At 39.9% G+C, this 266,950-nt stretch overlaps 6 protein-coding genes, 2 long non-coding RNA genes and 1 pseudogene across 16 annotated transcripts; 3 read left to right on the forward strand and 6 right to left on the reverse strand.

The window, feature by feature from the left end:
- Positions 1–9,712: 9,712 nt before the first annotated feature.
- LOC147912137 (uncharacterized) lies at positions 9,713–24,424 on the reverse strand. Its single transcript, XM_087425526.1, has 7 exons — positions 24,346–24,424; positions 24,028–24,115; positions 13,517–13,605; positions 12,762–12,888; positions 12,070–12,153; positions 11,478–11,560; positions 9,713–10,995 (listed from the first exon to the last, which is right to left on the reverse strand). The coding sequence occupies exons 3-7, from the start codon at positions 13,547–13,549 to the stop codon at positions 9,862–9,864; spliced, it is 1,461 nt and encodes a 486-aa protein (XP_087281652.1). The 5' UTR covers positions 13,550–13,605; positions 24,028–24,115; positions 24,346–24,424; the 3' UTR covers positions 9,713–9,861.
- Positions 24,425–28,639: 4,215 nt separating this feature from the next.
- On the reverse strand, positions 28,640–43,991 carry LOC147912138 (uncharacterized). The gene is made up of 3 exons (XR_015550196.1): positions 43,558–43,991; positions 30,015–30,109; positions 28,640–29,809 (listed from the first exon to the last, which is right to left on the reverse strand). It is a non-coding gene; the product is annotated as an uncharacterized LOC147912138 (long non-coding RNA).
- A 9,807-nt stretch (positions 43,992–53,798) lies between these two features.
- Positions 53,799–56,830, forward strand: LOC101404786 (olfactory receptor 7D4-like). The gene has a single exon (XM_087425527.1). The coding sequence runs from the start codon at positions 54,571–54,573 to the stop codon at positions 55,507–55,509; it is 939 nt and encodes a 312-aa protein (XP_087281653.1). The 5' UTR covers positions 53,799–54,570; the 3' UTR covers positions 55,510–56,830.
- Positions 56,831–70,261: 13,431 nt separating this feature from the next.
- LOC147912139 (uncharacterized) lies at positions 70,262–98,331 on the reverse strand. 8 transcript variants are annotated; one of them, XR_015550202.1, is made up of 7 exons: positions 98,307–98,322; positions 92,352–92,434; positions 81,857–81,939; positions 81,124–81,249; positions 80,126–80,205; positions 73,215–73,297; positions 70,262–72,513 (listed from the first exon to the last, which is right to left on the reverse strand). It is a non-coding gene; the product is annotated as an uncharacterized LOC147912139 (long non-coding RNA). The 8 variants fall into 8 exon arrangements; XR_015550201.1 differs by lacking the exon at positions 98,307–98,322 and adding an exon at positions 97,990–98,295; XR_015550199.1 differs by lacking the exon at positions 98,307–98,322 and adding an exon at positions 97,847–97,863.
- A 14,178-nt stretch (positions 98,332–112,509) lies between these two features.
- Positions 112,510–142,363, reverse strand: LOC101399961 (uncharacterized). The gene is given in 12 exon segments (XM_087425528.1): positions 112,510–113,677; positions 115,026–115,106; positions 115,951–116,132; positions 116,669–116,745; positions 119,359–125,143; positions 125,145–125,168; positions 125,170–126,734; positions 127,199–127,281; positions 127,790–127,870; positions 128,461–128,587; positions 129,093–129,181; positions 141,897–142,363. Coding segments are annotated over 8 exon segments (2,601 nt in total). The 5' UTR covers positions 142,207–142,363; the 3' UTR covers positions 112,510–113,677; positions 115,026–115,106; positions 115,951–116,132; positions 116,669–116,745; positions 119,359–124,821.
- Positions 142,364–147,686: 5,323 nt separating this feature from the next.
- On the reverse strand, positions 147,687–181,611 carry LOC147912140 (zinc finger protein 426-like). The gene is given in 10 exon segments (XM_087425529.1): positions 147,687–149,557; positions 156,458–156,593; positions 161,519–161,577; positions 164,156–164,204; positions 165,004–165,061; positions 165,063–165,093; positions 165,596–165,676; positions 166,504–166,630; positions 167,243–167,331; positions 181,356–181,611. Coding segments are annotated over 9 exon segments (648 nt in total). The 5' UTR covers positions 167,276–167,331; positions 181,356–181,611; the 3' UTR covers positions 147,687–149,483.
- A 27,284-nt stretch (positions 181,612–208,895) lies between these two features.
- LOC106803919 (uncharacterized) lies at positions 208,896–226,964 on the reverse strand. 2 transcript variants are annotated; one of them, XM_014796920.2, is made up of 6 exons: positions 223,727–226,960; positions 213,849–213,937; positions 213,104–213,230; positions 212,127–212,207; positions 211,221–211,303; positions 208,896–210,722 (listed from the first exon to the last, which is right to left on the reverse strand). In XM_014796920.2, exons 1-6 carry the CDS (start codon positions 223,728–223,730, stop codon positions 209,367–209,369), a joined length of 1,740 nt encoding a protein of 579 aa, XP_014652406.2. In that variant the 5' UTR covers positions 223,731–226,960; the 3' UTR covers positions 208,896–209,366. The 2 variants fall into 2 exon arrangements, with proteins under 2 accessions (XP_014652406.2, XP_087281670.1); XM_087425544.1 differs by lacking the exon at positions 212,127–212,207 and having other exon boundaries at positions 223,727–226,964.
- A 13,017-nt stretch (positions 226,965–239,981) lies between these two features.
- On the forward strand, positions 239,982–240,920 carry LOC101401641 (olfactory receptor 7D4-like; annotated as a pseudogene).
- An 11,880-nt stretch (positions 240,921–252,800) lies between these two features.
- LOC101401895 (olfactory receptor 7D4-like) lies at positions 252,801–253,784 on the forward strand. The gene has a single exon (XM_004442601.2). It carries the CDS (start codon positions 252,801–252,803, stop codon positions 253,782–253,784), a length of 984 nt encoding a protein of 327 aa, XP_004442658.2.
- The last annotated feature ends 13,166 nt before the right edge of the window (positions 253,785–266,950 follow it).

Below are 266,950 nucleotides of genomic sequence, written 5' to 3' on the forward strand. Positions count from 1 at the left end.
GTCTTCTTCAATTTTTTTCAGAAATGTTTTATAGTTTTTGGTGTACAGATCTTTCACCTCTTTGGTTAAGTTTATTCCTAGGTATTTTATTCTTTTTGTTGCAATTGTAAATGGGATGGTATTCTTAATTTCTCTTTCTGCTACTTCGTTGTTAGTGTACAGAAATGCAACTGATTTTTGTATGTTGATTTTGTATCCTGAAACTTTACCATATTCGTTTATTACTTCTAAAAGTTTTCTGGTGGATTCTTTAGGGTTTTCTATATATAAAATCATGTCATCTGCAAATAGTGACAGTTTCACTTCTTCCTTTCCAATTTGGATCCCTTTTATTTCTTTCTCTTGCCTGATTGCTCTGGCTAGGACTTCCAATACTATGTTAAATAGGAGTGGTGACAGTGGGCATCCTTGTCTGGTTCCTGTTCTTAGAGGGATAGCTTTCAGTTTTTCACCATTGAGGATGATATTAGCTGTGGGTTTCTCATATATGGTCTTTATTATGTTGAGGTACTTTCCTTCTATACCCATTTTATTCAGAGTTTTTATCATAAATGGATGCTGTATCTTGTCAAATGCTTTCTCTGCATCTATTGAGATGATCATGTGATTTTTGTTCTTCATTTTATTAATGTGGTGTATTACGTTGATTGATTTGCGAATGTTAAACCATCCCTGCATCCCTGGAATAAATCCCACTTGATCATGGTGTATAATCTTTTAACGTATTGTTGTATGCGATTTGCTAGTATTTTGTTGAGGATTTTCGCATCGATGTTCATCAGTGATATTGGCCTGTAATTTTCTTTTTTGTGTTGTCCTTGTCTGGTTTTGGTATCAGGGTAATGTCAGCTTCGTAGAATGAGTTAGGAGCTTCCCCCTCCTCAATTTTTGGAAGAGTTTGGGAAGGATAGGTATTAAGTCTTCTTTGAATGTTTGGTAGAATTCACCAGGGAAGCCGTGTGGTCCTGGACTTTTATTTTTGGGGAGGTTTTTGATTACTGTTTCGATCTCCTTACTGGTGATTGGTCTATTCAAATTCTCTACTTCTTCTTGATCCAGTTTTGGAAGGTTGTATGATTCTAAGAATTTATCCATTTCTTCCAGATTGTCGAATTGGTTGGCATATAGTTTTTCATAGTATTCTCTTATAATCTTTTGTATTTCTGAGGTGTCTGTTGTAACCTCTCCTCTTTCATTTCTAATTTTACTTATTTGTGCCTTCTCTCTTTTTTTCTTGGTGAGTCTAGCTAAAGGTTTGCCTGTTTTGTTGATCTTTTCAAAGAACCAGCTCTTGGTTTTATTAATTTTTTCTATTGTTTTTTTGGTCTCTATTTCATTTATTTCTGCTCTGATTTTTATTATTTCCCTTCTTCTACTGATTTTGGGCTTTGTTTGTTCTTCTTTTTCCAGTTCCTTTAGGTGCATTTTTAGATTGTTTATTTGAGATTTTTCTTGTTTGTTGAGATAGGCCTGTATCGCTATAAACTTCCCTCTTAGAACCGCTTTTGCTGTATCCCATAAATTCTGGCATGTCGTGTTTTCATTTTCATTTGTCTCCAGGTATTTTTTGATTTCTTCTTTGATTTCTTCGTTAACCCAGTCGTTGTTCAGTAGCATTTTGTTTAATCTCCATGTATTTGTGGCTTTTCTGATTTTCTTCCTATAGTTGATTTCTAGTTTCATACCGTTGTGGTCAGAAAAGATGCTTGGTATTATTTCAATCTTCTTAAATTTATGGAGACTTGTTTTGTGGCCTAATATGTGATCAATCCTGGAGAATGTTCCATGTGCATTTGAAAAGAACGTGTATTCTTCGGTTTTTGGATGGAATGCTCTGTATATATCTACTAGGTCCATCTGTTCTAAGGTGTCATTTAAGGCCAATGTTTCCTTATTGATCTTCTGTTTGGATGATCTATCCGTTGGTGTAAGTGGAGTGTTAAAGTCCCCTATTATTATTGTGTTACTGTCTATTTCTGTTTTTATGTCTGTTAATAATTGCTTTATATATTTAGGTGCACCTACATTGGGTGCGTAGATATTTACAAGTGTTATATCCTCTTGTTGGATTGTTCCCTTGATCATTATGTAATGCCCTTCTTTGTCTCTTTTTACAGTTTATGTTTTAAAGTCTATTTTGTCTGATATGAGTACTGCTACCCCAGCTTTCTTTTCATTGCCATTTGCATGGAGTATCTTTTTCCATCCCTTCACTGAAATGACTCTTTTGGGCTTTTTTTGTGAGGAAGATCAGCCCTGAGCTAACTTCCATGCTAATCCTACTCGTTTTTGCTGAGGAAGATTGGCCCTGGGTTAACATCTGTGCTCATCTTCCTCCACTTTAAATAGGATGTCTCAACAGCACGCCCTGACCAGCGGCAGGTCGTTGCTTGCCAGGATTGGAACCTGGGAACCTGGAGCCACCGAAGCGGAGTGTGCACACTTAACCGCTATGGCACCAGGCCAGCCCAATTAAGGTCTTTTTAAAGATTTTATTTATTTATTTATTTTTCCCCCCAAAGCCCCAGTAGATAGTTGTATGTCATAGCTGCACATCCTTCTAGTTGCTGTATGTGGGTCGTGGCCTCAACATGGCCGGAGAAGCAGTGCGTCGGTGCGGGCCCGGGATCCGAACCTGGCCCGCCAGCAGCGGAGCGCGCGCACTTAACCGCTAAACCACGGGGCCAGCCCCAAAGGTCTTTTCTTTTCCTTTTTTTTTTTTTTTAATTTTCTGTTTATTGCAGTAACATTGGTTTGTAACATTGTAAAAATTTCATTTGTACGTCATTATACTTCTATTTCTGCATAGATTACATCATGTTCACCACCAAAATACTAATTACAACCCATCACCACACACATGTACCGAATTATCCCTTTCACCCTCCTCCCTCCCCCCTTCCCCTCTGGTAACCACCAATCCAATCTCTGTCCCTATGTGTTTGTTTGTATTGGTGGTTCCCAAAGGTCTTTTTAAATCTTGATTTACTAGCACATTTTACCAAGAATTGCTCATGTGCGTTATTAAATGTGTTTCATTCACCTATTGAATTGATAGCTGTTTCGCTATGTCAATGTTTTATCTGCTGCTGTACAAAATATTTAATTTTCCTGTAGCCAAGAAAGTCTTTTTTTTTTTTTTTTTTTTTAAGATTTTATTTATTCAGTTTTTTCCCCCCAAAGCCCCAGTAGATAGTTGTACGTCATAGGTTCACATCCTTCTAGTTGCTGTACGTGGGACTCGGCCTCGCGTTGGACGGAGAAGTGGTGCCTCGGGGCGCTCCCGGGATCCGAACCCGCGCCGCCAGCATCAGAGCGCGCGCACTTAACCGCCAAGCCACGGGGCCGGCCCCAAGAAAGTCTTTTTTAAAAACTAATTTCTGGGCTTCCTGCATTGCCTTAAAAATTCTCTTCAAACTCTGAGTTACAGTCAATTACTTTTTAATCTTTAATCCTGAGAGTGTAGTTCAGCTTGTGGTGCAGAGTAGTGGATGCAATTATCTTTTTCCTCCAGTAAGATGGTGAATTGTTATAGTATCATTTACTGATAAACTATCCTTGAACTACTGATTTGAAATTCCATCTTCATTAAACCATAAAGTCCTATATATACCTATATCAGTTTCTAGACTCTTCTGTGCCTGTAATATTTACTTATGCCCATAGCACATTCTTTTGGTTACAATAGTTTAATTTATTGTTTTAAGATGTAGTGCTAAAAATGTAATGGTAGCTAATGTTTGTTGCATCTTACTGCTCTAGGTGCTTCAGACGTTAAATTTTTTATTCTCCTAATGATACAGCTACTCTCATGATTTCTTTTTTGTTTTTGAACAGCCGTATTGAAAAATATTCAAATGCCATACAATTTCTCCATTTAAAACTAAAGCATTCAATGCTTTTTAGTATCTTCAAAGAGTTATGTAACCATGAAAATTTTACAACCTTTTCATTGCTCCAAAAATACCCTTCAAGTGTCATAACCCCATTTCCTTACTCCCTTAACATTTATGCTGCCATGAATTTACTTTCTCTATATATAGATTTGTGTTTTCAAAACAATTTCATGTAACTGAAATCATACAATCTTTCCTCAGTTTCTTTATGCTTCGTGTCTTTTTCAAAGTTCATATGCATTGTAGCATATATCATTCCTTTTTATTGCTCAATGATATTCCATTGTATGGATATACTGCATTTTATTTATTCATCAGTTGATGGACATTTGTGTTGTTTCCACTTTGTGGATACTATGAGTAATGCTGCTATGAAAATTCATGTGTATCTTTTCTGCAGACACATTTTCATTTCCCTAGGGTACTGTATTAGTCAGCGTCCTCCAGAAAAACAGAACATATGGCCCTGGACAGTACTGTAAGAGCAGAAAGATCATGTATACCTATATAAATAATATATATAGTGAAATTTATATAAATGTATATATAACGAAGCTTATAAGCAACTGACTCATGTCACTACGGAGACTGAAAAGTCCCACAATCTGTTTGCAGTTGCAGACAAAATGTAAGACAAAACTTGCCCAGGGGCTGGCCTGGTGGCGCAGTGGCTGATTGCACACACTCTGCTGTAGCTGCCCAGGGTTCGCAGGTTCAGATCCCGGGCGTGCACTGATGCACCACTTGTCAAGCCATGCTGTGGCAGCATCCTATATAATGTAGAGGAAGATGGGCATGAATGTTAGCCCAGGGCCAATATTCCTCAACAACAACAACAAAAAAAAAAAAAAAAAAGGAGGAGGATTTGCATTGGATGTTAGCTCGGGGCTGATCTTCCTCACAGAGAAAAAAAAAAAAAAAAAAAAAAAAACTTTCCCAGTGATTGTCTCATCTACAGATCATTACTCAAAGTTTTTACCTGCTATCATGCACACTTTAAAGATTAAAGAAATCAACCAAACTTCATCAAGTCAGCTGTATTTACTGAATTCATACCATGCATTACCTCCACCGCATGAAGCTTTATTAGAACAAAACAGCAGAAGTAAGAGTCCCAGGTCTGTGCAGCTGATGTGAATGCTCTAAAGAGTCATGTGGAAAAACTAATATAAAATCAATTCATATAAACATTTTCTGAGTAAAATACATTTTCTGCTGATGAGCATGCAATCATAAATCACAAAAGGTGAAAAAAAAAAAAAAAGCTGGAGACTCAGTAAACCGGTGGTGCAGTTCAAAGGCCTGAAACTCAGAGAGACAATGGCTCAGATTCCAGTCCATGTCTCAAGGCCTGAGAGCCAGGTGCACCAAAAGTATGGTAACACTATCCCAGCTCAACAGTGAGGCAGAAAGAGAATTCAATTTGCCTCCACCTTTTTGTTCTATTCAGGCCCTAAATCAGATTAGATAATGCCCACCCACATTGGAGAGGGCAATCTGCTTTACTCAGCCTATTGATTCAAATGCTTCTTTCCTTCCAAAACACCCTCACAGTTGCACCCCAAAGTAACGCATTCCCAGGTATCTAGACATTGTGTGATGTGGTCAAGTTGACACAATATTAACTATCACAGGTATATACTAGGAGTAGATTTGCTGGGACATACAGCAACTATCTGTTTAATATTTAGGAGAAGTACCAGACTGTTTTCCATCATCTCCATGTGGTGGACATGGCTTCATCAACTACAATACCACCATCAATGTATGAGGGTTAAAATTTCCCCACCTGCTTGCTAATGCTCGTTACTATCTGTCTTTCACATGTTAACCATCCAGTGATGTGATGTGATGTGATATTTCCATCTGAAGATGATTTACATTTCCCCACTGACTAGTGATGTTAAGCATGCTTTCCCGTGTGCTTGTTGACCATTTCTGTTTTCTATGGAGAAATGTCTGTTCCAATCTTTCGTTCATTTTAAAATTAGATTAGTTGTCTTTTTATTGTTGAGTTGTGCGAGTTCTTTATATTTTCTCTATTTAAAGTCCCTTATCACATATGTGAATTGCCACTATTTTCTCCCATTCCACAGTTGTCTTTCACTTTCTAGAGTGTGTCTTTTGCATGACAAAACGATTTAATATTGATGAGTGTCTATTGAAGTATAAAAGATTGTAATTTTGATGAAGTCCAATTTATCTATTTTTATTTTGGGTTGCAGGGTGCTTTAGGTATCACATCTAAGAAGCAATTGCCAAATGCAATGTCATGAAGCTTCTCTCATTTTTTATTTAGCAATTTCATAATTTTTGGTCTTACAGTTAGGTCTTTGATCCACTTTGAATTAATTTTTGTATATCGGGTAAGATAAAAGATTAACTATATTTTTTTGTATGTGCATATCCAGTTGTCCCAGTACCATTTGATGAAAAGCTTATTTTCTTTCCCCATTGAATTCTCCTGGCACTTCTCAGAAATCAGTTGAGTATATATGTGAGGGCTTATTTCTGATCTCTCAATTCTATTCCATTAATCTATGTCTGTCCTTAAGCAAGTAACACATTTTTATTTAGCACTGTTATATTATGTTCATAACTACCCAATGGTGTAGGTACTATAATAATTTTCTCTTGTTTGTTTCTTGGAACAACTTTATTGATACAATTCATGTAGCATATAATGCATCCATTTAGATCTATACACCTCAATGTTGTTTAGTAAACACATAGACTTGGGTAACCATCATAATTTTAGAAGTTTTTCATCACTTCAAAGCAGCCTTTGGTTGTCAAATCCTCCATTTCCCTTCTCTATTAATATCTATGTGAACACAATCTGTCTCTACAGATTTGATTTTTCTAGACAGTTCATATAAATGAAATCATACAATGTTTTATCAATAGCTTCTCTTCACATAGAATGTTTTTAAAGGCTCATCTGTGTTGGAGCATATATGGCTCACATCATCTTCACTTTTGGAGTTTGTTCACATGAATATACCACTTTGTCAGCCACTGACCAACAAAAGCTGGGACCAAATCTCTAATTTTCTTGTACAGCAATTATTGAGGATGCTGTCACTAGGAGGGCAGGAGCAGAATTAGGCCAATTTGCAGGAATGACCTCAAACACTACCGACAAGGTCTTACACCCAGGAAACTGTGACAAATTCTCATAGGACCCCTAGGTCTTCTTTCAGACAATGAGGAAATCATCTAAGGACAATCTATGACCCTTACACTGCACAGAAAAGGTTAAGACTAATCTGCTGATCTTTGGTGGTGTTGCCAATAATTAAAGAGGCAACAAATGGGCTAAATAACAATATACTTACCCAAACTGAACCACAACATGCCATACTCCTCCACACGTACAAACATGTAACACAAATATGCTCAGAGAATTCTCCTTCTGGATTTATTGTTAAGCTTGGTTTAGAGATTCACACAGTACTTTGATTAAGCCTCAAGAAAGTGTTAACCAGCTGCACACTGAATGGCCATCCTTGATATAACCCAAGGCTGCTTGAGCATCCAAACTATGTGAATTTGTATCACTGAGGCTGAAGCCACATTGTGTTGGTCAGTGTCTACACCCCAGACTACCATTCAGGAACTCCCAGTGAGGGCATCAAGCACAGCAGATTATCTGGGCCAGCTACTTTCACATTGAATTATTCTATTTTCACAGCCCACGGATAGAATGACAAATACAGAAGCAGGTGATTCACCAGCAACAGCTCTTCTTGACTCAGACAAATATCACTGTTTTCCAGGCTGTGGTGTTGGGTTTGATGTGAAAGAGAACATTTTCTCACAGTATCATTATTCTCACCATCATCCTATATGGGCTTGAGATTTAAGGTCCTACCCAGGTGGTAGGATTATTGTTCACCCACAAAGGTCATGAAAACAGGGTGCCACACATTGTAGGTGTAACCTCACTTTCCCCCCAACTCATCCCATGCTTGAAACTGATTTTTTACCTGAAAAGATCAGGTGTAAGAAGCACAAGCAATTTTACAAAGTTTACAAAGATGTATTTTACCACCATGTTGGCTGGTGTGACTCACTGTAAATCAGTTTGATGAGCAATAAACACAGTCAAGAAGTCACTGTCTTCACAATGTAAGTCCATCTCAATCCATTAAGAGAATCCTTGTGGCTAGAAGAGGATCAAGCACAGGCCAGCCTGGTGGTGCAGCAGTTAAGTGCCCACGCTCGTCGGCAGCCTGGGCTTTGCAGTTTCAGATCCCAGGAGCCCAAAGACATGTGTGACTTATCAAGCCATGCTGTGGCGATGTCCCATATAAAGCAGAGGAAGATGGGCACGGATGTTAGCCCAAGGCCAATCTTCCTCAGTAAAAAACAGGAGAACTGGCATCGGATGTTAGCTCAGGGATGATCTTCCTCACACACAAAAAAGGACTAAGCACAAACTCTGTAGACCCACTTTTAACCAGGCTGCAACATGGAAGATGTAGCAACTACAATGCCCTAACACTGGAAAGAAAAACACATCTCACACAGAAACGCTCAGGGCCTAATCACAAAGTCTTAAAACATATCTATAGAGGGCCAGCCCGGTGGCACTGCAGTGAAGTACGTGGGCTCAGCTTTGGCAGCACATGGTTTGCCTGTTCAGATCCCAGGCATGAACTGACACACCACTAGTCAAGCAATGCTGTGGCAGTGTCCCATATAGAGTGGAGAAAGATGGGCATGGATGTTAGCTCAGGGTTGATCTTCATCACACACACACACACAACAGATCTATAGAACCAACTAGAATACTATGCAGCTCAGAAGACCCTAGGATTCACACTCGGAGTAGCACTTCCCACACTTCCCATGTCCTGTTTCTTATGACTGTAAATAACCCCATGTTTATTACAGATGAGAAAAAATCTGACGGAAAATGATGACTCTACAAAATTTTTTACATTTACGAAGTTTTTCTCCACAGTGAGATCACAAGTGAATATTAGCAGATCCATTTGCCTCCATATCTCACATTAGTTGGATTTCTCTCCACTGCATGAGAGATATATATTTCACTGAAGAAATAAAGACTTTCCATGTTTTTTAATAGTGTAGCTTCACTGTCAGTCCTTACATGCTAGGCTGTTAGGAGATGCTGATGGCTTTCCCTCATTACTTATATTTGGAGAGCATCTCCAAATATAGTGTGCGCCTTCCAGGTCTTTGAAGTGATTTGAGACTACCAAAGCCTTACCACCTTCCTTACACTGATATGACTTCTCCCCAGGTGAGTTTTTTAAGTACACTGAAAGGAAGTGGGAAAATTAGTCTTTTTCCTACTCCTTTCATTTATAAGGTTTCTCTCCAGTGTGACCTTATGACTGATAATGTACAAAGACCTGCTTAATGTTTTCCCACATATATTACACCCACCAGGCTTCTATACAGTGTGAGTTCTAAAATGTCTAGGCAGTTTTGAGCAAGTAGCAAAGGCTTTCCCATGTCACATTTAAAAGGATTCTCTCCACTGTAAGTTTTTATACAGTCAATAAGTCCTGAGGATTGACTGCAGGCTTTCCCACATTCCTTACATTCATAGGAATTCTCTCCAGTATGAGGACACTTGTAATTGATTAAATACGAAGAAGTGGTAGGTCTTTTCCCACGTATATCTCACACAAAAGGCTTCTCTCCAGTGTGAGTTCTAAAATGAATAGTCAGTTTTGAGAAAGTAGCAAAGGCTTTCCCACATTTGTCACATTTAAAAGGTTTCTCTGCACTGTATTTATATGGACTATAAAGCCTGAGGATCAACTGAAGGCTTTCCCACATTCCTTACATTCCTAAGGTTTCTCTTCTGTGTGAGTTCACTTGTGACTATTAAGGCCCACAATATAATTAAAGCCTTTCTCATATTCCTTGCTTTTATAGGGTTTCTGTCCAGTGTGAGTACACTTGTGAATGATTAACTACGAAGAACTTATAAATCTTCTTTCACATGTATTACACTCAAATGCTGCTCTCTACTGTGAATTCTCAAATGATTACTGAGATTTGAGGAAGCAGCAAAGGCTTTCCCACAAGTGTCACACTGAAAAGGCTTCTCTCCAGTGTGAGTATTTATGTGGCTAGTAAGGCCCGAGGATTGACTGAAGCCTTTCCCACATTCCTTACATTCATAGGGTTTCTCTCCAGTATGAGTACGCTTGTGAACGATTAAGTATGAAGAAGAGGTAAATCTCTTCCCACATATATCACACTCAAAAGGCTTCTCTCCAGTGTGAGTTCTAAAATGTCTAGTCAGTTTTGAGGAAGTAGAAAAGGCTTTCTCACATTTGTCACATTTAAAAAACTTCTCTCCAGTGTGAGTTTTTATGTGGCGAGCAAGGCCTGAAGATTTACTGAAGTCTTTCCCACATTCCTTACATTCATAGGGTTTCTCTCCAGTGTGAGTTCGCTTGTGACACTTAAGGTACATAAAACAACTAAAATCTTTCCCACACTCCTTGCATTTATAAGGTTTCTCTCCAGTGTGAGCACGCTTGTGAATGATTAAGTACCAAGACCTGGTAAATCTCTTCCCACATATATTACACTCCAAAGGCTTCTCTCCAAGGTGAGTTCTAAAATGGCCAGTCAGTTCTGAGAAAGTAGCAAAGGCTTTCCCACATTTGTCACATTTAAAAGACTTTGCTCCATTGTGAGTTCTCATATGGACAATGAGGCCTGAGTATTGAATGAAGGCTTTCCCACATTCCTTACATTCATAGAATTTTTCTCCATTGTGAGTTCTTGTTTGCGCCTGAAGGTAAGATTGAATAACAAAGGCCTTCCCACCATCACTGCATTCAAAGGCTTTCTCCTGCATGCCAGTTTTCCAGTACACAACATCTGGGGTCAGGCTGATGGCTTTTCCCCACTGATTAAACATGGAAATTTTCTCTCCAGTAGAGGTTTTCCTGTACGGAGGAAGGAAATATTTTCCATACTGATTATCCTCATGAGTATTCTCTCCATTTTGAGTTATCTTGTGTGTCCTTAGGCATGAACGTTCACTGAAGACTTTCCCACATGGCTCAGAACCATTGAGTTCATACCCATTGTGTATTCTTTCCTGTTGATGAATAAATGAATGATAATCAAAGATTTCTCAAATACATTAATTTATCCCACCCATCTCAAAGTAGAAACACTATCACAATGATGATGATTTTTAACATTTCCATTACGTTCATATACTTCCTACCCTGTTCATTTCCTTGAACTTGAATGATTGAATCCTTCTGCCAGAATGATATGCTATCTACTCTAGTCTTAAAAGATTCCTGTGCAGTTTCATGGAATGTTTAAAACCTCAACGGTAAGTTACATAAGTGTGAACGAGTCCTTGTGGGAATTCTGAGGCAACAACTTTCAAGCTAGGTTTAAAATAGTCCCAAATTAAACATATTCAAAATACCTCTCCTGAACCACTGCTCTCTCTTGGACGAATGCCACTCTTCCCAAATATCTATCACTTGTGCACACGTTCTATCTGATGAAAATCCCAATCTGTTCTAAATGTGGAAAATAAGAAATATCTCTTTTCAAACTTACCATTTCTATCCTATTGGATGCTTTTTCCCAAAAAATATTCTGCTGAATTGCTGAGTCTTTGGTTTTAAGTTGAGTTTCCCATTCTAAAATAAAAAAAATAATAAAACATGTGGAATTTACACAAAGAAATGTACATTAAAGGCGTTACAAACAATAAGGTTCATTTGTATTATTTCTAAGTTAAACATACTAAATGAAAGGCAAGACATGAGAGGAGTTTCGCTGTGTCAAAAATTTTGCAATGATAAAGATGTGTATTCAAAAATTCAATAGTTAATTAAGATGATTCTATGAAAATTAAATACAATGGGGAAAACAGACAGAATATTATCAGGGCAAGAAAGTAGGAAATCTGTGGACAAACAACATAAAAAATGATTAAATTAAAACAGACACAGAACAAGTTTTTTTTCTGAGCGTATGGGAAATTCTAAGTAAATGTAAAGTATATATGAGAAGCTAATGATATCCCAAAGCATCAGAAACCAATGACCTCAGCCTTCAAGAGAAAGTACATCTTAAAGTTTCCTCACTGTAATTCCAAATATAAGGAAATTTTTATTGACCAGGGAAGTTCTTCACAATGACTCACCTTGGAAGACTCCTGTCTCCACTGTACTCAACTCTTCTTCTTGTTCCAACCAAGAGACTAGATTCGGTTTGAACAACTGATAGTCTGTTTACAGGAAAAGACATATTAATGGAAAAGCCCTCTGCAAAAGATGATAAATATTGCCATAAATCAACTCCTATATTTCTAATGAATGCAGTAACATTATTTCAAAAGAGATAAAAATGCAAATATGCTCTTTCTGTTTATCAAGGAGATTGATTGTCTCTGGCCTCTGAAACCCATGTTCAGATATATACATATATTAAAAAGTATTAAGACTTTTATTGATACAGGAAATAAAGCAAATGCAAAAAGAAATGTTCATTCTCATGGAGAAATCACCACAACAGTGGCTGTCAAACATTGTTGTCAATCCGAACCATGTCTACTGTTTTCATTAAAAGAGATGTCTGGGCATACTACTAGAGTTTCATTCACTATGTCAAAGGTGGAGTCTGAGAATGCACATTTCTAATAGAGTGATGGGGATGGTGTTAGTCCTAGAACCACAATTTTACAGAAAGCACACGAGGTTAAAACCCATTAGCGCAGAGACTAGTATCTCTTAGATTCCATTATGTGCAGATTTCATGTCACCAATATTGGAACACAGAAAATACATCATATATATTCGGTTCCATAAGAGGCTATAGGAATGATGGCAGCCTTACCTACTGTGTTCAGGTTCTTGTAGTTCTCCAGCATCACATCTCTGTATAGATTTTTCTGAGTTGGCTCCAGTAAAGTCCACTCCTCTCGGGTGAAGTGCACAGCCACATCAGCGAAGGTAACTGAGTCCTAACCACACACAAGCTGGCTTCAGTAAAATAACATCTCCACCAATGTTCACTAGGGAATGAAGATGGCAGACCCAATGGTAACAGAGGGTTTCAAAGTCTGTCATCATCTCCCTCAGAGTGCCATGGCCCTAGGTATTCTCTCTATCTACACTCACTCACGGCTGGCTTTAATGGAATCTCTAAGGCATGAACTTAGCTTATCGCAACTAGACTAAAAGCTCTTCTCATCTTAATTCCCTCTGGCAGCACAGTCTTAAGCAAACCACAGAAACTTGAAGAAGCCCATGAATGAATGAATAAATTCTTTAAGAAATGCACTTTCCTCTTCTTTACCATGACAGAGCAAGCACCAAAACAAAAAAATATGCTGTTGCCATCGTGAAACACCAGTAGAAGGTAATTATTAAAATACTGAGATTATTTACATGAACCAACATGAGGAGCTACACTTTGGGTGGGAATTCAACAGAGACTCAGTCCTTGAATGGCTTGGCCTCCCTAAGAAGCCTTGGAGACACAGGTCTACCTAGAAAGAAATGTGTCTATCCAGTGGATGCGACATGTCATTTTGTAGAAGGATACACCTTTTAATTACCTGAGAAAAATTTGTCACACCTTCTAATTACCTGAGAAAAATTTGTCAAACACTCAGTCTCCATCCTTTCTGCCTCTATCTTTTCCTTGGAAAGGCAGAAAGGGTCCTTAGGAAGAAGACCTAGAAGAAAAGAAAGAAAGCATGAGGACCCAGAGATGACCATAATTCCCACATTCACAGGCCCGGAATTCGTTCTATTCTACCTTGAAATTCTCAAATATCCCTGCATGTTAAAAAATCTCACACAAATGCACACTACTGCCATCAAATGTCACAGAAGTCCTGTCTCACCTAGAGTCACAAACAGAAATTGTGAGTCATGCTGCCCATCAGGAAAAACATAATTGTTTCATTTTACAAGGATGGAAACTTCAGCCCTAGGTAACGTGACTCTTCATTTGTCAAGGTAATAAAACTGATGAATGAGATTATGCCACCACTCTACCTAATGCACATATATCAGGAAGCTGACAAACAGAACAGCATTCTCTGGCCCACTTAAGCTTCTCCTAGACAAACCAGCAGCATGACTGCTCAGGTCCAGACTAAAGGACTCTGTGTACTTTGAAATGTGAACCTAAAAGCTATTAAAACAGTATGCTCTATACCAAGAATATAAGTAACATCAATTGCCATTTACTGAGGACCCTCTGTACCAGATGTCTCACTGGAATCTTATACCTCACTTATATATTTGGAACAACTTGAGTATTGGAACCTAGTCTTTCATCTGTAAATTTTCTGTTTTCTGAACACAAAGCAAGTATGTCTGATAAAAATTTAGTGTGCAGCGAATTTAGAACTCTTCAAATGTACAAAATAATGTAAAATCTCACAATGTTTTTATAGTACTTACATGCTTAAGTAAATATTTTTCATTACATACATTATCTACACATTCTACTGGACAGCACTGGCCAAGATTCCTGCTGGGCATTTGAAGGGAATAAAAATGATGTATTTTACTTGGTCAACATTCTTGAGCTTTCTTGACAGATACTGTAGAAGTTTGAAGCTCTGGGCCTTGTTTTAAGTGCTTATTTGCTGCCTTATTCTTTTATTCTCATAGTAAATAATGAAGAATTTATGTCCCTGTACTAGGCACTCAGTGAAGAGCAGTAACTTACAAAGAAAATGTCCCAGGCATTAAAGATCCAACATTCTCACTGAACAATATGGACAATAAAGTAATTATTGGCATACCAATTCATAACTGATATGAGAAAAAAAAATCAACCAGGTGAGAAAATAAAGGGTTTCCTACACACACACAAACAGAAAACACGTGTATTCTACTGGTTCCTGAATAAGAAAATGGAAGAAAAGGGAAATACTCATTACGTCTTCCACATCTGACACTAAAAGATTAAAAAAGTATGGCAATGTTTTTACAAAAGAACTCAGAACACATTAAAGTATAACAATAATCAAAGTGACCAGTCTAGTAGTGATGTTGTTGGAGGGTATGAACTAAGTTAATGAAGTACATGAAAAGGTTAGTGGTTTTGTGTGTAACCAAGGGGAAGGAGTATTTGTGGTTAGAGATGCACGACACGAGGTCATGGTGGAAAACTGGAGGGGTGTAGTAGGAAAAGGCCCTGGGTGGAGAGTGATCCTCTTCCCAGGGGGTCAAGGAGCTGATTGACATGAATCACCTATCTCCTGATGAAGGTAGTAATTTTCACTAATTTTTAGAACAGCACAGACAGGAGTAACTTCTATCAGATTTCCCCAGAGGCATGGCAGTGGAGAGATGTATGTTTTGGCAGACAGCAGGGAGCATACTAGGATCATGAGCTAAGCAGCAGGCTCAGAAACATTATAGGATCTGTAATGTGAAAGGAAGAAAAGCAAAAATATCCTGAGTCTCATTTGTGTCTTAGGTGAGGGAGTACAAGAGCATCATGAACTGGGTGAAGTCTTCTCCAGTGGCAAGTTCTTGGGCTGGGGTAATGTCATCTGAAGTGGTCATCACCAATAATGACCTTCTGGGCCAGGGTGATGTCGTCTAGGACGTGGGACTGGGATATCATCTGAGAAATGATACCCCATTCAGGTTGATGTCGGTCTCAGTGTTTGCCATGTTTGATTCAAACAGTGACGTGTGGAGGGTTTGGGCCTCTGGATTGAAAATCAATGAAATCACCCAAAGCAGTAGGCATAAGACCAACAGGCAACAGAATAGTCTGCACCTGTACTTAACAGGCTTTTTGTGTTCGTTTTTTTTTTGAAAGTTTAGCTTCAAATAGGTCCCATATCAGATGAGCAGCTGCCTGGCCCATAAGACACTTTATGGTTGATGGGCCCCAGGAGAGTATGCACCCTTCATCTGGCCTCCAGCTCTCATGAGATTGAAAACTTATAAAGACAGGTTAAGGCTAAGGGCAGGATAGACACCCACGCAGGGGTCCATTGGTCAAATTGGAGTTTTAAAAGAAGTTATTTGAGGAGATCATTATGTCTCCCAGTTAAACTAGCTGTCTGGGATCTGTCAGGGACGTGAAAGTTTTATTGAACGCTTTTTCTAAGTGCCTAGTATTGTGTATTTTGAGAAGTGAGATGTGTGCCTTGGTTACTATTGGTAATGTGTATAATTCCAAAGGGAATAAGGAATGTCTTGACAAGGCCTAGTATTGTGGCCTCAGCATATGTAGATACATGTGTAATTTTGACTTAGAATTTGAGTATCTATGAGGCAAGAGATTCCTAGAGTTCTTGACCCTGAATGGATAACTTTTAGGTAATGGTCCAACACTTCATAATAAATGTGAAGATGGGGCCAGGGCATTGAGAGCCAAGATCACTGCCTGCAGTCTGGACAAGTGTATTATTTTTTGGATTCCTGTTTTTTATTAGGGGCATCCTGGGTAAGAGATGGAAAGTGGTAACATTCCACTGTGCTCCATCATGTATGATGGTTAGCATCACCATCCACATTGTCCACAAATTCTCATTGCTGTTTACTCAGTTAATCCCAAAGGGTTCCCCAGGTAACCAAAGGAGAGATTACTTATTTACTTGTTATGCAAAACACAGAACAACCAAAATTGGGTTGTTCAATGGAGGAGTGGAGACAACCACCTCTTTATTAATTAGGTTTGTATAATAAGTTTTAAACTTTGATGGCCCTGTTTTAATGTACATTGGGACATAATAATTATTTTAACAAGGGGTCCCTGGGGCCGGCCCCGTGGCTTGGTGGTTGGGTGAGCGCGCTCCACTGCTGGCGACCCGGGTTCGGATCCCGGGCTCGCACCGACGCGCTGCTTCTCCGGCCATGCTGAGGCCGTGTCCCACATACAGCAACTAGAAGGATGTGCAGCTGTGACACACAACTATCTACTGGGGCTTTGGGGGGAAAAAATAAATAAATAAAATCTTTAAAAAAAAAAAAAAAAAAAAAAAAAAAAAACAAGGGGTCCCTGGACATCTTGTCTTATCAAGAGAATTAGTAAGTGCCAAAGACTTACCTTAACTTAAATTTATTATTGTGTCAGGGCATCTATGCCCAAGATGGGCTATTTTAGGGAAATGGGTACTTTGACTACGGGAAATTGAAGCAAAACTACAATTAAACTGAGGCACACCTATCTTTCCTCTACTTTATTTGTAGTTGCTTTTTAAAAATTATGAGGGAGTATAATGTTTAAATGCAGTGAGATCCCCAGGTATATAACCGTACTTTGAGTCCCAGTATTAAGTCTATGAAGATTTCTCAATGAATGCATTTTAGCAAATGTTAAAGTTAATTTAGAAGTTATGTTGTAGAGGCACAAAAGTCAGAGGGTTAGGGAACCTGAATGGCTATAATTAACAAGACAAAAAATAAGTCTTGGAGAGGAAGTAGACAAAAGGGAACCCTCATACACTGCTGGAGGGACTGTAAACTGGTGCAGCCACTATGGAAAACAGTATGCAGATTTCTCAAAAAATTAAAAATAGAAATACCATATGATCCAGCTATTCCACTACTGTGTATTTATCCAAAAAACATGAAATCACTAATTCAAAAAGATACAGACACATCGATGTTCACTGCAGCATTATTCACAATAGCCAAGACTTGGAAGCAACTTAACTGCTCATCAATGGATAAATGGATATAGGAAATGTGGTATATATACAACAGAGTACTTAGCCTTAAAAAAGACAAAATCTTGTCATTTGCAAGTACATGGATGGACCTTGACGGTATCATGCTAAGTGAAATGAGTCAGATGGAAAGACAATCACTGTATGACTTCACTTATATGTAGAAGATAAACAACAAATGCATACACTTGGAGAACAGACTGGTGGTTACCAGAGGGAAAGGGGGTGGGCGAGAGCAAAAGGAGTAAGGGGCACATGTGTAAAGCGATGGATGGCAACTAGACTTCTGGTGGTGTACACGATGCAGTCTGTAGAAAATTCGAAATATAATGATGTCAATCTGAAAGGGATACATTATAAACTAATGTGACCGTAATTTAAAAAAACAGAATAACTTTAATAAATCAAACAGAGCAGAGAGCAAATGTTGATCTACAAAATGGTTTTTGAATGGCATCAACCACTGAAAGTTCCACTGTTCATTATCTTTGAACCAACATCCCCGTCACAACCCCACAGTCCTTATTCTACAGTTCAGAAGACTAAAACCCAGAAACACATATGGTCACAAAACCATGTGTCTAGCCTCACAGTATAACTGTCTTTACTACTAGAGTTTTCAAACTGGGGGTCCTTGTGCTAAGTACGGGCACCAATGTCTTTAGTCAGTTAAGTGCCTACATGTTTTAACTTTCCTTTCATTTTCTAATTGAGGTATGATTAATGTACACAAATACACACATCTTAAGCATTTGCTGGATGAGTTCTGAAAACTGGATACACTTGTAGTAAAAACCAACCAAAAACAAGATACAGAACATAGTTATCTCCCTAAAAAGGCTTCTTGCTCTTTCCAGTCCATTCTTTCGCCCTTGCTCCCAGACAAGCAATTTTTGAGTTCAGTCAGTTACTAGATACACTATTCTGTATATATACATTAAGCAGTTCACATAGCATTTCCACAGTATACCTCAACTGATTTTTCTTCTGTTGTTTAGTTTAACAATATGGGCAAAATACATTAAAATCTCCCACTAGAATTGTGGATTTGTCCAATTCTTCTAATTCTGTGAAACAAAGTTCTATATATTTGCAACAATTATTGAGTGGATATACCTTTAAATTTTTGGAGAAACCACGTTTTTTCCCTTTTTACTGAGGAAAATTCACCCTGAGCCAACACCCATCACCAATCTTCCTTTTTTTTTTGCTTGAGGAAGATTAGCCCTGAGCTACCAACTGCGCCAATCTTCCTCTATTTTGTATGTGGGTCGCTGCCACAGCATGGCTGATGAGGGGTGCAGGTCCACGCCCAGGATCTGGGCCCACAAACCCAGGCCACCGAAGCCGAGCCCACCAAACTTAATCATTATGCCAAGGGACCAGCATCGATAAACAACCTTTTACCATAATGACCTCTGTGGCTACATTACTGCTTTTTGACACTGTCTGACATTAGGATCAGCTTCTTTTAGAGAGATTTTTTTGCATAACTGGCTAGCATTATGTCTGTTATGGATACCAATGTTTACCAGTACAAAGAGTGGCACAGAACCTGGCTCACTGAAGGCACCCAGTGGTTGGTGATCAACCAATAACATAGATCCTTCATACCGCTGTTCAAGTATACCTAGATTATAACTCAATAGCTGTTCATAATACAATATACATCAGTTTTCAGAAATATATTTACTCTAAGATTGTAAAGTGGAAGGAACACTGTCTTCTTCCGTGCACTCATCTATCAGCTTCGTTTTCTCTGCATACCAGTCAGTTGTTTCCCACAGCCTCCTTATATGGATGCTTAGTACTCCACGTCTTGCAAGCACAGTGGTACCCAATTCCCTCTCTCAATCTACCCACCACTCATGACTTGTCTGCATCTAGAGGGTGGCTTACTGCCTGCACAGTGACTGTTGACTGCCTCTGGTTCCGACAACCAGGCAAACTTCTTCAGTACCCAGTGGACTGCCATGATACCTTCTCCAACAAGGTCTGAAGTCCAGCGTTGGGGAGAGGGTCCCCCTACAAGTTTGGCTTTCCTTAGGGACTCTCCATCAACTCTAGGATGTTACAATTCTCCTTACATCTTTAAATTACACTTCTCTGGTTTAAATCAAAGTGTGATTGCTGTCTCCTGATTTCTTGCAGACTCATACATAACTGAGACGAACAACGATCCCTGCGGACAAATGAGTAAAGAGGAGATTTGGGGAGACATTTAGTCAACCCTTAGGACCTGAGCCATGAGCTGAGTTCCTTGCCAATAGGAAAGACATTCACAGAATCACAGAATCTGCACATCCTCACCAACTTTGTCTTCAGAATCTTCATCAATTGTTTCACTATGGCACAGCTAGCTCATTGGGACACCCAAGTGGCAAACAGAGAGGGTAACATGGATATTACCAAGACACATGGAGCCTTCAGTTCTTTCTGGCAATCTGTATTGTCAGCAGAGCCTTCTGGTCCTTTACCTGTGGAGGGATTCTAACCCCCAAGATGCGTCAGTGTCTTAAAATATCAAACAGGATGGGTTAATCTGGATGGTCAATCAGGGAATCAGAGGCCTAATCTGGGTAGGAGAAGCAATCTCAAGTGGACTACAAAACCACTATGTTTATTAACATAAACATTTGCTAAGACTGATGATAGCACAAGTGAATTACTGATTCTGATTAATTCCTTGAATGAATTTGCTATTGATAAAACTAAAACACATTCATGCTTTCTCCTATTTTCTCTAGGTTCACATCATCTGAACAGATGTCACTTATTTTTCCTGTCACGTATTGACTGAAGATTAGAATCTTCCTTCAGCATTTTCTCCAAAAAAATACAAGGTGTCCACTGTCAAATCTGGGAGCAACCCTTAATACACTCCCCTCTCTCCTCCTAGAAATGAAATCAACCAAATACAGAATGCTTTCCCCATCTCCTTCTCCCATCCCTTCCAACATGCCTAACTCCTATGCCTTTTCCATTTATGACTTAAATATTTATCAACTCTCCTACCTTCACCTATTCCAATATAGAGAGAAAATAATCCCATCCACTACTTTAGCTCCAGAACCCTAATCAATTGGTAATAGTATATTTATTTTCTTGGAAAGATGTATGCCTCCTCCAACAGTTTACAAGTGTCCTAAGAACAGCCCTTGGTTAAAATTTTTCACTAAGCACTAATTAAGCCTTCAAACATTCACTAAGTAGGGGTATGACCTCCAGTAAATGAATATATGAAGTTTCAAAATGCCTGGATTCTTTCATTTTTACCTGCTACAAAACTCTTAAGTCATTTCCTTCTCCATAGCAATCATTCACATCCAGGTACCATGATCATGTCTTAAAACTTATTCATCATAAGATTCTATTCGGATTCCACACATTCATGCTTCTGTTTGCTGAAGTTCATTCCCAAAGCAGGCGTTAGTGGGTTCTATTTAAGTTGTAAATGGATTCAAGTCTCTCTCCTGCTAAAACATTTCAGAAGTTTCCACGGACTTACAGTATTCTCCAGAGCACCTCATTCCCCTGGTCTTGGCCCTGCTCTCCACTCCATCTCCCACCACTCCGTCTGTTCTGCTTCTGCCAACACTCTTTCCTCAGGTTAAGAAATACACCAAGATCTCAACTATGCTGGATTTTGTTCATCAAGTTCCCTTCACCTGAAATGTTCTCACCCACTCTACAAATCCTCACAACAGCTCAAAGACCTGACTAGGTCAATCCTACTCAGGCTTTGCTTCACAACTTAAATCTCAATCCCTCTCAACACATATTAGCACCTCATGTTAAGCCATTCTGATGTCCATATCACAACCTTGCCACTATTCATTTAAGATTTGTATTCTCAAATACACTGGAAGCCCCATAGTGGCAGTACTATTTCCAATTTGATGGCCTTTGATTCCTTGTCACTGCACTGTTCCTAGCTTATGAAATGAATTCAATGACCATTTGTGGATTCTCAGGCAATTGCCCTTCCACACAAAAATGTCACAGTATTGTATGCACAAATAAAAGGACCAAAAAAATGGAATCAAAACATAAAAATCAAAGAAGACTCATACAAAATGTCTGCACACAATATAATATAAACTAAAACACAGTATTTTTGAAAAAGTATTTTTGTATTTTTACTCAGAATAACAGTCTATAGGATATACTTTTTGAAAACGAGTGAAGATAAAACTGAAATTTGTTCTTCATCATTTCTCCATCATTTTTAGACATGTCTTTAAAAAGCTGATTCAGAAACTATACATGGCACAAAACCTACAGAATGAAATTTATACTATCCAGCAAAGGTAAATGTTTATTTGCCCTTTGATTAGAAAACTAACCTGAGAAACTTATCCTGAAAATATACCCCCACAAACAGAAGTTTACTCACTGTAGGTGAGTAACAGGTGCTAAAACAATTGTTAGAAAGCTTCCTGGGGGCAACATATTCTGAGTACCAAAATATCACCCCACATATGACTTGTTTTATTCACAAGGAAAAGTCTACCTTTAAAACAGAGGGCTCTGCTGATCCCTACCTAAACAAGTAATCAAAGTGGGCAACACTAAATGAGGGATGGCATAAATTTCTGTCTTCCCTGTGGAATACAATTTGATATACACATGACTTACAAAATATTTTGAAATGATCTTTTGAAGCCTCTACACACACCAGGAGTTGGCAAAATTTGGTCACAGGCCTGTTTGTGTAAATAAAGCTTTGCTGGTACACAGTTATGCCCATTTGTTTACTTAGGTCTATAGCTAAAGTGGGCAACACTAAATGAGGGATGGCATAAATTTCTGTCTTCCCTGTGGAATACAATTTGATATACACATGACTTACAAAATATTTTGAAATGATCTTTTGAAGCCTCTACACACACCAGGAGTTGGCAAAATTTGGTCACAGGCCTGTTTGTGTAAATAAAGCTTTGCTGGTACACAGTTATGCCCATTTGTTTACTTAGGTCTATAGCTGCTTGCCCACTACAAAGGTAGAGCTGAGTAATTCTGACACCCTATGCAAAGCATCAAGTACTTACTATCTGGACCTTTTCAGACAAAAATTTTGCTCACCTCTCCTTTGGACCCATTTACCAGTTGGCAGAAAATATAAGAAATTGAGGAAACATTTTAACACACTATAAAAATAAAATCAGAAACATCACACTATATGACTTTCCAAAAGAACACTTGCGCCTTTTCTAAAAGTCAACATAATGGGACAAATAATATCAACTGATCTATTAGAAAGCCTAAAAGAAATAAACAACTGGCATATATAAATCCTGATAGCCTCCTAGATACAAAAACATTTTTTGGAACAAAGTGGAGAAGTTGAGTTTTTACAAAGAGTAAGATATGAGATGACATCATTATCTTTGATTTTCTTGGGTGGAATAATAGCATTATGGTTTTAGTAGGATAACGTCCTTGTCTTTGGGAGATGCACTATCAATTATTTAAAGGTCAAGTATCACGAATGCAATTTATTTTTAACTTACTCTCAAATTGTTCGCCATAAAATGTATTTATTTATCTATGGAGAGAGTAAACATGCAAAATGCTACAAATGGTGAATTGTCTATAAAAAACACTCATTGTACTGGATGTTCACATTTTCTATACATTTATGACTTTACGAAAGAAAAATATGAAAGAAAAACACGCTTAGTGCAAACTCCTGTCAACAGAAAACACCATTTCTAGAACTAGTGTCACCAAGTCTCCATCTTTTTCTCCCCGAGGCCCCTGTTTTGAAGTCCTGTTGGGATGTACGGGCCTAGGAAGTTCAGATGACAAGACAGCTGAGTATTCTTGCTTTTCTTTAGAAGAAAGACTTCTGGTCCACATACGTTTATATTTATATACAGAAATATGCAAAACCTTGACATCTGTGAAATGTGAAACAAAACGGAGTCCTTTATGTCTAAGGGCTTCAAAATGGCGCTGGGGAGCCATTAAGGAAACGGGGGTCACGCGAGTCCTCGTGGAGCAGAACAGGAACTCTGAACTGAGGACCCTGGAGAAACCTGCAGCCCCTCCCAGTGACGGACTTCTGCCTCCCACCAGCTGCCTCAGCGATGAACTACGTTTAGCCAAGAGGAGCTTCCCGCCGCCAACGCCAATTAACATTCTGTGTAACGCAAACCCCCTTCTTTAAAAGCCCCTTTTCCTCCCTAGCGGACACTATGGGGGTTTCTACCTGAATCTCTGCTCCCGGAATTGCAGTTCCACGAGCCCCAAATAAACGCCTCTCTGCCTCTCATACTGGCCCTTTACTTTTAGGTTTACACACCTGAGAAACTATCTTCCCTTTCGCCTTTAGGTAATGTTCAAAAATAAAGAACAAGCAAAGGTTAAGACAAATTCTCAGACGACACATTCGTTCGCAGAGGAAAAGCAGAAGAGGCCCCTGAGCCAACTTTCCCCCGGACTCACGGGAACACGACGGGGTCGCCAGGGCCGTGAGAACCGGAGCGCGCGGGGCCTGACCAACGGGACTCGAGCAGCGGAAATTCTTTTCCTTCTGGAGAAAAGTCCCGAGGTTACTTCGGAGGCTTCTGAACAGGGGAGCCCAGCGGACGAAAACCCCCCGCACACGCGCCCTTCCCGCCCCGGCTCCGCGCGGGGACAGCGGCCGGGCGGACGCGAGCGGAGGGGCCCGGCCTCTCTAAGGAGGCCCCTCGGGGTCCCGGTCACACCTGTCCTTTACCGCCCTCCTGCCCCCCCCGGGCGCTCCCTGCACGCGGGCCTCACCAGGGACGGGGTCACGGAAAGATGACCAACATCACGGCTCTACGAGGCGCCAGTTACAGCAACAAATGCACCACGCGCACCGGTGACGCAACTTCCGCTTCCTGCCTCAGGCCGTAAAGGGCGGGGCTCCATGGCGCCGGCTGCCAATCACCTTTGACCATTTCAGGCAGCGAAATTGCGTGGGTGCGGATGGCCCCGCCCGGGGGCGGGGGGCTCAAATAGGCCCAGCGGGCCAGGTAGAGGGTGGAAGCAGGCCTGTGGGACGGGGGCGGGGCCCAACCCCGGGTGCGGGGTTGGGGGCAAGACCTGGCCCAGCCCGGGGTTTAGATGTCGGAAGGGAGAGGGGCGGGGAACTCAGGCCGCCGGGTGCTCGTCAGAAGCTTCTCCTGTCCTCGCCTTCCTGGAGCCCTGTCCTTGATTATTCAGTAATAAGATGCCGGCCACGCCGTGAGATGATCTATCTTCTCCGTGCAATCAATCCCGTATTTAACCTTTATTTCCCCTTATTTGCTTTATTTACGTTGGACACCACCCTAAACGCTGATCATTGATTCCTTTGTGTTTTCACCGTAACGACATTTTCTGTAACTTTTGTTTTTTGTAATTCAAATATGTATTTCTGTTTTAATTTTCCCATCTTACCATAGGGTCCAGGGCTTCCCATACTGAATTTTCAAATCCCACTGATACCAAGCATTCTTAACTCAGGAACGGTTCTAATTATTCTCTAGTAATCAAGTTAGTTGTGGGTTTCAGTGGGTGGCCTTTGTAAAGTTAATAAAGGTCATTTAAATCCTGATATACCAGCACATTTTACCAAGAATTGTTCAGGTGCATTATTAAATGTCTTATGAATCTATGGAATTGATAACTGTTTTGCTACAGCAGTCTTTCATCTGTTGCTTACAAAGTATTTAACATTTATGTAGCCAAGAAAGTCTTTAAAAAATAATTTCTGGGTTTCCGGCCTTGCCTTAAAAATTCACTTCAAACTCTAGATTACAGATTTCCTAATTTACTTCTAAAATTTTTTATTTTTAATCACATTTTAATCTTGAATCCTCACACAGTGTATTTTGGCATGTGGTGTGGGGTAGTGCATACAATTAATTTTCCTCCAGTAAGGTGCTCAGTTGTTGTATCATTTATTGATAAACTATCCTGACCTACTGATTTCAAATTCCACCTTAATTAAACCATATATTCCTATATATACCAGTACCACTTTCTAGACTCTTCTGTGCCAGTCATATTTACTTATGCCCATAGCACACTTTTTCAGTTGCAATAGTTTTATATTTTCATATTTAGTGGTAAAAATATAATGGTACCTAATGTTTGTTTCATCTTACTGCTCTAGGTGGTTCAGAGACATTAAATTTTTTATGCTGTTAGTGATTTTGCTACTCTCATGATTTTCTCTTTGGTTCGTGTTTTGGAACAGCTATATTCAAAAATAATTCACATGCCATACAATTTCTCCGTTTAAAAAGATACCACTCAATGTTTTTTAGTATGTTCAGAGTCATGCAACCATCACAATTTTATAACCTTTTCATTACTCCAAAAGCATGCTCTAGCTGTCATACCCACGTTTTCTTACTCCTTTAAAATCTAAGCTGCCATGAGTCTAGTCTGTCTGTATATATTTGCGTTTTCTAGACATTTCATGTAAATGAGATCATACACACTTTTGCCAACGGTTTTTTTTTGCTTACTATGCTTTTCAAGATTCATATGTGTTGTAGCATATGCCATTCCTTTTTATTGCTGAATGATATTCCAGTGTATGGATATAATGCACTTTATTTATCTATTGATCAGTTGATGGATATTTGGGTTGTTTCCACTTTGTGGATACTATGAGTAATGCTGCTATGAAAATTTACGTGTATCAATTTCTGCAGACATATTTTCATTTATCTTGGGTCTCGTATCAGTCAGAGTTCTCCAGAGGAAAATAACATATGGCCCTGGACCATATTGTAAGATCAGGAAGATCATTTATACACATACAAAAATACCATGAAATTCATAAAAATCTATATATCTAATGAAATTTACTATGGAAGTGACTCAAGAGTATGGAGGCTGAAAAGTCCCCTGATCTGTTTGCAGTTGCAGACAGAACGCAAGACAAAACTTGCCCAGTGATTGTCTCATCTACAGCTCATTACTCAATGTTTGTGCCTGCTATCATACAGGCTTTTAAGGATTAAAGAAATCCTTCATCAAGTCCCCTTTACTGTTTCATAGCAGAAACTCCGCCACATGAGGCTTTATTAGAGAGAACAAAACAGCAAGAGAAGATGGAGTGCCAGGTCTCTGCAGCTGATGTGAATGTCCTAGAGAGTCACGTGGAAAAACTGATTAAAAATCAAATCATATAAAAGATTTTTTTCTGCCGATAAGCATGCAATAAAAAAATCACAAAAGGTGACAAAAAAAATCTGGAGACCGGAAACCCCGTGGTGCAGTTTACACGCCTGAAAGCCAGAGAGACATTGCATAGATTCCAGTTCAGGTCTCAAGGCCTGAGAGCCAGGAGCACCGAAAGCACAGAAACATTATCCCAGTGCAAGAGTGAGGCAGAGAAAGAGAATTCAACTTTCCTCCATCTTTTTGTCCTATTCAAGCCCTAAGTCGGATTGGATAATGCCCACCCACATTGGAGAGGGCAATCTGCTTTACTCAGTCTACTGATTCAAATGCTACTCTCCTTGCAAAGCACCCTCATGGTTGTACCCAGAAATAATACATTACCAGATATCTAGACTTTCGGTGATGCAGTCAAGTTGACACACAAAATTAACTATCACAGGTATACACCTAGGATTAGCATTGCTGGGACATATAACAACTATGTTTAACGTTTAGAAGAACTACCAGACTGTTTCCCAAAGTGGCCGCATCATTTAAAATCCCACTGATATCCTCAATGTATGAGGGTTCCAATTTCTCCACATCCTTGCTAACACTTGCTATTGTCTGTCTTTTACATTTTAACCATCCAGTGATGTGAACTGATATCTCATTGTGAATATGATTTGCTTTTCTCTAATGATTAGTGACGTTACGCATCTTTTCATGAGCTTGTGACCATTTCTATGTTTTCTATGGAGATATGTCTGTTCAAATCTTTTATTCATTTTAAAATTAGATTGTCATTTTATTGTTGAGTTGTAAGAGTTCTTTATATAATCTGTACATATTCCTTCTCACATGTGATGACATATATGAATTGCAAATATTTTCTTCCATTCCATGACTGTCTCCACTTTGAGTGTCTTTTGTATTACAAAAGTATTTAATGTTAATAAGTGTCCTTCAAAGTACAAAAGTTCTTAATTTTGATAAAGTCCAATTTATCTATTTTTTCTTTGGTTGCAAGGTACTTTAGATATCACATCTAAGAAGCCACTGCCAAACTCAATGTCATGAAGATTTTCACCTATTTTTTATTTAGCAGTTTTACAGTTTTTGGTCTTACATTTGAGTCTGTGATCCATTTTGAATTAATTTTTGTAAATGGTGTAAGGTAAGGGCCCAATGATATTCTTTTGCAGGTGGATACCCAGTTGTCTCAGTACCATTTGAGGAAAAGATTATTTTCTTTTCCCATTGAATTCTCCTGGCACCCTTCTCAGAAATCAATTGAGAAGATATGTGAGAACTTATTTCTGGACTCTCAATTCATTCCATTAACCTATATGCCTGTACATAAGCTAAGTAAACACTGTTTTGATTACTGTAAATTTCTGGTAAGTTTAAATCGGCTGATAAGTTCAATTCAAAGAAAGAAGAAAACTGAGGCAAATGGGAAACATAAAATGACTAAATGAAATCCAAACTTATTACACTTACGTTACTTATAAATGGACTAAATATTTCCATAAATGGTAAGGATTTCATAAATATCAAGATTCATGCAATCTAAGAATCTGAATTGAATCCTAGCCCACATGAAGGACAAGCATGACAAAATGTGAAATTTGAGTGAGGTGTGTCGATTAGTTAATAGAATTTTATCAATGTTAATTTCTGGGCTTCAATAATTGTACTATGGTTACCTAAGATGTTAACCCTACAGGTAGCTCAGTGAAGGATATACATGAACACACTGTCCTATTTTCACAACCTCTCTGGATGCTTAATTTTATTTCAACATGCAACATTTACTAAAATCCAGATTTTAAAAGTTTCACCTCTATGATGTTTATAAAGAGACATCTAAAAACTGATACACTAAGACTGAGAAATAAAAGGAAAACAATATGATACAGCTACATAAAAATCTGACAAAATAGATTTTACTGGAATGTGCATTCTTATACATAAAAAGTTACAGATACGTTTTGAAAGGTTCAAGTCACCAAAGAACTACAACAATTTTAAAATGGTATACACTTAATAACACAGCCTTCAAAATACAGCAAACAAAAATGGACCAAACGAAAGGAGAATTACCAAAGCCACCATTACAGTGGAATATTTTAATACACCACTCTCTGGACTAGATAGTGCAGAGGAACAAACATTCTACAGTAATAACAAAGTACAGTCATGCATGTCTTAATGATGGGGATACATTCTGAGACATGCATCATTAGGCGATTTCACCCTTGTGTGATCATTACAGAGTCTACTTACACAAACCTAGATGGTATAGCCTACTACACAGCTAGGCTATATGGTACTAACCCTATGGGACCACCTGCATGTATGTGTGGCCACATATGTCATATATGTGCTTTGTCATTGACGAAAATGCTGTTATGTGGTGCCTGACGTAAATACAACAAAAGTAGAACGAAAGTAAAAATAAAGAATAGAAATTAACAAAATAGAACATTCAATACATTGCAGCGTGTCCCCCCAAGATTCATGTCATCTCTGGAAGCCCTAATCCCCAAGCTGATGGTTTCTGGAGATGGAGCCTTGAGAGGTAATAAGGTTTAGAGGAGGTCATGATGGTGGGACCCCCAAGAGGGTATTAGTGCCCTGATAAGAAGAGACACTGCAGCCAAAATCACTGGGTTCATCTCTTAGTGTGTGAAGAGCCAGAAAGCACAACCAAGGCAGAAGTAGGTGAAAAAAAGTTTTATTGCTGGTCCAAGCAATGGAGAACACTAGGGAGAACTCCCAAAGCAGTGTCTCTCCCAGCTCACTGCTGCTGGAGAGGTGATACACAAGGGAGCAGAAGATACCAGGTTTATTTGTAACAACTGTGTAACAACTGTTTTCATTTAAGGTGCGTGTGTGTAGCATGCATACATGTTATTACACAACATTGTATGATCTAAAAAATGGCCATTTGGACCCTCCCAGAGGAGGAGAATTTAGGATGCAAATGAGTTAAGGTAACCTGAGGATGACTGGTGCTGGACCAGTTCACCGGGGTCTTGCTGCAAATGTGTGAATTTCTCTGCAAGACAGCACATCTGCAAAATGAGGACAGCAAGTTCTGCAAAACAGAACACAGAGTTTCTTCTTGTCAGAAAAACATTTCAGAGACCATCCTAGTTGTTGATCAGATCCTCAGTAACCCTTTCTTTGCCTGGTTCCCTGGTCCCAACACCAGAGAGGTTGCTGACTTTCTCTCCGCCATGTGAAGACAGAGAGAAGGCAGTCATCTACAAGCCAGAAGAGAGCTCTCACTAGGAACATACCTTGCTGGCATCAGATCTTGGAATTCAGCCTCCAAAAAATAAATTTGTGTTGATTAAGCCACTCAGTCTATGGTATTTTGTTATGGCACCTGAGCCTAGCAATATAGAACACAAACCAGATATACAGTAGATTAATCAAAACAATTTTCTTTGAAATGAATAAACAAAACTGAATAAATTCTGGCAGAATTAATATAAGAAAAATGAAGAGTCACAAGGAAATGATAGCAGGAATGAAAAAGGGGATACAAAAGATATATAATTACAAAAGCCACAAATACTAAAAACATAAGAAACTATAAATTTGAAAATAGAAAAATGCCTATAAAACATAACTTGCTCAATGGACTTACAATGAAATTGGAAAACTTAGCAGTCCTACAAACATAAAAAATAATTTAATCCTTGCTTTAAATTATTCCAAAATATGAAAACAAAACTAGTAAAAATGGCAACAACTAATCCAGATTCAGATGATTCTGCCAGTGAATTTTGACCTACATAAGAGCAACAATTCTCCTAGTACAGAAATTGTTTAAGAGTTTAGAAAAGGCAGAGATACTCCTATCTTTATACAAAAACCCAGAAAGAATAGAGTAAAGAAACAAAATGAAATGCCAAAGTTACTCAATATATTTGTAAAAACCTTCTCTAATATATCAGTACATAGAATAAATTCAGGTATAAAAAAAGATCATTCATTTTGTCCATGTTCAGTTTTTCTACAATTACAAGGTTGCTATAACATATGATATCAATTAACTCACCACATTTACTTTTTTAAATTCTTTTATTTACCGATTCACTCAAATATTAGGTATCTATCACAGGCAGATACAGTTCTAGGTATTTGAACAAGATCTGTGAACAAATAGGATCATCTCAGAGGAATCAGGGGAAAGTATTTCATACATTCGCAGAGCATTTATGAGAAAGCCAACTCTCAAACTATTAAAAGTAAGATAAAGCCTTAACTTTGTAAAATCTACAAAAACAATACAGTGAATGGTAAAGATAGAAAGCATAGCACATTAGCATTAGGAGGAAGCCAGGGATGCTACTTTTACTACTTCTAGTCATTATGGTACAGGAGGTCTTGTTTGGTCAGTAAAGCAAGAAAAACATGTAAACGACCTGAGGATTGAAATGGAAAAAAAAAAAAGGCATTAATTATAGAAGATATGACTGCCTATGCAAAAAATTCAAAATAATATTTTAAAAATTAATATTTTTAAGAAAGTTTAGCAAGACTGCTAGACAAAATTCAATATACATAGATCTAATGCATTTTATATATCGACAATCAGAACAATTAAATTTAAAAAGTATAACATTTACAAGTAAGAAAATTATAAAATGCTTAAGAATACTCTAATCAAAATGTGCGGAATCTTTTTAGAGAAAACGCCGTTGAGGAAGACTTAAATGTGTGGGGAGAAAATATTCTGTTCATGGATTGGAAAGTCCAAAACAGAAAACACACCATTCCCTTAAAATGGTTTATTTGGAGTTTCAGCAAATGTCTAATAAAAAGCAGACCTACTATTATTAGAGGAGCCTCATACACTGATGCAAAATATATACCGATCTCCCCACAAGTTACTGATCACAAAAGAAAAACAGGAACTGCACAGTGCAAACACCGGACATTTGCACCACTTTACACCAAGTGATCAAAATTAACATCACCCATGATGAGAAAAATGAAATCACAGGCCTCTCTGTAGTGACACCTTTGAAATATACATGTCTTTTTTCATATTCAACCCCAAATTCAAAACCTGAATCTAACTGTGAAGTAACTTCAAAGAAACTCTAAGGGACAGAAGCTCTCTAAAGGAAATGGGTGTATTCATAAAAATTGTCCATATCATAAAAGACAAAGAAAGAGTAAGGAAATGCTTGAAATTGATTAAAGAAACAGGATCACTAAAAGCAGTACATGACCTTGGACTAAAGGGGACACTTTACAATAAAGGACATGGGACAGCTGATGAAATAGGAATGTGGACTACAGAACAGATAATACTCTTGTTCTTGGGAAACATATACTGAAAATATTAAGTGGTAAAAAGGCATGAAGTATGCAACTTACCCTCAAACGATTCAGGAAAAAAAATCACAGACACTGGGAGAAGGAGACACAGAAAGAATGAGCAAGGAAAAGTAACAAAATATTAAAAAATAGGGAATCTGGGTAGAGGCATACTGGAGTCCTTTTTACTAGTCTACCAACTTTTTCTCTATGTCTGAATTAAGTTCAAAATTTTAAAAAGAAGGCAACAGGAAGGACACTCCTCAAGAACAATGGCATAGGAAGGAGCTCTATCAGGCATTAAGAAATATGGTAGAATCAATACAACAAGGACAATTGGTAATTATACAAACATTAGGCCAAGTGACCAAAGGAAAACAACATCAAGCCTTGAAACATACCCAAATAAATATGGAATTTTTTCAATGGCTGATCCGACACTGCATATCAGCAGGGAAAGTTGAGCTTCTCAATACAGGATATTGGGAAAATTTTATGTCCATTGGAGGAAAAATTAAACCAAACATATATTGATCCCACACAGAAAAGTCAATCCCAGATGGATTAAGGACATACATTTGCAACAAAAACTAAAACAATTTTGTAAGGCAAGGTATTAGAACATATTTACAATGTCCATGGAAAAAAAAATTTCTAAAACAACATAAAGGAAAGGTTGAATAAATCTGGCTATGCCCAAATTAAGAAATCATTTTCCTTAAGGAAACATAACACTGAAGACACGTAAAGTGGAAACTATTGCAATCAAGTAACTCACAAATGATGAGTTTCACATTGTCTTACAAAAGCCTTAAAAATTATTTTTAAAAAGACCCATTTTTAGAAATACCAGCAAAAGACATGACCAGGTATTTCTCCAAATAGCCAAAGTACTTGTAAACGTGTTCACGCCATCAGTCATTATGGTACGCCAAATTAAACCTACAATGAGACATCATTTCACAACCACTTCAGGAAAATATTGTAATTAACTAATAAGGTTGAACATGTACAAAGGGAATGAATCAAATTACAAAGGCATAAATCAATAATGAGAGCTTTCATAAACAGTTTAAAAATCACCCAAGGAAGGTAATACCTGTTATGGTGTACGGACATAAGCAGTAAAACCCAGGAAGAAAAATGAAGAAATGGAGGGTTTGTGCCTGGATCTTAATTTATAAAAGTGACTGAGTGAAGATGTGAATAGATTAGTGCCATTAGAAGAAAACTTTATTACTTACAATCCCAAGAGAAGGGTCACGGGAAGCCATGCAGGGCTAAATGTGGGAGCACAAGAACCCGTCAGGAGACAGAACTGAGGGGAAAGCACAGGTCACACTTGACTGGGGTGTCCACAGGAAAGGAAAGGCAAGGCAGAGTAAACAGCTAGGATTGGCTACTTGGAATAATTCTGGCATTCTTTGGGGCAAAAGGAGGTCCACAGTTGTCTGGTACCTGATCTTGTGTTGATTTAGGGCAGGGGAAATACTGACTTGGTGTATGAGAGTCAGACGAAAGAGGTGGTTGTGTATGCTGGCTTTGGATTGCTTGGTTTACATAGCAAAGATAGAGGTATTCACAATAACAATAACTAAAAACAGAAAAGTACAAAATAAAATATTAAAAAATAATACAACAAATATGAATGATGTGTGGTAGGCACGATAATCATCTTCAAAGATATCCGTTTTCTGATTTCTGGAAAATGTGAATGTGTGTATTAACCACATCTTCAGTTTTCTTTATTCTGATGGTTTGACATCTTGGAGGCCTTCCTGACCCTGGAGGGACTGCCCCTCCCAGGATTAACAAAGTCCTAGAGATAGTTAAGAAAATTCACTCAAGAAAACCCCTGTCAGGGCCGCCCCGTGGCTTAGCGGTTAAGTGCGCGCGCTCTGCTGCTGGCGGCCCGGGTTTGGATCCTGGGGCACACCGACGCACCGCTTCTCGGGCCATGCTGAGGCCACGTCCCACATACAGCAACTAGAAGGATGTGCAACTATGACATACAACTATCTATGGGGCTTTGGGGGTAAAAAAATAAATAAATAAAATTAAAAGAAATTAAACGTGAAAGATTAAAACAATAAAGCAGAAAATTAAAAAAAAGAAAAAGAAAACCCCTGTCATATGCAAACCATCCAGAGCCTATACCTCAACCCCCTCCTTTATGGGGCTCTCAAACTCTGGGCAACTATCAACCCGCATTAATCAACTCAGGGTCATGTACCATCCAGGGACAGCTCCTGTTCCGAAGACCCTGCGGAAATTATTCAAACTAGCAAATCTTAAACCGGCTTACCCTGCCTCACCTATTCCTTCCCCATGGAAACCACAAAATAGGCTCTTGGCTGCATTTCCCCCCTTGCTCACACTGCCTCCTGACCAGCCCCACTGCTTCTCCAGGTAGACCCCACTGCATGGCTTGCTGTGACTCCTGTTTCCAGAGAAGTATTGAGTATGATAAACTTCTTCCTTCTTGACACTCAGTTTCATATCTGTGTGTCTTACCATACCCAGTGAGGACAAATCTCAGGGACCCTTAAAACAATATGTGAGGTCAGGAGGCAAAGGGAAATTAAGGTTGTGCAACAGCTGACCTTAAAATAGGGAGATTACTCTGGACTATGCAGCTGGGCCCAGTGAAATGTCAAGGGTCCTTAAAAGTAGAAGGAAGCCAACCAGTGGAATCAAAGATATGGCAGCATGAGAAGGAGTTGACTTTGACGTTGCTGGCTTTGAAGATGGAAGAAAAATGAGACAAAAGCCATCTAGAAGCTGGAAAAAGCAAGTAAACAGAGTCACTTCTGCCTGAATAAGTCCTACCGACAACTTGATTTTAGCTCAGTGAGATCCTTTTAGGAGTTCTGACCTCCAAAACTGTAAGATAGCAAATTATTGTTGTTTTATGCCATTACACTGAGGTAATTTGTTACAGCAACAACAGAAGACTAATGGACAATGAAAAGCTGGAATATTAAAGTATAGACTATCACATCAAAGAGGAGCACCTTCCTTTATTGTCTGCAATGCCTATCCACCCCTTTTCTCAGGAATCTATTCTAAGGCGACCTTGGCACACCCTGCTCCACACAGTCAGGTTTTGAAAAGGTCGTTGATGACTGTCAAGGACAAATCCCATCCTCATTTCTCACCCACTCAGCATTTGGTACAGTTGATCAGTCATTGCTCCTTGCCTTGGATTCATGGACACCAATCTTAATTCCATTCCTATTTCATGGGCCACTACTTCTCGATATATTTGCTACTTCCTCCCATGACCCCAACTGCTAAAGATAGAGGTTTCCCAGGCTTGTCAATGCTCCAGTGAAATCACCTAATGTAAGAGCATTAAATGCCATCTATACCCTGATGACTCAAATGTAAGTGCTCAGCCTGCTAAGGAACTGATTTCTCTCATGGACCAAGAAGTCTTCACACAAGCAGTCCCATGCCCGGTACAATGATACCGTGGGGGGAAACGGCCCCTTTGTTTTTCAGCCAAAACATATTTGTCTGTGGCTTTTCTCATAGTACAAAATTTATCATCCAAATGCCAGGAACATATCTGATTTCCAGGAAAGTGAAAGGATGAAGGGCAATAATTAAAGAGAAAAACCCAGATGACATTGTCCCCCATTTTTTTTAAAGATTTCATTTCTTATTTTTAGTATTTAATTTTTTTTTATTTGGTCTTTTTTTTTTTTTTTTTTGGTGAGGAAGATTGGCCCTGAGCTAACATCTGTGCCCATCTTCCTCTATTTTGTATATGAGACGTTGCCACAACAAGGCTTGATGAGCAGCGCGTAGGTCCACGCCTGGGATCCGAACCCACAAACCCCGGACTGCCGAAGCGGAGCGTGCAAACATAACCACTACATGACCTGGCCAGCCCCTTATTTTGTTTTTTTATTGAAGTATAATTGATATATAACATTATATTAGCTTCAGGCATACAACGTAATGATTCGATATTGATATATACTGCAAAATTATCACCACAATAAGTCTAGTTAACATCCACAGACAGTCCCCTTTTAAATGGCTCTCTATCCTGTCTCTGGCCTTGATCCTATTAAATTCTAGACTGGGGGGTCTTAAAAGACCCCATACCAACTTTCACAAGCTGCCATGTCTCCCATTATTTTCAAGGGAACCTGAAAAGGATTCCATGTTCACCGAGACTATTTCCATATCTACCTGTACTCACCCAGTTCCCCCTTCCACTTACATTTTTCAATCATTCTGCTCTCCCAAAGGGTTGGCTACCTGATCAGGGGAAGATAACATCCTACGATCCAGCAACAATAGGAAGCCTTGAGGGACCCTGACAGCTCTGTTTTGGGACCACAGGGCAGAGCGTACCTCCGATTTCCCTGCTCCAAAAGCTCTGCCAGTCTTCTCAGGATGTAAAGGCTGGTTAATAAATCCCAATGCCCCCTTGATCCCTTGCAGGAAACAGAAATAACAGCCTCAGGAACAACACCAGGAAGACCGTGGACACTACAAGAGGAGACAACTAACTCCACTAGTGAATGCCAACTATATAAAAAAATGACCAGGGAAGAAATTCTTACGCTTTCTGTGGAGTCCCCATACTATACACAGACAGCTGGGCCACACTCCTATGGATATGGAGATAGAAAGCTTCCACAGCCATGACTGCCCAACTTTCCCCTTGTAATGGAACAGCTCTCTGGGAGAAAGGCAAAAAATGACAAAACAAATTTATCAAATGCAGCTGCTGGCCCTTATGTGGGCTAGTTATGTTTGATCTGGGTGCTTGGGATAGTCCGAGCGCCTCAGGCTAAAAAATTTTGACCCAAGGATTACTATAACCCCCTGGAAAACCAAATGGGCTGCCATAAAAAGTGGATCTTTCAAAATTGAAAATGTATCGAGCCTCTCCTAAGTTTCCACAGACACACTTGCGACTGCATGTGGCTAGGCTGCCACCTTGGCGAGCACAGCAGAACCTCATCCTAAGACAAAGAGCACATGCCAAATGGCTGGCCTGGACAGCCTTCATACAGACCACTCACAAGGTCAAGTTAGTAAACATGAATACATTTTAGCTGAGGTGGCTCTGAGTTCACACTTACTGACATGTACCCAGGTTGCCCCAAGAGACATGGCCTTAATTTGCAGCCAGGCTCCCATCATGACCTAACTCAGCAAAATTATGGATTTCTTTTAAACTTTCACGCCACCTCACTTACACTGGCTTTTCAACGTGCTTCCAGTGAAGCAGCTCTGTGGTCAGGCTCAGGAAGCAGGCACAAGCAGGCCAGGCCTTTCCAGATGCACGCTGGATAACCCACAAGATCTCACTGACATCTGCAGTCCAGTTATCATGCTCAACAATGCCAGCAGGTACCCCAGATTGCCCAGGGACATTTGAATCTTAGAGATCCTAAAGTCAGGAACCCCTAACAACCTGAACGTACACTGACTTGGGAAGGCTATTATCACCCTAGCCCAAGAGCTCAGTGCTGGAGATGACAGCATCTCAGATGTCATCTCCAATGCCACTCCTCAATTCCCTGGGACCACCACAAGGATCCACGCCATCCACATGAAACTACAACCCTGCAGCCCCTCAGTGACCAACTTTACCGTGGAGCACTGCCTCAAAGAATGGGACCCAAGTGACATGACTGACTTTCCATATATTACTGCTTATTTGCCTTCTGACCCTGCCTTGCTCAAAAACATCTGCAAAACCAGTTTTCCCCTCGTAACTGTGACTCCATCATAACTCACATCCAACCGCTTTGGTTTTAAGTGTAATGCCTTTGTAACTCTCTTAAAACAAAGGTGCCCACCACCATTATTATCTTATCTCCACCATTATTATCTTATCTTGCCTACATAGCTCCCTAGAGGAAGTCTCATCCCACTGCGCACTCCTAAAAAGTACAGAAGCCTCTGCTGGCCCCCACCACACACTACCATGAGGCCTCCACTAACACCCACTCTCTCTCTAGCACTAGAGAATATGTATCCCAGTACTTCTGTTCCACATCACACCACAACAGCCCTAAACTCATCCCCTCCCACTCCTGCTCTTCCCTACTGCCACAGCAACACCACCAACCTCTATATCCAGCTTGCTGAGACCATGGCTAGTGCTTTAAACACAGGAGCCTGTTGGACTTGCCAGGACCACTCTCTTTACCAAGCCAGCCATACATATCTACCCAGCCAATGTCCATATTGGCAATGACAAATATTGGACTATCAACTTCACAGCCAATGCCCATCTGTCCCTCATCATGTATTCCTCTCACTCCTTTCAGGCTATTACTAATTGGGGAAATATTTCTCCATAATGGTAACATTTCAAGTCTACACTCAGGGATGGTACCAGGTACACACAGTCCCGTGTGCCATACCATCTACAGATATTCCACCCTCACCTCTTGAATCATATCACATAGTCCATTTACCGTCACCCTCCCTTATACATCACTCCAGAGACCAGGCTATCAGGTTGTTCCGTAGAACTGACACCTCCACTTCACCCCCCCAATACTCCATCTATTTTGCAATCCCCTTTCCCATAGGCCAGCTCTCAATCACCAGCTTCCCCATTACTGTAGATTGTCTATTCTCATTGAAGATACCCCTGGCCTTCCTAAACCATCTCTCCATCATCACCAGCAAGACCTATTCATTACATTTAAGATATAATAGTCATTACACCTATTCAAGATACAATGCTTGGGATGTAAGGCACTGCCCATCCCAAAGTAGGACTGGGACAGCAGGGAAAACATACAGAGGCCAACCAGCAAATGATCCTTGGCCTCTCGAATTAAGCTCAAGGCTCACTAACTAAAATGATTCTTAACAACTGTTTAGCCCTTGACTTACTACTGGCTGACCATGGAGGTGTTTGCAAAACTGCAGTAACTTCCTGGTGTATGTCCATTAACAACATGTGCCACGTGGCCCAGTTCATCAAAGACATGAACACTCCTATGACTATTATTGAAGAAGTTTCACATAATTACACTTTACAATTGTACGATCACTTTGCTCCATGCCCTGGACATCTCTCAATTCGTCATGGACTTATTTTCGTGGTTCCTACCTATCAAATGGGGAGCTTGGCTATGTGCTCTGCTTCAACGGGTCATAATTCCTATCCTATAAATACCCTAGGCTCTGCTTTACTTAAATATTGTCGATGTTGTTTAGCTAGAATTTTGGACTTGTCTATTTCTTCTTCTACTTCTGTTAAGCAAAGCTTTATATATTTGAAACAACATTATTGAGTGGATATACATTTAAATCTTTATATTTTTAGAGAAACAGAATCTTTCATCATAATGATCTCTGTAGCTGTACTACTGCTTTTTGACACTGTTGTCTGACATCAGGATCAGCTTCTTTTGGAGAGGTTTCTTTGCATCACTGGTAGCATTACGTCTGTTTTGGATGCCAATGTTTGCCAAGACAAAGAGTGGCACAGAGCCTGGCTCAGTGAAGGCTCACCAGGGATTGGTGATCAACAGACAACACAGATCCTTCACACCACTTCCTGCCAACAGGAAAGACATTCACAGAACCACAGTATCTGCACATCATCAGTAAATTTATCTTCACAACCCTCATCAACTGTTTCGCTATGGCACAGTTAGCTCACTGGGACACCCAAGTGGCAAACAGAGGGTAACATGGATATTACCAAGCCACATGGAGCCTTCAGTGCTTTCTGGCAACCTGCACTGTCAGGGGAGTTTTCTGGTCCTTTACCTGCAGAATGATTCTAGCCCCTTAAATGCGTCAGTGTTTATAAAAAGTCAACAGGACTGGTTACTCTGGACGTTCTCTCAGGGAATCAAAGGCCTAATCTGGGTAGGAGAAGGAATCTCAAGGTGGACTACAAAACCATCATATGTTTATTAACATAAACATTTGCTAAGATTGATAATAACACAAGTGAATTACTGATTCTGATTAATTCCTTGAATGAATTTGCTATTCACAAAATTAAAACATATCCATACTTTCTCTTACATTCTTTTGATTAACATCAAAAGAATCACTTCTTGAACAGAATCACTTATTTTTCCATCAGGTACACACTGAAGATTAGAATCCTCCCTCAGCACTTTTCCCAAGCAAACAAAAGGTATCTACTGTCAAATCTGGGAGTAACCCTTGATGCTCTCCCCTCTCTCACCCTAGAAATGTAATCAACCAAATACAGAACACTCTCCCCATCTCCTACTCCCGTCCCTTCCGACATGGCTAACTCCTATACCTTGTCTTTTTATCACTTAAATATTTATGAACTCTCTTTCATTCATCTACTCCCATATAAAGAAAGAAAATAATACCATCTTCTACTTTAGCTCCAGCACCCTAACCAATTTGTAACAATACATTTATTTTCTTGGACAGATGTTTGCCTCCTCCGACAGTTTACAAGTTTCCTAACAACAGCCATGGGTTGAATTTTTTCACTAAGCACTAACCAAACATTAAAACATTAAGTGGGGGCATAGCCTCTAGCAAAGGAATAGATGAAGGAAATGCCTGGATTCTTTCACTTTTACCTTCTACAAAACTCTCAAATCATTTCATTTTTTTTTTTATAATTTTATTTATCTTTCTTCCCCCAAAGCTCCAGTAGACAGTTGTATGTAATAGTTGCACATCCTTCTAGTTGCTGTATGTGGGACGTGGCCTCAGCATGGCCCAAGAAGCCGTGCATCGGTGCACGCCCGGGATCCAAACCCGGGCCGCCAGCAGCGGAGTGCACGCACTTAACCGCCAAGCCACGGGGCCGGCCCTCAAATCATTTCACTTTCTTCTTCATAACAATCATCCACATCTAGGTTCCATGATTATGTTTTAAAACTTACTCCTCATTAGATTCTTTCCTTGACTCCATGCTTTCACTCTCATCTTTCCTAAAGTCCATTCCCAAAGCAGGAGTTGGGGGGTCTATTTAAGTTATAATCAATAGAAATCACTCACATGCTAAAACATCTCAGAAGTTTCCACGGCCTTAGAATACTGTACAGAGCACTTCTTCCCCCTGGTCCTGTCCGTGCTCTCCACTCTACCTCCCATCACTCTGTCCATTGTGCTTCTGCCAACCCTCTTTCCTGAGTTAAAGAAATACACCAAGGTCTCAACTATGCTGTATTTTGCTCAAGTTCCCGTCACCTGAAATTTCCTCACCCACTCTACAAATCCTCACAACAGCTTGACAACCTGACTAGGTCAATCCTAGTCAGGCTTTGCTTCACAACTTAAAGATGAATCCCTCCTGATACATATTACCACTGCATATTAAGCCATTCTGATGTCCATATCTCAAACTTGCCAGTATTCGTTTAATATCTGTATTCCCAAACAGACTGGAAGCCCCATGTGGCAGTCCTCTGTCCACTTGGATGGTCACTGTTTCTCTGTCCCTGGTACAGATCCTAGTTCTGTATTGAATTAAAGGAATTCAACGACCACTTGTGGATTGAACTGCCATTCCCCACAAGGATGTTACAGTATAGTGTGCACAACTAAAAGGAACACAAAAATAGAATTACAACCTAAAAATCAAGTAAGACTCATATAAAATGTCTGCACAGAATATTATATAAACCAAAACACTGCACTTCTCCAAAAATATTTGAATATTTTTACTCAGGATGAAAGTGGTCAGAACATTCTATTTAAAAACAAGTGCCTTGAAGTTAAAACAAATTTTTTCCTTATGTCTCTCCTTGTTTTTAGTCATGTTTTTAAAAAGCTCATTCAGAAAATACCAAATGGCACAAGATCTGTAGAAGGAAATTTATAATATTCAGCAAAAGTAAACGTATATTTGCCCTCTGACCTAGAAAAACAACCTGAGCAGCTTACCCTGAAAATACACCCCCACAAATGTGAGACAACATATGCAGAAGTTTATTCACGCAGGTAATTAACAGATGCTGAGGTAACTGTTACAAAGGTTGCTGTGGAACAAGATATTCTGAGTATCAAAATATCACCCCACATATGACTTTTTTATTCACAAGGAAGAGTCTACCTTTAAAAACAGAGTGCTCTTGGGTCCGGCCCGGTGGCGTAAGCAGTTAAGCGTGCGCACTCTGCTGCGGTGACCCAGGGTTCGCAGGTTCGGATCCCGGGCGTGCACCAATGCACCGCTTGTCACGCCATGCTGTGGCGGCGTCCCATATAAAATGGAGGAAGATAGGCAGGGATGTTAGCCCAGGGCCAGTCTTCCTCAGCAAAAAGAAGAGGAGTGGCATGAATGTTAGCTCAGGGCTGATCTTCCTCACAAAAAAAAAAAAAAAAAAAGAAACAAAAAAAAAAGAGTGCTCTGCTGATCACTACCATAAGCAAATAATCAAAGTGGGCGTCACCAACCGAGGGATGGCATAAATTTCTGTCTTCCCTGTGGAATGCAATTTCATGTACACATCACCTACAAAATATTTTGACAAGATCTTTTGAAGCCTCTACACCAGGAGTTGGCACTTTGGTCACACGCCTGTTTGTATAAATAAAGCTTTGTTGGAACACAGCTATGCCCATTTGTTTACTTAGGTCTATGGCTGCTTGTCCACGACAAAGGCAGAGCTGAGTAATTTGGACACCTTATGGCCTGCAAAGCATCAAGTACTTACTATTTGGACCTTTCAGACAAAAAGCTTGCCAACCTCTGCTCTGGACCCAATTACCAGTTGACAGAAAATACAAGAAATGGAGAAAACATTTAAACACACCATGAAAATAAAACCAGAAACATAAAATGTGCAACTTTCTAAAAGATTGTGTATGATTCTTCAAAGAGTCAATACAATGTACAAACAACAGCAACTGACCTAGGTTAAAGATTAAAAGACATAAACAACGGCCATATATAAACCTTAACTAAGTCCTAGACCCAAAGACATATTTCGGAACAATGTGGAGAACTTTAATTTTTACTGAGTGGATATTTGATGGCAGTATTCTTTTTCACCTTCTTGGGTGAAATAATAGCATTGTGGTTTTAATAGGAATAATATCCTTATCTTTCGGAGACGAATTACAAGTATTTAAAGGTCAAGCATCATGTTTGCAATTTATTTTAACTTACTTTCAACTAGTCACCATAAAACGTATTTACCTATGGAGAGAGCAAACATGCAAAATGCTAAAAATGAGTGAGTCTACTACAGTGAACACTCATGGTACAGGATGTTCACATTTTCTGTAGGTTTAAGATTTTACAAAAGAAAAATGTGGGGAAAAGAACACACTTAGTCCAAATATCCTGTTAATGGCAAACTGAATTATTCTAGAACTGATGTCATAAAGTCTCCATCTTTTTCTCCTGGAGGCCCCTGTTTAAAAGCTCTGTGGGGATGTACGGGCCTAGAAGGTCAGACGACGAAACAGCTATCTTTCTTTTCTTTAGATGAAAGACTTGTGGTCAACAGATGCTTATAATTATATACACAAATGCGCTCAGCCTTGACACCTAAGAAACTATCTTACCTTTCCACCTTTAGGTAATGTCCAAAAATAAACAACTCGCAAAGACAAAGACAAATTCTCAGACGACACATTCGTTTGCACAGGAAAAGCAGAAGAGGCCCCTGAGCCAACTTTCCCCCGGACTCACGGGAACACGACGGGGTCGCCAGGGCCGTGAGAACCGGAGCGCGCGGGGCCTGAGCAACGCGACTCGAGCAGCGGAAATTCTTCTCCTTCTGGAGAAAAGTCCCGAGGTTACTTCGGAGGCTTCTCAACAGGGGAGCCCAGGGGATGAAAACGCCCCGCACACGCGCCCTTCCCGCCCCGGCTCCGCGCGGGGACAGCGGCCGGGCGGACGCGAGCGGAGGGGCCCGGCCTCTCTAAGGAGGCCCCTCGGGGTCCCGGCCACACCTGTCCTTTACCGCCCTCCTGCCCCCCCAGGGCGCTCCCTGCACGCGGGCCTCACCAGGGACGCGGTCACCCCGAGGGGACCGACGTGACCGCTCCAAGACGCGCGGAGTCAACGGACAAAAAGACCACGTGAACTGGTGACGCCACTTCCGCTTCCTGCCTCAAGCCGTAAAGGGCGGGACTCCGGGGCTCGGACTGCCAATCACGTCCGACCATTTCAGGCAGAGAAATTGTAGTCCTCCACGTGAGGGTGCGGATGGCCGTGGGGTCGACTGTGTGGCGGGGTAGGGGCAGAAACATGCCGAGCGGAGGTGGTTGAGGTTGGAAGCAAGTAAGTGGGCGGGGCTGCGGGCGGAGGGCGGGGCCGGTATCCGGGGGCGGGGTTGGGGCGGGACGAAGCCAGCGAGGAGCCTAGACCTCCGAAGAGAAAGCCTGGGGGTGGGCACTCACGCGGGGGGATTCTCTTCAAAGGCCTCTCTGGCTGCCTGTCCTCACCTTCCTTGAGACCTTATCATGATTGTTCGGTAATATGCCTGTCAGTCCATGAGATGGTCTGTCTCTTCCATTCAATCAATCGCATATTTAAATATTTAAGCTTTATTTCCCTCGTTTCTTTTTTTTTAAAATTTCAGGTGTACATCATTATACTTCTGTTTCTGCATAGATTACATCATGTTTACCACCCAAATACTAATTACAACCCATCACCACACACGTGCTGAATTATCCCTGTCGCCCTCCTCCCTCCCCCCTTGCCCTCTGGTAACCACCAATCCAATCTCTGTCTCTATGTGTTTGTTTATTGTTGTTATTATCTACTACTTAATGAAGGAAATCATACCGTATTTGACCTTCTCCCTCTGACTTATTTCACTTTGCATAATACCCTCAGTGTTCATCCATGTTGTCACAAATGGCTGGATTTCATCGTTTCTCACGGCTGAGGAGTATTCCATTGTGTATATATACCACATCTTTTTATTTTCCTTGAATGCCGTACTACACTCTAATCTTTGATTCCTTTGCGTTTTCAATGTATTGACATTTTTTTATGCAGCTTTAATTTTTTTCTTCTTCAAATATGTATTTCTGGTTTTTATTTTTCAGACCTTACTGTAATGGTCCAGGGCCTCCTGTACCAAATTGTGTAATAGCACTGATAGCAGGCTTCCTAACTCAGGAATGGTTCTACAGTTTCTCTGGTAATCATGTTTGCTGTGGGTTTTAGTGGGAGGCCTTTGTGGAGTTAAAGTTCCTTTTAAATCCTGATTTACTAGCACATTTTACCAAGAATTGTTCATGTGCATTATTAAATGCGTTTTATGCATCTGTTGAATTGGTAGCTATTTTGCTACGTTTATGTTTCATCTGTTGCAGTACAAAATATTTAATTTTTATGAAGCCAAGAAGCTCCTTTATGAAAAACGATTTCTGGGTTTCCTGTCGTGCCTTAAAAATTCTCTTCAAACTCTAGATTACGTTCAAATTACCTAGTTTTGTTCTAAATTTTATTTTTAATAACATTTTAGTTTTTAACCCTCAAAGAATGTTTTTTGGCATGTGGCGTGGGGTAGTGGATCCAATTTTTTTTTCCTCCAGAAAGGTGGCCACTTGGTGTAGTATCATTTATTAATAAACTATCCTTGACTTACTGATTTGAAATTCCACCTTTATTAAACAATAAACTCCTATATATACCTGTATCAATTTCTAGACTTTTCCATGCCAGTGATATTTATTTATGCCCATTTCATACTCTTAATTACAATAGTTTTATATTAAGCTTTAACATTTAGAATTAAAAATATAATGGTTGCTAAAGTTTGTTACATCTTACTACTCTAGGTGCTTCAGACACATTGCGTTTTTAATGCTTCTAATGATGTAGCTACTGATGATTTTCTCTTTTATTTGTTTTCTGCAACAGCTATAGTGAGATATGATTTGCATGCCATACAATTTACCCACTTAAAACTATACCATTCAAGGTTTTTTTAATATGTTCACAGAGTGGTGCAAACATCGCAACTTTAGAACCTTTATATCACTACAAAAATACCATTTGGCTGTTGTGCGAGATCAAAATTTGGCCACCCTGAAATATGTCTCTTTACCTTGATTATTTTGTCTGACGGATTTGACCTCCCCCAAGCTGCCTAAAGGAATTTAACCCTGGGTATGGACAGACTGGCAGGGTCATCGCTAAGCCTATTCTTAACAAAGTTCTGTTTACCAAATATTTACATTTGTAAAGGTATCTGCCTCTGTGTAGTGGGAAGGGGGAGGATGACCTTATCTGTGAAAACTCTTATCAGGACAGAAGAAGAAGATTTAAATCTACATACTCTTGATTACTATAATTCCTGTCTCTCCAGCCACATTCTCTATAGGTGGCCCTGCAAAGCATTGTCTGACAAACATTTACATTTCCCTCTTCATGTAAATTGTCTTCTTCCCCTCTGAAATCCCAAAACACCACCCACCCCCAACTTCCTCCTTTGTCTTTAGCTAAAGATGGTATTTAAGATGAGAATCTCTGGATTGTGTTGAGAAACTCAGCTTCCCTGGTTTCTCCCATGTATCCATGCTATTAAACTTGGTATTATTTTCTCCTGCTAACCTGTCTTTTTAATTATTTGGCCAGCCATAAGAACCTCCAGGGAAAGAGCGGAGGGGGATTCTCCCTCTCCCCCGTCACACCCCCATTTTCCTACTCCCTTAACATCTAAGCTGCCAAGAACCTACTTTCTGTCTCTATAGATTTGTGTTTTCTAGACATTTCATGTAAACGAAATCATACAATACTTTCTTTCTCATTGGTTTGTGGTGATATATCATTATTTAGGTCCTCTGTAATTTTTTTAAGCAAAGTTTTGTGGTTTTCAGTATACAAGTCTTTTACCTACTTGGTTAAATATCTCCCTAGGTATTTTATTCTTTTTGATGTAATTGTAAGTGGAGTTTTTAAAATTTCCTTTCAGATTGTTTGTTGTTGTGTATAGAAACATATTGATTTTGCTGTGTTGATATTGCACCCTGCAACCTTGCTGAATTTGTTTATTAGCTAGAATAGTTTGTGGTGTATAGTATGTGTGTGTGTGCGTGTGTGTGTGTGTATGTGTGCATTAACCATACATCTTGCTTTTCTTTGGCTGCACAGTATTACATTGTACTAGTGTTCCCTCATTTATCGAAGTAGTTTCCTAGTAACTGACAGGCAGGTTGTTGCCTATACTTTTATATAACAACAATGCTGCATGAGTAACCTTGTACGTAGAACATTTTACATGAATATGAATGTACCTGAATGGTAAATTCTTATCGTTGGAATTTCTGAGTCAACTCTAAATCAGAAAGAGCATACGTGAGGACATTGAGGTATAACAATGACAAGGCATGTTAATGTAACTGCAAATAGTTTAGCATTATTTCATTAAAATTAACAATTTTATTACTATTTCATAAGCCAGAGCATTATTTTACTGCTCTTCTCCCATCTGATGGTATGTTTCCTTGAAAACAGGCCCTCAACACAAAGGCTGTGTGCAGATGATTTTTTTGGAGTGGAAATTAGATCTTAAGGAGTAGCAGTACAGAGCAATAGGAGTCCAACAGAGAAGGAAAGAAAGACACTAAACGGAATCATTATCATTTTGATCCCTCTATGGTGACTGGTGCTCAATGCCACCAAATCCTTGTGAGGTGCTTTATGAAATGTGTCTCAGAACTTTCCGCGAGGTAGAGGAAAAGACATCAGCCCGTGTCTTCTATTGGCCAAGGGTGATCCTAGAGGAGTTAACATCCCCACATTTCTGAGTCGCACATTTATGAATACAGAGCAGATTCCCTCAGGTGTCCCATATTATGGTATCAAAGGAGCTTCAGGGCAGGAAGCAGGAGGAATGTGTCATGGGTCTGAGGCAAAGTGCTGTCAATTTCGGCTGTACAAAGCTTTCCACAGCCTCCATTGAAATAATTAAAGAAGACATGGCTGGAGTTAAAAGATGGGGCAAGAGGATTTTGAATTGGTGCCTCTCTTAGTCGGCTAGGGCTGCCATAGCAAAATAGAATGACGAGGTGACTTAAACCACAGACATTTATTTTTTTTTTTTTTTTTTTTTTTTAAAGATTTTATTTATTCAGTTTTTTCCCCCCAAAGCCCCAGTAGATAGTTGTATGTCATAGGTTCACATCCTTCTAGTTGCTGTACGTGGGACTCGGCCTCACGTTGGATGGAGAAGTGGTGCCTCGGGGCGCTCCCGGGATCCGAACCCGGGCCGCCAGCATCAGAGCGCGCACACTTAACCGCTAAGCCACGGAGCCGGCCCAAACCACAGACATTTATTTTCTCAGCATCCTGGAGGCGGGAAGCCCAAGATCAAGGTACCAGCAGGCTTGGTTTCCTCTGAGGCCTCTCTCCTTGGCTAGCAGATGGCCACCCTTCTTGCTGCCTCTTCACATGGTCATCTCTCTGTGCACGAAGGCCCCTGGTGTCTCTCTGTGTGTCCTTATTTTTATAAAGACATTAGACAGATTGGATAGGGCCCACCCTAATAACCCCATTTTAGTTTAATTACCTCTTTAAAGGCCCCAAATACAGACACATTCTGAGGTACTGGGGATTAGGGTTTCAACATATGAATTTTGAGGGCATACAACTCAGTCCATAACAGTACCCAAGATGTGTGTAATATACCTTCCTGTAAATATTGCCTTTTATTAATCATGTGGGAAGCATTCTATCTAAAGCATAATTCTTGTTTCATTTTCTATTCCATTATTTATACTGCTATTAGATCTGGGTTTTTGCTTTAAAGAGGCAAATTACCTAAATTTTACATGTCAGTAAAATGTATATGAAAAACAACACATTCTGAAATTAACACATGGATTAATGGAAGAAAGGGGAAATCCACTCTACAAATTTCTGACAATTACAAATGTTCAGTTGATGCAGATGATGTTTACTATCAGGCAAAGACTGAGAGAGAGAGCAAATTGGAAACATGTCTGCATTCCCATGTTCATTTCTAATTCTAGTATTAGCATTGGTGTGATTGATCTGTGCCTTTAAATATTTATTTCCTGCTATCGAAGAGGTACTGGTATGAAGTTTGAAACAAAATAAATGCCCAAGTTTCACAGAGCTTACATTTTGTTGGGAAAAAGAAAATAAACTAATGTATAAATAAATAGAAAAAATAAAGACTGTGAGAAGTGCTGGTAAAAAAGTAAAGACTAATTAGGAAACCTATTTTAACATAATGCTGTTGTTACTTAACCATCTAGGACAATTCCATGAGTGGATCTGTTGATACTGTCGATGGTGTAACTCTCTCTGATGTAACATGTTTGGAAGGAATGAAAAAAGGGAACGAAAGAAAAACCATTGAGTTTGTTCTTGTAAAAGCTTAGTTTGATGTGCCTGTGAAACACCCCACTAATAATATCCACTTGGCAGTGGCATGGGTTGCTCTGGTGTTCTGCCCTAATGTCAGTAGTGGAAGAGAGAATTGAGTTTACAGAGAAGGAGGTCAGAAACATAAGATTATGCTTGGCTGAGCCTTACTCATGATCCTTCAGTTCTCAGTTTAGCTCTCACTTCCTAAGGAAAGTCCTTCCCAACTCCTGACCCTCGTACATGACAAATAAGCTCTCATGAGACACTGTAGATATTGTTGCAGGTCACAATCCAAATGGCTGATGGGGTGGACTGTTGTGAATCCTGTGCCATCTGGCCCACTTCTCCATCAGAATTAAAGCTTTCTTCTTCCAAGTGCAGGAAGCGCGGCCATCTGACAGCCCTCAGCCTTCAGCCCTCATTGAGAGTTGCTCTAAGATAAAGGAACCTGTGCCACTCAGGGTCACACCACTCAGATTTCTTGCTGTGGGAGCATAACTGACCAACATCCATCTTTAGCCACCACTATGTTTGCACTGAGGTTGCTCCTAGGCTGCTCCCAGCCACTGACTGAGCACAGCAGGGTACCTGTGCGTGCCCATAGCCATGCTCACAAAATCATATCAATGACCAGAGTCAGTTACACCTGCCAGGACAGTGACTCCTGTTCTTGGCATGAGGGACCTGAAGTGCTAGGCAGCAGAAGTTCAATGGGATTTTGCCATGTCTCTGGTTTTGTTCTCCATTTAGGAGTCAATACCTCTCAACATGCAGAGTCCAGAGGTGTGCAGACCTGAACACACACTCCCCAAGTGACTCATTGGGAGTGATGATACATGGGGCCACTACTACTTCCAACATCTGTTTTCTGGACCCATGAATTCTATAAAATGTAGCTACACCACATGATGATGGTCATTGATTTGGATATACTGCATCCTGTGAATTATGTAGTCAGAATGTCCTGTGTATTCAAATGCCTGCAGTAAATATCATCATCCTCTTTGAAATTAAATCATGTTCCCGTATCTTCTATTCATTTTTTTTAAAACTAACCATACTCCATACTCTTTTTAGGCTATGTTTTACCTCTGTCCTCCCTTTCCCTTACAAATTTTATAGGTGATATGTATTTGCCACCTATGTTGCTTCAATGCTCACTCTTCAACTCATTCTACATGGATTGTTACTGCCCCTGCTTCTCTATTTAGAGGTAGTAAATGAGACCCCCGCCCCAATTTTGACAAGAGCTTCCATGTCACCAGCAAATGTCAAGGGATATTTTTCAGTCCTCGTTTGGTTAGCCCTTTCAACAGAACCAAAACTATTAACCACTCTTCTTTTCTTCAGAAAGGACCTCTTTGCCTCCATGACATCGTAGACCCTAAGTGATCAGTGATCCTTGAAATATCCAAAGATTCTTCGAGAAAAGAACATTACAGAAAGTTGGTTCCTGGCCTCAGTTCCTGTAGAAATTAAACATTCCTTAGGGGACACCCTGTCACATTTAACTCAAATCAAACAAAGGAGAATTTTTCTTTGGAGAAAATACTTTCTTTTTCTCCACTGTTGCCTGCACAGACACAACATTGGCTGAAGATTTTCCATTCTCTTGTCTTTGTACCCCAAGGGAGCTGAGTTGTTTGGAAAGAAGAAAGTCACTAGGACAATTTATTTAATGAGGAGCTTTGAGAATTCAACACTTGAGATGTTAATAACTTGTCCCTGTTGCCTTTTTCCTATACTTCTCTGATTCTTGCCTGGGTGAAAACATGAACGGGCTTCCCAGGGGCAGACCTCAGAGAGCAGAAAGCTTCAGTGAGGGTCGTAGTATCCAGTGAGGGCTGGTGGAGTAAAAAGGAAAAGAGGAGAGAAAGTGAGTACTGGAATTTACCTCTACAGTAATGTGACTGGGACAGTCCCATCTTTATTTAGTCTACAACAGCGCAGTCTCTGTACTTCGGAGATACTTTAGTTTCTACTGGAACCACTCTTTTTCTAGCACTTGTTCTCTTTCTTCTTTCTCTTCCGGAATCTAGAGCCTCTCTCCAATAAGAGTTGGTTTCTGGAGAGTCTCTACCTCTTCTCTACTCTTTCCCATAATAGTAGGCTCCTGTTGGATTTCCTGTGTCCAATCATTTATTCACTAACTACTCACTGGAGATCCATCATGCACGAGGTATTGTCTACTTAATTCCTAATGTGATTGGCTTTTTCTATTACATTCTCTAACTATTTTGCAGCAGATTTGACTCACTGATAGCACTTAGTAGTTCTGTATTTGTTGTTGTTGTTTCACCTTAGTGCTCACAATATTCACTACAAATTATGTAGTTGTTTCTGATGTTCGGTACTCAGACCAATTTCCTTTTCTCATCTTACCAATCTCTTTAAATGTTCAGGAGAATACTGAATGATTGAAGTTCGAGTAGACCGCCTTGCTCTGTTCATGAATCTAACACAAATATTTTAGTGTTTTAATGTAGAATATCCTGTTTGCTGAGGTTATAAAACAATCACTCCCTAATAGTTTAAGAAATTTTCTTTAGTTTCTTCTTTTAGCAAGGGGCTCTGTCTGGGTGCTAACCACAGTAATGGCTGTTACATTTTCTCAAATGCATTTTCTACTCTGATTATCTTTGTGATTTCTCTTCACTGACCTATTTTCATGATGCATTATGTTAACTAACATCACAGGATTAAACCAGCTTCCCATTCCTATAATACGTATTACTTATTCATGATGTATTATTCTCTTAAAATAGATGTGAATGCATTTTATTTATCATTCAATTTCGTGTCTATAATCAGGAATACACGAGCTTGAAGATTTCTTTTTTGTGTCCTAGTTGATGCATTGAGTCTCAATCTTTATACATCTACCATTTGCGTGTGTTGAGCACCTGCTATGTGTCAGGCACCATGTAAGTCCTTGGAAAGACAATGGTGAACAAAAACACTCAGGTCCTCTGACCCACAAATGAACATAAAATTACCAACATGAAAGGCACATCAAGGAAAAGTACAGGATGCTGGACTTGTGGGCTCACCCACTCTGTCCTCCTCACCCTCCCTCTCTGTTCTCCATCTCACTGGCCTCTCAAATCCTTTCCATTCCCGAGCTCACTGACCCACAGGTTAACCATGAATTCTGTTCTCTCAGCCCAAAATGCTTGGCCTTTCCTTATTTCCCCTGGTTAACAGTTACCCATCCTTCCTCTCACAGCTCAAATATTCATATTTCAAAGAAGGCTTTTCCACCCACCTCCCCAGACTAAATTGGCCATCAATGATTTTTTTCTCTCTTAATTAATTAGGATTCTCTAGGCATTAATAACACTGGCATTTTTTCTATCACAGAGAATGTAAACATTTATTATCAAATCTAAAATTTGCCTTTCACTTTTTAGGATGACTTGATTTATAGAAGCTTTGAATAATTTTTTTATCAAATCTATCAATCATTTGTTTTTGATGTTAATTGCACTGATTTTTAATACAGCGCATCCTCACTTCTGAGCATGTACACATGAGCACACACTCTCCCACATGCTTTGTATGTTATTTTAAACGTTTTGTGATTTTGTTCCCTTCCCTTATCTATGTAGTCCACATGCTTTTCCCTCTTCTGGGCGAATCCACCTGGCAGGCAGTCTCTGAAAGAGAAAGCTATAGGGAATCTTCATTAATTAGTGCTGTGTGGTCAAAAGAGGTAACAGACCTGTTGTGTTTATAATGATCAGAATTCCATCCTTGATGACTGCCCTAGTTTAAGGAAAATCTGAAATGATACCCATGCAAGACAGATTTATTGTGATGTTAAGAAGAGAAGCTGAGGGGCCGGCCCCGTGGCTTAGTGGTTAAGTGCACGCCCTCCGCTGCTGGCAGCCCAGGTTCGGATCCCGGGCGCGCACCGAAGCACCGCTTCTCCAGCCATGCTGAGGCCACGTCCCACATACAGCAACTAGAAGGCTGTGCAACTGTGACATACCACTATCTACTGGGGCTTTGGGGGAAAAATAAATAAATAAAACCATAAAAAAAAATACTTAAAAAAAAAAGAAGAAAAGCTGACATTTATCAAATGTTTACTGTATGTCACAGGAATCACAATAAAAATTGCATGCATCATCTCATTTAATTTACTCATCAGTCATAGAATGTAGAGAATATTTACTAGCCCCATTGTAGAGGTGAGGTATCTGTAGCCAAGAGAGATTAAATAACTTCCTCAAGGTCACACAGATAGTAAGTTGGAGGAGCTAAATTCTATTGTAGGAAGTCTGACTCAAGATCCCATTTTCTAAATCACAGCTCTATTTTGTACTTTGGGAGAGTTATATATCAAAAATGATTGTCATAAAAGGAACAGATTAGGGGCCAGCCCAGTGGTGCAAGCGGTTAAGTGCACATGCTCCACTGCGGCGGCCCGGGGTTCGCCAGTTCTGATCCCGGGGGCTCACCGACGCACCGCTTGTCAAGCCGTGCTGTGGTGGCATCCCACATAAAGTAGAGGAGGATGGGCATGGATGTTAGCCCAGGGCCAGTCTTCCTCAGCAAAAAAAAAAAAAAAGAGGAAGATTGGCAGATGTTAGCTCAGGGCTGATCTTCCTCACACACACAAAAAAGGAACAGATTAATATTGATAACAATAGCTGTCACTTATTGAGATCCTACTGTGCACAAAGGCATTTCTAAACCTCACAAAGAAGGTAATAGCAGTAACCACATTTTTTAAAGAACAAAAAATAAGACACATGAGAGTTAATTGCGACATCAATAGGAAGCATTGTCACAGAATTAAGGTTGTTTGAGTTGAAAACCCATGTCTTAATCATTATTGCAGAGTTATTAGAATGAAGGAAGTATGGAGATTACCAAAGGAAAGACCTTCAATGCCTTGTTTATTTTAGAAGAGTCATATCAAGGAAGAAATTGGTTTATGTCCATAGATTTGAATAAGAGAATGAGAACCAGTGAGTAGGAGTTAAAAAGAGAGAATGATTTCTGCTAAATTACAGAATGTCTGAATGATTACACACACTTAAAATGTAAGTGGGCTACCACTTGGCTGAGTGAATAACTTACTTTGGAAAGACTCAACTGAGGGCAAAGTTTGTCCACCTAAAGGTGGAATTAAGAGGTGCTGACTGGCTCAGTTGTCAGTTGGCTATTCACTGAACATTGCATTTGCCTCCTTTTTCTGAAGACACACCAGCTATATGGAATCAGGAAACCACACGGAAATATCAGAATTCCTCCTCCTGGGTCTCTCAGAGGATCCTGAACTGCAGCCCCTGCTCTTTGGACTGTTCCTGTCCATGTACCTGGTCACTGTGGTTGGGAACCTACTCATCATCCTGGCCATCAGCTCTGACTCCCACCTCCACACCCCCATGTATTTCTTCCTCTCCAACCTGTCTTTTGTAGACATCTGCTTCATCTCCACCACTGTCCTGAAGATGCTAGTGAACATCCAGACACAGAACAAACATATCTCCTACAGAGAATGTCTCACTCAGATGTATTTTTTTATGGTTTTTGGTGGAATGGATAATTGTCTCCTGACTGTGATGGCCTATGACCGGTTTGTGGCCATCTGTCACCCGCTGTGCTACATGGTCATCATGAACCCACGCTTCTGTGGCCTCTTGGTTCTGATATCTTGGGTCATTATTTTCTGTATCTCCCTCCTTCACATTCTACTGATGGTGCAGCTGACCTTCTGTATAGGCACTGAAATCCCACATTTCTTCTGTGAACTGGCTCAGGTTCTCAAGGTGGCCTGCTCTGACCCCTTCATCAATGACATCTCCTTGTATGTGGCCACTGCACTGCTGTGCGTGTTTCCTCTGACTGGGATACTCTTTTCCTACTCTCAAATTGTCTCCTCCTTAATGAGGATGGCCTCCACTGAGGGCAGGTATAAAGCATTTTCCACTTGTGGGTCTCACCTCTCTGTGGTCTCCTTGTTCTATGGGACAAGCATGGTGGTCTACCTCAGTTCTGCTGTGACCCGTTCTTCCCAGAGAAGCTCGATCGCCTCAGTGATGTACACCATAGTCACCCCTATGCTGAACCCCTTCATCTACAGCCTGAGGAACAAGGATGTGAAGAGGGCCCTGGGAAGGCTCCTCAGACAAGCAACCTCTTGCCTGTGATCATCACTGGCCTCAGAACTAGTTGGACATTGTGGGCCCCAAAGGCAAATGTTGCAAACTTAAATCTGGTTATTTTTCTCCCCTAAAACAAATACTTGATTTCTTCAATTCCGAGAGCACCTATGACTTCAATTTTATTTGTAGGATGTGTTAATTTCTCCCCAACAATTCTCCTCAGTAATCTGTTTTTGACTTTTCTTGCTTATGTGCTGTCCATTGAAGTTGCATGTTTCGTCAGCTTTTTTGCCACAATTCTTTATATTTCTAACTTCAGATTTAAAGTATTTATCATGTCAAGTGCTGACGTGGTTTCCCCCAAGATTATCCTCTGAAACGTTGAAGTTCTTCACCTTCATTTGGTTGTGGGCTTATTTTTCCAGAACAAATGGAATGAAAATTACACAGTCATCACAACAACTGCTTACCACATCAGGTCTGTTCTTGTTTCTTCACAACTATGACTTTATTTCACCTCGAAAACATTCCTGTGAGATATTTTCCCCACTTCACCCCACTTTTCAAAAGAAGAGACTGAGATTGAATTGTACTCTAATCTGGCTTGCTGACATTGACTTTGCTATCCTACTTTTCATAAGAACAGTGCTGTGATTTTCAACTTCAAAGTAGGAATATAGATTTAAGAGCTGGTTTGTTCAGATGATTCATAGTAATAACCCACCTGGAATAACTCTGAGATGTTGCTTCATTCTTTGTGATCCTACCTTCCCTCCTTCATTCTCTTCCTTCCTTTATTTGACCTTTTTTCCCCCAACATTGCAATATTGAGATACACTGCTAAGATACTAAAACATGTAGTAATGAATACAGTAGAATTAGAGTTGTTTTCTCACATGGTTTAATTTTTTTCTGGGAATCTCCGGACCTGCCATCAGGAATCATAGTTACACACATGTAGAAAGTGTTGAGAACTTAGCTCAACTTTATGGAAGAATGGTGATAGAATTGAGTTTACAGGGAAAGATAGAGAAGTAGATGCTGTGAAAATTCCTCCCACATTCTCTGGGATCCTCTCACCATCTCCGTTGAATGACTGCCAATGGCAAGCAGCAGCTGGAACCTACTTTTCCCAATATGTGGTGGCAGAAGTGACAAGAAATTACACCACATCAGACACAGCACTTGAGGGAGACATGGGGGTATGCCATCCCCTTCACCCTTTAGCTGGGATAATTTTGAGGTTTGGAATTTGTATCATTCTCCAGAATTTCCCCTCAGGATGAAAACTCTGCTCACTTCCTGTGATAGCTGACTTAATGCAAGCTTTATTGGATGTATTTTCTTCCCTGCGTCCACTTCTCCTCTCTCCCATCCATTCACTGCTCCTTCTGGGGAAGTGATTGTACATGAATCCTTGGCTCAGCATCTGCTTCTGTGGGAACCAAAACCAACACAGGTAATAAAGACTTGATGTCTCAAGACAATATCATGAAAAGATTTAGGGCTTTGAGATAAAAAAGAAAGTAATTATTGGAGACATAGTAAGAACTGAAAAACTACTCAAAAATTATAATTTGTTAAAGATGAAAGACTTATTTGATATGGCTTCACATCACTTTGATTCCATTAAGTTTGACCCAAAGTGCATTTATCTACTGTGAACAAGTTGAGGAGAGGACTAGACAGGTACAAATGATTGCAATACAGAGGGGTGAGCATAATAAAATTGGAATGTAATAGATCCAGTGGAAAACAAATGTTAAAGCTTTCAACTCACCTTGAGTAATTCCAGGAAAATCTCTTTAGACATTTATCTTGTATCATTTTCATTGAGGTATAATTTACATACATGAGATTCACCCATGATAATGTAATTCGATGATTTTAGTAAATTTATAGAGTTATGCATTAATTTTCCCAGTTATCCACATTAGGGGATATAGTTGACAAGCATAGAGGTATATATTATCAGAGGAAGCATTTGATAGGTTATGTAATTTTTCAAGTAATTTTAGAAGGGCATTCACCTGCTTTTTAATGTGCTTTAGCAGAGATGACACATTGGAAGATTCATCAGGTACAAAAACACAGCATTCAGTTTGAATGACTGCACATGTACCACCTTGGGATATAGTTAGACTACCTAAGGCCATTCTATTTTAAAGGACAGCCTTCCTCATTAAAGACATTTCAGTATTTAGTAAGGCTATTCCTGCTTGACTAAGGTTAAGGGATTTTGAGTAAATTTAGTCAGGGCTTATGTATGTGATCTGACATCTTTTAGCCCCAAGGAAGGAACAAATATAACGACTAGGTGATCATATCAGTGGAATACTGAATGAGTCTCTCTGGCCTTAAAGAAAGGAAGATTGGCAACATGTGTTAGCTCTGGGTGAATCCTTCCCCGCATCCAAGAGAAACCAAGAGTGCAGTGTGCTAGCCATCTGGGTGGTAGCCAAGGCCAGAGGTTTGTTCCACATAACCATTGAGTTCCATGAGGAGCCACCCAATCATTGCCTGGCCTTTGAGACCAGTCTATTCTCAACAAATCACTTTCTTTCAGTATGATAGTATTCTGGAAACTTTAAAGATTTTATTTATTCATTTTTTTCCCCCCAAAGCCCCAGTAGATAGTTGTATGTCATAGGTTCACATCCTTCTAGTTGCTGTACGTGGGACTCGGCCTCGCGTTGGACGGAGAAGTGGTGCCTCGGGGCACGCCCGGGATCCGAACCCGGGCTGCCAGCATCAGAGTGCGCGCACTTAACCGCTAAGCCACGGAGCCGGCCCATGGAAACTTTAAATGGAACTCTTGTAAAGTGGTTATATGGTTTAAGCATGACAAAGGTTTAAATGAGGAGATATAATGTTGGGAATACAGGCCTGGTCTGAAGTCTTGGGATAGCCCTCTACAACAGACACCATCTTCTTCTCATGCTGGCTTGGAGATATTTGTCTTGGTCAGTTGAAGTTGGGTATCAGAAATAGGAACTGAAACCCAGACAGTTAGAGAAGACTTTGGAATGAGAAAGTGAATCCATGAGTCTATGCCTTTTGATTTTGCAGTGCATGAATTGGTTAAGGGTACCTGGTATGGTCCTTTCCAATGGGCCTGCAAAGAGTCTTTTATCTGGTGTCTTTTCCAATAAACAAAATCTCCAGGTTATAGTCCATGATGCTTAAGGTCTTCATCTCCTGGGAGCTTGCTGTGAAAAGAATCAGCTACCAATGTTTCCTTTTTTATTTAGTGTCTCAAGGAGACGTTGAAAATAATGTAAGATTTCTGCTTTAAGTAAAGTTGGTTCATACATTCCTTCATCTAATTGTACACACCATCCTGTTATTATTTCAAAACACGACAGCTGATGTTTCCCAAATGGTCCCAAATGGTGCAGATCTAAGATTGAAGAGTATTAGCAGAAGAGCTTTAGGCCATAAGAGATTAAATGTGTCTGAAACCTTTGCCAATTGATTTTTTTTAAATTTTATTTATTTATTTATTTTTTTCCCCCAAAGCCCCAGTGGATAGTTGTATGTCATAGCTGCACATCCTTCTAGTTGCTGTATGTGGGACGCGGCCTCCGCATGGCCGGAGAAGCAGTGCGTCGGTGCGTGCCCGGGACCCAAACCTGGGCAGCCGGTAGCGGAGCGTGCGCACTCAACTGCTAAGACATGGGGCCGGGCCCTGTTCCTATATTTTTTAGCCAAACCATATTGGTCTAAATATTGGTTTTTGGTACAAAAGTTAACATCCAAATTCTAGGAAATGTATCTGATTTGCAAGAAAAGAGGGAAAAAGATGAAGGGCAATAATTAAAGAGAAAATGCCAGATGATACTGTCTCTCCCCTTTTTTTAAGATTTCATTTTTTATTTTTATTTTTTTATTGAGGTATAGTTGACATATAACATTATATTAGTTTCAGGTGTACAACGTAATGAATCATTTTTTGTATATATTGCAAAATGATCGCCACAATAAGTCTAGTTAACATTCATAGACTGTGCTTTTTTAAATGGCTCTCTTTCCTGTCTCTGGCCTTGATCCCATTAAATTTCAGACTGGGGGGTCTTAAAAGAACTCAGACCAACCCTATAAGCTGCTATGTCTCCCCTTATTGTTAAAGGAGACTTAAAAGTATGCTGTGTTCACTGAAACGATCTCTATATATTTAACTGTACTCGCCCACTTCCCCCTTAAATTTACATTTTTCAACCATTCTGGTCTCCCACAAACGTTTGCTTCCTGGTCAGGGGCAGATAACATCCTATGATCCAGCAACAATAGGATGCCCTGCAGGACCCCTGAAACCTCTGTTTTGGGACCACAGGGCAGAGCATACCTCTGATTTCCCTGCTCCAAAAGCTTTGCCAGACTTCTCAGGATATAAAGGCTGGTTAATAAATCCTAATGCCCCCTTGATCCCTTGCAGGAAATGGAAACAATAGCCTCAGCAACCACACCAGGAATGGTGTGGACTACTGCAAGAGGAGATAACAAACTTCATTTAGTGAATGCCGACTATATTAAAAAATGACCAGGGAAGAAATTCTTATGCTTTTTGCAGAGCCCGTAAACTCCACCCAGACAGTCAGCTGACCACACTCCTATGGATATGGAGATAAACACCTTCCATGACCGCCCCACTTTCCTCTGGTAAAGGAATAGCTCTCTGGGAGAGAGACTACAAAAATGACAAAGAACAAACTTATCAAATACAGGTGTTGGCCCTTATGTGGGCTAGCTGTGTTTGTCTGTTTGGACTGGGTGCTTGGGATAATTGAGAGCCTCAGGCTCAATAATTCTGACCCAAGGATTACTACAAGCCTCTGGACAACCAAACATGCTGCCATAACACTTGGATATTTCAAAATCAGAAAGGTATTGAGCCTCTCCCAAATTTCCACAGACCCACATACCACTGCATGTAGCTAAGTTGGCACCTCAGCGAGCACAGCAGAACCTCACCCTAAAACAAAGGGCATGCGCCAAATGGCTGGCCTGAACAGCCTGCATGCAGGCCCACTCACAGGGCCAAGGTAATAAACATGGACACATCTTAGCTGAGGTGACTCTGAATTCACACTTACTGACATGTACCCAGGTTGCCCCAAGAAACCTGGCCTTAATTTGCAGCCGGGCTCCCGTCATGACCTATCTCAGCAAAATTGGATTTCTTTTAAAAACCTTCATGCCACCTCACTTACATTGGCTTTTCAATGTGCTTTCGGTGAACAAGTTATGTGGTCAGGTTCAGGAAGCACACACCAGCAGGCCAGGCCTCTGCCAGATGCATGCTGGATAACCCACAAGATCTCATTGACGTCTGCAGTCCAGTTCTCATGCCCAACAATGCCAGCAGTTTCTCCAGATTACCCAGGGACATTTGAATCTTAGAGATCCTACGGTTAGTAACCCCTAACAACTTGAGTGAACACTGACTTGGGAAGGCTATCATCACCCTAGCCCAAGAGCTCACTGCTGGAGATGACAGCAACTCAGATGTCATCTCCAATGCCACTCCTCCATTCCCTGGGACCACTACAAAGGATCCACGCCACCCACATGAAACTACAACCCTGCGCCCCCTCAGTGACAAACTTTACCGTGGAGCCTCAAATAATGGGACCCAACAGACATGACTGACTTTCCATATATTGCTGCTTACTTGCCTTCTGACCCTGCCCTGCTCAAGAACTCCTGCAAAACCATGAGTTTTGTCCCTCATATCTGTGACTCTATCATAACTTATGCCTAGCTTCTTTGGCTTCAAGATGAAATCCATTGCAACTCTCCTAAAACAAGGGTGCCCATCACTATTACTACACTATCTTGTATAAATGGCTCACTAGAGGAAGTCTCATCCCTCTGTGCACTCCTAAAAAGTACAGGAGACTCTGTTGGCCCCCACCACACACTACCATGAGGCCTCCACTAACACCTACTTTCTCTCTAGCACTACAGGATATGCATCCCAGCACTTCTGTTCCACATCACACCACAAAAGCACTAAACTTATCCCCTCCCACTCCTGCTCTTCCCTACTGCCACAGCAACACCACCAACCTCTATATCCAGGTCGCTGAGATCATGGCTAATGCTTTAAATTCAAGAGACCGTTGGACTTGCCATGATCACTCTCTTTACCAAACCAGTCATACACATCTACCCAGCCAATGTCTGTATCGGCAATGACAAATATTGGACTATCAACCTCACAGCCCATGCCCATCTGTCTCCCACCATGTATTCCTCTCATCCCTGTCAGGATATCATTAACTGCTCACAATATTCCTCCCTCAGGGTAACATTTCAAATTCACACTTGGAGATGGTACCTGGTAGACACAGTCCACTTCTGTGCCACACCATCTACTGTCATGCCCACCTCAACTCTTGAATCATATCACATAATCCATTTACAATCACCCTCCCTTACATATCATTCCAGAAACAGGGCTATCAGATTGCTCTATAGAATTGACACCCCCACTTGACCCCCTCAATGCTCCATCTCTTTTGCAATCCCTTTTCCCACAGGCCAGCTCTCAATCTACTGCTTCCCCATCACTGTAGATTGTTTATTCTCATTGAATTTACCCCTGGGCTTCCAAGACCATCTCCATAGTCACCAGCAAGCCCTATTCATTACATTTAAAGTATGATAATCATTATGCCTATTCAATGGATAATCCTTGGCTTGTAAGGCACTGCTCATTCCAAAGTGGGACTGGCGCAGCAGGGCAAACTTACAGAGGCCAACAAGCAAGTGCTCCAAGCTTTCATCTCTCGAATGACACAAAGACAACCAGCCCTTGGTCTCTTAAATTAAGGTCAAAGCTCATTAGCTAAAATGATCCTTAACTGTTTAGCCCTTGACTTACTGCTGGCTGACCATGGACGTATTTGTAAAATTGTACTAACTTCCTGGTGTATGTCCATTAATAACACAGGCCAAGTGGCCCAGCTAATCAAATATATGAACACTCCTATGACTATTATCAAAGAAGTTTTACGTAATTAAACTTTACAATTGTACTAGCACGTTACTCCATGACCCAGACATCTCTCAGCTTTCCATGGACTTATTTTCATGTTTCCTACCCATCAAATGGGGAGCTTGGCTCTGTGCTCTGCTTCAAGGGGTCATGATGACTATCCTAGAAATAGCCTATGCTAGTCTCACCTTATACAAGCGTCTTCTATGACACAGATCTCAACTTCCCAAGTCTCCTATGTAATCTCAACCAGTACCCCAAATACACATAATTCATATAGTGATCTTAAAGCATCACACGCCAGTTGTATTGATGAATCTTGTAGTTTCTGTAAATCGATGATTTAACATCTACAAAATGGCCACTAGCTTTTCCAAGTAAATCCCAGCTTACCCATTAACATCTGGAGACTTTAGATAGCCTCAAATCAAGTGGTCTAAAAGTCAAATGGGAATTTCCCGGGGGCAACACTTTCAAACATAGGTAGCCAATCCTAAGCCTGCTTAACCTGCCTTGTCCATTTCTTCCTGCGGAAACCACAATAAAAGTGTTTTTCCGTAGTTCTGCTCCCTCTCCCTGCCTCATGGGCACCCCGGTGATTCCCTGAGTGACCTTCTGTGGTGTGTGCTGTGTTCTCTCCAGGAAACAGTGAGTATAACAAAACATAAAACTCTTTCTAGTTTCTCTCTCCGGATGTGCGTCTCACTTCACCATACCTCACCCAAAGTAACATGATTAAAAGAAAGTACTATACATTTTAGATTACCATAGTTTTGAAATTGGGAATTGTGAGTTCTCCAACTTTCTTATTCTGTTTTCAAGATTGTTTTGTCTATTCAGGGACCCTTGTAATTCCATATGAATTTGAAGATTGGCTTTTCCATTTCTGCAAAAAAAAAAAAGGCCTTTAGAATTTTGATTGCATTGAATGTATAGATCGCTTTCGGTAGCCTTGACATGATGATAATATTATCTTCCTATCCATGAGCACATGATGTCTTTCCATTTATTTAGGTCTTCTTTAAATCCTTTCAGCAATATTTTGTCATTTGCAGTGCAAAAAGCTTTCACCTCTTTGGCAAAATTTTTTTCCCTGCTAATTTATCCTTTTGGATGCTATTGGAAATGGAATTGCCTTCCCAATCTCCTTCTCTGGTTGTTCATTGCTGCTGTATGGAAACACAACAAATTTTTGGGTATTGATATTGTATCCTGCAACTTTGCTGAATTCATCATAAGCTGTAGTAACTTCTTGTAGATTCTTTGGGATTTCCTCTGTATAGGATCGTGTCATCTCCAAATAAAGATAGTTGTATTTTTTCCTTCCAATCTGGAAGCCCTTCATTTCTTTTTCTTGTCTAATTGCTCTGGCTAGAATTTCCAGTACAATATTGAACAGCAGTAGTGAATGGTCTTTCACCATTGAGTTTGACATTAGCGGTGGATTTTTCATAAACACCTTTTATCATGTTGAATACCTTCCCTTCTATTTTTAGTTTTCTGAGTTTTTATAATGAAGGAATGTCAGATTTTGTCAAATTCAATTACTGCATCAGAATGATATAGCGGTTTTTCAGCTTTTGTTCTATTGATGTGATGTATTACATTTTTTTTACTTACTTATGTTGAACCCCCATGCATCCCTGAGATAAATCTCACTCAGTTGTGGTGTTTAATCCTTATAAAGCACAGTTGGGTTTTGTTTGCTAGTATTTTAAGAATTTTTGTATTTATAATAATGAAATATATGAGTCTGTAATGTTGTTTTCTTGTGATGGTTTCATCTGGATTTGGTGTCAGTGTAATGCTGGCCTCATAGAGTGAGTTAGGAAGTGTTCTCTCCTACTTTTTGGAAGGGTTTGAAAAAATTAGTGTTGATGTTTCTGTAAATGTGTGGTACAATTCATCATGGAAGCCCTCTGGTCCTCCATGTTTCTTTGTTGGGAGGCTTTAAATTACTGATTCAATTTCTTTACATCTCATAGCTCTGTTGCGTTTTCATTTCTTCTTGAGACAGTTTAGGTCCTGTGTGTGTTACTAGAAATTTATCAATTTAATCTAGGTTATCTAATTCGTTGGCACACAAGTGCTAATAATATTCTCTTATAATCCTTTTCATTTCCCAATGGTCAGTAGTAACAATTTCAGTTACTAGCATCTTCTTTTTCCTTTGACTAAAGGTTGTCAATTTCATTGACCTTTTTAAAGAAACAACTTTTGGTTTCGTTGTTCCATTGTTTTTCTATTCTCCATTTTATTTATATCTCTTGTAATTTTTATTATTTCCTTCCTTCTGTAAGATTTCTGTTTAGTTTGTTCTTCTTTTCTAGTTCCTTAAGGTGGAGTTAAGTTGTTAATTTGATGTCTCTCTTCTTTTTTAATGTAGGTATTTTTATCCACCCAGTGGCAACCATCAACTCTCAGCTTAGCCCAACCGTCAGTGAACTCAGCCCAGGAATTAAGGACACCACTGAGCCAGTGGCTTACCTTTCCATTTAGTTGGTGGAATGGAAGATGAAGTTTCTCCAAAAGTGGTAGCTATCTAAAGGTAAAATCAAAATGTTTCTGGCCAACCTGCTGCATTCTACTCTACCATTTCCATTTGACTAGCAAAGCCTGTTCAAACTCCCCTTGCTGATCACTAGGTTCTATGGAGATGCCAGGCCAGAGTCACAAGACCCCCTTGATTCAAGCATTCAGGTTTAGCAAGAGTTAGTAGCACGTTCATAGCTGCCTTTTTCAAAAAGGAGTGTGGTTGGTGGTTATATCAGGCATATAGTGCTATAGTAGGGTGTAATGGCCTCTGTTCATACTCCAAAAAAGCTTTCTTCTCCTGGGATTCTATTATGTTTCTGTTAGACCACCTGGAATGGACACAATATGTGGCAATTTCAGAAACATCTGACACAGGAGAAGGAATTACAAGCATGCGACACATCCATACCAATTATATACCCAACAGAAACCACAACAGTACAGTGACTGGGCCCATAGGACCCTGCCCACAAGGTCACTTAAGCTTTTTCTTCATAATGCCAAATATGCCCAAACCCTTACAGAAACGTGGAGCAAGGAGTCTGAAATGCATGTGTCATAGGCTAGTGACAGCAACGAAGACAGTTACTGGGAGATTACACTATCCATTGACAGAGAGCAAGAGTAGTGTAGGGTGATTGGACGGGTAACCTGTGGGGAAAGGTGAAGGTGGCACAGGGTCTGTGCTCAAGTGCCACTGTTGCTTCCTCCCTCATGGGCAGTGGATGTATCTCCTAGTACCGACCAAGGCACAGGTGCATCTTTCTTTCTGCTCGACAGTGCCTAGCATGTTGGCTACTCCTGTACCTAAAGCCACTTCTCCCACAAGAATAGGCAGGATGATAATTCAATGCTCATATCCAACAGAACCATAACAGTTTGAGCCCCTTCTTTTCCTGAAGTTTCCAAGCATAGGAGATGTGTGTATATGGCTTGTAGTCCTCCTTAGGGAGAGGGAAAGTGATCAGGAGCATGGAGAAAGAGAAGGGCCTCACAGGAGTGAGCAACGTCTTGCATTCACTTTCTGTTTCAAGTGGCTTCTCACTCACACCTCAACCAAAGACAATTGTTTTCATTTCACCCAAAATACTAAATCAAATAGAAGGTCCTCATTGCTGACACCATTTGTTTAACCTTTGACCTACTCACTCAGCAGCCAGATTGTCTTCTGACTGCAACAGCGGGGCTTAGTGCCACATAATCATACCATCCCCTCCTACACATGCCCAGAGGAAAGAGAACCACCAAGGCACCATAGGAGTGGCTTGTTCCAATCCTACCTCTTGCCACTAAGCCTCATGAATATGTAGGACAAGAGGGGGATCCTTATTCCCCTCTTTTTGCCCACAACTTGGGCAAACCTCTTGCCCAAGGGAGTTCATTACTGCATTCCAGGGAGTCTTACATCTCCAAACCCATTCTGTGGAAGCTTCTCCTTTGTCACAAAGCTGTGTCTCTCTCAGCATGCCATTTTCATTGCCAAAACTCCTGGAGCCATAATTGAATATAGTAAGTTAGCCTGTTCCTATTTCATGGATGCTGGCAAAGGACCTGAGACTGTGGAGTCAGATAGCATGAGATGATTACTCACGGGGCAACAAGCAGTAATTGCATCAGCATGTTTGCATTGGTTCTTTGTCCCAAAGTCCCTCAGGAGTGACACAAATAGCCCACATAGATGTCTGCACATACACTGGGTTGTGATACAGGAAAGGAATGATGAGTTTGGGGAAACCCATTCTCTTACATCAAGTTAGTAAGCAAACCTGCTCTTTGACCCAATAGGAGAGAGGATCTCATCCTTCACGGGTGCTCACTGCAAAAATAATCCTGAGAAATGGTCTGGGGAAAGTTGGTCAGGGCTTTGCATTCTTGGCATGCTCAGCAAGATAAGTGGGAGCAAAGACCCACGGAGGAGTACTTTTCAGCAATCCACCGTGGCCTCTGGTGATTTTTCACATGAATATGCCACTCTGTCAGACACTGACCAACAAAGTTTGGGACCAAATATGCTCAGTTTATGTCATACAGCATTTATTAGTGCTAGTATCACTAGGAGTACAGGCAGCAGGATGAGGCCAACCTTTAGTATTAACCTCTCCAATGACCCTCAAGATCGTAAATTCAGTCAACTGTGAACAAGTTCAAGTGAGGACTGATAGGTCTTATTTCAGACAACCAAGATGTCATCTAAGGCCAGTCTATTATCCCTTACAACCCACACAAGGGAGTAAAGGCTAATCTGCTGTATTTGGTTTTGTTCCTAATAACTGAAGGCTGTGACAGACAGACTAAACAGCAACACTCATACCCATAGGGAACCACTCCACAACCCACTCCCCTCCACAAACATATCACAAAAGGCACAGGTCATTCCTTCTCAGGGTTTATTTTTAAGCTTGATAATGATTACCATTACACAGGTTTGATTAAGCCCCATGCAAAGTGTCATCAAGCAGCTGCATCCTCGATGGCCAGTCATGACATAACTCAAGGCTGCTTGAACTTCAGAAGTATATGAATTTGTATCATACAGATTGAAATGAGGATGTGCTGGCCTCTGTGTCTCTACTCAAGGACCACAACCAGTGATGGCATAAAGCACACCAGATTGTCATGATCAGTCACGTTAATAAGTTTTTCTTTTTCCATAGCACATAGACAGAATGACAAACCCAGCAGCCAGTCACATATCCAGCTCCAGCTGTTGCTTGACTCAGGCAGACAATATGGTTGTTTTTCCACGCTGTGGTGCTGGATTTTTGACCACCTCCTTACACTGCCTGAGTTCAAAAGTATCCTCTTCCCAAGTGCTGTGGTTGTTGCTCTCCCTCATAGCCATGAAATCTGCCTGTATAACCTCTTTTTGTCTACACTCACCTTCTGCTTGCATACTGACCTTTTATCTGCATGTATAGGGTGTGAGAGTAGAAAGATTTTTTTAAAAAACTCATAGAGATATATTTTATCCCCAGCTTGGCCAGTGTGAGCCATTATAGAAGCAGTCAGTGAGCAATAAATTCAGGCAAGCAGTCATGGTCTTCACAGTGTAAGACCATGTCAATCCAACAAGAGAATGCAGGTGGCTATAATAGGATTAAGTGTGAATTAAGTGAATCCTGTCAGCCCAGTGTTGGCCATTTTCAACATGGAAGATGTAGCAACTAGACTGGCCTAGCATGGCTATCAGGGGGAAAGAAAGGCACGCTGTGCCCAAAAATGGTCAGGACAGAATCACAAATATATGAAATAGATTTACAGAACCACCCAGAAAACAATGTTTGTCCACTGAGTATACTTATATGTTCATTAAAGCTTGAGGGAGGAGTGAAGCCCCTCACACATTGCATATATTCATGTGGTTTCTCTTCAGTGTGAATTCTGGTCTGTGAACTAAGTCCTTAGCATTTACAAAGGCTTTCCAACATTCTCTACAGACATCAGCCTTCTCTACACTGTAAACTCTTACATGTTCATTAAAACCTTAGATATTAGTGACAATATTTCCACATTCATAGTTTTCTCTGGTGTGAGTTTTTTCCTGGCTTTGAAGTGAATAAGGACAATTAAGGGATTTCCCACATTCCTTACCTTGATCACTTCTCTCCAGTGTGAGTCTTTCATGTCCTTGAACTGAACGGAAACAACTGAAGACTTTCCCACATCCCTTATATTGATAGAGTTTCTCCCCAGGGTGAATTATTTCATGACTTCAAAAGTAAGTGGGAGAATTAAAGGCTTTACTACACAGTGCACATTCAGAGGATTTCTATTCAGTATGTATTCTTTTGTGAATTTGAAATGAACTGAAATAACTGAAGTCTTTCCCACATGGTTTACATTCATAGGGCTTTTCTCAAGTGTGAGTTCATATGTGCATATTAAGATTTGTGGAACACATAAATGCCTTTGCCTTTGCAAATTCCTTACATGTGTATCATTTTTGGCACTGTGAGTCTGCAAGTGCATATTCAGGCATGAGGAATATATAAACACTTTCCCACATATCTTATACTCAAAGAGCTTCTCTAGTGTGGGACTGCATGGGAAATTAAAATATGCATAATATCTAAAGTCTTTTCCATTCTTTACTTTCATAGGAAGTGTTTTGCAGTGTGAGTTTGTATAAGCACAGCAAGGCTTGTGGAGAGAATACAAGATTTTCCATATTCCATCTCTAGAGCTTTTCTCCATTGTGAGTTCTCACATGTGCCTGAAGGTATGAGTGATTAACAAAGGCTTTCCCACAGTCAGTGCATCAAAGGATTACTTTTGTGTGCATATTCTCTGGTACAGAGTATTTGGAATCAGGCTGATGACTTTTCCAGACTGATAAAGCTGAGAATTTCTCTCCAGTATAGTTTTCTTGGGTAGATTCAGAAAGCCTTTTCCATAATGATTATCCTCATAAGTGTTCCCTGTATTTTGAACACTCCGGTGTGTCTTAAGATATGAGTGTTCCCTGAAGACTTTCCACATGTTTATAGCATAGAGTTCCCCTCCATTTTGGGTTCTTCCCTGTTGATGAGGGTACGAATGATAATTAAATGATTTTTCAGGCTCATTAAGAGGTTACATCTATCTCAAGACAGAAACATTACCATGTTTATGATTTTTACCATTTTCATTACAAGCATACAAACCTGCTCTGCTGATTTCTTTCAAATTGAATGTCAAAACTATCCTGCCACAATTCTATGCCATCTACTCTAATTTTAAAATGATTCCTGTAGTGTTTCATAAAATTGTTTGTAAAACTCATCTTAGAGGCCAGCCCCATGGCGTAGTGGTTAAGTTCTGTGTGCTCCACTTTGGTGGCCCAGGTTCACAGGTTCAGATCCTAGGCACTGACTCATCAGTGGTTCGGATCCCGGGTGCGCACCGATGCACTGCTTCTCCGGCCATGCTGAGGTGGCGTCCCACGTACAGTAACTAGAAGGATGTGCAACTATGACATACAGCTATCTGCTGGGGCTTTGGGGAAGGAAAAAAAGGAGGATTGGCAATAGATGTTAGCTCCGAGCCAGTCTTCCTCAGCAAAAAGAGGAGGATTAGCATGGATGTTAGCTCAGGGCTGATCTTCCTCGAAAAAAAGAAAAAAAAAAAGAAATACCTGTCCATAATTAGAAGGACCTCAAAGTGCTTGAGGCTTTATTGCTGATATTAAATTTATACATCAGACTGCGTATTGCACTGGATGTTCAAATTTTCTTAGGTTTGAGATTTTTCAAAAGAATGGAAAAAATACACTTAGTCCAAACATTCTGTGAATGGTAAATTTAATTATTCTAGAACCAGTGTAATAAAGTCTCCATCCTTTTGTCCCGGAGGACCCTGTTTTGAAGCTCTATGGAGATGTATAGGCATAGGAAGTTCAGATGAGGAGATAGGTGAGTATTCTTGTTTTTCTTTAGTAGAAACACTTGTTTTCTACATACAATTATATTTATACATAGAAATATGCACATCATAGACATCTAAGAAAGTATCTTTCTACCTGAATGTAATAAGTCAAAAATAAGGATGCGCCAAGACACGCCAAGACAACCAAATTCCCAGATGAAACTTTTTTTGCATACAAAAGGAAACAGATGCCCTCTAGAACCAACATTCACCCAGTGCTCCCCAGAATAGGCCAGAATTGCCAGATCCGTGAGGACGGGAAGATGTGCGGGCTGAGTCAACGTCACTCCAACAGCAGAAATTCTTTTCTTTCTGGAGACGAGTCACAAAGGTTGCTTAGGAGACTTTTGAAGCTCAGTGGATGATAAGACCCCGGGCACGTGCCCTCACAGCATTTCTCGACCCAAATCTTTGTGGCGAATGAACGCCCGAACAGACTGTGAGACCTGGCAGCTATAGAACCACCCAGAACATTATGCATCTCAGAAGACCCTAAGGTTCACACTCAGGGTAGTACTTCCCATATTTCCTATATTTAGTTTTTCTTGCCTGTGAACCACATCATGTTTATTAAGGATGTGAAACCATCTAATGGAAAATATTGATGACTCTACACTTTTTACATCCATAAAGTTTTTCTCCACAGCAAGAACACAAGTGAACACCAGCAGAACAATTTTCCCACAAACGTTACATCAGTTAGATCTCTCCCCACTACAAGTTCTCTCATATATAAAAATATAAATATTTCACTGAGGAAACAGCTAAGGAGGGCTTTCCAGCTTCTTAATAGGATGGCTTCACTGTACTTATACACTGGGTGGTGCAGAGATTCTGATGGCTCTCCCTCATTCCTTACATTTGGAAAGCATCTCTGCAGTGTGATATTATCATGTCTTTGAAGTGAATCAGGGTTCCTGAGAGCTTAACCACACTCCTTACATTCACAGGATTTCTCTAGAGATGAGTTCTTTCATGATACTGAAAGGAAGTGGAAAAATGTAGGCTTTTCCACATTCGTTACATTCACAGGGTTTCTCTCCAGTGTGAGTACACTTGTGATTGATAAGTGACAAAGAACTGGTAAACACTTTCCCACACATATAACAAACACTCAAAATGCTTCTTTCCAGCGTGAGTTCAAAAATGGTTAGTAACATCTGAGGAAATAGCAAAGGCTTTCCAAAATCTGTCACATTTATTTTGTTTTTTTGTGAGGAAGATCAGCCCTGAGCTAACATCCGTGCTAATGCTCCTCTTTTTGCTGAGGAAGACTGGCTCTGAGCTAACATCTATTGCCAATCCTCCTCTTTTTTTCCCCCCAAAGCCCCAGTAGATAGTTCTATGTCATAGCTGCACATCCTTCTAGTTGCTGTATGTGGGACACGGCCTCAGCATGGCCAGAGAAGCGGTGCGTCGGTGAGCACCCGGGATCCGAACCCAGGCCACCAGCAGCGGAGCGCACACTTAACCGCTAAGCCATGGGGCCGGCCCCACATGTGTCACATTTAAAAGGCTTCTCTCCACATTGAGTGTTTGCAGATTCAGTAAGTTCAAAAAACTGAATAAAGGCTTTCCCACATTCCTTAAGTTTGAAGGGTTTTATTGCAGTGTGAATTTGAACGTGAGCATTAAGGTATGAAGACCGCTGAAAGTATTTTCCACATTCCTTACATTCGTAATGACTATCACCAGTGTTAGTTTCTACATGCACACCAAGGCTTGTGGACTGAATCAAAGATTTCCCACATTCCTTCTATTCATCTAGTTTTTCTCTATTGTGAATTTTCATTGGGTGCTGAAGGTATGACTGATTCACAAGGGCTTTCCGACTGACGCTACATTCGAAGGCTTTCTCTTGCATGCTGGTTTTTCCAGTACACAAGATCTGGAGGTGGGCTGATGGCTTTTCCCACCTGATTAAACATGGCAGGTTTCTCTCCAGTAGAGGTTTTCTTGGGCAGAGTAAAAAAACTTTTCCCATGCTGATTATCCTCATCACTGTTCCCTCCATTCTGAGTTCTCCTGTGCATCTTAAGGCATGAATGTTCACTGATGACTTTTCCACATTGCTCGAAATCATAGAGTTCCCACTCATTGCGGATCCTTTCCTGTTAATGAATGGAAAAATTATGATTCAAAGATTTACCAGACTCATTCATTGATCCTACCCATCTCAAACTACAAACATCATTTTGAAGGTGATGACGATTTTAATCATTTCCATTGCATTTATACAGTTTCTACCCTGTTCATTTCTTTCAACTTGAAGGATGGAATCCTTCTGCCAGAATGATATGCCATCTAATCTAATCATAGATTTCTGTACAATTTCACGAAATTGTTTTAAAAACTCAATGTCCAGATATATAAGTGCGAATGAGTCCCTTATCAGAATTCTGAAGCAATAAGTTTGAAGCTAGGTTTAAAATATTCCAAAATTCACTATATTCACGATTTCTCTCTAGAGACATTGCTCTCTCTTAGGCAAATACCAGCTATTTCAAATATATACCATTTGTGCTCATGTCCTATCTAATGAAAATCCCCACCTTTCCTGTGGAAAGGTGGAAAATAATAAATATCTCCTGGGACTGGACCAGTGACATAGTGGTTAAGTTCATATGCTCTGTTTTGGCGGCCCGGGCTTTGTGGGTTCAGATCCTGGGTATGGACCTACACACCACTTGTTAAGCCATGCGGTGGCAGCATCCCATATACAAAATAGAGGAGGATTGGCACAGATGTCAGCTTGGGGCCAATCTTCCTCAGGAAAAAAAAAAAAATCTCCTTTTAAACTTACTGTACTTACCCTTTCTACCATATTGTATGTTTTTTCCCGAAAACCATCATGCTGAACTGCTGAGTCTTTGGTTTTAAACTGCATTTCCCATTCTAAAATAAAACAGAATAACAAATGTAGGCGTTTGTAAAAAGAAATGCAGGTTAAAGGAGCTAAAACAATAAGACTCATTGGTACTATTTCCCAATTAAAGATAATAAAAAAAATGCAAGATAGAGTTAGGAGTTTGCCAACGTCAAAAGCTTAGGAATGATAAGGATGTACAGTCAAAAATTCAGTAGTTGAGTGACATCAGCATCATGGCAGAGTGAGCTATTCCCCTAGGCTCTCCCCCTAAGATACAACGAAAAGGATATTCATTAAACAGAGTGCATCCACACAACATAATAGACGTCTGAGAGAGCCATGCAGCCATAAGTCTGAATGTGGGGGTTCTGGATACCCCAGGAGGCAGTGGAAGGAGGTAAGTGGATCTCTTCTCCCTCCCCATCAGCAGTGATCTGGGACATGTGACCTCGCCCAGCAGTGTGCGCATAACTCTGAGAGGAGTGGGGAAAAGGCAACCCTCCACAGGAACACTTTTGCTCTCAGACTTGCCTCTCACCCCACAGGAAGGCTCCACACCAAAATGGCTAAGCAACCAAAGGGACACCCTCAACAAACCGAGCAGTCCAGGTAGATAGTGAGTACAGAGCGGGAGTGTGGGCGGGAAAGACGGCACTCCTTTACCCCTGATCCTGCCTGGAGCATCAACTTGGCTGGTCAGCCAGGGTAAGGGATCCCTGACAGAGCACCAGTGCCTACATGTGTGAAAGCAGTGGCAATCAGACGCAGAGAACCCTTTAGGCATAGCTTCCAACAGACAGACTTAACTGCCAGGGGTTGTGGCAGGCTCTGAAAACACAGCCCCTGCCCCCCTAAGTGGTGGCAGGTGGAATCAGCGACCAGGTACTACTACTATGTCACAGCAAAGGTCCACCCCCATCAAACAGCATGAAGCAATATATTAACACTCCAGACCCACAGGAAAATGACAAGTATCCAGAAACCAACCCTGAAATCACAGAAATTGCAATCTAATTGACAAAAAATTCAAAATACTTATCATAAAGAAACTCAATGAGAAATTCAGAAATACTGGAGATGAAGAAATACTGGAGATGAAGAACACAATGAATGACACAAAAAAAATCCAGAATCCTTAAAAAATGGAGCTGATATTATGGAGGACAGAATTACTAATTTAGAGACCAGAAATACAGAAATGCTTCAGGTGGAGGAGGAGAAAGAACTAAGACTAAAAAGAAATGAAGAAATTCTCTGAGAAGTATCTGGCTCAATTAGGAAAAGCAACATAAGGATTACAAGTATTGCAGAGGGAGAAAGGAGCAGAGAGCATGTTCAAAGAAATAATAGCTGAGAACTTTCCAAACCTGGGGAAGGAGCTGGAATTACATGTAAATGAAGTTAACAGAACTCCTAATTACATCAGTGTAAAAAGCTTCTCCAAGGCATATAGCAGTGAAACTGGAAAAGTCAATGACAAAGAAAAAATATTAAGGCCAGTAACACAGAAGAAAACCTACAAGGAACCCCTATCAGGCTTTCAGCAGATTTCTCAGCAGAAACCTTACAGGCTAGGAGACAGTGGAATGATACATTCAAAATATTGAAAGACAAAAATTTTCAGCTGGGAATAGTCTATCCAGCAAAACTACCCTTCAGATACAAGGGAGAAATAAAAACTTTCCCTGATAAACAAAAGCTGAGGGAGTTCATGGCCACAAAACCCCACCTACAAGAAATGATCAACAAGGCCCTCATACCTGAAAAAAGAAAAGAGTTTACAAAGCCTTGAGCAAGGAGAGACACAAAAGCAGAAAATTGCAGCCCTCTATCAGAACAGGTTAGCAAACAATTCTAACATTAAAGATTAAGGGAAGAAAAGCATCAAAAATAACTAATTACTTCATTTTAATCACAAACTCACAACACAAAACAAAATAAATTGTGACAACAATAACGTAAACGAGGAAGAGGAAAGGGATGGAACCCGCTTAGACTAAGGACATGAGAAGCTATCAGAAAATGGACTATCTCACCTATGAGGTCTTTTATACAAACCCCACAGTAACCACTAAACAAAAAGTCAGAACAGAGACACAAATGATAAATAGAAAACAGAGAAAACCATCATAGAGAGGCACCAAACTGAATAGGCAATCTGAAATACATGGGACAAGAAAGAATGGAAATACAGAACAACCGGAAAACAAGTGATAAAATGGAAGGATTAAGCCCTCATATATTAATAATCACTCTAAATGTAAATAGATTGACTTCCCCAATCAAAAGACACAGAATGGCTGGATGGATTAAAAAATAAGACCCAACAATATACTGCCTCCAGGAAACACATCTCAGTTCTAAAGAAAAGCACAGGTCTAGAGTGAAGGGATGGAAAACAATACTCTAAGCTAAAGGCAAACAACAAAAAACAAGTGTTGACATACTTATATCAGACAAAGTAGACTTCAAGGTAAAAAGGACAATGAGAAACAAAGACAGGCAGTATATAATGATAAAAGGGAGACACTCCAGCAAGAGGACATAACACTTATAAATATATATGCACCTAACACAGGAGCACCAAAGTATATAAAGCAACTATTAACAAACCTAAAAGGAGATATTAACAACACAATAATAGTAGCAGATCTTAACACCCCACTTACATCAATGGATAGATCACCCAGATAGAAAATCAACAAGGATATAGTGGAACTAAACGAAAAACTAGACTAGATGGACTTAACAGATATACACTGCACCCAAAAACCGCAGAATACACATTTTTGTCAAATGTACATGGAACACTCTCAAAGATAGACCATATGCTGAGAAACACGGCAGGACTTGATAAATTTTAGAAGACTGAAATCATATCAAGCATCTTTTCCAACCGTAATTCTATGAAACTAGAAATCAACTAAAAGAAAAAAGCTGGGAAAGGGACAAATGTGGAAACTAAACAACATGCTACTGAATAACAAATGGATCATTGAAGAAATTAAAGGAGAAATTAAAAAATATCTGGAGACAAATGAAAGTGAAAATACACCATACCAACTCATATGGGACGCAGCAAAAGTGGTCCTAAGAGGGAAATTCTAGGAATACAAGCCCACCTTAAAAAAGAAGAAAAATCTCAAATAAGCCATCTTAAACTACAACTAAAAGAACTACAAAAAGAAGAATAAAGCCCAAAGTGAGCAGGAGGGAAATAATAAAAATAGAAAATAAATGAAATTGAAACCAAAAAAAAACAGTAGAAAGGATCAATGAAACTAAGAGATGATTCTTTGCAAAGATAAATAAAATTGACAAACCCTTAGCCAAACTCACTTAAGAAAAAAAGAGAGAAGGCTCAAATAAATAAAATTAGAAATGGAATATGAGAAATTACAATGGATACTACAGAAATACAAAGGATTATAAGAGAATACTATGAAAAACTATATGCCAACAAATTGGACAAACTAGAAGAAATGGATAAATTCTTAGACTCATACAACCTCCCAAAACCGAACAAAGAAGAAATAGAGAATCTGAATAGACCAATCCCAAAAGAATGAAACAGTAATCAAAAAAAATCCCAAAAAATAAAATTCCAGGACCACATGGCTTCTCTGGAGAATTCAATCAAACATTCAAAGGAGATTTAGTACCTATCCTTTTCAAAATACTATAAAAAAATGAAGAGGATGGAACATCTCCTGATACATTTCAAGAGGCCAACATCACCCTGATCCCAAAGCCAAACAAGGACAACACAAAGAAGGAAAACTGCAGGCCAATATCGCTAATGAACAAACAAGGACAACACAAAGAAGAAAAACTGCAGGCCAATATCGCTAATGAACATAGGTGTAAAAAACCTCAACAAAATATTGGCAAACTGGGGCAAGCCCCGTGGCTTAGTGGTTAAGTGCATGCGCTCCGCTACTGGCGGCCCGGGTTCGGATCCTGGGCGCGCACCAATGCACTGCTTCTCTGGCCATGCTGAGGCCGCGTCCCACATACAGCAACTAGAAGGATGTGCAACTATGACATACAACTATCTACTGGGGCTTTGGGGAAAAAAAAAAAAAAAAAAAAGGAGGAGGATTGGCAATAGATGTTAGCTCTGAGCTGGTCTTCCTCAGCAAAAAGAGGAGGATTAGCATGGATGTTAGCTCAGGGCTGATGTTCCTCACAAAAAAAAAAAAAAAAAAAAATCTGGCAAACTGAATACAGCAATACATGAAAAAGATTATACACCATGATCAAGTGAGATTTATACTAGGGACTCAGGGATGATTCAACATCCACAAATCAATCAATGTGATACACCACATTAACAAAATGAGGAATAAAAACCACACGGTCATTTCAATAGATGCAGAGAAAGCATGGCATAAGATCTGACATGCGTTTAAGATAAAAGTCTCATTAAATGGGTATAGAAGAAAAGTACCTCAACATAATACAGGCCATATATGACAAACCCACAGCCAACATCATACTCAACGGGGAAAACCTGAAGGCCATTCCTCCAAGAACAGGAACAAGACAAAAGTGCCTACTCTTGCCACTTATTTGACACTGTACTAGAGTTTCTGGCCAGAGCAATTAGGCAAGAAAAAGAAATAAAAGGTATCCAAATTGGTAATGAAGAAGTGAAACTCTCGCTGTTTGCAGAGAAAACCATAAAGAATCTATCAGAAAACTATTTGAAATAATCAACAAATACAGCAAAGTTGCAAAGTACAAAATCAGCTTACAAAAATCAGTTGCGTTCCTATCCTCTAATAACGAACTAACAAAAAGAGAACTCAAGAAGACAATCCCATTTACAATCGCAACAAAGAGAATAAAATACCTAGGAATAAATTTAATCAAGGAGGTGAAATATCTAGACAATGAAAACTATAAGACTTTATTGAAAGAAATTGATGATGACATAAAGAAATGGAAATATATTCCATGCACATGGAGTGGAAAAATGAACATAGTTAAAATGGCCATATTACCTCAAGCAGTCTACACATTCAATGCAATCCAAATCAAAATTTCAATCATATTCTTCATGGAAACAGAGCAAAGATATTAAAATTCATATGGGGTGACAAAAGACCCCCAACAGCTAAAGCAATCCTGAGAAGAAAGAACAAAGCTAGAGGCATCACAATCCCTGACTTAAAAACGTACTACTAAGCTATAGTAATCAAAACAGCATGGTACCGGTACAAAAACAGACACACAGATCAATGGAACAGAATTTAAAGCCCATAAATAAACCCACACATCTATGGACAGCTAATATTCGACAAAGGAGCCAAGAACATACAATGGAGAAAGGAAAGTTTCTTCAATGAATGGTGTTGGGAAAACTGGAGAGCCACATGCAAAAGAACGAAAGTAGACTATTATCTTTCACCATCCACAAAAATTAACTCAAAATGGATTAAAGACTTGAAGGCAAAACGTGAAACCACAGAACTCCTAAAAGAAAACATAGGCAATACACTCTTTGACCTCAGTCTTACGAATACCATGTCTACTCAGGCAAGGGAAACAAAAGAAAAATTAAACAAATGGGACTACAGACTAAAGAGCTTCTGCAAGGCAAAGGAAACCAGGAACAAAATGAAAAGACAACCCACCACCTGGGAGAAAATATTTGCAAATCATATATCCAACATGGGATTCAACTTCAAAATATATAAAAGAACTCAACACAACTCAACAACAAAAAAACAGTCAATCAAAAAATGGGCAGAGGATAAACACAGACATTTTCCCAAAGAAGATATACAGAAAGCCAACAGGTACATGAAAAGATGTTAAACATCACTATTAATTAGGGAAATGCAAATCTAAAGTACAATGAGATATCACCTTATACCCGTTAGAACGGCTATAATTACCAAGACAAAAAATAACAAATGTTGGAGAGGATGTGGAGAAAAGGGAACCTTCATACACTGCAGGTGGGAATGCAAACTGGTGCGGCCACTACGGAAAACAGTATGGAGATTTCTCAAAAAATTAAAAATAGAAAGAGCATACAACTCAGTTATCCCACCACTGGGTATTTATCAAAAGAACTTGAAATCAACAATTCAAAGAGAACTATACATCCCTATGTTTATTGCAGCATTATTCACAGTAGCCACACATGGAAGCAACCCTAGTGCCCAGTGACTGAAGAATGGATAAAGAAGATGTAGTATATATTTACAATAGAATACTACTCAGCCACAGAAAAGACTAAATCGTCCCATTTGCAACAACATGGATGGACCTTGAGGTTATTATGTTAAGTGAAATAAGCCAGACAGAGAAAGACAAACACTGGATGATTTCATTCATATGTGGAATATAAACTCATGGACAAAGAGACCAGTTAGTGGTTACCAGAGGGCAAGAGGGTTGGGGGGTGGGAATAACGGGGTAAAGGGGCATATATGTATACAATGACTGACAAATAATAATGTACAACTGAAATTTAACAATGTTATAAACTATTAAGACCTCAATAAAATAAAAACAAACAATTCAGTAGTTGATTAAAGCGATTCTACGAAAATTAAATATGAAAAGAGACAGAACATTATCAGGGAAAGAAGTAGGAAAGTTCTGGACAAAGAACATATACTAAACGATTAACTTAAAAAAGAAACAGAACTAGTCATTTTGTGAGACCACAGATTTTGAGTAAATGTAAAGTAAGAACATATGAGAAGCTGATGAAATCCTAAAGCATCAGAGACCAATGACCTCAGCCTTTTGATAGAAAACAAATGATAGTTTCCTCATTGTCATTCCAAACATAGTGAAATTTTCATTGACCAGGGAAGTTCTTCACAATCACTCACCTTGGAAGACTCTTCTCTCTCCACTGTCCTCAACTCTTCTTCCAACCAGGAGATCAGACTGGCTTTGGACAACGGATACCCTGTTCACAGGAAAAGATATATTAATGGAAAAGGCCCATGCAAAAGATGACAAACAGGGCCGGCCCCGTGGCTTAGCAGTTAAGTTCGTGTGCTCCACTACTGGCGGCCCGGGTTCGGATCCCGGGCGCGCACCGACGCACCGCTTCTCCGGCCACGCTGAGGCCACGTCCCACATACGGCAACTAGAAGGATGTGCAACTATGACATACAACTATCTACTGGGACTTAGGGGGGGGGAAAAAGGAGGAGGATTGGCAATGGATGTTAGCTCAGAGTCGGTCTTCCTCAGCAAAAAGAGGAGGACTAGCATGGATGTTAGCCCACGGCTGATCTTCCTCACAAAAAAAAAAAAGATGACAAACATTCCCATGAATCAGCTCCTATACTTCTAATGAATGTAATAAAACTACTTCAAAAGAGATAATAATGCAAATATCCCCTCTTTCTGTGCATCAAAGAAACTGGTTATCTCTGGCCGCTGAAACCCATGTTCAGATGTATATATACACATTACAAAGCATTAAGACTTTTATTCAATAGCAAGTAAAGTAAGTGCAAAACAGAGATGTTCATTCTCATGAAGAAACCACTACACCATTGGCTGTCAAACTTTTTTGTCCATCAGAATCACGTCCAATTCTTTCGTTAAAACACAGATGTCTGGGTCCAACGCCAGAGTTTCATTCACTATGTCAAAGACGTAATCAGAAAATGCAGATTTCTAACACAGTGATGGGGTTGATGTTAGTCCTAGAACCATATTTTTACAGAAACCACACTGGATTAAACCCATTAGTGTAGACTCATGTCTGTTACTTTCCACAATATGCAGATTTCATATCACCAATACTGGTACATAGTAAATACATCATATGTATCTGTTGCATACGGGGCTACAGGAATGAGGGCAGCCTTACCTACTGTGGTCAGGTTCTTGTAGTTCTCCAGCATCACATCTCTGGACAGATTTTCTGAGTTGGGTCCAGTAAAGTCTGCTCCTCTCAGGTGAAGTTCACAGCCACATCAGCGAAGGTAGCTAAGTCCTAAATTATCACACACAAGGTGGCTTCAGTAAAGTAACATCTCCACCAGTGTTTCTGGGGAATGAAGATGGTAGACCCAAGGACGAAAAATGGTTTCAAGGTCTCTCAACATCTCCTCCAAGGTGCAATGGTCTTCCATACTCTGCTTTCTATCTACATTCACTCACAGTTGGTATCCTCCAGTTATGGCTTTAATGGAACCTCTAACACATGAAATTATCTCACCAGATCTAGAATAAAAGCTCTTCTCATCTTATTTCCCCCTTGCAGCACAGTTCTAAGCAAACACTTATAAAAGCTGATGAAAGAAATTCTTTGACAAATGCACGGTTTCATCTTCATTACCATGTCAGAGCACGCAGCAAGATAAAAAACACGCAGTTGTTATCACAAGAGACAATATTAGAAAGTAATTATTGAAATACTGAGATTATTCACAGGAACCAAAATGAGAGGCTCCACTTTTGGGAGGGAATTCAACAAGGACTCAGTCCTTGAGTGGCTTGATTTCTTTAAAAAACTCTGGAGACAGGCCTACCTAGAAGGAAATGTGTTTAACTGGTGGACGCAATATGTCTTTTTGTAGAAGGATACATCTTCTAATTACCTGAGAACAACTGGTCAAACAGTCAGTCACCATCCTTTCTATATTTTCCTCAGGAAGGCAGACAGGGTCTTTAGAAATAAGACCTAGGAGAAAAGAAAGAGGCACGAAGACCCACAGATGAACATAATTCCCACATTCACAGGCCTGGAAGTCATTGCATTCTAGCTTGAAACTCCCAAATATCCCAGCACACTCAAGAAATCTCACACAAATACACCCTATTCCCATGAAATGCCAGAGGAGTCCTGTCTCACCTGGAGACACAAAAGGGGATTGTGAGCCATGTCTCCCATCCGGAAAAGCATAATGGTTTCATTTTACAGAGAAGGAAACTTAAGCCCTGAGGAATGTGACTCTTCATTTGTCAAGGACATAACACTGATGAATGCAATTATGCAGCCACTCAACCCAATGCATGTATACCAGGAAGCTGACTTAGAGAACAGCATTCGCTGGCCCACTTCAGCTCCTCTTAGATAAACCAGCAGCATGACTACTCAGGTCCAGACCAAAGGATCCTATATTGTCAAAGAATAAAACTAAAAGCTACTAAAACAGTATGCTGTATAACAAGAGTCTCAGTAACATCAGTTGCCATTTACTGAGGACCATCTGTACCAGATGTCTCACTAGGAGCTTATACCTCACTTATATATTTGGAACAACTTGAATATCTGAATCTACTCTTTCAACTCTAAATTTTGTATAATCTAAACAAATCAAATATATCTGATAATTTTGTGAGTGATTTTAGAACACTTTGAATGTACAAAATGATGTAAAACATCTCAATTTTTTAATATTCTCTACATGTTTAACTAAATATTCTCATTATATACATGATCTACACATTCTCCTGGATGACACTGGTTGAGATTGCTCCTGGGCATATGAAGGGAAGAAAAAGGAAATATTTTATTCATTCAACACTCTTGAGCTTCCCTTGATGGATGCTGGAAAATTCTGAAGCTCTGGACCTTCTTTTAAGTTCTTATCGCAGCCTTATTCTTTTATCCTTTCAGTAAATAATGAAGAATTTAGTTCCCTGTACTAGGCACTCAGTTGAGAGCAGTAATATACACAGAAAATGTCCTAGGCATTAAAGATCCCTCATTCCTAGTGGACAATATAGACAATAAAGTAATAATTGATAAACCAATTCATAACTGATATAGGAAAACAATCAACCAGGTGAGAGAATAAAAAAGGGCAACCCATCCCCAAACACACACAGAAAGACATAAATTCTGTTGGTTCCTAAACCAGAAAATGGGATAAAAAGGAGGAGCAGCAGACGAGGCACATGTGGCAGCACTGCATGGGCCTGTGGAGAGGCTGTGGAGAGTCAGACAATAGTGAAAACAAGGCCCACAACCCGTCACCTCCAGCTGTAGAGAAGCCCCCAACTTCGTTCCTCCCACCTGTAGCAGCACCTCCTGCACACTCAACAATCCAAGATGTGGCACAGGTGTAGACACCAGTTCCTGCTCTACTCTCCCCTAGTCCCTACTGACAGTGGGGTAACCCATGACACAGGTGACTCCAGAAGCAGATGTGTTCAGGGCCTGGTGACCTTGGGGTCAACAACTGCAACTATAGCAATATCATAACCAAAAAGATCCCAGCAACCTCGTAGAAACAAGCAGCACAACAACGGCACTGATGACTCCTCCGGCAAAGATGGTGGAGGGTGGAAAGCTCAGGCTCTCAAATACAACCAGAAGCAGCTCAGAATCAAAACAAACCAAGCCTTACCCAAATAAGAAAAGTGCCTGTTACTCCCAAACGTACCAGCAGAGGAAGAACTCATCAAGCACAGTGAAGAACTACAGCAACCCAGAGGCATATAAAGAAAATGACAGTTCTCCATAAAGCAAACTTGACGTCACAGAAGACTGCAATCTAACTGACAGGGAACTCAAAGTAGCCATCATGAAGCAATTCAGAGTTAGAATAAAACTCAGAAAAACAGTTAAATGAGCAAAGCAATAAAATTAATGAACAAAAGGAGTACTTCAGGAGACTGAAACTAAAAGAAAACTAAACAAATTCTATAATTGAAAAACACATTAAATGAGATTAAGAATCAAGTAGAAAGCAGTGGAAATAGAGCAGATCATATGGAAGAGTGAATTAGTGAGCTCGAAGACAGAAATCTCAAAATTTTCAGAGAAGTCTCAAAAACAGAAATCTCTTCAGGTGGAAGAGAAGAGAGAATTAAGATTTTTTTTAAAATAAAGAAATTGTAAGAGAAATATCTGACACACTTAGTAAAAACAACATAAGGAAAATGGGTATATCAAAAGGAGAAGACAGGGAGAAAGGAGCAGAGAAGTATTTAACAAAATAATAGCTGAGAACTTCCCAAACCTGAGGAAGGAAATGGATAAACAAGGACATGAAGCTAACAGAACACCTAATTACCTCAACGCAAAAAGATCTTCTCCAAGGCATTTTATAGTAAAACTGTCAAGTCAATGACAAAACGAGAATATTAACAGCAGCCAGAGGGAGGAAAAAAAAACTTCACAAAGGAAGCTCCATTAGGTTATCAGTGGGTTTCTCAAGAGAAACTCTACTGGTTGGGAGAGAGTGAAATGATAATATCCAAAATATTGAAATATAAAAACTGTCAGCCAAGAATACCCAGCAAAGTTATCCTTCACACAAGAAGCAGAAATAAATGCTGTCTCAGACAAAGAAAACCTGAGGGAGTTCACTGCCACTAGACATGCCTTATAAGAAATGTTCAATGGAGTCCTCCTACCTGCAACAAAAAGACAAGGTATACAAAGTTTTGAGCAAGGTGATACAAAGAGAGAATGAGAAAATCGCAACTCAATATCAGAATAGGTTAGTAAAAATTTATACAGGCTAAAGGGAAAGAAAGCATTAAAAATAACTATAACCGCTTCACTTTTGTAACAAACTCAATACAAAAAGGGATAACTTGTGACAACAAAAACACAGAAGAGAAGGGGCCAGCCAGATGGTGTAGTAGTTAAGTTTAGGTGCCCCGCTTTGGCGGCCCGAGGTTCACAGTTTCGAATCCCGGGCACAGACTGATGCACCACTCATCAAGCCATGCTATGGCAGCATCCCATATACAAAATAGAGGAAGATGGGTGCAGATGTTGGCTCAGAGCTAATCCTTGTCAGCAAAAAGATGATTGGCTATGGATGTTAGCTCAGAGCCAGTCTTCATCATAAAAAAAAAAAAAAAAACAGAAAGGGAAGAGGAAAAGGAGGGAATCTGCATATGCAAATAGAGATAAGATGCTATCAGTCGAAAAAGGACTACAAACCTCATGGTAACAACAAAACAAAAAATCAGAGCAGACTCAGACACAAAAAAAAGAGGAAAGTGAGAAACACATCACTAAAAACCACCAAACTGAAATGGTAGAAAGAAATACAAGGAGAAAGAAACAATGGAAGTATAGCCAAGAAAAAAAAGAAAAGAAAGGATAAAATGGTAGTATTCAGCCCTCATATATCAATAATCACCCAATATAAATGGATTGCATTTACCAATCAAAACACACACAGTGGCTAGATGGATTAAAAAACTAGACCCAACAATATGCTGCCTCAAGGAGACCCAATCCCAGCCTTAAAGACAAACAGATGCTCAGAGTGAAGGGATGGAACGTGATACTCCAGCAAATGGCAACCAAAAGAAAGCAGGCATAGACATACTTATATTAGGAAAAATACAATTCAAACAAAAAAAGATAACAAAGACAGATAACATATAATGATAAAGGGGACATTCCACTAAGAAGACATGACTTTTATAAATATCTATGTACCTAACAGAGGAGCACCAAAGTATATAAAGCAACTAAAAACAGACCTAAAGGGAGAAATGGACAGTAGTACAATAATAGCAGGGGACCTCAACATGCTACTAACATCAACGGATAGATCAGCCAGACAGAGTCAACTAGGAAATACTGACCTTAAATGAAAAACTAGAATAGATCGACTTAATACATATATATAGAACATCCCGGCCAAAAGCAGCAGAATACACATTCTTCTTGAGTGCACAAAGAACTTTATATCTTGGGAAACAACACAAGCCTCAATAAATATAAGATGACAGAAATCATATCAAGCATCTTTTCCGACCACAATGCTATGAAACTAGAAATCAACTAGAAGAAAGATGCAAAAGTCACAAATATGTGGAGACTAAACAACATGCTACCGAACAACTATTGAATCAATGAAGAAATCAAAGGAGAAATCAAAAAATACCTGGAGACAAAAGAAAATGAAAACACAACATACCAAAACCTATGAGATGCAGCAAAAGTGTTACTAAGAAGGAAGTTTATAGCAATACAGACCTACCTCAAGCACCAAGAAAAATCTCAAACGATCTAACACCACACCTAAAAAAACTAGAAAAAGAATAAACAAAGCCCAAATCAGCAGAAGGAAGGAAATAATAAAAATCAGAGTGGAAATGAATGAAATAGAGATTAAAAAGAGAATAAAAAGTATCAATGAAACTGAGAGCTGGTTCTTTGAAAACATAAACAAAATTAACAAAACCTTTGCTAGACTCACTATGAAAAAAAGAGAGAAGACTCAAATAAAATCAGAAATGAAAAAAGAGAAACTACAACAGATACCACAGAAATACAAAGGATTATAAGAGAATACTATGAAAAGCTATATGCCAACAAATTGGATAACCAAGAAGAAAAGGATATATTCTTAGACTCATATAACCTCCCAAAACTGAATCAAGAAAAAATAGAGAATCTGAATAGACCTATCACAAGGAAAGAGATTGAAACAGCAACCAAAAACCTTCCTAAAAACTAAAGTTCAGGATGGGATGGCTTCTCTGGTGAATTCTACTGAACATTCAAACAAGATTTAATACCTGTCCTTCTCACTCTTCCAAAACATTAAAGAGGATGGGACGTTTCTAGACTCATTTTACGAGGCCAACATAACCCTAACACCAAAACCAGACAAGAACAACAAAAGAAAGGAGAATTACAGGCCAATATTGCTGATGAACATAGATGCAAAAATTCTCAAAAAAAAAAAAAATAGTAGCGAATTGAATACATTAAAAGGACCATACGCCACGATCAAGTGTGATTTATTCCAAGGACGCAGGGATGGTTCAACATCCACAAATCAATGTGATACACCACATTAACAAAATGAAAAATAAATATCACATGATCATCTCAATAGACACAGAAAGCATTTGACAAGATTTAACTTACATTTATGAAAAAAAGTCTCAATAAAAAGGGTGTAGAAGGAAAGGAACTCAACATAATAAAGGCCATATACAACAAACCCACAGCCATCACCATACTCAACAGTGAAAAACAAAGCTATTCCTCTAAGAACACGAACAAGACAAGGATGCCCACTCTTGTCACTCTTATTCAACATAGTATTGAATGTCCTAGCCAAAGCAATTAGGTAAGAAAAAGAAATAAAAGGGATGCAAATTGGAAAGAAGTAAAACTTACACTATGCAGGGCCAGCCCCGTGGCTTAGCAGTTAAGTGCGCGCACTCCGATGCTGGTGGCCGGGGTTCGGATCCCGGGCGTGCACCAATGCACCGCTTCTCAGGCTGTGCTGAGGCCATGTCCCACATACAGCAGCTAGAAGGATGTGCAACTATGACATACAACTATCTACTGGGGCTTTGGGGGAAAAATAAATTTAAAAAAATGTTTAAAAAAACTTACACTATGCAGATGACATGATTCTATAAGTAGCAAATCTTAAAGAATGTACAAAAAACTATTAGAAATAATTAATGAATAGTATAAATTTGCAGGGTACAAAATCAACATACAAAAATCAATTGCATTTCTACACACTAACACCCAACAAACAGGAACAGAAATAGAGACTACAATCTCAGTTACAACTGCAACAAAAAGAATAAAATACCTATGAGTAATTTAACCAACGATGTTAAAACCTGTATACTGAAAACTATTAAGACGTTCTTGAAAGAAAGTGAAGACATAAAGAAATGGAAAGATATTCTGCGCTCAGGAATTAGAAAAATTAACATAATGAAAATGTCCACAGTACCTAAACCAATCCACAGATTCAATGCAATCACAATGATGTTTTCAGGGAAATAGAACAAACAATCCTGAAATTTATACGGAACAACAAAAGACCCCAAATCGCCAAAGCAATCCTGAGAAAAAAGAACAAAGTTGGAAGTATCACACTCCCGATTGCAAAACATATTACAAAGCTACAGTAGTGAAAACAGCATAGACCAGCAGAAAAACAGACACACAGATAAATGGAACAGAACTGAGAGCCCAGAAATAAACCCACACATAGGGACATATGGGACATATGTCCACAGGGACAGCTAATTTTTGACAAAGGCACCAAGACTATACAATGAAAAAAGGTGTCTTCAAAAAATGTCTCTTCAAAAAATGGTGATGGGACAACTGGACAGCCACATGGAAAACAATGAAAGTAGACCATTACCTTACACCATACACAAAAATTAATGCAAAATAGATTAAAGACAAATGTAAGCCCTGAAACCATAAAACTCCTAAAAGAAAACAGGCAGTATGCTCTTTGACATTGGTCTTAGCAGTATCCCTTTGAATATCATGTCTCTTCAGGCAAGGTTAACAAAAGAAAAAATAAACAAATGGGACTACATCAAACTAAAAACCTTGGGCCGGCCCCGTGGCTTGGTGGTTGGGTGAGCGCGCTCCACTGCTGGCGACCCGGGTTCGGATCCCGGGTGCGCACCGACGCGCTGCTTCTCCGGCCATGCTGAGGCCGCATCCCACATACAGCAACTAGAAGGATGTGCAGCTGTGACACACAACTATCTACTAGGGCTTTGGGGGGAAAAGTAAATAAATAAAATCTTAAAAAAAAAAAAAAACAAAAAAAACTAAAAACCTTCTACATGGGGAAAAAACCATCAGCAAAACAAAAAGACAACCTAAAATTCAGAGAAGATATTTGCAAATCACATATCCAATAACAGGTTATTGTCCAAAATTTATATAAAGAACTAATACAACTAAACAACAAAAAACCAAACAACCCAATCAAAAAAGGGGCAGAGGATATACAGATATTTTTCCAAAGAAGATATACAGATGGCCAACAGGCAGATGAAAAGATGTTCAAAATCACTAATTATTAGGGAAATGCAAATCAAAACTACAATGAGATATCACCTCATGCCCCTCAGAATAGCTATTACTAAAAAGACAGGATATAACAATGTTGGAGAAGTTGTGGAGAAAAAGGAACCCTCCTACACTGCTGGTGGGAACGTAAATTGGAGCAGCCACTATGGAAAAGAGTATGGAGATTGCCCAAAAAATTAAAAACAGAAATACCACATAATCCAGCTACTCCACTTCTGAGTATTTCTCCAAAGAACACGAAAACACTAATTTGAAAAGATATATGCACCCCTATGCTCTTGCAGCACCATACACAATAGCCAAGACTTGGAAACAACCTAAGTGCCCATCAAGGGATAAATGGATAAAGAAGTGGTGTATATATGTAAACAATGGACTACTACTCAGTCATAGAAAAAGACAAAATCTTCCACTTGTGAATGGGTGGATGAACCTTCAGTGTAGTATGCTAAGCGAAATAAGTCAGATTGAGAAAGATAATTACCATATGACCTCACTTATATGTGGAAGATAGACAAACACACACACACGGAGAACAGATCAGTGGTTACCAGAGGGGAAGAGCAAAAGGAATAGTGGGGCATATGTATGGTGATGGATGGCAACTAGACTTTTGGTGAACACGATGCAGTCTACACAAAAGTCAAAATATAATGATGTAAACCTGAAACTTATAAGCCAATGTGACCTCTATTAAAAAATAAATAAATAACCTTTAATAAATCAGACACAGACCAATAGGCCAAATGCTGATCTACAAAAAGGCATCTGAATGATGACAACCACTGAAAGTTCCTCACTTTATTATACGTGAACCAATATCACCCTCACAACCTCACAGTCCTTATTCTACAGTTCACAAGACTAAAACCCAGAAACACATTTGGTCAAAAAACCATGTGTCTAGCCTCACAGCATAACTGTCCTTACTACCACGGGTCTCAAGCTGGGGGTCCTTGGGCTCAACAGGCCCACAAATATGTTTAGTTGGGTGGTGCCTACATAGAATCTTTTACTTTTCTTCTCATTTTGTAATTGAGATATAATAATGTACAATTAAATACACACACCTTAAGCATTTACTGGATGAGTTGGGACATTTGCAAATACTTGTATATTTACAAGCCTTAACAGAATACAAAAGTTACCTCCCTGATACAGGCTCAAGACAAGGCTGACATGAGGGAAGCCATGTTGTAGAAAAGAAACCCTGGGCTGGCCCCGTGGCTTAGCGGTTAAGTGCTCGCGCTCCGCTGCTGGCGGCCCGGGTTCGGATCCCGGGCGAGCACCGACGCACCGCTTCTCCGGCCATGCTGAGGCCGCGTCCCACATACAGCAACTAGAAGGATGTGCAAGTACGACATACAACTATCTACTGGGGCTTTGGGGGAAAAATAAATAAATAAAATCTTTAAAAAAAAAAAAAAAAAAAAAAAAAAAAAAAAAAAGAAACCCTACCGTCACTCTGAATGACCTCTGACTAACTAACCCAGCCGGATATGCACCCTCCAGATCTAACTGCTCTGTAGATTTTACAACCCTTGCTTGTGCATGTACCTCCCAGTGGCGATAAGATAATAACTTTGTTCTTTTGAGTTCCTTAGGAATGTGATGACCCCCAAACAGAGAATCTATGCTAACAGCCATCATCAATGAAAACTGAAAGATCCGGTGTGGCGACTCCCTGTCTGTAACACCAGAAGGTCAACATTCCAAATCCCCTCCCCTATAACCCACCAGCCTATATAACTGCTGTAAGACTTTGTGCCCCTTAGGTTGGTTTTTTCAGACATTAGTTGGCCATCTTCCCTCTTGCTAGCAAGCTGTAATAAAAGTCCTTTTTTTCCTACCACCTTGCCTCTTGACTATTGGCATGTCTTGAGGCGAGCAGAAGGCCTCACGTTGGGCGGTAACACCCCTACAAAGAATTCCTGCTCCTTCCAGTCCACGCCTTCCCCCTTGCTCCCAGACGAGCCATTTCTGAGTTCCTTCAGTTACTAGACACACTATTCTGTATGTGTACATTAGGCAGTTCACCTAGCACCTCCACAGTATATACCAATTAATTTTTCTTCTATTGTTTAGTTTAACAATATGGGCAAAATATATAAAATTCTCCGATTAGAATTGTGAACTTATCTATTTCTCCTCCTACTTCTGTCAAGCAAAAAACCTCCTACTTCTGTCAAGCAAAACTTTATAATAATTTCCAACAATATTATTAAGTGGATATACATTTAAATTTTTATATTTTTGGAGAAACAGCATCTTTTATCATAGCGACCTCTGTAGCTGTACTACTGCATTTTGACACTGTTGTCTGACATTAGGATCAGCTTGTTTTGGAGAGGTTTTTGCATCTCATGGGCAGCGTTATGTCTGTTTTGGATGGCAGTGTTTGCCAGTGCAAACAGGTGCACAGAGCCTGGCTCACTGAAGGCACCCAGTGGTTGGTGATCAACAGACAACACAGATCCTTTCACACCACTCTTCATGTGTACCTAGATTATAGCTAAATAACTGTTTATAAAAGAATATATCTAAGTTTTCTGAAATATATTTAATTACTCTAAGAATGTGAGGGTGGGAGGAACACTGTCTTCTTCTGTGCACTCACCCACCAGCATCGGCTTCTCTGCACACCAGTCAGTTGTCTCCCATGGCCTCCTTATATGGATACTTAGAGCTCTAGGTCTTGCAAGGACAGTGTCACCCGATTCCCTCTCCCCATCTACCCACCACTCAGGACTTGTCTGCATCCAGAGGGTTGCTTACTGCCTTCCCAGTGACTGCTGACTACCTCTGGTCCTGGCAACCTACTGAGCTTCTTCACCATCCAATGGGCTGCCATGATACCTTCTCCAACAAGGTCTGAAGTCCAGCACTGGGGAGAGGGGCCCCCTACAAGTTTGGCTTTCCTTAGGGACTCTCCATCAACTCTAGGATATCTGTTACAATTCTCCTTACATCTTCAAATTACAGTTCTCTTGTTTAAATCAAAGTGTGATTTCTGTCTCCTGGTTTTGTGCAGACTCATACACAATTGAGAACAATGATCCCTGGAAACAAACAAGTAAAGAGGAGACTTGGGGATACATTCAATCAGGCCTTTGGACCTGAGCAATGAGGTGAGCTCCTTGCCAACAGGAAAGACATTCACAGAATCACAGTATCTGCACATCCTCACCAACTTTATCTTCAGAATCTTCATCAATTGTTTCACTATGGCACAGCTAGCTCATTGGCACACCCAAGTGGTAAACAGAGAGGGTAACAGATATTACCAAGCCACATTGCACCTTAGTGCTTTTTGGCAACCTGCAGTGGAGTCTTCTGATCCTTTATCTGTGAAGTGACTGTAGCCTTCTAGATGCATCAGTATCTATAAAAAAGTCAAACAGGAGAGGTTTCTCTGGATGATCAGTCAGGGAATCAAAGGCCTAATCCAGGTATGAGGAGGAATCTCAAGTGGACTACAAAACCATTATATGTGTATTAACAAACATTTCCTATTTCCAAACACAGGAAAATTACTGATTCTGATTAATTCCTTGAGTGAATGCTATTCACAAAATTAAAACACATTCATATTTCCTCCTATTTTCTGCTGATTCACATCATTTGAATGGATATGACTTATTTTTCCTGTCAGGTATACACGGAAGATTGGATTCCTCCCTCTGCATTTTCCCCAACCAAATAAAAGGTGTCTACTGTCAAATCTGGGAGTAACCCTTGATGCTCTCCCCTCTCTCACTCTAGAAATGAAATCAACCAAATACAGAATGCTTTTCCCATCTCATACCCCCAGGTCTGTTCCAACATGGCTAACTGCTATGCCTTGTCTTTTTATCACTTAAATATTTATCAACTCTCTTTCTTACCTTCACCTACTCCCATATAAGGAGAGAAAATAATACTGTCCTCTACTTTAGCTCCAGAACCCTAATCAATTTGTAACAATACATTTATTTTCTTGGAGAGATGTTTTCCTCCTCTAATAGTTTACAAGTTTCCTAGGAACAGTCCTGGGTTGAATTTTTTCACTAAGCCCTAATCTAGCATTCAAACATTCCTTAAGTGGGGGTATATCCTCTGGTAAATGAACAGATGAAGGAAATGCCTGGATTCTTTCAGTTTTACCTTCTAGAAAACTCTCAAATCATTTTATTTATTTTCTTTTCCACAACAATCACCTACATCTAGGTTCCATGATTGTGTTTTAAAATTTATTCATCATAACATTCTATCTTGACTCCATGCCTTCACTCTCATCTTCCCTAAAGAGCATTCCCAAAGTATGAGTTAGTGGGTTGTATTTAAGTTGTAAATGGATTCCAGTCACTCTTCTGCTAAAACATTTCACAAGTTTACAAGGCCTTAGAATATACTCTAGAACATCTCACTCCCCTGGTCCTGTCCCTGCTCTCCACTCCATCTCCCACCACTCTGTTTGTTCTGCTTCTGCCAACCTTCTCTCCTCAGTTTAAGAAATACACCAAGGTCTCAACTATGCTGGATTTTGCTCATCAAGTTCTCTTCATCTAAAATTTTCTCACTCATTCTACAAATCCTCACAATAGCTCAATGACCTGACTAGGTCAATCCTACTCAGGCTTTCATTCACAACTTAAATATTGATCCCTCTCAATACATATTAGTACCTCATATTAAGCCATTCTGATGTTCATAACACAAACTTGCCAGTATTCACTGAAAACCTGTATTTCCAGATAAACTGGAATCCACATGGCGGCAGTACCATGCTTTGATGGCCTTTGTTTCTTTGTCCCTGCACAGTTCTAGCTCACTGAAAGAATTCAATGGGCAGGAGGCTATTGGGCTGCAGGAGCGGAGCAAGGCCTACATCAAAAGAACTTGCTTCTTCAAGCTCTTCTGGCAGCAATTCTGACAGTGAAGTGGACAAAAAATTAAAGAGGAAAAAGCAAGTTGCTCCAGAAAAACCTGTAAAGAAGCAAAAGACTGGTGAAACTTCAAGAACCCTGTCATCCTCCAAGCAGAGCAGCAGCAGCAGAGATGATACTATATTTCAGGCTGGGAAAATGAGGTACATCAGTGTTTGAGACTTTATTTATTTTTTTATTTTTTTTTTTTTAAAGATTTATTTATTTATTTTCCCCCCAAAGCCCCAGTAGATAGTTGTATGTCATAGTTGCACAGCCTTCCAGTTGCCGTATGTGGGACGTGACCACAGCATGGCCGGAGAAGCGGTGCGTCGGTGCGCGCCCGGGATCCGAACCTGGGCCGCCAGCATCAGCGAGCACGCGCTTAACCACTAAGCCACGGGGCCGGCCCCAGTGTTTGAGACTTTAAAGGAAAAGTCCTGGGGCTGGCCCGGTGGCACAGGTGCTTAAGTGTGCACGCTCTGCTGCAGCAGCCCGGGGTTCGCCGGTTCGGATCCCTGGCGTGCACTGACACACCACTTGGCAAGCCATGCTGTGGCGGCGTCCCATATAAAGTGGAGGAAGATGGGCACTGATGTTAGCCCAGGGCCAGTCTTCCTCAGCAAAAAGAGGAGGATTGGCAGATGTTAGCTCAGGGCTGATATTCCTCACACACACACACAAGGAAGAGTCCTAATTGATGTTAGGGAATATTGGATGGATCTGGAAGGTGAAATGAAACCAGGAAGAAAAGGTCTTTCTTTAAATCCCGAGCAACGGAGCCAGCTTAAGGAACAGATTTCTGACATTCACGATGCACTAACATAACTGCAAAATCAGAGCCATATATAACCTGTACTGCTCTAGTTGTTTTAATCTCTCTTTTTACATTGGCTTTTGTTTTCTAAATGTTCTTTTCCAAGCTAGTATATGTTTGGATTGCCGAACAATTTGTAAGATGAATATCTCTTTTTTAACGCGCATTATTAAAAATGTTCTGAGTGAAAAAAAAAAAAGAATTCAATGACCATTTGTGGATTGTCAATTATCATTCTTCACAAGAACGTTACAGTATAGTATGCACAAATAAAAGGAACACAAAAATCGATAAAAAATAAGATTCACATCAAACGTGCACACAATATAATATAAACCAAAATACTATACTTCTGAAAAAATATTTGAGTATTTTTACTCAGGATGAAAGTGAACAATATATTCTTTTCAAAAACAAGTGCTTTGAAGTTAAAACTAAAATATGTTCCTTATGTATCTATTTTTAGACATGTTTTTAAAAAATTGATTCAGAAACTACCAAATGGCACAAGATCTAGCGAATGAAACTATTATACCCAACAGAAGTAAAAGTATATTTGCCCTTTGACCTAGAAATCCAAGCTGAACTTACCTGAAAACACACTCCCACAAATATGAGACAACACATACGGAAGTTCATTCACTGCAGGTTATTAACAGATGCTAAGACAATGGTTAGAAGGCTTGCTGGGAACAAGACATCCTGAGTATCAAAACATCACCCCACATACTACTTTTTTATTCGAAAGGAAAAGTCTCTTTTTAAAAGAGTGCTCTGGGGGCCTGCTGGGTGGCGCAAGTGATTAAGTGCGCGCGCTCCACTGCGGTGGCCCAGGGTTCGCCAGTTCAGATCCCAGGCGCGCACCAACGCACTGCTTGTCAGGCCATGCTGTGGCGGCGTCCCATATGAAGTGGAGGAAGATGGGCACAGATGTCAGCGCAGGGACAGTCTTCCTCAGCAAAAAAAGAGGAGGATTGGCAGATGTTAGCACAGGGCTGATCTCCTCACAAAAAAAAGAGTGCTCGGGTGATCACTACCTTAAGCAAGTAATCAAAGTTGGCATCACTAACCAAGGGATGCCATAAATTCATGTCTTTCTGATGGAATGCAATTTGATGTACACAACACCTTCCCTACAAAATATTTTGAAATGATCTCTTGAAGCCTCTACACCAGGAGTTGGCACACTTTGGTCACAGGCCTGTTTGTGTAAATAAAGCTTTGTTGGAACACAGCTATGCCCATTTGTTTACTCAGGTCTCTGGCTGCTTGCCCACTACAAAGGCAGAGCTGAGTGATTCTCACACCTAATGGCCTGCAAAGCATCAAATACTTACTATCTGGACCCTTGCAGACAAAATTTTGCCAACATCTGCTCTGGACCTAATTACCAGTTGACAGGAAATACAAGAAATGGAGGAAACATTTAAACACAATGTGAAAATAAATTCAGAAACGTCAAAACGTGACTTTTCAAAAGAACACTTGTGCCTTTTCTAAAACTCAACATAATATGACAAACAATATCAACTGATCTATTATAAAAAAGACTAAGACATAACTAACTGCCATATATAAATCTTGATAGGGTCCTAGATCCAAAACATATTTTGGAACAATGTGGAGAAGTTTAGTCTATACAGAGTAGATACGAACTGACATTGTTACCTTTAATTATCTTGGGTGGAATAATAGTATTGTCGTTTTAGTAGGACAATGTCCTTATCTTTAGGAGATGCATTACCAAGTATTTAAAGGTCAAGAATCATGAATGCAATTTATTTTTAACTTACTCTCAGTTCACCATAAAATGTATTTATTTGTCTACAGAGGCATGTAACATGCAAAATCATAAATATGGGTGAATCTACTACAACGAACATTCATTCTACTGGATGTTCAAATTTTATGTAGGTTTAAAGTTACAGTGGCTGTCCCAGTGGTGCAGCCGTTAAGTGAGCGCTCTGCTTCAGCAGTGGCCCGGGGTTTTGGAGGTTCGGAACCTGGGCGCACGCTGACCCACCGCGCTTGTCAAGCCATGCTGAGGAGGGGTCCCATATAAAGCAGAGGAAGATGGGCACGGATGTTAGCCCAGGGCCAAGCTACCGCAGCAAAAAAAAAAAAAAAAGAGGAGAGTTGCCAACATATGTTAGCTCAGGGCTAATCTTCCTCACACACACAAAAATAAAGTTATAAGAAAGAAACAGGGCTGGCCCCCGTGGCTTAGCGGTTAAGTGTGTGCTCTCCTCTGCTGGCGGCCCGGGTTCGGATCCCGGGCGCGCACCGACGCACCACTTCTCTGGCCATGCTGAGGCCGCATCCCACATACAGCAACTAGAAGGATGTGCAACTATGACATACAACTATCTACTGGGGCTTTGGGGAAAAATAAATAAATAAATAAAATTAAAAAAAAAAAAAGAAAGAAATATATGGGGGAACAAAACACTTGGTCCAAAATCCTGTTAATGGTAAACTCAATTATTCCAGAACTAGTGTCGCAAAAGCTCCATCTCTTTCTCCTGGAGGCCGGTGTTTTCTATTTCTGTGAGAATGTACTGTCCTAGGAAGTTCAGATGATGAGATAGCTGGGTACTCTTGCTTTTATTTAGAAGACTTGTGGTCAGTATATGTTTACGTTTATATACAAAAATACCCACACCCCTGACAGCTGTGAAATGTGAAACAACGGAGTCCCTTACGTCTAAGGGCTTTAAAATGGCGCTGGGAAGCCATTAAGGAAACGGGTGTCACGCGAGTCCTCGTGGAGCAGAACAGGAACTCTGAACTGAGGACCCTGGAGAAACCTGCAGCCCCTCCCAGTGACGGACTTCTGCCTCCCACCAGCTGCCTCAGGGATGAACTACGTTTAGCCAAGAGGAGCTTCCCGCCGCCAACGCCAATTAACATTCTGTGTAACGCAAACGCCCTTCTTTAAAAGCCCCTTTTCCTCCCTAGCGGACACTATGGGGGTTTCTACCTGAATCTCTGCTCCCGGAATTGCAGTTCCACGAGCCCCAAATAAACGCCTCTCTGCCTCTCATACTGGCCCTTTACTTTTAGGTTTACACACCTGAGAAACTATCTTCCCTTTCACCTTTAGGTAACGTTGAAAAATAAAGAACAAGCAAAGACAAAGCCAAATTCTCAGACGACACATTCGTTTGCACAGGAAAAGCAGAAGAGGCCCCTGAGCCAACTTTCCCCCGGACTCACGGGAACACGACGGGGTCGCCAGGGCCGTGAGAACCGGAGCGCGCGGGGCCTGAGCAACGGGACTCGAGCAGCGGAAATTCTTCTCCTTCCGGAGAAAAGTCCCGAGGTTACTTCGGAGGTTTCTGAACAGGGGAGCCCAGGGGATGAAAACCCCCCGCACACGCGCCCTTCCCGCCCCGGCTCCGCGCGGGGACAGCGGCCGGGCGGACGCGAGCGGAGGGGCCCGGCCTCTCTAAGGAGGCCCCTCGGGGTCCCGGCCACACCTGTCCTTTACCGCCCTCCTGCCTCCCAGGGCGCTCCCTGCACGCGGCCCTCACCAGGGATGGGGTCACCGCGAGAGGACCGACATGACAGCCCACGAGGCGCGGAGTTACCGGGCAAAAAGACCGCGGGAACCAGTGACGCCATTTCCGCTTCCTGCCTCCGGAGGTAAAGGGCGGGGCTTCAGGGCTCGGGCTGCCAATCACGTCCGACCATTTCAGGCAGAGAAGTTGCAGTTTACCCCGCGTGGATGCGGATGGCCCTGGGGTCCGCTCCGCGCGGGGGCGGGGGGCAAAAACAGGCCCAGCCAAGCAGGTTGAGGACGGAAGCAGGTCAGTGGGCGGGGCTACGGGCGGAGGGCGGGGCCCACACCCGTGCGCGGGCCTGGAGGTGGGACTAGGCCCAGCGCCGGGTTTAGAGGTCCGAAGGGAGAGGCTGGGGGTGGGGTATCAAACCTGCGGCTGCTCAACTAAAGTTTTTCTGCCGGCCTTTCCAGGTTTCGGAGCCCTTTCAATCATTATCCCGTAATGATATGCCTGCCTGTCCATGAGATGGTCTGTCTCCTCCATTCAATCAATCCCGTATTTTACCTTTAATTCCCCTTATTTCTTTTTATTTATCTTGGACATCATGCTAAACTCTAATCGTTGATTCTTTTCCGTTTTCAATGTAATGACATTTTTCTGTAACTTTTATGTTTTTCTTCTTCAAATATGTATTTGTTTTTCACTTCTCCGATCTTACCATACTGTCCAGGACCTTCTGTACTAAATTGTGAAACAGCACTGATACCAGGCAGTCTTTACTTAGGAATGGTTCTAAAGTTTCTCCGGTAATCACATTTGCTGTGGCTTTCAGTGCGTGGCCTTCGTGGAGTATAATAAAGGTCTTTTAAAATCCTCATTTACTAGCACATTTTACCAAGAATTATTCATGTGCATTATTAAATGTTTCATCCATTTCTTGAATTGATAGCTATTTTGCTACATCAATGTTTCATCTGTTGCTGTACAAAGTATTTAATTTTTATGTAGCCAAGAAAGTCTTTTTTAAAAAATCATTTCTTGGGCCGGCCCTGTGGCTTGGTGGTTAAGTGTGTGCGCTGCGATGCTGGCGGCCCGGGTTCGGATCCCGGGTGCGCATTGAGGCACCACTTCTCTGTCCATCCTGAGGCCGAGTCCCACATACAGCAACTAGAAGGGTGTGCAGCTATGACATACAACTATCTACTGGGGCTTTAGGGGCAAAAAATAAAATAAATAAAATCTTTAAAAAAAAAAAAAAAAAAAATCATTTCTGGCGGCTGGCCCTGTGGCATAGTGCTTAAATTCTGCGTGCTTCACTTCAGGGGCCCAGGTTCATAGGTTTGGATCCCGGGTGTGGACCTACACCACTCATTAGCCACACTGTAGCAGAGACCCACATGCAAAATAGAGGAAGATTGGCCTGGATGTTAGCTCAGGGCGAATCTTCCTCAAGCAAAAAGAGGAAGATTAGCAACAGATGTTAGCTCAGGGTGACTCTTCCTCAACAACAACAATAAATAATAATGTTAATTTCTGGGTTTCCTGCCTTGCCTTAAAAATTCTCTTCAAGTAAACAGATTAGTGGTTACCAGAGGGGTAGGTGGTTTGGGGGTGGGCATAAGGGGTAAAGGGGTACATTAATATGGACCTGACAAATAATAATATACAACTGAAATTTCTCAATGTTATAAACTATTATGACCTCAGTAAAATTAAAATAAAATTCTCTTCAAACTCTAGATTACAGTCAGATCTCCTAATTTTCTTCTAATATTTTTTATTTTATTTATTTATTTATTTTTGTGAGGAAGATCAGCCCTGAGCTAACATCCATGCCTATCCTCTTTTTTGCTGAGGAAGACTGGCCCTGGGCTAACATCTGTGCCCATCTTCCTCCACTTTATATGGGATGCCGCCACAGCATGGCTTGACAAGCGCTGCATTGGTGTGAGCCCGGGATCCGAACCCGGGCCGCCAGCAGCAGAGCGCTCACACTTAACTGCTATGCCAGGGGGCTGGCCCCTAATACTTTTTATTTTTAATGGCATTTTAATCTTCAGTCCTCAAAGAGTGTATTTTGGCATGTGGTGCAGGGTAGTGGATGCAATTATTTTTTCCTCTAGTAAGATGACCACTTGGTGTAGTATCATTTGTTGATAAAGTATCCTTTATCTTTACCTACTGATTTGAAATTCCATCTTTATTAAACAATATGTTCGTATGTATATCTGTATCAGTTTCTAGACTTTTCTGTGCCAGTAGTATTTAACATTTAGTGGTAAAAATATAATGGTAGCTAATGTTTGTTGCATCTTACTGCTCTACGTGCTTCAGAGTCATTAAATTTTTTATGCTCATGATGTAGCTGCTCTCATGATTTTCTCTTTTTTAGCATTTTGAAACAGCTATAGTGAAGAATAATTCACATGCCATACAATTTACCCATTTAAAACTATACCATTCGGGGCCGGCCCTGTGGCTTGGTGGTTAAGTGCGCGCGCTGCGATGCTGGCGGCCTGGGTTCGGATCCCGGGTGTGCATCGAGGCACCACTTCTCCGTTCATCCTGAGGCCGAGTCCCACATACAGCAACTAGAAGGATGTGCAGCTACGACATACAACTATCCACTGGGGCTTTGGGGGGAAAAAATAAAATAAATAAAATCTTTAAAAAAAAAAAAAAAAAAACTATACCATTCAGTGTTTTTTAGTATGTTAAAAGAGTTAGGCAACCATCACAATTTTACAACCTTTTCATTACTCCAAAAGTACCCTCTGACTGTCATAACCCCATTTTCCTACTTCCTCAACATCTAAGCTGCCGTGAATTTACTTTCTTTCTCTATAGAGATGTGTTTTCAACACATTTCATGTAAATGAAATCATACAATCTTTTCTCAATAGTTTCTTTTCACTTAGCATGTTTTTCTAGGTTCATATATATTGTAGCATATGTCATTCCTTTTTATTGCTGAATGATAGTCCATTGTATGGATACACTGCATTTTATTTATGTGTTCATCACTCGAGGGACATTTGGGTTGTTTCCAGTTTGAGAATACTATGAGAAATGCTGCTATGAAAATTCATGTGTATCTTTTTGTGCAGACATATTTTCAGTCCCCTTGGGTGTTGTATTAGTCAGGGTTTTCCAGAGAAACAGAATAGATGGCCCTGGACTGTAATGTAAGATCAAAAAGATCATTTATACACATAAAAATAACATACTGAAATATATATAAATGTGTATCTAATGAAATTTATTATAAGGAGCTAATTCATGTGACTATGGAGGCTGAAAGTCCCATAATCTGTTGTCCCCAAGCTGGAGACACTGGAAAGCCTGTGGTGCAGTTCAAAGGCCTGAGAGCCAGAGAGCCAATGGCATAGATTCCAGTCCATGTCTCTAGGCCTGAGAACCAGGAGCAGCAAGGACAGGAGAACATTATCCCAGTTCAACAGTGAGGCAGAGAAAGAGAATTCAGCTTTCCTCCACCTTTTTCTATTCAGGTGCTAAACTGGATTGGATGATGCCTACTCACATTGGAGAGGGCAATCTGCTTTACTCAACCTACAGGTTCAAATGCTACTCTCTTGCCAAAGCACCCTCATGGTCCCACCCATAAAGAATGTATCCCCAGATATCTAGACACTCTGTGATAGAATTAAGTGACACCTAAAATTAACTATCACAGGTACCTACCAAGGAGTGAAATTGCTGGAACATATAGCAAATATATGTTTAACATTTAGAAGAACTACCAGACTGTTTTCCAAAGTGGCTGCATCATTTACAATCTGATTGATATCATCAACGTATGAGGGTTCCAATTTCTCCGTGTCCTTGCTAACACTTGTTGTTAGTCTTTTGCATTGTTACCATCCAGTGATGTGAACTGATATCTCATTATGAATATGATTTGTGTTTCCCTAATGATTGGTGATGTTAAGCATCTTTTCATGTGCTTGTTGACCAATTCTGTGTTATCCATGGAGATGTGTCTGTTCAAATCCTTTGTTCATTTTAAAATTAGATTTTTTTTTTTATAATTTTATTTATTTATATTTTTATCCCCAAAGCCCCAGTAGATAGTTGTATGTCATAGCTGCACATCCTTCTAGTTGCTCTATGTGGGACGCAGCCTCAGCATGGCCGGAGAAGCGGTGCGTCGGTGCACGCCCAGGATCCGAACCCAGGCCGCCAGCAGCGGAGCACGCGCACTTAACCGCTAAGCCATGGGGCCGGCCCCTAGATTGTCTTTTGATTGTTGAGTTGTAAGAGTTCTTTATATGTCCTGTATATTAGTTCCTTATTGCATATATGAATTGCAAATATTTTCTCCCATTCCACGGTTGTTTCCACTTTTTTGACTGTGTCCTTTGGGTTACATAACTATTTAATGTTGATGAGTGTCCTTTGAAGTTCAAAAGTTCTTAATTTTGATGAAGTCCAATTTCTCTATTTTTGCTTTGGTTGCAAGGTGCTTTAGGTATCACAACTAAGAAGCCATTGCCAAATGCAATGTCATGAAGACTTTCCTTTATTTTGTACTTAGCAATTTTACAGTTTTTGGTCTTGCATTTAGGTCACTGATCCATTTTGTTTTGTTTTGTTTTGTGAGGAAGATCAGCCCAGAGCTAACATCTGGTGCCAATCGTCCTCTTTTTGCCGAGTAAGCTTGGCCCTGAGCTAACATCTGTGCCGATCTTCCTCTACTTTATATGGGACGCCGCCACAGGATGGCTTGACGAGCGGTGTATTGTTGCGCAACCATGATCCAAACCTGTGAATCCTTGGGCCGCCGCAGCGGAGCACAGGCACTTAACTGCTGTGCCACTGGGCTGGCCCCTCACTTATCCATTTTGAATTAATTTTTGTATATGATGTAAGGTAAGGGCCCAACTATATTCTTTTGCCTGTGGATATCCAGTTTTCCCAGTACCATTTGAGGAAAAGATTATTTTCTTTCCCCATTGAATTCTCCTGGCACCTTCTCAGAACTCGATTGGGTATATACGTGAGAGCTTATTTCTGGACTCTCAATGCTATTCCATTAATCTATATGTGTGTCCTTAAGGCAGACTGTTTTGATCAATGTAAATTTATACTAAGTTTTGTAATCAGCTGATAAGTTCAATTCAAAGAAAGAAAAAAATGAAACAGAAAGCATAAAATATGACTAAGTGAAATCCACACATATTACTGGTTACATTACAGATAAATGGGCTGACTGTATACATAAATGGTAAAGATTATTAGTGTAGATTTTATAAATATCAAGATTCATGCAGTATAAGAAACTGAGTTGAATCCTAGCCCACATAAAGAAAAGAGGGAAAAAATGTGAAATTTGGATGATGTCTGTAGATTAGTTAATAGTATTTTATCAATGTTAATTTCTGGGTTGCAATGATGATGCTATGGTTACCTAAGATGTGAACCCTATGGGTAGCTCAGTGAAGGATATACAGAAACACACTATCCAATTTTTACAATCTCTCTGGATGCCTAGTTTTATTCAACATGCAAAGTTTGTTAAAAATCCAGATTTTAAGTTTCACCATTATGATTTTTTTTTTTTTAAATAACACAAATTTATTATCCTACAGTTCTGGAGGTTAGAAATCCAAAATTGGTCTCACTGAGCTAAAATCAAGGTGTCTGCAGGGCTGTGTTCTTTCAGGAGACCCTAGGGGAGAATCATTTCCTTGCCTTTTCCAGCTTCTAGAGGCTGTCTGCATTCTTCCATCTTCAAAACCAGCAGTGACCATTGAGTCTTTCTCATGATGCCAGCTCTCATTATGATTCTTTTGCCTACCACTTCACCACACCACTATGATGTTTTTAAACAGACATCTATAAGCTAATGATAGAGTAAGATGGAGAAATAAAAGGAAAACAATATAACTACATAAAAATCTTAAAAAACAGATTGTAGTGGAATGCACATTCTTACACTTAAAAAGGTTACTGATAATTTTTTAAAGATTCAATTCACTAAAAAACTACAGTAATTCTAAAATGGCATGCACCTAATAACACAGCCTTCAAAATACAGCAAACAAAAATAAACCAAATGTGGGGGCCGGCCTGGTGGTGTAGCTGTTAAGTTCGTGCATTCCCCTTTGGTGGCCTGGGGTTCGCAACTTCAGATCCTAGGCCTGGACCTACTCACTGCTCATCAAGCCATGCTGAGGCAGCATCCCACATAGAAGAGCTACAACTCTATAGCTATGTACTGGGGCGTTGCGGAGAAAAAGGAGAAAAGTGGGAGATTGGCAACAGATGTTAGCACAGGGCCAATCTTCCTCAAAAAAAAACCCAAAAGACCAAATGAAAGGAGAATTAGAAAAGCAACCATTAAAGTAGAAATATTTTAATACACCATTCTCTGGACTAGATAGTGCAGACGAACAAAAATTCAATAGCCACCAAAGACCTGAGCAAAACAATTAGCAAGCTGGACTCATAGACCCACAGTACACTACTGACTACAAGAATAAAATACACATTCTTCTCAAAAGCACATGGAACACTTGTGAAAATTGAGCACAAACAGGCCATGAAAGCATATCTCAAACATTTCCAAAGATTAATATAATTCTGTAAACAATGCAATTAGTTAGCAATCAATCACAAAAACAAAAAACACCATATGTTGGAAATTTAGAAACACATATTGAAACAACCCACCTCTCAAAGCACAAACTGTAGTAGAAATTTGATATTTATGATTGAAAAGTAAAAAACAAAAAACACAACCAAACTTTGTTGGAGATTCAGCTATAGCAATATAAAGATAGTAAGAGCCGGAAATGATTGCAGAATAGAAAAGAAGAAAGTCTGAAAAATAATGAGCTATGCATTTTATTTTCAAGGTAGATAAAGAATAACAAAATATGGTCATGCATCACTTAACAACGGGGATACATTCTGAGAAATGCATCATTAGGCAATTTCATTGTTGTGTGAACATCATAGAGTGTACTTACACAAACCTAGTGGTTAGCATGCTACAAAGCTAGGCTATATCGTACTAATCTTATGGGACCACTATCGTATATGGGGTTCATCATTGACCAAAACATGTTTATGTGGCACATGACTGTAAATAGAACAAAACTAGAATGGAAGTGAAAATAAAGATAAGAGCAGAAATTAACAAAATAGATCGTTCAGAGGACTCAAGTGTGTCCCCCGAAGATCCATCTGTTGAAGCCCTAATCCCCAAGATGGTGTTGGTGCCATGATAAGAAGAGACACGAGAGACTTTGCTGGCTTTCTCTCTGCCATGTGAGGACAGAGAGAAGGCAGTCAACAGCAAGCCAGGAAGAGACTTATCACTAGGAACCTACCTTAGATCTTGCTGGCCTTAGATCTTGGAATTCAGCATCCCAAAAATAAATTTCTGTTTTTAAGTCATTCAGTCTATGGTATTTTGTTATGGCAGCCTGAGCCTACTAATAATATAGAACACCAAGGAGAGATACAGTAGATTAATCAAACCAATTTTCTTTAAAATGAATTAACAAAACTGAATAAATTCTGGCAAGATAAATATAAGAAAAGTGAAAAATCACAAGGAAATGATAGTAGGAGTGAAAAAGGGTATACAAATGGTATATAATTACAAACCCACAAATACTAAAAACAAGAAAGTATAAATTTGAAAAGAGAAAAATTCCTGTAAAACATAACTTGCTTAACTGATGTGATAAAACTGGAAAACTCAGCAGTCCTACAAACATAAAAACAACTTAATCCTTGCCTTTAAACTATTCTAAAGTATGAACACAAAACTACTAACAATGGCAACAATTCTTTTTTTTTTTTTTTTGTGAGGAAGACTAGCCCTGAGCTAATATCCAATGCCAAACCTGCTCTTTTTCCTGAGGAAGACTGGCCCTGGGCTAACATCCGTGCCCATCTTCCTCTACTTTATATGGGATGCTGCCACAGCATGTCTTGACAAGTGCTGCTTCTGTCTCCGCCTGGGATCCGAACCTGTGAACCCGGGGCCGCCAAAGCGGAGTGTGCGCACTTAACTGCTGCGCCACCAGGCTGGCCCAGCAACAAGTAATTCTGATTCATATAATTTTACCAGTGAATTTTGACATATAAGAGACAATTCTTGTATAGAAATTGTTTAAGAGTTTAGAAAAGGAGGAGATACTCTTATTTTTATACAAAGTCAGGCAAGAATAGAGTAAGAAAAGAATATGACCTGCCAATGTTACTCAAAAGTACTTGTAAAAAACTTCTATGGGGCCGGCCCGGTGGCTTAGCGGTTAAGTGCGCGCGCTCCGCTACTGGCGGCCCGGGGTTTGGATCCCGGGTTCACACCGATGCACAGCTTCTCCAGCCATGCTGAGGCCGCGTCCCACATACAGCAACTAGAAGGATGTGCAGCTATGACATACAACTATCTACTGGGGCTTTGGGGGAAAAAAAAGGAGGAGGATTGGCAATAGATGTTAGCTCAGAGCTGTTCTTCCTCAGCAAAAAGAGGAGGATTAGCATGGATGTTAGCTCAGGGCTGATCTTCCTCACAAAAAAAAAACAAAAAACTTCTGTAACATATCAGTACATAGAATAGATTCAAGTATAAAAAAAGATAATCCATTATGTCCAAGTTCAGTTTTTCTAGAATTATAAGTTTGCTATAACCTCGGATATGAATTATCTTGCCACGTTTATTAAAAAAAATTTTTTTTACTTGTTGCTTCACTGAAATATTAATTATCTATCATAGACAGATACAGTTCTAGAAACTTGGATGAGATCAGTAAACAAATAGGATCATCTCAGAAGAATCAGGGGAAAGCAATTAATAAATTCAGAAAGTATTTATGAGAAAGCCAGCTCTCAAACTATGAAAAGTAGGATAAAGCCTTAACCTTGTAAAATCTATAAGAACCAGTGCAGTGAATGGTAAAGAGGGAAAGCACAGCCCATTAGCATTAGGAAGAAGCCAGGGAAACTGCTTTTACTACTTCTAGTCATTATTGTATGGGAGGTCTTGTTCAGTCAGAAGAGCAATAAAAACATATAAATGTCCTAAGGATTGAAATAGAAAAATAAAACTGTCATTAATTACAGAAGTTATGATTACCTGTGCAGAAAATTCAAAAGAATATTTTAAAAATTAATATTTTTAAGGAAGTTTAGCGTCAGCTAGATAAAGTTCAATACACAAAGATCAACTGCATTTTATATATCAACAATCAGAGCAATTAAATTTAACAAGTATAACATTTACAAGTAAGAAAATTATAAAATGCTTAAGAATAATCTAATCAAAATGTTCATAGTGTTTTTGGAAGAAAATTGTAAGATTCTGATCTCCTTTAAGGAAGACTTAAATAAAGGAGGGAGAAACACTCTCTTCATGGATTGGAAAGTCCAATACAGGAAACACTCCAATTCCCCTTAAAATGATTTAGAGTTTCAGCAAATGTCTAGTAAAAAATACACCTACTGTTATTGAAAGAAGCTCACAAGCTGATGCAAAATATTGAGAGATCTCCCCACAAACGACTGGTCACAAAAAAATAGGAACTGTACAATGCAAACACGGGATATGTGCACCACTTTACACCAAGTGATGAAAATTAACAGTACCAGTGACGGGAAAAATGAAATCACAGGCCTGTCTGTATGTGATACCCTTGAGGTACACATCTCTTTTTTGTTATTCAACCCAAAATTCAAAACCTGAATCTAATTGTGAGGAAACTTCAGAGAAACCCTAAGTGACAAGAGTTCTCGAAAGGAAATGGCTGTATTCTTAAAAATTGTCCATATCATAAAATACAAAGAAACACTAGGAAATGCTTGAAATTGATTGAAGAAACAGGACCACTGAAAACAGCACAGGACCCTGGACTAAAGGGGACATTTTGCAACAAAGGACATGGGATAGCTGATGAAATAGGAACGTGGACTACAGATCAGATAATACTCTTGTTCTTGGGAAACACATACTGAAAATATCAAAGAGTAAAGAGGCATGATGTATGCAACTTACCCTCAAATGATTCATGATTCAGGAAAAAAATCACATATACGGGGGAGTGGGGTGGGGGAGGGAGAGAGAGAGAATGAATGAGAAAGGAAAAGTAGCAGAATGTTAAAAATTAGGGAATCTGGGTAGAGCTAGAGCTATACTGGAGTCCTTTATACTAGTCTACCAACTTTTTCTCTATGTCTGAATTTATTTCAAAATTTTAAAAAGGAGCCAAGAACAGAAAAGATACCCTTAAAGAAGAATAGCATAGGTGAATAGCCCTTTCAGGCATTAAGAAATATAGTAGAGTTAATATAACAAATACAAGTGGTATTGATGCAGAGATTACACCAACTGACCACGGGAACACAACATCAAGCCCTGAAAGACACCCATATAAATACAGAATTTTTCAACAGCTGCTCTGGCCCTGCAAATCAGCAGGGAAATTTGAGCTTCTCAATACACTGTCCTGTGAAAATGTCATGTCCATTGGGGGAAAAATTAAATTAGACATATATTGATACTATACACAAAAATCAATCCCAGGGGGCCAGCTGGTGGCGCAAGCGGTTAAGTGTGCCCGCTCCGCTGTGGCGCCTGGGGTTCGCCGGTTGGGATCCCGGGTGTGCACCCATGTACCGCTTGTCAAGCCATGCTGTGGCGGCGTCGCATATAAAGTGGAGGAAGATAGGCACAGATGTTAGCCCAGGGCCAGTCTTCTGCAGCAAAAAGAGGAGGATTGGCAGATGTTAGCTCAGGACCGATCTTCCTCACGAAAAAAAAAAAATCAATCTCAGATGGATTAAGGACATACAATTGCAACAAAAGCTATGAAAAATTTGAAAGGCAAGGTAGTAGAACATATAACATCAGAGTAAAAGAAAATTTCTTTTTTTTTTTTGTGAGGGAGATCAGCCCTGAGCTAACATCCGTGCTAATCCTCCTCTTTTTGCTGAAGAAGACCGGCCCTGAGCTAACATCTATTGCCAATCCTCCTTCTTTTTTTCTTCCCCAAAGCCCCAGTAGATAGTTGTATGTCACAGTTGCACATCCTTCTAGTTGCTGTATGTGGGAAGCGGCCTCGGCATGGCCAGAGAAGCGGTGCGTGCCCGGAATGCGAACCCCGGGCCGCCAGTAGCGGAGCGCACGCACTTAACCGCTAAGCCACAGGGCCGGCCCTAAGAAAATTTCTAAGACAAGATAAAGGAAACGTTGAATACATTTGGCTATGCCCAAATTAAGAAATCATTTTCCTTAAGAAAACATAAAACTGAAAACACAAAAAGTGGAAGCTACTGCAGTCATGTAATTCACAAATGGTGAGTCCCACATTGTCTAAAAAAAGCCTTAAAAATTATTTTTAAAAAGACTGATTATTAGGAATCAGCAGAAGACATGACCAGATATTTATCCAGGTAGCCAAAGTTACTTATAAACATGTTTATGCTGTCAGTAATCAGGGAAAGGCAAGTTAAAACCATGATGAGATGCACAGCCACTTTGAACAAAACATTATAAATAACTAATAAAGGTGAACACATGCAAAGGGAATGAATCAAATTACAAAGGCATGAATCAATAATGACAGCTTTCATAAATAGTTCAAAAATCACCTAATGTAAGTAACGCACTGTTATGGAGTATGTACATCAGTAGCAAAACCTAGGAAGAAAAATGAAGAAATGGTGGTTTTGTACCCGGATCTCAATATGTGAAGGTGACAGAGTGAAGACACGGATAGATTAACGGCATTGAAGAACAGTTTATTACTTACAATCCCAAGAGAAGGGTCATGGGAAGCCACGCAGGATTAAATGTGGGAGCACCAGAGCCGGTCAGGAGGCAGAAGTAGGAGAGAAGAGAAAGCATATGTCACAGACTTTATTGGGGTGTCCACAGGAAAGGCAAGGTAGGGCACAGTAAACAGCTTAGGATTGGCTTGTTTGAATAATTCTGGCAGTCTCTGGGGCATAAGTGAGGTCCAGGGTTGCCTGATTCCTGGCCCTGGGTTGAATTAGTGCAGAGGAAATACTGGCTTTGTGTGTAATAGATAAAGGAGGCGGTTGGGTATGTAGGCTTTGGATTGCTTGGTTTGCACATGAATGATAGATGTCGAAGCACATTGCTTACTACCTTTAGGAATTATATAGCCCTGGGAGGGAGAGTCTGTTACCAGACAACCTGATCACCAAAATGTGAAAGCATCATACTATACAGCAAATTAAAATCATGATTAATAAAATTGCTCGTCTGATTGTTTGACACCATACTGAGAAAAGTGTGGGGTGGAGATGGTGGATGATAGTGGAGATTTTTAGAGGAGGGCATATGTTGCCCTAAAGACTATGGAAAATATTTTATTATGAGAGCAAGAAGAAGGAACATAGGTAGAAGAGTAAGGAGTCACTCTAAGCCAGCCCATGTTCATCTTTCTCATTATGTATGGCATTAGTCAAGAAAAACGATCTGAAATCTTTTTGGAGTACGTAACAATATCTTGGTGGAGTCATAATGTGTGTTAAAAGAATTAGTCTGACAATAATCAAAGAGACAAGTCTGGCAGTGATGTTGTTGGAGGGTATGAACTAAGTTAATAAAGCATATGAAAAGATCAGTGGTTTTTGTGTAACTGAGGGGAAGGAGTATTTGTGGTTGGAGACAGGGTAGAATGTCATGGTGAAACACTGAAGGGGGGTAGTAGGAGAAGGCACTGGAAAGAGAGTGGTCCTCCTCCCAAGAGGTGAAGTGGATGACTGATATGAGTCAGGTATCTCCTGAGAAAAGCAGTAATTTTCATTAATTGTTAGATTTGCACAGACAGGAGTAACCTCTATCAGATTTCCCCAGAGGCATGGCAATGTAGAGATGTATGTTTTGATAGAAAGCAGTGAGCATACCAGGATCATGGGCTACGCAATAGAATCTCTAGTAACAATAATAAAAACAAAAAAAAATCTTGCCTTAGGTGAGGGAGTCCAAACCATCATGAACTGGGTGAAGTCTTCAATGGCAAGTTCTTGGGCTGGAATAATGTCATCTCAAGTGATTTCATCACCAACAATGTGTTCTCTGCCAGGGCGATGACATCTGCAAAGTGAGACTGAGGTATCCTTTCTTGGTGAAAGACTGGACTGACAAGGCCTAGATTGTGGCCTCAGTATATGTGGAGACGTGTAATTTTGATTTAAACTTTGGGTGTGTGTGAGGCAAGAGATTCCCAGAGTTCTTGACTCTGAATGGACAGTTTTTAGGCAACGGCCCAACAGTTCATAATAACTGTGAAGATGGGGCATATTTTTTGGCCAGGACATCAAGAGCCAAAATGACTGCCTGAAGTTTGGCCAAGTGTATTGTTTTTAGCATTTTATCAGGGACATCCTGGTTAAGAGATGGAAAGCAGTAAAATTCCACTGTGCTCCATTACATGTGATGGTCAGCAGTGCCATCTGCATAGTCCACAACTCTCATTGCTGTTTATTCAGTTAATCCCAAGGGGTTCCTCAGGTAGCCAAGAGATGGATTATTTATTATTATTATTTTTCAGTTGTAAGAACATGAAAAATTGAGTGACTCAGTGGAGGAGTGGAGATAATTACTTCTTTATTAATTAGGTTTGTATAATGATTTTTAAACCTTGAAGGCCCTGTTTCAACTCACATTGGGCCACAATAATTATTTTAATGAAGGGTCCTTGAGGGTCCTGTCTAACCAGGACAATTAGTAAGTGTCAAAGACAACTTAAATTTATTATTGTGTCATGGCATCTACGTCCAAGATGAGATATTTTGGGGACATGGGTACGATGACTATGGGAAATTTAAGCAAGACTACAATTAAAGTGAGACACACCTATTTTTTCTCTATTTTTAGTTACTTTTTAAAAATTATAGGGGAGTGTAATGTTTAAATGTATTGGTATCCCCAGGTATAAGTGTAATTTCAGCGGCAATATTGGTTAAGTCTATGAAGGTTTGTCAGTTAGTGCATTTTAGCAAACATTGAAGCTAATTTAGAAGTTATGTTGTAGAGGCACAAAAGCCAATCAGTGCACTTTTTATCTCTTTGTTACATACATTTTTAGTATATAAATTTTGTTACATATTTCTTACATAGATCATAATTATATATAACTTATTATATAAGTTACTAGTCTATACATTTTAATATACAAATTTTGGATTTCCCATTGGGTCAAATCATGGATCTCTTAATTTACAATTAATATACAAAATAATAACTTATTTATTATGCATCTGTTAAAATATACATATACATAAATTACAAACACACACACATATATATTTATAATTTATGTAGTCAACCTTTATTTTCTTCTCTGGTATCTAGGGGTTTATTTGTCATTGTTGTTTTTAAATCAGTAAGTAATATAAGACAAGCATTATGGTTTGCCAGAGCTGACATTTCCTCAATACATAACATTTCAAGTTTCCTTTTAGGGAGGGAGGGAGGGCTTGTAGTCCCCTAAAATCTGCAGCCTTTTTACTTTTTTCTTTCCTTTTGTCTCCTGAGATGCCTGTTTTTTCCTTTTTTTGTGTGAGGAAGAGTGGCTCTGAGCTAATATCCAGTGCCAATCCTCCTCCTTTTGCTGAGGAAGATTAGCCCTGATCTAACATCTGTGCCCATCTTCCTCTATTTTGTATATGGGACACCACCACAGCACGGCTTGACAAGCAGTGCATCGGTGTGTGCCTGGGATCTGAACCTGCCAACCCTGGGCCGCCAAAGTGGAGCACATGCACTTAACCACTGTGCCACCAGGCCGGCCCCCAATGTATAGGTTTTTGGAACTGTGAGCCCACAAATGCATACTCAGGCATGAGGAATACATAAATGCTTTTCCATACATCTTACACTCAAATGGCTTCTCTCCAGTGTGGGATAGCATGGAAATATTAAGATATGAAGAATACCTAAAGCCTTTTCCACATGCTTTGCTTTCATAGGAATATTTTATGTTGTGAATTTGTATATAGACAGTGAGACTTGTGGAGTGACTACAAGATCTCCCCATATTCCTTCCATTCATCAAGTTTTTCTCCATTGTGAGTTCTCAAGTGTGCCTAAAGGTATGAATGATTAACAAAGGCTTTCCCACAGTCAATGCATCAAAAGGTTTCTTTTGTGTGCAGATTCTCTGGTACACAGTATTTGGAGTCAGGCTGATGGCTTTTCCAGACTGATTAAGTTCAGAATGTTTCTCTCCAGTATAGGTTTTATTGGGTTGAGTTAGAAAACCTTTTCCATAATAATTATCCTCATAAGTGTTCTGTCTATTTTAAATAATCCTGTGTGTCTTAAGACATGAGTGTTCACTGAAGACTTTCCCACATTGTTTACAGTCATAGACTTCCCCTCCATTTTGTGTTCTTTCCTGTTGATGAAGGATACAATAATGATTAAAAGATTTTTCAGACTCATTAATAGATTACATCCATCTCAAACAGAAGCATTATCATGATGATTATGATTCTTACCATTTTCATTACAAGCATACAATTCTGCCCTGTTGATTTCTTTCAAATTGAAAGATGGAACTCTTCTGCCAGAATGTTGTGCCATCAGCTCTAATTTTAAAATTAGTCCTGTCATGTTTCAGGAAATTCTTTTTGAAACTCAGTATCTTTAAATATGTGTGATTTTATACTTGTGGGAACCCTGAAGCAACAAGATTCAAGCTAGGTTTAGGATATCCCCAAATGCATCCTAGTCAGAGTATCTCCCTAGAGGCATCTCTGTCTTGAGGTATACTACTTGTTTCAAATATCTTCCATTTGTGTTGATTTTTTAATCTAATCTAATTCTCAATCTTTTCTGAATGTAGGAAATAAGAAATATCACTTATCCATCTGACCATTTGCATTCTATTTGGGGGGCTGTTTTCCCCCAAAAAATATTCTGCTGAAGTCTTGATTCTTTAGTTTTCAGTCCCATATCTTATTCTGTGGTAAAACAGATAAACAAATTTGAAAGTTTAGAAAGAAATGTTAATTTAAAGAAGTTCAGAATGATCAGGCTCATTTGTATAACTTTTCAAATTAAATATAATAAAAAAATGAGGGAAAGATAGATTTGAGGAGTACGGTTATATCAAAACTTTAGCAATGAGAAGAATGTGGGGTCAAAATTTTAAGGAGTTTGTTACAAAATGATTCTATAAAAATTAAAAATGATGGTGAATAGAAAGAGAAGATATCAGAGAAGTAAATATGAAAGATCTGGACAATGAGCTGACATCAAAATGATGAATTTAAAGAAAAAAAACCAAGACATTTTGTGATCTGTGGAAAGCTTTGGTAAACATAAAACAGAATAAGGGAAGCTAAAGATACCCCTGAATTTCAGACATTAATGGCCTCAGCCTTTTTTTTTTTTTTTTGAGGAAGATTGGCTCTGAGCTAACATCTGTTTCCAATCCTCCTCTTTTTTTGCTTGAGGAAGATGGTCCCTGAGCTAACATCTGTGCCAATCTGCCTCTACTTTGTATATGGGATGCTGCCCTAGCATGGCTTGAAGAGTGGTGTATAGGTCTGCGCACAGGATCCGAACTCATGAACCCTAGGCCTCCGAAGCAGAGTGCACAAACTTAACCACTATGCCACCAAGCAGGCCAGCAGGCCCTTGCCTTTTAAGAAAAGAGTGCATCTTAAAAACTTTCCTCATTATACTTCTAAACATACTGAACTTCTCATTGACCAGAGTTGTATGTTGCAAACACTCACTTTGGAGAAACGCCTGTCTCTACTGTCCTCAATTCTTCTTTTCCAACCAAGACATCAGATTCCGTTTGAACAGCTGACACCCTGTCCATATGGAAAGATACCTTAATGGAAGAGGCTCATGCAAGAGATGACAAATCTTCCCACAAAGCAGGAAATAACTTCCAATGAAGAATTAAAATTATTTCAAAAGGGGTACAAAGGCAAACATCCCCTTATTCTGCCTCCTCCTAAACTGGTTCTTTTTGACTCTTGAAACACACATTCAGGATTATATACACATTTACAAAGCCCTAAGGCTTTGATTCAAAGAAATAAAGAAGTGCAACAGAGATCTTCATTCTGATGGGGAAACCACTCGAGTAGTGGTTCTCAAACTTTAGAGTGCATCACTATCATCTGGAGGGCTTCATCAAAAACAGAAAATGGGGCAACAACCACAGCTTTCTGATTTGCTATGTCAAAGGAGGAGTCTACAAATGTACATTTCTTTTTTTTTTTTTTTTTTTTAAAGATTTTATTTATTTATTTTTTCCCCCCAAAGCCCCAGTAGATAGTTGTATGTCATAGTTGCACATCCTTCTAGTTGCTGTATGTGGGACGCGGCCTCAGCATGGCCGGAGAAGCAGCGCGTCGGTGCGAGCCCGGGATCCGAACCCGGGTCGCCAGCAGTGGAGCGCGCTCACTTAACCACCAAGCCACAGGGCTGGCCCTACAAATGTACATTTCTAACAGAGTGATGGTGATGCTGTTGGCTCTCTGGCCACATTTTGAGGACCACAACAGTAGATTCAAACCCATGAGTGCAGGGAGAAGGTGTCTGTTCTTTCTCATTGTATTCAGATTTGAATCACCAATTCTGGAATATAGTAAGTACTTAATATATATCTGATCCAAAATATGGTAGAAGGAATGATTCCAGATTTACCCATTGTGACCAGGTTCTGGTAGTTCTCCAGCATCACATTCTCTGTACAGGTTTCTCTGAGTGAGGTCCAATAAAGTCCTCTCCTCCTGGGTGAAGTCCACAGCAACATCATCAAAGGTCACTGAATCCTAAACCATCACAAACAGGTTGACGTGAGCAAGTAACATCTTCACCAATGTTCCCTGGAGAATGAGGATGGGAGAGTCAAAGCCAACACAGGGTTCTCAGACCTCCCATTATCTCCCCCAGGTTTCAGTGGTCCTAGGTACTCTTCACCGTATCTACACTTGCTCACTGTTTATCTCCTCTAGTCACAAGGATTTAATTGCACCTCTTACACGTGAACTTATCTCACTACAACCAGACTAGGAGATCATCTCATTTTATATCCCTCTATCCCAGCATACTCTGGTGCACATTGCACACTACTGATAAATGTTGATGAATAAACAAATTCTTTGAGAAAAAGACACTTTCATCTTCCTTTCCTGCTGTCAGTGCACTCAGCAAAATAAGAAGCATGCAGTCGACACCAGGGTCAAGATTAGTTAGTAATAACTGAAATACTTGACTATGTGGAGAAATTCAACTGAGCACTTAGTTGAATGGGGCCTAATTTGCTTTGAGGACCTCTAAAGACAGGTCTACCTAGAAGAAAATGTGTCTACCTGGTAGATGCAAGTGTGTCCTTTTTTAGAAGGACAAGCCTTGTTTTTACCTATAACAATTTGTCAGCCACCATTCTTTCATCATTGGTCTTTTCCTCAGGAAAGCTCAAAGGGTACCTAGTAAGAACTTGGGGAAAAGAAAGAAGACATGAGGCCAGAGCTGACTGTTATTCCCACATTGATCTCCCTGGACATAATTTCATCCCTGTTTGAAATTATTGTATAAGCCTGCACAGTCAAGAAAACTCACACAAATACACACTACTGCCATAAAATGTCAGAGTAGTTGTCTCTCACCTAGAGTCAAAGGAGATTGTGAGCCATGCTGCCCAAGAGAAAAAGGTATCGTGATAGTCTTATTTTACAGGTAAGGAAACTTCAGCCTTGAGAAATGTGACTCTTTATCTGCCCTTGAAGAGAAGATTCATGAAGGAGATTATGCACCATCTTTTCCCAAAGGATGTATAGGAACAGCTGATTTATAAAATCATAAAAACATTGCTGTTCAGTTCTAGACCATTTGATGCCATATTGTGCAGGGGTGACCTAAAGGAGCGTCTGAAGCACAGCATCACCTAGCGCTTACCATACAACAAATCAATAGTCGATATCCTGTGAGGCTGATGATAAAATCTGCCTCAATACTCCTTTCCTTGATGTCAAGATCACTTCACGGCACTCACTGAAGGCACCCAGAGATTGTGGACTGATGGGCAACAAACATTGTTCTCAAGACTGTTAAAATATACTTAGATTATAACTAAATAACTCTTCATAACACAATATAAACCTGAGTTTTCAGGAAATGGATTCATTTAGTCTAAGAATACAGGGCTGGGATGATTTGGGGGAGGATGGAGGGAAAACAAGTGCTTTGCAGTTAAAACAAAAATGTTGATTATTTTTCTGCACAATTACTTTTAACTTTGCTTTAAAAAAAATGCACTCTGAAATTGCAAAAATGATACAAACCAAGTAGAGGGTATTTGGCAAGATTCCCAAAAACTAAAAATAGGAAAAAAAACTCAAATACTATCCATAGGTGACTCATTAAATATGGTACCTATTAATGGGAAACTAATGGAAAAAGAAGAAAGATCTCTATGATGCGAAGTGAGTGATTTCCAGCACATATATTTAAATGAAAATATGAAGTGCAGAACATTGTATGTTTGTATAAGACTGTAAGGAAATAAAAATACACACAATGTGCAGGAGAACACACATACACACATATATTATTTGTTTCTGAAAGGAAAAACAGCCACTGAGAAGATGTTAATGAAATGCAAGAGACATGGATGGAAAACTTCTGAATATACTTTCTCATATTGTTTTGACTTTTGAACCATGTAATAGTTTTATATGCTCAAGAAGTAAAATGACTTCAAAAATGGAAACGAGAATAAAAATATATACTAACTAGAAAAAGAACTACTAAGAAACATGAAACTTTGGTAACATTAGTATTGTAATATTGCATTTTTGGGGTGTGTCATATTGGATAAGGCAAATAAGAAATAAACTAATGTTACTAGGAACCAAGATTTAGAAAAAAACACAAATTTAAAAGCTGAGTAGGTAAGAGAAAAATACACAGTATATTTTTCCTTTTTATTATTATTTATTTATTGTGAGGAAGATCAGCCCCAAGCTAACATCCATGCCAATCCTCCTCTATTTGCTGAGGAAGACTGGCCCTGGGCTAACATCCGTGTCCATCTTCCTCCACTTTATAGGGGACTCCACCACAGCATGTCTTGACAAGCGGTGTATCGGTGCGCGCCCGGGATTTGAACCGGGGCAACCACAGCAGAGCACGTGCACTTAACCGCTACGCCACCAGGCCAGCCAGAAAATACACAGTATTAACTTTGCATTGGTAACCTGAATAGAAACTTATGATTTTAAAAAATCTTCTCTAGATTTGTAAGGGCCTTGAAGCAATGATATTGAAGTAGAATTTACCACAGGGAGCAAACCGATGTTCATTTCTACAAAGAACCAAGCTCTTTGGGAGAAATATCTGACTCCAGATGTGGGGCAGGAATGTACAAAATGAACCCGCAACACCTTGTTGGCTCAGAAAATATAGACCTCAAACATCCATGGGGTTGCGTCAAATGGAGGGAGCTGAAAAGAGCTACCCCTAGATAAACTTGAACTATCAAAAGGAATGGTAATATATTGACTGTAGTGCATTGAGAGAGAACCCAGGAGTACACAATAATAATCAAAAGGTAGGAAAAAAAGATAAAAGAGGAGAAGAAACTGCCAGCTAAGAATCAATGCACCAGAAAAACAACATTCGGTAACCCTCACTACAATACGTGATCCAGGAACATATCAAAAGCGTCAGGAGACAGGATATTCCTACAGTGCCGACCCCAGGCCCTCTGCTTACTAATTACTCTTCCTAAATTATAGTAAATTCAATTCCAAGTGCTGCTACTAACAGAAAGAAGCTTACATCGTCTTTTTTCTAAACACTCATATTTTGAAGTTCTGGGAGACTGACAGGGCTCTGGAGGTCAGGCGAGATCAGGTGGAGGTGAGTAGCCCGGCTTTTCCGTGGTAGCAAATTTCGTATTTTCAGGCGTTCATTCAACTCATGCACTTAATGATATCAGATACGTGTCCTCCCTAATACTCCAAGAACGCTTCTTGTCTTCCCACGTGAATATAATGAACCAAACAAACAACTGACGCCCACACCCGAACAAATTCACCCAGAGCTCACCCAAACTGCCGGAATCCCCAGGTCGGTGAAGGACTGAGATGCTTTTCCTTCTGGAGATGGGGCAACAAAGGTTGCTTAGGATGCTATTTGCAAAGGGGAGCACAGCGGATGAAAAGGCCCCGCGGAGGCTCCCTGACCGCAGTTCCCGATCCGCCGCCTCCCCGGGACAGACGCTCCTGGCGGCCCCCCGGCCCCTGTCGCCTCGGGGAGAGGCCGTGGCCCCAGAGCAGAGAGCAGGCGGGGGATCGCAGAGCAAAGGCGGCCGCGGGAGGAGGTCCCGGGCGGGAGCCGTCAGAATAGACCCCGCGGCAGCAGGTGCGGAGCCCGGCCCCGCGGGAAGACGAGCGGCTGCTCTGGAGTTGACTGGCTAGCACGCCGAACTCGGGTAGCCGCCCTTTGACCCCGACCGTTCTCCTAGTCTTGCGAGGGTCACCTAGACCCAGGTTCTCCAAAACAGAGGAGCAGGCAAGAGAAGGGAACCAGCCAGGGTCAAGCACTTCCGTTTCCGGCCTCCGGGTGGCGAGGGGAGGAGCTACAGCAACAGAGGGCACGGAAAGGCGGCTGGGGTAGGGAGGAAACCCAGTGACCTTCCTAGGCCAGAAGAAAACTGGAAGTCTGCGTATTGTACTGGATGTTCAAATTTTCTTAGGTTTGAGATCTTTCAAAAGAAGAATGTGGAAAAAATACACTTAGTCCAAACTTCCTGTGAATGGTAAATTCAATTATTCTAGAACTAGTGTAATGAAGTCTCCAAGGACCCTATTTTGAAGCCCTATGGCGATGTACAGGCCTAGGAAGTTCAGATAAAGGTAGGCGAGTATTGTTGTTTTTCTTTAGTGAACTCTTGTTGTCTACATAGGATTATATTTATATACATAAGTATGCACACCATAGATATCTAACAAAATATTTTTCTACCTGAATGTGTCAGAAATAAATGAAGGATGTGCAAAGACTAAACAAAATTCCCAGATGAAACATTCTTCTGCACATAAAATGATACAGAGACCCTCTGGAACCAACATTCACCCTGTGCTCCCCAGAATCAGCCAGAACTGCCAGATCATGAGGACAGGATGATGTGGGGGCTGAGTCAATGTCACTCCAGCAGCAGAAGTTCTTTTCTTTCTCAAGACAAGTCACAAAGGTTGTTTTGGAGGCTTTTGAAGAGGGAAGCATAGCGGATGAAGAGACCCTGCCCACAGGCCCTTGCAGCATTTCCCAATACAAATCTCAGCTGGGAACGAGGGCCCAAAAGGGACCAGACCAGGACCTTGTGGTGCTAGGAGGCCCTGGGGTCATGGTGGAAGCGAGGGACACAGGCCAGGACTCTTTAAGTGGGCCTCTCAGCAGCCGAGACCAAACACGCCATTTGACTCCTCCTTCAATCTCCCTCTCCTTCGAGCTGGCCTCACCAAGGCCGGGCTGGGCTGGACCACCACCAAGGTGAAAGTCGCCAAGACACCAGAAGCAGGCAGAGAAAACCACGGGTGAACAAGTCAGCCAGTTTCTCTTCCTACCTGGGGTCAGAGGGGCTGAGCTCTGAGGGTCAGGCTGTCAGCCAAGATAGACCACTTAAGACTGAGAAATTCTAGGGGCTGGCCCCATGGCTTAGCAGTCAAGTGCATGCACTTCGCTACTGGTGGCCTGGGTTCGGATCCTGGGTGCACACCAATGCACCGCTTGTCCTGCCATGCTGAGGCAGCATCCCACATACAGCAACTAGAAGGATGTGCAACTATGACATACAGCTATCTACTGGGGCTTTGGGGAGAAAAAGGGGGAAAAAAGGAGAATTGGCAATAGATGTTAGCTCGGGGCCGGTCTTCCTCATCAAAAAGAGGATTGGCATGGATGTTAGCTCAGAGCTGATCTTCCTCGCAGAAAAAACAAAAAAAAAAAGAGAAATTCTCGTTAACTGCTTGGGTGCAGATGGGCCCTGAGCTTTCTCAGCGTGTAGGCTGAAGGCAGAAAACAGCTGGTGACAAGGTTGAGGCTAGAACCAAGGTTGTAGGCAGAGCTACAGGCAGAGGGCAGGGCACATACACAACGTGGTGGCTGAAGGTGAGAATTTTCATCAAGAGCTTTTCTACCCTTTTAACCTCAAGTTCCTACAGCCCATACAAGGATTCTCCAGTAATGATATGCCTGCCAATCCATGAAATAGATTTCCTTCATTTTATCAATCACATCCTTTGATCTTTATTTCCCCTTATTTATTTTCTTTACATTGGACACTGTGGTAAACTGTTTCCTTTACCTTTAAAATGACTTTGGAATAATCTTATTTTTTTCTTCTTCTTCAAGTAATTATTCCTAATCTTACATATCATCCAGGGCTTCCCATACTCTGCTGTGAAATAGCACCACCACCAGGAATTCTTCACTTACAAATGGGTCTAAAGTTTCTCTGCCAATCAAGTTTGCTGTGATTCAGTTTCACCCACTGAAATTGTGGGTGGCCATGGTAGAGTTCATGAAAATCTTTTTAAATCCTGATTTACTAATACATTTTACCAAGAATTGTTTATGGACATTAACAAATGTATGTTCTGCGTCTATTGAATTCATAACTATTTTGCTGTTAACGTTTGTTTGGTTGCTTTACAAAATATTAAATGTTTATGTTTCAAAGGAGGCTGTTCTATAAAATAATTTCTGGGTTTCCTGCCTTGCCTTAAAATGACTCTTCACTAAATTAGACAGAGTTCATAATTGTCTTCTTAAATTTACCACTTCTAAAGACATTTACATCTTTAATCCTCATCTAATGTATTTTTACATGTGGTGTGGGGTAGTGGATCCAATTTTGTTTCCTCCAAAGGGTGGCCAATTGTTGTACTAGTAATTATGGATAAATTGTCCTTGATCTATTGATTTGAAATTCCACATTTATTAAACAATATATTGCTATATATACACCTGTGTTCATATCTAGATTCTTCTATCCAGTAATATACTTATTTATGTCCACAGTATACCCTTTGATTATAATAGTTTTATACTGTTTTAATATTAGTGGCAAAAACATAATGCTAACTAAAGTTTGCTGCATCTTACCATGCTAGATGCTTCACAGACAGTATGTTATGTTCATAACTATGCCATGGTGTAGGAACTGTCATAATTTTCTCGTTTGTTGGAAGAACTTTATTGAGATACAATTCATGTGCCATACAATTCATCCATTTAGATCTATACACTTCAATGTTGTTTGGCAAAAGCACAGATTTGGGTAACCATCATAATTTTGGAGCTTTTTCATCATTTCAAAAGCACCCTTTGGCTGTCAAATCCCCCATTTCCCTTCTCTCTTAATAGCTGGTGAACACAATCTTTGTCTCTATAGATTTGATTTTCGAGACTTCATATAAATGAAATCATACAATCTTTTATGAATGGCTTCTTTTCACTTAGAACATTTTCAAAGGCTCATCTGTGTTGGAGCATATACAGCTCACATCGTCTTGCCTTTTAGAGTCTGTCCACATGAAAATACACTTTGTCAGCGACTGACCCACAAAAGCTGGGACCAAATCTGCTTTATTTACTTCTACAGCAATTATTGAGAATGTTGTCACTAGCAGTGCAAGGAGCAGAATGTGGCCAATCTGCAGGAGTGACCTCAAACACCACCAACAAAGTCCTACACTCAGGCAACTGTAGCAAAATCTCATACGTCCCGTAGGTCTTCTTTCAGACAATAAGGAAATTATCTAAGGACAATCTATGACCCTTACACTGCACACAAAAGGTTAAGACTAATCTGCTTATCTTTGGTGTGGTTGCCAGTAATTAATGAGGCAACAGATGGGGTAAATAACAACATACATACCCAAAGTGAACCACAACATGACATACTCTGCCACACACACAAACATGTAACACAAAGGTGCACAGAGAATTCTTCCTCTGGATTTATTGTTAAGCTTGATTTAGGTATTCATACAGTGCTTTGAATAAGCCTCAAGAAAGTGTCATTAAGCAGCTGCACACCAAATGGCCATACTTGATATAACCCAAGGCTTCTTGAGCATCCAAACTATGTAAATATGTATCATTGAGGCTGAAACCATATTGTGCTGGTCTGTGTCTACACCCAAGGTTCACATTCAGGATCTCCCAGCGAGGGCATGAAGCACAGCAGATTCTCTGGACCAGCTACATTCACATGAGTTCTTTTTTTTTTCCACAGCCCATGGATAGAATGACAAACACAGAAGAAGGTGATTCACCAGCAACAGCTGTTGCTTGACTCAGACAAATATTGTTTTCCCAGGCTGTGGTGCTGCGTATTCTGTGAAAGAGAGCATTCATTATTCTCACCATCATCCTGTATAGGCTTGAGGTTGAAGGTCCTCCCCAGGTGGTAGGGTACTTGTTCAACCAGAAAGGTCATGAAAACAGGGTGTCACACATTGTAGGTGTAATCTCACTTTTCCCCTTACTCATCCCATGTTTGAAACTGATTTATCTGAAAGGATTAGGTGTGAGAGGGACAAGATAATTTTACACAATTTATGAAGATGTATTTTCCCCACCACATTGGCTGGTGTGACTCACTGTAAATGAGTTTGGTGAGCACTGTACACAGTCAAGCAGCTGCTGTCTTCACAATGTAAGTCCATCTCAATCCATTAACAGAATCCAGGTGGTTACAAGAGGATTAAGTGTGAATTCTGCAGACCCACTTTTAACCAGGCTGTAACATGCAAGGAGTAGCAACTAGACTGCCCTATCACTAGAAAGAAAAACACGTCATGCACAGGGATGCTCAAGGCCTAATCACAAAGTCTTAGAATAGATTTATAGAACCAACTAGAATGCTATGCATCTCAGAAGACCCTGAGATTCACATTCAGGATAGCACTTCCCACACTTCCCATATTCAGTTTCTCTTGCCTTTGAATCACCCTAATTTTATTACAGATGAGAAAAAATCCAATGGAAAATTATGACGACTTTACAACATCTTTTACATTTATAAAGTTTTTCTCCACAGTGAGATCACAGGTGAACATTAGCAGAACAATTTTCCTACACATCTTCTATCAGTTGGATTTCTCCCCACTGCGAAATCTCTTATATATAATAAATACGTATTTCACTGAAGAAATAGAGGGCTTTCCATGTTTCATAATAGCATGACTTCACTGTCACTCCTTACATGCTCCTCTGTGAGCAGATGCTGATGGCTTTGCCTCATTCCTTACATTTGGAGAACATCTCTGCAGTGTGGTCCCTTCATATCTTTGAAGTGAACTGATACTGAGGGCTTCACCACATTCCTTACACTGAAAGGACTTCTCTTCAGATGAGTTCTGTAACCATACTTAAAGGAAGTGGGAAAATTGAAAGCTTTTCCAAATTCCTTCCATTTATAAGTTTCTCTCCAGTGTGAGCCTGTGAATGATAATGTATGAAGAACTGGTCACTGTTTTCTAACATAAACATACATTACACTCAATAGGCTTCCACGTAGTGAGAGATGTTAAAATGTTTAAGGTCTGAGGAAGCACTAAAGGATTCCCAACATGTGTCACATTTAAAAGGCTTCTTTCCAGTGTGAGTTTTTATGTGGTCAATAAAACCTGAGGATTGAGCGAAGGCTTTCTCACAATCCTTACATTCATAGGGTTTCTCTCTAGTATGACTATGCTTATGAATGATTAAATATGAAAAAGTGGTAAATCTTTTCTGAAATACATCACACTCAAAAAGCTTCTCTCCAGTGTGAGTTCTCAGATGGCTAGTCAGTTTTGAGGAAGCAGCAAAGGCTTTCCCACGTGTCACATTTAAAAAACTTCTCTTTGATGAGTTTTCCTGTGGTGAACAAGGCTTGAGGATTGAGTGAAGGCCTTCCCACATTCCTTACATTCATAGGGTTTCTCTCCAGTGTGAGTTCGCTTGTGACATTTAAGGTACCTAAAACAAATAAAGCCTTTCCCACATTCTTTGCATTTATAAGGTTTCTCTCCAGTGTGAATACGCTTGTGAATGATTAAGTATGAAGAACTTGTAAATCTTTTCGTACATATATTACACTCCAAATGCTTCTCTCCACTGTGAGTTCTAAAATGGTTAGTCAGGTTTGAGGAAGTGGCAAAGGCTTTCCCACATTTGTCACATTTAAAAGGCTTCACTCCATTGTGAGTTGTTATATGGACAGTAAGGCCTGAGGATTGAGGGAACGCTTTCCCACATTCCTTGCATTCATAGGGTTTCTCTCCACTGTGAACTCGCTCATGACAGTTAAGGCCTGCGAAAGAATTAAAGCCTTTCCCACATTCCTTGCATTTATAGGGTTTTTCTCCAGTGTGAGTACGCTCATCAATGATTAACTGTGAAGATCTTGCAAATCTTTTTTCACATGTATTACACTCAAAAGGCTTCTCCCTACTGTGAGTTCTCAAATGGTTACTCAGATTTGAGGAAGCAGCAAAGGCTTTTCCACACGTATCACATTTAAAAGGCTTCTCTCCAGTGTGAATATTTACGTGGTTAATAAGGCCTGAAGATTGAGCAAAGCCTTTCCCACATTCCTTACATTCATAGGGTTTCTCCCCGGTGTGAGTTCGCTTGTGACGGTTAAGGTCTACAAAACACCGAAAGCCTTTCCCACATTCTTTGCATTCACAAGGTTTCTCTTCAGTGTGAGTACACCTATGAACGATTAAGTACGAATAACTTGCAAATCTTTTTTCACATATATTACACTCAAAAGGCTTCTCTCCATTGTGAGTTTTTATGTGCTTATTGAGGCCTGAGGATTGAATGAAGGCTTTCCCACATTCCTTACATTTATAGGGTTTCTCTCCGCTGTGAGTTCGCTTGTGACATTTAAGGTACACAAGACACTTAAAGCCTTTCCCACATTCCTTGCATTTATAAGGTTTCTCTCCAGTGTGAGTTCTAAAATGGGTAGTCACTTTCAAAGAAGTAGCAAAGGCTTTCCCACATATGTCACATTTAAAAGGCTTCTCTCCAGTATGAGTTTTTATGTGGCGAACAAGGCCTGAGGATTCAGTGAAGGCCTTCCCACATTCCTTACATTCATAGAATTTTTCTCCATTGTGAGGTCTTGTTTGGGCCTGAAGAGAAAACTGATTAACAAATGCTTCTTCTTGCATGCTAGCATGCCAGTACACAGCATCTGAAGTAGGGCTGATGGCCTTTCCCCACTGATTAAACATGGAAAGTTTCTCTCCAGTAGAGGTTTTCTTGTACAGAGCAAGGAAGCGTTTTCCATGCTGATTATCCTCATGGGTATTGGCTCCCTTCTGAGTTCTCCTGTGTGTCTTCAGGCATGAATGTTCACTGACGACTTTCCCACATTGCTCAGAATCATCGAGTTCCCACCCATTGTGTATTCTTTCCTGTTGATGAAAAAATGAATGATAATTCAAAGATTTCTCAAATTCATTAATTTATCCTACCCATCTCAAAGCAGAAAACTTCATTATGATGATCATGATTTTTATCATTTCCATTACATTCATACATTTCCTACCCTGTTCATTTCTTTGAACTTGAATGATGGAATGCCATCTACTCCAATCTTACAAGATTCCTGTACAATTTCATGGAATTGTTTAAAAACTCAATGGCAAGTTATATAAGTGGGAATGAGTCCTTGCGGGAGTTCTGAAGCAACAACTTTGAAGCTAGGTTTAAAATATTCCCAAATTCAACACATTCAGAGTATCTCTACAAAACCATTGCTCTCTCGGGCAAATACCACTCATCTCAAATATCTAGAACTTGCGCACATGTTCTATCTGATGAAAATCCCAATCTTCTCTAAATGTGGAAAATAAAAAATATCTCTTTTCAAACTTACCATTTCAATCCTATTGCCTGCTTTTTCCCAAAAAATATCCTGTGGAATTGCTAAGTTTTTGGTTTTAAGTGGAGTTTCCCATTCTAAAATTAAAAAAGAAAATACGTAGGAATTTACAGAAAGAAATGTACATCAAAAGGGTTAAAACTAGTAAGGCTCATTTATATTATTTCTAAGTTAAACATACTAAATAAAAGGCAAGACAGATGAGAGAAGTTTTGCAATTTCAAAAATCTTGCAACGGTAAGGATGTATAGTCAAAAATTCAGTAGTTGATTAAAATGATTCTATGAAAATTAAATACGATGGGGAAAAGAGACAGAATATTATCAGAGAAAAAATGTAGGAAAGTTCTAGACAAACAACATATGCCAAATGATTAACAGAACACAGACACAAGATTTTTCTGAGTTCACAGGAAATTTTAAGTAAAGGTAAAGTAAGAACGTATCATAAGCCGATGATACCCCAAAGCATCAGAGACGAATGACCTCAGCTTTTTAAGAGAAACAATGTCTTAAAGTTTCCTCATTGTCATTCCAAACATACTGAAATTTTCACTGACCAGGGAAGTTCTTTACAATCACTCACCTTGGAAGACTCCTCTCTCTACTGTACTCAACTCTTCTTGTTCCAACCAAGAGATGAGATTGGGTTTGAACAACTGATACTCTGTTCAGAGGAAAAGACATATTAATGGAAAAGTCCTCTGTAAAAGATGACAAATATTCCCATGAATCAACTCATAAATTTCTAATGAATGGAAAACATTATTTCAAAAGAGTTAATAATGCAAATACGCTCTCCTTCTGTATATCAAAGAGCTGGTTGTCTCTGGTCCCTGAAACCCATACATTAAAAAGTATTAAGACTTTTATTGAAAGAGTAAATAAAGTAAATGCAAAAAGAAATGTTCATTCTTATGGTGAAAGCACTACATTAGTAGTTGTCAAACCTTGTTGTCCATCAGGATCTTGTCTACTGTTTTCATTAAAATACAGATGTCTGGGGATAATGCCAGAGTTTCATTCACTACGTCAAAAGTGGGGTTTGAAAACACACATTTCTAAGAGTGATGGGGATGATGTTATTCCTAGGACCACAATTTTACAGAAACCACACTAGATCAAAACCCATTAGGGTAGAGATTATGTCTCTTAGTTTCCATTACGTGCAGATTTCACATCACCAATACTGGAACACAGTAAATATATCACATATATCTGTTGCATAAGGGGCTACAGGAATCAGTGCAGCCTTACCTACTGTGGTCAGGTTCTTGTAGTTCTCCAGCATCACATCTCTGTATAGATTTTTCTGAGTTGGGTCCAGTAAAGTCCACTCTTTTCGGGTGAAGTGCACAGCCACATCAGTGAAGGTAACCAAGTCCTAAACCATCACATACAAGCTGGTTTCAGTTGATCTTCTATCTAAACTCACTCACGGTTGATATCCTCCAGTTATGGCATTAATGGAACCTCTAATGCATGAACTTACCTCACCACAACTAGACTAAATGCTCTTCTCCTCTTAATTCCCTCTGGCAGCACAGTACTAAGCAAATCAGAGAAACTTGAAAAAGCCAATTAATAAATAAATTATTTGAAAAATGCACACTTTCATCTTCATTACTCTGAGACAGCAGGCAGCAAAACAAAAAAAATATGCAGTTGCTATCATGAAACAACAGTAGAAGGTAATTATCAAAATACTGCGATTACTTATATGAACCAATATGAGAGGCTCCACTTTGGGTGGGAATTCAACAGAGACTCAGTCCTTGAGTGGCTTGACTTCCCTTAACAAGCCCTGGAGACAGGTGTACCTAGAAAGAAAGGTGTCTATCTAGTGGATGTGGTATGTCATTTTGTAGAAAGATATACTCTCTAATTACCTGAGAACAATTTGTCAAACACTCAGTCACCATCCTTTCTGCCTCTATCTTTTCCTCAATAAGGCAGAAAGGGTCCTCAGACAGAAGACCTAGGAGAAAAGAAAGAAGGCATGAGGACTCAGAGACGACTATAATTCCCACATTCACAGGCCCGGAAGTCGTTCCATTCTAGCTGGAAATTCTCAAATATCCCTGCACACTCAAGAAATCTCATACAAATACACACTACTGCCATCAAATGTCAGAGTAGTCCTATCTCACCTGAAGGCACAAAGGGGATTGTGAGTCGTGCTGTCAGGAAAAACAAAATTCTTTCATTTTACAGGGATGGAAACTTAGGCTTTCACTAATATGCCTCTTCATTTGTCAAGGCAATAAAATTGATGAATGAGATTATGCAGCCACTCTACCTAACGAATATATACCAGGAAGCTGACAGAGAGAACAGCATTCTCTGGCCCACTCAGGCTTCTCCTAGACAGACAAGTAGCACAACTGCTACTTGTAACTGCTACTGCCAGTAACATCAAATGCCATTTACCAACGATCATCTGCACCAGAAGACTCACTGGAATCTTACAGCTCACTTATATATTTGGAACAACTTGAGTACTGGAATCTAGTCTTTCATCTTTAAAGTTTCTGATTTCTGAACACAAATCAAGTATACCTGATAAAAATTTAGTATGCAGTGAATTTAGAATGCTTTGAATGTACAAAATAATGTACACTATCACCATATTTTTATATGACTTACATGCTTAAGTAAGTATTTTCACTATATGCATGATCTACAATTCCACCAGACAGCACTGGTCAAGACTGCTACTGGGCATATAAAAGAAAGAAAAATGTATTTTATTTGGTCTACGTTCTTGAGCTTCCTTTGATGGATACTGGAGAAGTTTGAAGCTCTGGGCTTCCTTTTAAGTTTTTATTGCTGCCTTATTCAATTTTTATTCTCACAATAAATAATGAAGAATTTATGTCCCTGTTCTAGGCACTTAGTTGAGAGCAGTAACTTATACAGAAAATGTCCTAGGCATTAAAGATCCAACACTCTTACTGAAGAACAGACACTAAGTAATAACTGACATACCAATTCATAAGTGATATGGGAAAAAAAAAAATCAAGCAGATGAGAAAATAAAGGTTGTCTCACACCTACAAACACACACACACACACACACACACACACACACAGAAAGCACATATTCTTTTGGTTCCTGAATAAGAAAATGGAAGAAAAGAGAAATAATCATTAGGTCTTCCACATCTGACACTAAAAAATTAGAAAAAGTACATCAATGTTTTTACAAAAGAACTCAGAATATGTTAAAGTACTAGGAAGGCCCCACAGGTCTGGGCTGGAAACATTCTAATCAACAAGTCTGTGCTCTCGCCTTGCCTTGGGAAAGGGGCAGTGCCATATCATACTTTGCTCCACATTTGTCTATTTTATGCATCTTTTCAAACCACCTTTTCATTTTACTTATCAGTTCTATTTCCTAGCCACATGGCTTTTATATTTATTCCTTTCTTCATGTTTAATTGCCTTTTAACAATCTGTATTTGAAGGTTAACTTCTTAAGAATCAACAACCTTTGGAGAAATGTCAGTGTCATGGCAGAGTGAGTTGTTCCCTTCGTCTCTTCCCTCAAAATAACCACCAGTAGGAAATCCATAGACCAACAAAGGACTCTCTGCACAGTACACTAGAATGCCTGAGAGATCCATACATCTATACATCTGAAAGTGGGTTGACTGGATTTCTTAGATGTGGTGGAACCAGGGAAGCAGTGGTGGCAGGTCCCAAGGCCAGAAGTTCCAGGAACTATGGCCACACTGGCAACTAGAGGCCCCAGGAATGGATATAACACTTATGAATAGAAGCCCCAGGAATTCAGGCAGCCCATGCTCCAGAGGCACTGCAGGCCCACCACCAGAGGCTCCAAGAATTTCAATGATACCTGAAAATGAGCCCCCTCCACCGACCCTGATGGCAGCACCTTCCGACACTGGTCCTGCCAGCAGCAGTGGTGTAGCCCATAACCTGAGATTCCAGGATTCTCACCAGCACCTGAGACCAGAGGCTGCAAGAGCTGCAGTGGTGCCTGTGACTCAGACCCCAACAGCAGAACCCCCAACAACAGCCCTGTCAGCAATGAGTGTTGCATATAATACCCTAGGCCCCAGGCAGCAGTGGCCGTGCCAGCGACCTGAGCTTCCACGAACTGCATAGGCACTAGAAACCAGAGGTTTAGGAAGCCACAACAATGCTCATGACCTAGGTAACCCTCCCCTTGTGGCTGTGACAAAGGCAGTGCCACCTATAACCCGGGCCCACTCAGCAGCAGCAGCAAAACCCACAAACCAAGCATCCCTAGAAGCACATTGCCAGCACCCTCAGATAACCCAGGAGCAACAGTGCAGAAGGCACACAGCAGCAGCGCATGAGCCCAGGGAGAGCCTGTGGAGAGCCAGGCAATAGCAACAACAGGATGCGTGAGCCCGATGCCTTCCAGCTTTAGAAATGCCTGCAACTTCAGCCCCCTCATCCATAGCCTGGTGCCTGGAGGCACCCGTATGTCACAGAGATTCCCATGACTCTGGCCCCCACCCCACTCTACCCCACCACAGTGGTGGAACCCATTACCTAGGCAATTCCACAGGCAGCAGACAGAGGTTCTTGCAGCTCGGTGACCTCGGGGTGACACCCACAACTGCTGCAGGGTCATAAGCCACAAGGTACCAGCAACCTCAGAGGCACAAAGAGAACAAGGAGGACAGTGACAACTCCTCTGACAGACGGTGGAGGGTGGAAAGCTAAGGCTCTCAAACACAACCAGGAGTAGCTCAGAATCCAAATAAGCAAAGCCTTATCCAAGTAAGAAAGGTGTTTGCTACCCAAATGCAACAGTAGAGGAACAACTCATCAAGCATCGTGAAAAACTACAGAAACTTGGTACCATAAAAAGAAAATAACATTTCTCCAGGAACCAAACTTGTAGTCACAGAAGACTGTGAACTAACAGAGAATTCAAATCAGCTATCATGAAGACACTCAATAGGTTACAAGGAAACTCAGAAAGACAGCTCACTGAGCACACGAATAAAATTAATCAACAAAATTAACTTCAAAGAGACTGAAACTCTTAAAAAACAAAACCAAACCAAACTCAGAAATTTTGCAGCTGAAGAACACAATAAATGAGATTAATAAAGTAGAAAGCATTGGAAATAGAGCAGACCACATGGAAGAGATAATTACTGAGCTCAAAGATAGAAATCTAGAAGAGTTTCAGGTAGAAGAGGACAAAAAACTAAGATTTTTTAAAATACGGAGTGATTGTATGAGAAATATTTGACTCAATTGGGAAAAGCAAAATAAGGATAATGGGTATCCCAAAAGGAGAAGAGAGGGAGAAAGGAGTAGAGAGTTTATTTAAAGAAATAAGAGCTGAGAACTTTGCAAACCTGGGGAAGGAACTGGATATACAAGGACACGAAGCTAAGGGAACACTAAATTGTCTCAATGCTAAAAGACCTTCTCCAAGACACATTATACGAAAAGGATCAAAAGTCAATGACAAAGAAAGAATATTAAAGGTGGCCATAGAAAAGAAAATAACTCAGAAAGGAAGCCCCATAAGGTCACCAGTGGATTTCTCAGCAGAAACTCTACAGGGTAATAAAAAAGAGTGCAATGATATATTCAAAATATTCAAAGATGAACACTGTCAGCCAAGAAGACTCTCTCCAGCAAGGTTATTCTTCACATATGAAGGAGAAATAATGGCTATCCCAGATATACATTAGCTGAAAGAGTTTGCCACTAGACTTGCCTTAAAAAAAAATGTTGCAAGATGCCCTCCTTTCTGAAGAAAAAGACAAGATATCCAAACCTTTGAGCAAAGTGATAAACATACAGAATAAACACACAGAAAATTAACATAGCTAAAAAGTCCATATTACATAAACCAATCTAAAGATTCAATGCAATCTCAGAGTCCCAATGACATTCTTCACGGAAATAGAACAAAGAATGCTAAAATCTACACGGAACCAACGAAGACTGCTAATAGCCAAAGCAATCCTGAGAAAAAAGAACAAAGTTGGAGGTATCACACACCCTGAATTCAAAATATACTACAAAGCTACAGTAATCAAAACAGCATGGTACTGGCAGAAAACCAGACACACAGATCAATGGCACAGAACTGAAAGCCCCCAAATAAAACCACACATCTATGGACAGCTAATCTTCAATGAAGGAGTGAAGAACATACAATAGAGAAAGGAAAGTCTCTTCAATAAATGATGTGGGCAAAACTGGACAGCCACACACAAAAGAATGAAAGTAGATCATTATCTTACACCATATACAAAAATTAACACAAAATAGATTAAAAAATTGGATGTAAGACCCAAAACCATAAAACTTCTAGGAGAAAACATAGGCAGTATGCTCTTTGACATACATCTTACAGAAATTACTTTGAATATCATGTCTCCTCAGGCATGGGAATCAAAAGAGAAAATAAACAAGGAGGACAACATCAGACTAAAAAGGCTCTGCATGGCAAAAGAAACCATCCACAAAATGAAAAGACAACCTACCACTTAGGAGAAGATATCTGCAAATCATATATCCAATAAAGGGTTAATATTCAAAATACCTGAAGAACTCATACAAGTAAACAAGAAAAAAACAAACACCCAATAGAAAAATGGGAAGAGGATATGAACAGATATTTTTCCAAAGAAGATATCCTGACGGCCAACAGGCACATGAAAAGATGTTCAACATCACTAATTATTAGGGAAATGCAAATCAAAACTACAATAACATATCACCTTATGCCCATCAAAACAGTTATAATTAACAAGACAAGAAATAAGTGTTGGAGAGGATGCAGAGAAAAGGAAACCCTTATACACTGCTGGAGGGATTGCAAACTGGTGCAGTCACTATGGAAAACAGGATGGAGCTTTCTCAAAAAATTAAAAATAGAAATACGATATGATGCAGCTACGCCACTACTGGGTATTCATCCAAAGAACATGAAATCACTAATTCAAAAAGGTACACGCACACCTATGTTCATCGCAGCATTATTCCAACAGCCAAGACTTGGAAGCAACCCAACTGCTCATCAATGGATGAATGGATAAAGATACGGTATATATACAATGGAATACTTCTCAGCCATAAATAAGACAAAATCTTGCCATTTGTGATTAGGTGGATGGACCTTGAGGGTATCATGCTAAGTGAAATGAGACACGTGGAAAGACAATCACCATATGACTTAACTTACACGTGAAAGATAAAAAAACAAATACACTTGTAGAATAGACTGGTGGCTACCACAGGGAAAGGGGTTGTAGGGAGAGCAAAAGGAGTAAGGGGCACATGTGTAAGGTGGTGGATGGCAACTAGATTTTTCATGGTGAACACCATGTGGTCTGTACAAAATTCAAGATATAATGATGTAAACCTGATATGGAGACATTATAAACCAATGAGACCTCAATTTAAAAAAAAAAAAAAAAAAACAAAGGGCTGGCCCAGTGGCATAGTGGTTAAGTTGAAGCATTCTGCTTCAGTGGCCTGGGATTCGCCGGTTTGCATCCTGGGCACAGACCTACACACTGCTCATCAAGCCACGCTGAGGTGGCGTCCCACAGAGAGCAACTAGAAGGACAACCATGACATACAACTATCTACTGGGGCTTTGGGAAGGAAAAAAGGAAAAAAAGGAGGAAGACTGGTAACAGATGTTAGCTGAGAGCCAATCTTCCTCAAAAAAAACCCAAAACCAAACCAAACAAAAAAAAAACACAGTAACTTTATTTATTTTTATTTTATTTTATTTTATTTTTTTAAAGATTTTTTATTTATTTTATTTTTTCCCCCCAAAGCCCCAGTAGATAGTTGTATGTCATAGCTGCACATCCTTCTAGTTGCTGTATGTGGGACTTGGCCTCAGGATGGACAGAGAAGTGGTGCCTCGATGCGCACCCGGGATCCGAACCCGGGCCACCAGCATCGCAGCGCGCGCACTTAACCACCAAGCCACAGGGCCGGCCCCACAGTAACTTTAATAAATCAAACAAAGAGCAACAGGCCAAGTGCTGATCTACAAAATGGTTTTTGAATGGTGTCAACCACTGAAAGTTCCACGGTTCATTATCTTTGAATCAATATCACTCTCACAATCCCACAGTCCTTATTCTACAGTTCAGAAGACTAAAACTCAGAAACACATATGGTCACAAAATCCATGTGTCTAGCCTCACAGTATAACTGTCCTTACGACCAGGGGTCTCAAACTGGGGGTCCACCAACATGTTTAGTTACTAAGTGCCTATACAGGGCCAGCCCCGTGGCTTAGCGGTTAAGTGCGCATGCTCTGCTGCTGGTGGCCCGGGTTCGGATCCCGGGCGTGCACCGACGCACCGCTTCTCCGGCCATGCTGACGCCGCGTCCCACATACAGCAACTAGAAGAATGTGAAGCTATGAAATACAACTATCTACTGGGGCTTTGGGGGTAAAAACAAACAAACAAAACAAAACAAAAAACAACTAAGTGCCTATACAGAATGTTTCATCTTTCATTATCTAATTGAGGTATAATTAACGTACACTTTTTACACACATTTTAAGCATTTGCTGGATGAGTGTTGACAATTACATACACTTGTAGTAAAAACCACCTGAGACAAGATACAGAACATAGTTATCTCCCTACAAAGCCTTCTTGCTCTTTCCAGTCAATTCCTTTCCCCTTGCTCCCAGACAAGCAATTTCTGAGTTGAAAGTTACTAGACACACTATTCTGTATATGCACATTAGGCAGTTCACATAGCATTTTCACAGGATACCCCAATTGATTTTTCTTCTATTCTTTAGTTAACAATATGGGCAAAATACACATATATATTTTTTTGTGAGGAAGATCAGCTCTGAGCTAACATTCAATGCCAATCCTCCTCTTTTTGCCAAGGAAAACTGGCCCTGGGCTAACATCTGTGCCCATCTTTCTCCACTTTATATGGGACGCCGCCACAGCATGGCTTGACAAGCCGTGAGTCAGTGCGTGCCCGGGATCCGAATCGGTGAACCACGGGCCACTGAACCGGAGCGTGCACACTTAACTGCTATGCCACCGGGCCGGCCCCTGGGCAAAATATATTAAAATCTCCCACTAGACTTGTGGATTTGTCTATTTCTTCTGATTCCGTCAAGAGAGTTTTATATATTTGCAACAATTATTATTCAGTGGAAATACATTTAATTTTTTTTAATCTTTGGAGAAACACAACCTTTTTTCTTCTTTTTTGCTGGGGAAGATTTGCCCTGAGCAAACATCCATCGCCAGTCTTCCTCTATTTTATATGTGGGCTGCCGCCACAGCATGACTGACAAGTGGTGCAGGTCCGTGCCTGGGATCCGGGCCCACAAACCCAGGCCACCGAAGCAGAGCATACTGAACTTAATCACTACACCGTGGGGCCTGGCCCGAAACACAACCTTTTACCATAATGACCTCTGTAGCTGTATTACTGCTTTTAACACTGTTGTCTGACATGAGGACCAGCTTGTTTTGAAGAGGTTGTTTTGCATCTGATGGGTCGCATTATGTCAGTTTGGATGCCAATGTTTGCCAGTACAAAGAGCAGCACAGAGCCTCGACTGCTGAAGGCACTACCCGTTGGTGATCAACAGACAACACAGATCCTTCACACCACTCAAGTTTATAGCTAAATAGCTATAAACTATTCAAGTTTTATAGCTTCAAGTATTATAGCTAAATAGCTGTTCATAACACAATATATCCCAGTTTTCAGAAATATATTTAGTTACTCTAAGAATGCGAGGGGGGGAGGAACACTGTCTTCTGTGCACTTCTCCACCAGCCTCAGCTTCTCTGCACACCAGTCAGTTGTTTCCCATGGCCTCCTTATATGGATACTTAGTGTTCTAGGCCATGCACCAACAGTGGCACCTGATTCCCTTTCCCAATCTACCCATCACTCATGGCTTGTCTGCATCCAGAGGGTTGCTTACTGCCTGCCCAGTGACTGCTGACTACCTCTGGTCCTGGCAACCTAGTGAACTGCTTCACCATCCAATGGGCTTCCATGATACTTTCTCCAACAAGGTCTGAAGTCCAGCCTTGAGGAGAGGGCACCCCTACAAGTTTGCTTTTCCTTAGGGACTCTACATCAAATCTAGGATGTTTTTTACAATTTTCCTTACATCTTTACGTTACAGTTCTCTCGTTTAAATCAAAGTGTGATTTCTGTCTCCTGATTTCATGCAGACTCACACACAATTGAGAAGAACAATGACCCCTGTGGACGAACGAGTAAGGAGGAGATTTAAGGATATGTTTAGTCGAGCTTTTATACCTGAGCAATGAGCTAAGCTCCTTGCCAATAGGAAAGACATTCACAGAATTCACGGGTCCTCACCAACTTTATCTTCAGAAACTTCATCAATTGTTTCACCATGGCACAGCTAGCTCATTGGGATACCAAGTGGCAAATAGAGAGGGTAACGTGGATATTACCAAGCGATATGGAGCCTTCAGTGCTTTCTGGCAACCTGCATTGTTGGGGGAGTCTTCTGGTCCTTTACCTGTAGAGCGATTCTAGCCCCCTAGATATGTCAGTGTCTATAAAATGTCAAACAGGAGGGGTCACTCTGGATGATCAGTCGGAATCAAAGGCCTCATCCAGGTAGGAGATGGAATCTTCAGGTGGACTAGAAAATGTTTATTAACATAAACATTTGCTAAGATTGATGATAACATAAGTGAATTACTGATTAATTCCTTGAATGAATTTCCTATTCATAAAATTAAAACATTCATACTTTCTCCTATTTTTTTAATAATTTTATTTACTTTTATTTTTTTTCCCCAAAGCACCAGTAGATAGTTGTATGTCATAGTTGCACATCCTTCCAGTTGCTGTATGTGGGACGTGGCCTCAGCATGGCCGGAGAGGCGGTGCGTTGGTGCGCGCTCGGGATCCGAACCCGGGCCGCCAGCAGCGGAGCATGCGCACTTAACGCTAAGCCACAGGGCCGGCCCTCTCCTATTTTCTCGATTCACATCCTTTGAACAGACATCACTTCTTTTTCCTGTTAGGTATGCATGGAAGATTAGAATCCTCCTGGAGCATTTTCCCCAAATAAAACGTCTCTACTGTCAAATCTGGGAGTAACCCTTGATGCACTCCCCTCTCTCACCCCAGAAATGAGATCAACCAAATATAGAACCCTTTCCCCATCTCCTACTCCCGTCCCTTCCAATATTGGTAACTCCTATGACTTTTCCATTCATGACTTAAATATTTATCAACTCTCCTACCTTCACCTACTAAAACATAAAGAGAGAGAAACTGATACTGTCTCTCCTTAGCTCCAGAACCCTCATCAATTTGTAATAATATATTTATGTTCTTGAAGAGATGTTTGCCTCCTCCAATAGTTTACAAGATTCCTAAGAACAGCCTTGAATTGAATTTTTTCACAGAGCACTAATTAAAGGTTCAGACGTTCATTAAGGGTATAACCTCCAGTAAACGAAAACATGAAGTTTCAAAATGCCTGGATTCTTTCACTTTTACCTTCTATAAAACTCTCAAGTCATTTCCTTTATTTTGTTTTCCATAACAAGCATCCACATCTAGGTTCCATGATCATGTTTTAAAACTTACTCATCATAAGATTCTATCCTGATTCCACATCTTCATGACCATGTTTCCTGAAGGCCATTTCCAAAGCAGGAGTTAGTGGGCTCTATTTAAGTTGTAAATGGATTCAAGTCTCTCTCCTGCTAAAACATTTCAGAAGTTTCTATGGCCTTAAAATATTGTCTAGAGGGCCGGCCCCGTGGCTTGGTGGTTAAGTGCGCGCGCTGATGCTGGCAGCCCGGGTTCGGATCCCAGGCGCGCACCGAGGCACCACTTCTCCGTCCATCCTGAGGCTGAGTCCCACATACAGCAACTAGAAGGATGTGCAGCTATGACATACGACTATCTACTGGGGCTTTGGGGGAAAAAATAAATAAATAAAATCTTAAAAAAAAAAAAAAAATATTGTCTAGAGCACCTCACACCCCTGGTACTGTCCCTGCTCTCCACTCTATTTCCCACCACTCTGTCTGTTCTGCTTCTGCCAACCCTCTTTCCTCAGGTTAAGAAATACACCAAGGTCTCAACTACGCTGGATTTTGCTCATCTAGTTCCCTTCACATGAAATGTTCTCACCCACTCTACAAATCCTCACAATAGCTCAATGACTTGACTAGGTCAATCCTACTCAGGCTTTGCTTCACAACTTAAAACTCAATCCCTCCCAATACATATTACCACCTCATGTTAAGCCAGTCTGGTGTCCATATCACTTGCCACTATTCATTTAAGATCTGTATTCTCAAACAGACGGGAAGCCCCATGGTGGCAGTACTATGTCCATTTTGATGGCCTCTGTTTCCCTGTCCCTGCACCGTTCCTAGCTTTAAATGAATTCAATAATCATTTGTGGATTCTCAGGCAACTGCCATTCCTCACAAAAACGTTACAGTACACTATGCACAAATAAAAGAAACAAAAAAATAGAATCACAACCTAAAAATCAAAGACGACTCAAACAAAATGCACACAATATAATACAAACCAAAACAGTATTTTTGCAAGATTTTTGTATTTTTACGCAGAATGACAGTGGATAGGATATTCTTTTTGAAAACAGCTTGAAAATTAAAATTTCTTATGTTTCTCCATAGTTTTTACACGTTTTTAAAAAGTTGATTCAGAAACTACAAATGGCACAAGACCTAAAGAAGGAAATTTACAATATCCAGCCAAAGTAGATGTACATTTGCCTTTCACTAGAAAACCAACATGAGAAACTTACACTGAAAATACACCCCCACAAATGTAAAACAACACATACAGAAGTTTATTCACTGTAGGTGATTAACAGATGCTAAGACAATTGTTAGAAAGCTGGCTGGGAACAACATATTCTGAGTATCAAAATATCACCCCACATGTGACCTGTTATTCACCAGGAAAAGTCTACCTTTAAAACAGAGCGCTTTGGTCATCACTATCTTAAGCAAGTAATCAAAGGTGGCATGAGTAACTGAGAGATGGCATAAATTTCTGTCTTTCCCTATGTAATGCAATTTCATGTACACATCACCTACAACATCTTTGGAAGTCTCCACACCAGGAGTTGGTACACTTTGGTCACAGGTCTGTTTGTGTAAATAAAGCTTTGTTGGGACACGGCTATGCCCATTTGTTTACTTAGGTCTATGGCTGCTTGTCCACTACGAAAGCAGAGCTGAGTAATTCTGCCACCTTATGGCCTGCAAAGCATCAAGTACTCACTATCTGGTCCCTTGCAGACCAAAAGTTTGCCAACGTCTGCTCTGGACCCAATTACCAGTTGGCAGGAAAGACAAAATATGCAGGAAACATTTAAGCACACTGTGAAAATAAAATCAGAAACGTCAAAATATATGACTTTTCAAAAGAACACTTGTGCCTTTTGTAAAAGTCACTATAATGGGACAAACAATATCAACTGATCTATCATAAAAAAGAATAAAAGAGATAAAAAATTGCCATATATAAATCTTGATAGTGTCCTAGATACAAAAACATTTTTTGGAACAAAGTGGAGTAGTTTAGTTTTTACAGAGAGTAGATACGAGATGACATCATTATCTCTAATTTTTTGGTGTGGAATAATAGTATTGTGCTTTTAGTAGGATCATGTCTTTGTCTCTGGGAGAAGTATTTAAAGGCAAGTATCATGAATGTAACTTATTGTTAACTTACTCTCAAATAGTTCACCATAAAATGTATTTATCTATGGAGAGAGTAAACATGCAAAATGCTACAAATGGGTGAATCTACTATAAAAAACAGTCATTCTACTGGGTATTCACATTTTCTGTAGGTTTTAAGATTTTATGAAAGAAAAATATAGGGAAAAAAACAGTGCAAATTCCTGTTAATGGAAAACTGAATTATTCTAGAACTAGTGTCACCAAGCCTCCACCTGTTTCTCCTGGAGGCCCGTTTTGAAGTCCTGTGGGGATATACGGGCCTAGAAGTTCAGATGATGAGACAGCTGAGTCTCGCTGCTTTTTTTTTTTTTTAGAAGACTTCCGGTCTACATACGTTTATATTTATACACAAAAATACGTACACCCCTGACAGCTGTGAAATGTGAAACAACGGAGTCCCTTACGTCTAAGGGCTTTAAAATGGCGCTGGGGAGCCATTAAGGAAACGGGGGTCACGCGAGTCCCCGTGGAGCAGAACAGGAACTCTGAACTGAGGACCCTGGAGAAACCTGCAGCCCCTCCCAGTGACGGACTTCTGCCTCCCACCAGCTGCCTCAGCGATGAACTACGTTTAGCCAAGAGGAGCTTCCCGCCGCCAACGCCAATTAACATTCTGTGTAACGCAAACGCCCTTCTTTAAAAGCCCCTTTTCCTCCCTAGCGGACACTATGGGGGTTTCTACCTGAATCTCTGCTCCCGGAATTGCAGTCCCACGAGCCCCAAACAAACGCCTCTCTGCCTCTCATACTGGCCCTTTACTTTTCTCCACTTCATTTCGCACCTGAGAAACTATCTTCCCTTTCACCTTTACGTAACGTTCAAAAATAAAGAACAAGCAAAGACAAAGGCAGATTCTCAGACGACACATTCGTTCGCACAGGAAAAGCAGAAGAGGCCCCTGAGCCAACTTTCCCCCGGACTCACGGGAACACGACGGGGTCGCCAGGGCCGTGAGAACCGGAGCGCGCGGGGCCTGAGCAACGCGACTCGAGCAGCGGAAATTCTTCTTCTGGAGAAAAGTCCCGAGGTTACTTCGGAGGCTTCTGAACAGGGGAGCCCAGGGGATGAAAACCCCCGCACACGCGCCCTTCCCGCCCCGGCTCCGCGCGGGGACAACGGCCGGGCGGACGCGAGCGGAGGGGCCCGGCCTCTCTAAGGAGGCCCCTCGGGGTCCCGGCCACACCTGTCCTTTAGCGCCCTCCTGCCTCCCAGAGCGCTCCCTGCACTCGGGCATCACCAAAGACGGAGAAACCGCCAGAGGACCGACGCAACCGCCGCATGAAGCGCGGAGCCACCGGACAAACAGACCGCGAGAACTGGTGACGCCACTTCCGCTTCCTGCTTCGAGCCTTAAAGGCGGGGCTCCAGGACCCCGGCTGCCAATCACGTCCATCCATTTTAGAGAGAGAAATTGCAGTTCTCCCCGCGTAGAGGCGGGTGGCCCTGGGGCCGGCTAGTTGTGGGTGCTGACGGCCGAAATAGGCCCCGCGGGCCAGGTAGAGGATGGAAGCCGGCCTGTGGGATGAGGGCGGCGCCCAACCGCGGGTGTGCGGTTGGGGGCAAGACCTGGCCCAGCCCAGGGTTTATTGGTCCGAAGGGAGAGGGGCGGGGGCTTAGGCCACTGGGTGCTCGTCAAAAGCTTCTCGGCCCGCCTGTCCTCGCCTTCCTAGAGCCCTTTGCATGCTTCTTCTGTAATATGCCAGCCACGCCATGAGATGGCCTATCTCCTCCTTTCGATCAATGCCGTATTTAACCTTTATTTCCCCTTATTTGCTTTTATTTATATTGGACACCACGCTAAACGCTGATCATTGAAGGTTTCAGTGTAACCACATTTTCTGCAACTTTTAAGTTTTTTAAATTAAATATGTATTTCTTTTTTCATTTTCCGATCTTACCATAAGGTCCAGAGCTACCCAAACTGAATTTTGAAATACCACTGATACCAGGCATTCTAAACTCAGGAATGGTTCTAATTGTTCTCCAGGAATCAAGTTAGCGGTGGGTTTCAGTGGGTGGCCTTTGTGGAGTTAATAAAGGTCATTTAAATCCTGATTTATGAGCACATTTTACCAAGAATTGTTCGGGTGCATTATTAAATGTGTTTTATGTACCTATTGAATCGATGACTATTTTGCTACAGCAATGTTTCATCTGTTGTTTATGTTGGGGAAGAAGGAGAATCCCCCTCCACCCTTTTCCTTAAGGTTCTTCTGGCTGGCCAAATAATTAAAAAGACAGGTTAGCAGGAGAAAATAATACCAAGTTTAATAACATGTATACATAGGAGAAACCAGGGAAACTGAGTTTCTCAACATAATCCAGAGATTCTCCTCTTAAATACCATCTTGAGCTAAAGACAAAGGAGGATGTTGGCAGTGGGTGGTGTTTTGGGATTTCAGAGGGGAAGAAGACAATTTACATGAAGAGGGAAATGTAAATGTTTGTCTGACAGTGCTTTGCAGGGCCACCTATAGAAAATGTGGCTGGAGAGACAGGAATTATAGTAATCAAATTTACAAATGTAAATATTTGGTAAACAGAACTTTGTTAAGAATGGGCTTAGCGAGGACCCTGCCAGTCTGTCTACACCCAGAGTTAAATTCCTTTAGGCAGTTTGGGGGAGGTCAAATCTGTCAGAGAAAATAATCAAGGTAAAGAGATATATTTCAGGGTGGCCAATTTTGATCTCCCACACTTACAAAGTATTTAACATTTATGTAGCCAAGAAAGCATTTTTTTAAAAATAATTTCTCAGTTTCTGGCCTGGCCTTAAAAATTTACTTTGAACTCTAGATTACAGACAGATTTCCTAATTTTCTTCTACAATTGTTTATCTATCTATCTATCTATCTATCTATCTATCTATCTATCTATCTATCTTGTGAGGAAGATCAGCCCTGAACTAACATCTGTCAATCCTCCTCTTTTTGCTGAGGAAGACTGGCCCTGAGCTAACATCCATGCCCATCTTCCTCCAGTTTATGTGGGACACCGCCACAGCATGGGTTGACAAGTGGTGCATTGGTACGTGCCTGGGATCCGAACCCGGGCCGCCAGCAGCGGAGCACGCGCACTTAACCACTACGCCACTGGGCTGGCCCCTAAAATTTTTTATTTTTAATCACATTTTAATCTTGGATCCTCACACAGTGTATTCTGGCATGTAGTGTGGGACACTGGATGCAATTAATTTTCCTCCAGTAAGATGATCGGTTATTGTAGTATCATTTATTGATAAACTATCCTAACCTACTGATTTCAAATTCCACCTTAATTAAACAGTATATTCCTATATATACCGGTATCAGTTTCTAGACTCTTCTGTGCCAGTAATATTTACTTATGCCTATAGCACACTCTTTCGGTTATGATAGTTTTATATTAACTTTTCATATTTAGTGGTAAAAATGTCATTGTAACTAATGTTTGTAGCATCTTAATGCTCTAGGTGCTTCAAAGATATTAAATGTTCTATGCTGCTGATGATTTTGCTACTCTCATTATTTTCTCTTTGGTTCATGTTTTGGAACAGCTATATTGCAAAATAATTCACCACGCCATACACTTTCTCCATTTAAAAAGATACCACTCAGGGGCTGGCCCCATGCCATATTGGTTAAATGCTCATGCTCCGTTGTTGGCGGCCCGGGTTCGGATCCCGGGCGCACACCGATACACCTCTTGTCAGGCCATGCTGTGGCGGCATCCCACATAAAGTGGAGGAAGACAGGCACAGATGTTAGCCCAGGGCCAGTCTTCCTCAGCAAAAAGAGGAGATGTTAGCCCAGGGCCAGTCTTCCTCAGCAAAAAGAGGAGGATTGACATGGATGTCAGCTCAGGGCTGATTTTCCTCACCAAAAAAAAAAAACAAAAAAAACCAAAAGGATACCACTCAATGTTTTTTAGTATGTTCAAAGAGTTATGCAACCATCACAATTTTATAACCTTTTCATTACTCCAAAAGCACGCTTTGGTTGTCATAACACCATTTTCTTATTCCCTTAAGATCTAAGCTGCCATGAGTCTACTTTCTGTCTGTATATATTTGCATTTTCTAGACATTTCATGTAAATGAAACCATACACACTTTTGTCAATGGTTTCTTTTCGCTTACTATGCTTTTCAAGGTTCATATATTGTAGCATATATCATTCCTTTTTATTGCTGAATGATATTCCCGTGTATGGATATAATGCATTTTATTTATCTCTTCATCAGTTGATGGGCATTTGGGTTGTTTCCACTTTGGGGATACTATGAGTAATGCTGCTATGAAAATTCATGTGTATCTTTTTCTGCAGACATATTTTCATTTCTCTTGGGTCTCCTATCAGAGTTCTCCAGAGAAAAAGAACATATGGCCCTGGACCATACTGTAACATCAGAAAGATCATTTATACATATAAAAATGTTATATAATGAAATTTATAAAAATCTATATATCTAATGAAATTTACTATGGAAATGACTCATGACGTTGACTGTGGAGGCAAGTCCCATGATCTGTTTGCAGTTGCAGACAGGATGCAAGACAAAACTTGCCCAGGGATTGTCTCATCTACAGCTCATTACTCAAAGGTTGCACCTGCTATCATACAGGCTTTAAGGATTAAAGAAATCCTTCATCAAGTCCCCTTTATTTACTGTTTCATAGCATAAACTCCGCCACATGAGAGAGACAGAGAGAGAACAAGACAGCAAGAGAATATGGAGTGCCAGGTCTCTGCAGCTGATGTGAAAGTCCTAAAGAGTCATGTGGAAAAACTAATAAAAAATGAAATCTTATAAAAGTTTTCTGAGTAAAAGATTTTTTTTTGCTGATAAGCATGCAACTAAAAAAATCACAAAAGGTGACCAAAAAAACCTGGAGAGCAGGAAACCCTGTGGTGCAGTTCAAAGACCTGAAACCCAGAGAGACATTGCATAGATTCCAGTTCAGGTCTCAAGGCCTGAGAGCCAGGAGCACAAAAAGCAAGGGAACATTATCCCAGCTCAAGAGGGAGGCAGAGAGAGAGAATTCAACTTGGCTCCACCTTTTTCTCCTACTCAAACCCTAAATCAGATTGGATGATGCCCACCCATACTGGAGAAGACAATCTGCTTTACTCAGTCTACTGCTTCAAATGCTAATCTCCTTCCAAAACACCCTCATGGTCATACACAGAAATCATATATTACCAGATATCAAGACTTCCTGTGATGCAGTCAAGCTGACACATAAAACTAATTATCACAGGTATATACCTATAAGTAGAACTGCTGGGACATATAGCAACTATATGTTTAACATTTAGAACTACCAGACTATTTCCCCAAGTGGCTGGATCAATTACAATCCTACCACCAATGTATGAGGGTTCCAATTTCTCCACATCCTTGCTAACGCTTGTTATTGTCCGTCTTTTACATTTTAACCCTCCAGTGATGTGAACTGATATCTCATTGTAAATATGATTTGCTTTTCTCTAATGATTAGTGATGTTAAGCATCTTTTCATGTGCTTGTGACCATTTCTATGTTTTCTATGGAGAAATGTCTGTTTAAATCCTTTGTTCATTTTAAAATTACATCCTCATTTTATTGTTGAGTTGTAAGAGTTCTTTATATAATCTGTACATATTCCTTCTCACATACATGATCACATATATGAGTTGCAAATATTTTCTTCCATTCCATGACTCTATCCACTTTACTGAGAGTGTCTTTTGTATTACAAAAGTATTTAATGTTAATAAGTGTCCTTTGAAGTACAAAAGTTCTTAATTTTGATAAAGTACAATTTATCTATTGTTTCTTTGGTTGCAAGGTACTTTAGATATCAGATCTAAGAAGCCACTGCCAAACTCAATGTCATGAAGATTTTCACCTATTTTTTATTTGGCACTTTTACAGTTTTTGGTCTTACATTTAGGTCTTTGATCTATTTTGAATTAATTTTTGTAAACAGTGTAAGGTTAAGGGCCCAACAATATTCTTTTGAAGGTGGATATCCAGTTGTCTCAGTACCATATGAGGACAAGATTATTTTCTTTCTCCATTGAATTCTCCCAGCACCCTTCTCAGAAATCAATTGTGAATATATGTCAGAACTTATTTCTGGACTCTCAATTCATTCCATTAATCTATATGTCTGTCCATAAGCCAGTAAACACTGTTTTGATTACTGTACATTTCTGGTAAGTTTAAATCAGCTGACAAGTTCAAGTCAAAGAAAGAAAAAAACTGAGGCAAATGGGAAACATAAAATGACTAAATGAAATCCAAACTTAATACAGTTACATCACTTATAAATGGACTAAATGCTTTTATAAATGGTAAGGATTATTAGTGTGGATGCCATAAATATCAAGATTAATGCAATGTAAGAATTTGAGTTGAATCCTAGACTACATGAAGGACATGCATGAGAAAAGGTGAAATTTGAGTGATTAGTTAATAGTATTTTATCAATGTTAATTTCTTGGCTTCAATAATTGTACTATGGTCACCTAAGATGTTAACCCTACAGGTAGCTCAGTGAAGGATATACATGAACACACTGTCCTATTTTCATGACCTCTCTGGATGCCCAATTTTATTTCAGCATGCAACATTTACTAAAATCCAGATTTTAAAAGTTTCACCTCTATGATGTTTATAAAGAGACATCTAAAAACTGTTACAGTAAGATTGAGAAATAAAGGAAAACAATATGATATAGCTACATAAAAATCTGACAAAATAGATTTTACTGGAATGCACATTCTTACACATAAAAAGTTACAGATAATTTTTGAAAGGTTCAAATCACCAAAGAAGTACAACAATTTTAAAATGGTATACACCTAACAACACAGCCTTCAAAATACAGCAAACAAAAATGGACCAAATGATAGGAGAATTACCAAAGCCACCATTAGAGTGGAATATTTTAATATACCACTCTCTGGACTAGATAGTGCAGAGGAACAAACATTCAATAGCCACCAAAGACTTGAACAAAACAATGAACAAGGTGGACCCACAGACACGTATAGCACTGCTGACTGCAAGGATAAAATACATGTTCTTTTCTAGCTTAGATGGGACACTTATGAAAATTGAGCACAAACAGGCGCAGGAAGCATATCTCAAGCATTTCCAAAGATTAATAAAATTCCCTAAACACAATGCAATTCAGTTAGCAATCAATAACAAAAACACAATAAAAACACCATATGCTGGAAATTTAGAAACAAATTTTGTAAAACGCCACCTGTCAAAGCACGAACTGTGGTAGAAATTAGATATTTCTAACTGAAAATTTAAAGAAAAAACTACTTAACCAAACTTTCTGAGAGATTCAGCTAAAGCAATATAAAGATAATCAAAGCCTAAAATGATTGCGTAATAGGAAAGAAGAAAGTCTGAAAAATAATGAGCTGTGCATTTTATTTTAGAGGTAGAAAAAGAATAACAAAGTACAGTCATGCATTTCTTAACGATGGGGATACATTCTGAGACATGCATCATTAGGTGATCTTTGTATTTGTGTGAACATTACAGAGTCTACTTACACAAACCTAGATGGTATCACCTACTACACAGCTAGGCTATATGGTACTAATCCTATGGGACCACCTGCATATATGTGTGGCCACATATGTCATATATGTGCTTTGCCATCAACCAAAATGCCATTATGTGGTGCATCACAGGAAACACAACTAAACTAGAATGAAAGTAAAAATAAAGATAAGAATAGAAATTAACAAAATAGAACATTCAATGGATTGAAGTGTGTGCCCCCAAGATTCATCTCATCTCTGGAAGCCCTAATCCCCAAGCTGATGGTTTCTGGAGATGGAGCCTTGAGAGGTAATAAGGTTTAGAGGAGGTCATGATGGTGAGACCTCCAAGAGGGTATTAGTGCCCTGATAAGAAGAAACACTATAGCCGAATTCACTGGGTTCATCTCTTGGTGTGTGCAGAGCAGGAAAGCACAACCAAGGCAGAAGTAGGTGAAGAAAAGTTTTATTGCTGGTCCAAGCAATGGAGAACAGCGGGGATAGCTCCCAAAGCAGTGTCTCTCTGGGCCAGCGCCATGGCTTAGCGGTTAAGTGCGCACGCTCTGCTGCTGGCAGCCCGGGTTTGGATCCCGGCGCACACCGACGCACCGCTTCTCCGGCCATGCTGAGGCTGCATACAGAACTAGACAGATGTGTAGCTATGACATACAACTATCTACTGGGGCTTTGGGGGAAAAATAAATAAATAAATAAAATTATTAAAAAAAAAAAAAAAAAAAGCAGTGTCTCTCCGAGCACACTGCTGCTGGAGGGCTGAGACACAAGGGAGTAGAAGATACCAGGTTTATTGGTAACAACTGTGTTAACAACCGTTTTCATTTAAGGTGCGTGTGCATAGCATGCATACATGTTATTACATACATTGCATGATCTAAAAAATGGCTATTTGGACCCTCCCAGAGGAGGAGAATTTAGGATGCAAATGAGTTAAGGTAACTTCAGGATGATGTGCTGCACCCATTCATGGGGGTCTTGCTGCAAATGAGTGAGTTTCTCTGCAAGATAGCAACATCTGCAAAATGGGGACAGCAACTTCTGCAAAACAGAACACTTCTTGTCAGAAAAACATTTCAGAGACCATGTTAGTTGTTCATCAGATTTTTGGTAACCCTTTCTTTGCCTGGTTCCCTGGTCCCAACACCAGAGAGCTTGATGGCTTTCTCTCTGTCATGTGAAGACAGAGAGAAGGCAGTCATCTACAACCCAGAAGAGAGCTCTCTCTAGGAACCTACCTTGCTGGCATCAGCTATTGGAACTCACCCTCCAGAAAATGAATTTCTATTGTTTAAGCCATTTGGTCTATGATATTTTGTTATGCCACCTGAGCCTAGCAACATAGAACACGAACCAGATATACAGTAGGTTAACCAAACCAATTTTCTTTGGAATGAATTAACAAAACTGAATAAATCTGGGCAAGATTAAAATAAGAAAAATGAAGAGTCACAAGGAAATGATAGTAGGAATGAAAAGGGGGATACAAAGGTATATAATTACAAAAGCCACAAATACTAAAAACATAAGAAACTATAAATTGGAAAATAGAAAATTTCCTGTAAAACATAACTTGCCCAATTGACTTGTGATAAATTGGAAAACTTAGCAGTCCAACAAGCATAAAAGTAATGTAATCCTTGCTTTTAAATTATTTCAAAATATGGGCCGGCGCTGTGCCTTAGCGGTTAAGTGCGCGCGCTCCGCTACTGGCGGCCCGGGTTCGGATCCCGGGCGTGCACCGATGCAGCGCTTGTCTGGCCATGCTGAGGCCGCGTCCCACATACAGCAACTAGAAGGATGTGCACCTATGACATACAACTATCTACTGGGGCTTTGTGGGAAAAATAAATAAATAAAATTATAATAAATAAATAAGTAAATAAATAATTTCAAAATATGAAAACAAAACTAGTAACAATGGCAACAACTAATCCAGATTCAGATGATTTTGCTAGTGAATTTTGACTTATATAAGAGCAACAATTCTCATATAGAAATTGTTTAGGAGTTTAGAAAAGGAGGAGATACTCCTATCTTTATACAAAAACCAGGCAAGAATAGAGTAAGAAAAGAATGTGACAGGCCAACATTCTTCAGAAATACTTGTAAAAATCTTCTGTGACATATCAGCACACAGAATATATTCAGGTATAAAAGATAATCTATTATGTCTAAGTTCAGTTTTCCTGGCATTACAAGGTTGCTATAACATTGGATTTCTAGTTAACTCGCCATATTTATATTTTTAATCCATTTAATCTATATTTTCACTCACATATTAGGTATTTATCATAGGGAGACAGTTCTAGAAACTTGAGTGAGAACAGCAAACAAATATGATCATCTCAGAGGAATCAGGGGAAAGCATTTAATAAATTAAGAAGGCATTTATGAGAAAGCAAATTCTCAAACTATGAAAAGTAGGATAAAGCATTAACCTTGTAAAATCTACAACCAATACAGTGAATGGTAAAGATGGAAAGCATAGCCCACTAGCGTTTGGAAGAAGATAAGGACACTCCGTTTACTAACTCTAGTCATGACTGTATGGGAGGTCTTGTTTGGTCAGTAAAGCAAGAAAACACATGAATAATTTAAGGAATGAAATGGAAAAATAAAATTACCATTAATTACAGAAGATATGATTGCCTATGCAGAAAATTCAAAAAAATATTTTAAAAGTTAATATTTAAGAAAGTTGAACAAGGCTGCTAGATAAAATTCAATATACAAAGATCAACTGCATTTTATATATCAACAATCAGAGAAATTAAATTTAAAAATATACATTTTAACAAGAACATTACAAAATGCTTAACAATAATCTAATCAAAATACACAGAGTCTTTTTTGGAGAAAATGGTAAGATCTCGATCTCCTTCGAGGAAAACTTAAATAAAGGGGGAGAAACACTGTTCGTGGATTGGAGGGTTCAATACAGAAAACAAACCATTCCCCTTAAAATGCTTTATTTAGAGTTTCAGCAAATGTCTAATAAAAAGTAGACTTACTATTATTAGAGGAGCCTCACAAGCTGATACAAAATATATACAGATCTCCCCACAACTTACTGATCACAAAAGAAAAATGGGAACTGCACAGTGCAAACACCGGACATTTGCACCACTTTACACCAGGTGATCAAAATTAACATCACCCATGATGGGAAAAATGAAATCACAGGCCTTTCTGTAGTGACACCCTGAAATGTACATCTCTCTTTTGGTATTCAACCCAAAATTCAAAACCTGAATCTACTTGTGAGGAAACTTCAAAGAAATCCTAAGTGGCAAATGCTCTTGGAAATAGCTGTATTCTTAAAAATTATCCACAACATAAAAGACAAACACAGGTAAAGGAAATGCCTGAAACTGATTAAAGAAACAGGACCACTAAAAACAGTACATGACCATGGACTAAAGGGGACACTTTACAACAAAGGACATGGGACGGCTGATGAAATAGGAATGTAGACTACAGATCAGATAATACTCCTGTTCTTGGGAAACACACACTGAAAATATTAAGTGGTAAAAAGGCATGATGTATGCAACTTTCCCTTAAATGATTCAGGAAAAAAAATCACAGACACTGAGAGAGGGAGAGAGAGAATGAATCACAAATAAAATGCAGAAAAATGTTAAAAGTTAGGGAACCTGGGTCGAGCTATACTGGAGTTCTTTATACTAGTCTACCAACTTTTTCTCTATGTCTGAATAAATGTCAAAATTTTAAAAAGAAGCCGAGAATAGAAAAGACACACCTAAAGAAGAACAATGGCATAGGAAGTAGCTCTATCAGACATTAAGAAATACGGTAGAGTTAATATAATACAAGTGGCATTGGGGCACAGATTAGACCAAATGACCAAAGGCACAGAATATCAAGCCCTGAAACATTCAAAACAATGTGAAATTTTTCAGTGGCTGATCCGACACTGCAGATCAGCAGGGAAAGTTGAGCTTCTCAATGTATGATCTTGTGAAAATTTTATGTCCATTGGAAGATAATTTAAATTAGACATATATTGATACCATATACAAGAAACAACCCTGATGGATTAATGACATACATTTGTGACCAAAGCTATAAAAATTTGGTAAGGCAAAGCAGTAGAACATATTTATAATGTCAGAGTAAAAAAAATTTTCTAAAACAACATAAAGGAAAGGTTGAATAAATATGCCTGTGCTCAAATTAAGAAATCCTTTTCCTTAAGAAAATATAAAACAGAAAACAGAAAGTAGAAACTACTGCAGTTGTGTAACTCAGAAATGATGAGTTTCACACTGTCTAAAAAAAGCCTTAAAAGTTATTTTTAGGGGCTAGCCCCGTGGCTTAGCGGTTAAGTGCGCGTGCTCCACTGCTGGTGGCCCGGGTTCGGATCCCGGGTGAGCACTGATGCAAAGCTTGTCAGGCCATGCTGTGGCGGCATCCCACATCAAGTGGAGGAAGATTGGCACAGATGTTAGCTCAGGGCTGATCTTCCTCAAAAAAAAAAAGTTTTTTTTAAAAAGACCTATTAGAAAAATCAGCAAAATATATGACCAGGTATTTCTCCAAATAGCCAAAGTAACTGTAAACATGTTCATGCCATCAGTAATTATGGTAAGGCAAATTAGAACTACAATGAGATATCATTTCACAACCACTTTTGGAAAATATTATAATTAACTAATAAGGGTGAACATGTACAAAGGGAATGAATCAAATAAACACAGAAATCAATAATGACAGCTTTCATAAACAGTTCAAAAATCACATAAGATAGCTATTTCCTTGTTATGGGCTATGTATATAAGTAGCAAAACTAGGAAGAAAACTGAAGAAACGGTGTATTTGTGCCCAGATCTTAATTTATAAAGGTGACCGAGTGAAGACATGAATAGGTTAATGCCATTAGAAGACAAGTTTATTACTAAAAATCCCAAGAGAAAGGTCATGGGAAGGTGCAGGGCTAAATGGGGGAGCACCAGAGTCAGTCAGGAGGCGGAAGTGAGGGGAGAGCACGGGTCAGAGACTTTACTGGGGTGTCCATGGGAAAGGGCAAGTTAAGGCAGAGTAAACAGTTTAGAATTGGCTAGTTTGATAATTCTGGCAGTCTTTGGAGAAAAGGGAGGTCCACAGTTGTCTGGTACCTAGTCCTGGGTTGATTTACAGCAGGGGAAATATTGGCTTTGTGTGTAAGAGCTAGATAATGGAGGTAGCTTTCTAGGCCAGCTTTGGACTGCTCAGTTAACACGTGAAAGATGGACACAAAAGCATATTGTTTACAAAAGCATATTATCTTTAGGAATTAGCTAGCCTAGGGAGGGGCAGTCTCTCATCAGCCAACCTGACCCCCAAAATGTGAAAACATCATACTATACAGCAAGTTAAAATCATGATTAATAAAATTAGTCCCCTATCATTTGACATTATACTAAGGAAACTGTGGGGTGATGATAGTGGAGATTTTTAGAGGGGGGCATAAATTGCCCTAAGCAGCATGGAAAACATTTGATATGAGAGTAAGGAGGAACTGGGCCAGCCCCGTGGCTTAGCGGTTAAGTGCGTGCGCTCCGCTGCCAGCGGCCCGGGTTTGGATCCCGGGTGCGCACCGAGGCACCACTCCTCCAGCCATGCTGAGGCCACGTCCCACATACAGCAACTAGAAGGATGTGCAGCTATGACAGACAACTATGTACTGGGGCTTTGGGGGAAAAATAAATAAATAAAATCTTTAAAAAAAAAAAAAAAAAAGAGTAAGGAGGAAGAACACTGGTAGAAGAATAAGCAGTCATTGTAAGCCCACCCATGTTCACCTTTTTCATTATGTATGGCATTAATCAAGAAAAAAGATCTGAAAATTTTTTGGAGCACCTAACAATATCTTAGTGGAGCCATCACGTGTGTTAAAAGTGTGAGTCTGACAATAATCAAAGTGGCAAGTCTGGTAGTGATGTTGTTGGAGGGTATGAACTAAGTCAATGAAATATATGAAAAGATTAGTGGTTTTGTGTGTAACCAAGGGGAAGGCGTATTCATAGTTGGATATGCAGGACAGGAGGTGATGGTACAAAACTGAAAAGGTGTAGTAGGAGAAGGCCCTGGGAAGAGAGTGGTCCTCTCCCCAGGGGGTCAAGGGGTTGACTGATATGTCAGGTATCTCTGCAGGAAAGCAGTCATTTTCATTCATTGTTGGACTGGCACAGACACGAGCAACCTCTATCAGATTTCCCCATAGGTGTGGCAGTGCAGGGATGTAGGTTTTGGCGGAGAGCAGGGAGCATACTAGGATCATGGGCAAAGCAGCAAGCTCAGAAACACAATAGAATCCCTAATATCAATAGTAAAATAGCAAAAATGCAATGTCCAGTTGTGCCTTAATTGACGGAAGCCAAGAGTGTCGTGAACTGGGTGAAGTCTTCTCCAATGGCAAAGTCTTGGGCTGGGATAATGTCATCTGAAGTGATGTCATTGCCCACAGTGAGCTTCTGGGGCAGGGTGATGTCATCTAGGAGGTGGAACTGGGGTATCATTTCCCAGATGATACCCCACTGAGGTCTCATCATTTGCCATGTTCCCTTATAAAAAGTTCAAGCAGTTTTGAAAGAGCCTATATGATCAACTACTACTATTGCTGTACTTATGCAAATAATTGGGGCAAGTTTATTGAAACTAGACTTATTTTGCAAACTAATGAGTCTCAATTTGGCTACTGTTGGTAAAAATGAGGGTGATTTCAGAGAGAAAAATTATTTTTCAGTAGGAAGTATAATATACATTTGTGGATTTTGGATTCTAGTTCTGTTAATTATCTTTGAGGTATTTGTTGTCTATCTGTAACTGGACTGGATCTTGAATTCTTCTAGTTTCCTCAAATATTTGGTACAGATCTCCAAACTAAGGTTTTTAATTTTTTCCATCCATTTCACTAGGAATCACTGAAAACTGAAACCACACTTTTCCCAGAAGCCCTGGAAGCTGAAGCTGGACAACTTGATGTAAACTTAAGAGAGAACACCATGATAGCCCACATTTAGAGAATCTTCATGCCTGTTGCTGTGTAAGCCACTCAAAATGTTTACCTGGACACCTGATGACATCATCAGAGACATTTCAAATTGCAAAAGATGCTTCAACCCTGACATCTAGAAATCTTCTTGATTGGCCACCCTCTGGGCTCAGGAATTGGATTATAATTTGCTCCAACAATTAACCTTGTTTTTCTTTTTGTTTCTCTAGAAATAATTCTTATTAAATACCTGGTTACTTACTTACACAGTATAGGCCTAACTTTGGGAGACCCTTCCTATGTTCTAGAGATGATCCAAAAGACCTGGATGGAACTCAAACTAAGCAACAAGACACTGTCAAATGTTCCTCTGTACCATCTTTCTCTTGGAGACTGGGTCCTACTGAAATCCTGGACTTCATCTCCGCTGGATGGGAGCATATGAGAAATGCCACAGGGAACAGGAACCATACTGTAGAGAAACATCATAACTAGGATCACCTAAACCTTGGCTGGCTTCATACTCTAGACACTGACTTCTCTGAATGGACAAATGAACCCCTGATAGACCCCAAGTTACTGTTCAGAAGATGGTCTCCTAAGGATAAGTCATGAATGACTCCCAGGTTCTTACCTTACTTGTTGGACTATTAGGCAACAGGTTACTTGGCTACATCATATTTCACCTGAGGTTCCAGGCCCTAAACTTGATTGGTTTACAGGCCTCTTCTTGTGGATTCCTCAAAGATTGAGGCCCATTAGGGAGGGGATATTAAAATTTGGGCTATTTTGCTAATATGGGTGGTCATCTATGTAATTATAAAATGTGGACTCCAAAGCCACTGATCAGAGTACTAAAATATTAGTCATGCAAAGCATACCTTGTCCTTCCCACCTGGTACCCAAAAATATTTTAAAATAAAGGTAGAACAGTTTCATACCTCTGACTCTGATCTTTGCCCTTTCACAGCAGGAAGTAGCTAGAGTGGTCTTCACCCCCATTCCCCAAGATTGAGGAATGATCATAAGACAGTGGGGACTGAAATCAAGCGTGAAGGAGTTAAAATCTTGCCTGGGCTAAAAGAAGAGAAAAAAAAATTGAGATAAGCTTTGCTAACTGCAGTTGTGCATACTCAGCATAATCAACTGTTGTTTAAAACCAACCAGGTCTTTCTGTCCCTCCTTAGTACATGAGTGAGCTGTTTTTCCCAGGAAGTCAAGGTCCAAATAGTCAAGAAGAAAGGAGATTCACCCTCACAAGGCCAAATGCAGGCTGAGGATTAAAACTAACCAGAAAAATCCAGACAGTCAAGGAAAGAGAGATTCAGTCTTCAAGGCCAAACAGAAGCTGGTGGGAAGGCAACAATCAACAAGACCACATGTTCCCCCTCCCCTATCTAAAACCCCAAATAAAAACCCTTCCCTTTTTCCCTTTGAGGAGGTAAATTTGAGTTCTAAATCCCATCTCCCAGTCTGGCTGCCTTTTGATAATAATCCTCTTTCCCTGCCACAAGCCTGATGTTTTGGTGATTTGGCCTTCCTTCCCTTCAAATGACAAACTTGTATTTGCGTTCAATAACAGGTGTCCACTGACATATGAATGTGGTATATATGTACAATGGAGTATTATTCAGCCTTAAAAAGGTAGGGATTTCTGATACATGCTGCAATATGGACGAACTCTGAAGACACAATGCTGACTGAAATAAGCCAGACACCAAAAGATTAATACTGTGTACTCTGCTTATATGAGGAACCTAGACAAGTGAGATTAGTAAATTCCCTTGGATTCAGAGAAGAGAGAAATGGGGAATTAGAGTTTAATGGGTGGTGAAATAGTGAACATGAAATAGTTCTGGAGCTGGATGGTGGTGATGGTTGCACAACAGAGTGAGTGCACATACCACTGAACAGTACACTTAAAACAGCTAATTTTAAGTTATGTATATTTTACCGCAATAAAAAAAGTAAATGAGTGGTTATTATTAGTTTTAATTAACGGAGCCTTTCAGACCAGAGATCTGGGGTAAAAGAAGTTTTCACATCTAGTTTGGCTGCCAGTGCCTATGGCAGAGACCCTATCAGAAATACCTGCCCATAAACAGAAGTACCTCAAAGTGCTTAGGGTTTTATTGCTGATATTAAATTTATACATCGCCCAGTATCTTCTATTAGATGTTCAAATATCCTTAGGTTAAGATTTTCCAAAAGAAAAATGTAGAAAAAATACACTTAGTCCATACATCCTGTGAATGGGAAATTCAATTATTCTAGAACTAGTGTAATAAACTTTGCATCCTTTTCTCCTGGAGGCCCCTGTTTTGAAGCTCTATGGAGATGTAGAGGCCTAGGAAGTTCAGATAAGGAGATAGGTGAGTATTCTTGTTTGCCTTTAGAAGAAAGACCTGTTGTCTACATACAATTATATTTATATGCAGAAATATGCACATCAAAGACATCTAAGGGCCGGCCCCGTGGCTTAGCAGTTAAGTGCGCGTGCTCGGCTGCTGGCGGCCTGGGTTCAGATCCCGGGTGCGCACCGACGCACCACTTCTCCGGCCATGCCGAGGCCACATCCCACGTACAGCAACTAGAAGGATGTGCATCTATGACATACAACTATCTACTGGGGCTTTGGGGGAAAAAAAAAAGACATCTAAGAAAGTATCCTTCTATCTGTAATGTGTCAAAAATAAATGAAGGTTGTGCCAAAGACAAAAACAAATTCCCAGATGAAACATTCTTTTGCATATAAAAGTAAATAGAGGCCCTCTTGAACCAACATTCACACAGTGCTCAGCAGACAGCCCAGAACTGCCACATCTGTGAGGACCCAAGTATGCGCGGGCTGAGTTAACATCACCCCAATGGCAGAAATTGTTTTCTTTCTGCAGAAAAGTCACAAAGGTTGTCTGGAGGTTTTTGCAGATTAAAAGACCCTGTGCACACACCCGTATAGGATTTCCCAACACAAATCTTCACAGGGAATGACATCTTAACAGACACTGGGCTCTAGCAGTGATGGGAGGCCCCGCAGCCCCTAGTGGATGTGAGCAGCACACACCAGGACTCTTTAAGTGGGTCCCTCAGCAGCTCAGACCAAGCAAGCCCTTGACTCCTCCTTCAACCCCCATAATGTCCCCTTTGAGCTGGCCTCACCAAAGCTGGGCTGGGCTGGACCACTACCAACATGAAAGTCTCCAACACAATGGGAGGAGGCAGGACAAAAGCCCAGATGAACAAGTCACACCACTGCCACTTCCTGCCTGGGTTTTGAAGGGGCAGAGCTCTGAGGCTCAGGTTGTCAGTCAAGATAGACTACTTCAGACTGAAAAATTCTAGTTAACAACCACATGGATGGGCCAAGGTTGGCTCAGTGCAGCGGCTGGAGGCAGAAACAGTCTGAGACAAGGTTGAGTCTAGATGCAGGGCTCTAGGCTGAGCTACAGGTGGAGGGCAAGGCCCTTACCTGGGGTTGTGGTTGGAGATGAGAATGTTCATCAAAAGCTTTTCTACCTGCTTCACCTCTGGTTTCTAGAGCCTTTACAACGGTTCTCTCATAATGATATGCCAGCTAATCCATGAAATAGTCTATTTCCTCCATTCAATCAATCCCACCCTTAGATCTTTATTTCCCCTTTTTATTTACGTTGGACACCATACTAAACTTTATTGATTCCTTTGAATTGTTAATGTAAGGGCATTTTCTATAAACCTTTTAGTTTTTTTTTTTTCCAAATAAGTTTTTGATTTTTCTGATTTTACCATATGGTCCAGGGCCTCCCATACTATGCTGTGAAATAGCAACAATACCAGAAATTCTTCACTTAGGAATGGTTCTCGAGTTTCTCTGGTAACCATGTTTCCTGTGTATTTCAGTAGGTGGCCATGATGGAGTTAATAAAGATCTTTTAAAATCCTGATTTACCAACATTTTATCAAGAATTATTTATGGGGAGCCAGCTGGTGGCACAGCAGTTAACTGCGCACACTCCGCTGCAGCGGCCCAGGGTTCGGATCCCAGGTGCACACCAACGTACCGCTTGTCAAGCCATGTTGTGGTGGCATAAAGTAGAGGAAGATGGGCACAGATATTAGCCCAGGGCCAGTATTCCTCAGCAAAGAGGATTGCGACAGATGTTAACTCATGGCTGATCTTCCTCACAAACACAAAAAAAATTGTGTATGGATGTTACCAAATGTATTTTATGCATCTACTGAGTTCATAACTATTTTTCTATGTTAATGTTTCACCTGTTGCTATACAAAATATTAAATGTTTATGTAGCCAAAGAAGTCTGTTTTTTAAAACAATTCATGGATTTCCTGCCTTGCTTTAAAACGTCTCTTTAAACTCTAGATATACATAGATTTCATATTTCCATCTTAAATCTACTTCTAAAGACATTTAAATCTTTAATCATCATTCAATGTTTTTGGCCTGTGGTGTGGAGTAGTGGATCCATTTTTTTTTCCTCCAAATGAAGGTCAATTTTTGTAGTAGTACTTAGTGATAAAATATCCTTGACCTACTGATTTGAAATTCCATCTTTCTTAAACACTAAACTCCCATATTGTATTAGTATCTAATATGGGAGTATCTAATTGTATTACACGCTTCTGTATAGTGTTATATGTACTTATGCCCATATCATAACCTTTGATTATAATAGTTTAAGTTTTAATATTTAGTGATAAAAATATAAGGGTAGCTAATGTTTGTTACATCTTACCATGCTACATGTCTCAGACACATTAAATTAATTATGTGCAGAACTTCCCAACGGTGTAGGTACTCTCATAATCTTCTCTTTTGGTTCTTGAAACAGCTTTATTCAGATATAATTCACATATCAAACAATTTATCCATTTAAATCTATACAATTCAATGCTGTTTACTAAACACAGGCTTGTGTAAAATTATGTTTAGAACCTTTTCATCACTTCAAAAGTAGCCTTTGGCTGTCAAACACCCCATTTCTCTTCTCTCTTATATATAGGTGAACAATCTTCTTTCTGTCTCTGTAGATTCATATGTTCTAGACACTCCTTACAAATGAAATCATATAATCTCTTATCAATCACTTGTTTTCAGTTACAATATTTTTAAAGGCTCACTGTGTTGTAGCATACATGGTTCACATCATTTTGGCTTTTGGAGTTTTTTCACAGGAATACGCCACTTTGTCAGCCACTGACCAACAAAAGCTGAGACCAAGTCTGCTTGATTTCTCTTGTATAGTGTGTAATGAGGCTGCTGTCACTAGGAATGCAGGCAGCAGAGTGAGGCCAATCTGCAGGAGTGACTTCAAACACTATCCACAAGGTCTTAGACTCAGGCAACCGTGACAAATTCTGGTAGGACCAACAGGTCTTCTTTCAGATAATTACGCTCTCATCTAAGGCCAATCTATGACACAGGGCACAAAAAAGGTTAAGACTAATCTGATCTTTGGTATTGTTGCCAATAACTAAAGGGGGCAACAGAAGGGCTAAAGAATAACATACATACCCAATAGTAAAACATAACATGACATACTCCTCCACATAAAAAAGATGTTACAAAAACGTGCACAGAATTCTTGTTTGGGATTTCTTTTTAAGCTTGATTTAGATAACCATACAGTGATTTGAAAGTCTCAAGAAAGTGTCATCAAGCAGCTGAACGCCTGATGGCCATACCTGACGTAACCCAAGGCTGCTTGAGCAACCATACTATGTGAATTTGTACCACTGGAGCTGAAATAAGGTTGTGCTGTTCTCTCTACACCCAAGGTTCACATTCAGCAACTGCCAGGAAGGACGTCAAGGAAAGCACATTATTAGGATCAGCTATATTCACATGAATTTTTCTATTTCCACAGCCCATGGATGGAATGACCAACAAAGAAGCAGGTCATATCACTAGTGACAGCTGTTGCTTGACACAGACAAATGATATCACTGTTTTGCCAGGCTATGGTGTTGGGTAAGGTGTGAAAGAAACATTCACTATTACTCACCATCACCCTGTACGGCTTCAAGTTAAAGGCCCTCCCCAGGTGGTAAGGTGGTTGTTCATCTAAAAAGGTCATGAAATCGGACTGTTTCATATCAGTAGGTGTAATCTCTTTTTTCCCACTCATCCCATGCTTGACACTGACTTTTTATCTGAAAGGATCAGGTGTGAGAAGAACAAGGTAGTTTTATAAAATTTACACAGATGTATTTTAACCACTGCCTTGGCCAGTGTGGCTTGTTGTAAATGAGTCCAGTGAGCACTGTACACAGTCAAGCATTCACTGTCTTCAAAAAGTAAGATCATGTCAACCCAACAAGAGAATCCAGGTGGTGAGAAGAGGATTAAGTATAAATCCTGTGGACATACTTTTGACCAGGTTGCAACCTGGAAGGTGTAGCAACTAGACTGGCCTATCAAAAGCAAAAAAGACATTATACGTAGGAACGGTCAGGGCCTACTCAAAAATGCTAAGAATAGATCTACAGAACCACCTAGAATGCTATGTACCTAAGAAGACTCTAAGATTCACACTCAGGGTAGCATTTCCCATATTTCCTATATTCAGTTTCTCTTCACCGAGAACTATCCCATGTTTATTAAGGATGAAAAAGAATCTTATGGAAAATGATGACGACTCTACAACACTTCTGACATTCATAAAGTTTTTCTCCATAGCGAGATCACAAGTGAACATTTGCAGAACAATTTCCCAAAATATATTACGTCAGTTGAATTTCTCTCCACTACAAGCTCTCTCCTATGTAAGAAATATCATTTCAACGAGGAAACAGGAAAGGACCTCCCACGACTCTTAAAAGAATGGCTTCACTGTGAGTCCTTACATGGTGGGTTGTGATGAGATTCTGATGGCTTTCCCTCATTCCTTACATTTGTAGAGCAACTCCGCAGTATGGTCCTATCATGTCTCTGAAGCAAATTGAGGCTACTGAGGGCTTTACCATATTCCTTATATTGATAGGATTTCTCTCCAGGTGAGTTCTTTCATGATGCCGAAAGGAATTGTGAAAACTGAAAGATTTCCCACATTCCTTACATCTGTAAGGTTTCTCTCCAGTATGAGTACGCTTGTGAATGAAGATATACGAAGAACTGGAAAACGTTTTCCCACAGATATTACACTCAAAAGACTTCTGTCCAGTATGAGTCCTAACATGTCTGTTACGGTGTGAGGAAAGAGCAAAGGCTTTTCCACATGTGTCACATTTAAAAGGCTTCTCTCTAGTGTCAGTTTTTATACGTTCAGTAAGGCCCGAGGATTGAGTGAAGGCTTTCCCACATTCCTTACATTCATAGGGTTTCTCTCCACTGGGGGTTCGCATGTGAATGTTAAGGTGTACAGATCGTTTAAAGCCTTTTCCACATTCTTTACATTCATATGGTTCCTCTCCAGTATGAGTACACTTGTGATTGATAAAGGATGAAGAGATGGTAAATGTTTTCCCACATATATTACATTTAAGAGGCTTCTCACCAGTGTGAGTTCTAAAATGGGTAGTAAGATGTGAGGAAGTAGGAAAGGCTTTCCCACATGTGTCACACTTAAAAGGCTTCTCTCCAGTGTGAGTTTTTATATGTACAGTAAGGCCTGAGGATTGAGTGAAGGTTTTCCCACATTTTTCACATTTATAAGGTTTCTTTCCAGTGTGAATACACTTGTGAATGATAATGTACAAAGAAGAGGCAAATGTTTTCCCACATATATCACGCTCAAAAGGCTTCTGTCCAGTGTGAGTTCTAAAATGTCTGTTATGATGTGATGAAAATGCAAAAGCTTTCCCACACATGGCACATTTAAAAGGCTTCTCTCCAGTATGAGTTTTTATATGGTAAAAAAGGCCTGAGGAATCAGTAAAGGCTTTTCTGCATTCCTTACATTCATGGGGTTTCTCTCCAGTGTGGGTTCGCATGTGAACTTTAAGGTGGAAAGAATGGTTAAAGCTTTTTCCACATTCCTTACATTTATAGGGTTTCTCTCCAGTGTGAGTACACTTGTGAATGATTAAGTACGAAGAACTGACAAATTGTTTCCCACATATATTACACTCAAATGGTTTTTCTACAGTGTGAGATCCCGAATGTTTAGTAAGATTTGAGGAAGTAGCAAAACCTTTCCCACATTTGTCACATTTAAAAGGCTTCTCTCCAGTGTGAGTTTTTATATGTTCAGTAAGGCTTGAGAATTGAGGAAAGGCTTTCCTACATTCTTCACATTCGTAAGGTTTTTCTTCAGTGTGACTTTGCATGTGAACACTAAGATGCAAAGAATGTTTAAAGACTTTCCTACACTTCTTATATTTATACAGTTCTAGTCCAGCATAAATTTGATTGCAAATACGAAGACATGAGGAACTTCCGAACGAATTTCCACGTACCTCACCAAGACAAGGCTTCACTACAGTGTGTGTTTTTACATGTTCAGTGAGATGAAAAGACTTCAAGTCTTTCCCACACTCCTTACATTTAAAGGGTTTTATTCTGGTGTGAATTTTATCGTTAGTGTTAAGGTATGCAGATTGTATAGAGGATTTTCTGCATTCCTTATATTTGTAACGATTGTTAGCAGTATGAGTTTGTACATGCACACCAAGGCTTGTGGACTGAATAAAAGATCTCTCACCTTCTTTCCATTCAGAGAGTTTTTCTCCATTGTGGGTTCTCATTGGTGCCTGAAAATAATACTTATTAACAAAGGCTTTCCCATTGTCACTGCATTCAAAGGCTTTCTCTTGCATGCTAGTTTTCCAGCACCCAATATCTAGAGTCAGGCTGATGGCTTTACCTCACTGATAAAACATACAAATTTTTTCTCCAGGTAAAGTTTTCTTGTGCAGAATATGGAAGCTATTTCCATACTGATTATCCTCACAAGTGTTTCCTCCATTTTAAGTTCTCCTGTGTGTCTTAAGGCATGAATGTTCACTGAAGACTTTCCCACATTGCTCACAATCACAGAGTTCCCACCCATTGTGGATCCTTTCCTGTTGGTGAATGGAAGAATGCTAATTCAAAGATTTCTCAGCCTTGATAACTAATACTACCTATCACATAATAGAAACATCATTACAATGATAATGATGATTTTTGTCATTTCCATTTACATTCATATATTTCCTTTCCTGTCGATTTCTTTCAGGCTGAATCATGGAACCTTTCAACAAGAATGATATGCCATCTACTCTAATCTTAAAAGTTTCCTGTACAATTTCATTGAATTGCATTAAAAACTCAATGTTTAGTTAGATAAGTTGGAAAGAGCCCTTCTAGGAATTTCGAGGTGACAACTTTCAGGCTAGATTTAAAATATTCTGCAATTCATCATATTCAGAATATCTCTACAAAGACATTGCTCTCTCAGGAGAATGGCACTTATCTCAAGTATCTATCACTTGTGCTCATTTTCTATCTAACGAAAATCCCAATCTTTTCAGAATGTAGAAAATAAGAAATATCTCCTTTCAAACTTACCATTACTGATCTTATTGTTTCTATCCTATTGGATGTATTCTCTCCAAAAATATCCTGCTGAGTCTTTGGTTTTAAGTTGTATTTCCCATTCTAAAATAAAAAAGAGTAAGAAATGTAGGAATTTGCAGAAAGAAATGTAGGTTAAAGAGCTAAAAACAATAAAGCTCATTTGTATTATTGTCAAATTAAACATACTAGAAAAACAAAAGGGCAAATTAGATTTGCGGAGTTTAGCTATATCAAAAATTTAGCAATGATGATGTGTAGTCAAAATTCAGTAGTTGATTAAAATGACTTAATGAAAATTAAACATAATGGGAAAAAGAAAACAGAATACTACCAGGGAAACAAAGTAGGAAAGTTCTAGACAAAGAGCATGTATAAAAATGATAAAGTTAAAAAGAAACAGAACTGAGATCATAAGAAATTTTGCATAAATGTAAAGCAAGAACATATGACAAGCTGATGATATCCCAAACTTTCAGAGACCAATGCCAGCTTTCTAGAGAAAGTACATCTTAAAGTTTCCTCATTGTCATTCCAAACATACTGAAATTTTCATTGACTAGGGAAGTTCTTCACACTCACTCACCTTGGAAGACTCCTCCCTCCACTGTCCTCAACTTTTCTTCTTCCAACCAGGAGATGAGACTGGGTTTGAACAGCTGGTACTCTGTTCACAGGGAAAGATGTATTAATGGAAAAGTTCCCTGCAAAAGACGATAAACTTTCCCGTGAATCAACTCCTATATTTCTAATGAAAGCAGTAAAATTATTTCAAAAGACCTAAAAATGCAAATATCCCGTCTTTCTGTGCATCAAGATATTGGTTATCTCGGCCCCTGAAACCCATGTTCAGATGTATATATACATGTAACAAAGCATTAATACTTTAACTGAAATAGCAAAAAAAAGTAAGTGAAAAAAGTGATGTTCATTCTCATGGAGAAACCACTACACCAGCGGCTGTCAAACTTTGCTGTTCGTTAGAATCATGTGAAGTGTTATTACTAAAATGCACGTCTCAGCCAAGAGTGTCCTTCACTATTTTATTATTTTTTAAATTATTTATTTATTTATTTGTTCCCCCAAAGCCCCGGTAGATAGTTGTATGTCATAGTTGCACATCCTTCTAGTTGCTGTATGTGGGACGCGGCCTCAGCATGGCCGGAGAAGCGGTGTGTCGGTGCACGCCCAGGATCCGAACCCGGGCCACCAGCAGCAGAGCGTGCGCACTCAACCGCTAAGCCACGGGGCTGGCCCTCCTTCACTATTTTAAAGGTGGAGTCTGAGAAGGCACATTTCCAAGAGAGTGATGTGGATGGTGTTAGTCCTAGAACCACACTTTTGCAGAAAGCAGACTAGATTAAAACCATTAGTGTAGAGACTAGTGTGTTAGTTTCCATTGTGTGCAGCTTTCACATCACCAATACTACAACATAGTAAATACACAAAAAATATCTGTTCCATAAGAGGCTACAGGAAAGATGGCAGCCTTACCTACTGTGTTCAGGTTCTTGTAGTTCTCCAGCATCACATCTCTGTACAGATTTTTCTGAGTTGAGTCTAGTAAAGTCCACTCCTCTCGGGTAAAGTCCACAGCCGCATCAGTGAAGGTAACTGAGTCCTAAACCATCACACACAAGCTCATTTCAGTAAAGAAACATTTCCACCAGTGTTCATCGGGGAATGAAGATGGGAGACGCAATGGCAACAAAAGGTTTCAAGGTCTCTCATCATGTCCCCCAAGGAGCAATTCTCCTAGGTACTCTTCTCTCTATCTACACTCAATTATGGTTGATAGCCTCCAGGTGTGGCTTTAATGGAATGTCTAACACATGAACTTATCTCACAACTGGACTAAAAGCTCTTCTAGTCTTATTTCCCTTTTGTAGCACAGCATTAAGCAAATTATAGACTCTTAAAAGTTGATGAGTGAATAAATTCTCTGAGAAATACACACATTGATTTTCATTACCTGTCAGAGAACATAGCAAAACAAAAAAATATGTAGTTGCCATCATAAGAGACAATATTAGAAGGTAATTATCGAAATACTGAGATTATTCACAAGAACTAATATGAGAGGTTCCATTTTGGGAGGGAATTCAACAGGGACTCAGTCCTTGAGTAGCTTGATTTCTTTAAGAAACTCTGGAGACAGATCTACCTAGAAGGAAATGTGTTTAATTGGTGGATGAAATGTGTCATTTTGCAGAAGGATATACTTTCTAATTACCTGAGAAATATTTGTCAAACTGTCAGTCACCATCCTTCCTGCCTCTATCTTTTCCTCAGGAAGGCAGAAGAGGTCCCTAGAAAGAAGACCTAAGAGAAAAGAAAGAAGGCATGAGGACTCAGAGATGACGATAATTCCCACATGCACAGGCCTGGAAGTCATTCCATTCTAGCTTGAAATTCCCAAATATCCCTGCACTCTCAAGAAAGCTCCCACAAATACACACCACTGCCATCAAATGTCAGAGTAGTCCTGTCTTACCTAGAGCCACAAAAGGGGACTGTGAGCCATGCTGCTCATCAGGAAAAGCACAGTGGGTTCATTTTAAAGAGAAGGAAACTTAATTCCTGAGGAATGTGACTGTTCATTTCTCAAGGCAATCAAATTCATGAAGGAGAGTACGCAGCAACTATACCTAATGCACATATACCAGGAGCTGATTTAGAGAACAGCATTCTCTGGCCCACTTAACCTCATCCTAGGTAAACCAGCAACATGACTGCTCAAGCCCAGACCAAAGGATTCTATATTGTGCAGAGAGAACCTAAAAGCTACTAAAACAGTATGCTCTATACCAAGAGTATCAGTAACATCAATTGTCATTTATGGAGGACCATCTGTACCAGATGTCTCACTAGGAGCTTACAGCTCACTGATACATTTGGAACAACTTGAATATTTTAATCCACTCTTTCAACTCTAAATTCTATATGATCTAAACATAAATCAAGTACATCTGATAAATATTTAGTGTCCAGGGAACTTAGAAAACTTCAAATGTGAAAAATAATGTAAAATATCATAACTTTTTTATATTGCTTACATGCTTAAGAAAATATTTTCATTACATACTTATCTACACATTCTACTGGACAGCACTATTTAAGACTGTTCCTGGGCATATGAAAGGAAGAAAAATGAAATATTTAATTCAGTCAACACTCTTGAGGTTCCCTTGATGGATGTTGGAGAAGTTTGAAGCTCTAGGCCTCCTTTTAAGTTCTTAATGTGGAATTATTCCTTTATTCTTTCAGTAAACAATGAAGAAATTATGTCCCTGTGCTAGACGCTTAGTTGAGAGTAGTAATGTATATAAAAAATGTCCTAGGTATTAAAGATCCAACATCCCTATTGGAGAATAGAGACAATAAAGTAATAATTGATCTATCAATTCAAAACTGATGTGAGAAAACAATCAAGCAGGTGAGAAAATAACAAGTGTCCTACACACACACATAAAGCACGCGTATTCTATTGATTTCTGAACAAGAAAATGCAAGAAAAGGGAAATAATCATTAGGTCTTCTACATCTGACCCTAAAAGATTAGAAAAAGTATGTCAATGTTTCTACAAAAGAACCAAGAAAACATTGAAGTACTGGGAAGCCCCACAGGTCTTGGTTAGAAACACTCAAATCAAACAGGTTTGTGTTCTACCCTGACCTTGGGAAAGGGGCAATGCCATATCGAACTTTCCCCAACACTTGTCTGTTTTAGGAGTTTTTTCAGACAACCACCTTTTCATTTCACTTATCACTTCCATTTTTCTACCCAATTGGCTTTTACATTTATTAATTTCTTCCACACACTTCCTTCAAGTTTCTTAAATTGTCTTTTAACATTCTGTATTTGAAGGTTAACTTTTTGTTAAAAATCAATAATCTTTGCAGGGATATCAGCATGAGTGTGGAATGAGTTGTTCCCTTTGTCTCTCCCCTCTAAGTTACAACCAGTAGGACATCCACAGGCAAAGAAAGGACTCTGCACACACACTAGAACATCTGAGAGATCCATACATTTATACATCTGAAGGCGGGTTGACTGGAGTTCCTGGATGTTGTAGAACCAGGGGAGCAGCAACGGCAGCTCCTGAGACCAGAAGTTCCAGGAACTGTGGCTGCACCTGCAACCAGAGGCTCCAAGAGCTGAGGTACCGAACAAGAATGGAAGCCCCAGAAATCCAGCTAGGCCCAGCTGCTGGAGGCACCAGGAATCACTGCAGGCCCATGACCAGAGGCTCCAGGAACTGAGATGATAACTGTACCCCAGTCCCCTCCGCCTACCTTGGCGGCAGTGCCCCCGATACTGGCTCTTCCAGCAGCAGGGGCTGCATCCAAGACCCAGAAACCCCAGGCAGCAGTGGTGGTGTCAGTCGCCTGAGAATCCAGGAATTGTGCTTGTGCCCAAGACCAGAGGCTGCAAGAGCCACAATGGCACTCATGGCTCAGCCCCTTTCCCTCACCAAGCAGTGGCAGGTGGCACCCGAAACCTGAGGTTTCAGAGACACAGTGGTGCCCATAACTCAGCCCCTGGTAGCATTGCCCCCGACACCGGCCCTGCCAGAAGCAGATGCTACATACAATACCCCAAGTCCCTGGTAGCAGTGGGAGTGCCTGTGACCTGAAGTTCCACAAACCACACGGCCACCGGAAACCAGAACTTAGGGAACCTCAGTGGCACTTGTGACCCAAATACTCCTCCCCTTGTGGTGGTGACTGTCTTCCATGAACCTGGGCAATCCAGCAGCAGTGACAACATTTGCAAACCCAGCATCCCCAGCTGCCGAACTGCTAACACCCCCAGCTAACCCAGGAGCAGCAGTAAAGAGGGTACATTGGGCAGTAGCACCCAAGGACGTGGAGAGCCCACGTAGAGCCAGACAACAGCGACAATGGGGCCACTGACCCCAGTCCTCCCCAGCTGCAGAGGCGCCTGAAATTTCTATCCCCCCCCAACAGCAGTGGCACATACAGATCCAAAAAACCAGACATGGCAAAAATGCCCATGATCCCAGCTCCTGCCTCACTCTCCCTGTTCCTCTGCTGCACTAGGGGAACCTGCGACTCAGGTGACTCCAGAGGCAGCAGAGGTGCTCACACCCTGGTGAACCTGGGGACAACATCCACAACTGCAGCAAAATCATAGGCACCAAGGTACCTCGGGGGCAACCTTGGAGGCAGAATCAGCACAATGAGGGCACTGATAACTCCTCTGGGAGAGACAGTGGAGGATGAAAAGGTCAGGGTCTCAAATACAACCCGAAGCAGCCTAGAAGGAAAATAAACAAAGCTTACCTAATTAAGAAAAATGTTTCCTACCACAAATGCATGGGCAGAGGAATAACTCATTAAGCACCATGAAGAATAACAGTAACCAGGTAGCATAAAGAGAAAATGACATTTCTCCAGAAACCAATGCTGAAGTCATGGATCACTGCAATCTAATTAACAGAATTCAAACAGCTGCCATGAAGAAACATGACAGCATACAAGAACACTCGGAAAAGCAGTTCACTGAAGTCAGGAAGAAAATTACTTAATAGAAGGAACACTTCACTAAAAAGAGACATGAACTGAAAAAAAGAATTCTAGAGTTGAAGAGCCCAATAAATGAGATTAAGAAGAAAACAGACAACACTGGAAACAGAGGAAACCACGTGGAAAAAAGAATTAGCAAGTTCAAAGACAGAAATCTAGAAATGATTCAGGTGGAAGAGGAGAGAGAACTAAGATTTTCAAAAAACAGAGCAATTCTATGAGAAATATCCAACTCTATTAAGAAAATCAACACAAGGATAATGGATATCCCAAAAGGAGAAGAGAAGGAGAAAGGAGCAGAGAGCTTACTTAAAGAAATAACAGCTGAGAGCCAGCCCAGTAGCATAGTGGTTAAGTTCGCGTGCTCTGCTTTGGTGGTCCGGGGTTCTCAGGTTTGGATCCCGGGCACAGACCTATGCGCCACTTATCAAGCCATGCTGTGGCAGCACCCCATATATAAAGCAGAGGAAGATGGGCACGGATGTTAGCCCAGGGCCAATCTTCCTCAGCAAAAAGAGGAGGATTGGCAGCAGATGTTAGCTCACGGCGAGTCTTCCTCACCAAAAAAGAAAAAAAAAAAAGATAACAAGAGACAAAGATATACATTATATAATCAGAGGGGACATTCTACCAAGAAGACAGAACTGTTATAAATATATATACACCTAACATAGAGGGAACCAAAGTATATAAAGCAACCATTAACAGACTAAAGAGAGAAAATAACTGCAACAACACAATAATAGCAGGGACTTATTATGCCACTAAAATTGATGGAAAGATTATCCAGGCAGTCAAAAAGGAAACACTAGCCTTACATGAAACTCTACACTAAATGGATTTGATAGAAAGATATAGAACATTTAATCCAAAAACAGCAGAATACACCTTCTTCTTGAGTGCATATGGAACATTCTCAAAGATAGCCCATATGCTGGGAAACAAAACAAGTCTCAATAAATTCAAGAAGACTGAAATCATATCAAGCTTCTTTTCCAAGTGCAATGGTATGAAACTAGAAATTACCTACAAGAAGAAAGCTGGAAAAGTCACAAATATGTGGAAACTAAGCAAAAGGCTACAGAACAACTTTTGGATCAATGAAAAAAAATCAAATGAGAAACCAAAAACATCTAGAGACAAAAGAAAAAGAAAACACAAAATACCAAAACCTATGAAATACAGCAAAACTGGTACTCATAGGGAAGTTTACAGCAACACAAACCTACATCAAGAAAGATAACAAATCTCAAATAAACAATCTAACACTGCACCTAAAAGAACTAGAAAATAAAGAACAGACAAAACCCAAAGTCAATAGAAGAAAGGAAACAAGGAAAATGACAGCAGTAATGAATGAAATAAACTAAAAAGACAACAGAAAGGATCAATGAAATTTAGAACTGGTTCTTTAAAAAGATAAACAAAATTGACAAAGCTTTAGATAAACTATGAAAAAAATGGAAGGCTAAAAAAGCAATCAGAAATGAAAGAAGAGAAATTACAACAGCACAGAAATATAAGAGAATACTATGAAAAGCTATACACCAACAAATTGCATAAACTACAAGAAATAGATAAATTCTTAGAATCATATAACCTCCCAAAATTGAATCAAGAAAAAATAGAGGGGGCCGGCCCCGTGGCTTAGCGGTTAAGTGCGTGCTCTCCGCTGCCGGCGGCCCGGGTTCGGATCCCGGGTGCGCACCGAGGCACCACTCCTCCAGCCATGCTGAGGCCGCATCCCACATACAGCAACTAGAAGGATGTGCAGCTATGACAGACAACTATGTACTGGGGCTTTGGGGGAAAAATAAATAAATAAAATCTTTAAAAAAAAAAAAAAAAGAAAAGAAAAAATAGAGGATCTGAATAGATCTATCACAAGTAAAGAGATTGAAATGGTAATCAAAAACTTCTCCAAAAACAAAAGTGCAGGACCAGATGGCTTTTCTGATGAACTTTAGCAAACATTCAAAGATTTAATACCTGTCCTTCTCAAACCCTTCCAAAAAATTGAAGAACATGTGATGCTTCCTAACTCATTCTATGAGGCCAACATTATCCTGATACCAAAACCAGACAAGGATAACATAAAAAAGGAAAATCATAGGCCAATATTGCTGACGAACATTCACATAAAAATCCTCAACAAAATAGAAGCCAATTGAATAGAACAACACATTAAAAGGATCATACAGCACAACCAAGTGGGATTTGTGTCAGGGATGCAGGGATGGTTCAACACCCGCAAATCAACGTGATACACCACATTAACAAAGTGAAGAATAAAAATCAAACGATCATCTCAACAGATGCAAAGAAATCTGACAAGATTCAACATCAATTTATGATGAAAACTCTCAATAAAATGGGTATAGAAGGAAAGTACCTCAAGATAATAAAGGCTACATACCACAAACCGACAGCCATCGTCATACTTATTGCAGAAAAACAAACCTACTCTTTGATGAACAGGAAAAAGAGAAGGATGCCCTCTCTCACCACTCTTATTCAAGATAGTATTCAAAGTCCTAGCCACAGCCATCAGGCAATAAAAATAAAAAGACAGGATCCAAACACGAAATGAAACAGTAAAACTGACATTATTTGCAAATGATATGATTCCACATACATATAAACCTCACAGAATCCACCAAAAAAAAAACTATTAGAAATAAGGAACAAATACAGTAAATTTACAGGGTACAAAATCAACATAGGGCCGACCCCGTGGCTTAGCGGTTAAGTGCGTGCGCTCCGCTACTGGCAGCCCGAGTTCAGATCCCAGGCGCGCACTGATGCACCACTTCTCCGGCCATGCTGAGGCCGCGTCCCACATACAGCAACTAGAAGGATGTGCAGCTATGACATACAACTATCTACTGGGGCTTTGGGGGGGGGGGGTGGAAAAAAGGAGGAGGATTAGCAATAGATGTTAGCTCAGGGCTGATCTTCCTCACAAAAAACAAAAAAACAAAAAAACAACATAAAAAATCAGTTGCATTGGGGCCACCCCAGTGGCGCAAGCGGTTAAATGCACGCGCTCCGCTGCGGTGGCCCGGAGTTCACCAGTTCAGATCCTGGGCGCGCACCGACGCACTGCTTGGCGAGCCATGCTGTGGCGGCGTCCCATATAAAGTGGAGGAATATGGGCATGGATGTTAACCCAGGGCCAGTCTTCCTCAGCAAAAAAAGAGGAGGATTGGCAGATGTTAGCACAGGGCTGATCTCCTCACACACACACACAAAAATCAGTTGCATTGGTATATAATAACAACCAACCAGCAGAAAGAGAATGAAGACTACAATCCAATCTACAATCACAACAAAGAAATTACCTAGGAATAAATTTAACCAATGACATGAAAAACCTGTACAATGAAAACTGTAAGACATTCTTGAAAGAAACTGAATAAGACATAAAGAAATGGAAAGATATTCTGTGCTCGTGGAGTGGAAAAATTAACATAGTTAAAATGTCCATATCACCTAATGAATCCCAATACATTCCCAATGACATTCTTCACAGAAACAGAACAAAAAGTCCTAAAACGTATATGGAAAAACAAAAGAACCCGAATAGCCAAAGCAATCCTGAGAAAAAAGCACAAAGCTGGAGGTATTACACTCCCTAATTTCAAAATATACTACGAACTTATAGCAATCAAAACAGCGTGGTACTGGCAGAAAAAGAGACACACAGATCAACAGAACAGAAATGAGAGCCCAGCAATAAAACCACACATCTATGGACAGCTTATCTTTAACAAAGGAGCTAAGAATATACAATGGAGAAAGGGAAGTCTCTTCAATAAATGATGTTGGAAAAACTGGAAAGCCACATGCAAACCATTATCTTACACCATACACAATAATTAACTGAAAATGGATTAAAGACTTAAATGTTAAGACCTGAAACCACAAAATACCTAGAAGAAAACATAGACAGTACACTCTTTGACATCGGTCTTAGCAGTATCATTTCGAATACCATGTCTACCCACGGAAGGGAAACATAATAAAAAATAAACCAATGAGACTATATCAAACTAAAAAGCTTCTGCAAGGCAAAAGAAACCATCAACAAAATGAAAAGACAACCCACCAACGCAGAGAAAATATTTGCAAATCATATATTCAAGAAGGGGTTATATATAAAGAACTAAAATATATAAAGAACCCATACAACCCAATGACAAAAAAAATGAAGAACTCAATCAAAAAGTGGGCAGAGGGTATGAACAGACATTTTTCTAAAGAAGATACACAGATGGCCAACAGGTACACGAAAAGATGTTCAACAGCACTAATCATTAGGGAAATGCAAACCAAAACTACAATGACAAAATGGAATACTACTCAGCCATAAAAAACTACAACATTCTGCCATTTGTGACAAGACGGATGGACCTTGCAGGTATTGTGCTATGCAAAATAAGCCAGACAGAGAAAGACAAACACCATATGATTTCACTCATATGTGGAAGATAAACAAACATGTGAATAAGAAGAACAGATCAGTGGTTACCAGAGGGGAAAAGGGTGGGGAGAAGGCAAAAGGGGTAAAGGGGCACAAATGTACGGTAACCGATGATAACTAGACTGTTGGTGGTGAATACAACGCCATCTATACAGAAGCTGAAATATAATAATGTACACTTGAAATTTACAGTTACAAATGAATATGACTTTAATAAAATAATTTTTAAAAAATGGGCAGAGGCTATGAACATTTTCCAAAGAAGATATACCGATGGCCAAGGGGCACATGAAAAGACGTTTAACATTACTAATTACTGGGGAAACGGAAGTCAAAACTACAATGACATACCACCTCACACCCTCAGAATAGCTATTAATAAAAAGACAAGATATAATAAGTTTTGGAGCGGATGTGGAGAAAAAGGAATCCTTGTAGACTGCTGATGGGAATGTGAACTGGAGCAGCCACTAGAGAAAATTGTATGGCGATTCCTCAAAAATTAAAAATAGAAATATCATATGATCCAGCTATTCCACTTATGGTTATTTATCCGAAGAACACAAAACAGTAATTCAAAAAGATACATGCATTTCTATGTTCATTGCAGCATCATACACAATAGCCAACATTTGGAAGCAACCTAAGTGCCCATCAACAGACGACTGGATAAAGAAGAAGTGGTGCATACATCGACAATGGAATACTACTCAGACATAAAAAAGACGAAATCTTGCCACTTGCAACTAGGCAAATGAACCTTAAGGGGATTATGCAAAGTGAAATAAGTCAGAGGGAGAAAGATAATTATCCTACGACTTCACTTATGTGTGGAAGATAAACAAACATAACACATACAGAGAACAGATTGGTCATTACCAGAGGGGAAAAGGGTGAGGGGAGGGTGAAAGGAATAAAGGAGCACATGTGTATGGTGATGGATGGCAACTAGACTTTTGGTGGTGAACACAATGCAGTCTATACAATACTTGAAATACAATGATGTACACCTGAAATTTGTGTTATAAACTAATGTGACCTCGATTAAAAAAAATAACCTTTAATAAATCAAACACAAACCAACAGGCCAAATGGTATTTGAATCTACAAAATAGTATTTGAAGGATGCCAACCACTGAAAATTCCGAACTTCTTTATCTGTGAACCAATAATATCACCCTCACAGCCCTACAGCCCTTATTCTACAGTTCAGAAGACTAAAACCCAGAAATACACATGGTCACAAAAATCTTGTGTCTAGACTCACACTATAATTGTACTTACTACCAGGGGTCTCAAACTAGGGGTCCTTGGGCTGAAGATGCCCACCAATGTATTCAGTCAGGTGGTGCCTACACAGAATGTTTTCCTTTTCTTTTTATTTTGTAACTGAGATATAACTAATTTACAATTAAATACATATCTTAAGTATGTAGTGGACAAGTTTTGACAATTGCATATTCTCATGTAATCACCAGCCTAAAGAAGATACAGAACATATTTATCTCCCTACAAAGCCTTCTTGTTCCTTCCAGTGCATTCCTTCCTCCTTGCTCTCAGATGAGCAATTTCTGAGTTCCATCAGTCAGTAGACACACTATTCTATATGCGTACATTAGGCAGTTTACGTAGCATTTCCAAAGGATATCCTACTTGATTTTTCCTCTACTGTTTAGTTTAACACTATGAGCAAAATATATTAAAATCTCCCACTAGAACTGTGGACTTATCTATTTCTTCTTCTAATTCTGTCAAGGAAAGCTTTATATATTTACAACAATATATTGAGTGGATACACATTTAAATTTTTATATTTCTGGAGAAACAGAATCTTTTACCATAATGACCTCTGTAGCTTTACTAACGCTTTTTGACATCAGCTCTATTAATGTTGTCTGACATCAGGATGAGCTTCTTTTGGAGAGGTGTTTTTGCATCTCATGGGCAGCATTATGTCTGTTTTGGATGCCAATGTTTGCCAGTACAGAGTGGCAGAGATCCTGGCTCATTGAAGGCACCTACTGGTTGATGATAAACAGACAACAGAGATCCTTCACACCACTCTTCAAGTATACCTACATTATAGCTAACTAAATGTTCATAACAGAATATATCTCAGTTTTCAGAAATATATTTAATTACGCTAAGAATGTGAGGGTGGGAGGAACACTGTCTTCTGTGCACTCATCCACCAGCCTCGGCTTCTCTGCACACCAGTCAGTTGCTTCCCATGGCCTCCTTATATGGATACTTAGTGCTCTAGGTCTTGCACAGATACTGGCACCCGATTCCCTCCCTCCATCTACCCATCACTCAGGACTTGTCTGCATCTAGGGAGTTGCTTACTGCTTGCCCACTGACTGTTGACTACCTCTGGTTCTGGCAACCTTGTGAACTTCACCATCCAGTGGGCTGCCATGATACCTTCTCCAACAAGGTCCGAAGTCAAGCCTTGGGGAGAGGGCCCTCCTACTAGTTTGGCTTTCCTTAGGGACTCTCCATCAACTCTAGGATATATGTTGGAATTCTGTTTATATCCTTATGTTACACTTCTCTTTTTCTAATTACAGTGTGATTTCTGTCTCCTGATTTCAAGCAGACTCACACAATCGAGAAGAACAGTGGTCCCTGCAGACAACTGAATAAAGAGGAGATTTGGAGATATGTTCAGCCTAGTCTTTGGACTTGAGGAAAAAGCTGAGGTTTCCTTGCCAATTGAGGAAAGACATTCACGGAATCACAGTACCTCATCCTCATCAACATTATCTTCAGAATCCTCACCAATTGTCTCACTATGGCGCAGCTAGCTCATCGGGACACTCAAGTGGCAAAGAGAGATGGTAACACGGATATTACAACACACATGGAGCCTTCAGTGCTTTCTGGTCACCTGCATTGTCTGGGGAGTCCTCTGGTCCTTTACCTGTGGAGTGATTCTAGCCCCCTAGATGCACCAGTATCTATAAAAAGTCAAACAGGAGGGGTTACTCTGGATGTTCAGTCAGAGAATCAGAGGCCTAATCTAAGTAGGAGAAGGAATCTCAAGTGGACTACAAATCCACTATATGTGTATTAATGTAAACATTAGCTATGATTAATAATAACATAGGTGAATTACTTAGATCCTGATTAATTCCCTGAATGAATTTATTACTCATAAAATTAAAACACATTCATACTTTTCCCTTGATTCACAGCATTTGAACAGATTACCACTTATTTTTCCTGTCAGGTATACACGGAAGACTAGGATCCTCCCTCAGCATTTATCCCAAGCAAATAAAAGGTCTCTACTGTCAAATTTGGGAGGAACTCCTGATGTTCTCCCCTCTCCCACCCTAGAAATGTAATCAACCAAATACAGAACGCGTTCCCCATCTCCCACTCCCCATCCCTTCCAACATGGCTAACCCCTCTATCTTGTCTTTTTATGACAAATATTTATCAACTCTCTTTCTTACCTTCATCTACTCCCATATAAAGAGGGAGAAGATAATATTGTCCTCTATTTTAGCTCCAGTACCTTAATCAATTTGTAACAACACATTCACTTTCTTGGAAAGATGTTTGCCTCCAGTAGTTTACAACTTTCCTAAGAATAGCCCTGGGTTGAATTTTTTCACTAGGCACTAATCCAGCACTCAAACATTCATTAAGTGGGGATATAACTTCTAGTAAATGAACAGATACAAGAAATGCCTCGATTCTTTCACTTTTACCTTCTACAAAACTCTCAAATCATTTCATTTATTTTCTTTTCCATAACAATCATCAATATCTAGGTTCCATGATGGCATTTAAAAACTTATTAATCATAAGATTCTATCTTGATTTCATGCTTTCACTTTCATGTTTCCTGAAGTCCATTCCCAAAGCAGGTGTTAGTGGGTTCTACTTAAGTTGCAATGGATTCAAATTAGTCTCCTGCTAAAACATCTCACAAGTTTCTAGGGCCTTAGAATATTGTCCAGCGCACCTCATTCCCCTGCTCCTGGCCCTGCTCTCCACTCTATCTCCCACCACTCTGTCTGTTCTGCTTCTGCCAACCTTCTTTCCTCCGTTTCAGAAATATACCAAGGTCTCAACTACGCTGGATTTTACTCATCAAGTTCCCTTCACCTGAAATGTTCTCAACCACTCTACAAATCCTCACAATAGCTTGACAACATGACTAGGTCAATCCTACTCAGGCTTTGCTTCACAACTTAAGTATCAATCCCTTCCAATAAATATTACCACCTCATATCAAGCCATTATGACGTCCGTATCACAAACTTGCCAGTATTCATTTAATCTCTGTATTCCCAGATAGACTGAAAGCCCCATGGTGGCAGCACTATGTCCTTTTGGATGGCCTTTCTCCACTGTCCCTGGCACAGTTCCTAGCTCATTAAAGGAATTCAATGACCATTTGTGGACTGTCAGACAAATGCCATTACCCACAAACATATTACAATATAATATAAACAAATAAAACGAACACAAAATAGAATTACAAATAAAACTTAAATAAGACTCACATAAAATGTCTGTGAAAAATATAAACAAAAAGATAGGACTTTTGAAAATGTATTTGAGTATTTTTACTCAGCATGACAGTGGACAGGATATTCTTTTTGAAAACAAGTTCTTGAAGTTAGAACTAAAATTTGTTCCTTACGTTTCGCCACAATTCTTAGACATGTTTTTAAAATGTTGATTCAGAAACTACAAATGGCACAAAACCTATGGAAGGAAACTTATAATATCCAGCAAAAGCAAATGTATATTTGCCCTTTGACTTAGAAAACCAACCTGAGCAGCTTACCCTGAAAATATACCCCCACAAATGTGAGACAACATATACAGATGATTATTCACTGCAGGTGATTAACAGATGTTAAGATAATGGCTAGAAAGGTTGTTGGGGAACAAGATATTCTGAGTTGCAGAATATCACCCCACATGGGACTTTTTTATTCACAAGGAAAAGTCTACCTTTATAACAGAGCACTCTGCTGATCACTACCTTACGCCAGTAATTAAAGTTGGCATCACTAACTGAGGGATGGCATACATTTCTGTCCTCCCTATGGAATGCAATTTCACGTACACATCACCTACAAAATATTCTGAAATGATCTTTTGAAGCCTCTACACCAAGAGTTGGCACACTTTGGTCACACGCTTGTGTGTAAAGCTTGTGTAAATAAAAGCTTTGTGGGAACACAGCTATGCCCTATTGTTTACTTAGGTCTATGGCTGCTTGCGCACCACAAAGGCAGAGCTGAGTAATGCTGACACCTTACGGCCTGCAGAGTATCAAGTACTTACTATCTGGACCTTTTCAGACAAAAAGTTTGCCAACCTCTGCTCTAGACCCAACTACCAGTTAACAGAAAATACAAGAAATGGAGGAAACATTTAAACACACCATGAAAATAAAGTCAGAAATATCAAAATGCGTGACTTGCTAAAAGAACTCTTCAAAAAGTCAATATATTGGACAAACACCATCAACTGATCTAATACAAAGACTAAAGGACATAAACAATTGTCATATATAAACCTTGATAGGATCTTAGATCCAAAAATAACCAAAAACATAATTTGGAACAAAGTGGAGAAGTTTGGTTTTTACACAGAGTAGGTAGGAGATGACATCATGATCTTTAACTTTCTTGGGTGGAACAACAGTATTGTGCTTTTAGTAGGATAACGTCCTTATCTTTAGAATATGCATTACCACGTGACTAAAGGTTAAATATCATAAACACTATTTTTATAGTATCCTTATTACTCACAGAGAGTTCAGCATAAAATGCATTTATTCACCTACGGAAAAAGCAAACACGCAAAATTCAAAAAATAGATGAATGTACTACAGTGAACATTCATTGTATTGGATGTTCAAATTTTCCGTAGGTTTAAGACTTTACGAAAGAAAAACATGCGGAAAAAACACAGTCTAAATTCCTATTAATGGTAAACTCAATTATTCTACAACTAGTGTCATACAGTCTCCATCTTTTTCTCCAGGAGGCCCCCGTTCTGAACTTTTGTGGGGATGTACGGGCCTAGGAAGTTCAGACGACGAGATAGCTGAATAGTCTTGATTTTCTTGAGAAGAAAGACTTGTGGTCCACATACGTTTATATTTATATACAGAAATATGCACACCCTTGACATCTAAAAAAAGCATCTTATATTTCTACCTTTCTGTAACGTTCAAAAGACAAGAATAAGCAAAGGTATAGACAAATTCTCAGACGACACATTCGTTTGCACAGGAAAAGCAGAAGAGGCCCCTGAGCCAACTTTCCCCCGGACTCACGGGAACACGACGGGGTCGCCAGGGCCGTGAGAACCGGAGCGCGCGGGGCCTGAGCAACGGGACTCGAGCAGCGGAAATTCTTCTCCTTCTGGAGAAAAGTCCCGAGGTTACTTCGGAGGCTTCTGAACAGGGGAGCCCAGGGGATGAAAACCCCCGCACACGCGCCCTTCCCGCCCCGGCTCCGCGCGGGGACAGCGGCCGGGCGGACGCGAGCGAAGGGGACCGGCCTCTCTAAGGAGGCTCCTCGGGGTCCCGGCCACACCTGTCCTTTACCGCCCTCCTGCCCCCCAGGGCGCTCCCTGCACGCGGGCCTCACCAGGGACGGGGTCACCACACGTGGACCAACGAGAATCCAAGATGTGCGGCCTCACCGGACAAAAACACCACGCGAACCAATGACGCCACTTCCGCTTCCTCGCTCGGGTCGTGCAGGGCGGGGCTCCAGGGCTCGGGCTGCCAATCACGTGCGACCATTTCAGGTCCAGAAATTGCAGTTCTCCCCGCGTGGGTGCGGATAGGTCCTGGGGTCGGCTCCGCGCGGGGGCTGGGGGGCGGAAACAAGCCCAGCCGCTGGGTTGAGGATAGAAGCAGGTCAGTGGGCGGGGCTACGGGTCGGCGGGGAGGTGGCCATACGGGGGTGGGGCGGGGCGAGAGGACGCAGAGCGCGGAGTTTAGACGTCACTAAGGAAAGGCTGGCGGTGGGGACTAAAGCTACCAGGTGCTCATGAAAAACTTTTCTACCTGCCTCTCCAGGCTGCTAGAGCCTTTACAATGATTCTCCGGTAATGATACGCCTGCCAGTCCATGAGATGGTCTGTCTACTCCATTCAGTGAATCCGGTCTTTAACCTTTATTTCTCCTACTTTCCTTTCCTTTATGTTGGACAACACGCTAAACTCTAATCATTGATTCCTTTGCGTTTTCAGTGTAATGACCTTTTTCTGTAATTTTCCTTTTTCTTCTTCAAATATGTGTTTCTCTTTTTTATTTTTACGATCTACCGTATGGTCCAGGGCCTCCCATAGTAAATTTTTAACTAGCACTGATAGCAGGCATTCTTAACCTAGGAATGGTTCTCAAGTTTCTCTGTTAATCAAGTTTGCTGTGGGTTTCAGTGAGTGGCCTTTGTGGAGTTAATAAAGGCTTTTAAAATCCTGATTTACTAGCACATTTTACCAATAATTGTTCATATGCCTTATTAAATGTTTCATTCGTCTATTCAATTAATAACTCTTTGGCTATGGCAATGTTTCATCTGTTGCTGTAGAAAATATGTTTTATGTAGCCAAGAAAGTCTGTTTTAAAAAATAATTTCTGGGTTTCCTGCCTTGGCTTAAAAATTTTCTTCAAACTCTAGATTACAGACAGATTTCCTAATTTTCTTCTAAAAGTTTTTATGTTTAATGACTTTTTAATCCTCAAAGATGTATTTTGGCATGTGGTGTGGGGTAGTGGATGCAATTATTTTTTTCCTCCAGTAAGATGGTCAGTTGTTGTAGTATCATTTATTGATGAACTATCCTTGAAGTACTGATTTGAAATTCCACCTTTATTTATTTATTTTTCTTTTGTGAGGAAGATCAGCCCTGAGCTAACATCCATGCCAATCCTCCTCTTTTTGCTGAGGAAGACTGGCCCTGGGCTAACATCTGTGTCCATCTTCCTCTACTTTATATGGGACGCCGCCCCAGCATGGCTTGACAAGCTGTGCATCGGTGCATGCCGGATCCGAACCCGGGCCGCTAGCAGCGGAGCATGTGTACTTAACCACTACGCCACGAGGCTGGCCCCTTGAAATTCCACCTTTATTAAAGAATAAATTCGTATATGTACCTGTACCAGTTTCTAGACTCTTCTGTGCCAGTAATATTTACTTATGCCTGTAGCACACTCTTTTGGTTATAATAGTTTTATATTAAGTTTTAAGATTTAGTGGTAAAAATATAATGGTACGTAATGTTTGTTGCATCTTACTGCTCTAGGTGCTTCAGAGACATTAAATTTTTATGCTCCTAATGATGTAGCTACTCTCATGATTTTCCCTTTTGTTTGTGTTTTGGAACAGCAATAGTGAAAAGTAATTCACATGCCATACAATTTCCCCATTTAAACCTATACCATGCAATGTTTTTTAGTATGTTTACAGAGCTATGCAACCATCACAGTCTTACAATCTTTTCGTTACTCCAAAAGTACCCTTTGGCTGTCATACCCCCATTTTCTGCTCCCTTAACATCTAAGCAGCCATGAATCTATTTTTCTCTATAGATTTCCATTTTCTAGACATTTTATGTAAATTAAATCATAGAATGTTTTGTCACTAGTTTGTTTTCACTTACTATGATTTTCAAGATTCATGTGTATTGTAGCATATATCATTCCTTTTTACTGCTGAATGATATTCCATTGTATGGATATACTGCATTTTTTTTATTCAACAGTTGATGGACATTTGGGTTGTTACCACTTTGTGGATACTATGAGTAATGCTGCTTTGAAAATTCACGTGTACCTTTTTGTGCAGACATATTTTCATTTCTCTTGGGTAGTGTATTAGTCAGCATCCTCCAGAGGACCATATTTAAAGATCAGAGAGATCATTTATACGTATGAAAATAATATAATGAAATATATAAAAATATATGTATAATGAAATTTATTATAGGGAACTGACTCTTGCAACTGTAGAGGCTGAAAAGTCACACAATCTGCTGTCCCCAAGCTGGAGACTGAGGAAGCCAATGGTGTAGTTCAAAGGCCTGAAAGCCAGACAGCCAATGACACAGATTACAATCCATGTCTCAGTGCTTGAGAGCCAGGAGCACCAAGGATAGGGGAACATTATCCCAGCTCAACAGTGAGGCAGAGAAAGAGAATTCAACTTTCCTCCACCTTTTTGTCCTATTCAGGCCCTAAATCGGATTGGATAATGCCCACCCACATTGGAGAGGGCAACCTGCTTTACTCAATCTACTGATTCAAATACTAATCTCATGGTCGAACCCAGAAATAATATTTTACCAGATACCTAGTCTTTCTGTGACACAATCAAATTGACATGTAAAATTAACTATCACAGGTATATACCTAGGAGTAGAATTGCTGGGACATATAGCAACTATATGTTTTTTTTTTTGTTTCTCTTCGTGAGGAAGATCAGTTCTGAGCTAACATCCGATGCCAATCCTCTTTTTTTTTTTTTTTTTTGCTGAGGAAAATTGGCCCTGGGCTAACATCTGTGCCCATCTTCCTCCACTTTATATGGGACACGACCACAGCGTGGCTTGACAAGTGGTGCATTGGTGCATGCCCGGGATCCGAACCTGCGAACCGTGGGCCGCCGAAGCAGAGTGTGCACGTTCAACTGCTGCACCACAGAGCTGACCCCAGCAACTATATGGTTAACATTTAGAAGAGCTATCAGACTGTTTTCCAAAGTGGCTACCTCATTTACAATCCCACCTTCAATGTATGAGGGTTCCAATTTCTCCACATCCTTGCTAACACTTGTTATTGTCTTTTATTTTTTAACCATCCAGTGATGTGAAATGGTATCTCATGAATGAATTGTGTTTCCCCAGTGACTAGTGATGTCAAGCATCTTTTCATGTGCTTGTGACCATTTCTATATTTTCTATGGAGAAATGTCTGTTCAAATCCTTTGTTCACTTTAAAATTAGATTATTTGTCTTTTTATTGTTGAGTTGTAAGAGTTCTTTATTCTGTAGATAAGTTCCTTATCACATATATGAATTGCAAATATTTTCTCCCATTCCATGGTTGTCTTCCTCTTTCTTGAATGTATCCTTTGGATTACAAAACTATTTAATGTTGATGAGTGTCCTTTGAAATACAAATGTTCTTAATTTTGATGAATTCCAATTTATCTATTTTATTTGGCTGCAAGATGCTTTATATATCACATCTCAGAAGCCATTGGCAAACACAATGCCATGAAACTTTTCCCTTATTTTTTATTTAGCAATTTTATACTTTTTGGTCTTACATTTTGGTCTTTGGTCCATTTTGAATTAATTTTTGTACATGGTGTAAGGTAACGGCCCAACTGTATTCTATTGTATGTAGATATCTAGTTGTCCCAGGACCATTTGAGGAAAAGATTATTTCCCTTCCCCGTTGAATTCCCCTGGCACCCTTCTCCGAAATCAATTGAGTATATATGTGAGGGCTTATTTCTGGACTCTCAATTCTATTCCATTAATCTATATGTCTGTCCATAAGCCAGTAACACATTGTTTAGATTACTGTAAATTTATAGTTCAATTCTATTCCATTAATCTATATGTCTGTCCATAAGCCAGTAACACATTGTTTAGATGACTGTAAATTTATAGTAAGTTTAAGTCAGTTGATAAGTTCAAGTCAAGGAAAGAAAACAAATGAGACCAATGGAAAACATAAAATAAGATGACTAAATTAAATTCAAACTTATTATAAGTTACGTTACATATAAATGAACTAAATGATCCATAAATAGTAAGGATTATTTGTATGGATTTTATAAAGATTAATGCAATGTAAGAATCTGAATTGACTTTAGACCATATAAAGGACAAGAGTGGGAAATTGTGAAATTTGAATGATGTCTGTTGATTAGTTAATAGTATTTTATCAGTGTCAATTTTGGGGCTTCAATAATTATACAGTGGTTACCTAAGATGTGAACCCTAGGGGTAGCCCAGTGAAGGATATACAGGAACACACTGTCCTATTTTTATAAGCTCTCTGGATACCTAATTTTATTTCATCACGCAAAGTTTATTAAAAATCCTGATTTTAAAAGTTTCACCTCTGATGTTTTTAAAAAAGAAATCTAAAAACTAATGGTACAGTAAGAATGATAAATAAAAGGAAAACACTATTATATCACTACATAAAAATCCGATGAAACAGATTTTAGTGGAATGCACGTTCTTACACTTAAAAAGTTTACAGATAATGTTTTAAAGATTCAATTCAGCAAAAAACTACAGCAATTCTAAAATGGTATGCACCTAATAACGCAGCCGTCAAAATATAGCAAACAGAAATGGACCAAATGAAATTAGAATTACAAAAGCCATCATTAGAGTGGAATATTTTAATATACTGCTATCTGGAATAGTGTAGAGGAACAAACATTCAATAGCCATCATGGACGTGAACAAAACAATAAACAAGTTGGACCCATAGACAGAGATAGTCCTGCTGACTGCAAGGATAAAATATACATCTTTTCAAGTTCACACGGAACACTTATGAAAATTGAGCACAAACAGGCCCAGAAAGCATATGCCAAGCATTTCCAAAGATTAATATAATTTCCTAATCACAATGCAAATAAGTTAGAATCAATAACAAAAACATAATAAAAACACCATATGTTGGAAATTTAGAAACACGTTTTGAAACAACCCACCTGTCAAAGCACAAACTATAGTAGAAATTAGATATTTTATAATTGAAAAGTAAAAAAAAAAACTACTTAACCAAACTTTGGTGGAGAGTCACCTATAGCAATATAAAGATAGTGAAAGCCTGAAATGATTATATAATAGGAACGAAGAAAGTGTGAAAAATAATGAGCTATGTGTTTCATTTTACAGGTAGAAAAATAATAACAAAGTATAGTCATACATCACTTTACGGCAGGGATATGTTTTGAGAAATACATCATTAGGCAATTTCATTGTTATGTGAACATCGTAGAGTGTACTTACACAAACCTAGATGGTATAGCCTACTACACACCTAGGCTACCTAGTACTAATTTTATTAGACCACCATCATATATGTGGTTCATAGGTGAGCAAAATGTTGTCCTGTAGTGCAAACACAACAAAACTAGAATGAAAGTAAAAATTCATAAATTAACAAAATAAAAGATTCAATGGACTGAAGTGTGTCCCCCCCTAAAATTCATCTCTTGAAGCCCTAATTCCCAGAGGAATGGCATTTGGAGCTGGGGCCTTGAGAGGTAATTAGGTTTAGATGAGGTTGTGAGAATGGGATCCCATGATGGTATTAGTGCCCTGAGAAGAGACTCCAGAGAGGTTGCTAGCTTTCTCTCTGCCATGTGAGGACAGAGAGAAGGCAGTCATCTATAAGCCAGGAAGAGAGCTCTCACTAGGAACCTACCTTGCTGGCATCAGATCTTGGAATTCAGCCTCCAGAAAATGAATTTCTATTGTTTAAGCCATTTAGTCCATGATATTTTGTTATGGGACCAAAGCCTACTAATGTAGAACACAAACCAGATATACAGTAGATTAATAAAAACTAATGTTCTTTGAAATTAATTCACAAAACTGAATAAATACTGGCAAGATTAATATAGGAAAAATAAGAAGTCACAAGGCAATGATTGTAGAGATGAAAAAGGGGATACAAAAGTATATAATTACAAAAGCCACAAATACTAAAAATATAAGAAACCAGAAATTTGAAAATAGAAAATTTCCTGTAAAACAACTTGCTCCACTGACTTATGATGAAACTGGAAAACTGAGCAGTCCTACAAATATATAAACAATTTAATTCTTGCTTTTAAATTATTCCTAAATATGAAAACAAAACTAGTAACAATGGCAATAACTAAGGCAGATTCAGATTATTTTGCCAGTGAATTTTGACCTATGAAAGAGAAACAATTCTTCCCGTATAGAAATTGTTTAAGAGTTTAGAAAAAGAGGAGATACTGTTATATTTATACAAAAACCAGGCTATAATAGAGTAAGAAAAGAATATTACCTGCCAAAGTTACTCAAACATACTTGTAAAAACCTTCTCTAATATATCAGTACATATAATACATTCAGGTATAAAAAAAAGATAATCCATTATGTCTAAGTTCAGTTTTTCTAGAATTACAAGGTTGCTATAACATTGGATATCAATTAACCACATTTTTTTTTTAAATTTATTTATTGATTCACTCAAATATTAGGTATCTATCATAAGCAGATACAGTTCTAGGTACTTGAATAAGATCAGTGAACAAATATGATCATCTCAGAGGAATCAGGGGAAAAGATTTAATAAACTCAGTAGGCATTTATCACAAAGCAAATTCTCCAACTATGAAAAGGAGGATAAAGCCTTAACCTTGTAAAATCTACAACAACCAATGCACTGAATGGTAAAGATGGAAAGCATATCCTGTTAGCTTTAGGAAGACAAGGATGCTGCTTTTACTCCTTCTAGTCATTATTATACAGGAGGTTTTGTTTGGTCAGTAAAGGAAGAAAAAGATATAAATGACCTAAGGATTGAAATGGAAAAAAAAAACCTGCCATTAATTACTGACAATGCGATTGCCTATGAAGAAAATACAAAAGATTCTTAAAAAAATAATAAAGAAAATTTAACAAGGCTACTAGATAAAATTCAGTATACAAAAATCAACTGCATTTTACATATCAACAATCAGAAAAATCAAACTTAACAAGTTTAACATTTACAATTAAGAAAATTATAAAATGCTTAAGAATAATCAAAATATGCAGTCTTTTTGAGAGAAAATTGTAAGACACTGAACTCCTTTGAGGAAGACTTAAATAAATGAGGAGGAATATTCTGTTCATGGATTAGAAAGTCCAATACAGAAAGCCCTCCAATTCTCCTTAAAATGATTTATTTAGAGTTTCAGCAAATGTTTAAGAAAGAGTACACCTACTATATTTGGAGTAACCTTACAAGCTGATGCAAAATATATACAGATCTCCCCACAACTTACTGATCACAAAAAGAAAAACAGGAACTGCACAGTGCAAACACGGGACATTTGCACCACTTTACACCAAGTGATCAAAATTAACGTTACCAACAATGGGAAAAATGAAATCACAGGCCTCTCTCTATGTGACACCCTGAAGTGTACATCTCTTTTTTGGTATTCAACCCCAAATTCAAAACCTGAATCTAACTGTGAAGAAACTTCAAAGAAACCCTAATTGACAAATGCTCTCTAAAGGAAATGGCTGTATTCTTAAAAATTGTCCAAAACATAAAAGACAAAGAAAGAGTAAGGAAATGCTTGAAATTGATTAAAGAAAAATGACCGCTAAAAACAATACATGACCCTGGACTAAAGGGGACATTTTGCAATAAAGGACATGGGACGGCTGATGAAATAGGGATATGGACTACAGATCAGATAATATTTTTGTTCTTGGGAAACACATACTGAAAATATTAAGGGGTAAAAAGGCATGATGTATGCAACTTACCCTTAAATGCTTCAGGAGAAAAAAATCAGACACTGAGAAAGAGAGAGAATGAATGAGAAATAAAAAGTAGCAAAATGTTAAAAATGTTAAAAATTAGAGCTATACTGGAGTCCTTTGCAGTAGTCTACCAACTTTTTTTCTCTGTCTGAATAAATTTCAAAATTTTAAAAAGACGCCGAGAACAGAAAAGACACTCCTAAAGGAGAACAATGGCATAGGAAGTAGCTCTATCAGGCATTAAGAAACATGGCAGAGTTAATATAACAATTGGTAATCATACAAAGATTAGACCAACTGACCAAAGGAAAACAACATCAAGCCCTGAAACACACCCAAATAAATATGGAATTTTTTCAATGGCTGTTTTGACACTGCAGATCAGCAGGGAAATTTGAGCTTCTAAATACATGATCTTGTGAAAATTTTATGTGCATTGCAGGAAAAACTAAATTTGACATATATTGATAGCATACACAAAAATCAATCCCAGATGGATTAAGAACATACGTTTGCAACAAAAGCTATAAAAATTTTGTAAGGGAAGGTAGTAGAAAATATTTATAATGTCAGAGTTTTAAAAATTTCTAAAACAAGATAAAGGTAAGGTTGAATAAATCTGGCTATGCCCAAATTAAGAAATCCTTTTCCTTAATAAAACATAAAACGGAAAACACATAAAGTGGAAACTACTGCAGTCATGTAACTCACAAATGATGAGTTTCACATTGTATAACAAAAGCCTTAAAATTATTTTTAAAAGACCAATTATTATAAAAATCAGCAAAATACATGAGCAGGAATTTCTCCAAATACACCACATAATTGTATACTGTTCATGCCATCAGTAATCATGGTAAGGCAAATTAAAACTACAATGCGATATCATTTCACAACCACTTTTGGAAAATATTGTAATTAACTAATAAGGTTGAACACGCACAAAGGGAATGAATCAAGTCACAAAGGCATAAATCAATAATGACAGCTTTAATAAACAGTTCAAAAATCACATAAGGTAGGTATTTCCTCCTTATGGGCTATGTATATAAGTAGTAAAACCTAGGAAGAAAACTGAAGAAATGGTGGATTTGTGTCTGGATCTTAATTTATAAAGATAACTGAGTGAAGACAAAAATAGATTAATGCCATTGAAAGAAAACTTTATTACTTACAATCCCAAGAGAAGGGTCATGGGAAGCCATGCAGGGCTAAATGTGGGAGCACCAGAGTCGGTCAGGAGGCAGGAGTGAGGTGAAAGCCTGGGTCACAGACTTTATTGGGGTGTCCAGAAAAAGGCAAGGCAAGGCAGAATAAACACTTTAGGATTGGCAATTTTTAATAATTCTGGCAGTGCTTGGGGCAAAGGGAGGTCCATAGTTGCCTGGTACCTGGTCTTGGGTTGATCTAGGGCTGGGGAAATATTGGCTTGGTGTCCAAGAGTTAAAAGAGGTGGTTGTGTATGCAGGCTTTGGATTGCTCAGTTTACACATAAAAGACAGATGCCCAAGCATATTGCTTACTTCTTTAGGAATTAGCTAGTCCTGGGAAGGGCCATCACCAGCCAATTTGACCCCCAAAAGGTCGAAATATCATAACATACAGCAAATTAAAATCATGATTAATAAAATTGATCCTCTGATCATATGACATTATACTAAGGAAACTGTAGAGTGATAATAGTAGAGATTTTTAGAGGAGGGCATATGTTTCCCTAAACACCATAGAAAACATTTTATTATGAAAGTAAGAAGGAGGAACACTGGTAGAAGAATAAGGAGTCACTATAAGCCAGCCCATGTTCATCTTTTTCATTATGTATGGCATTAATCAGGAAAAAAATCTGAAAAATTTTTGGAGCACCTTACAATATCTTGGTGGAGTCATAAAGTGTGTTAAAAGTATGAGTCTGACAATAGTCAAACTGGCAAGTCTGGTAGTGATGTTGTTGGAGGGTATGAACTAAGTTAATGAAGTATATGAAAAGATTAGTGGTTTTGTGTATAACCAAGGGGAAGGTGTATTTATGGCTGGAGATGCAGGACAGGAGGTCATGGTGGAAAACTGGAGGAGTGTAGTAGGAAAAGGCCCCCGGAGGAGAGTGATCCTCTCTGCAGTGAGTCAAGGGATTGACTGATATGAGTCAGGTATCTCCTGAGGAAAGCAGGAATTTTCATTAATTTTTAGAATCGCACAAACAGAAATAACCTCTATCAGATTTCCCCATAGGTGTGGCAGTGCAGGGATGCAGGTTTTGGCGGAGAGCAGGGAGCATACTAGGATCATGGGCTACGCAGCAAGCTCAGAAACACAATAGAATCCCTAATATCAATAGTAAAATAGCAAAAATGTCCTGTGTCCAATTGTGCCTTAATTGACGGAGGCCAAGAGCATCATGAACTGGGTGAAGTCTTCACCAGTGACAAGGACTTGGGCTGGGGTAATGTCATCTGAAGCGATATCATGGCCCACAGTAGGCTTGTGGGCCAGGGTGATGCTGTCTAGGATATGGGACTTAGGTTGTTGTGAGAGTCATCATTTGCCACGTTTGATTGAAATAGTGACATATTTGAAGGGTTTGGGCCTCTAGATTGTAAATTAATGAAAGCACCCAGACCAGAAGTCATAAGACCAACAGGCAACACAATTGTGTGCAGCTGTGCTTGACAGCTTTTTTGTTTTACATTTTTGTGGAAGTTTAGCCTTAAATGGGTCGCATATCGGATGAGCAGCTGCCTGGCTCATGGGATAATTTTTGTTGATGGGTACCAGGAGAGTATGCACCCTCGATCTGCCTCCAGCTCTTATGGAATTGAACATTTAACGGGCTCACAGCAAGATAGAGACCCATTTAGGGGTCCATTGGTTGAACTGAATTTTAGAAGGATTGTTTGAGGATATCATTATGTCTCCCAGTTAAACTGGCTGTCTGGGATCTATCAGGCACAAAAAAGTTTTATTGAATGCTTTTTCCAAGACTACTATTATGTATTTTGAGGAGTCAAATATTTGCCTTGGTTACTATTGCTAACATCTGTCTTACTGAAGAGAATAAGGAGTGTCCTGACAAGGCCTTGTATTGTGGCCTCAGTATATGTAGAGACGTGTAATTTTGATTTATAATATGAGTATCTGTGAGTCAAGAGATTCCAAGAGTTCTTGACCCTGAATGGACACTTTTTAGGCAATGGCCCAACAGTTCATAACAAATGTGAAGATGGGGCCATTTGCTGGCCAGGGCATCGAAAGCCAAGATGACTGCCTGAAGTTTGTCCAAGGGTATTGTTTTTGGAGTCTTGTTTTTTATCTGGGACATCCTGGGTAAGAGATGGAAAGCGGTAACATTCCACTGTGCTCCATCATGTGTGATGGTCGGTAGTGACATCCACAGAGTCCACAACTCTCACTGCTGTTTATTCAGTTAAACCCAAGGGGTTCCTCAGGTAGTCAAGAGATGGATTATTTATTTACTTATTATGGCATCTATGTCCAAGATGGCATATTTTAGGGAAATGGGAACTATGACTATGGGAAATTTAAGCATCGCTACAATTAAAGTAAGGTACAACTTTTTCCTCTATTTTTAGCTACTTATTAAAAATTATAGGGGAGTATAATGTTTAAATGCAGTGCCATCCCCAGGTATAATTGTAATTTGAGTGGTAATATTGATTAAGTTTATAAAGATTTGTCAATTAGTGCATTTTAGCAAATGTTAATTTAGAAGTTATGTTGTAGAGGCACAAAAGCCAATCAGTGCACTTTTAATCTATTTGTTACATGCATTATTTAGTATAGAAACTTTGTTACATATGTATTACATAGATCATAATTATATATAACATACAAATTATTAGTATATACATTTTAATATATAAATTTTGGATTTTTATTTTGGTCAATCATGGATCTCTTAATTTACACTTTATATACAATTTAATAATTTATTTACTATGCATCTATATTAAATATTATACATATACATATATAAATTATATAAAAACACACACACATATGTATAATTTATGTAGTTAACCTTTATTTTATTTCCGATTATCTAGAGGTTTGTTTGTCATTGTTTTTAAATCAGTAAGTAATATAAGACTAGCATTATATTTGCTAGACTTGGCATTTTCTCAATACATAAGATTTCAAGTTTCCTTTTGGGGAAGGAGGGATGCTTGTAGTCACTTACATCCACAGCCTTTTTTAGTTTTTTTTTCATTCCTTTGTTTTCCTGTCTTATCCCGAGATGACTGGTTTTTTCCCGTTTATTTTTTTTTTGGTATTTTCCTGATAAGCTCCTGACCGTCCTGAGTGGCCCCCGCTTTGAGCAGTGGCCTCCTTTTCTAGGCTGTCTCTATCAACCTCAGAGGGGCTGGGGGTTACATCCAAGGGAATAATGGTGGTGGAATCCTGATTCTGGGATAATTTGGTTTTCAGAAGGATGCTCTTAGCATGTTGATAGACAGTGGCACTCAAGAGCGTCCAAGTACACTAACCAGGAGATTTACAACCTCGCATGAGCTAAGAACCCTCTCATGTGTTTTGGGGGAAGCAAGAACAAAATGTTCTCTCACTTTTCCTTTTTCATTAAACATTGAGCCATGGTATCCATGGGTGGGATCTCCTCTATCCTACTACCTCTAGGAGTGAATTGTAACGGTACAAAGCAGTAGAGAGATGTGCCTTTAAAACAGCATTTAAACTTTTTGGAACCCATGGTTTTCAGAGGGGGGTACATCTAGCTACTGAGCACTGGGAAGGGCCTATCCAAATTTGGAATCAAGTGGGTGAGTATCTGCCCAGCGTCGCAATGCTCAGGGGACAGAGAGTCAATGACATTTCTGATGGCCTATCAATGAGAGAGTTTATTTACCTTGGATTTGTTTGTCCACCAGAGTAAGAGAAGAATTGTCCATTTCGGAAGCACTGCCTGGGGCTCAATGCCCAGCTCCTAAGCCCTGCATAGTGGCTCCTGAAGGTGGTCTAATAGGATTGCCAGGCCAGTGGATCAGTCTCAGTGCCCTCAATGAACTCTGAGAGTAACACTCCTTGCTTCTCTTTCCAAGAAACCTTCACTGTGCCTCTTTCAGCCTATGCCACTTAGCCCTAGGTGCACCCATGACCACTCATCTGACAGGACATTCTGTCACCAATAAGGTGTCATTGGGGGACATCTCATAACCCCAGTCTTCCTATGTATACTAAGGAAGAATCTGCGTCACTCTCTTGTCACAATTTAAGTTGGAAAATCATGACAGGACAAGGCTGACACTGTACTAGGCAGTGAGAGCCAAAGCACAAGGGTTCCAATAGCTAGCCGTACCCTCACAGGCAGAGCTTGCTGTTCGGTACAGGCAGTTAGTCAGCCAAGAGCAGTCTAGAGCCATGCCCTCTGTAGATCAGCGATTCACCCTGCTTGCTGCATAAAATGATTAGTGCCTGGTCTTAGTTTATAAAGGTGACTGAGTGATGACACAGAGAGGTTAATACCATGAAAAGTTTATTAGTTACACAATCCCAAGAAAATGGGGCAACACACAACACAGGGCCACAAGGGCAAGAACCTAGTCATTAGGAGGGAAAAGCAGGAATGAGAGGAGAACTTTATTGGGGTTTCTGCAAGGGAAGGCAAGGCAGAGCAGGGTACAGCTTAAAATTTTTATTTATTTATTTATTTTTTCCCCCAAAGCCCCAGTAGATAGTTGTATGTCATAGTTGCACATCCTTCTAGTTGCTGTATGTGGGTCACGGCCTCAGCACGGCCGGAGAAGTGGTGCATCGGTGTGCGCCCAGGATCTGAACCCGGGGCACCAGCAGCGGAGCGCGCGCACTTAACCACTAAGCCACGGGGCCGGCCCAGGGTACAGCTTAGTATTGGCCTGTATGAATAATTCCAGTGGGCTCTGGGGTGTAATGGCTGTGTCCCTAGTTGTCTGCTACCTGGCTCTGGCTTAATTTAGGGCAGGGGAAATATTGGTGTGTGAGAGTTAGATGAAGGAGTTGTTTGGAGTATGGGCTCTGGATTCGTTGGTCTGCATCTGACAGGCATGCTCTGAAGCAAGTGGTTTACCCTCTGTAAGAAGTAGTTTTCCCTGGGCGGGGCGGTCTCTTTCCAGCTCAAAGACTCCAAAGGTGTCAAAGAATCATAATATACAGAGAATTTCAAACATGATCAATACAACGGTAAACACAATGTTCAAACACCATGGTTTCTTCTTGGATGGAAGAATGTGATTCACTATAAAGGAGGCACTCAGGGGCTGGCCTGGTGGCATTGTAGTTAAGTTTGCATGCTCTGCTTTGGGGGCCCGGGGTTCAAAGGTTCAGATCCTGGGCGTGGACCTACACACCGCTTATCAAGCCATGCTGTGGCGGTGTCCCACATGTAAAGTAGAGGAAGATGGGCACAGATGTTAGCTCAGGGCCAATCTTCCTCAGCAAAAAGCAGGATTTGCAACAGATATTAGCTCAGGGCTAACTTCTCTCAGCAATAATAATAATAATAATAATAATAATAATAATAAAAGAAATAAAGGAGACACTCAGGGGTAAGGTAATTTTCTATTTCTTGGTCTGGAAGGTGTGTACCCAGGGGCTCAGCATTCTGTTGTTTATCAGTACATATACACTCACACCATTTTCTGTATGTATACTATAATTATAAAATTGAAGAATGGGAAAAATCACACGACAGCAGCATAAAAATAAAGCTGTAGAAATAAAAACACTGCATTACTCACAGGAACAAATATAAAACAATTTAACCTGTAGCTGCTGTTTCACATTGGACTTTAAATCCTGTTAAAATATTGTTCACAATAATACTAACTAAAAACAGAAAAGTAGAAAATAAAATATTAAAAAATAATATAACAAATATGAATGATGTGTGGTAGGCAGGATAATCATCTTCAAAGGTATCCATGTTCTGATTCCTGGAACCTGTGAATTGTGTGTATTAACCACATCTTTAGTTTTCTATAGTCTGATGGTTTGACATCTTGGAGGCTGTCCTGACCCTGTAGAGTCTGCCCCTCCCAGGGTTAACCAACTCCTAGAGATTGTTAAAGAAAACTCACACAAGAAAACCCCTCTCATACGCAAACCAAACAGTCCAGAGCCTACACCCCCAACCCCCTCCTTTATTGGGCTCTCAAACTCTGGGCAACTATCAACCTGCATTAATCAACCCAGCGCCAGGTACATCCAGGGACAGCCCCTGCGCCCAAGAGCCTGCTGCAATTATTCAAACTAGCAAATCTTAAACCGGCTTACCCTGCCACACCTATTCCCTCTCTGTGGAAACCACAAAAAAGGCTCTTTGCTGCATTTCCCCCTTTGCTCACACTGCCTCCTGACCAGCCCCAGTGCTTCCCTGGGTAGACCCCACTGCATGGCTTGCTGTGACTCCTGTTTCTAGACAACTATTGAGTATGATAAACTGCTTCCTCTTGACAGTCATTTCCATATCTGTGTGTCTTACCATACCCAGTTAGGACAATCCCAGGGACCCTTAAAACAATATGTGAGGTCAGAAGGCAAAGGGAAATTAAGGTTGTGCAACAGCTGACCTTAAAATAGGGAGATTATCCTGGACTATGCAGCTGGGCCCAATGGAATCTCAAGGGTCCTTAAAAGCAGAAGGAAGCCAACCAGAAGAAGCAAAGATATGGCAGCATGAGAAGGAGTTCGACTTTGATGTTGCTGGATTTGAAGATGGAAGAATGAGACAAAACCCATCCAGAAGCTGGAGAAAGCAAATAAACACAATTACCTCTGCCTGTACACAGTCCTACCAACAATTTGATTTTAGCTCAGTGAAATCCTTTTATGAGTCCCGATTTCCAAAACCATAAGATAGCAAATTATTGTTGTTTTATGTCATTAACACTGAGGTAATTTGTTACAGCAACACTTGAAAACTAATACACGATGAAAAGCTGGAATATTAAAAGTATAGACTGTCACGTCAAAGAGGACCACCTCCCTTTACTGTCTGCAAGGCCTATCCATCCCTTTTCTCAGGAATCTATTCTAAGGAGAACTTGGCACACCCTGCTCCACAAAATCAGGTTTTGAAAAGGTCCCCGATGAGCGTCATGGTCAAATCCCATCCTCATCTCTCGCTCAATCAGCATTTGGTACATTCAGTAAGTCACTGCTCCTTGCCTTGGATTCATGGACACCAATCTTAAATCTATTCCTATTTCATGGGCCACTACTTCTCAATATATTTGCTACTTCCTCCCATGGCCCCAACTGCTAAAGATAGAGATTTCCCAGGCTTGTCAATCCTCCAGTGAAATCATCCAATGTAAAAGCAATAAGTGCCATCTATACCCTGATGACTCAAATGTAAGTACTCAGCCTGATAAGGAACTGATTTTTCTCATGGACCAAGAAGTCTTCACACAAGCAGTCCCATGGCTGGTACAATGATACCGTGGGGAGAAAGTGTCCCTATGTTTTTTACCCAAAACATATTTGTCTCTGGCTTTTCTCATAGTATGAAATCTATCATCTAAATTCCAGGAATGTATCTGATTTCCAGGAAAGAAAGGGGAAGGATGAAAGGCAATAATTAAAGAGAAAAACTCAGATGACATTGTCCTGCAATTTTTTTTTGATGAGGGGGATGGGCCATGAGCTAACATCCATTGCCAACTTCATCTTTTTGCTGAGGAAGATTAGCCCTGAGCTAACATCTGTGCCCATTTTCCTTTATGTTGTATATGGGATGCTGCCACAGCATGGTCTGATAAGCAGTGTAGGTCTGCGCCCCGGATCCAAAGCCACGAACACCAGACCGCCGTAGCGGAGTGAGCGAACTTACTTAACCACTACGCCACTGGGCCAGCCCTTGTCCTGCCGTTTCTTTTAAAGATTTTATTTTTATTTTTATATTGAGGTATAATTGATATATAACATTATATTAGTTTCAGGCCTACAACATGATTTGATATTGGTATACATTGCAAAATTATCACAATAAGTCTAGTTAACATCCATAGACTGTTCCCTTTTAAATAGCTCTCTCTTCTGCCTCAGGCCTTGATCCTATTAAATTCTGGAGTGGTACTCACTGCTGGAGATGACAGCATCTCAGATGTCATCTCCAATGCCACTCCTCAATTCCCTGGGATCACCACAGAGGATCCCATGCCATCCACATGAAACTACAACACTACACCCTCTCAGTGACCAACTTTTCCATGGAGCACTGCCTCAAAGAATGGGAACCAACTGTAATGACTGACTTTCCAGATATTGTGGCTTACTTACCTTCTGATCCTGCCTTGCTCAACACCTGCAAAATCATGAGTTTTGCCCCTCTCACCTATGACTCCATCATAACTCATGCCCTACCTCTTTGGTTTCAAGTTCAATGCCTTTGTAATTCTCTTAAAACAAAGATGTCCACCACCATTACTACAGCATCTTACATCCAGGGCTCCCTAGAGGAAGTCTTCTCCCTCTGTGCACCCCTAAAAATTAGAGGAGATTCTGTTGGCCCCCACCACATACTACCATGAGGCCTCCATTAACACCCACTCTCTCTCTAGCACTAGAGAATATGCATCCCAGCACTTCTGTGCCACATCACACCACAAAACCCCTAACTTATGCCCTCCAGTTCCTGCTCTTCCCTACTGCCACAGCAAGGCCACCAATGTCCATATCCAGTTTGCTGAGATTATGGCTAGTGCTTTAAACCCAGGAGAGGGTTGGGCTTGCTAGGATCATTCTCTTTACCAAACCAGCCATACGCATCCACCCAGCTGATGTCTGTACTGGCAATGACAAATAATGGACTATCAACATCACAGCCAGTGCCTATGTTTCCTTCATGATGTATTTCCCTCACCCCCTTCAGGCTATCACTAACTGGGGAAATATTTCTCCATAATTGTGGACATCAAGTCCACACTCAGGGATGGTACCAGGTATACCCAGTCCCCTGTGTGCCACACCATCTACAAATATTCTACCCTCAATTCTTGAATCATATCACATAGTCCGTTTACAGTCACCCTCTCTTAACCCTCACTCCAGAGACAGGGCTATCAGGTTATTCTGTAGATCTGATGCCTCCACTTGAACCCCCCAGTACTCCATCTATTTTGCAATCCCCTTTCCCGTAGGCCAGCTCTCAATCACTGGCTTCCCCATTGCTGTAGATTGTCTATTCTCATTGAAGATATGCCTGGGTTTCCGAGACCATCTCTCTGTCATCACCAGCAAGGCCTATTCATTATAGTCAAGGTATAATTATCATTATACCTATTCGAGGTATAATCCTTGGTATGTGAGAGACTGCCTATTCCAAAGTGGGACTGGCACAGCAGACCAAGTTACAGAGGCCAACCAGCAAATGCTCCAAGCCTTCACCTCTCAAATGACACAAACACAACCAGCCCTTGACCTCTTAAACTAAGGTCAAAGCTCACTACCTAAAATGATTCTTAACAACTGTTTAGCCCTTGAATGACTGCTGGCTGATCATGGAGTTGTTTGCAGATTTCTAGTAATTTCCTGGTATATGCCCATTAATAACGTGCCACGTGGCCTAGCTATCAAAAATATGAATACTCCGAAGGAGAGATCAAGATGGCGGCATAGGCGGACTCTGAACTCACCTCCTCCCAGGGACACAGCCAATTTACAACTATGCGTGGAAAGAATTGCCCCTGAGAGAGAGCTGAAAACTGGATAAGAGGAACTCCTGCAAGAAATGACAATCCTAATTGAGGTGGAAGATGCAGAAATTCCCTTCTGCAGAGAAAAAACGCCATCTTCACAAGCCGCAGTGCTTCCCGGGTGCCTGGGAACAGCCCAGAGGTACGCAGCCCTCCCTGGAGGAGTGGGACTCTGAGCTGGGGAGCGCTCCCGCTGTAGGCATTTTTTGGACCCAGCACAATTGAGACGAGTGGCATAACATCTGACTTTGCTTGCTACTAAAACATTGGGGAGTACCCCTAGAAAAGCTGATTCACAAAGAAACTAAAACCGCTCTTAAAGGGCCCATGCACAAATTCACCCATTTCAGAAAGCAACCTAAAATCACCAGAAAGAAAGGTGCACAATGCTTTGGTGAAAAGAGACTCACCTGATAGGATCTGAGTGCATCTTGGTGAGAAGTGAGACCTCTCCAGGGACTGGAGAGGCCATTGTTGTGGCCTGGTGTGGGCGTGCTGACACAGACACTGGCAGATGCCATTGGAGTTCTCCCTGGGGCCTGCTAGCCCAGGGTCTGCCCCACCCACTAGAGCACCGATTTAATCCAGGTCAGCCCGGGCAGGCAGCCCACCCAAGGGACTGGCCCCACCCAGGAACAAGCCCTCAGGCAACTTGTGGGCCTGCTAAGTGAGCTGCCTGGATTCTCTGCAGCTGGGTGAGTGAGTCCACCTCTGTGGGGCAGGGCGTGCACAAGAAGTGGGTGTAGAGTGTGGGGTTCCTGCCTTGGAGACTGGGTCCACTACAGGAGGTCAGGGTGTGCACATGTGGCAAAACTGTGTTGACTGTGTGTGTGGACCTGTGGGCGGCAGGCCTTGTCAGCTGCAGAAGACTTGTGCTTCTCAAAGACCCACATAGGGGGTTTGCCCCACCTTTTGAAACCTGAAACAATTGGGTGCTCCCGTGCCTGAGGCCAGCCCCACCCAGCTGCAATCCTCAGAGATCTGGAGGCTTATAGCAATTGTAAGCACCTGAGCCTAAAAAGCTGCCACGCTGGGGGCCTACTTACTTAAAAGAAATACTGCAACACAAATGTGCTATTAGAACTTGCAGCCAACTGTCCCGGGGCTCCCCACACCCAATAAAGAGACTGAAGGGCCCACAACAACTACAAGCAGCTGAGCATTACAACAGCTGGCCAGGGGCATAGCTAAGCCTCCCTGGGCACCTACAGGGAGAGAAACCATGCCACAACAGAAGGACACACGTAGCCCACATAGGGGTCACTCCTGGAACATTCACAACTGAGGGAAGCACACTGCTGGGCCTCATAAGGCATAGCTTATATAAGGTCACCTCTCCAAGAGCAGGAGACGAAACAGACTTACCTAATACATAAAAACAAGCACAGGGAAAGAGGCAAAATGAGGAGGCAAAGGAATACGTTCCAAGTAAGGAAGAGGACAAAACCCCAGAAAAGGAACTAAGTGAAACAGAAATGAGCAACCTACCTGACAGAGAGTTCAAACAAATAGTGTTAAGGATGCTTTCTGTTCTTGGGAGAAGAATGGATGAATTCAGTGAGAATGTCAACAAAGAAATGGAAGATATAAAAAAGAACCAATCAGAAATGAAGAATACAATACTGGAAATGAAAAATTCACTAGAGGGACTCAAAAGCAGAGTAGAAGATACAGAAGAACAGATCTACAAGCTGTATGAAAGACTAGAAGAAATCACCCAAGCTGAACAGGTAAAAGAAAAAAGAATTAAAAAGAGTGAGGACAGTCTAAGGGACCTCTGGGCCAACATCAAGCACACAAACATCTGTGTTATAGGTGTCCCAGGAGGAGAAGAGTGAGACAAAGTGGCAGAGAATATATTTGAAAAAATAATAGATGAAAACTTCCCTAACCTAAGGAAGGAAACAGACATCCAGGTACAGAAAGCACAGAGAGCAACAAACAAGATAAACCTAAAGAGGCCCCCACCAAGACACATCATAATTAAAATGTCCAGAATTAAGGATAAAGAGAGAATCCTAAAAGCTGCAAGAGAAAGTGCATACAAGTTACATAAAAAGGAAACCGCATAAGGCTATCAGCTGACTTCTCAGCAGAAACCTTACAGGCTAGAAGAGAGTGGCACAATATATTTAAAGTGCTAACAGGAAGAAAACCTACAGCCAAGAATAGTCTACCCGGCAAGGTTATCATTCAAAATGGCAGGATAGATAAGAAGTTTCCCAGACAAGCAAAAATTAAAGGAGTTTTTCACCAAGAAACCAGTACTACAAGAAATGCTTAAGGGACTTATTTAAGGGGAAAAGAGAAGACCACAAATAGGAAAAATTATCTATTTCCATGATAAGAGCATAATGGATACAAATGCACAAAAAAGAGGTTAGATATGATATCAAAAACATAAAATGTGGGAGGAGGGGAATTAAAGAGTAGAGCTTTCAGATAGAGGTCAAACTAAGGGGCCCTCAACTTCATATAGATAACTATATACGTAGGTTATTCTATATGGACCCCATGGTAATCACATACCAGAAACCTATAATAAATACACAAAAAACTAAGAGAAAGGAACCGAAACATAATACTAAAGAAAGCCATCAAATCACAAAAGAAGAGAGCAAGAGAAGAAGGGAACAGAGATGGAATACTAAAACACCGAGAAAAAAAAGTTAAAAAATGGCAGTAAGTACATACTTATCAATAGCTACATTAAAGGTCAATGGACTAAACGCTCCAATTAAAAGGCATAGGGTGCCTGATTCGATAAAAAAACAAGACCTATATATATGCTGCATACAAGAGACACACTGCAGACCTAAAGACACTCACAAACTGAAAGTGAAGGGATGGAAAAAGATACTCCATGCAAATGACAATGAAAAGAAAGCTGGGGCAGCAATACTCATATCAGACAAAATAGACTTTAAAGATTTTATTTATTTATTTTTTCCCCCAAAGCCCCAGTAGATAGTTGTGTGTCATAGCTGCACATCCTTCTAGTTGCTGTATGTGGGACGCGGCCTCAGCATGGCCGGAGAAGCAGCGCGCCGGTGGGAGCCCGGGATCCGAACTCGGGTCGCCAGCAGTGGAGCGTGCTCACTTAACCACCAAGCCACGGGGCCGGCCCCAAAATAGACTTTAAAACAAAAACTGTAAAAAGGGACAAAGAAGGGCATTACATAATGATCAAGGGAACAATCCAACAAGAGGATATAACACTTGTAAATATCTATACAACCAATGTAGGAGCACCTAAATATATAAAGCAATTATTAACAGACATAAAAAGAGAAATAGACCGTGACACAATATTAGTAGGGGACTTTAACACTGCACTTACACCAATGGATAGATCATCCAAACAGAGGATCAACAAGGAAACATTGGCCTTAAATGACACACTAGAACAGATGAGCCTAGTAGATATATACAGAACATTCCATCCAAAAACCGAAGAATACACGTTCTTTTCAAATGCACATGGAACATTCACCAGGATTGATCACATATTAGGCCACAAAACAAGTTTCCATAAATTTAAGAACATTGAAATACTACCAACCATCTTTTCTGACCATAACAATATGAAACTAGAGATCAACTATAGGAAGAAAATCAGAAAATCCGTAGAGATTAAATAAAATGCTACTGAAAAACCATGGGGTCAATGAAGAAATCAAAGGAGAAATAAAAAAATACCTGGAGACAAATGAAAATGAAAATATGACATGCCGGAATTTATGGGATACAGCAAAAGAGGTTCTAAGAGGGACGTTTATAGCAATACAGGCCTATCTCAACAAACAAGAAAAATCTCAAATAAACAATCTAACAATGCACCTAAAGGAACTGGAAAAAGAAGAACAAACAAAGACCAAAATCAGTAGAAGAATAATAAAAATCAGATCAGACATAAATGAAATAGAAACTGAAAAAACAGTAGAAAAAATTAATAAAACCCAGAGCTGGTTCTTTGAAAAGATAAACAAAATTGACAAACTTTTAGGTAGACTCACCAAGAAAAAAAGAAAGAAGGCTCAAATAAGTAAAATCAGAAAGGAAAGGAGAAATTACAACGGACACCTCAGAAATACAAAAGATTATAAGAGAATACTATGAAAAGCTATAAGCCAACAAATTGGACATCCGGCAGAAAAGGATAAATTCTTAGAATCATACAACCTTCCAAAACTGGATCAAGAAGAAATAGAGAATTTGAATAGACCAATCACCAGTAAGGAGATAGAAACAGTAATCAAAAACCTTCCCAAAAATAAAAGTCCAGGACCAGATGGCTTCCCTGGTGAATTCTACCAAATATTCAAAGAAGACTTAATACCTATCCTTCTCAAAATCTGCCAAAAAATTGAGAAGCTCCCTAACTCATTCTACGAAGCTGACATTACTTTGATACCAAAACCAGACAAGGACAACACACACAAAAAATTACAGGCCAATGTCACTGATGAACATTGATGCAAAAATCCTCAACAAAATACTAGCAAATCACATACGACAATATATTAAAAAGATTATACGCCATGATCACGTGGGATTTATTCCAGGGATGCAGGGATGGTTCAACATTTAGAAATGAATCAATGTAATACACCACATTAATAAAATGAAGAATAAAAATCACATGATCATCTCAATAAATGCAGAGAAATCATTTGACAAGACACAGCATCCATTTATGATAAAAACTGAATAAAATGGGTATAGAAGGAAAGTACCTCAACATAATAAAGGCCACGTATGACAAACCCACAGCTAATATCATCCTCAATGGTGAAAAACTGAAAGCTATCCCTCTAAGAACAGGAACCAGACAAGGATGCCCACTCTCACCACTTCTATTTAACATAGTATTGGAAGTCCTAGCCAGAGCAATCAGGCAAGAAAAAGAAATAAAAAGGATCCAAATTGGAAAGGAAGAAGTGAAACTGTCACTATTTGCAGATGACATGATTTTTATATATAGAAAACCCTAAAAAACCCACCAAAAAACTTTTAGAAGTAGTAAACAAATACGGTCAAGTTGCAGGACACAAAATCAACATACAAAAATCAGTTGCATTTCTATACACTAACAACGAAGTAGCAGAAAGAGAAATTAAGAATACAATCCCATTTACAATTGCAACAAAAAGAATACCTAAGACTAAACTTAACCAAAATGGTGAAAGATCTGTACACTGAAAACTATAAAACATTGCTGAAAGAAATTGAAGAAGACACAAAGAAATGGAAACATATTCCGTGCTCTTGGATTGCAAGAATTAACATAATTAAGATATCCATACTTCCTAAAGCAATCTATAGATTCAATGCAATCCCTATCAAAGTTCCAAGAACATTTTTCATAGAAATAGAACAAACAATCCTAAAATTTATATGGAACAACAAAAGACCCGGAATGGCTAAAGGAATCCTGACAAAAAAGAACAAAGCTGCAGCTATCACACTCTCTGATTTCAAAATATACTACAAACCTATAGTAACCAAAACAGCATGGTACTGGCACAAAAACAGACACACAGATCAATGGAATAGAATTGAAAGCCCAGAAATAAACCCACACATCTACGGACAGCTAATCTTCGACAAAGGAGCCAAGAACATACAATGGAGAAAGGAAAGTCTCTTCAACAAATGGTCTTGGGAAAACTTGACAGCCACATGCAAAAAAAATAAAATGAAAGTAGACCATTACCTTACACCATACACAAAAATTAACTCAAAATGGATTAAAGATTTGAATGTAAGAGCTGAAACTATGAAACTTCTAGAAGAAAACATAGGCAGTGTGCTCTTCGACATCAGTCTTAGCAACATATTTTCAAGCACCATGTCTGACTGGGCAAGAGAAACAACAGAAAAAATAAATGGGACTAAAAAATAAATCAAACTAAAAAGCTTCTGCACAGCAAAGGAAACCATCAACAAAACGAAAAGACAACCTAACAATTGGGAGAAGATATTTGCAAACCATACACCTGATAAGGGGTTAATCTCCAAAATATATAAAGAATTCATGCATCTCTATAACAAAAAAACTAACAACCCAATTAAAAAATGGGCAAAAGATCTGAACAGACATTTCTTCAAAGAAGATATACAGATGGCCAACAGACACATGAAAAGATGTTCAAAATCACTAACTATCAGCGAAATGCAAATCAAAACTACAATGAGATATCACCTCATGCCCGTCAGAATGGCTATAATTAACAAGACATGAAACAACAAGTGTTGGAGAGGATGTGGAGAGAAGGGAACTCTCATACACTGCTGGTGGGAGTGCAAACTGGTGCAGCCACTACGGAAAACAGTATGGAGATTCCTCAAAAAGTCAAGGATAGAACTACCATATGATCCAGCTATTCCACTGCCAGGTATTTATCCAAAGAACTTGAAAACACCAATGCATAAAGATACATGCACCCCTGTGTTCATTGCAGCGTTATTCACAATAGCCAAGACTTGGAAGCAACCTAAGTGCCCATCAATGGACAAATGGATAAAGAAGATGTGGTATATATACACAATGGAATACTACTCAGCCATAAGAAACGATGAAACCCAGCCATTTGTCAACATGGATGGACATTGAGGGTATTTTGCAACGTGAAATAAGTCAGAGGGAGATGGTCAAATACCAGATGATCTCACTCATTAAGTAGTAGATAATAACAACAACAAACACCTAGAGACAGAGATTGGATTGGTGGTTACCAGAGGGGAAGAGGGGAGAGAAGATGGTGAAAGGGATAATTAGGCACGTGTGTGGTGATGGATTGTAATTAGTATTTGGGTGGTGAACATGACAACATGATGTAATCCATGCAGAAATAGAAGCATAATGATGTACACCTGGGTCCAGCCTCATGGCTTAGCGGTTTAGTGCGTGCGCTCCGCTACTGGCGGCCCGGGTTCAGATCCTGGGTGCGCACCGATGCACTGCTTGTCCGGCCGTGCTGAGGCCGTGTCCCACATACAGCAACTAGAAGGATGTGCAACTATGACATACAACTATCTACAGGGGCTTTGAGGAGAAAATGGAGGAGGATTCGCAATAGATGTTAGCTCAGGGCGGGTCTTCCTCAGCAAAAAGAGGAGGATTAGCATGGATGTTAGCTCAGGGCTGATCTTCCTCACACACACACACAAAAATAATAATGATGTACAACTGAAATTTATACAATGTTATAAACCAATGTTAGTGCAATAATCAAAAAATAAAAATAAAATTTAAGACGAAAAAAATATGAATCCTCCTATGACTATTATTAAAGAAGTTTCACATAATTACATTCTACAATTGTATTATCCCAGAATTCTTCCATGCCCCAGACATCTACCCATCTGCCATGGATTATTTCCCTGGTTCCTACCGGTCAAATGGGGAGGTTGGCTATGTGATCTGCTTCAAGGGGTCATTATTACTGAATGAAATAGCCTATGCTCCACTTTAGTTAATGTTGTGGCTGCATATTTACCGGGATCTCACCCTATACAAGTGTCTTCTATGACAAAGTTCTCAACCATCCAAGTCTGCAATGTAATCTTAACCAGCACCCCAAATACACATAATGCTAATAGTGATGTTAAAGCACCACAGACCAGATGTATTAACTATACTTTTAAAATCTGTAAATTGATGCTTTAACATCTTCACAATGGCCACTAGCTGCTTCAAATGAATTCTGGATTATACATTAAAATCTGGGGACTTTAGATAGCACCAAACCATAGAGTCTAAAAGTCAAATTGAACATGAATTTCTCAGGGGGAACACTTTCAAACACAGGTAGCCAATCCTAAGCCAGTTTATCCTGCCTAGCACATTTTTCTGGTGGAAACCACAATGAAAGTGCATTTCCATAGTTCTGCTCCCTCTCCCTGTGTCATGGGCCCTTATTGCTTCCAAGTGGTCCTCTGGGGAATGTACTGTGTTCTCTCCAGGAAACTGTGAGGATAACAAAACCATAAAACTCTTGCTAGTTTCTCTCTCTTGGTGTCTGGCCTCACCATACCTCATGCAAGGAAATATGATTAACAGGGAGTAACACAATTCAGATGATCAGTTTTGAATTTGGAAATTGTGAGTCCTCCAAATTTTTTATTCTATTTTCAAGATTGTTTTGTCTATTCAGGGTCCCTTGTGACACCCTATGAATTTGAGGTTTTGTTTTTCCATTTCTGCAAAAAATGGCCATTGCAATATTGATGGCACTGAATCTATAGATCACTTAGATTAGTAGTGATATGATGATGATATTCTCTTCCTATTCTTGAGCATAGGATAACTTTCCATTTATTTATGTCTCCTTCAAATCCTTTCAGCAATGTTTTGTAATTTTCAGTGTACAAATCCAGGTGGTTAGAAGAGAATCAAGTGTGAATCCTATTGACCCTCTTTGACCAGGTTGCAAACCAGGTGTAGCAACTAGACTGGCCTATTGGTAGAAAGAAAGACACATCATGTGTAGGAACCAACAGGGCCTAATCACCAATGCTATATCTATAGAACCACTCAGAATGCATATCTCAGAAGACCCCATGATTCACACTCAGGGTAGCATTCTCTATATTCAGTTTCTCTTGAATTTGAATTATCCAATGTTTATTAAGGAACAGAAACAATCTTATTAAAAATGATAATACAACATTTTTTACATTCACAAAGTTTTTCTCTACAACAAAATCACAAGTGAACATTAGCACAATTTTCCCACATTACATCACTTGGATTTCTCTCCATTACAAGGTCTCTTATATATAAAAAACATATATATTTCACTGAGGAAATAGCGAAGTGCTTCCATGTTTCTTAATGGTATGGTTTCACTGTTAGTCCATACATGCTGGGTTGTGATGAGATTCTGATGCCTTTCCCTCATTCCTTACATTTGTAGAGTATCTCTCTAGTGTGGTCCTTTCATGTCTTCAATGTGAATTGGGACTACTGAGGACTACACCACATTCCTTATATTGATACAATTTCTCTCCAGGTGAGTTCTTTCATGATACCAAAAAGAAATGGGAAAACTGAAGGCTTTCCCACATTCTTTACATTTCTAACATTTCTCTCCAGTGTGAGTACGCTTGTGAATGACAAAGTACAAATAATTGCTAAATGTTTTCCCACATATGTTACACTCAATAGGCTTTTCTCCCGTATGAGTTCTAAAATGTCTGTTAAGATGTGAGGAAAGAGCAAAGGCTTTCCCACATGTGTCACATTTAAAAGGCTTCTCTCCAGTGTGTGTTTTTCTATGGTCACTAAGGCTTGAGGATTGAGTGAAGGCTTTCCCACATTCCTTACATTCATAGGGTTTCTCTCCAGTGTGGGTTCGCATGTGAACTTTAAGGGACACAGAACGTTCAAAGCCTTTTCCACATTCCTGACATTTATAGGGTTTCTCTCCAGTATGAGTACGGTTGTGAATGACTAAGTATGAAGAACTGCTAAATCTTTTCCCACATATATTACACTCAAAACGCTTTTCTCCAGTGTGAGTTCTAAAATGGGCAGTAAGATTTGAGAAACTACCAAAGGCTTTCCCACATGTATCACATTTAAAAGGTTTCTCTCCAGTGTGAATTTTATTGTGGTAAATGAGACCTGAGGATTGAGTGAAGGCTTTCCCACATTCCTTACATTCATAGGGTTTCTCTCCAGTGTGGGTTCGCATGTGAACATTAAGATGCACAGAACGTTTAAAGCCTTTCCCACATTTCTTACATTTATAGAGTTTTATTCCCGTATGAATTCTACTGTGAACGTGAAGGTATGAGGAAATTCTAAAGGATTTTCCACATACCTCACAAAGAAAGGGCTTCTCTCCTGTGTGTGTTTTCACATGTTCAATAAGTTCAAAAGACTTAATAAAGGCCTTCGCACATTCCTCACACTTAAAGGGTTTTCTACCAGTGTGAATTTGAAAGTGAGCATTAAGGTATACAGATTGTTTAAAGGATTTTCTGCATTCCTTATATTTGTAATGATTATTAGCAGTGTCAGTTTGTACCTGCACACCACGGCTTATTGAGTAAATAAAAGATCTCAAACATTCCTTCCCTTCATAGAGTTTTTCTCCATTGTGAGTTCTCATTGGTGCCTGAAGGTAAGACTGATTAACAAAGGCTTTCCCACCATCACTGCATTCCAAGGCTTTCTCTTGCATGCTAGTTTTACAGTACACAATATCTGGAGTCGGGCTGATGGCTTTTCCCCACTGATTAAACATGGAATGTTTCTCTCCAGGTGAGGTTTTCTTGTGCGGCGTAAGGAAGCTTTTTCCATACTGATTATCCTCATCACTGTTCCCTCCATGTTGAGTTCTCCTCTGGGTCTTAAGACATGAATGTTCACTGAAGACTTTCCCACACTGCTCACAATCAGCGAGTTCCCACTCACTGTGGATTTTCTCCTATTAAAGAATAAAGAATGAAGATTCAAAGATTTTTCAGACTCACTAATTGATCCCACCCATCTGAAAATAGAAACAGTACTACAATGATGATGATGATGATGATTACCATTTCCAGTACACTCATACACTTCCTACCCCGTTCATTTCTTTCTAGTTGAATATGGAATCCTTCTGCTGGAATGATACGCCACCTACTGTAATTTTAAAAGATTTCTGTACAGTTTCATAGAATTGTTTTAAAAAGTCAATGGCTAGTTATATAAGTGGAAATGAGTCCTTGTGGGAATTCTGAAGCAACAACTTTCAAGCAAGGTTTAGGATATCCCCCAGTTTAGCATATTCAGAATATCTTCCCAAAGACATTGCTCTCTCTTGGACAAATGCTACTTACCTCAAATATTTACCAGTTATGTTCATGTTCCATCTAATGAAAATCTCAATCTTTGTTGAATGTGGAAAATAAGAAATATCTCTTTTTAAACTTAGTGTTCTTACCATTTTTAGCCTATTGGGTGTTTTCTCCCCCAACATATCCTGCTGAATTGCTGAGTCTTTGGTTTTAAGTTGCATTTCCCGTTCTAAAATAAAAAAGAATAACCAATGTAGGAATTTGCAGAGAGAAATGTAGGCTTAAGGAGTTAAAAACAATAAGGCTCACTGTATTATTTCCTAATTAAAACATTAAACAAAAAAAGGGTAAAATAGATTTGAGGACTATACCTATGTCAAAAATTTTCAACGCTAAGGACGTGCGGTCAAAATTCAGTAGTTGATTAAAATGATTCTATGAAAATTAAATATGACGGAGAAAAAAAACAGGACACTATCAGGGAAAGAAAGTAGAAAGTTATAGACAAAAAGCATATATCCAAATGATAAAGTTAAAAACAAAGCAGAACAAGTCATTCTGTGAGATCACAAGAAATTTTGATTAAATGTAAATTAAGAATGTATGAGAAGGTGACAATAGCCCAAAGCTTCAGAGACTAGTGACTTCACCCTTCTAAAGAAAGCACATCTTAAAGTTTCCTCACTTTTTTCTTTTTTTGTGAGGAAGATCAGCCCTGAGCTAACATCCATGCTAATCCTCCTCTTTTTGCTGAGGAAGACCAGCTCTAACATCTATTGTCAATCCTCCTCCTTTTTTTTTTTCCCCCAAAGCCCCAGTAGATAGTTGTATGTCATAGTGGCACATCCTTCTGGTTGCTGTATGTGGGATGCAGCCTCAGCACGGCCGGAGAAGCGGTGTGTCAGTGCGCGCCCGGGATCCGATCCTGGGCTGCCAGTAGTGGAGAACGTGCACTTAACTGCTAAGCCACAGGGCCGGACCAAGTTTCCTCATTATAATTCCAAACATACTGAAATTTTCACTGATCAGGGAAGTTCTTCACAATCACTCACCTTGGAAGACTCCTCTCTGCACTGTACTCAACTCTTCTTCTTCCAACCAAGAGATCAGATTGGGTTTGAATAACAGATGTTCTGTTAACAGGGAAAGATGTATTAATAGAAAGGGCCCCTGCAAAAGATGACAAACTTTCCCATGAATCAGATCCTATACTTCTAATGAACACACTAAAATTATTTCAAAGGAGATAAAAATGCAAATATCTCCTCTTTCTGTGCATGAAAGAGACTGGTTATCTCTCGTTCCTGAAACCTATGTTGAGACATATACGTACACGTTACAGAGCATTAAGACTTTTATTGAAATAGAAAATAAAGTAAGTGTAAAAGAGATATTCATTCTCATGGAGAAACTACTACATCAGTGGTTGTCACACTTTGTTGTCCACTGGAACCATGTCCACTGTTTTTATTAAAACAGAGATGTCTGGGTGCCAACCCAGTGGCATAGCGGTTAAGTTTGCACGCTCCACTTTGGCAGCCCAGGGTTCGCAGGTTCAGATCCTGGGCATGGACCTACACACTGCATATCAAGCCATGCTGTGGCAGCCATCCCACAGATAAAGTAGAGGAAGATGGGCACTGATGTTAGCCCAGGGCCAATATTCCCAAGCAAAAAGAGGAGGATTGGCAACAGATGTGATTGGCAACAGATGTTAGCCCAAGGCTAATCTTCCTCACTAAAAAAAAACCCAAAAAAACAACAGATGTCTGGGCCCAATGCCAGAGTTTCATTCACTGTATCAAAAGTGGAGTCTGAGAATGCACATTTCTAAGAGAGTCATGGGGATGGTGTTAGTCCTCAAAATACATTTTTACAGAAACCACACTAGATTAAAACCCATTAGTGTAGAGACTAGTGTTTGCTGGTTTCCATTATGTGCAGATTTCACATCACCAATACTGCAACATAGTAAATACATCATATATATCTGTTCCATAAGAGGCTACAGGAAAGATGGCAGCCTTACCTACTGTGGTCAGGTTCTTGTAGTTCTCCAGCATCACATCTCTGTATAGATTTTTCTGAGCTGGGTCCAGTAGAGTCCACTCCTCTCGGGTAAAGTGCACAGCCACATCAGCGAAGGTAACTGAGTCCTAAATCATCACACACAAGCTGGCTTCAGTAAAGTAACATCTCTGCCAGCATTCACTGGGGCATGAAGAAGGGAGATCTCATGGCAAAAGAGCGTTTCAAGGTCTCTCATCATCTCCCCCAGGGTGCAATGCTCCTGTGTACTCTTCTCTCTGTCTACACTCACTCACAATTGATATCCTCCAGTTATGGCTTTAATGGAACCTCTGACACATGAACTTATCTCACAAGAACTAGACTAAAAACTCTTCTCATCTTACTTCCCTCAGGCAGCAAAGCTCTAAGCAAATTGTAAGCACTTGGAAAAGATGATGAATGAATAGATTCTTTGAGAAATGCACACTTTCATTTTCATTACCTTAGAGCATGTAGCTAAATAAAAAATATGCAATCACCATCATAAAAGACAATATTAGATAGAAGGTAATTATTGAAATACTGAGATTATTCACAGGAACCAATATGAGAGGCTCCACTTTAGGAGGGAATTCAAAAGGGACTCAGTCCTTGAGAGGCTTGATTTCTTCAAGAAACTCTAGATACAGTTCTGCCTAGAAGGAAATGTGTCTAACTGGTGGAAGCAATATATCACTTTGTAGAAGGATACACTTTCTAATTACCTGAGAAATACTGGTCAAACACTCAGTTGCCATCCTTTCTGATTCTATCTTTTCCTCAGGAAGGCAGAAGGAGTCCTTAGAAAGACGACCTAGGAGGAAAGAAAGAAGGCTTGAGGGTCTAGAGGTGACCATAATTCCCACATTCACCTGCCTGGAAGTCATTCCATTCTAGCTTGAAATTCCCAAATATCCCTGCACACTCAAGAATTCTCACACAAATAGATGGTACTGCCATCCAATGCCAGAGTAGTCCTGTCTCATGTGGAGCCACAAAAGGGGACTGCAAGCCATGCTGCCCATCAGGAAAAGCGTAATGGTTTCATTTTACAGGGAAGGAAACTTAAACCTTTAGAAATATGTCTGTTCATTTGTCAAGACAATAAAGTTGATGAATGCGATCATGCAGCCACTCTCCCTAATTGACATATACCAGGAAGCTGACTTATAGAACAGCATTCTCTGACTCACTTAAGCTCCTCCTAGATAAACCAGCAGCATGACTGCTCAGGTCCACACCAAAGGTATCTATATTGTGCAGGCAGGACCTAAAAGCTTCTAAAACAGTATGCTCTATACCAAGAGTATCAATAACATCAATTGCCACTTTCTGAAGACCATCTGTACCAGATGTCTCACTAGGAGCTTACAGCTCACTTTTATATTTGCAACAACTTGTATATTTGAATCTACTCTTTCAACTCTAAATTCTGTATGATCTAAACACAAATCAAACACAGTTGATCAAAAATTAGGGTCCAGTAAATTTAGAACAGTTCAAATATAGATAGTAATGTAAAATATCTTAATTTTTTTATGTTGCTTTCATGCTTAAGTAAATATTTTCAATATATACGGGATCTACACATGCTACTGGATGGGACAGGTCAAGAATGCTCCTGGGTATATGAAGAGAAACAAAAAGAAATATTTTATTCAGTCAACACTCTTGAGCGTCCCTTGAAGGATGCTGGCGAAGTCTGAAGCTCTGCATGGGTTTCTTTTTTAAGTTCTTGTCACTGCCTTATTCCTTGATTCTTTCAGTAAATAACGAAGAAGTTATGTCCCTGTACTAGGCACTCCATTGAGGGCACTAATGTATACAGAAAATGTCCTAAACATTAAAGATCCAACAATGCTACTGGAGAATATATACAATAGAGTAATAATTGATATAGCAATTCATCACTGATAAGGGAAAACAATCAACCAGGTGCGAAAATAACAAGTGTCCTGCACACACACACACACACACACACAATGCACATATATTCTATTAAAGAAAAGGGAAATAACCATTAGGTCTTCCACACCTGATCCTAAAGGATTAGAAAAAGTATGTCAATGTCTTTACAAAAGAACTCAATAGGGCCGGCCCTGTGGCTTGGTGGTTAAGTGCGCGCTGCGATGCTGGTGGCCCGGGTTCGGATCCCGGGTGCGCATCGAGGCACCACTTCTCCGTTCATCCTGAGGCCGAGTCCCGCATACAGCAACTAGAAGGATGTGCAGCTACGACATACAACTATCCACTGGGGCTTTGGGGGGAAAAAAATAAAATAAATAAAATCTTTAAAAAAAAAAAAAAGAACTCAATACATGAAAGTCCTGGGAAGCCCCCACAAGTCTTGGTTGGAAGCATTCAAATCATACAGAGTTCTGCACTCTTCTCTTTCCTTGGCAAAACGGCAGTGCCGTATCACACGTCCCCAACATTTGTCTATTTTATGCGTGTTTTTCAGATGAGCACGTTTTCGTTTTACTTATCAGTTTCATTTTGCACACAATTGGCTTTTGTACTTATTGTTTCTTCCATAGACTTCCTTCATGTTTCTTAAATTGTCTTTTAACACTTTGTATTAAAGGTCACCTTCTTTTTATTAAAAATCAATAACCTTGGGTGTGATGTCAACATCATGGCAGACCAAATTGTCCAGTTAGTCTCTCCTTTCTAAGTTACAACCAGTAGGACATCCAAAGAACAACAAAGGACCCTTTGCAGAGCACACCTGAACACCTGAGAAATCCATACATCTATACACCTGAAGGTGGGTTGACTACACTTCCTGTACCTGGTGGAACTAGGGGAGCAGCAGCTCCTGCGACTGGAAGTCCCAGGAACTGTGGCTGCACCTCTAACCAGAGACTCCAAGAACTGAGGTCACACGCATGAATGGAAGCCCCAGGAATCCACGCAGCCCACGCTGCAGGAGGCACCGGGAAGCACTGCAGGCCCATGACCAAAGGCTCCAGGAAATGTGATGATACCTGTAACCCAGGCCGCTCCACCTACCCTGGGGGCAGTGCCTCTGACCCTGACCTTGACCCTGCCAGCAGCAGGGGCTGCATCCAAGACTCTGATACCTCCTGGAGTGGCAGTGGTGCCTCTGACCTGAGGTTCCAGGAATCATGCCAGTGGCTGCATGAGTCACAGTGGCACTCACGGCTCAGTCCCTCCCTCTCCCCAAGCAGTGGCAGGTAGTACTGTTAACCTGAGGTTTCGGTGCCACAGCAGTGACCATGACAGCTCCAGCGGTGTCACACCAACATAGGCCTTGCAGCCGCAAATGCTGCATACAACACCTCAGGTCCCTGGCAGCGGTGCTGGTGCCTGTGACCTGAAGTTCCAGGACCCACACAGGCACTGGAGACCAGAACTTAGGGAGCCCCAGTGGTACTTGTGACGCAGGTACTCCTTCCCTTGTGGTGGTAGCAGCGTCATCTGCAAATCTGGGCAAGCTGGCAGCAGCAGCAACACTCGCAAACCCAGCATCCCTGGCAGCAGTGTTGCCAGCACCCCCAGATAATCGAAGAGCAGCTGTAAAGGGGGCACATGCAGCAGCAGTGTCTGAGCCCATGGAGAACCCACAGAGACCCAGAAAACAGTGACAACAGAGCCAACGACCCCAGTCATCCCCAGATGCAGAGACACATGCAAACTTCTTTCTCCTCACCCGTAGCAGCAGTGCCTGCAAACCAACAAACCAAGACTGGCAGAGGTGCCCATGACCCTAGATCCTGCCCCACTCTCTTTGTGCTCCTGGTGCAATGGGGGAATCCCCAACCCAGGCAACCCCAGAATCAGCAGAGGCGCTCTCACCCCGGTGAAACCCACAACTGTAGCAACATTGTAGGCAGCAAGGAACCAGTAACCTCAGAAGCACAGGCAGCACAATGAGGTTACTGATGACTCATCTGGCAAAGACAGTGGAGAATGGAGAAAAGAGGCTCTCAAATACAAGAGAAGCAGCTCAAAATCAAAATAAACAAAGCTCACCCCAATAAGAAAACTTTCCTACCCCAAATGCACTGGCAGAGAAACTCATCAGCCACCGTAAAGAACAAAAGTAACCCAGCAGCATTAAAAGAAAATGACATTTACCTAGAAGCCAAACTTCAAGTCACGGAAGACTGCAACCTGATAGAAAATTCAAGATAGCTGTCATGAAGAAAAACAAAGGCTTACAACAATACTCAGAAAGAGTATTTTACTGAACTCAGGAATAAAATTAATAAACAGAAGAAATACTTCACCAAAGAGACAGAAACTCTAAAAAAAAAAAAAAAAGAAACTGGGAGCTGAAAAGCACATAAATGAGTTTAAGAACAAAGTAGAATGCATTGGAAATACAGCAGAACACACAGAAAAGAGAATCAGCAAGTTGAAAGACAGTAATCTAGAAATGATTCAGGTGGAAGAGGAGAGAGAAGATTCTGAACAAATGGAGAAAGTCTATGAAAAATATCCAACTTTATTAAGAAAACCAACACAAGGATAATGGGTATCCCAAAAGGAGAGGGGGAGAGGGAGAAAGGTGCAGAGCTTACTTAAAAAAAATAATAGCTGAGAACTTCCCAAACCTGGTGAAGCAACTGGATATACAAGGACATGAAGCTAACAGAACACCTAATTACCTCAATGCACAAAGACCTTCTCCATTGCACATTATATTAGAGGTGTCACAAGTCGATGACAAAGGAAAAATATTAAGGGCAGCCTAGGAGAAGAACATAACTTACAAAGGAAACCTTATTAGGCTATCAATGGATTTCTTAGAAAAAAATCTACAAGCTAGGAAAAAGTGAAATAATATATTCAAAATTAAACACTGCCAGCCAAAAATACTCTATCCAGCAAAGTTATCCTTCACATATGAATCAGAAATAAAGCCTATCCCCAACACAGAAAAGGTGAGGAAGTTCTTCACCACTAGATCTGCCTTATAAGAAACATTGAAAACAGGCCTCCTACTTGAAACAAAAAGGCAAAGGTACATAAAGCTTTGAACAACATGATAGAATCAGAAAATTACAGCTCGATATCAGAATACATTAGTAAACAATTATAACATAAGTGCTAAAGAGAAAAAAGACATTAAAAACAACTATAAACACTTCAATTTGGTCATACACTTGCAATACAAAAAAGGATAACTTATGACAACACAAACAAAGATGGGGGAGAGGAAAAGGATGGAACCTACACAGGCAAATGGAGAAAAGATGCTATCAGAAGAAAAATGACTATCTCATCTAAGAGGTCTTTTATACAAACCTCATGGTAACCACAAAACAATAATTCAGAGCAAAGTCAAAAAACAACAAAAAAAGAGGAAACTGAGACACACATCAGAGAAAACCACCAAACTGAAATGGCAGACAGAAACCCAAGGAAAAAGAAACAATGCAAATATACAAAAACCAAAAAATAAATGATAAAATGGCAGTATTATGCCCTCATAATCAATAAGCACTCTAAATGTAAACGGGTTAAATTCACCAATCAAAATACACACAGTGGCTGAATGGATTACAAAGCAAAACCCAACAATATGCTGTCTCCAGGAGACTCATCCCAGCTCTAAATACAAACATAGGCTGAGAGTGACAGAATGGAAGATGATACTCCAAGCAAATGGCAACCAAAAGACAACAAGTGTAGCCATACTTATACCAGATAAAAAAGACTTCAAGCCAAAAAAGATAACAAGAGACAAAGATGGACATTATATAATGATAAAGAGGCTACTTCACCAAGAAAACAGAACTTCTATTAATATATATGCACCCAACATAGGGGTATCAAAGGATATAAAGCAACCATTAACAGACATGAATGGAGAAAATGACAGAAACCTAACAACAGTAGAAATTTTAATATTTCACTAACATCAACGGATAGATTACCCAGACGGAGAGTCAAGAAGGAAACACAGGCCTTGCAGGAAACTCGACCAGATGGACTTGAGAGATAAATATAGAACATTCCATCCAAAATAAGCAGAATACACATTCTTCTTGAGTACACATGGAACATTCTCAAAGATAGATCATATGCTGGGAAACAAAACAAACCTCAATAAACTTAGGCAAAGACTGAAATAATATCAAGCATCTTTTCAGACCACAACAGTATGAAACTACAAATCAACTACAAGAAGCAAGCTGGAAAAGTCACAGATATGTGGAGACTAAACAACATGCTACTGAACAACTATTGGGTCAATGAAAAAATCAAGGGAGAAGTCAAAAAATACCTGGAGTAAAAGAAAATGAAAATACAACATACAAAAACGTTTCTATGACATGCAGCAAAAGCAGTACTCATAGGGAAGTTTATAGCAATACAGACCTACAGCAAAGAACGAGACAAACTTCAAATAAACAATCTAACACTGCACCTAAAAGAACTAGAAAAAGAACAGATGAGGCCCAAAATCAGTGGAAGGAAAGAAAATATAACTCAAAATAGAAATGAATGAAAGAGAGACTAAAAAGACAACAGAAAAGATCAATGAAACTTAGATCTTGTTCTTTAAAAAAAAAAAAAAAGAAATTGACACATCGTTAGCTAGACTCACTAGGAGAAAAAGAGAGAAGGGTCAAATAAAATCAGAAATGAAAGAGGAGAAATTACAACAGATACCACAGACATATGAAGGATTAGAAGAGAATACTATGAAAAACTATACACCAACAAATTAGATAACCTAGAAGAAACGATAATTTCTTAGAATCACACAATCTCTCAAAACTGAATCAAGAAAAAACAGAGAATTGAATGGACCTATCACAAAGAGAGTGAAACAGTAATCAAAAACCTCCACAAAAGCAAAAGTCCAGGGCCGGCCCTGTGGCTTGGTGGTTAAGTGCGTGCGCTGCGATGCTGGTGGCCCGGGTTCGGATCCCGGGTGCGCATCGAGGCACCACTTCTCCGTTCATCCTGAGGCCGAGTCCCACATACAGCAACTAGAAGGATGTGCAGCTACAACATACAACTACCCACTGGGGCTTTGGGGGGGAAAAAAAAAAAAAAAAAAAACATTAAAAAAAAAAAAAAGCAAAAGTCCAGGATGGGATGGCTTCCTGGTGAATTCTCCCAAATATGCAAAGAAGATTTAATACCTGTCCTTCTCAAACCCTTCCAAAAAACTGAAGAAGATGGGATGTTTCCTAACTCATTTTACAAGGCCTACATTACCCTGATACCAAATCCAGACAAGGACAATACAAAAAAAGGAAAATTACAAACCAATATTATTGATGAACATTGATGCAAAAATCCTCACCAAAATATTAGCAAATTGAATACAAGAATACATTAAAAGGATCATACACCACAATCAAGTGGGATTTATGCCAGGGACACAGGGATGGTTCAACACCCACAAATCAATCAATGCAATACACCACATTAGCAAAATAAAGAATAAAAATCACATGATCCTCTCAATAGATGCAGAGAAAGCATTTGACAAAATTCACCTTCTGTTTATGACAAAAAGTTTCAATAAAATGGGTATAGAAGGAAAGTATGTCAACATAATGAAGCCCATATACCACAAACCCACAGCCATCGTCATACTTAATGCTGAAAAACAAAGCTATTCCTCTATGAACAGGAGTAAGAGAAGGATGCCCACTCTCACCACTCTTATTCAACATAGCAATGAAAGTCCTAGCCAGAGAAATTAGGCAAGAAAAACAAAAAGAAGGGATCCAGATTAGAACGGAAAAAGTAAAACTATAAGTATTTGGAGATGATATGATTCTACACAAAGAACGCCCTAAAGAATCCACCAAGAAACTATTAGAAATAATGAACAAATAAAGTAATGTTACAAGGCACAAAATCAGCATACAAAAGTCAGTTGCATTTGTATACACTTAATAACCAACTAGCAGAAAGAGAAATCAAGAATACAATCCCAGCTACAATCACAACAAATCAAATACCTAGGAATAAATTCAACCAAGAATGTGAAAAACTGTACATTCAAAACTGTAAGACATTTTTGAAAGAATCTGAAGACATAAAGAAATAGAAAGAGATTCCATGCTCATGGTTTGGAAAAATTAACACAATTAAAATGTCCATATTACCTAAAGCAATCTACAGAGTCAATGCAATCTCAATCAGAATCCCAATGACATTCTTCACGGAAAGAGAACAAAGAATCCCAAAATTTACGTGGAAAAACAAAGGACCCTGAATAGCCAAAGCAATTCTGAGAAAAAAAGAACAAAGCTGGAGATATCACACTCTCTAATTTCAAAATATACTACAAAGTATATAATCCAAACAGCATGGTACTTGCAGAAAGACAGACACACAGTTCAATGGAACAGAACTGAGAGCCCAGAAATGAAACCACACATCTATGGACAGCTAGTCTTTGTGGACAGTGATGTGCAAAAGAATGAAATTAGGTCATTAGCTTACAAGTAACTCAAAATGGATTAAAGATTTGAATGTAAGACCTAAAAGCATAACACTCCTGCACGAAAACTTAGGCAATACGCTCCTTCATACCCGTCTTAGCACTATCTTTTTGAATACAATGTCTACTCAGTCAAGGGAAACAAAAGAAAAAATAAACAAATGAGACTATATCAGACTAAGAAGCTTCTGCACGGCCAAGGAAATCATCAACAAAATGAAAAGACAACCCACCAACTGGGAGAAAATAGTTACAAATCATACATGCGACAAGAGGTTAATTTCCAAAACATATAAAGAGCGCAGACAACTCGACAACAAAAAAATGAACAACTCCATCAGAAAATGGGCAGAGGATATGAACAGACATAATTCCAAAGACATACAAATGGCCTAGAGGCACATGAAAAGATGTTCAACATCACTAATCATTAGGGAAGTCCAAATTAAAATTACAATGAGATATCACCTTACACCCCTCAGAATGGCTACAATTAACAAGACAAGAAATAAGTGTTGGAGAGGATGTAGAGAAAAGGGAACCCTCATACACTGCCGGTGGGATTGCAAACTGGTGCAGCTACTATGGAAAACACTATGGAGATTTCTCAAACAACTAAAAATAGAAATACCATAAGACCCAACTAACCCACAACTGGGTATTTATCCAAAGAACATGAAATCACTAATTCAAAAAGATATATGCACCTCATCTTCATTGCAACATTACTGACTATAGCCAAGACTTGGAAGCAACCCAAGTGCCCATCAACAGATGAATGGAAGGCCTGCCCCGTGGCTTAGCAGTTAAGTGTGCGCGCTCTGCTACTGGCGGCCTGGGTTCGGATCCCGGGCACGCAGCAAGGCACTGCTTCTCCGGTCATGCTGAGGCCACATCCCACAATACAGCCAACTAGAAGGATGTGCAACTATGACATACAACTATCTACTGGGACTTTGGGGGAAAAAAAGGAGGATTGGCAATAGACGTTAGCTCAGAGCCGGTCTTCCTCAGCAAAAAGAGGAGGATTAGCATGAATGTTAGCTCAGGGCTGATCTTCCTCACCGAAAAAAAAAAAAGAAAAAGGAAAAAAGAAAAAGAAAAACACATGAATGGAGAAAAAAGATGTGGTATATATAGACAGTGGAATACTACTTGGTCATCAAAAAATATAAAATCGTGCCATTTGCAACAACATGGATGGACCTTGAGGGTATTATGCTAAGTGAAATAAATCAGACTCAGAAAGACAAATACCACAGGATTTCAGTCATACGTGGAAAATAAAACAAACATATCTATAAGGAGAACAAATTGTTGGTTACCCGAGGGGAAAGCGTGAGGGGATGGTGAAACAGGTAAAGGGGCACATGTGTATGGTGATGGACAAAAACTAGCCTATTGGTGGTGAATACAATGCAGTCTATAGAGAAGCTGAAATACAATAATGCACTCTCAAAATTTACAAAATGTTATAAGCCAATAAGACCTTAATAAAATAATTTTTAAAAAACTGGGCAGAGGATATGAACAGACATTTTCCAAAGAGGATACACAGAGGGCCAACAGGCACATGAAAAGATGTTCAACATCACTAACTATTAGGGAAATGCAAATCAAAATTACAATGAGATGTTACCTGACACCCATCAAAATGTCTACTATTTTATTTTTTTTGTTGAAGATTTGCCCCGAGTTGGTCACCGCCACAGCATGGCTGCTGCCGAGTGGTGTAGGTCCGTGCCCAGAAACCGAACCCAGGCCACCAAAGCAGAGTGTGCTGAACTTAAACACTACGCCATGGGGCCAGCCCCCAGAATGTCTACTATTAAAAAGACAAGATATAACAGTGTTGGAAAGGATGTGGAGAAAAAGGAACCTTCCTACACTGCTGGTGGGGACGTAAATTGGAGCAGCCACTATGGAAAAGAGTATGGAGATTGCTCAAAAAATTAAAAACAGAAATACCATATGATCCAGCTATTACACTTCTGAGTATTTCTCCAAAGAATATGAACACAGTAATTTGAAAAGATATATGCACCCCTATGTTCTTGCAGCACCATACACAATAGCCAAGACTTAGAAACAACCTAAGTACCCATCAAGGGATGAATGGACAAAGAAGTGGTGTATATATGTACACAACAGAATAGTACTCACCCATAGAAAAAGACAAAATCTTCCATTTGCAAATAGGTAGATGAACCGTGACGGCAGTATGCTAAGTGAAACTAGTCAGATGGAGAAAGATAATTACTGTATGACCTCACTTATATGTGGAAGATAAACAAACACACATACATAGGAGAACAGATCGGTGGTTACTGAGGGGAAGGGCAAAAGGAATAGATGGGCATACATGTATGGTGATGGATGGCAACTAAACTTTTGGTGGTAAACACAATGCAGTCTACACGAAAGTCAAAATATAGTGATGTACTCCTGAAACTTACATTTATAAACCAATGTGACCTCTATTAAAAAAAAAAAAAAACACCTTTAATAAATCAGACACAGACCAACAGGCCAAATGCTAATCTACAAAATGGCATTTGAATGGTGACAACCACTGAAAGTTCCACACTTTATTATCTATGAACCAATATCACCCTCACAACCTTGCAGTCCTTATTCTACTGTTCAGAAGACTAAAACCCAGAAACATGTATGTTACAAAAACCATGTGTCCAGACTCACAGTATAACTGTCCTTACTACCAAGGGTCTCAAACCCCTTGGGCTCAATAGGCCCAAGAATCTGTTGAGTCAGGTGGTGCCTGCATAGAATGCTTTACTTTTCTTTTTATTTTGTAATTGAGATTTTAAAAACATATAATACACACATCTTAAGCATTTACTGGATGAGTTTTGATAATCTCATATTCTCATGCAATCACCAGCCTAAACAAGATACACAACATAGTTATCTCCCTACAAAGCCTTCTTGCTCCTTCCAGTCCACTCCTTCCCCCTTGCTCCCAGACAAGCAATTTCTGAGTTCAACCAGTTACCAAATACACATTCTGCATATGTACATTAGGCAGTTTACATAGAATTTCAAAAGTATATCCGAATTGATTTTCCTCTATTGCTTAGTTTAACAATATGGGAAAAATATATTAAAATCTCCCACTAGAATAATGGAGTTGTCTATTTCTTCTTCTACTTCTGTCAAACAAAGCCTCATATATATGAAAAAAATCACTGAGTGGATATACATTTACATTTTTATATTTTTGGAGAAACAGAATCTTTTATCACAGTGACCCCTGTAGCCGTACTACTGATTTTTGACACTGTCGTGTGACATCAGGATCAGCTTGTTTTGGAGAGGTTTTTTGCATTGTGTCTGTTTTGGATGCCAAGGTTTGCCAGTACAGAGAGCAGCACAGAGCCTGGCTCAGTGAAGGCACCCGGTGATTGGTGATCAACAGGCAACAGAGATCCTTCACACCACTTCCTGCCAAGAGGAAAGACATTCACAGAATCACAGTATCTGCACATCTGCAACAACTTTATCTTCAGAGCCCTCATCAGTTGTTTCCCAATGGCACAGCTAGCTCCTTGGGACACTCAGGTGGCAAACAGAGTTAACATGGATATTACCAAGCCACATGGACCCTTCAGTGCTTTCTGCCAACCCACATTCTCACGGGAGTCTTCTGATCCTTTACCTGTGGAGTGATTCTAGCCCCTTAAATGCATCACTGTCTATAAAAAGTAAAACAGATGGAGTCACTCTGGATGTTCAGTCAGGGAATCAAAGGCCTAGTCTGGGTAGGAGGAGGAATCTCCAGTTGGACTACAAAACCACTACACGTTTGTTAACACAAACATTTGCTAAGATTGATAATAACACAAGTGAATTACTGATTCTGATTAATTCCTTGAATACATTTGCTATTCACAAAATTAAAACACATCCATATTTTCTCTTGATTCACATCATGTGAACAGATGTCACTTATTTTCTCCTGTCAGGTATACACTGAAGATTAGAATCCTCCTTCAGCATTTTCCCCAACCAAATAAAAGGTCTCTACTGTCAAGTTTGGGAGTAACCCTTGATGCTCTCCCCTCTCACCCTAGAAATGTAATCAACCAAACACAGAACCCTTTCCCCATCTCCCACTAGCATCCCTTCTCACATCGCTAACTCCAGTGCTTTGTCTTTTTATGACTTAAATATTTATCACCTGTCTTAACGTTCACCTACTCCCATATGAGGAGAGAAAATAATAACGTTCTCTAATTTAGCTCCAGAACCCTAACCAATTTGTAACAATACATTTATTTTCTTGGACAGATGTTTGCCTCCTCCGATAGTTTACAAGTTTCCTAAGAACAGCCATGGGTTGAATTTTTTCATTCAGCACTAACCAAACATTCAAACATTCATTAAGCAGGAGTAAATGAACAGATGAAGGAAATGCCTGGATTCTTTCACTTTTACCTTCTACAAAACTCACAAATCATTTCATTTTCTTTTTCATAACAATCATCCACATTTAGGTTCCATGATCATGTTTTAAAACTTATTCATCATGAGATTCTATCTTGACTCCATGCCTTCACTCTCATCTTTCCTGGAGTCCATTCCGAAAGTAGGAGTTAGTGGGTTCTATTTAGGTTGTAATGGATTCAAATCACGCTCCTGCTGAAGCATCTCAGAAGTTTCCAGGGCCTTAGAATATTGTCCAGGGGCCGGCCCGGTGGCGCAAGCAGTTAAGTGCGCGCGCTCTGCTGCAGCGGCCTGGGGCTCACGGGTTCGGACCCCGGGCGTGCACTGATGCACCACTTGTTGAGCCATAATGCGGCGGCATCCCATATAAAGTAGAAGAAGATGGGCACAGATGTTAGCTCAGGGCTGGTTCTCCTCACACACACACAAAAAAGAATATTGTCCAGAGCACCTCATTCCACTGGTCCTGTCCCTGCTCTCCACTCTATCTCCCATCAATCTGTCTGTTCTGCTTCTACCAACTCTCTTTTCTCAGTTTAAGAAATACACCAAGGTCTTCACTATGCTGAATTTTGCTCACCAAGTTCCCTTCACCTGAAATGTGTTCACCCACTCTACAAATCCTCACAATAGTTACTCAGGCTTTGGTTCACAATTTAAGTATCAATCTCTCCCAATACATATGACCAGCTCATATTAAATCATTCTGATGTCCAAATCACAAACTTGCCAGTATTCACTTATTATCTGTATTCCCAAACAGACTGGAAGCCCCATGGTGGCACTACTGTTTCCATTTTGATGGCCATTATTTCTCTGTCCCTGGCACAGTTCTTGCTTATTAAAGGAATTCAATGAACTTTTGTGGATTGAACTGCCATTCCCCACAAGAATGTTACAGTACAGCATTCACAAATAAAAGGAACACAAAAATAGAATTACAACCTAAGGATCAAGTAAAATTCATATAAAATGTCTGCACAGAATATAACATAAACCAAAACACTGCACTTCTGAAAAAATATTTGAATATTTTTACTCAAGATGAAAGTAGACAGGATGTTTATTTGAAAACAAGTGCCTTGAAGTTAAAACTAAAATATCTTCCTTATGTTTCTCCATATTTTTAGACATGTTTTTAAAAAGTTCATTCAGAAACTACCAAATGACACAAGATCTGTAGAAGGAAATTTATAATATCCAGCAAAAGGTAAACGTATATTTACCTTTTGACCTAGAAAAACCACCTGAGAAGCTTACCCTGAAAATACACCCCCACAAATGTGAGACAACACATACAGAAGTTTATTCACTGCAGGCCATTAACAGATGCTAAGATAATTTTTAGAAAGGTTGTTGGGGAACAAGATATTCTGAGTATCCAAATATGACCCCACATAGTACTTTTTTATTCACAAGGAAAAGTCTACCTCTAAAACACAGTGCTCTGGGCATCACTACCTTAAGCAAGTAATCAAAGTTAGCATCACTGAGGGATGGCATAAATTTCCGTCTTCCCTGTGGAATGCAATTTGATGTACACATCATCTACAAAATATTTTGAAATGATATTTTGAAGGCTCTACACCAGGAGTTGGCACCCTTTGGTCACAGGCCTTTTTGTGTCAATAAAGCTTTGTTGGAACACAGCTATGCCCATTTGTTTACTTAGGTCTATGGCTGTCCACTACGAAGGCAGAACTGAGTCATTTGGACACCTTACGGCCTGCAACATATCAAGTACTATCTGGACCTTTTCAGATAAAAGGTTTGTCAACCTCTGCTCTGGACCCAGTTACCAGTCGATAGAAAATACAAGAAATGGAGAAAACTTTTAAACACACCATGGAAATAAAACCAGAAATATCAAAATGTGAGACTTTCTAAAAGAATGTGTATGATTCTTCAAAGGGTCAATACAAGGGTCAAACAACAGCAACTGACCTAGGTTAAAGATTAAAAGACATAAACAACGGCCATATATAAACCTTAATTGAGTCCTAGATCCAAAAACATATTTTGGAACAATGTGGAGAATTTTAGTTTTTACATAAAGTGGATATTTGATGACATTATTTTTTGATTTTCTTTGGTGAAATTATAGCATTGGTTTTAATAGGATAATATCCTTATCTTTGGGAGAGGGATTCCAAGTATTTAAAAGTATCATGTCTGTAATTTATTTTCATGTTACTTACTTTAAAATAGTTTCCATAAAACGTATTTATCTATGGGGAGAACAAACATACAAAATGTTAAAAATGGGTAAATCTAGTAAAATGAACATTCATTGTACAGGATGTTCAAATTTTCTGTAGGTTTAAGATTTTACAAAGGAAAAATGTGGGTAGAAAAACCACACTTAATCCAAATATCCTGTTAATTCTAAACTGAATTATTCTAGAACTGGTGTCGTCAAGTCCACATCTTTTTCTCCTGGAGGCCCCTGTTCAAAAGCTCTATGGGGATGTGCAAGCCTAGGAAGTTCAAATGAAGAGACACCTGAATATATTCCTTTTAATCTTTAGATAAAACACTTGTGGTCAACACATGCTTATAATTATATACACAAATATGCTCACCCTTGACACCTAAGAAACTATCTTACCTTTTTACCTTTACGTAATGTTAAAAAAAAACGCGCAGAGACAAGGCCCAATTCTCAGACGACACGTTCGTTCGCAAAGGAAAAGCAGAAGAGGCCCCTGAGCCAACTTTCCCCCGGACTCACGGGAACACGACGGGGTCGCCAGGGCCGTGAGAACCGGAGCGCGCGGGGCCTGAGCAACGGGACTCGAGCAGCGGAAATTCTTCTCCTTCTGGAGAAAAGTCCCGAGGTTACTTCGGAGGCTTCTGAACAGGGGAGCCCAGGGGATGAAAACCCCCCGCACACGCGCCCTTCCCGCCCCGGCTCCGCGCGGGGACAGCGGCCGGGCGGACGCGAGCGGAGGGGCCCGGCCTCTCTAAGGAGGCCCCTCGGGGTCCCGGCCACACCTGTCCTTTAACGCCCTCCGTGCCTCCCAGGGCGCTCCCTGCACGCGGGCCTCACCAGGGACGAGGACACCGCAACAGGACCAACTTAAATAGCTCCAGGATGCGCGGAGCCTCCGGGCAGAAGCACGGCGCTAACCGATGACGCAACTTCCGCTTCCTGCCTCAAGCCGTACAGGGCGGGACTCCGGGGCTCCGGCTGCCAATCACGTCCGACCATTTCAGGCAGAGAAACTGCAGTTCTCCCCGCGTGGGTGCGGATGGGCCTGGGGTGGGCTCCCCGCGGGGACTGGGGGCGAAAACCAGCGGCCGAGGAGATTGAGGCTAGAAGCAGGCCTGTGGGCGGGGCTACCGGATGAGGGCGGGGCTCACAACCAGGAGCGGGGTTGGGGCGAGACGGGGCCCAGCGCCGGGATTAGACGTCTGAAGACAGAGAGGCTGGGGTTGGGGACTCAGGGTGCCGGGTGCTCTATAAAGGCTTCTCTGCCTGCCTGCCTTCCCTCACCTTCCTAGAGCTCCTTCCGTGATTCTCCCGTAATAATATGCCTACCAGTCCATGAGATGGTCTATCTCTTCTGTTCAATCAATCACGTATTTAAGCTTTATTTCCCCTTATTTCTTTTTGTTTACCGTGGACACCATGCTAAACTCTAATTATTGATTCGTTTGCTTTTTCAGTGTATTAACATTTTTTATGTAGCTTTAATTTTTTTCTTCTTCAAATATGTATTTCTGGTTTTTATTTTTCCTATCTTACAATATGGTCCAGGGCCTCCCATACCAAACTGTGTAATAGCACTGATGCCAGGCTTTTTAACTCAGGAATAGTTCTATAGTTTCTCTGATCTAACATTTATTTATTTACTTTTTATTTTTCTTTTTGTGAGGGAGATCAGCCCTGAGCTAACATCCATGCTAATCCTCCTCTTTTTGCTGAGGAAGACTGGCTCTGAGCTAACATCTATTGCCAATCCTCCTTTTTTTCCTTTCCCAAAGCCCCAGTAAATAGTTGTATGTCATAGTTGCACATCCTTCTAGTTGCTGTATGTGGGACGCAGCCTCAGCATGGCTGGAGAAGCACTGCATCCGTGCATGCTGGGGATCCAAACGAGGCGGCCAGTAGTGGAGCGTGCACACTTAACTGCTAAGCCATGAGGCCGGCCCTACAGTTTCTCTGATAATCATGTTTGCTGTGTGTTTCACTGGGTAGCCTTTGTGGAGTTAACAAAGTTCTTGTTAAATCCTGATTTACTAGCACATTTTACCAAGAACTGTTTGTGTGCATTATTAAGTGTGTTTTATGCATGTATTGAATTGATAACTATTTTGCTACGTTAATGTTTCTTCTGTTGCTGTACAAAATATTTAATTTTTATGTAGTCGAGAAATTCTTCATGGAAAACAATTTCTGGATTTCCTGTGTTGCCTTAAAAATTCTCTTCAAACTCTAGATTACATTCAAATTTCCTAGTTTTGTTCTAAAATTTATTATTTTTAATGACATTTTAGTTTTTAATCCTCAAAGAATGTATTTTGGCATGTGGTGTGTGGTAGTGGATCCAATTTTTTTTTCCTCCAGAAAGATGGCCACTTGATAAACTATCCTTGACCTACTGATTGGAAATTCCACCTTTATTAAACAATAAATTCCTATATATACCTGTATCAATTTGTAGACTTTCCCATGCCAGTAATATTTGCTTATGCCCATATCATACTCTTAATTACAATAGTTTTATATTAAGGTTTAACATTTAGGATTAAAAATATAATGGTTGCTAAAGTTTGTTGCATCACACTACTCTGGGTGCTTCAGAGATATTACATTTTTTATGCTAATGATGTAGCTTTTCATGATTTTCTCTTTTGTTTGTTTTCTGCAACAGCTATAGTGATATATAATTTGAATTCCATACAATTTACCCGTTTAAAACTATACCATCCAATCTCTTTTAGTATGTTCACAGTGGGGCAACCATCACAATTTTAGAACCTTTACATCACTACTGTATAGGAAAGGGAGTAGCAAAATGGGGGGCTGTCATACCCCCCATTTTCCTACTCCCTTAACATCTAAGCTGCCAAGAACCTTTCTGTTTCTATAGATTTGTGTTTTCTAGACATTTCATGTAAATGAAATCATAACAATACTTTCTTTCTAATCGATGTGTGGTGGTATATAAGCATTGTTTTATTTAGGTCGTCAGTAATTTTTTCAGAAAAGTTTTGTAGATTTCAGTATACAAGTCTTTTACCTCCTTGGTTAAATATATCCCTAGGTATTTTACTCTTTTTGATGCAATTGTAAGCAGAGTTTTTAAAATTTCCTGTTCAGATTGTTGATTTTTGTGTATAGAAAAACACTGATTTTTCTGTGTTGATATTGCACCCTGAGAGCTTGCTGAATTTGTTTATTATCTAGAGTAGTTTGTGTATGTGTGTGTATTAACCATAAATCTTGCTTTTTTTTGGCTGCACAGTATTACATTGTACAACTCTACCCTCATTTATTATTGTAGTTCCCTAATGACTGACGAGTGGGTTGTTCCCAGTATTTTTATTTAACAAACAATGCTGCAATGAATAACCTTGTACATAGAATATTTTGCATAATATAATGTACCTGAATGATGAATTTTTATTGAAATTGCTGAGTCAACTCGAAAATCAGAAACAGCATACATGAGGACATTGAGGTATAACAACAAGGCATGTTAATAGAGCTGCAAATAGTTTATCATTATTTCATTATCAGTAACAATTTTATTATTATTTCATGAGCCAAAGCATTATTTTACTGCCATTCTCACATCTTATGATGTGTTTCCTTGAAAATAGGCCTTCAACACAAAGGCTGTGTGCAGATGGTTTTTTTGGGGGGAGGAGGAATTTGATCCCAGGGAGCAGGAGTACCAGTAAAGGGAGTAAAACAGAGAAAGAAGGAAAGCCAATGAAGGAATCCTTATCATTTTGATGCCTTTATGGGTGACTAGTGCTCAATGCCACCAAACCCTTCTGAGGTGCATTATGAAATGTGTCTCAGAACCTTCCCCTGGGTAGATGAAAAGACATCAGATCATGTCTTCTATTGGCCAGGGGTGATCCTAGAGGGATTAACATCCCCACATTTCTGAGTTGCACATTTATGAATACAGAGCAGATTCCCTTGAAACCGGCAAAAAGTTGGCCATTGATGATTAAGTAGCTAGGGACTAAAGACTAAAGTTTTTTTCCTTTTAGCAATTACTGGCTACAGCTTCTAGTTGTTTGCCTGCCAGTTGTTAACTGTGCTGTTTAGGCAATATGCTATCTGACTCCAACTAGATTCCTATAGATAACATCTCCTTAAAGCCTGAGTCATCATAGTAATGGATGTTTGAGCTGTTTTTCAGGAATTAGAACCCCTTGTTCACTTCAGGCCAGTTGAGATCACCCGCTCATCAACTGGGCCCACACAGATGTCCGATAAATGACCTTTTGAAGGCAAGAGGCTAAAAACTCCACCCCTGGGTCATGCCAACACCGCCGTTTTGTGAACATGCGTCCTATGAAGAGGCATGAAGTCTCACTACACTTGTGCAGATCATCAATTACCTCACCTCTCCTCACCTCCAGTCATCTATCTCTACATTTCAGGTCACTTTGCCCCCTTGCAGATAAATATCACTGAGTCCCTGTTTTCGGGGAAGCGGATTTGACACTCATTCTCCCGTTTCCTCAAGTGGCTGCCCTGTGATTAAACCCTCTCTCTCTGCAATCTCGTCATCTCGGTGATTGGCTTTCTGGGCGGCGGGCAAAACGAACCTGGTTCGGTAACACCCTCAGGTGTCCTATGTTGTGATATCAGAGAAGCTTCAGGGCAGGAAGCAGGAGGAATGTGGCATGGGCCTGAGACAGGTGCTGTCCAATTGCGGCCGTGGAAAGCTTTTCACAGCCTCCGTTGAAATGATTAAAGAAGACATGGCTGGAGTAAAACGATGGGGCAAGAGGATTTTGAGTTGATGCCTCTCTTAGTCAGCTAGGGCTGCCATAACAAATACCAAAGAGTAGGTGACTTAAACCACGTTTATTTCCTCACCATCCTGGAGGCTGGAAGCCCAAGATCAAGGTGCCAGCAGGTTTGGTTTCCTCTGAGGCCTCTCTCCTTGGCTAGCAGATGGCCACCCTCTTGCTGCCTCTTCATATGGTCATCTGTCTGTGCGCAAATGCCTCTGGTGTCTCTCTGTGTGTTCTTATCTCTTCTTCTTATGAGGACATCAGTCAGATTGGATTAGGGCCCACCCTAATGATCTCATTTTAGCTTACTTACCTCTTTTTTTTTTTTTTTGGTGAGGAAGATCAGCCCTGAGCTAACGTCCATGCCATTCCTCCTCTTTTTGCTGAGGAAGACTGGCCCTGGGCTAACATCCATGCCGATCTTCCTCCACTTTATGTGGGACGCTGCCACAGCATGGCCTGACAAGTGGTGCGTCGGTGTGCGCCTGGGATCCGAACCTGGGCCATCAGCAGCAGAGCGCATGCACTTAACCGCTAAGCCACGGGGCCGGCCCTGCTTACTTACCTCTTTAAAGGCCCTTTCTCCAATTATAGTTGCATTCTGAGGTACTGAGGGATTAGGGTTTCAACATATCAATTTTCGGGGCACACAACTCAGTCCATAACAATGCCCAAGATGTGTGTAACACACCCTTCTGTAACAATTCCCTTTTGTTAATCATTGGGGAATCATGCTATCTAAACCCTACTCCTTGTTTCCTTTTCTATTCCATTACGTACGCAACTATTAGATCTAAATTTTTGCTTTAAAAAGGCAAATTACCTAAATTTTATGTGACAGTAAAATGTATATGAAAAGTGAGACATTCTGGAAATTAACAGATGGATTAATGGAGGAAAGAAGGGGAAATCCACTCTACAAATTTCTGACAGTTACAAATGTTCAGTTTGTGTAGATGATGTTTACTATCAGGCAAAGACTGGGAGAGAGAGCAAATTGGAAACACGTCTGCACCCCGAAGTTCATTTCTAATTCTAGTATTAGCATTGCTGTGATTGTTTCATGCCTTTAAATATTTATAACCTGATCTCTAATAAATATTGGTATGAAGTTTAAAAAAAATAAGGGCTCATTTTCATAGAGCTTACGTTCTATTAGGAGAAAGAAAGTAAACTAGTACATAAATAAATAGGAGAAATAGAGACTGTGAGAAGTGCTAATAAAAATTAAAGACTAATTAGGAAACCTATTTTAACGTAATGTTATTGTTACTTTACTATCTAGGACAATTCCATGTGTGGATATGTCGATGCTGTAGATTGTGTTATTCTCTCTGAGATAACATGTTTGGAAGGAAAAAAGGAATGAAGGAAAAAACATTGAGTTCATTCTTGGAAAGGTTAATTAGATGTGCCTATGAAATACCCTACTAATAATAATACCCCACTAACAATACCCCAGTGGCATGTGTTGGTCTGGTGTTCTGTCTTAATGGCAGTAGTGGAAGAGAGAATTGAGTTTACAGAAAAGCAGATCAGAAAGACAAGATTAGGCTTGGCTGAGCCTTACTCATGATCCTTCATTCTGTTTAAGTCTCACTTCCTAAGGAAAGTCATTCCCAGTTCCTGATCCTCATGCACCACAATTAAGCTCTCATGGGACACTGTACATGTTGTTGCAGGTCACGATTCAAATGGCTGATGGGGTGGACTGTAGTGAATCCTGTGCTGTGTGGCCCACTTCTCCTTTCAGAATCAAGGGCTTTTTCTTCCAGGTGGAGGGAGTGAAGCCATCTGACAGCCCTCAGCCTTCAGTCCTCATTGAGAATTGCTCTAAGCTGAAGGAACCTGCCCCACTCAAGGTCACTCCACTCAGATCTCTTCCAGGGGGAGCATAACTGACCGACAGCCGTATGTATAGACCACTGTATTTGCACTGAGGTTGCACCTGGGCTGCTCCCAGCCACTGACTGACAACAGCGGCATACCAGTGCATGCCCTTTGCCATGGTCACATAATGACATTGATGACGAGGATCAGTTACCCCTGCCAGGACAGTAATGACTCTTCTTGGCATGAGGGACATAAAATGCTAGGCAGCAGAAGTTCAATGGGATTTTGCCATGTCTCTGAAGGTGTTACCCCTTTAGGAGTAAATACCTCTAAACCTGCAGAGGCCAGAGGCCTGAAGCAGAAACTCCCCAAGAGACTCACTGGGAGTGATGTTAGCTGAGGCCACTTCTACTTTCAACTTTTGATTTCTGGACCGATGAATGCTATACACTGGAGATATAACACATTATAATTGTCATTGTTTTGGAGTGTACACTGCATCCTGTGAATTATGTAGCCATAATGTCCTGTGTATTCAAATGCCTGCACTAAATATCCTTCTCTTTGAAATTAATTGTTTCCAAATCTTCTATTAATTTTTTTAAACTAACTATACTCCTTTAAGGCTACGTTTTAACTCTGTCCTCCCTTTCTCTTACAAATTTTATAAGTTATTTATATTTGCCATCTATGTTTCCTCGATACTCACTTTTCAACCCACTCTACCTGGATTATTTCTAACCCGACCCTCTATTTAGACATAATAAATGGAGTCCTCCCTAGTATCAACAAAGGGCTCCATCGTGCCAGCAAATGTCAAGGGATATTTTCCATCCTCCTTTGGTTAGTCCTTTCAACAAACCCAAAACTGTTAACCACTTTACTTTTCTTCAGAAAGGACCTCTTTGCCTCCACGATGTTGTGGACACCAAGAGATCTATGGAATCACGGTAGATTCTTCAAGGGAAGAACATCACGGACAGTTGGTTCCTGGGTTTGGTTCTTGTAGAAATTAAACTTTCCTTAGGGGACACCTTGTCACTTTTAAGTCAAACCCAAGAAAGAAGAATTTCTTCTTGGAAAAAATACCTTCTCCTTCCACCACTGTTGCCTACCCAGACACAACACTGGCTGAAAATTTTCCATTTTCTTATCTTTGTACCCCAAAGGAGCTGAATTGTTTGAAAAGAAGAAAGTCAATAGAACAATTTATTTAATGAGAAGCTCTGAGAATTCAACCTTGGAGATGATAACATGTTCCTGTTGCCCTTTTCCTATAATTCTCTGATTCCTGCCTCAGTGAAAACCCAAATGGGCTTCCCAGGGGCAGACCTCAGAGAACAGAAAGCCTCAGTGATAACCATCAGAGAGAGTCATAGTGTCCCACTGAAGGCTGGTGGAGTAAGACGGAAAAGAGGAGAGAAAGTGGGCACTACGCTTTACCTCAGGAGTAATGAGGCTGGGACAGTCCCATGTTTATTTAGTCTACAATGGTGAAGTGTCTGTACTTTGAAGGTACTTTAGTTTATACTGAAACCAGTCTTTTCCAATTCTTGTTCTGTTTCCTTTTCTCTCTTTTTGGAATCTAGAGCCTCTCTCCAATTAAAGTTATTTTCTGGAGAGTCTCCATGTCTTCTCTCCTCTTTCCCAGAATTGTGGGCTCCTGTTGGATTTCCTGTGTCCGATCATTTATTCACTAACTAATCCCTGGAGATCTATTATGCACAAGGTATTGTCACTTATTTTTTTGCTCATGTGATTGGATTTTCCTATTATATTCTCTAACTATTTTTGCAGCAGATTTGACTCACTGATAGCACTTAATAATTCTGTATTAATTGTTATTGTTGTTTAACTTTAGTGTTCACAATATCATCTGCAAATGATTTAATTATTTCTGACGTTCAGTACTCAGGCTAATTTCCTTTTCTCATCTTACCAATCTCTTTAAATGTTCAGGAAAATATTGAATGGTGGAAGTTGGAGTAGACTGCTTTGGTCTGTTCATGAATTTAACACAAATATTTTAGTCTTTTTATGTAGAATATTCTGTTGGCTACAGTTTTTTTTTTTAATGATTTTTTTTTTTGTGAGGAAGATCAGCCCTGTGCTAACATCTGCCAATACTCCTCTTTTTTTTTCTTTTTTTCTGAGGAAGACTGGCCCTGGGCTAACATCCATGCCCATCTTCCTCCACTTTATATGGGACGCCGCCACAGCATGGCTTGCCAAGCAGTGTGTGGGTGCACGCCCGGGAGCCGAACCGACGGACCCCCGGCCGCTGCTGCGGAGCGTGTGCACTTAACTGCTTGCGCCACCGGGCCGCCCCCTACAGTTTTAAAACAACTATTCCTCATTGGGTAAGAAATTGTCCTTAGTTTCCTCACGTAGCGAGAGGCTCTGTTCTGGCTAAACACAGTAACTACTGTTACATTTTTTCAAATGTATTTGCTATTGTGATTATGGTTATGATTGCTCTTCATTAACCTATTTTTGTGCTGAATATGTTGGCAAAAATCCTGGTATTAAACTAGCTTCCCGTTCCTAGAATAGGTATTACTTATTCATGATGTATTGTTCTCTTAAAATTGATATGAATGCAATTGATTTAACTTTATCATTACATTTTGTGTCTATATTCAAGCATATGTGAGCTTGAAGATTTCTTTTTTGTGTCATAGTGGAGGTGTTGCCTCTCAATCTTTATTACACATGTAACATTTGTATGTGTTGAGTACCTACTATGGGCCAGACACCGTTTATGTCGGAAAGGCAACAGTGAGCAAAAACAGTCACTTCTTCTGACTCAAAAATATACACAAAATTACCAATGTGAGATGTACATCAAGGAATAGTGCAGGATGCTAGACTTGTGGGCCTCACCCACTCTGTCCTCCTGACCCTCACTCTCTGTTCTCTATCTCACTGGACTCTCAAATCCCTTCCGTTCCCAAGCTCACTGACCCACAGGGCAACTGTGAATTCTCTTCTCTCAGCCCCAAATGCTTGCCCTTTCCTTATTTCCCCTGGTTAACAATTACCTATCCTCCTTCTCATAGCTCAAATATTCAAATTTCAGGGAAAACTTTTCCACCCACCTCCACAGACTAAATTGGTCCTCAATGATTTTTTCTCTCTTTGATTAACTGGCATTCTCTAAGCATTAATAACACTGACCTATTTCCTATCGTGGAGAATGTAAACATTTATTATCAAATCTTAAATATGCTTTTCATTTTTATGATAATTTGATTTACGAAGGTTTGAATATTTTTTATCAACTCTATCAATCATATTTTTTTTGCAATTAATTCCACTGATTTTTAATAAAACACATTCCCACTCTGAGCATGTACACGTGAGCACACACTCTCACACATGCTTTGTATTTTATTTTAATTGTCTTGTGATTTTGTTTCTCTTCTTTTTTTTTTTTTTTTGGTGAGGAAGGTCAGCCCTGAGCTAACATCCATGCCAATCCTCTTTCTTTTTTTTTTTTGCTGAGGAAGACTGGCCCTGAGCTAACATCTATGCCCATCTTCTTCCACTTTATGTGGGACGCCGCCGCGGCATGGCCTGACAAGCGGTGTGTTGGTGCACGCCCGGGATCCCAATCCCGGCCCCCAGCAGTGGCGTGCACGCACTTAACCGCTACACCATGGGGCCGGCCTATTTCTCTTCTTATCTATGAAGTCCACATGCTGTTCCTTCTTCTTGGAAGAATCCATCGGGCAGATGGTGTCTGAAAGAGGGAGTCATAGAGACCTTCATCAGTTAGAAGTGCTGCTGGTGGTGAAAAGAGATAAGAGGACTGTTGTGTTTCTAATGATCAGAATTCCACCTTTGATGACTGCCCAAATTTAAGGGGAATATTAGCCATGCAAGAAAGATTTATTGAGACATTAAGAACAGCAGCTCACATTTATCAAGTGTCCACTGTATGTCACAGGAATTACACTAGAAGAGTTACATGCATCACCTCATTTAGTTCTCTCATCAGTCTCACAATGTAGGGCATATTTACTACTCCCATTATAGAGGCGAAGTGTCTGCAGCTAAGAGAGATTAAAGAACTTTCTCAAGGTCACACAGATGTAAGTTGGTAGATCAAAATTCAATTATAGGAAGTATGACTCAAGATTCCATTTTCCAAATCACATCTCCATACTGTACTTTGGGAGAGTTGCATGTCAAAAATAATTGTCATAAAAGGAACATATTAATAATGATCACAACAGCTATCAGTTATTGAGATCCTACTGTGAAGAAAGATATTTCCAAACCTCACAAAGAAGTTAATAGCAGTAACCACATTTTTAGAAAGAAAAAAATAAGACACATGAATGTTAACTGTGAAATCGATAAGAAGTATCAGACCACAGAATTAACATTGTATGAGTCAAAACCTCATGTCTTAATCACTATTATAAAGTTACTACAGGGCCGCCCCCGTGGCTTAGCAGTTAAGTGCGCGCGCTCCGCTGCTGGTGGCCCGGGTTCGGATCCCAGGCGCGCACCAATGCACCGCGTCTCCGGCCATGCTGAGGCCGCATCCCACATACAGCAACTAGAAGGATGTGCAACTATGACATACAACTATCTACTAGGGCTTTGGCGAAAAAAAAAGGAGGAGGATTGGCAATAGATGTTAGCTCAGAGCCAGTCTTCCTCAGCAAAAAGAGGAGGATTAGCATGGATGTTTGCTCAGGGCTGATCTTCCTCACACACACACACAAAAAAGTTACTACAATGAAAGAAGTATGGAGATTATCAAAGAAAATACTTTACCTTTCTCAATAGTTTGGAAGAGTCATATCGAGGAAGAAATTGGTTCCTGTCCATAGATTTGAATAGGAGAATTTGAACCAGTGAGTAGAAGAAAAACGAGTAAACAAGAGAGAGAGAGATTTCTGCTAAATTATAGAAAGTTTGAATGATTACACACATTTAAAATGAAAATGGGCTACCACTTGACTGAGTAAATCATTGGAATTGGAATTGTCATTGGAAGGACTGTTAATGGCAGAAGGATGTCCATGCAGAGGTGGAATCGAGGGGCTGAATAGCTCAAGTGTCACGTGGATGTTCATTGAACATTGCTTTTGCCTCCTTCTCCAGTATACATGCCAGCTACATGCAATCAGGTAACCACACAGGAGTATCACAATTCCTCCTCCTGAGTTCCTCAGAGGATCCTGAACTGCAGCCCCTGCTCTTTGGAGTGTTCCTGTCCATGCACCTGGTCACCGTGCTTGGGAACCTGCTCATCATTCTGGCTGTCAGCTCTGACTCCACCTCCACACCCCCATGTACTTCTTCCTCTCCAACCTGTCATTCATAGACATTGCTTCATCTCCACCACCATCCCGAAGATGCTAGTGAACATCCAGACACGCAGCAAAGACATCTTCTACATAGGCTGTCTCACTCAGGTGTGTTTCTTTATGATTTTTTCTGGAATAGACAATTGCCTCCCAACTGTGAAGGCCTATGACCAGTTTGTGGCCATCTGCCACTCCCTGCACTACAATGTCATCATGAAGCCATGGCTCTGTGGTCTCCTGATTCCGATATCTTGGGTCATTATTTTCTGTATCTCCCTGTTTCATATTCTGCTGATGATGAGGCTGACCTTCTGTTTAGGCACTGAAATTCCACATTTCATCTGTGAACTGGCTCAGGTTCCCAAATTAGCCCACTCTGACACTCACATCAATAACTTCTCGTTGTATGTGGCCACTGCCCTGCTGGGTGTGTTTTCCCTCACTGGGATCCTCTTTTCTTACTCTCAGATTGTCTCTACCATAATGAGTATGTCCTCTGAAGGAGGAAAATGGAAAGCATTTTCCACCTGTGGGTCTCACCTCTCTACAGTCTCCTTGTACTATGGGACAGGGCTCGGGGTCTACCTCAGTTCTACTGTGACCCATTCTTCCCAGAGAAGCTCGATCACCTCAGTGATGTACACCATGGTCACCTCCATGCTGAACTCCTTCATCTACAGCCTGAGGAATAAGGATGTGAATGGGGGGCCCTGGGAAGGCTTCTGAGCCAAGCAGCCTCTTGTCTGTGATGGGTCATTGGCCTCAGAACTAAGTAAACATTGTGGACCCCGAAGGTAAATGTTGCCAATTTATTTATTTTTTTGTGAGGAAGATCAGCCCTGAGCTAACATCCAATGCCAATCGTCCTCTTTTTTGCTGAGGAAGATTGGCCCTGGCCTAACGTCTGTGCCGAGCTTCCTCTACTTTATATGGGATGCTGCCACAGCATGGCTTGACAAGCGGTGCATCGGTGCACACCTGGGATCTGAAACTGCGAATCCCGGGCCGCCGCAGCGGAGTGCACACACTTAACCACTGAGCCACGAGGCCAGCCCTTATGTTGCCAATTTAAATCTCCTGGTTCTTTTTCTCCCCTAAAACACATGCTTGATTTCTTCAGTTCTCAAGACACCCATGACTTCACTTTTATTTGTTTTTGATTAGTTTCTCCTCAACAGCTCCCTCAGTAATTCCTTTTGACTTTTCCTGCTTGTGTGCTGTCCTTAAAGTTCTATGTTTAGTCAGTTTTCTTGCAGCCAATGTTAAGAATTCTGTCTTTAGATTTAAACCATTTATCATGTTAAGTGCTGACTTGGTTTCCCCCAAAATTATCCTCTCCAACTTTGATGCTCTTCACCTTCATTTGGTTGTGTACTTGTTTCCTCCTGAAGGAATGCAATGAAAATCATACAGTCATCACAACAAAGTGCTTACTGCGTCAGGACTGTGCTTGTTTCTTCACATGTATGACTTTATTTCATCTTGGAAACATTTCTTTGAGATATTTTCTCTCATTCACCTAACTTTTCAAAAGAAGTGACTGAGATTGAGTTGGACTATGACCTGGCTAGCTGACACTGACTTTGCTATCCTACTTTTCATGAGAACAGTGATGTGATTTTCAACTTCAAAGTAGGAATGTAGATTTGAAAGCTGCTTTGTTCAGATGATTCATGGTAATATACCACCTAGCATATCGTTGCTTCATTCTTTGTAATCCTTCCTTCCTCCTTTCCTTTCTTCCTTCCCTTCTTCCTTCCTTCCTTCCCGCCCTCCCTCCTTCCTTCCTTCCTTCCTCCCTCTCTTCCCTCTTTCCTTTCTTTTCTCCTTCCTTCCTTTCATTCTTCAGTTTAACCTTTATTTCCCATCATTGCAAGTTGAGATACACTCTCTAAGATCCCAAAATATGTAGTAATGAATACAAGAGAATAAGATTTTTTTTACATGGTTTAATTTTTTTCTGAGACTCTTTGGAGGTGCCATAGGAATCGCAGTTACACAGGAATACAGAGTTACATGTGGAATGTGTTTAGAACTTAGTTCACTTTTTGAGAAGAATGTTGACAGATTTGAGTCTGCAGGGAAGAGTGGAGTAGTAGATGCTGTCAACATTCCTACCACATTCTTTGGGAGCCTCTCGCCATCTCCGTTGCATGACTGCCAATGGCCAGCACCAGCTGGAACCTACTTTGCCCAATATGTGGTGGCAGAAGTGACAGGGAATTATGCCCCATCAGAGATAGCCCTTGAGGGAGAGGTGGGGCGTATGCCATGTCTTTTACCCTTTAACTAGGATAATGATGAGGTTTGGATTTTGTATGATTTTCCAGAATTTCCCCACAAGATGAACATTCTGCTCAATCACAGTGGTAGGTGACCTAATGCAAGCTTTTTTGGATGTATTTTCTTCTCTGTATCCCTTCTCTTCTCTCTCATCCATGTTCCTTGTCCCTCCAATGAAGTACTTGTATGTGAATCCTTGGATCAGCATCTGCTTCTGTAGGAACCAAAACTAACACAGGTGATAAAGATTGTGATGTATCAAGACAATATCATGAAAGGATTTAGGGACTTTGAGAGAAAAAAAGAAGGTAATTATTGAAGACATAGTAAGGACTGCAAAATTGCTCAAAATTATACTTTATTAGAGATGAAAGACTTATTTGATACAGCTTCAATTCACTTTGATTCCATTAAGTTTAATCTAATGTGCATTTATTCTCTACTGTGTACAAATTGAGGAGGGGACCAGACAGGTACAAATTATTGCAATACAGAGGGTGAGCGTAATAATATTGGTGTGTAGTAGAGCCTGTGGAAAACGAAGATAAAAGTTTACAATGCACCTTGAGTAATTCCAACAAAAATGTTTGGGTGACATTCAAGAGTGAGCCATTTCAGGAAGATATATGGAACTTATGGCTGAGATATTAGAAATAAGCTTGGATATGTAGATGGAAGACAGATCATTGAGAGTCTAATTTGGTATACTAAAGAGTTTAAAAGCCATTAAGCACCAGTGGCATGCTGCAATCATATGTATAGCATGAAGACTTTAGGATTGTCGTGTGTGGGAGAAATTGGAGGCAGAGGGAACAGTAGGAGGCTGTGGAAATGTCCAGGGGAGAGATGATGGGGACCTGACGTAAGCCAGTAGCAATGAGCTGGGTAGATTTTGGAAGAAAGTTGTATTGATTACCTATTCCTGCTGTAACACATTGTCATAAGTCTAGTGGCTTAAAATGACAGAAATTTATTATTGCACATTTCTGGAGGTCAGAAGTCTAAAAGGTATAAGCAGAGCTGCCTTCCTTCTTCAGGCTGTAAAGGAGAATCTGCTTCCTTGCCTTTTCCAAATTCTAGAGTCCCCCTGCTTTCATTGGCTCACGGCCCCTTCCTCCATCTTCAAAGTCAGTGGTATAGTATCTTCAAATCTCTCTCTAGCCCTCCTGCCTCCCTCTTCTAAGGATGCTTGTGATTACATTGAGCCTATGCAGATAATTCAGGATAATTTTCCCAACTCAAGATCCTTAATTTAATCACATCTGCAAAATGTCTTTTGCTATCTATGATAACATAGTCACAGGTTCTGGAGACTAGTACATGGATGTCTTTGGGAGGCTGTTGTTCAACCTGCCACAAGAGATGTGTGTGAGTTAGATTTTGCCAACAATTGATTGATAGGGCCTTGAGCTGAGATGGTGGAAATTCTGTGATGACACTCCTTGTTGATTTTCACTTGGCGTAATCATCTCATGATTCTGGTTCATGTAAATATAAGTCTGCACTAGCAGCCAGATCAGCTTTGCTGGTGAGTGATAGAAGAGAATTTCCTGATTCATCTGATCATAACTGAGCTGAGGCTTGGATAAACACTGGCACAACTGGACACAGGGGCTCAAACACTACAAGGATTTCCTTTCGGATTATCAGTTTTATTTTCTCAACCTGCCTACTTGCAAACGGAAAGAGACACAGAAACTAGCAGCTCTAACAACTCATACCTCACAGCTTCATTATTAAAGATGAACTTGATTTATTTTAGCTCCTCATGTGCAAAAAAAAAATCTCAGAAAAGGATTGTGATTGACACAATAATGTGCTCTTCCTACTTTGGACCAATCAACAGTGGTCAGGAGACAATATCACTGGCAGCCCCTTCAGAACCACATTTCTTTATTTAATTTATCGGACCTATTTTTACTGAGTATTTATTGTGTGTCAGTCATTATTTTAGGCTCAACTCCGCGGGGTAAAAGAGGATCAGGAGTGTGAAGAGGGCAGGTTGTCATGTTATAAAGGATAGTTTTAATAAACTTCATTGAGAAAGTTGCATTTGTGAAGACAGTAAATGAGTGAGGTGAGTGCATATCTGCAGAAAGAGTGCCCCAGGCAGAAGATAAAGTTAATACAAAGACTCTGAGGTGGGAGGTGGCCTGGGGGGAATGTGGCTGCAGTAGAGAGAGTGAGAAGGAGCACAGTAGAAAAAATGGACAGGTGTCAGGGGCTGATCATGTGAGGTTCCCTCTGACATTGAATGACTTTTGCTTTCATTTACTCTGAGTGGTGTGGGGAGTCATTGCAGGGTTTGAGCAGACACACGAAGTCATTAGGATTTTAAAAAATCATTCTCGTTGCTGGGTTGAGAATGGATTGCAGGATATGAGGAGACCTGCTCAGAGGGAACTGCAGCAATCTAGGTGAGATATAGGAGGCTAGGACCCAAAGGGATAGTAGTATAAGGATTGAGAAGCAGTCAGTTGAGCCAAAAAGATTTGGGTGTGAGAGAAAGAGAGGAGACAAGAATGACTCCAGGTGTGGGGCCTGAACAACTGAAAGAATGGAATTGTATTCATTGAGACAGGGAGGTCTGTGGGTGGAACAAATTTGAGAAGGAAAGGGGACGTCAGAAGTTCAGGTTTTGAAATGTCAAAATGAGATATTCCAAATTGGTAAATATTATATGATTCCACTTAAATGAGGTACCAAGAGTAGTCAAATTCATAGATACAGAAAGTAGAATGGTGGGTGCCAGTGGCTGGGAAAGGAAGGAAATAGGGAGTTAGTGTTTAATGAATACAGAGTTTTACTTTGAGAGAATGGAAAAGTTCTGGTGAGGGATGGCGGCAATGGTTGTCCAACAATGTAAATATACTTAATGCCAAGTGTACAGAACTGTAATTAAAATTGGGTAAAATGGTACATTTTACATTATATAAATTTAATCACAATAAAAAAGATGAAGTAGCACAAAATAATGGAGAAGGATCATGAGATCTTTCAGATAATATTTTCAATATCATTGTAAAATAATAGGAAATGGCTGTGATTTATGGATAAAAATTTTAACATTAGCGCTCAACAGTCTTTACTAGAATTTCTAACCCATGACAATATTGACATTTTGCTCTATATAATTATTTGTCATGAGGGGATCTCCTGTGTACGGTAAGATTTTTAACAGATCCATGTCATCTACACACTGGATGCCAGCACTGAGTTCTGATAACCAGAAGTGTCTCCAGATTGCCAATTGTCCTGTATGAGGCAAAATCAGCCTCATTGAGAATCATTGGAATAGAACAATTCCATGGGTGCCAGAGTTGATGGTGGTAGCTTTCAAAGAGAAGGGAATAAGTGGAAAACCAACATTTTAGGGAGGAAAAAACATCAGCTGAATCTTGGAAGGGTTGAGGTGAGGGGTGAACAGAACACCCCACTGGTGCTATTCTCTCATAGGTCACATGTATTAATCTGATGATCGTGGGTCATGACAGCATAAATCAATTAATTGTACAGAGAAAGAGAGAAGGTTCTGCTGAGAGAGGCAGGAGTTAGAATGACAAGCTGATGCTTGTCTGAATCCTACCCATGATCCTTCAGTTCTCAGTGATAGGGCCACACTGGATATGGGCTCTCATTGGACACTGTGCCATCCATTACAACATTAGTCACCATTGTAATTAAATAATTATGTGTATACTTTTTTTTTTTTTTTTAAGGCCTGCCACTTAAAACCTCCACCTGATCTTTGCATTTCATCCCTTCCTAACTTTTGGGAAAACTTACACTATCCCTTATCCTTTCTTTATTCTGTATATTCCAATATCTGCATGCAATATTATAATTTCCAATGTCATGGGGATGGTCCACATTCTCATTTCTTTTGATGAAAATGAAACTCACTCATAGATCCATACTCCTCTTTGGGTATTGCTCCAAACTTTTAGAGAATTTGGTCTATACTTGCAACTTCATTTCCACTCTGCTCACTCTCTCTAAACCAACTCATCTAGACTCTTTGTACCTCTATCACAATTGCTCTGCCTGAGTTCTGCAGGGACCTCATGTGCCCAACAAATTCTCAGGGATATTTCCTTTCTTCAAAATGCTTGATTTTTCAGTAGCAATGTCACTAATGGCTGCTTTCTCCTTCTGGAAATAGGTACCTTTCACATGCATTTCATTTTTGTGACCATGGGATTCTGAGAGTCAAGTCTACTGGGCTCCTTGTAACATTAACACATCCCTCAGGGAAAAATTCCTAACTTTGGAATTAAATCCTGTGGAGCGGAGGCAAGAAATAGGGCAGTATCTTAAAGAGCCCTGGGAGAATCTTTTGAAGGAAGATAAAGAAACATTTTTAATCTCCAGGAGAATGATCTTGTTGACTGCAAATGTTTGAATGTACCAGATAAAGAAGGAATAACTGAAAGAAAGAAATCTGTATCTCTCCACAATTATCTTCACGGAAATAAAAGTGGCAGGAAGCTTTGTTTCTATTATTTTCCTTCTACCTCAAGGGAGCTTGATTGTTTGAAGAGTAGAATGAAAATAAAAGAATTTATTGAATGAGATGCCCTGAGAATTCAGCCCCTAAGGTCCTGGAAACTTTAAATAAAGTTTCAGTGTCCCCAAGGTAAACCATCTTGGGCCTCCCAGAGATATGGGTTATGAATTCCCTGCCTTGAGCATCTCCCTATACTTTCCTATTATAAAGTCACTGTAGAGAAAAAGCAAGGGTCCTCAGGGGTTTCCGTGATGCCATCTGAAAGAGCCAGTGTGTCCTAGTAAAGGCTGGGGGTGGGGTAGGGGAGGGTAGATAGAAATAGTGGAGGGAAAACTTTTATTAGGCCAGAGTACAAGGGACACAAACAAGTGTTTCTCAAAGTGTCTCTAGGCCAGTAGCACCAGCATCCCCTGGGAGCTTGTTAGACACGCAAATTCTTGCCCTTCATCCCAGATCTGCTGAATCAGAAAGTCCAGGGTCAGGCCCAGCCATTTGTGTTTATGCATCATATGAATGCATAAGGGGGACCTAGGAGGATGTTATGAATGGCTAAAATTTGAAAACAACTTCCCTAGGGGATTTGTTGAAATGGATTATGAAGGATCCATACAGGGCTGAATCTTCAGAGACCTGGGTGCTCTCCACCTTATCTACTAATAACGATACATTTGTCTTTGTCTTCACAACATTTGTGTCCCCTGCCTATTTTCACCTTATGAATTTGTTTGAATTATTAGAATAATATTAAATATTTATGGTTCATAGCAGCAATTCTTACATGATCATTAAATGTCATTCTTATGCTTCCATGTTCAAAAGAATGTATCTTTCATTGAAAAATACACATTATTTATCATTTGAAAAATAAATCCTCATTGTCCCACTTTGAGAGCCGGCACCGCCCCCACACACCAACACCCCACCATTTGCAGCAGTGGCTGATAAATGTTATCAAATACATTTTGATTCCTATTGAACTTGCCAGCTTTTAAATTGACATATTTATGCACTAATGAATATAAGTAGATTTCCTAAAGTTGAAGCATATTTAAATTCCCGGGATAAATATTATTGACCCATGGTGTATTGTTCTTTAATATACTGATCGAGACAGACTTAGAAACAAAACAAACAAAAAACAAACTTATAGATACAGAGAACAGATTGGTGATTGCCAGAAGAAGGGCAAATGGGTGAAGGTGGTCAAAAGGTACAAACTTCCAGTCATAAAATAAATGTCATGGTATGTAATGTACAGATGAGTGACTATAGTTAATAATAGTGTATTATATATTTGAAAGTTGCTAAGAGTGTACATCTTAAAAGTTCTCATCATAAGAAAAAATTTATAACTACACATGGTGATAGATGTTAACCAGACCTAGTGTGGTGATAATTTCCCAACATACACAAATATTGCATCCTTATGTTGTACCCCTGAAACTAATATAATGTTATATGTAAATTATATATCAATTAAAAAAATTGATCCAAATGTCCCAAGGGATGGACTCTAGTGAATACTGTACTGCGTTGATCAGATCCTCCTTCAGAATGAAGGGCTTATTCTTCTAGGTACAGCAGGTGCAGCCATCTGACAGCCCTCAGCCCTCAGCCCTCTTTGAGAATTGCCCTCGGCTAAAGGAAGTTGCCTCACTCAAGGTCAGATCACTCAGATCTCTTGCTGTGGGAGCATAACTGACAAATGACCATCTGTATCCACCACTGTGTTTGTACTGATGTTACTTCTGGGCTGCTCCCAGCCACTGACTGAGCACAGCAGGTACTAGTGCATGCCCATTGCCATGGTCACACAATGACATTGATGACAAGGGTCAGTTCTCCCTGCCAGGTCTGTGACTCCTCTCCTTCAGATGAGAGACCCAAAATGCCAGGCAGCAGCATAGCTGGAAGTTTAATGGGACTTTGCCATATCTCTGGACGTGTTATCGCTTTAGGAGTCAAGACCTCTAACCTGCAGAGGCCAGAGGTGTGGAGACCTGAAGCACAAACTCCCCACATGGCTCACTGGGAGAGATGGTAGATGGGGCTGCTTCTACTTCCAAACCTTGATTTCTAGACCTATGTATTCTCTAAATTGGAGATACGACACATTATGATTGTCATTGATTTAGAGTGTATACTGCATCCTGTGAATTATGTAATCAGCGCTTCCTGTGAACTCAAAAGCCTGCACTGGATATGATCACTCTTTGAAATTAAATGTGTTCACATATCTTCCATTAAATTTTTGTTAACTTTATCATACTTGATACTCCCTTTCGGGTATGTATGATCTCTGTGCTCCACTCCTCTGACAAACTTTGCATGTGATTCATATTTGCCACCTCTATTTCCTCAATATTTACTTTTAAACCCACTCTACCTGGATTATTTCTGCCCCTGCCCCTCTATTTAGAGGTAATAAATGGATCTCTCCCTAATATCAACAAAGGCCTCAGTGTCACCAACAAATGTCAAGGGATATTTTCTATCCTCACTTGCTTAGACCTTTCCACAAAACCAAAATTATTAACCACTCTGTTTTTCTTCAGAAAGGACTTCTTTGCCTCCGTTATGTTGTGGATGCCAAGTGATCCTTGAAATCAACAAAGATTCTTCAAGGGAAGAACATCACAGACAGTTGGTTCCTGTAGAAATTAAACATTCCTAGGGGCACCTTGTCACTTTTAAGTCAAATCAAAGAAAGAAGAATTTTTACTTTGAGAAAATACCTTCTTCTTCCCCCGCTGTTGCCTACACAGACACAACATTGGCTGAAAATTTTCCGTTCTCTTATCTTTATACCTCAAGGGAGCTGAATTGTTTGGAAAGAGGAAAGTCAGGAGAACAATTTGTTTAATGAGAGGCTCTGAGAATTCAACCTTGAGATAATAATAACATGTCCCTGTTGCCCTTTTCCTATAATTCTCTGACTCCTGCCTAGGTGAAAACCCAATTGGGCTTCCCAGGGGCAGACCTCAGAGAACAGAATGCTTCAGTGATAACCATCAGAGAAGGTCAGTGTATCCAGTGAGGGCTGATGGAGTAAGAAGGAAAAGAGGAGAGAAAGTGGGTCCTAGGTTTTACCTCTAAACTAATGAGACTGGGACAGTCCCATGTTTATTTAATCAACGATGGTGAAGTCTGTACTGTGAAGGGACTTTAGTTTCCACTGAACCCAGTCTTTTCTAGCTCTTGTTCTGTTTCCTTCTTCCTCTTTTTGTAATCTAGGGCCTTTTTCATATAAACATTATTTTCTGGAGAGTCTCCCCTTCTTCTCTACTCTTTCCCATAATTGTAGGCTCCTGCTGGAGATCCCGTGTCCAATCATTTATTCACTAACTACAGACTGGCAGTCTATTATGCACGAGGTATTATCTATTTTATTCCTCACGTGATTGGATTTTTCTATTATATTCCTTATTTTGCAGCAGATTCGACTCACAGATAGCACTTAATAGTTCTGTAATGATTGTTGTTGTTCCACTTTAGTGTCCACAATATCATTTACTAATAATATAATTACTTCTTATGTTTGGTACTCAGGCTAATTATCTTTTCTTCTTTTACCAATTTCTTTTAATGTTCAGGAGAATATCAAATGATTACAGTTGGAGTACACTGCTTTGGTTTGTGTGTTCATGAATTTAATACAAATGTTTTAGTGTTTTAATGCAGGATATCCTGTGAGCTGTAGATTAAAACAACCATTCCTTATTGGGTTAAGAAATTGTCTTTAGTTTCCTCATTTAGCGAGAGGCTCTGTCTGGGTGCTAACCACAGTAATGGTTGTTATATTTTCTCAAATGCATTTTCTATTGTGATTATAGTTATGATTTCTCATCATTGACCTATTTTTGTGCTCAATTATGTTACAAACATCCTACTATTAAACCATCCTCCTAGTCCTAGAATAGGTATTACTTATTCATGGTGTATTATTCTCTTAAAATAGATAAGAATGCATTTAATTTAACTTTATTCTTCATTTTTGTGTCTATATCAGGCATATGTGAGCTTGAAGTTTTCTTTTTTTTGTATCATAGTTGATGTTTTTGGTCTCAATCTTTATTATACATCTAACATTTGTATGTGTTGAGCACATACTATGTGCCAGGCACCACGTAAATCCCTGGAAAGATATTGGAGAGTAAAAACAGTCATTTTCTGACCCACAAATAAACATAAAATTACTAACATGAGAGAAAAATCAAGAAATAGTAGAAGATGCTGGACTTCTGGGGCTCACCCACTCTGTCCTCCTGACCCTCACTCTCTGTTCTCCATCTCACTGGCCTCTCAAATCCCTTTATTCCCAAGCTTACTGACCCACAGAGCAAACATGAATTCTGTTCTCTCAGCCCCAAATGCTTGTGCTTTCCTTATTTCCTCTGACTATCAATTTTCCATCCTTCCTCTCATAGCTCAAATATTTGTATTTTAGAGAAGGCTTTTCTAGCCACCTCTCCAGTCTAAATTGGTCCTCAATGATTTTTTTTCTCTTTAATTAATTGCATTCTCTAAGAATTAATAACTATGACCTTTTTTCTATCATGGAGATTTAACATTTTCATCATAAATTTGCCCCTTAAATTTTTAAGGATATTTTAAGTATAGAAATTTTGTATATTTTTAACCAAATCTATCTTTTTTTAAATAATTAACTGCATATATTGTTAATACAATACATCCCAGCTTCTGAGCATGTACACCTCAGCACACATTCTCACACCTACCTTGTATTTTATTTTAACAGTTGTGTGATTTTTTTTCCTCCTCTTATCTATGTAGTTCACATTTTTTCCCTCTTCTTGGAAGAATCCACACGGCAGGCAGTCACTGGAAGAGGAAGCCATAGGGATCTTCATTAATTAGTGCTACATGGCAGTCAAAAGAGATAACAGACATGTTGTGTTTATAATGATCAGAATTCCATTATTGATGACTACCCTAGTTTAAGGAAATTTTATAAGTGATAGCCATGCAAGACCAATTTATTGTGATGTTAAGAACATTTAACAAGTGTCCACTGTATGTCACAGGAATCTCAAGAAAAATTACGGGCATCAACTCACTTAATTCACTCATCAGTCTTACAATGTAGGGCATATTTACTACTCCCACTGTAGAGGTGAGGTATCTGCAGCTAAGAGAGATTAACCGGCTTTCTCAGGTCACACAGGTGGTATGTTGGTGGACCAAAATTCTTTTCTTGGAAGTCTGACTCAAGATCTCATTTTCTAAATTGTATCTCTATATTGTACTTTGGAAGAGTTATACAGCAAAAATAATTGCCTTAAAAAGAATAGGTTAATAAAAATAAAACTATAGTTTATTGAGATCATACTGTATGCAAAGGCATTTCTAAACCTCACAAGAAGGTCGTAGCAGTAACCACATTTTCAGAAAGTAGAAAAGTAAGGCATATGAGAGTTAACTTTGACATCAATAGGAAGAATCAGGTTATAGAATTAAGTTTGTTTTAGTTGAGGATCCACATCTATTATAACTATCATAGAGTTATTTGAATGAAGGAAAGACGGAGATTATCAAGGAAAAGACATTAAATGTCTTCAATTATTTTGAAAGTGTAATATCATAGAGGAAATTGGTTTATGCCCACAGCATCAAATAGAATTAGAACCAGTAAGTAGGAGACAAAAAGAGATTTCTGCTGAATTTGAAAAAGGCTAAATAATTACATTTAAAAGAAAATGAGCTACCATATGGCCGAGTGAATTCACTGTCACTGGAAAGACAAAGAGCAGGTGGAGGATATTCACACAAAGGTGGAATCAAAAGGTGATGACCAGCTGAGGTGCCAGCTGGCTGTTCAATGAACATTGTTTTTGCTTCCTCCTCCAGCAGACACACCAGCTACATGGCAGCAGGAAACCACACACAAGTATCAGAATTCCTCCTCCTGGGTCTCTCAGAGGATCCTGAACTGCAGCCCCTGCTCTTTGGATTGTTGCTGTCCACGTACCTGGTCACTGTGCTTGGAAACCTTCTTATCATCTTGATCATCAGCTCTGACTCTCACCTCCACACCCCCATGTATTTCTTCCTCTCCAATCTGTCCTTTGTAGACATCTGTTTCACCTCCACCACTGTCCCAAAGATGCTGGTGAACATTCAGGCAGAGAGTAAAGACATCTCCTACATAGGATGTTTCACTCAGGTGTATTTTTTTATGATTTTTGCTGGACTGGATGGTTTTCTCTTGACTGTGATGGCCTATGACCGGTTTGTGGCCATCTGTCACCCCCTGCACTACACAGTCATCATGAACCCACGCCTCTGTGTCCTCCTGGTTCTGATGTGTTGGTTCATCATTTTCTGGGTCTCCCTGCTTCATATTCTATTGTTGAGGTGGCTGACCTTCTGTATAGGCACTGAAATTCCACATTTCTTCTGTGAACTGGCTCAGGTTCTCAAGTTAGCCTGCTCTGACACCCTCATCAATAACATTGTCTTGTATGTGGCCACTGCCCTTCTGGGTGCGTTTCCTCTCGTTGGAATCCTCTTCTCTTACTCTCATATAGTCTCCTCCTTAATGAGGATGTCCTCTGCAGAGGGAAAATATAAAGCATTTTCCACCTGTGGGTCCCACCTCTCTGCAGTCTCCTTGTACTACGGGACAAGTCTGGGTGTCTACTTCAGTTCTGCTGTGACCCATTCTTCTCACAGAAACTCGATCGCCTCAGTGATGTACACCGTGGTCACCCCCATGCTGAACCCCTTCATCTACAGTCTGAGGAACAAGGATGTGAAAGGGGCCCTGGGAAGGCTCCTCCGCGAAGCATCCTCTTGTCTGTGATGGCTCACTGGCCTCAGAGCTAAGGGGACATTGTGGGCCTCGAAGGCAAATGTTGTGAATTTAATCTCCTGGTACTTTTTCTCCCCCAAAAGACATGCTTTGTTTCTTCTATTCGAAAAGCACCTATGAACTTTGCTTTTGCTGCTTTTTGTATTAGTTTCTCCTCAATAATCTCAGTAATTACTTTATGTCTTTTCTTCTGTGTTTGTAGCCCATAAAGTTCTGGTTTTGGTTCACTTTCTTACAGCCATTCCTGAGATTTCCAACTTTAGATTTGAAGCATTTATATCAAGTGCTGGCATCATATCCCCCCCAAATTATCCTCTCAATGTTGATGTCTTCACCTTAATTTCATTATGTGTTTGTTTTTCCTGGAAGAAATGGAATGAAAATCATACAAGAGTCATAACCAAAGTGCTTGTCATATCAAAGCTATTCTTGTTGCTTTACTTGTATAATTTTATGTAATCCTGACAACATTTCTTTGAGATTTCTTTTCTCAGTTATCCCATTTCTCAGAGAAAGAGATTGAAATTGGGATGGACTCTAATCTGGAAACCTGACACTGAGCCCACATCCTAACTTTGCTATCATACTTTTCATGAAAACAGTGATGTGATTTTCAACTGCAAAAGTAGGGATCTAGATTTGAAAGCTAGTTTGTCCGGGTGATTCATAGTAATATATTGCATAGCATAACTCTGAGATATTGTTTCACTCTTTGCCTTCTTTCCTTCATTCCTTCATTCGTTCATTAGTTCCTTCCTTCCTTTGTTCGTTCGTTCCTTCCTTCCTATCATTTCCTGTGTTATCGGACTTTTATTTCATAAAAGTCCTTTATTTCATAAAGCTCCAATATTGAAACCCATCATTGCAGTTTTAGGATACACTGAAGGTCTCAAAACATCTAATACTGAATGTACTAGAGTAAGATTTATTCTCTCACATGTTTTATTTTTGGGAAAGGATGCTCTCAGGAGTCGCCACAGGAATGGTAATTACACCATTACATCATACGCTTGTGGAATGCATTCAGAACTTAGTCCACTTTGAGAAGAATATTGATAGAATCAAGTCTGCAGTGAAGGATGGAGTATTACAAACTGACAGCATTTCTCCCACATTCCCTGGGATCCTCTCGCCATCTCCAATACCAAATAATCAGTAGAAATCTCCTTGATTGCCTGATTGCCAATGGTCTGCATCAGGTGGAACCTTATTTACCCAATGCTTGATGGCAGAAGTGACACAGAATTATGCTTCACCAGCAACAGCCTTTGATGGAGAGGTTTGGGGTACACCATCTCCTTCACTCCTTAGCTGGGATAATTCTGAAGTTTGGATTTTGTGCCATTTTTCAGAATTTCCCTACAGGATGAAAACTCTTTCACTTGCTGTGGAACTGACTTAAGGTAAGGTTTATTGGATGTATTTTCTTCCCTGCATCAGTTCTCTTCTCTCTAACCTATATTCCAGGTTTTCTACTCCTTCCAATAAAGTGCTTGCACATGAATCCTTGGCTCAGTGTCTGCTTCTGGGTCAAAAAGTCAAAACTGGTGATACAGACTGCGAAGGGTATGAAAACATTATCATGAATGGAACTATGGACTTTTAGGGCAAGAAAAAAAAAATGAAACCAAGTATTGTGTGTCTAGTAAGATCATTTTATTACTGAAAAGTCATAATTTATTAGTGAGGAAAAACATATTCAGTGTGGCTTCAGTCCACTTTGATTCCATTGTTTAATCCAGTGTGTATTTTTTGTCTACTGTATGCAAATTGAAGAGGGGACCGAAGAGGTAAACGTGATTGCAACACAGAGTAGTGAGCACAATAATATTGGGGTGCAATAAAGCCTGTTGAAAACAAAGGTAAATATTCTCAACTCACCTCGAGTAATTCCAGAGAAAACTTTTAAAAAATTTATTTAACAGATTTGTTGACGTATGATTTACATACCATGAAATTCACCCATTGAAAATGTAAATTCAATAATTTTAATAAATTTATAGTCATGCAAACACCACCACAATCCAGTTTTAGAACATTTCTATCATCCCCAAAAGTTCCCTTGTGCCCATTTGCAGTTAATTCCCACTTCCTCTTCAGTCCTAGGCAACCACTTATCTGCTTTCTGTCTCTATAAATTGGCCTTTTCTAGATATTTTATATAAATGGAATCATGCAATATGTGATATTTTGTATCTAGCTTCTTTCATTTAGGATAATGATATTGACAGTTATACATGTGGAGACATGTATCAGTATTTTGTTCCTTACAACTGAAGAATATTATTCAAATGTATGGATATACCACATTTATTTGCAATTACCAGTTGACAGATATTTGGTTATTTCCAGTTTCAGATGTAATGAACATTTGCATACATGTCTCTGTGTTGACATGTGTATTTATTTCTCTTGGGTAGATAATGTGGAGTGTAACTACTGGGTTATATCATAAATTTATGTTTAATTTTTATGAAACTGCCAAACTGTTTTTAGAATTGGCTTCAGTATTTTACATTCCCATCAGCAATAAATGAAGGTTCCAGGTTTTCCACATCTTTGCCAATATTTGGGATTCAGGAAAAACTTCTAATGAGAGAATGTACTTGAGCACTGAATAACAAATAATCAGGAGAAATTTAACTGGAGAATGGGTTTGGGTTGGAAGCAGAGAGGACAGGACAGTGAGATCAGGGGAAGAAGGAATCACATGCACATAAACATGGAAAAATGTAAGAATAAGGCGTTTCAGGAGGCTATATGGGACTTAACGACTGAGTTATTTGAAATAAGCCTAGATATGTAGATGGAGGACAGATCATTGAGAGTCTAATTTGACAAATTAAGGATTTTAAAAGCAATCGAGGGCCGGCCCTGTGGCTTAGCGGTTAAGTGCTTGCGCTCCGCTGCTGGCGGCCCGGGTTCAGATCCCGGGCGCGCACCGACGCACCGCTTCTCCAGCCATGCTGAGGCCACGTCCCACATACAGCAACTAGAAGGATGTGCAGCTATGACATACAACTATCTACTGGGGCTTTGGGGGAAAAAAAATTATTAAAAAAAAAAAAACAATCGAGCACCAGGACTATGCTGTAATCATAGGCCTCATATGAGGAATTTCGGATTGCTATGAGTGGGAGAAACTGAAAGCAGAAGGAACAGTTAGGAGGCTGTGGAAGCAGTCCAGGAGAGAGATGATGGGGACAGATCTAAGCCAGTGGCAATAAGAGAGGCAGATTTTGGAGGAGAAGTGTATTAGTTTCCTATTGCTTCTGTAACAAATTGCCATAAGTTCAGTGGCTTAAAACAAGAAAAATTTATTATCTTACAGTTATGGAGCTCAGAAGACTAAAATGTATCAACAGGGTTAACTTTCCTTCTGGAGACTCTAGAGGAAAATCTGTTTCTTTGTCATTTCCAAATTCTAGAGGCTCCTTGCATTCTTGGCTTGTGGCCACTTTCTACATCTTCAAAGTCAACAGAATAGCATCTTCAAATCTGTCTCTATCTTTCCTGGCTTCCCCTAATAAGGACCCTTGTGATGACATTGAGCCCACCCAGATAATTCAGGTTAAATTCTCCATCTCAGCTTCATTACACTTGCAAAGTACCTTTCATCATCTAAGATAACACCTTCACAGAGGTGATTAGTACATGGATATCTTTTCGAAGCTATTATTCAGCTTACCTGGGTGATGTATCTGAGGTAGAATTTGCCAAAAATTGATTGATAAGGCCTTGAGCTGAAAAGGTGGAGGGTGATGGCACTCCTTGCTGATTTTCATTGGGCATGATCATCTCATGGTCCTGACTCATGTAAAGATAAGGCTGCACTAGACAGGTCTGCTTTACTGGCAAGTGATAGAAAAGAATTTCCTGATTTAACCAACAATAGCTGAGCAGAGACTCAGAGACACTGGCACAACTGGACGCAGGGGCTCAAACACTACAAGGATTTCCTTTCAGATTACTAGCTTTATTTTCTCAGCCTGTCTACTTGCAAATAGGTTAAACACAGAAACCAGCAGCTCTCAACTCACACCTCACAGCTTCACTACTAAAGAGGAGCTGCGTTTATTTTAGCTCCTTGTGCAAAAAAAAAAAAAAAAAAATCTCAGGAAAGGATTGTGATTGACACATTCATGTGTTCTTCCCACCTGGGACCAGTCGACTGTGGTCAGGAGACAATATCACTGGCAGCCCCTTCAGAACCACATTTGTTTATTCAATTTATCACAGCTATTTTTACTAAGTATTTACTATGTGTCAGTCATTATTTTAGGCTCAGCTCTGCAAGATAAAGAGGATCAGGAGCATGGGGAGGGCAGATCTCCTAATGTTATAAAGGATGTCTTATAAAGGATGGTCTTAACAAACCTCATTGAGAAAGTTACATTTGTGAAGACAGTGAATGACTGAGATCAGTGCATATCTGAGGAAAGAATACTCCAGGCAGAGGGTAAGGTTAATACAAACACCCTGAGGTGGGAGGTGGCCTGGAGGAAATGTGGCTGGAGCAGAGAGAGTGACAGGGAGCAGAGTAGAAGAGGAGGACAGGTATCAGGGGCTGATCATGTGAGACTTTCTGTGCCATTGAGGGACATTTGCTTTCAATTTTTCTGATTGGTGTGGGGAGTCATAGCCAGGTTTTGAGCAGACACATGACATGATCTGATTTGGCATTTTAAAAGATCATTCTGGCTACTGGGTTGAGAATGGATTGTAGGGTGTGAGGAAGCCTGCTTAGAGCTGACTGCAACAAGCCAGGTGAGATATAGGATGCTAGGACTCAGGAGGGAGAGTAGTGTAAGCTTTGAGAAGTGGTCAGTTTGGCTATATTTGGAAGGTAGAATCAAGAGGTTTTGTTGTCAGTTGGGATATGGTTGTGAGGGAAAGAGAGGCAACAAGAATGACTCCAGGGTTTGAAGCCTGAATAACTGAAATAATGGAATTGCATCAATTGAGACAGGGAAGACTGTGGGTGAAGCAAATTTGGGAAGGAAACACGACATCAGAAGTTCAGATTTTGAAATGTCAAAATCGAGATATTCCAAGTGGATAAATATTATATGGTTCTGCTTGTGTGAGATAACAAGAGGAGTCAAATTCATTGAGACAGAAAGTAGAATGGCGGGTGCCAGGGACTGGGGGAGGGGAATGGGAAGTTAGTGTTTGATGGATACAGAGTTTCAGTTTGGGAAAATGAAAAACTTCTGGAGATAGATGGTGGTGATGGTTGCTCAACAATGTCAATGTACTCAATGCCAAGTGTACACTTAAAAGTGGTTAAAACAGTACATTGCATGTTATATAAATTTAACCACAATTAACAAGATCAAGTAGCAAAGAATAATGGAGAAATATTGTGAGATATTTTCTGGATAATATTGTCAATATCATTATAAAATAACAGAATGTTCGGATTTGTAAATAAAAATTTTAACATTAGTCCTCAACAGTCTTTACCAGGATTTTTAACCCACCACAATATTGACATTTTGGTCTATATAATTATTTGTTGTGAGGGGCTGTCCTGTGTACGGTAAGAGTTTTAACAGATCCCTGTCATCTATACACTAGATGCCAGCACTGAGTTGTGATAACCAGAAACGTCTTCAGACATTGCCAGTTGTCCTGTAGGAGGCAAAATCAGCCTGGTTGAGAACCACTGGAGTAGAACAGTTCTATGGGTGCCAGAGTTGATGGTGTTAGCTTTCAAAGAGATGGGAGTAACAGAAAAAGCAGCATTTTAGGGAAGATAAATCATCAGTTTAACCTTGAAAAGGTTGAGGTGAGGGGCATACAAAACACTCAGTCAACTTAAAAAGCAAATTTGCCTGTTATTTTATTTCAAAATGAGTTTATTCAGGAATAGCCAAAAGAATTGCAATTTGGATTTGCATGCTATGGCAGACCATAGGCAAATATGGAAAAGAAGGAGGGGAGCTGCTTTTATAGAGTGAGTAAAAGGGAGAGTAGGGAAGGGCTGTTCTAAATGAAATTTCACTGGGGGAAGGTAACAGTTTGTAGTGGCAATGGTTTCTCATTGGCTGAGCTGCAGCATTTCTCATTGTCTGGGCTGTTGCTGGGGTTGGGGGAGAGAAGCTTCATTCAATAGTAGAGTAGTTTTACTTTCTGTCCAAGAAGTGAGCATCCCTTTCTTCATGTTTTGTGCAACTGATGTGTGATAGGGCATGAGGGCTTCCTCTACAGGCCTTCTGGATTCCAATTTAGTTAAGGTTTCTTTACTAAATTTCCACAACCCCATTCTCAGAGGTCAAATGTATTGATCTGGTGATCATCGGTCCCCCAGGTGGCAGCACAAATCAATTAATTGTACAGAGAAAGGGAGAAGTTTCTGTTGAGAGAGTCAGGAGTTAGAAAGACAATGTGATGCTGGACTGAATCCTACTCATAATTTTTTGGTTCTCAGTTATGGGGATCCACTGGATATATTCTCTCATTAGACACTACACCATCCATCACAACATTAGCCACCATTGTAATTAAATAATTATTTTAGAAATATTTTATTAATGCCAGCCTTTTAAAAACCTCCACCTGAGGTTTGAATCTCATCCCTTCCTAACTTTTGGGGGAAATTATGCAATCCCTGATCCTTTCTTTATCTTGTGTATTCCAATGTCTGCATGTGATAATTTCCAATATCATGGGAATGTCCCCCATTACCATTTCTTTCAATGAAAATGAAACTCACTAATAGACCCATACTCTCCTTTGGGTATTGCTCCAAACTTTTTGAAAATTTGGTCTATACTTGTAACTTCCGTTTCCATACTGCTCACTCTTTCTTTAACCAACTCATCTGGAGTCTATCTCCATCACATTTGCTCTCCCTGAGGTCTGCAGTAAACTTATGTCTCTGATAAATTCCAAGAGATATTTCCACTCTTCAAAATGCTTGATTTTTCAGTAGATGTCACTAATGGCTGCATTTTCCTTCTGGAAATAGGGACTTTGTCACACATTTCATTTTTGTGACAATGGGATTCTGAAGATCAAGTCTATTGGGCTCCTTGTAACATTAACACATCCCTCAGGGAGAACTCTCACTATGAAATTACATCCTGTGAAGGGGAGACAAGAATTAGGGCAGTATCTTAAGGAGCCGTGGGAGACTTCTTTGAAGGAAGATAAAGAAACATTTTAATCTCCAGGAGAACTATCTTGTTGACTGCAAATGTTTGAATGTACCAGATAAAGAAGGAATAAATGGAAGAAAGAAATTTGCCTCTCTCAACAGCTATCTTCAGGAAAACAGAAGTGGCAGGAAGTTTCATTTCTATTATTCTCCTTCTACCCCAAGGGAGCTTGATTCTCTAAAGAGTAGAATGAAATGGAAAAATTTATTTAAAGAGGAGGTCTGAGAATTCAGCCCCCAAGGTCCTGGAAACTTTAAATAAGGTTCCAGTGTCCCCAAGGCAAACCATCTTGGGCCTCCTGGAAATATGGGTTATAAATTCCCCACCTGGAGCAGCTCCCTGTAATTTCTGGGGAAAAGTCACTGTAGGAGAAACAGCCAAGGCCACTAGGGGTTTCCATGATGCCATCTGAAAGAGCCAGTGTATCCTAGCAAAGGATGAGGTAGGGTGGTGGAGAGGAGATGAAAACAGTAGAGGGAAAACTTTTATTAGACCAGGGTACTAAGGACACAAACAAGCGTCTCTCAAAGCATCTCCAGACTAGCAGCATCAGCATCACCTGGGAGATTGATAGACATGCGAATTCTTGTCCTTCATCCCAATTCTACCAAATCAGAAACTCCAGGGTCAGGCTCAACCATTTGTGTTTAACAAGCCATCCAGGTAGGTCTTATGCATGGCTAAAATTTGAAAGCAACTGCCCTAGGGGATCTGTTGAAATGGATGATGCAGGACCCACACAGGGCTGAATCTTCAGACATCTGAGGGCTCTTCACCTCCAAAATTGTGTCTACTAATGATGACACATTTGTCTTTGACTTTACAATGCTTAATTCTGCTTTCTTTTTTCATCTAATGCATTTGTTTGAATTATTAGAATAATATTAAGCACTTATGGTTCATACCAGCAATTCTTGTACGTTCATTAATTGTCATTTGTTAATGCTTCCATGTTGAAAAGAACATTATCTCTCATTGCAAAATGCAAAGTATTTATCATTTGAAAGCTATATCCTTATTTTCCTACTTTGAGAGCCTGCATTCTGCGCCCCCCCAACATGTACACCCATTTGCAACAATGGCTGTTAAAAATTATCAAATACATTTTGATTCCTATTGAATTTGCCAATTTTTATAATGATATATTTATGCGATAAAGGAATGTAAATAGATTTCCTCAAGTTGAAGCGTATTTAAATCCCTGGGATAAACATTATTGACCCATGTTGTACTGTCCTTTAACATACTAATAAAGACAGCCTTAAAAACAAACAAACAAAAAACCAACTTAGAGACAGAGAACAGATTGGTGTTGCCAGAAGGGGAGGCAAATGGGTGAAGGTGGTCAAGAGGTACAAACTTAAGTAAATAAAAGTACAGAATAGTGGTGATAGTTAATAATATTGTATATTTGAAAGTTGCTAAGAGAGTTGATCTTAAAGTTCTCATCACAAGAAAAATTTATAACTACACGTAGTGATGGATGTTAACTAGACTTATTGTGGTAATAATTTCCCAACGTATACAACTATCACATCACTATGTGGTATACCTGGAACTAATGGAACGTTACATGTCAATTATATCTAAATTTTTAAAAAGTTGATCCATATGTCTGAAGGGGTGGACTCTAGTGAATGGTGTGCTACATTGCCAGATCTTCCTTCAGGATTAAGGGCTTATTCTTCCAGGTGCAGGGGGTAGAGCCATTTGACACCCCTCAGCCATCAGCCCTCATTGAGAATTGCCCTCAGCTAAAGGGACCTGCCTCAACCAAGGTCACACCACTTAGATCTCTTGCTGTGGGAACATAAGTGGTCAATAGCCATCTACGTCCACCATTGTCTTTGTGCTGAGGTTGCTCCTAGGCTGCTCCCAGCCACTGACTGAGCACAGCAGGGTACCAGTGCATGCCCATTGCCATGGTCACACAATGACAGTGATGACCAGGTCAATTACACCTGCCAGGATGGTGACTCCTTTTCTTGGCATGAGGGACCTGAAGTGCCAGGCAGGAGCATATCTTGAAGTTCAATGGGATTTTGCCATGTCTCTGGAAGTGTTACCTCTTCAGGAGTCAAGACCTCTAAACATGTAGAGGCCAGATTTGTGAAGACCCGAAGCACAAACTCCCCAAGTGGCTCACTGAGAGTGATGTTAGGTGGGGCCACCTCTACTTCTAACTCTTGATTTCTGGACCCATGGATTCTATAAACTGGAGATGTAACACATTATGATTGTCATTGATTTAGGATGTATACTACATCCTGTGAATTATGTAGTCAGTGCTTCCTGGGTATTCAAATGCCTGCATGAAATATGATCATTCTGTTAGAACTCTGAAAATTCAACCCACGAGATGTTTTCCCATATTTTCCATTAAAAACATTTCTGAACTCTCCCCTACTTGTTACTCCCTTTAGGCTATGTTTTACCCTTGTCCTCCTCTTCCCTGTCAAACTTTATATATGATTTATATTTGCCACCTATATTTCCTCAATACTCACTCTTCAACCCACTCTACCTGGATTATTCCGTCCTTCTCCATTTCGTTAGAGGTAATAAATGGTACCCTCCCTAATATCAAGAAAAGCTTCCTCATCACCAGCAAATGTCAAAGGATATTTTTCAGTCCTCATTTGGTTAGTCCTTTCAACAAAACCAAAACTATTAACTACTCTGCTTTTCTTCAGAAAGATCTTTTGCTTCAATGACATTGTGGACCCCAAGTGATACTTGAAATCAACAAAGGTTCTTCAAGGGAAGAACACCAAAGAGAGTTGGTTCCTGGATTTGGTGCCCGTAGAAATTAAACTTTTCTTAGGGGACACCTTGTCACTTTTAATCAAACCAAAAGAAGAATTTCTCTTTGGAAAAATTACCTTCTTCATCCCCCACTGTTTCCTACACAGACACAACATTTGCTGATAATTTTCCATTCTCTTATTTTTGTTACCCCAAAGGGGCTGAATTGTTTGGAAAGAGGTAAGTCAGTAGAACTATCTATTTAATGAGTAACTCTGAAAATTCAACCCATGAGATGATAATAACATGTCCCTGTTGCTCTTTTCCTATAATTCTCTGATTCCTGCTTAGGTAAAAACCCAGTTGGGCTTCTCAGGGGCAGATCTCAGAGAACAGAAAGCTTCAGTGATAACTATCAGAGAGTGTCATAGTGTCCCAGTGAAGGCTGGTGGAGTAAGAAGGAAAGAGAAGAGAAAGTAGGTACTGGGCTTTACCTCTAGAGTAATGAGACTGGGACTGTCCCATATTTATTTAGTCTACAGTGGTGAAGTCTCTGTACTTTGAAGGTACTTTAGTTTCTACTGAAATCAATCTATTCCAGCTCTTGTTCTGTCTCTCTCTTTTTATGAAGCTAGAGCCTCTTCCAATAAGAGTTATTTCTGAAGAGTCTCCACTTCTTCTCTGCTCTTTCCCATAATTGTAGGCTCCTGGTAGATTTTCTATGTCTGATCATTTATTCACTAATTACTCGCTGGAAATCTATTATGCACCCAAGTGTTGCCTATTTTTTTCCTCATGTGATTGAATTTTTCTATTATATACCCTAACTCTTTTTGCAGTAGATTTGACTCACTGATAGCCCTTAATAATTCTGTGTTGATTGTTCCTGTTGTTTCACTTTACTGTTCACAATACCATCTACAAATAATATAATTATTTCCGATGTTTGGTACTCAGGCCAATTTCCTTTTCTCATCTTATCAGTCTGTTTAAGTGTTCAGGAGAATATTGAGCGATGGAAGTTGGAGTAGACTGCCTTGGTCTGTTCATGAATTTAACACAAATATTTTAATGATGTCATGTAGAATGTCCTGTTGGCTATAGATTAAAACAGTCATTCATTATTGGGTTAAGAAATTGTCCTTAGTTTCCTCATTTAGCGAGAGGTTCTGTCCTGGCTGCTAACCACAGTAATGGCTGTTACATTTTTTCAAATATATTTTCTATTGTGATTATGGTTATGATTCTCTTCCTTGACCTATTTTTGTGATGAATTATGTTAGGAAACTTCCTCATATTAAACCAGCTTCCCATTCCTAGAAAGTATTACTTATTCATGATGTATTATTCTCTTAAAATACATATGAATACATTTGATTTAACGTCATCATTCAATTTTCCGTCTACAGTCAGGTGTATGGTGAGCTTGAAGATGTCTTTTTTGTGTTATAGTTGATGCTTTGCAGCTCAATCTTTACTACACATGTAACATTTGCCTGTGTTCAGCTCCTACTATGTGCCCGACACCATATAAATCCCTTGAAAGACATTGGAGAGTAAAAACAGTCACATTCTGGGCCGGCCCCGTGGCTTAGCGGTTAAGCGTGCGCGCTCCGCTACTGGCGGCCGGGGTTCAGATCCCGGGCGCACTCTGACGCACTGCTTCTCCCACCATGCTGAGGCCGCGGCCTGCGTACAGCAACTAGAAAGATGTGCAGCTATGACATACAACTATCTACTGGGGCTTTGGGGGGAAAAAAAGGAGGAGGATTGGCAATAGATGTTAGCTCAGAGCCGGTCTTCCTCAGCAAAAAGAGGAGGATTAGCACGGATGTTAGCTCAGGGCTGATCTTCCTCACAAAACAACAACAACAACAACAACAAAAACCAGTCACATTCTCTGACCCACAAATAAACACAAAATTACTAATGTGAGAGGCACAACAAGGAATAGTACAAGATGCTGGACTTGTGGGCCTCCCCTACTCTGTCCTCCTGACCCTTACTCTCTGTTCTCCATCTCACTGGACTCTCAAGTCCCTTCATTCCCAAGCTCACTGACCCACAGGGCAAACATGAGTTCTGTTCTCTCAGCCTAAAATGCTTGTCCTTTCTGTATTTCCTTTGGTTGACAATTACCCATTCTCCCTCTCATGGCTCAAATATTCATATTTCAGAGAAGGCTTTTCTACCCACCTCCCCAGACTAAATTGATCCTCAATGATTTATTTTCTCTATTTAATCACATTCTCTAGACATTAAAACTCTGACTTTTTTCTATCATGGAGATGTAATCACTTTCATTGAATTTGCCTTTTAAATATTTAAGGATGATATGATATATGGAAACATATATTTTTAACCAAATCTATCTATTATTTTTTTTACATTTAACTTCATTGATCGTTAATACAACACATCCCCACCTCTGAGCATGTACACATGGGCACACACTCACACACATGTTTGTATTTTATTTTAATGGCTATGTGATTTTGCTTCCTCCTCTTATCTATGTAGTCTGCATTTTTCCTTCTTCTTAGAAGAATCCACCTGGCAGGCAGTCTCTGAAAGAGGGAGCTTTAGGGATCTTCATTAATTAGTGCTGCCTGGCAGTCAAAAGAGGTAACAGACATGCTGTGTTTATAATAATCAGAGCTCCACCCTTTATGACTGCCTTAGTCTAAGGGAAAGCTGATAAATGATAGCCAGGCAAGACAGATTTATTGTGATGTTAAGAACAAGTGCTAAGAACATTTATCAAGTGTCCACTGTATGTCACGGAATCTCAAGAAAAATTATGTGCATCATCTCATTTAATTTACTCATAAGTCTTACAATGTAGGGAATATTTACTATTCCCATTGTAGAGGTGAGATATCTATAGCTAAGAGAGATTAATTAACTTTCTCACTGCCACACAGATGGTATGTTGGTGGACTAAAATTCTATTCTAGGAAGTCTGATTCAAGGTCTCATTTTCTAAGTCACGGCTCTATACTGTAGTTTTAGGGAGTTATATATAAAATATAATTGTCATAAAATGAATAGAAAATAATAATAATAATAATAATATCTATCATTTATTGAGAGCCTACTGTGCACAAAGACATTTCTAAATGTCACAAAGAAGGTAATATCAGTAACTACATTTTTAGGAAGGAAAAAAGTAAGGCATATGAGAGTTAACTTTGACACCAATAGGAAGCATCAGGTTATAGAATTAAGGTTGTTTGAGTTGAGAATCCA

The sequence above is a fragment of the Ceratotherium simum genome, chromosome 39 (genome assembly GCF_057802395.1).
Source record: "Ceratotherium simum simum isolate JZ-2026a chromosome 39, ASM5780239v1, whole genome shotgun sequence".
In the NCBI taxonomy this organism is placed as follows: Eukaryota; Metazoa; Chordata; class Mammalia; order Perissodactyla; family Rhinocerotidae; genus Ceratotherium; species Ceratotherium simum.

Coding starts and splice junctions, on each gene's coding strand:
- LOC106803919 (XM_014796920.2), bottom strand. Junction 212,208..213,103: donor CAAGAACCTGACCACAGTAG/GTAAGGCTGCCA, acceptor CCCTGTTAACAG/AACATCTGTTATTCAAACCC. Junction 211,304..212,126: donor GCAGAGAGGAGTCTTCCAAG/GTGAGTGATTGT, acceptor TTTTTATTTTAG/AACGGGAAATGCAACTTAAA.
- LOC101404786 (XM_087425527.1), top strand. CDS start 54,571: ATGGAATCAGGAAACCACACGGAAATATCAGAATTCCTCCTCCTGGGT.
- LOC147912137 (XM_087425526.1), bottom strand. CDS start 13,549: ATGGAGACTGAGTGTTTGACAAATTTTTCTCAG. Junction 12,154..12,761: donor CAAGAACCTGAACACAGTAG/GTAAGGCTGCCA, acceptor TCCTGTAAACAG/ACTATCAGTTGTTCAAACCG. Junction 11,561..12,069: donor GGAGACAGGAGTCTTCCAAG/GTGAGTCATTGT, acceptor TTTTTATTTTAG/AATGGGAAACTCAACTTAAA.
- LOC101401895 (XM_004442601.2), top strand. CDS start 252,801: ATGAACATTGTTTTTGCTTCCTCCTCCAGCAGACACACCAGCTACATG.